This window comes from Macaca nemestrina, chromosome 5, assembly GCF_043159975.1.
Source record: "Macaca nemestrina isolate mMacNem1 chromosome 5, mMacNem.hap1, whole genome shotgun sequence".
NCBI classification, from domain to species: Eukaryota; Metazoa; Chordata; class Mammalia; order Primates; family Cercopithecidae; genus Macaca; species Macaca nemestrina.
The window spans coordinates 117,913,941-118,202,298 of NC_092129.1; the positions used below are offsets into that span (position 1 = coordinate 117,913,941).

General features: G+C 35.1%; 1 long non-coding RNA gene and 1 pseudogene across 3 annotated transcripts; both read right to left on the reverse strand.

Annotated features, from left to right (window-relative positions):
• Nucleotides 1-55,647: 55,647 nt before the first annotated feature.
• On the reverse strand, nucleotides 55,648-199,324 carry LOC105479498 (uncharacterized). Of its 3 annotated transcripts, none has more exons than XR_985938.2 (3): nucleotides 199,207-199,324; nucleotides 182,448-182,574; nucleotides 55,648-55,756 (listed from the first exon to the last, which is right to left on the reverse strand). It is a non-coding gene; the product is annotated as an uncharacterized lncRNA (long non-coding RNA). The 3 variants fall into 3 exon arrangements; XR_011623634.1 differs by lacking the exon at nucleotides 55,648-55,756 and adding an exon at nucleotides 136,957-139,961; XR_985937.2 differs by lacking the exon at nucleotides 55,648-55,756 and adding an exon at nucleotides 154,273-161,732.
• LOC105479499 (histone-lysine N-methyltransferase SUV39H2 pseudogene) lies at nucleotides 128,014-133,100 on the reverse strand (annotated as a pseudogene).
• Nucleotides 199,325-288,358: the final 89,034 nt, after the last annotated feature.

The window sequence follows — 288,358 nt, forward strand, 5'->3', positions numbered from 1 at the left end:
TTACCCATCATTTGGAACTTCCATGACTGCTAGCTAACAAGAAGTACGAAGTTGACAACCATTTTCTCTTAAACATATCTTTTCTAAAAAAATAGAAATCTTCCATAAAATCCCTAATCACATTGCCTTGTAAGGCAAAGCTCCTAATTCATTCTTATAATAAGGAGGAAATAATTAATATGTATATAAGTCCTCACATTCATAAATAAAATTGTAAAAATACTGAAGGATTGATTCATTTTGAAATAAAGATAACCCCCTCCTGCAATGCATGGAAAAGGTTTCTCTCTAGAGCCATGCCAGTTTCCTATTGCATTAATTAATGAGGGAGAAAGCCTCAGATGAAACTTTTATATCAGCAAGGTAACAGGTATTCATCATTATATGCAGCTTGACTTGAGGGTGACAGATGGAGAGCTTGTGATCTTTTGAACCATTAACTTGAAAACTTTAAAGTAGTATTAGCCTGTGGTAGCAGCAGCCAAGAATTTAAAGTTACTGTTTTTTTTTTTTTTCATTCTCTCTCTCTCTTTTTTTTTTTTTTTTTTTTTTTTCCACATTGGAATTAGTCTCTTGTGAAAAACTCTTTTAAAAATTTATCTTTACTTCGTTTTCTGGCTGTATCATAAAATGGTACCTGATTTCTCACTTAAGATTTTATTTTGGGGGGAAAACATAACTTTCTCTGATACATTTATTTGGCTTCTGTTATTTAGATTTTAGCTTTTCAATGATTGCAGAACAAAAAGGTATTAAATTTTTTTTATTTGTAATTTTTGTGGGTACTTAGGTATATGTATTAATGGCATACATGAGATATTTAAAAATAGTATTTCTTTAATCGGTACCACAAACTCCAATATCACATGTTTACTTATGTAACAAACATGTACATCCTGCACGTGTATCCCTGAACTTAAAATACAAGTTAAAAATAAAAATAAAAATGATATTTCTTAAATCAAATTAATTTGGATATGAATATAATGAAATATCAAGAAAGCTTAATAGTTAATAGCTCTTATTTTTATTGTTTTTCATGAAGCTAATGCTTATATTTTGTTGGTTAAGGTTTTGTATGTAAAGGAAATATTTTAAAAATTGTAGTATAAAATAAAACATTTGCTCATGAATCCTTTACTTCTATGTCAGGATATATAAAATTGTATTCATTTAGTTCATTTTCTCTGTTGATCCCAATGAAAAGACTCTGTGAGGTTGCCACTATAGTCAAACATTTTAAATTTCCTGCATTTTCTCTGCTATTATGTTGACTTAATCTGTGATTTAAATGATTATGCTATGCAACACTTTCTGCTTTTCCTCTCTCCAAGTTTGTCCCAGCTGCTCCTTGTTGAGGGTTTTGTTCTCTTTTCAACAGGAAAGAACATCCACCCACATCAGCTTGAAGTGCCTTATTAATGTCAACCAAAGATGTAAAACAGAAAGTTTCAGTATCGGTTCCAGATGTAACATTCTCAATATCAAACACTTTTCTTTTCTTTTTTGTAAAGGCAAAGAAAAGTGAAAGTAGATTGTGGATGTTAATTAACATGCATTAGGTAACCTCTATTAGTCTCACAATTTTAGATAAATTATTTATTTTAGTCCTCACAACAGGCTTTCACATGTTTTCTAATATTTTACATGTGATCTACATTTGGAAAAGTCATAGTCTTAAGGTTTTGTGTGTGTGTGTGTGTGTGTGTGTGTGTGTGTGTGTTTTAACATTGTGAAATAACACACAATTACTAATTCCCGATTTGGATGCAAGCTTAGCCTGTCTTTCTTGAGAATGCATGCTCTTCAATTACCTCATCTTGGTAAATGTAATAAATGTATGTTTTTTGGTTTTGATCACCCAGCAATTTAAACTTATGTTACCAGACTAATACATTGTTCCCTGCTTTGCACAGTGAATGGTGGAAAGTTCAAATACTTGTTCTCTTTACTCTGTGACAGCTAGATTATGGCCCATAATTTAGATTTGGCCCATCAGCTATACATGCCTTTGAATCTGTAGGGAGTGTCACAAGGAAGCAAAGCCAGTTTAGAATTTACTTTCATGGTAGCAGCACTACCACACTGTCCATGGTGACCCACCAGAATAGCAGTAGCAGTTATGAGCTAGGCTTCTGGCCTTTGCTTCTGTAGTTATTCAGTGTTTGGTCCTCTAAGGTAGTCCTGTAGTCATTTCTCCATTAATTTTGAGGGATACTCGGCCGGGCGCGGTGGCTCAAGCCTGTAATCCCAGCACTTTGGGAGGCCCAGGCGGGCGGATCACAAGGTCAGGAGATCGAGACCACGGTGAAACCCCGTCTCTACTAAAAATACAAAAAAAAATTAGCTGGGCGCGGTTGTGGGCGCCTGTAGTCCCAGCTACTCGGGAGGCTGAGGCAGGAGAATGGCGTGAACCCGGGAGGCGGAGCTTGCAGTGAGCCGAGATTGCGCCACTGCACTCCAGCCTGGGCGACAGAGCGAGACTCCGTCTCAAAAAAAAAAAAAAAAAAAAAAATTTTGAGGGATACTCAAAACAGGCACTCCAAATTCCTGTTCTGCTTGTTAACCAGAGTTAATTTTCCAAGAAATGGGATTAATGTGGAAGATAATAAATCAGATTTCTAGTGGTTAATATCAATACTAAAGGAAATAGGTATAATAAATATAAGTGACATTATTACTTAGGTTCCTAAAGGTTATAACATTTAATATAGTGTCCCAGGCAGTTGGGGAAAAAATAAAGCTTTGTAACTTAGCTATTCATGTAAATGATCATTTTCCTGAATATATTTATGCCTAGAAATTCAACATCTATGTCTATAACATAACACTAGTGTACATGTATTCATGGTAATTCTTACAACTTTCTTCTTTTTTTTTTTTTTTTTTTTTTTTCTTTTGAGACAGAGTCTCGCTCTGTCGCCTAGGCTGGAGTGCAGTGGCGCAATCTCGGCTCACTGCAAGCTCCGCCTCCCGGGTTCACGCCATTCTCCTGCCTCAGCCTCCCGAGTAGCTGGGACTACAGGCGCCCGCCCCTGCGCCAGGCTAATTTTTTCTATTTTTAGTAGAGACGGGGTTTCACCATGGTCTCGATCTCTGACCTTGTGATCCGCCCACCTCGGCCTCCCAAAGTGCTGGGATTACAGGCGTGAGCCACCACGCCCGGCCCTTACAACTTTCTTCTATGAGCTAGCTCTAGTCCTCATTTTGTAATTTTAAAATAAACTAATTTATTTTCCGTTTTTAAAGGTTGCTCACTTGCATTTATTTAGGAATAGAAAGAAACACCTTTCTCCTAATGGGATTTATTCTTTTTCTGAAGCACTAGCATACAAAAATCAGTCTTAATTTTCTTTATCCTGGTTCCTTATCACATTTTAAGAATTTTAATGTGATTAATTTAAATGGAATTCAACAAATCCAACCCTCTCATTTAATAGGCATGCACATCACTGGAAAAAAAAAAAAAATATGGTTATATATAGCCACTGCTGAGCACGAGTTCAAGTCTCTTTTTATTTGTTAAGTACTTACTATGTAAGAATTGTTCTCATGTTAAGAATTGCTACTGTATAAAGTCCATATAAATGCTTTAATTATTAACGTATTTAATCCTTTTAACAACAAAATGAGACATTATGTCCATTGGTAGATAAGAAAATTGAGACACATAAAGGTTACATAAATTTTCTAAGATCATAGAGCTAGTTAGTGTCAGAGCCAGCACACAAATACAGGTAGTCTGGCCCCTCACATGTTGCTCTCTCAGCCGTTGGACTCTATTGCCTCCCAGTTCTTCGAGTGCTTCCCAAAAGAGAAGCCCAAATTATTTGGCTGCATACATATTAGACTTATCATTTTACTCCCCAAAGATATGTCTTATTTTTGTTTTATTTTATCTTCCAAAATATTATCTCTAAGATTCATAAGTAAGATGGCATTTTTTTTCTTTTTACATTTTTATTATACTTTAAGTTCTGGGATACATGTGCAGAACATGCAGGTTTGTTACATAGGTATGCACATGCCATGGTGGTTTGCTGCACCCGTTAACCTGTCATCTACGTTAGGTATTTCTCCTAATGCTATCCCTCTCCTACCCCCTATCCTCTGATAGACCCTGGTGTGTGATGTTCCCCTCCCTGTGTCCATGTGTTCTCACTGTTCAGCAGCCACTTATGAGTGAGAACATGTGGTGTTTGGTTTTCTGTTCTTGTGTTAGTTTGCTGAGAATGAAGGTTTCCAGCTTTATCCATGTCCCTGCAAAATACATGAACTCATTCTTTCTTATGACTGCATAGTATTCCACGGTATATATGTGCCACATTTTCTTTGTCCAGTCTATCATTGATGGGCATTTGGGTTGGTTCCAAGACTTTACTATTGTGAACAGTGCTGTAATAAACATATGTGTACAACTTACAAGGGATGTGAAGAACCTCTTCAAGAGAACTACAAAGCACTGCTCAAGGAAATAAGAGAGGACACAAACAAATGGAAAAACATTCCATGCTCATGGATAGGAGGAATCAGTATTATGAAAATGGCCATACTGCCCAAAGTAGTTTATAGATTCAATGCTATCCCTATCAAGCTACCATTGAACTTCTTCAAATAATTAGAAAAAACTAATTTAAATTTTACATGGAACCAAAAAAGAACCTGTAGAGCTAAAACAATCCTAGGCAAAAAGAACAAAGCTGGAGGCATCATGCTGCCTGACTTCAAACTATACTACAAGGCTACAATAACCAAAACAGTATGGTACTGTTACCAAAACAGATATATAGATCAATGGAACAGAATAGAGGCCTCAGAAATAACACCACACATATACGACAATCTGATCTTTGACAAACCTGACAAAAACAAGCAACGGGGAAAGGATTCCCTATTTTATAAATGGTGTAGGTTTTTACTCTTCTAGCTTAGAAGAGGCAATAAAGTGGTTGAATATAAAATTATGCCATTTTTACTATCATTCCTATACTAAAAAAAAGGTTGAATTTGTGTTTGGAAACTCATTTTTAAAGTTTTTGGAGAACATGTTTACCTTTGCACTGGTAATTTTTAAATAAAAGCAAAATTTAAAAATTGGTTATAAGTAATTTTTTTTCTGAATAAAAGAAATTTTAAAAATTACTGAAGTAAAAAAATTACAAAATCTCTATGCAAATAGTGCAATTTGTTAAAACAATTCTAAATACTAGTAACTATTTATGAAACAGTTAAACATTGGGACAAGAATGTGTTTTCCATGTCTTCTCAACTGATCCTTTCAATGAGTCCTTTTATTACCTTCAGTATGTGGTTAAGTTAAGTACCAGTGGTCAGATTGGAAAATCTTGTAATTTACAGTAAAAGAAAGATTATTTGAAATATCCAGGTACACTTGATCAAACAGAAAATTAAATTATTTTTATGACTAGGTCTAACAAAGGCCAAACATATTGAAATAACTTCCCTTAAATTATACAAACAATACTTAACAAAGCTCTACTGAGAATTCATTTTCTTGTAAAATTCTTATTTCATTTCCTATTTCTTTTCCTCAGAAAATTTGGCAAATCTCATCCAGTGAAGTCATCCTATACATGCTTACTTATGGTCATATATTTCACTGACTGTTTCTGAAGGAAGAATGTAAAAGAGATAACTTATTTACTGCTGCATGAATTCATGTTTCCCAAGTCACATAACAGTTTGCTAACTTGGTTGGAATTTATAGAATGGTATGTTGTGGGTAACATTAGTTCTACCCTAAGAATGTCTTTTTTGTAGTACTCTATAGACTATGCTTAATAAACCATGGTTTAGTGTTTTGAATAATTTCAACAAAGGAATAATTTTAGAGTGATGAACTTCACGGACAGGACAGTGTGTTGTTCCTTTACAGCTGTATTCACACACTGATTTTGCATCTATTAGATTCCCAGAGGTTTTTTTTTTTTTTTGGAACATGTTCATATTGAGAAGACTGATAAGAAGCCCCAGTTTCTGTAATTACCAGAAATGTAACTACATGCCAAAGGCATTGCTGAAAGTATTTTTCATTTATTGACACTACTTTTTTAACGTAAGTAATTTCAGCAGCTATTTCATAATATATCTTTCAAGATCTGCCCCTTTACATATTTCTTCCTCAATTATTTAATCATTATTCAAATGAAGTCTTTTTATTATGTAACTTAGAGTGATGAATTTCACTTTTAAATTTTGATAGATGATGAAAGGCAAGAGAAAGTGATAAATAAAATAAATGAATACACCTGCTCCCTTCACATAAGGACAGGGTCTAAAATCTCCAAAAGCTCTTAGAACAAAGACAATTCGCATGCCTGAAATTATTCTCTACAAAATTCTATGTTGCTGTGTTTGAACTCTCATTTCTGTTACGTTTTATTACATACATACTTATCTTTATCCATATAATATCAGCAACTTGAGTTTTCCATTTTAACCCAAAATACACTATAAGACATATATGAGCAGATAATAGCCTAAGCTGCCATGACGGGGCAATAACTTGTGCATTTTTTTTTTGGCAGGGAAGCTTTCACTGTCCTCCTGCTACACACTGTTACATCTCATTCAAGTCCACATTATCCTTCTGTTATTTACTTCTCAACATTAATATTTTCAGATAACTTCCTGTCAGCTAGTTGACAAAGGTTCATTTATTCATTCAAACAATTCAGTGCATGCTTTGCTTTACTCATATTCCTAGATTAAAAGAAATGTCAGGGAATGTACAGTTATTAGATGACATAAGCAGATAAGCTAACAGAGATAGACGTTATATTCATGAGAAACAAATTCTCTCAGCCATTATACGTATTTCTAAAGAGAAAGATGTTGAACTAAATGAATGGATTCCCAGTGATGTAATGCAGTGAAGAAAAGAGAAATGGGTCTTCATTCTTTCTAATATTCTCAATCTGTTTCCACAAACATTTCTCCCGAGCTGAAAAACTCGACCCAGACCGCAGCTTTCCAAATAACTTACTGATTCAAACAAAACAAAGATACCTCAAAAGAGAAACTTTTCAGTGCATGTTCTGTGAACGTGAAAACCATCTTAGCATAATTTATAGTAACCATAACTGAAAGATATTTGAATATATTTAATACTTTATGCAACATTTTGGAAGGGGGCATGAACTATATCATTAATTTTTGAAATGAATTTCATAATAAAGTATTTAAATATGTGTGTTAAAATACTGAGTGCTACAACAATAAAGCTAAATTGATATGGCACTTTCTTTTTTTTTTTTTTTTTTTTTGAGATGGAGTCTGGCTTTGTCACCCAGGCTGGAGTGCAGTGGCGCGATCTTGGCTCACTGCAAGCTCCGCCTCCCGGGTTTACGCCATTCTCCTGCCTCAGCCTCCGAGTAGCTGGGACTACAGGCGTCCGCCACCACACCCGGCTAATTTTTTTGTATTTTTAGTAGAGACGGGGTTTCACCATGTTAGCCAGGATGGTCTCTATCTCCTGACCTCGTGATCCGCCCGCCTGGGCCTCCCAAAGTGCTGGGATTACAGGGTGGGCCACCGCGTCCGGCTGATATGGCACTTTCTAGGAGCTCAGACATTCATAGTAGAAACTCTGATGCTGAATGACAATCAAAGAAACATTCAACTTAATAGTTAATTTTACCTCATTTCTTTATACCTCATCTCTTTATCAGAGATTACCAGATCTTAGACTAGTTCAGTGCTTTGCACAGCATGTCACAGTAATATTATTTTTATAAGATGAATAAAAGATTTCAATTTCAAATTAGTTTTAGAAATGTTGTGTAGCCATGCCCTTCTTTAATAGTCACAATGCACATTAATATTTGCAAGAATCTAATAGGTAGTAGTTAAGAAAAGTTTTAACTTTGATGAACTAGAAACCAGAAAATCACTTAATGTTTACTAATATTTTGTTGAGCTCTGAGAATACACTTTGTGAATGCTGGGTCTGGTTGGTTCCATTTCTGGCACCCATGGATGGATTTGAAAGGAACTATCAGCTCCTCAAATTGTATACAGTCAGTTGGGTTTATTTAAATGCTTTCATGTGGAGAGAGATTATTATTCTTTATTAGATGCCTGTGACTAAAAATATTGAAAACCCATTGACTTGAAAAGATTCTTAAGGAATTAAAAAAACAATCTTATAAAAGTGTCACTTACATAATAATATTTCAATACCTCAACTATTATTCTTAATGTTACTTAGCAAAATTTTACATCATTATTCTGAATTATTTTATAGCACAATCTATATATCTGAAGATAATTATATTAATCTATAGATATCTCTAGTTAAATATATGTGATCCAAGATTTTCTATAAAGTGAGTTTGTGTTTAGCAAATACTATTTTCCCCTAAAACCATTATTTTTTACTTAACAAATAAAATAAGGTACTTTCTTACCTAATTATATAATAATGCACACAATATTTAAAAATAATTACAAAAGAAAACTTTACAATTTTGCATACCAATGTACAATAATGCTATACTCATATAAAAATAAATAATTAAAGTAAAAAAAATACTGACAATTAAAACTATGTTACTAGCCAAAGAATTTAGCCCAGGAATAGAAACACATAGATCTGGTCAACTGATCTTCTACAAATGAGTAAAAGACATTTAATGGAGAAAGTATAGTGATTTCCACAAATAGTGCTGAACTGCACATATATATGCAAAAAATAAATCTAAATACATATCTTGCACTTTTCACTAAAATTAATTCTCAATGGATGGTAGACCTAAGTGTAAAACACAAATAACAACCTCCAATGCAGAATTTTGCTGAAATTTTTCTAAAAGTAGGTGTGATATGAATTTCTCTTTTGTCTCAGGAGACAGCAATATCCTTTAAGAATCCATATCAGTAGTGAACATCCAATTTCCTTTCTTTTCTTAGTTCTTGTAAAATAATAATCTTATTTTTTCCCCTTTACAGGTTCTCTAACTTTGTACTTCTTCAGTCCAATTTTTGAAATTTGAGTACATGAAAATGATTGCAAAAAAAATTTTAAATTTAAAATTCTGGAAGATAACACAGAAAAATCTAGGTGAACTTGGGTTTGGCAACTTTTTCTAAGAATAAAAAATAAAAGCACCATTATAAAACAAAATCAAGTTGGGCATTATTTAAATTAAAAACTTCAATTTTTATAAGGACGCTGTTAAGAGAGAAAAACCAAGACAAATCACAAACTGGGAGAAAAAATAAAAATTGAAAAATGCATAGCTAACCCAAAAGTCTTTGTATATCTAAAATGTAAAAAGAATTTCTGAAACTAAATAATAAGAAATCAACAACTCAATTGAGAAATGGACCAAAGATCCAACACACATCTCACCAAAGGAGATATATCTATATCTATAGATATAGACAGAGAGAGATATTAGAATAGAAAAATAAATAGAATAAATAACAAATAGAATATGTCTTCTTCCATCATTTATATGCATGTATATCAAAGAATATATATGCATACAAATAGAAGCTCTACTTCATATGTCATTGGGGAATTGCAAATTAAAACAATGAACAGATGCCATCACACACCTACTAGCATGGTTAAAATGCAAAACCTAGACATTGCTAAATGCTGGCAAGGATGTTGAGTAACAGAAACTATAATTCATTGCTTGTGGAAATGCAAAATGGAACAGACACTTTAGAAAGCAGTTTGGCAGTTTCTTACAAAATTAAAAACAATCTTACTATAAAGTCTAGCAATTGTGTTCCTGGTATTCATTCAAAGGTATTGATAACTTATGTCCACATAAACACCTGCTCGCAAATGTTTATATCAGCTTTATTAACAATTATCAAAAGTTAAAAGTAACCAAGATGTCTTCACTAGGTGAAAGAAAAAAGAAACTTGTATATCCAAATGGTGGAATGTTATTCAGTGATAAAATGAAATGAGCTATTAAGCCCTAAAAGGTTATGAACTTAAATGCATATTGGTAAGTGAAAGAAGTCAATCCAAAAAAGCTACATACTGTATAATTCCAACTCTATGACATTCTGGAAAAGACAAAAATACAGAAAGATAAAAAGTTCAGTAGTTGCCGTAGTTGCCAAGGGCTTGGTGGGTAGAGGGGAAAGATGAATAGATGGAGAACAGGGTAATTTTAGGACAGCGAAACTATTATGGATGATAATGTAACAACAAATACTAACGAATACATATCATACATTTCTCTAAATCAATAAAATGTGTAGCACAACAAGTGAATGCAAATGTAAACTATGGATTTTAGCTACAAATATTGTGTCAGTGTTGGCTCATCTGTTGTAACAAACGCACCACACTAATGCAAAATTAATCATAGGGAAAATCAGGCTTGGGGATGGGGGCCACGGGGGTTTAAGGAAGCTCTCTGCACTCTGCTCAATTTTACTATAAACTTAAATGACTCTGAAAAATGAAATATACTAAGTAAAAAATTAAAAACATGGTGGCAGTGCAAATAATCCTAATAATTTAATTGCTTTACATGGTAGGCACCAAATACGAGAAGCTATTCTTAAAATAGAAAAATTGCTTTAAACAAATTAACCTCATTTATTCAGTCTTTTTTTTTTTTAATCTTCAAAACCAGTTTGTTTTGTTTTGTTTTGTTTTTGCATATTTCCAGGCACTTTTACCTGGAGAAAGTGTGTGATATTTGGCTGTGTGTAGGCAGCAATGCATTAAATCACAAATTATGATTTTTATTTGCATCTAGCCAATGAAATTCACACATTAGTAAACTCTTCTCAGAATGAAACAGTTGGCTGATTTAAATTATGGTTATTATCCTAAGGGCTTGATGCAATGCTACTCATGGCACAGATTGGTTTATTTGTTACATATAAGCTGCAACAAATTTAGGGTTAAAAGGGAAAACTGCTGACTAGGGTACTTCTGATACATCAGGAATGCTTAACTGGAAATTTTGTCATCCTCTGTTATTACACTGGCCCAGCAAAACAGAGCCTCTGTCCCCTGTACTGACATCACCAAAGTGAGGCAATATACTTTTGGTGCTGGATGTCCATAAGACTCACATAAGCAGATGTGGTCTAAGGAATATTTCAAATGCCAAAGTTGATTTTAGTTAATATCTATCAAAGATTCCCATTTTATGGGTCAGTGTGGTCTCTGTTTTTCAAATTGTATATTGACAAATTATAGTTGTATATATTTACAAGGTACTAGGTATTGCTATAATTTTTGAATACAATGTGGAATGATTAAATTAAGCTAATTAGCATACCTATCATCTCAACTATTTAACAGCTTTTGTGATGAGAACATTAGAAATTAATTGTCAGTAATATCGAAATGAACAGTATGCAATTATTAGCTATATTTTACATGCTATGCTTTTGGAAAGAAATCAAACTTATTCCTGCCAGCTAACTGAGGTTTTGAACCCTTTAGCTATCATCTTCCCATTGCCTCCAACCTTCAGCCTCTCGAAAATTCCATTCTACTTGGGTCTTCTGTGAGTTCAATTGTTTTAGATTTCACATGTAAATGAGAACATGCAGTATTTGTCTTTTTGTGTCTGGCTTTTTTCACGCATACAATCTCCTCTACTTCCATCCATGTTGTTGCAAATGACAGAAATTCTCCCTTTGATAAGGCTGAATTGTTGTCTGCTAAGTATACATCCCACATTTTCTTTATTCATCTATCCCATGATGGAAACTTAAGTTGAATTAACATGTTGGCTATTGTGAATAGTGCTGCAATGAACATGGGAGTGCAATACATACTGATTTCAAACCTTTTGTTTGTTTGTTTTGTTTTGTTTTGTTTTTTAGACAGAGTCTCACCCCGTCCCCCAGGCTGGAGTGCAATGGCGCGATCTTGACTCACCGCAACTTCCACCTCCCGGATTCTAGCAATTCTCCCACCTCAGCCTCCTGAGTAGCTGGGATTACAGGCACCCGCTACCACGTCCAGCTAATTTTTGTATTTTTAGTAGAGACAGGGTTTCACTATATTGGTTAGGCTGGTCTTGAACTCCTGACTTCAGGTGATCCACCCACCTTGGCCACCTAAAGTTGGGATTACAGGTGTGAGCCACAGTGCCCGGGCAATTTCAAGTCTTTTGGGTCAATACTCAGAAGTGGGATTGCTGGACCATATGGTAATTCTATTTCAGTTTTTCAATGATACTTCATGCTGTTTTCTATAATGGTTGTATCAATTTACATTTCTACCAAGACTGTACAAGTGTTCCCTTTTCTTTACATTCTTAACAACCATTGTTATTTCTTGTCTTTTTTATAAAAGCCATTCTAAAAGATATAAGATTATATCTCACTGTGTTTAAATTTATGTCTCCCTAATGATTAACAATGTTGAGCATTTTTTATGTATCTGTTAGCCATTCTTATGTCTTCTTTTGAGAAGTGTTTAGTCATGCCCCTTGCTTGCTTTTTAATCAAATGATTTTTTTTTCTTGTATAGAGTTGAGTTTCTTCTATGTTTTGGATATTAGTTCTCTATAAGATGTATGGCTTGCAAATATTTTCTCTCAATCCAAAGATTGTCTCTTCACTGTTATTAATTATTTCCTGTGATAGGCAAATTTTAAAACATTTTGATATAATCCAATTTTTCTATCTTTGGTGTTGTTGCCTGCGCTTTGGGGGTCAAATCTAAAAAATCATTGCCCAGCCCAATGTCATGTGGTTTTTCTCCTTTTTTTTTTTTTTTTTTCTAGTAGCTTTATAGTTTCATGTCTTAAGTCCTTTTTTTATTTTAACTTTTATGTTCAGGGGTATATGTAAGGGTTTGTTACACGGGTAAGCTTACGTAACGAGGGTTTGTTGTAAAGATTATTTAATTGCCGAGTTATTATGCTCAGTACCCAAGATTTGTCTTTTCTGCTCCTCTCCATTCTCCCACCTTCTACCCTCAAGTAGACCACAGTGTCTATTGTTTTCTTTTTTGTGTCCATGGGTTCTCATCATTTAGCTCCCACTTATAAGTGAGAACATGTGCAGTATTTGGTTTTCTGTTCCTGCGTTAGTTTGCTAATGATAATAGCCTCTAGCTCCATCCATGTTCTGGAAAAACACATGATATTATTCTTTTTATGACTGCATAATATTCCATGGTATATATGTACCATATTTTCTTTTTCCAGTCTGCAATTGATGGTCATTTAGGTTGAATCCATATCTTTGTTATTGTGAATAGTGCTACAATGAACATTTGCATTCATGTGTCTTAATGGTAGAATGATCTTCCTTACACCATATGCAAAAATCAACTCAAAGTAGATTAAAGATTTAAATGTAAAATCCAAAACTATAAAACTTCTGGAAGACAACCTAGGCAATATCATTCTGAACACAGGAATGGGCAAAGGTTTCATGACAAAGACACAAAAGATAATTGTAAAAAAGCAAAAATTGACAATTGGAATCAAGTTAAACTTAAGAACTCTGCAGAGCAAAATAAATATCAACAGATTAAACAGACAATCTACAGAATAGAAGAAAATATTTGCAAACTCTGCATCTGACAAAGGTCTAATATCTATTTTCTATAAAGAACTTAAGCAAATTTACAAGACAAAAACAAACAACCCCATAAAAAAGTGGGCAAAAGATATGAACAGACACTTTATAAAAGAAGACATACATGCAGCCACCACATGAAAAAAAGTTCAATATGACTAATCATTAGAGAAATGCAAATCAAAACCACAATGAGATATCATCTCAAACCAGTCAGATGGGATATTATTAAAAAATCAAACAATAACAGATGCTAGCAAAGTTGCAGAGAAAAGAGAACACTTATACACTGTTGGTGGGAGTGTAAATTAGTTCAACCATTGTGGAAAGCAGTGTGGGATTCCTCAAAAAGCTAAAAGCAGAACTACCATTCAACCCAGCAATCCCATTACTGGGTATATACCCAGAAAAATGTTTAAGTTTTTCACCCATTTTTTAGTTGATTTTTGTATACAATGTGAGATAAGGGGCCAATTTCATTCTTTTGCATGTGGCTATCAAATTTTCTGTATACATTTATTGAAGACACTGACCTTTTCCCATTGTATATTCTTGACACCTTTGTCAAAGACCAATTGACCACCAAAGTATGGATTCTTTTCTGAGCTTCCTATTCAACATACGCAAATCAATAAATGTGAAATACCACATTAACGGAATTAACCAAAATCATATGATAATCTCACTAGACAACGAATAAAAGCTTTTGGCAAAATCCAATGTCCTTTCATGATACAAACTCTCAACAAATTTAGGGTTAAGGGCAGGCAGGGTTAAGATTGGGGTCAGAAGGAAAAAAAGAAAAAGAACTCAAATTCTGTATAGAAGAAATATATCTTAACACAATAAGAGCCATATTTGAAAAGCCCACAGCTAACATCATACTCAATGTGGAAAAGTTGAAGTTTTCCTCTAAGATCCTGAATAAGACAAGAATGCCCACTCCCACTACATACTAGAGGTCTTAGCCAGAGCAATGAGGTCAGAGAAAAAAAATAAAAGATATTCAAATTATAAAGAAAGAAGTTAAATTCTCCCTCTTTGCAGATAACATGACTTTATATATAGAAAACCCCAAATATTCCACTAAAAACACTTTTTACACTGATAAATTCAGTAAAGTTGTAGGATATAAAATCAACATGCAAAAATCAGTAACTTTTCTCTAACAATGAACTTTACCAAAACAAAATCAAGAGAATAATTCTACTTACAGTAGCTATGAAATAATTACAAATAAATTTAACCAAGAAGGTGAAAGAGTTGTACACTGAAAATATAAATTGAAGAAAATATAAATAAATAGAGACATATCTTATGTTCTTAGATTGGAATAATAAATGTTAAAATGTTTGCACTTCTAAAATGATCTATAAATTCAATGTAATTCCGAAAAAAAACCCTATGTGTTTTTTCATAGGAATAGAAAAGTTAATCCTAAAATTCAGATGAAAATGCAAAGAAAACCCTGAATAGCCAAGGCAATCATGAGCAAAAATAAAAATATAAATAAAAAACACAAACAACAACAACAAAAACAACAACAACGACAAAAAGCTGGAACAATTGTACTACCTGATTTCAAACTATGCTACAATGTGATAGTAGTTGAAACGACATGGTACTAGCATGAAAACTGACACGTTGACCAATGGAACAGTTTACTTTCTTTTACTAGTGACTTTAAGGTGCTTTATTAGGTGTCAGTATCAGAGAGTAGTTATATCGAGAAATTGAGAAATGCATAGTACTTCATGCATAGAGAATGAGAAGTTGTCCTGAAATGTTTAAGAAATAAAAAGTCCAAAATAAGCATAAAGAAAAACACGTGAAAGATCTAAGTCAGCCATTATTATTTTCTATAATATGAAATTGCATTAGCATTATGGATATAGTTAGTTAGCAAGTATGTACAGGAAGGCACACACGCACATGCTTTTGAAGGCAAGATAACACTTGAGAGACCCAAACTGGCACCTAGAAAAAGAGTTACCTTAGGACATGTTCTATTTTTCTGTATCTTTTTTTCTTAATAAAGCTTCTAGGTTAAGACATCACTGCATTTCAGCATATATTTATGATAACCTCTTTATGCCAGTCAGCTTAATATTCTGCACTTTCAATTTATTTCCCATTTCTGTAACTCAGATAGTAACCTCCAATGTGGAATTTTGCTGAAATTTTTCTAAAAGTAGATGTAATGTCAGCATCTCCTTTTTCTCAGATGACAGCAATATCCTTTGAGAATCTGAATGAGTAGTGAACAGCCAACTTACTTGTCTGTCATTTAGTTCTTATAAAATAATACTCTTATTTTGGCCCTTTTCCAGTTTCTCTTTATAATACTCTTATTTTGGCCCTTTTCCAGTTTCTCTTTATATTAAACAGTGTGAGTATATAAAAGTAATTGCAAATATACTACTTATTTCAAGTCTTATCTTGCTTAAACGAATCGATTATAGTTTGCTTTGTTGTACATCTCTCAATTTGAAAATTGATATTTTCAAATGCCAATCCTGCAGAAACTGGTGGAAATTATTATTTTAAGCCAACAAACGTTTAAATAAGGTTTACATTGTTTCAAAATATTCTTATCAGTTAAAAATCAGGATTTTATACAGGTTGGGAATTCACCCAGAGTCTGATTTCATTTATTGTTCAACATAACCCCAGGGTATTTTAGGACCCAGATATTAGCAGAAATTGCTGGAATTTATGATAGAATGCAAGGTGGAAAGAGTGACATTAGCTCAGGACAAGAACTCAGGTGGTATTGCACATTGTTGCCTCCAGAAGAGTTGATTCCTTCATCTCACTTGACCTCACTGTTGTGCTTACCCTGATTTTACAGAATCAATATGATCTCAAATTTTGAAAAAGGAATGGATTATTAAACTAATTTAATTCAATTTAAAATGTTTAAGTTTAAATATGCTCTAAACCATATCTTACATAATAATCTTTTGTTAAATCTGTATCTTATTTTTCCAATTTCTTATTTTTCTGGATAAAATTGCTGAATTATAGGCACTGAAAAATTATAACTGAGGATATTGATTCTCAAAATGTCTAATTTCTTAATATTTGAAGTGCTGTCGATTCATTAGATTGATATGTTTACAATTGCCCAGAAATTACCTAGCAAAGGGAGTTCAGTACTCAACATTTTAAAATTTATATTTTCTTTTAACAAACTAAAAATCTCCTTTGTTTTCCTACCCTCAATTTAAAAATGTTGGACTATACCCTTTAAAATCTCTCCCATTTGAGTATCAATGTTCCATCTACGATATTATCTAAATAACTCAAGAGAATTCTGGAGAAATGTATTATGCCTATTATGTAAATAGTTGTTGCTCATATCCAATTATATACATTGCAACCTGGAATTCATGATACCTTTCCTACAGCAGGAAGCTTATTTCTCTGAATGAGAATCTTTAGATTAGATGTTTTTAGGATTACCAGAAACTCACTGGGTATTATTTTCAACACAAGGAAATCAGATTATTCTGCCACTACTTGTAGTATGTCAAAAAGCTCAACATGCAGTGTCCTATCTTTGCCCCTGCAGAGTTCAGACTCTAGTATGACTTTTGAAGCAATTTGCAAAGCTAAGGACAAAGTAAGTTGTAAGCATGTATTAAAACATCCTTACATTGAATCAGATATTCTTCAGAATATAGTAGAGGGGCTTTTTCTTTAACAGCAATTCAGGCCTAATCAGGTTATCTTTTTTCCTAAATAAATTGTCTTTTTTTTTTTTTTTTTTTTTTTTGGTCCTTATTTTCTTTATCTCCACCTACAAAAATCTAACCCAAAGATTATTCTATTTACACCTTGGTGGAAGTGTTTTTTTTTTTTTTTTTTTTTTAATAGCAGTTTTAGGTTCCCAGCAAAATTAAGAGGAAGATACAGAGATTACCCATGAAAATCCTCCCCTTTTTTTTCCCATTCCCCCACCAGTGTGGTATATTGTTATCACAATTGTTGAAACTACACTGATGCATCTTATTGTCCAAAGTCCATAGTTTACATATGGGTCTACTCTTGGTACTTTACATTCTATATGTTTTGACTAATGTGTAATAACATGTATATACCATCATGAAATCATACTGGTTTTTACTGCCCTGAAAATCCTCTGTGCTCTGACTAGTCATCACTCCCTCCTTCATAACCCCCGGCAATCACTGATCTTTTCACTGTTTCATAGTTTCACCATTTCCAGAATGTCATAAATGAAATTAGACAGTATTTAGCCTTTTTAGATTGGCTTCTTTCACTTAACAGTATTTAATAAGTTAGTTTTATAACTTTTTCATGGCTTGATAACATTTCTTTTTAGTACTAAATAGTATTTCATCCTTTGGATGTTCCACATTTTGTTTGTCCATCAACTTATTTTAGGAAATCTTAGTTGCTTCCACATTTTGTCGATTATTAATAAAACTGCTTTAAATGTTCATATGCTGATGTTACTGTGGACATATCTTTTTCAGTTCCTTTAGGTACATGCCAAAAAGCTCAACTGTTAAATCTTATAAGTGTATGCATAGTTTTGTAAAATGCTGCCAAACTAACTTCAAAAATCGTTGTCCCATTTTGCAATGAATGAGAGTCTCTGTTGCTCCAGATCTTCCCAGCATGTGGTAGCTTCAGTGTTCTTCTTGGATTTTGGCCATTTCAATAGGTGTGTTATGATATCTCATTGTGTGTGTTTTTTTTTTTTTTTTTTTTTTGAGACGGAGTCTGGCTCTGCCGCCCAGGCTGGAGTGCAATGGCCGGATCTCAGCTCACTGCAAGCTCCGCCTCCCGGGTTCACGCCATTCTCCTGCCTCAGCCTCCCGAGTAGTTGGGACTACAGGCGCCCGCCACGGCGCCCGGCTAGTTTTTTTTTTTTTGTATTTTTTAGTAGAGACAGGGTTTCACCGTGTTCGCCAGGACGGTCTCGATCTCCTGACCTCGTGATCCGCCAGTCTCGGCCTCCCAAAGTGCTGGGATTACAGGCTTGAGCCACCGCGCCCGGCCGATATCTCATTGTTATTTTAACATGCATATTTCTGATGATATACGGTTTTGGGCATCTTTTCATATACTTATTTGCAATATTTATGTATATTTTAGGTGAGGTTTCTGTTAAGGTCCTTAGCCCATTTTTGAAAATTGGAGTTTGTTTTCTCTAACAGTCCTTTATCAGATATGTGGATTGCAAATATTTCTGCTCAGTCTATGGCTTTTCTTTTTATTCTCTTGACCGTGTTTTTTTTTTTTTTTTTTAGAGAAGAAACTTTTTTAAGTTTAATTTATTCCTGTTTATTAATTGTTTGTTTCATAGATCATGTCTTTGGTGTCCTCTCTAAAAAGCAATTACCATATTCAAGGTCATCTATGTTCTCTTCTATGTTATCTTCCTGAATTTTTATAGTTATATGTTTCACATTTAGGTTGTGATCCATTTTGAATTAATTTTTGAAAAGGGTGTAAAGTCTGTCCCTGGATTCACTCATTTGCATAGATATGTTCAGTTATTCCAGCACTGCTTGTTGAAAAGATTATCCTTTTCCCAAGCTACTGCCTTTGCTCTTGTCAGAGACCTGTTTGCTATATTTATATAAGTCTATTTCTGAGATCTCTATTTTATTCCACTGAAACATTTGTTTATTTTTCCTGAATACAATACTGTCTTGAACACCGTAGTTTTATAGGGAGTCTTGAAGTCAGGTAGTACCAGTCTTCTGACTTTGTTATTCTCCTTTAGTATTAAGTTGGCTATTCTGGGTCTTTTACCTTTCCATGTAAACATATGTTTAAATTTATTTACATTTGTTGATATTCCCAAAATATCTTGCTGAATTGTAGGGCATTGTTGTTGTTGCTGTTGCTTTTAATGTTGCTAAATTAATCCAGTCAAGAACTCAAGCTTGATTTAATTGGAGGAATTATGTAATTATTCAGGGTACTTCCTTCATTTAACTAGTTATGAAATTATCACTGGATCCACTGAACAAAAGGTTATTGAGTGCTTATAACTATGCAAACATTATATACAATGTTCCTATTCTTATTACACTCAGCTTAAAGTATTCTGTCATGTACCCAATTGTAATCATATCATTTGATTTGGGTACAAAATAGGGTAAGTTGAAAAGGTAGAAGGCTGTTTTTTCAGGGTACTAAAAAAATGCAGTGATTTTTAAACCAAGCAAACTTAGGTTTGTTGTTGTTTTCCTGCCCTCTATAGGAAAAAATAACGGTTACATAAGTAAAACAAAAACATTGATTATGTGTTAGACTGGTGGTCAGGGTGAACATTTACATCAACATGAAACCATACAACCTGTGTCACTGTAATAATTACATATGTACGGGTAATATCATGGAGCTGAGGTTAAGGGAGAAGAAAGAACAACGTACAAGCTAGTGAAGAGGCATAAAACAAGCATTTAGATGTGCATTTGTTACTCTGTAGGCACTTAGTAGAGGAGAGGAAATAAAGCCAATATAATGAAAACCAAAAAAAAAAAAAGTAACAACAACAAAAAAAACAGCAACAACAAAAAAAAAAACTTGTGATTGAAAAGAGGTGCCAGCTGGGCTTCCTGGGTCGAGTAGAGGCTCAGAAAGCTGTGAAACTCACTCATTTCCTGCATCAGGACTTACTTCGGTCCTGGATAAATAATACTGTAGATATGTGCTTAAAATATTCCTAACACCAGGATTTGTGCATGTGTTTTCTTCCTCAAGAAAGCTATAAACAGCGAAAATTTTGCTGTAAGTCTTCCTGTGTCCTCTCTCTCTCTCTCCCTTCTCCCTCCCGAGAAACTAAAGTAAAAGGAAAGTTAACTGCCCGTTTTTCTGTGACCAGAGGACCTTATCTATCCTCCCAATTCCAATTCCTTGAAAACATACTTTGTAAAGTCCTGTAAGATCCTGTCTCCTTTGCCATGCCACTACAAGGTCGTAAAGTAGATAAAATCGAAGTTGCAATTCCAGTTTTCCTCAAGATCTAAGACATGTTACAAATAGTTAATTGCCTTTGGTTCTTGCTCTGGCAACATCTTCTTGACACGTGTATTTCCTGCCTCAAGGAGTTTAAAAGGCAATCACATAATCTAACTCTGGCTACCCATTAGGGACACCTTCCACGCTCTCTCCGTCTATTTCTCTCTCTCTCCGTCTCTCTCTCTTAGCCATTACAAACTTGGGGCCCTGGCAAGGGTGATGGGGAACGGTTCTCACATAACTGTCCATGTCGAGAGCTGTATACTTGAATCGGGAGGGACACCAGGGATAAGACTCCTTAGGTTATAGCCTAGGTGCCTGAGGACGCAGAGTAAAGCTTTCTTAGATCCCTTTGGAGATACAACTTGCTGGAGGAAATGAAAGTCTGAACCATTAGTACCTAGGAGGCAGGGATAAGAGGAAGTAGATTCAGAGGTAAGGAGAATTTTGGGGCTACACTTTCAAGAAAGTCGTGGTAGGGACCTAGGAGGTATGGGTCAGAAGGAAAAGTAGGGGAGCACGCATGGGCGACTGTTGAGTAGAGACTTCTGGCTGCACCATGATCTCAACCAGCTACTGTCCGGAGTTCCGGACGACAGCTTTCTGCCTCTAGTTGGCCCTTGGCTTCCCCGAGAAAATCCAAAGTGGCAGTTGGTTCCAGGCAGACCAACCCCAGAAGGGTTGGGCATTGTTAGAAAGCCCTTCCCCAGAGAGCCTCACACCTGAGTCTTATGTCCAGCAGCCACGCTAATCATTTCTAATTGGCGAACAGGTGCCCGGTATTTTCCTCCAATTCTAAGGAAGGATAGGACAGAATAGCAAGCAAAAGTGGTCCAATATTACTCACCGCTTTGGAGGTCCCTTCGTGGTCACCAAAATGTTACGGGAGGGTCCTTGCTCCTAGCGCTCCTAAGATGGTGGCGGCCGCCTCCAAGATGGTGGCGGGCTGCTTCCAAGATGCTGGTGGGCCGCTTCCAAGATGGTGGCAAGTCTCGTGTTCTCTGACCCAGGGTTCTTGGCCTCACAGATTCCAAGGAATTGAATCTTGGGCCATGCAGTGAGTGTTATAGCTCTATTAGAAGTCGTGGGTCACAGAAGAGAACCATGGAACCTAGTGACTAGTGTTCAGCTCTATTAAGACAAACCTGGGCACTTAGCCGTGCAGAAACAATGGGAAGCCTTTAGCCCCATTGGGAGCTGCAATGGGCGCCTTGCTGGATCAGAAGCACAGCAGACACCCTGCTGGATTCGGAGGGATGGAAGTCAGCAGCGGGTCTGGGATCGTGGCAAAATAGCAATGGTGAAGGGTGAGCGAAAGCTCAGCTCCAGCCGTAACAAACATAGACCAGCAGAGTGCAGTTGCAAGATTTAACAGAGTGAAATAGAATGAAAACAGAGCCCCCATACAAAGGGAGGGGACCCAAAGGGCATTGCCTTTGCCGGGTGAATGCCTAGGTTTATATCCCGATCCTTGTCCCTCCTGCTGTGCTCTCAGGCAACAGACGATTGCCTATTTCTTTACCTCCTGTTTTGCCTAATTAGCATTTTAGTGAGCTCTCTTTACTATCTGATTGATCGGGTGTGAGCTAAGTTGCAAGTCCCAGGTTTAAAGGTGGAAGCGATCACCTTCCCAGCTAGGCTTAGGGATCCTTAGTCGGCCTAGGAAATCCAGCTAGTCCTGTCTCTCATGCTCAATAAAGCCTACAGCTTTTTTTCTCTCTCAGTCCGTGTCTCTATCACTCACCGCGGTCAGCCACCACACCAATTCTTTGGCATGGCTAGGCAAGAATCTTAGGCATTACATGATGATAAGTGAATAGTAGCATTTTTGTTCAAATCGTGCCCCAATTTTTTTTTATTATAATTTAACTTATTGCATAACCACCCCCCCCCCTCCACCGCCACGTCCTCACCACATCATTTCTGGGTCCTGAAAATATCCATCTACACATGCATGTTAATAAAAATTTACAACCATCCAGTCTTCTAAATGTTTATATTTATCCTATTCTAATTTATTAGGGAATACCTTTAAATCAATGTGAGAACAGACTAATACAGAGAATTGATACTGGGAGTGGAGCACTGCTGTAAAGATAACCTGAAAAGGTTTGAAAAATTTGCAGCCTGACCATGTGGTAGAAATGAAAAACCCATTTTCTGGGGAGGAATTCAAGCTTCCTGCAGAAATCTGCATCATAAGTAAAGAGGAGCTGAATGTTAATAGCCAAGACAATAAGGAAAATGACTGGAACTGGGTAACAGGCAGAGGCTGAAATAGTTTGGAGGGCTCAGAAAAAGACAGAAACGTGTGGAAAAGTTTGGAACTTCCTAGAGACTTGTGGAATGGTTGTGACCACAATGTTGATAGTGATATGGACCATAAAGTACAGGCTAAGGTGGTCTCAGATGGAGATGAGGAACTTATTGGAAAACAGAGCAAATATCACTCTTGCTATGATTTAGCAAAGAATTTGGTGGCAAATCGTCCCTGCTTTGGAGATCTGTGAAACTTTAAACTTGAGAGAAATAATTTCGAGTATCTGACAGAAGAAATTTCTAAGCAGCAAAGTATTCAAGATGTGACCTGGCTTATTCCAAAAGTGCTCAGTTATATGCATTCCCAAAAAGATGATTTGAAATGTGAACATGTTTAAAAGGGAAGCAGAGCAGAAAGGTTTGAAAAATTTGCAGCCTGACCATGTGGTAGAAATGAAAAGCCCATTTTCTGGGGAGGAATTCAAGCCTGCTGCAGAAATCTGCATCATAAGTAAAGAGGAGCTGAATGTTAATAGCCCAGACAAAAAGGAAAATGTCTCCAGGTCATGTCAGAGACCTTCATGGCAGCTCCTCCCATCACAGGCTCAGAAGCTTACTAGAGAAAAATGTCTTTGTGTGCTGGACCCAGGGCCCTGCTGCTCTGTGCAGATTCCAGACTTTGTACTCTGTGTCTCAGTCATTCCAGCTCCAGCCATGGCTAAAAGGTGTCAATGTACAGCTCAGGCTGTTGCTTCAGAGGGTGCAAGCCCCAAACCTTGGCAGCTTCCACTTGGTGTTTTGCCTGGGGGTGCAGAGAAGACAAGAGTTGAGCTTGGGGAGCCTATGCCTAGATTTCAGAGGATGCATGGAAATACCTGTATGTCCAGGCAAAAGTCTACTACAGCAGTGGAGCTCTGACAGAAAACCTCTACTGGAGCAATGCAGACGGAAAATGTACAGTTGGAGCCCCCATACAGAGTCACCACTGGGGCACTGCGTAGTGGAACTATGAGAAAAAGGCCGCCATCTTCCAGACTCCAGAAAGATAGATCCACCAACAGCTTGCACCGTGCAACTGCAAAAGCCACAGGCACTCAACACCAGCCTATGAAAACAGCTTCAGGTGCTGCACCACTGCAGAGACAGAGGGGCAGAGCTGCCCAAGGGTGTGGGAGCCCACCCCTTGCTTAAGCGTGACCTGGAAGTGAGACAAGGAGTCAAAGGAGATTTTGGAGCTCCAAGATTTAATGACTGCATAGCTGGGTTTCAGACTTTCATGGGGCCTGTGTCCCCTTTGTTTTGTAGAAACATTACCAAATGCCTTTACCCACATTGTGTCTTGGAAGTAACTAACTTGTTTTTGATTTCTCAGGTTTTATAGGCAGAAGGGACTTGCCTTGTCTTAGATGAGCCTTTGGACTTGGAGTTGTGAGTCAATGCTGGAATGAGTTAAGACATTAGGGGAGTGTTGGGAACGCATGATTGGTTTTGAAACATGAAAAGGACATGAGATTTTGGAGGGACCAGGAGCAGAATGATATAGTTTGGCTCTGTATCCACACCCAAATCTTATATCAAATAAGAGATCCCTACATGTCAAGTGAGGACCCTGTTGGGAGGTGATTAGATCATGGGGACAGTTTTCCTCATCCTGTTATGACGATAGTGAGGGAGCTCTCATGAGATCTGATGGTTTTAAAAGTGGCAGTTTTCACCTGTGTGTGTTCTCTCTCACTCCTGCCACCACATAAGACGTGCCTTATTTCTTTTCAACTTCAGCCATGATTGTAAGTTTTCTGAGGCTTCCCCCGCCATGGGGAGCTGTGAGTCAATTAAAGCTCTTTCCTTTATAAATTACCCGTTCACAGGTAGTATCTTCATATTAGTGTGGAAATGGACTAATTAATATACCATATCAGCACACTTTCTATAGTAAGCCACATAACAAATATTCTAGCCTTTGCAAGTCAGATAGATTCTATCCTTACTATTCAAATAGCCACTGTAGAACAGCTGTGGGCACTATGCAAATAAATGAGTATGGCTGTGTTCCAATAAAACGTGATTTACAATAATTAGTAGCAGACTAGGTTTGATCCTTAGGCCTTGGTTTGCTTTTCTTCTATATGCTGTCATGGAGAGAGTTGAAATTTCTTTTTGGAAAAAGCCATTGCAATGATTCTTAATGATACGTTGTTTGGAAATGATCTTGCTCAATCTAGCATGATTATTTAGAATAATGTGTAACCCAGAGTTAAGATTTGCCCTTCTTAAAGAAATTAAAAAGAAAAAATCCTACCTCCTTGGATTCAGAAATTGAAATAAATATCCTGAAAGTCATAATTGGATACACATATTTTGCAAAGAAAAAGAATGTATATGAACAGTAACCTATGAACTTTAGAAATACATTCTGTTGTTTAATCACATGGTGTTTAACTTAGAATAATAAAATAATAAAAATAATGCTTGCACTTCAGTAAGCAGAAAGATGGGTTCAGGTAGGTCAAGTGACTTTTATGGTCATAGCTAGTGTTTCTATTTAGCTGAATTATCAACTTATTGTTTCTAGTTAAAAAACAATCCTATTCACACTCATTTACCCTAACCCTTCTGGAGATACTCATACTTGTCATTAAGTCTTGGTTTCTATTTGTTGATACAGTAAAGCCAAACCTATTAACATTTGTAAAACTAACCTTTAGGTTACTTTCGGCAGTTTAAAAGTAAACAGACTTCCAAATTAACCTGTCTTGGGAGGTGGTGTGATTCATAATGACATCCTTTCCTTAGGGTGAAAAAAGCCTTAGGATAAAAAATATTTTCTACGCACCTATAATCCCAGCTACCGGGAGGCTGAGGCAGGAGAATCACTTGAACCCAGGAGATGGAGGTTGCAAGGTTGCAGTGAGCCAGGATCGTGCCACTGCACTCCAACCTAGGCTACAGAGTGAGACTCCATCTCAAAAAAAGAAAAAAAATATTTCTGAGTTCCTCAAATTGTTGATATACTCATTAATGGATAACCAGCTAATATTGAGAAAGATGCTGATTTGTTTCTGAATCATGAAGTTTTACTGATTGTCTTACCTGTAGACATTTTAGCCTATATGTTACAATCTGTAGCCAATGATTGTAACCTCCACATTGTGCCCTCCAGTGAAAAAAGGGAACTCCAATAGGAGGAACACTCCTCCCTTCTTCTAAACATTCTTAAAACAAAAAGAAAAAAAAAAGGAAAAAGAAAGCTCAACTTCTATTTTAGGTTCAGAAAGTATATCTGGAGGTTTGTTACATGGTAAGATTGGGTGACACTGAGGTTTAGGCTACTAATGATCCAGTCACTCAGGTGGCAAGCATAGTACCCAATAGGTAGTTTTTCATCTCTTGTCCCCGCTCTCTTTCCCCTCTCTACTAGTCTCCAGTGTCTATTATTCCTACTTTTATTACCGTTTGTTCCCAATATTTAGCTCCTACTCTAAGTGAGAACATGTGGTATTTGGTTTTCTTTTCCTGAATTAATTTGCTTAGGATAATAGACAGCTGCATCCATGTTGCTGCAGAGTATATGATTTCATTTTTCTGTATGGCTGTGTAGTATTCCATGGTGTTAATGTACCGCATATTATTTATCTAATTCACCATTTATGGGCACCTAAGTTGATTCCATGTCTTTGCTACTGTGAATAGTGCTGCAACAAACATACAAGTGTATATGTCTTTTTGACAGAATGATTTATTTTCCATTGGGTTTGTACCTAGTAATGGGATTTTTGGAGTTGAATGGTAGTTCTAAGTACTTTTTGAGCTTTGTATATATGGCATCAATTTAGTTGTTTCATTGTATTGTTCTCTAAGCTTCATTCATGGTGATACACAAAGCTGTTCTTCATTCTTGTTTACTGACGTATAAAGCTTTCTATTATAAATGACATTTTTTTTCATTCTCCGGTTCGTAGATTGTTTTATTATCTTTGGACTCATTATGAACAATAAATATTTGTATAACCTATGACTACGTATTATTTTCTGGGGCTTCTTATACACTTGTTTAAAAGTATCTAGTAAAAATATCTACCTATTAGTGGAAGAGTTGTTGGAATGTGCCTATTTAGCTTTACATAATACTTATCAACTTGCTGTCCATAGTAGTTGTATCAGTTGATTTTTCATTAGTAATGTATTAGGGTCTACGCTGTTACATTTCTTCACAGATGCTATTATTATCTGACAAAAATATCGCTGCCAGCTGTGGTGGTTTGAATTTTTTTCACTAAGATTTTATTTAACAAATCCCTAATTACTGGCTAGGTTGACATTTGTAATGTATTTATTAAATATTATTGCATCTTTTTCAGGGAAATGTCCATATTTTTGCCATTGTCTATCTTATGTCAATTGTCTTTCTGCTTTTCATGTATGTTTTAGTCCATTTGTGCTGCTGTAACAAAATACAGTAGACTGAGTAATTTATAAAGAACAGAAATTATATTTCATCACAGTTCTGGGGGCTGGAAAGTCCAAGATCAAGGCACCAGCAGGGTAGGTTGTCTGGTGAGCCCTGCTTTCTTTTTCCAAGATGGGGCTTTGATGTGGCATCAGGCATCAAGACACAGGAATCCTGTGTCTTCACATGGAGGAAGGGAGAAGACCAAGACACAGGAATCTTGTGTCCTCACATGGCAGAAGGCAGAAGAATGACTACTGTGTGAAGAAGGCTCTTTATAGGAGCCTTGATCCCAGTCATCAGGGAAGAGCACTCAAGACCTTATCACCTCTTAAATGCTCTACCTCTTAATACTATCATATTGGCAATATTTGAATTTTCTATGAGGCACATTCCAACCAAAGCAGTGTACACAATGTTATTGTAGAATATATACTACAATTCTTTTTCAGTTATATGCATTGAAATATCTTCTCCTAAGTCGTGTATATTTTTGCCCACTATTTAATGGGGTTTTTAATATACAGAAGCTTATAATGTTAATATGGTAAAATATATATACATGTACATGCACATATATGTATGTGTATGTAATTTAACCCAGTAACATTTTTGGGGGAAAAAAAATCAATATTGAAACAGAAATAAAAAAAGTAAGAAGAAATTTTAAAATTTATTTTTAGAATTTTAAAATGTGCAGCAAATCTGAATTTTATAATAGTTAAGAAAAATGTATACAGTCAATTAAGTTTCCAAATCCTGAAGGCTTCTCAAAAACTAAATTTACATTTCTAGCCACAAAATTAAATAATTTAATTAATACTTAAATAATGATCTACCAATACCTATTAATATGCATTTCCATTATTTTTAAAGGAAATTAATAATTTCACTTTCAGTTTTCAAGGTTTATTTCCTGTTTCTCAGTCCAAGAAGTATCTTCTACTTCATTTCAGCTCCTGTATATTTGATATGTGGGTTATTAGTCAGAATTTTTTTGTGATTAAAAAATATATATTTCTAATGAAAAATATATATATGTTTTAACTATTTGAAAATTTTTATTTTTTACATAAAACTGATGCTCACGTGGAGGTATTCTTTACATGCTTCGAGAATGTTTGAATACTACTTATCTTAGTAGATTGTACTACTTGGAGTCTGAGGCAAGAAAAAGTTCTCTATCTTTCATGTTTTCTCATTCTTTATTCTTCTCTTTTTTCCCCTCCTGCCCTCCATTCTTTCTTAGAATTGAAAGCCTTGTTTTTGTTTTCTCTTATTCTCTTACACTTTCTTTTCTTTCCTTAAAGTATTGACAATCCCCCAGAATAGAGCTTACTTTCTCAAAAGGAAAGGTTTTATCTTGCAGAAACATGATATGAACATGCAGGTAGAAAGATTTAAAATATAAATTCAAATTCAAATTAGTCTCAGAAATCTCTTTCTTTTTAACATTTCAAGTATCCTAAGTTTAAAATTTCTGGGTCTATTAAATCAAATGTTGATAGTATGAAAAATTTCTTTATGATTAATGAGATAGCAAAAGTAAACATTTAATATGTATAGAGTTAATTCACTTAGGTGTGTCAAGAAAAATATGCTATGAAATATTTCTATATATGCCAATTAATTATTGACTTGTACTACACTGAAACTTATGCCAATCTTAACATTGTGTTTCAGAAAGGTAATTTTTTTATGTGAATTAACTGCATCGATAAATCCATTATCGATAAGGAACAGAAAAGGGAATCTTTTATATTGAGTTCCTATAAAAACCTTGCTTATAGTTTGAATGTTTATAGAATATTTTTAAGCTAGCAACTATTTTGACATATTTTACTGGAAAGAAAGGACCTGTACAAAATATCATGAGGGTCAAGGGAGGACTATACTGAATCATCTTTGTCCTATAAAAATTAAAATTTCAGTGATTATGGTAGTGATCAATAACATTAACACATGTAGTGGTTTTAAAATTTTGAGTTTTGTATTTTTCTTCAGTTATGTCTAGAAATGAAGAAATCTGTCATGTGGGGTCCCTTAAAATTACCCTTTCAGCCATGAGGTTCCAGCTTTCCTCTGTATTATACATTGGTCATAAAATTGAGTTATTTTATTAAAGAAATGATTCTGTACATATTAATAAATTATTTCCAATACAATAAAAATAAAATTGATATGAATTCATTAAAGCATAATTAATAATTAGTTTATAAAATAAATGAGTGGAAGAAATATTTGAAACTTCCACTTTAGTGAAGGCTACATCTCATAAGAATCAACTCACAATTTTGTTTTCTCTGTAGTTGTTATTTTCTAGTTAGATCAATCCATCTTTCATTTACTTTTTAAAATTGTTATAGAAATAACCATTACATTCCAGTTCATCTACTGAATTTATTATGTAATATGATATCAGACTGCATAATATCACCATAAAAATTGTTTTACCAAGCTATCTCAACAGTTGCGCATTTCAGTAATCTCACTAGCCAATTTTTATAAAGACAGTTTAAAAGCCAGTTAGTGGAATTGAACAATTGTTTATTTTGATATATGAGTGAAAGTAATCCACTTAAATGAGTGGCATGTGCAGACACAGTTAAAAAGTCAGTTTTAGTACGTCAGTTTCATTACTACTGTCAAATAAAAAGACAATAACTCTTATTTTATAGGGATTTGGCATTTTGCATACATTTAACTATGCTTGTATAATTATTCCACCCTGAAATGTAGAGAGTAGAAGACAGGACCTTTAAACACGTCCCTTTCCCAAGTAAGAAATAATAATCAGTAAAGCAAAACTACCTATTTACTAAACAGTGACCAATGATTAAGTCTTTTCCTTCTCTTTTCTTTTCTTTTCTTTTTTTTCTTTGAGGGGAGGTGTCTCTCTGTAGCCCAGGCTGGAGCGCAGTGGTGGATCTAGGCTCACTGCAACCTCCACCTCCCAAGTTCAAATGATTTCCTGCCTCCACCTCCTGAGTAGCTGGGATTACAGGCATGCACCATCATGCCTGTCTAATTTTTGTGTTTTTAGTAGAGATGGGTTTTCACTATGTTGGCCAGTCTGGTCTCGATCTCTTGACCTCAAGTGATCTGCCCACCTTGGCCTCCCAAATGTTGGGATTACAGGCACGAGCCACTGCACCTGGTTTGATTAAGTCTTTTCTAAAGTAAGAGCATGCACACATACATGGAGAAAAAAAAAACAAACATACTTTTTATGTTTCATTAACTTTTACATAATTCCTATTTATGCCTTCGTAAAGTTTCTTATAACATGTCAGTTAACTGACACCTACAGATGTTAAAATAAGTCATTTCTAAATTATCTAATCCTTTTCTAACAAATTTACACATAAACCATGATAAGAATCATAAACCAATAGAAACAAATTTTCTTTCTTTACTCTTCTCAAATTTTGGAGCAAAAGAATCACTCTTCATTTGTTCGTTTTCATTTTCTAATTGTCAGCAGTTCCTGCCACAGCAGCAATGATAGGAGTAATGTTAGTCTTGAATTCTGAAGGATTCCCAAAGCCATGAAATTGCTGTGGATTGTGCAAATTAAATTATGTATTCTAAAATCACTGAAAGATAAAACTGTTGGGATATAAGAACTATAAGACTGGAGAAAGAGAGACAGAGGTCATTGTGATGCTAGAGTTTAATTTTCTTCTTTCCTGGAAGCACAAACTTACTTGCAATATTGATGGGGTGGGGGCGAGGGGGAAGGCTCAAGAGCCATTGCAAAGCACCAAGGAGGAAATTATGGGGCTGATTTGCTGCTCTAGGAAGAGTCTTAAAGTTAATATGAATCCATATAAAAAAGGGCGGTAAGATATAAAATCCACACTAAATGCTAGTATCATTTTTAAGTCACTGTAATGCAAGAAATTTTAGTTATTTCTAGTGAGTATAGTCATGGAACTCAGCAAAGGTTATTACCATATACTTCTGTATCCACTGTCATATGTCAGCAGCCCATATGTCACTATCTAAACAGATTCAAATACTCTATGTGATCTTAGAGCAAAAATGTTAATGGCATTTTTACATATATACACATTACATAAAATATTACAAATAAATGTATGGGTGTGCGTAGGAAAAGTATTAGGTGTACCACTCTGAAATGCTTGTAAAAGTAAACAATAAATACGTAGAAAATAATACACTTAATTTTAGTAAATCAGATGTTTTATATTGCAAAATATAAAGGAAAATCTAAATTAACTTCTAAAAGTTGCAGTAGAAAAGATGTGATTTTGAAGAATAAACTAAGAATCCTAGAAGAATCGAAGAAATGTCTTGAAAATAAAAATCAGATGTATTCAATAGCATTCATTAAGCGACTCTATAATAAACGATTTTGGAGAACAAAAGTATATGAATGAACTATCTCTACATACTAATTTGAGGAGATATTTCTTTTGTAATGTGTTTGTAGAATATAAAGACTTTCCTTATGTATATGAGAAAATAGAAATGGCATTGTCATGCATTTCATTCTAAAACTTCTCCCTACCCCCTACAGTGTATCAGTGTATCATCTGATGATTTTTCTAAGATAAATGGATATATGTTAGAATTGCATCTTCTCTTTTTAAATATTTTCTTCTATCTAGACCTAAAGTTTTGCAAATAGACAACAAACAAAACATGAAGAATGGTGTAAATATATTTTCTTCATGTGTAGAATGAGAATGATAGTGTAGTTATAAGGTGAAAGGCCATGCTTTGTCCATAGGGTTACTGTAAGTCAAAAATGGAAAAACAACAACAACAACAACATGTATGATGTTCTTAGCAGAGTGCTGGGTGCAGAACAAACATTTAATAAATGCCAGTATTATTCTTCAAATCAGTATTTCCAACTAACATCTCATTTTCTGTTTAACATGCAGTGTTTTTGTGCGTATGTGTGTGAGTGTGTGTGCGTGTGCACACGCGTTTATTTTGTAGCAAAAATTTCTAAGGCCAATCTTCAGCAGCCACTTGGAATATTAAAATTTTAATTAGATTTAGAGTCAGGTTTAGTAAAGCAACTACTAAATATCAAGCAGAGCAGCTAGCTCCTAGAAAGAGAGATTCTGAGAAAAACAAAAAAAGACACAATTCCTGGCCTAGATAGCAAAACACAGCACAGGTAGCAAAGTCCAGCACAGTGCTGCCCAGGAGAGGCGCACTTTGCCTGGCTGGGAAGAGGCAAGAGCAAAACTAGAAAAAAGTTCCTAGATGAGGTGAAATCTCATCCTAAAGCATTGTGAAGATTGGCTGGGGGAAAAGGGAGGAATACTTTAGGCTGAGAGAGCACATGGATGAAGGGTGAAGACAGAAGAGTGTGTTACAGTTAATTTGCATACTAACTCCCAATTCTCTCAATTTCTGTGCAAGTCATTTAATGCTTTGAATGAGCTTTCTCACTATGAATAGAAAATACTCTAATGTATGAGCTAGTTCTCCTTAGCGGTTTTCTTGAGGGAGTGATCAGTTGAAATATGTGCACAGGTGTTTTATCTCGGCGTCCAGTGGGAATATTAGTTATAACATTTATATGATTAATTGTTTTGGTAGAAAAGTTATTTATTCAGTGCATTGTTATTGAATTCCTGCTGAAGCATTTAAGGTTTACTGAGTTCTTACATTGTGCTTATTATTTTAGTACTAACTCATTTGATTTACATAACCGTTCTACAGGCAGACTATTTAATTGGTCAAGGACACCCAGCTGAAATTTGGAAAACCCCAAATTTAAATTCATTAATCTGCACCACAGCCCATAAACTCAACTCCTAAACTAACACTCTCACAATATATTATCTATTATTTCGTATACTCTGTGTCTAGTTCCAGGGATAGAAGCTCCTTGCCTTCAAGGAGTACACATACAGTCATATGGGCCACCAGATAAGCAAATGGTGATTATGGTAAAAGAAGTGATTGATATTATCAGGTATGAATGAAGGATGTCTGACGTGAATCAGAGATCTGAAAAGGTCTATTTAAGGATGTGATGTAGAGGCTGAAAACTTGAAAGATGTTTTGACAGTATCAGGCAAAGAAATTGGGAAGGACATTTCAGGCAGAAAGCCTGAGGGTAACGTAGCTGACCATTCATCCCTGTTTGTCTGAGAATGTCCTACTTTATGCCTGGTATTCTGGTGCAATTATTAATAACACCCACTTTAACTCTCAGAGGTGTTCTGGTTTAGACAATAAATTATATAGCCACCCTACCTAAGGGCAGGGACAGAGAGTTGTGAGAAAACATAGCATATTTGGCAAAACGCGAGCAATTTATCACGGCTAGAATTCAGAACGTGAGATGGGAATTGTGAAAGATTAGAGAGCTTGGGAATAAAGTGTGAAGGGCCTTGCTCCTCAGGCTAGGGGAGTTAGTTTCACTTTAAAGGTGGTGGGATGTCACTAAAAGGTTTTAAATAAAGGAGACAGTGTCGTTCTATGATGCTTTGAAAGATCAGTGGCATTACTGAGAAGAATATATCTGTATGATACAAGATTAGAAGGAGGGGGAAAGAGACCTTCATGTAGCACATATTATTCAGAGTCCAACTATGTTCTGGTGTTTTTCTAGGTTCTTAGGACACATCAGTGAACAAATACGTGAGATTCCTCTCCTCCTGGTGCCTTCATTGTAGTAGGGAGAGGCACAGTAACAATAAACATAATAAATTAGCAAACGTAGATCAGGGTGAGAAGGATCAGGGTCATGTTGTAATATTAGAAAAGGTAATGGGGGAAGAATTTAGATTTTATATTTCAGCAAAGATCTGAAGATGTTGAGGGAATCAGTTATTCAGATATGTGAGAGGTGTGCTAACTAAAGGGCATAGCTAGTGTAAATTCCCTGAGGTGAGAATGTGCCTGGGAATCCCAAAGATTGGTAAGGTCACTGATGTAGTTGGATCAGGAACAGTAAGGAGTAGATGAGCATCCCAGAGAGGCAGAGAGGCCAGAACACTTAGGACATTTCAATCCATGTTTAAGGAATTTGAGTTTTACTGCAAGTGACACAAGAAGCTGTTGCAAACCTTTAAGGAGGGGAATGGAATACTATGATTTAGCTTTTACAAAGATTGTTCCAGCTGATGCTTTGAAAACAAAATTTAGAGGACAATGGATAGTTCACAAAAGACCAGTCAGGATACTATTACAGAAATTCAGATCAGAGATATTCTGTAGGCAAGAGTGTGCATGGCAAATGGAGACAGTAAAAAGGCATCGATTGTGAACCTAGTCGCATACAAGATTGAATTGAAGACAAAAGAAATGAAAGAAGAGAAAGATGATTTACAAAGTAAAGTTCAGATTTCTCGGGGGGTATAAAATGATTTTGAAGATCTTTTGGCCAAATTAAAAAAATATATATATATTTCTTACAATCAGATGCTACAGCAAATACAGATAGAGATTGACAAAATGTATTAAAAATAGATTTCAATGCTCTCAGTTTAAGACATGTCAAACACACAAGTACTAATAAGCATCCTGGGAAAAACTTAACTGTGCTTCAAAATTCAAATTCAAAATCAAATTACATTACCTTTAAAAAAAAAGTTTGTATGGTAGCAACAAACACCATAAATAATATTAAAGGAGAGGTGTCAACTGAGAGACTATTTGCAATACAGATTATGTGCAAAAGGATAATCTCTCCAATATGCAAATAATTCTTATTTATTTATTTATTTATTTGAGACAGGGTCTTGCTTTGTCACCCAGGCTGGAGTGCAGTGGCACTATTATGGATCACTGAAGCTTCAACTTCCTGGGCTCAATCAATCCTCTCGCCTCAGCCTTCTGAATAGCTGGGAGTACAGGCATGCACCATCATGCCCATCTAGTTTTTATATTCTTTTGTAGACACAGGGTTTTATCATGTTGCCTAGACTGGTCTCAAACTCCTGGACCTAAGCAGTCTCCTCCCCAGATCCACTCAAATTTCTAGGATTACAGGAATGAGCCATTCACATGGCCTAAAAAATAATTCTTATACTTTGACAGCAGAAATAACTCCCAAAGCCTGATAGAAAAATGGGCAAAAGCCATGAACAAACAATTCATGAAACAGATATACAACTAGCTGTTAAACGTATGAAAATATTCTGGATTCTCCTCATAAGAGAAAAAAATAATAAATTAATACCGTTGTTACTTATGATCTATCATATAGACAAAAATTAATTGATGTCACATACCATAGTGTCAATATTGTGATTTCCCCACCAGTTCCAATTCTGAGCCTCTTTTTAGATCAAGGTCTTGCCGATCTAAAAGGAGATTCTCGAAGGAGGACCTGAAAAAGACACTTCAAGAACAGTTAATAATAATGTAAAATAATTGAAACTTGCTAAGAAAGTCAACCTGGATTGTATCATCACAAACAGACATACAAAATAGAAACTATATGAGGTGATAGATTAATTAGCTTGGTTTTGTTAATTATTTCAATATGTACATATATCCAAATGTCACATTGTACACCTTAAATATATACAATTTTTCTATATCAATTATACCTCAATAAATTTGATCAGGGAAAAAGGAATGTACAGTAAGTGTTTCCCAATTTGTAAATTTGATCTGTGTAACAAGAGATGATAGCAGTCTTTATTTTCTTTATTTCCTTTGCTTCACCTCTTATTTCAGTAGCAGCAATGCTGAACTGTTCTATGTTAGTCAGGCTTATCTCAAACTTACAGCACGACACCTGAGGCACAGATATACTTTTCTGTCTCTCATCCTTCTCTAATGCTATAGGAGCCTACTTGACTCACATGCACTTCAGCCTGGAAGTACTAGAGTGAATGTTCTTGCGGGTGCCCTCAAGGAACAGGAGGTAGGAGCTAAAGGATTAATTAGCCTTTCAAGCAGAGAATTCTGTAAAGCAACTATACATTTCAGGATGTCTGGGAGAGTCCCTTCTGTTGCAAACAGCAATGAAAATAAAAATGCACTCTTGAATTGTGTTTTCATCCTCCCCCGACTCACTCTTCTAGTTCTCTTACTTTAGCTTCTTGGGATTAATTCCCAAAGGAACTACTCAACCTCCACAGTAGGATTTTAATGGGAGCTCCCCAAAACACTCTTCATAGTCTACCTTCATTTTGTAGAATGAAAACTGTCTTTTTCACTATAACAAAACTGAAAACTTTTAATATCTGGACCTAAACAGAAAAAGTATGCTGATCCTTGTTCTAGACAAATTTTCCTAATTTGTTGTACATCCCCATATAAGCTTAAAGAATGAATTTTATTACCTTTATTGTACCATTTTCTCTCTCTGGAAGAGAGAGAGATATATAGAGAGAGGCTCAAATAGGCATTTCTTAAAAAACAAAAAATCAAATGGTCAACAGTTATATGAAATAAATGTTCAATGTCATTATCATCAGAATTATATATATATATGTACACATATATATTTATTTATATTTATCATGTTAGAAACATTTAATATGAGACCAACCTTCTTCACGAATTTTTAAGTGTACAATACCTAATTGTTGACTATGAGTACAATGACACATAGCAGATCTGTAAAGTTTATTTATTTTGATTCATAGAAATTTTATGCTCATTGATTAGTGATCCTCATTTCCCCCTCCTCTCAGCTTCTGGTTACTACCATTCTGCTCATTGATTCTATCCATTTGACTATTTTAGAGACCTTGTATGACAGGACTTATGCAGTATTTGTCTTTCCACAGCTGGCTTTCAACATCCTTTCATGCTAAAAACTCTCAATAAACTAGGTTTTGATGGAACATATCTCAAAATAATAAGAGCTATTTATGAAAAACAGATAGACTATATCATGCTGAATGGACAAAAACTGGAAGCATTTCCTTTGAAAACCCTCACAAGACAAAGATGCCGTCTCTCACCACTCCTATTCAACATACTATTGGAAGTTCTGGCCACGGCAATGAGGTGAGAGAAAGAAATAAAGGGTATTCAGTTAGGAAAAGAGGAAGTCAAATTGTCTCTGTTTGCAGATGACATGTTTGCTTATTAGGAAACCCTGCAGTCTCAGCCCAAAATCTTCGTAAGCAGATAAACAACTTCAGCAAAGTCTCAGGACATAAAATCAATATGTAAAAATCACAAGCATTCCTATACACCAATAACAGACAAACAGTCAAATCATGAGTGAACTCCAATTCACAATTGCTACAAAGAGAATAAAATACCTAGGAATACAACAAGGGATGTGAAGGACCTCTTCAAGGAGAACTACGAACCACTGCTCAAAGAAGTAAGAGAAGATACAAACAAATGGAAAAACACCCCATGCTCATGGATAGGAAGAAACAATATCATGAAAATGACCATACATTTATAGTTTCAACGCTATCCCAATCAAACTACCATTAACTTTCTTCACAGAATTGAAAAAACAAACAAACAAAAAAAAAAACTTTAAATTTTTATGGAACTAAAAGAAAGCCTGCATAGCCAAGACAATCCTAAGCAAAAAGCACAAAGCTGGAAGCCTCACCCCACCTGACTTCAAACTATATTACAAGGCTACACTAACCAAAACAGCATGATACTTGTATCAAAACAGATATATAGAACAATGGAACAGAACAGAGGCCTCAGAAATAACACCACACATCTATAACCATGTGATCTTTGAAAAACCTGACAAAAACAAGCAATGGGGAAATAATTCCCTTTTTAATAAATGGTGTTGGGAAAACTGGTTAGCCATATGCAGAAAACTGAAACTGGACCCCTTCCTTATACAAAAATTAACTCAAGATGGATTAAAGACTTAAATATAAGAAGAAAAGCTAGGCAATAAGGACATATGCATGGGCAAAGGCTTCGTAAGTAAAACACCAAAATCAATGGCAATAAAAGCCAAAATTGACACATGGGATCTCATTAAACTAAAGAGCTGTTGCACGGCAAAATAGCCTATCATCAGAGTGAACAGGCAACATACAAAATGGGAGAAAATTTTTGCAATGTATATATCTAACAAAGGGCTAATACACAGAATCGACAAAGAACTTAAGCATATTTACAAGAAAAAAACAACCCCATCAAAAAGTGGGCAAAGGATATGAACAGACGCTTCTCAAAAGAAGACATTTATGCAGTCTACAAACATATGCAAAAAAGTTCATCATCACTGTTCATTAGAGAAATTCAAATCAAAACCACAATTAGATACCATCTCATGCCAGTTAGAATGGTGATCATTAAAAAATCAAGAAACAACAGATGCTGGAGAGGATGTGGAGAAATAGGGTGCAGCAAACCACCGTAGCACGTGTATACTTATGTAACAAAACTGCATGCTCTAAACATGTATCCCAAAACTTAAAGTATAAGAATAATAATAAATTTAAAAAGCATTTTCATGGAGAATTGTAGGCCAGAAGATAGGAAGCGTTGAAAGTATAGTTTGAGGAAGGCCTAATACATGTAATAATGAAATCAATATTTGCTGAGTGCTTCAGAAGTGCTACACCTTGCCCTAGACCACTTTACAAGCATTAAGTCATGTAATTCTCACCTCACTCTGACATACTTGCTAAGGTCTCTTTGGCTAGTAAGTTGCCAAATTCTTCAGTGTAACTATTGCTGATTGTTAAAATATTTGCTATGATACAAAGTGTATTTTATGAGATTTTATTTTACTCCATAGTAGTTTATATCATTTTATACTGACATCAGAAAATAAAATTTAATTACCACTGTTAGTCATGCTGCTGGTATCATGTACGTTCTCTGTGTAGCCATTGGTGGCTCAAACTGACACTATCATAACATTTCTAAAACTGCAGACTCATTGTGATCCCATACAACAGTTGCAGGAGTGTATGCATTTCTTATCCTGCCATGGCCTTGGCTAGTTGCCTCCTCTGACTAGGATCCACTCGTTATCTACATGCTGATGTGTGAGATGATGAGTGCATGTACCTAATTAGAGAATTTCCAGCAATCTGGAGAAAAAGAATCAGGAGCTCTATATCATTTCTCAGATTCTGGCTATATGTGGTGGACAGGATATAATTTTTCTATGCTGATAAAAAATGCAACATCTTTTCCTTGAAAGTAGAAGACCAATTTTTACATATGACACCTGAGACCATTTGAAATAAAATTTTTGAAAACCAGAGAACAATTTGGCTGCCTCAATTTCTTGGCTAGAAAGCACTCTCATAAAATTTAGATTCTTCCCTTGGGGGCATATCTATAGATTTGGAGAAACTTGGATAGCAAGGAATTAGAGTGATACCACAGCTTTAAATACCAGCATGAGCATGCAAGTTTTTCTAATCTTATCAACTTCTCAATACCTGAGGACACTAGTGATACAGCTTGAAAATGGGGGCAAATAAATCCCCAACTTTGTAACTCTCAAGATAGTGACCTTATATAAAACAAATATGAGTATAATTACTTTGAAGAAATGTTTCTATGCATATCAAATGATTTTGGATAATTGAATCAATGAGTTAATGATATGACCAAATCTAAATCTTAGGAAACTGTAGTTGCAGGGAGTCCTTTTCAGAAAACTAATAAAAACTGAGTAAAATATTTATAGAAAAAATGTACTCACGTCAATAGAAAAAGATATTCTCTGGAAGTACTTTGACCATTTTTACTGAAGCTTTTAGAGATATCTTTAATTTTCTGAACAAACAGAGGGTTGTGATACGTAAGTTAAATTACAAAACTTGTTTTTATTACCCAACAGCATTATTTTTCAGACGAACTTAGTTTTATGTTCATGAAAGGCATAGAAATTCTTCTCATTTGGCAAGATTATCAAATTACCAATACAAAGGCCATAAGCCCTAACCATGTTTGTGTAACAGTTGAAACAGAGAGGCTGCTAATGATTTGAACTCCTTAAATTATTCTACCAACTAATTTCTCAAAACTGCTAGGCATAATATTTTTTCAACTCCTGTTGAGAAAATGCACACTTGATTTGCTCTTATTAAAATCATGCACAGCATAGGAAAAATGTCAAAATTCCAAGGATACATTTCATTTGATTGGATATACATTCGTTCATCTTAATTATTTTTGAGACACCTTCTGCATTATGCTACAAGTGTATCAAGATAAAAGAGAGAGCTTATCTCCTGTAAGAGCAGTTTATTGAGAATGACATACTATTGTCATTATCTGAAAATCCTAAGAACCTACTTTAAAAATACAGAAAAATAATGAAAAATATAACGTAAATGAAATACAGCTATGCAAAGTAACATACCTATCATATGTTAGTTGCTAATAAATATTTCTTATAAATGCCCATGAAATACAAAGTTGCATTCAACAATTTTCTTAAATATATGTGAAGTACACCTTGCAAATTGTTAAATTCCAAAATAGTGAGAATTTCTCAAACAATCATTTCTGAGTCAAATGATTGTATATATGTTATGGTGAAGCGTCACATCAGTTTATCTTAGCTTAGGAAAAGGTTCAGCTTTCTCATATGTTGTTATCATCATTCGAAGGTCTGAAATTACAGAGCTGTAGAGTTACACATAATAAATAGGCAGAACTACAATCAGAACTATTTATTCTAGGATCTCTGTCAAAGGAGATATAGAGAAAAACATAGTTACTAGAAGAAAATTGTGAATTCACAGGGGGTTAACATTCTCTTCAACGACCAGGATGGGCTAAGTTTGAAAAATATCTGAAGATGAATGAGGAAGACTGAATAATAGGTAAAATTAGCTGTGAAAGTAGCCTTTTGAAATGTGAACAGTGATCTGAAACAAAGGGTGGGGTAGTGGGGCATGAACAATTAATCCATGTTAGATGTTTCATCTGAGTTAGACAAAAGATATCATAAATATAAATTAAGACAAACATCACTTATATATTAAGCACACATATGTGTGTGTGTGTGTGTGTATATATATGGTAATGTAAATTGAAGAAAATCCAAAAGGCAATAGTATTAGTATACAGAGAAAGGATTCTGAGGATAACTTCGAGGCACTCTTTTATGTAGATGAAACCTAGAGACCTTATACTTATTCTTCTTCTTCCTTCTGCTTAATCCCTTTCTGCATGATCTTTCTAGCCCAGATTCTAATTGTCTAGTACCTTGATCCTTTCTCATCAATGCCCTTGTTTTGGACACTTTCCTTTTCTCGATTCAACTTGCTCTCACTAGGATTAATAATCCCCAAATACTCTGCATTTTACTATAGGCTGCTTTTGAAGCTGTAGTATCTGTTCATCACCATCTCAAGGTCAACCACCGTATTAACATTTTTTGTTTGATCTTGGGACCCGTCAGCCTTGCTTTCAAACTTTTTATAAATGTGACTGCATATTACCTAGCCAACAATACCACCTCTGCTCCAACAAAAACATAGTGATTAAGTTACATGTACCTTTTTCCTGTGTATTCTTGCTGCTGAGCTTGAATTCCTTCTTTCTTTCAAACCTCTTTTATATGTCATGGATTTCCCTCCGCCAGTCCCCAGAATTCCCATTCTTCAAGAATTAGCTTGGGTCTTGCTTATTTCAGAAATACCACTCCAATAAATCTAGTCACATGAAGACCATAGAATTATAGAATTATTAAATTCTAGAGATGGAAGGAAAAATTAGGAACATGCAGCAACAATTTAGTCTTCAGAAAGATAAGAAAAGGAGACCTCAGTTTTAAGATGAGTTGAATTCATCCAGCTTCTAGAAGACTGTCCTTTCCTCTTCCATAATTTCTTATGCTTTTTATTACTTAATTAGTAGGGGAGACGGCATAGTCTTCTATGGAAAGCTTAAGTGTGGGACTCAAATCTGTGCTTCCAACCCAAATCGGCTAATTATTCATTGTATAATCTTATAAAAGTCAGCCTTTCTCCCTTTTATCTTCAATATATCAGAAATAATAAATATCTCAAAATGTCATTGTAAGGATTTAGTAAGAGAATGAAAGTGATTTCTTCATTATACTATCTTGCACATAGTAGGTCCTCACTACATATTTTGTAACTAATTGCTTAATTTATGTAAGCTTTATTTTTCAAACTTACACACAGTCTTCTAAGGACAAGAACAATATTTTTACTTTTTCTTTCATTTTCCTCTTATTAACTAATATCATACTTATATATTAGACATTTGATACATAATTTTTCAATACATGTAACTCTCCCTTTATATTTCTCCCTTTATATTTCTTCTTGTTAGTGTCTTACTGAAGGTGTGTTCACAAAGGACATGACGAAGTCCTATCTTGAAGGCTTACAAGAGAGCTGTGCTCACTAGCTGGATACTTTTACCAAAAAGCACAAATAAGGAACAAGTGAGTATGCCACTTTAAAAAATATATAACGCTACCAAGTTTCCATTTACCAGTGTTTGCCAATAATTTGAAGAACTCTTATTTGCTATAGTCAGAAAGTGTCAGTTTCCACTGAGCAAAAGGACTTTGTAATATTGGGGAGAATTCTTCTTGAATCTGACATTGTTAAACATTGGAGATTTTATAAAATCACATTTTATACGCATTTTTATAAAATATTTAAAATAGAGCAAATTTTTACTTTCTTCTGAATAATTAGTGTCAGGGCTCTTGTGGAACTAGACTAACATTCTGAATGGATTAATGCTAGCTTTGCTACATGGTGGTAATATTGGCGGAGGTACAACTAACAAATGCCAATAATATCGTCAAACAGAATTTCTGTGACTAATTTTGCATAGTGCTTCCTTCAGTCTTGTTCTGTCACTTTGAATGCTGTAAAAGTGTATTTGAGCATGGAATAAATTGCATGAACACTCAATATTCAGGTAATCTCTGATTCTATATCCCGGTATCATAAAATTAATATAATACCCCCACAGGAATACTTTTTAAAGAAAATAAATATATTAATTGGGCTGTTAAAAACATTTGCAAATAGGAATAATTCCATATTGGGATATAGTGTCAATATATCATTAATGTTAATAAAGAGGCCAAAAACTGTTAAATAAAATATGTAATATTATTCATTGCTTCAGCATGCAGAATTGGCTGCTTAGGTATTTTTATATGAGGCCCTAAGATTGCACTTTGGATTATAAACACATTGATATGCTTTCTTTAAATGTGGACACTGAATGTCCACATTTCAAACCAAGGGCTAAAACAGAAAATAAATTGCATGAATATTGTTTTATAATATTATAAAGGGAAAAAGATACTTTTTTTTTTTTTTTACATTTAAGGTATTTTTTTATTGCCTCCTCCCAAACATTTTGCCATTTAATACCAAATAAATTCTTTCCTAAAGTCAGAAATACATGAGAGACATTTTAAAAGTCTCGAAGTTTATGGCATTTGTAGTCCAGTAATAACTCCAAGATAATTGGAAGTCCAGGATATTTAAATGAAAACAGTTAAACATTATATTTTCTTGAGAGATATTTTTCCATCCCTTACTAGTTGTCAAACCACATATATTCAATTAAATATTATGGATATTTATACGGATTCCAAATATTTAGATATCCTTCTGTGCCTTTAGTTACACAGCTGTAGGATAACTGTCAATATAGATGTATGCCTGTAATGAGAAAAAGAATATAGTCCCACTAGGAAACTAGAACACATACCTAACCCTTAGAATTCATTAAATCAAGAAGGCTCTTCTCAAGCTAAAGAACTTACTGTAATCTCTATACCTACGGTTACTTCTTGGAAAGAACACTTGCTCTCTATCACTAGGAAGAGTCTTCACTATTTATAGTGCTTAAGTTGGCCCTCTAGCTCTAACATTTATTTCTCCAGGCTTTACAAACCTGGTTCCTTTAGCCTTTTCTCCTAGGACACATTTCTCAAATTGTTAATCATTTTTATTACTCCTCTTTGGTTTCTTTCCAAATTCTCTTTATCATGACTCAGTTAAGGATGTCTAAATGCAACCCACTATGCTAATAAATATTTGACCACTAGTGGAGTTAAGAAGAAAATGTCCTTTGTGATTTATATAGACACTATTTGCCTGAAGTCTCCGTTGTTAAGGATTAGGGATAGTGGATACCTTGAATTCTTAAGATATGGTTCTGAATGTTAAAAGCAGGGTATTTTAACAGAGCCAGAATTGGAAACTGATTCACATTATGCAATTTGAATATATTCAAATTGGAAAATATTCAATTTATGCTATATAAAGGAATAAAAGCATCAGAGAGTAAAAGACAGAGAAAGCAAATGCCAACACCATAGGATCTGAAAGAAGTTGAAGTATTTCTGGTTCACCATTATTGGTTAGCTGACTATTTGTGTATGATCAGGACAGATTGAATTCAGTGTATATTTAAGGCAGGTATAATTTTTGTTTTAGCTTCAGAATATTTGGCCCTTTTTCAGTTATTAAAACATATTTAAAGCTGATTTGCTTGCAATTATTCCAAATAAAATGGCATGGTAAAACATTGAACTGTGTAAGGGAAATTTTCAATTTCCAAAACTTCTCCCAAAGAGCCATTCATTTTGAGATATTAACAAAGTAGGGACGTTATTTGGCCAATTTGAGATCAATAAAATGGAACTTCTTTTCTTGCCTATCATATGAAAATATCATGTGTTTAGTATTTTTTTATATTTTATTCACTGTTGCATCTCATTGCCTTGAACACTGTGGCAGCTCCATAAACATTTGCTGAATGAAGAAATCAGTGAACTTTATGATCTCTGATTCCCAGTGCTGGTGAGTAGCAATGCTATATTCTAGTCTAGCACCAAGTTTTAAAACCAAGACTAATTTTTGACATTCCTGCCTACCATTAGTCATTCCTCTCATCTGATCTTTCACTAAATTCAGAAGTGTCAGCTCTCCAATCTGGCCCCTCCTCTTACTTTCTTACATGCTTTGACTTATTTTGTGTCCCTCTAACTACTCATCTGATTTATTAAAAATGGTTCAGACACCCCTTTTGCTCACTCCAGACAAAATCTTCCAAATTTTTTTCAGATTAATTAGAGTAATTTTTTTTTTAAAAAAATGCAAGTATAATTGTGACACATCCCAACTTTAACATATCCATCATATTTGAAATTAAGAAAAGTCACTGTGTTAGCAAATAAGTTCCAGGCTATATCCCTAGCTTATTTCCCTGTTCTTTCCACTGTCCTAGCTATTTCACTACCCTACATACAAAGAAAACTTTTAACACTCCCTCTCTTTCACCCTGCTCTTCTGTTGACTGAACTCATGGCCACTAGCCCACTCCAGAGCCTCAGCATCCCACTTTCACACAATTTCATAACACTCCCCATAGCCAAGATTTATAGTTATTTAAAAAATATATATACTTTTGTACATGCTATTTTTAAATTTCAAATTCCAATACTTTGTTTTCCCTGATTTTCGCTAATTGAAGATACCAATTTCAATTAATATCTTTAATTTTTTTAAAACAACACTTAACAGTTGACTACATATTTCTGATTACAAATTTTTCTTTGGTTTCTAAGAACTTATGCTCTCTGGCATATCTCATACTGTAATAATAGTGTCTTTTTTGAGGTCCCAGCTATTCTAATACTTCATCTATCAAACATTACATACTGATGAATCAGGGAGACTTGATCTACAATCTAGTTTCACTGAACTCCTTTTTGTAGCAGAACTAATCCAAAATATGCCTTCAACTTTCTTTTTTTCCCAGTGTTGATGGCTTACAAATTATATCTGCTACTCAGACATCCTCCTGAGCTGTAGGCATGTGAGACATCCTTCTGGATAGCTCTCAGGAACCTTAAACATACACACACACACACACACACACACACAAACACACATTTAAACAGGTACTCATTTAACCTGTTGTTCCTCTACATTTCCACCTTTTAGAAACACAGCAACATCCTTTTAGTTCCTCAGTCAGAAACACTTTGACAGTCCTTTTTCAATCTGCTCTTCTGTTGACCGAATCCAAGTCACCACCCCACTCCACAGCATCAGCATTTCAATGTATTTATTTATTTATTTTTTGAGATGAATTCTTGCTCTGTCACCAGGCTGGAGTGCAGTGGCGTGCTCTCGGCTCACTGCCACTTCTGCCTCCCGGGTTCAAGAGATTCTTCTGCCTCAACCTCTGGAGTAGCTGGGATTACTGGTGTGGGCCACCACAACAGGCTAATTGCTGTATTTTTAGTAGAAATGGGTTTTCACCTTGTTGGCCAGGCTGATCTAGAACTCCTGACCTCAAGTGATCTGCCCTCCTCAGCCTCCTAAAGTGCTGGGGTTATAGGTGCGAGCCACCATGCCCAGCCCTCTTACTTTCTTTCTTGCATTTTTAATACTGCCCCCTTAAAGACAAATGTATCTTTTGAAAATAGAAATCTAATTTTGTCACGCCACTATTTAATCCAATTTAATGTCTTTCTATTTCCCTTAGGTTATAAAAATGTGACCATGACTTACAAGACCTATCTTTAACATTTCACCACTCACATCCTTCCTTTTTTTGCTATTTCTCCTCTCTTCATATGGAATGTCTTTAAGTTTTTTTATGATAGTAACAATGCCATTGATTTGAGCTCTTTAGCCCAATGTTACAGTAGTTATTCATGATCAACTTTCTTTCCCAAATTTTAAGTTTCTTAAAGACAGGGCATATCTAACATACTATCTGGCATTTACTAAATGTTTGGTAAGTATTTATTGAGTGACTGAAAGATCAAAACCTGAATGCTCTTAAAGGTGATGCATAAATATATTTATCAATTTATTTATTTTGTCATTTTCCCTTCTTTTCCTGTGATAGTGAACAATTCAGTGTATATTGCCTAATTTCTGTATTTCTATCTCAATTTAACTTTACTAAGTTTTGGTTGTTGCTGTTACTTTGTTTTTACCAGTTTGTGCTCAGAAGAACTCCACTTTGTTCTTTCTCCTTCCTCCCTCCTTCCTCCCTCCCTCCCTCCCTCCCTCCCTCCCTCCCTTCCTTCCTTCTTTCCTTCTTTCCTTTTTACTTTACTTCATTAATCTTATAATTTTTAATACATTTTGCTAGGTACTTCACTATGCACTGACATTTAAAACATTAAAAAATAGTTTATAAGACACCTTTACTTTCTACCACCACATCTTAAGTTCCACATTGAGTAATCACAACTCCTATGAATTTTAATTAGAATCTCATTTTTAGAAGTGAAGGCTGTGCCTGAAAACTGTCCATTAGTTTCCATTGAACTTTGAATAAATACTAGTTTATTTGCATTTTTACAGTGCCTCTCATGAACTCATCTATACCCACTCTTTGGTCTTTCATCATATCACTTTTACCTTTTCTCACTATGTTCTTTTTCACACAGAATTTTTTTTTTAAACCTAAGTCCCTTCTTCTTTAGGCCTTTGAAAATGCTAGCTCTTCTTCCCGGTATCTTTCCAGGCATCTTGACATTACTTGTTTCCTCTTTCCCTAATGGGTCCCAATTTTAATGTCTTTCTCTCAGAATAGTCCTTTCTACCATGCAAGCTAAATTGGGTTTCTCTTCCTATATTCTCTCCTAGCAATCTGCTCAATTATTTTCCTCAATGATAACTATGTATTTATCCATTCTACTGTTTATTAACTTTCTACCCAACCAGACTGTAAACTATAGAGTGTCAAGAATCTTGTCTGTTTTGTTTATTATACTGTAAAGTCATGTCTCATCAGGTCTGGCCAAGAAATGTGCAGTGATTAAGTAAATAAATAGAATCTTTCAGTTTCCAGATGTATCAACGAAATTGATACACTTTTTTTTTTTTTTTTTTTTTGCATCTCTGGAATGAATATGATTCAAGTCCTGCCAAGAAATTCTTTTGGTCTCTTTCTCCTGATCATATGTTGACAAACCAACACAACACAGGCCCTCAGGTCCTGATGCCAGTTCAGAGGGTCCTGGTTTTGCCTTTATCACATCCTGAGAGCGACAGTCACCTGAGAACATGATATCTTGTGCCCTGTGGCATGTCAGACTCTGGGCAGCTGGGCTGGGAGACATCCAGACTGACTCAGACATTCAGTGGTGTTCCAGGGGACTACCCGGAATGGGTAAGGGGCTGGCAGAGATATACCTTAAAGAAAAATTCTTAGGCTGGGACAATTTTCACAGTTAAATCTGGAAAAACCCAAACAAAAGAGTGTTATGCTGAATATTTCACTGCAAACTTAATGATGGTACTCCAAGCAGAACCAACTGTCATTTTCTTTGTACTATGCTTGCTAGTAATTCAAAACTCATTCCCAACCGAATACTCATTCCAGCTAATCCTCATTATGACAATTCACTTATTTCATACCCCTTTAATGTTTGCATATTGGCTACATACCTATTGCATTGTAAATCATAATTTAAAATCCTTTCAGAGAGAATTATTCTCTATTAGAAATATTCTATTTTGAGTCAGAAGAAAGCCATTTTGCACTTTTGCACAAATGTCTTACTCTTTCTGGGCTTCAATTTGTTTACTTACTAAGACTGGAATTCTAGTCGTGCTTCTTTCTCAAAGATTTCTGTGGAACTGAAGACAAAGCTCTGAAGTTTTGAAGAAACACAGAACACATCAAATGTTAGTTTTCAAAACTACATCTGTATCAAATCAACTTTAATGTCACATTCATTTCTTTTGTATTCATAATTATCTGGCTTTCTAAAACATGGCTATACATCTCCCTTTGTCTCTTTATTCTATGCTAAGAAAAGACTCTGCCAGTTTCTGCTGTCTGCACTCTGTTAGCTAGAAAGATTCATGGCATGGTAATCAGGTCCTCAAGACATAACAGCTTTGGGCTCACTGTTCCTTTTTCTGTTGTATTCCATAGAAATTTCACAGAAACTCTTTCTCTCTGTATTAGGTCCCATACAGCTGCTTTAACAAATCGTGACAAACTTAGAGGCTAAATAAATACATACTTTGTAAAAATTTTATAGCTCTGGAGGTCAGAAATCCAAAATAGGTTAGCATGGTTGCGTTTCTCGTAGAGGCTCTAGATGAGAATTTGGTTCCTTGTCTTTTCCAGCTTATAGTAGCCACCCCAGTTCCTTAGTTTTGGGCTCTTTTTTCTATCTTCAAAGCCTGCAGTGAAGAACCTTCAAATCATATGTTCTTTCTTGTTTTTTCTCTGTCTCTCTCTCACACACATACCCCTCTGTTTTTGTGTGTTTGTCTCCATCTCTGACTCTAATTATGACCTTCTTACTTGTTTCTTGTAAGGAGCTTTAGATTGTGCAAACCAAAAGTAATCATCTTATCTATCTCCTGGTCCTTAATTTAATTACATCTACAAAGCACCTTTTGCCATGTAAGGTAACATGTTCACAGATATCAACAAGTTAAGAAACATTAGGACATGGACATTTTTGGAGGACCTTTATACAGCCTACCATACTCTTCTTTCCTCAAATAACTAAATTGGTGAGAAATGCATTTGACCACACAATATGAACTCAAGGCTAACCTAACACAGCATTATTATTGCTTTCTGTCTTGTTGATACACTCATTTAGGTCGCCTCTCCCATTGCCTCACTACTCACTGCCATTTGACGACTGGAACACACACAGAACTTCATGCCTACCCAGTACACTTCCAAGTCCTTAGAGTCCAGCTTTTCAAAAGCCATGCCAGCATTATCCACAAACCTCACTATGGAGGGTAGATAGACCTTCCTGTCACCATCACTGCCCCTGCTACCTTGCAGTGTACATCGTATGTGAAAGATGACCTTCAGTACCACCAAAAGCCTCTGTGATTGAAGGTCACTTATGATTGAAATCTGGATTTTTGCTGATACTAATGAAAGTAGGTACCATTACTTACTCTAGGTCCAAGGATGTTGGTGACAAATTTCCATATTAGCTAAGTATCTATTTAGAAAACACATTCTAGAGATTTTTAAAGTAGAGACTTTTGCATACAAAATAGAAAAGATGAATATCTTAATTTGGTGCTGAAATGTATGTTTAATGTAATATTCTGACCAAAGCCCTTACGCTCTACATTGGGATGCCAGTAGCTCTTTTCCTTTTTTTTCACTAAAAACCTGTATAAAATCTTATTCTGGTAGGATTAAGATTAAGATCTGTTAATGTTCTGATCATGTATATTATTGTTTTTTAAAATTTTTTGCATTAGTTTTATATATATATATATATAGCCTACTGACATATGGAAATAAACTAAAAGCATTTATCATGATCTCTATGTATTATCTTTCATATATATATATACACACACACATATATAATTTTGTGTGTCTCATACTATTTTTTCCTACAAAGTTGAAATTCAAAAATAGCCTTTATAACTGTAGCATGGAATATTTAACATATATTTATTCTGATTTCGGATTTTAAATAATGGAACCTCCATTCGCTGATTTAATTAGGCTATGTTTCTCTCCATTATGCTTTACAAAACATATTCTTTAAATGTATTCTTTCACTTCTGGTTCTACAAGTGTTTGTCCTTCAGCATTTAGTCCAACTGTTGAGTGCTCGTTATGTGGTGAGCATAATGCTCAGAGCTAACGTTTCAGAGGTTTGTAAAAAGAATCTTGGCCACTGCTTTCATGGAGCTTATGGTCAAGAGAGGGAGAAAGCAAGAAGCAAATATTTACACACATTGAAAACTTTCATAAAACATGCTATAAAGAAAACTACAATGTTGCTATATGAATTTAAAACAGAAGAATTTACCTAGTCTGAATAAGCATGAAAGGCTCCCCGAGCAAGAGACATTTAAGTTGAGACCTAAAAAGTCATTAGCAATAGACTAAGAAAGTTAAACTGGGTGAGAAGGCATTTTAGGCAGAGAAAACCATTCATCTGAAGCCTCAAAGTCGGATGCATGGAAAGCTGATGTGGTTAGTCAGCTCATTTCCTTCATATCCTACTGACATATGGAAGTAAACTAAAAGTATTTATCATGATCTCTATGTATTATCTTTCATTGCAAAAAAGTATATGCACTCATACATATTAGTGGTAACAAGCACTGGGCTCTATATATAAACTCTGTGAAAACTCTATGAAATTACACAATTTTTTTATGTGAAAAAAAGTTATTTCTGCCAACAGCAAAAACATTTTGAGTCATGGGCTGGGTCTATTTTTTGGAGATTTCCTAACAGCACCATATCTAGTGCCCTAGGAAAATATTGGCTGCCTGTCCATTAAGAAAAACATTGATCTATGGAACCAAAGCACAGAGAGTTCCACAATTTTCTAAAGCAAACGATACTTTCTTTAAAAATTAACAGAATCTAAGTACTAAACATTCTCATGGCAACTTAGAGATACAGAACTAGGTAGCTCTGACTATTTTTAATTAAATCTCTCTGACTGGGAGATTAAATTAAACAAAGTCCTTTTTCTGGACTTTGTTTTTTTCAGCCAAGCAAATTTTCACAATGACACATGCCTATTATCAACCTTATATTCTAGAATAAATGAGGACTTTTAAATACAGTTGAAAAGAGTGTATAAATACAACAATGGGAAAATTTTGGACCTACATGATTTTAAATGATCAGGTTATGAAATGAAACAGGAGGTTCATAGATGATACAGCATCAGCACAGTTGATAACCACCATAATTTGGGGGAAAGCCAGCTGCTATATCTTAAGTTTTATTCAATAAATAAATTCAGTATTTTATTGCTTAACTGAACTCACGATAAGAATACATGATCTAATGCCAGACCATGAATTTTGTAACAGAAAACACATCATGGTGCCTAACTTATAATTCAAATTATAAACTGGCCAATGATCATGGAGTCATTTTTCCTACATGGTGAGTCATCTAATTTATAACTTAGAAAAGCAATGACAATTCATCTTCTAATTTTATTTGTGATGCTTAACAATGTTATAGAGCATGTAAGTGTTTTCTCTCAGTGCTAAATTTAAAATCAATATAAATCAGATGTGTTTGAATTACAAAGTGTTTGCAATAGGAAAAACAACACAGCTTGTATCTGCAGTATTTATATTGTGAAAATATTTCTATATAAATAAATAGAAGTGTGAATGGCAACTTATTTTCAATGTTATCACTTTATTTGTTATATAAATATATAACAGACAACTCATATCTCTAAATGGAATAAGATGTAAATAAATGTACTAAAGAAGGACTCTCAGTTTAGTTTTAAGCAGAGATTAATTTTCTACCGCTGGATGGACTTATTCCACTAAGTACCTCTCTTGCCCTGTCCATAGTCTCCCCTAGCTTATTTTCTACAGAGTAACAAGGAATCTTTTAATAATGTAAACAGGTTTGTATCAATTCCCTGCTTAAAATACACATCACATTGTTCTTCCATTGCTCACAGGATTCTACTTCATGTGATTTCTGCTCAACTCTCTGGCCTCATCTCATGCCACAAATCCACCTTGTTTACTGTGCCGCAGCCTAACAAGCATTTTTCAGTTTTTAATATAGTGCAAACTCTTTTCAACCTCAGGGCCTTTACACAAATCAGTCTCTTTGCTAAAACACTCTTCTCCTGCTATACAGCATGGCTGGCTTCATCTCACCCTTCAGTTCCAAGTTTAAGATCACCTTGTCAGAGAAGCCTTTTCTCATCACCCGGTGTTAGGTAGGTCATTTTCCCAATACAAATGTACACCTTTACATTTTTATTCTCTGACTCTTTGATCTTTTCCTTCATTGGAGTTTATTAGTTTATTTACTCTATTCACTAAACAAGAAGGATAGAAACCAAGTTTTTCTTATGCAATATAATATTCTTAGTTCTGGTAAAGTAGGTAACATTTTTAGGTGCTCTGTAGAAACTTACTGACTGCTTGACTAAGTGAATGAATGAAAGAGGAAACTTCTTGGTTCGGGCTCGGTGGCTCATGCTTGTAATCCTAACACTTTGGGAGGCTTAGGCAGGCAGATTGCCTGAGCTCTGGAGTTCTAGACCAGCCTGGGCAACACGGTGAAACCCCCTCTCTATTAAAATACAAAAAGCTAGCCGGGCATGGCGGCATGCGCCTGTAATCCCAGCTACTCCGGAGGCTGAGGGAGGAGATTTGCTTGAACCCGGGAGGTGGAGGTTGCAGTAAGTTGAGATCGCGCCACTGCACTCCAGCCTCGGCTTCAGAGCAAGACTCTGTCAAAAATGAAATAAAATAACCTCTTTGTTGCAGTTATGCTTTAATGCTCATCACATCTGACACACTGAGAGAATATGCTGAATGAGAGGAATATCAACTGTTGTGCAGCTGAGCATGGGGACTCTAATGGGGGTGTATTTATTAGAGTTTCTTTTGTGCCTAGGTGTCTTTTCAATCTTAGGAGTTCTAGAAGAAAAACAATTTGTATGTTGTTGCAATTTATATATTATTGTCTGGTCCTCATTGACTAAGCGAAGTGGTTCCAGACGAACACACATGGAGCATCATGGATCACTGGGTACCAGACGCTTTAACCAGATCACCCTCACATCTGTATAATTACTGCTCCTTGGCATTCTTCAGAGCAGTGCACATGTCTTGTAGTGTTCTGGTTAGGGAGGGGGCATATTTTTTACAGAATAACTTGGGTAACTACCTTGAGGAAATCTAGTTTACTGGTCCAGACATGGAAAATTGCTCATGTGATTATGATTAATGCTCCCTTTGAATGAGAGGAGTACAATATTTAAAGAGAAATGGTCTATGTTTAAAGATTATTTCACTGAGGGTGGAGGATAAGAATTAAAACATAAATAAATGTTTTTATAAATATATATTTTGACTTTTGAGAAAAGGGGTGACAAATGAATTTTTTCTGTGGTTTTCATGGCAAAATCTTAAATTCTTGCCATTAATGGTAGCGTAGGACTCATGAGAACCCAGGAATCTTGACTAAAAGTCAGGAGACTACACTTAGGTGAGAGCAATATTAGCATCTTTTTAATTAACTACTTTTGACATCCTTATCATTCAAAAGTAGAGAAATTCCAGACTAATGTTATCAATGATTAAATCTAAGTATTACTTTATAAGGTACCCAGTAGATTAAAAGAGTAGGGTTACAACCTAGATAGATCTAATGAGGTCCAATACCACTGTATGATATTTAAGTTAATATACAAAGTAGTTTTTCAACTGCCTAGCCTTTTCTATAATCTTAGAGATGGTCCTAAAACAACAAATGATATACTGTCTTACTGATTATGTATTTATATACTTACGAAATTTTACATCAAATATCACAAAATATTTTATTTCAGTTTCTTTATGTACATAATGTTTTAAACATTTTACATCTGTAAACTTGGATTTTAATGGATCGATTATTAAAGCTTATGTGAATATAATTATACATGTATATATTTACTGTAATCAACTTCAAGTATATTTCTGCTCTGAAACCTTCTTAATTTAGTAAGATTATTGCTTTTACCATGACAATATGCTTAAATAAAATGTGTATTTATATAATCACTATAAAGACAATTTTATCTTCAATATTGAATTTAACTTTTTTTGCAATAGTACAATCACAATAATATCTGCAGTTTGTGTCAACTGTAGTAACTCTTAAAACATAAAAGTCAAGCTAATCTTAAAAATAACTAATTTTCTATTTAGTTACCTGATAACACTTACAGAATTTTGACATTTTAATTATTTGAAAAGTATTCTTCTGCTTCTGTAGTTAATACCTTAATAGCCATCATTTCATATTATAAAAATGCATTTAAAACTTTTAATAAAAAATGTGCAGAAGTTATTTAGAACCATGGGCCTTTAATCTAAATGAAAAATTATACTTTTCCTATACACAACTTCTGTAGCTGGATATGTTAAATCATGTCTTTGAATACAATTGTTTTATAATAATTTCTAACATGTGAATCAGATGCTAATATTGCTTCAGCATTTTTGTTTCTTATGGTCTTTTTGTTTCTTTTTTTAAAAGCCTAGTCATATATATATATATGTTTTTTATATATATATAAAACTTATTTTAAGTTCAGGGTTACATGAGTAGGTTTATTATATAGGCAAATTGCGAAATTTGGTGTCTTATGAGCTTTATGTGATTAATGATGTCACTCTGGTGCCAATGGTGGATAATAAATGTCAGCATACATTTGAAGACAGTAATTCATTTATTTTCAATATATTTAAAGAGACAAACTTAATGTGTGATTTTTTTCACTAAATATGTCCTTTTATATTTTTACTACTACCTAAAAAGTTATAACATTTAAAAATAACATTACAATCAGTAAAAATAAATTAATAGTCTTACAGCATTTTATAAAAGTCAAAATCTCTGTTGCAGCAGCATCCAGAATATTTTCTATAGGTTCTAAGACAGAACTACTGAAATCTTACTTACCAAATATATTTCATACATACCTAACCTATAATTCCTCATTTTTCCCACTGACTGCTGAATGTTGGCATGATGGCTGAACACACTTTAAAGGCCAAGGCATGAGACATGTGCCCACTGGCTGGTACAACATATTTCCTGCAGAAACCACAGCATAAATTACTTTTCCCACCAGCTTAGACAATGGAAGGACTTATCTATGCTGAGCTGCTTACATCTGAGCACAAACCATTTTGAATGATACTCTTTCATTCTATTCTCGGAAGAGAGATGTTAGTAACATAGTGTCTAGAAAGGGTTAGAAAAAAGAAAATGGGCAATTCATACTTTCAGGTTTGACTTTTGTAAAACTGAAAACTTTGTTCAGTGTACTTGTATCTCCCATTAGTGTACAAGACCACTAGGCAAAAGCTGAAAGGACAAAATGGATGTTTATAAAACTCAGCTGTTACTATTAATTAAAAGTAGTTTGTTATTAATGTCTATTAATTTCAAATGAAAAAAATCTGAAATACATTCTAAACTTGCTGTGACAATAGGACAAGGGTTGTAAAATTGGACTCCCCAGCCAAATTGCAACAATATGGAGGTTCTTCTATCTATGAGAGAATCTAAATCTGTGAAACCAACAAGGTGTTTGTCAGCCAAATCCTAGAAGTAGAAATTAAAAAAAAAAATGTTTGAAGTAGAATCAGATTCTAAAATGGAAAGACATTTATAGCAAGGTTCTACATGGTGCTCTCAACAGCCACAATAAAAATAGAGTTCCTGGATATTTGATGCTATCTCTTATACTCATAATGTTATTTATTACTGAGTCCTCATACTTCCTGTAACCCCAACATTAGTATCTCCATCATGCATCTGTGCCTTATGTAGCGACGGAGTGCTGTGACATTCTCCTACATTGGCGGTGTAGCATTCAGCCAAATGACCACAGTGCAACCAAGCTCAGGCCCTGCTGGAGGTAGAAATACTCAGAGTGCTTATTTTATTTTCTTTAGAAAGTTAGGTAAGTGGGAATATGATATGGGTTAAGTCAGTCAGATTCTCCTATGTTTTATTTAAACTCTTAGGCAATGGCAAAGTCAGAATTTGAGATCTGAAAGTTGCCAGAGTAAATTAGGGGTAAAAGTATACTTACATGGCATGTTGTCTAACACATAGGGTGAAAGAGTGACATGAAGACCATGTTGGCCTGTGTAGCTCAAGTTAGGGTATCAAAAGAGGGAGGGCCCTAGAAAATATATTCTGTGGTAGCCTCATATGAGAGGAGAATGGGGATCCGCAAAAAAGAGAAGTGTTAGATGATCAAAATACCCAAGAGTTCAGTAAGTCTGGTGAAGCTGTATATGCTATAGAAAAGAAAGTAAGAGACCAGTTGACTTGGGAGAAATTATAGCACTCATAAGCAAAGCAGAGACTGATTTTTACTCAGGCAGAGGTTTAGAACCCCAAAACCAGAACACACATTAAAGACCCTTCTCAATAACATTGTGATGGTTAATACTGAGTGTCAACTTGATCAGACTGAAGGATATAAAGTATTGATCCTGGGTGTGTTTGTAAGGGTGTTGCCAAAAGAGATTGACATTTGAGTCAGTGGGCTGGGAAAGGCAGACCCACCCTTAATCTGGGTGGGCACCTTCTAATCAGCTGCCATCACCGCTAGAATATGAAGCAGGCAGAAAAATGAGAAAAGAGTGGACAGGCCTAGCCACCAAGCCTACATCTTTCTCCCCTGCTGGATGCTTCCTGCCCTTGAACATAGGACTCCAAGTTCTTCAGTTTTGGGACTCAAATTGGCTCTCCTTGCTCCTTAGCTTGCAGATGGCCTATTATGGGATCTTGTGATCATGTGAGTTAATACTTAATAAACTCCTCTTTAGATCTCTCTCTCTCTCTCCTCTCTCTCTCTCTCTTTGTATATGTATAGATAGATAGACAGATAGATATAGATATAGATAGATAGATATAGATATGAGATATATATCTTATATCTAAGCCCTTAAGCGTTGTCATATGATACATAGGTTTCCTGATTTTCTTTTTTTTTTTTTTTTTTTTGAGACGGAGTCTCACTGTGTCTCCCAGGCTGGAGTGCAGTGGCGTGATCTCGGCTCACTGCAAGCTCCGCCTCCCGGGTTCACGCCATTCTCCCGCCTCAGCCTCCCAAGTAGCTGGGACTATAGGCGCCCGCCACAACGCCCGGCTAGTTTTTTGTATTTTTAGTAGAGACGGGGTTTCACCATGTTAGCCAGGGTAGTCTTGATCTCCTGACCTCGTGATCCACCCGCCTCGGCCTCCCAAAGTGCGGGATTACAGGCTTGAGCCACCGCGCCCGGCCGGTTTCCTGATTTTCTAACAGAATATATATATATATATATATATATATATTCTATTAGAATCCTATTAGTTCCATCTCTCTAGAGAATCCTGACTAATACAACCACCATGAGATTATATGGGAGTCTGAATCTCCTGTGGACATAATGAAGAACTTGAAAGCATTTGCTGCTCGGAGTGAGACAGAAGAGAAAATTACAACTAGTTATTTATACCATAGATTATTTCCAAAGCATTTTTATCACATTCTTTCTAAACTATTATTTTGCCAAAGATTCATTTTAGCATTTTACTTCCACCTTTCAATTATATATTTTCTGAACGTTTCCACCTACTGGTAGATTGTCATTCCAAGATCTTCATGTCTTACACCTTTTAACTTTGAGTCCTTTAGTCCTAACTGTATTTCCCTCTCCTTATTTTTAAAACCTAACTCCATCAAAGTTTTCTCCTTTTGTTACCTTAATGTTGCCATTCCATAACTTCCTTAATATTAAATAAAATAGTGCATTCATATCTTTTTTAGACTCCCTGTATTCCTTTCAGGAACCATTACATATTCTGCCATAAAAAAGGATGAGATCCTCATCTGCAACAACATGGATGGAACTGGAAGTCATTATGTGAAGTGAAATAAGCCAGGCAGAGAAAGATAAACATCACATGTTCTCACTTATTTTGTGGGATCTAAAAATCAAAACAATTGAACTAATGGAGATAAAGAATAGAAGGAGGGTTGTCAGAGGCTGGGAAGGGTACTGGTAGTGGCAGTGGGAGTGAGGAGCAGGTGGGGATGGTTAATGGGTAAAAGAAAAATAGTTAAATAAATAAGAAAATATTTGGTAGTACATAATATAACTATGGTCAATAATAATTTAATTATACATTTTAAGATAACTAAAATAATGTAATTGGATTCTTTCTAACACAAAGGATAAATGCTTGAGAAGACAGACAACCCATTTTCCATGATATAATTATTAGGCATTGCACGCCTACATCAAAACATCTCATGTACCATATATACATATATCTACCTACTATGTAACTACAAAAAATTAAATTTAAAAAATGTTAAAAAGAAAACAAAATTCTCACAAAAAAAGAGAAACCATTACAGTTTGATGGAAAGATCACAGAGTACTAATTTAATAAAAACCTGGGTTTGTATCCTGACTGTGATCACTTGAGGCCATCACATACTATTGCTGTGCTTCTTATGTCTAATCTTAAATTCAAGAATATCTTTCCTTTGAAGCATTTCAGGGAGACTTAAAGAGTAAATATATGTGACCACAGCTCAAAAACCACATGATGTATAGAGGGACTGAAAAAAAAATAGAGTAGAATCTGAATCGAATTCTAAAGCAGTACTCAACTTTTGAAGATAAATCAAAAGAAGGCATATATTCATTAAGTGTCATGTATTCACTGAGCATCTGCTGGATATCACTGTGTAAGGCACTGAGGATATAAAAATAAACAACAACCACCAAATTAAACACTGTCTTAACCTTCACAGAGCTTAGAATAGTAGTATAATTCTCTTAAAAATATGAACAAAGCTAAAACCAATTTCCTTATGATGTAAGACCTCTCAGTAAAAGTTTTACTCATGCCAGACTTTCACAGTCTCAGCTGGAAATATAAACAGGAATCACCTTTAATGAATACAGGCAGAGCCCTTAAGCGTTGTCATATGATACATAGATCTACTGGTTTTCTTCTCTTGTCAAGCCACTGATTGGAGAGATGGGTAGCACCTAAAAGACATTTGCTAAAGGATAATGAAAGACAGGGGAAAAGGAAGAGCTCATTTATCTGGTAAATAAGGGTATCTGCACCTGCTGACAAATAATTTTGGTTTGAATAAACATTTCAAATGTCAGGATAATTCAGAGTGGCAACTGGCAAATATCCAATTTTTTATATGGTCAACTAAGCCAAACTTCATCTACTCTGACTCTGTAAGTCTATCTATGACTAACTGCAAAGCAGGAGAAAATTCAAATAATGGTTACAACTTTCAAGTTAAAAATTTCAGAGTCTAGATTGCATTTTTTTTATAAACAGAAAATCTGTTTTTGTGCTTTATAACAGAAACATTTTCAATTTTTTCTGGTTGATTAACAAAGCTAAGAGCTTATATTTTCACTAGAACCCATGCTCTTTCCTGCAGTCTTTCCTGGGGGATTACTTGAAATAAAATCATGAAGCAACATTACTTTTTTTTTTTTTTTTTCCTGAATGGTTAAAATAATAACTACATCACACTAAGTCTCATAGTCCAGTCTGCTAAAAATCTGATTTTCAAAACAATGTGATAGGCAAAAAAATAATTTTTGAACAACAATTATTGATTTTTGTAAAAGCTAACTTCAAACCACACTATAAATATATATTTTTATAAAGGACTCCATAATCGGACACACATAAAGTCACAGATATGACTTACTAGAATATTAATGAAGGCTTTGTATGAATGCATCTAACCATATTTTATCACCTAGATACAATCCAATAAATTTCTATGGCTGTATATAGGCAGAATTTTTAGAAGGGATAATAGGAATCAGATATGCTCTGATGCTGTGCTGTATGTGTTTGAACAGCCACAGTACATGAAATCTAGCAAGAAACTTGCTCCAAGCCATGGTCATGTCTCCAAGCTAGCTTAGCCTAAAATAAGTAGAGCATTTTCTTAATTATTCAGTCCAGAGAGCAAATCTTTTCCTAACTAGTTTTATTCTGGGGAGATTGTCAATTTAGTTACATCTAGCTATTCAACTTTAGCTAATATTTATGTTGTCTGTACATAGAATCTTGAAAAAATGGGGCATAAAAATTACATAAGAAATAGGTCAAGAGATCACTGTTACATACATATGAGAGAAAGAGAGGAACTCTCCTCATAAGGAGGATTTTCCTGAATAAGTTCATATGTCCTTATAGACTTACAAGTTGTAGCAAATTAAATAGCTCTTATATTTAATGTTAAGGCTGACTATATCCAGGCACTGGAGCAATGTAGATTGTACCTGTAATGGAGTTATAGTTAGATGTACAATGTTCCTGTTTTGATCTGAGAACTGCCTATAGTACATAGTACATAGCCATGTACATAGTACATATAGTACATAGCCATGTAGCCACCTTTAGAAAAAGAAAAAAAAAAGGAAGAAAAGGGGAGGAAAAGAGAAACTGAGGGGGAGAGAGGAGGAGAAGAGAGAGGAGAGGAAGGGAGGTGGGGAGAATGAGAGGGAAAAATTACATAGGAATATTCAAGTCAAAACTTAAGAAAAATTACAATGAATAAAATTGGGTGGATCCAGTAAGGATGTTTTGATGAGTGATAATAGTTTTCACCTTAAACTCCTGAAAATTATTAACAGAACAACATAATGTATTTGTTATTTATTTTTGGTTTCACAAGATTTCCTCCAAGAAGTAGACCCTGAAATACAAGTCAGTGAAAAGGAAAGTAATTAGAAATTGCTCCTGTGATGAACACCTGTGCAGAGGGTAAGGAAGCAGTATTAAGATGAAGAAAAATTTGAGCTGTGATGCAGTCTCAGTGAAGCTTTCAGCCACCTCACAGTAAGCTTTGATGCCGAGATGTCCCAACAGAATTGTCCTGAGTTGGGGAGAGGAAGCCAGGCATTTACATTTTTTAGTGGATCAGTAGTTTTGGGTTATGGGCTGCCAATGGTAGCGGTTATGACTTTTGGATGGCCACTTTTTCAACCAAAGCCCATCCTAAGGATTGCTGACAGATAAAGATTTTCTTCTGACAACTTTCCCAGTAGCTAAGGGATAAATCTTCCATTTTCAAAGACAATTCTGGAACAAGCAGGGACTAGGGTGAATCGACTGAAGTGCCTAGGGAACAAATTCAAGGAAATGCTCGCCCTCACTTGAGAGGGTGTATCGCCTTAAATTCTGTGCCCTATGTGCTTTGTCACTCCAAATTAGTGCTGGCTTTTTTCAGGAGGGGGTATCACAGGTACCACCACAGGTGATTCTTATGTTGCTAAGATCTACTTCCTTCTGCAGGAGTTTAAGTAGTTCCTCTAGTATTCCAGAGTGCTTCTCTTCCTGAAAGAATCTTAGAAAAGAAAGATGAGTAGGATGAACTACAGTCCCAGCTACTGTTACTGGTCACAAGACTGTAAATTATATTCATCCACTTTCTTATCTTCTATCCATTCTATATTTGCTTCATCCTCAGGTAGCACCCCTACTGGTCTTAATGGTCTTCTTCATGGTGTGATTCAAATTCTCATCCTTAAATTATCTGTACCCTTCATCAGAGTACCCTTCTCAAACAGGGTGTTCACACTTGTTCACTTACTGTCAAATGGGCAAGAGAGCACCAAGAAGTACACAAGTGAATGATCTATATACCAAACCTATTTTTTCAGCTTCCACTGTGTAACGCCATCCATGTTTTCAGTTGCCTCTCTATCACCTTAATTACTGATACCAAGATGTCGACTCTTCTTCCCTGCTGATTTTCTCTCATGAAAATTCCAAAATCTCAAGTGGCAGCTATGACTTGTAATTCAATGGGATTCTTGCAGTGCTTTTGGTGGACATGTTCTCTCTTTGAGAACCAGAACTTCTGAATTCATGGAGACTAGATGGGAAGCATAGATTCTTCAGGTGAGTTATTGGCAGTGATGGTAAGCGGAACCACTTCTGCTTTCAGACCCAGTTTACAGGAGCAAAATAGTGTACCTACTTGAGACACTGTACCATATATTTAAAAAAAAAAAAAAACTTTTAAGATATACATTGCATGTTACCATGCAATACAAATGTCCTCACGTATACTCACTCCCATATGTCCAACCACCTGCCTGTACCTCATATTTTCATGACCCTGATTTTCTAATGAATCCATATATACTTTAACCTTGAATCACTTCCTTTGTCACACGCTGGATGAACAGGTGCACAAGACAAAGCTCTGCCCACTGGAAGATTTTTTTTTTTTTTTTTTTTTTAACTAATGTCTTTCAAGACTTCCCTGAGTAAAACTCTAGTTTAATAACCATCCATATTTGGACTGTACCTACGTACTAACCTGACCTATTAATTAACCGAATTTGGTCTTTTATCTCTTCTTTCAGAGTCATAAAGAGTTTCCCGTGCAGGTGTGAGGAAGAGACACTGATGCAACAATGGTATGTGACATAGTGTTCTGAACTGCCCACTCTGTAGCTTGCCTGTGCCCTCTGGTCATGGATATGGTGCTTCCATTTTATAAGTAGTGGCGCTAGGTCTATCTGACTTTAAAACTTGGCAGGTCAGACATAACCAAGGATTTCTACACTGCACCTTACTAAAGCTAGCAGATTTTTTTTTTTTTTTAACATATGGATTGCTTTACTTTTTGACCCAGTTTTCCCAGGTGTGAAATATACTACTTCCATAACCAAAATAACCCTTCCAGACAGTATTGTGTCTGGAATTGTGTGGGAGGTGCAAAATACAATTGTTTGTTCTTTACTATGGAAGGGATGTCTGTGCATGCCTCAGACTACTGAATTTATAAAAAGAAAAACAATTTCTATTATGCCAGGTCTTTAAATATTTGTGTATTAGTCAATTTTGTGCTGCTAGATCAGAATATCACAGACTGGGTAATTTAAAATAAACAATTTTTGGGGGTTACAGTTTTGAAGTCTGGGAAGTATAAGAATAGGGGGCCAAAATCTGGCCAGGGTTTTCTTGCTGCATCATCCGATGATGAAAGGCAGAATGGCACACATAAGCTAGGAGAGAGAAGAAGAGGGGGCTGAACATGTTCTTTTATGAGAAACTCCATCCAGTGATAACAAACCCTCTCTTACAATGGTGGTATTAATCCACTAAAGAAGCCAGTGACCTCATGACTCAATCACCTTCCGTTAGGCTATACCTCCCAACACTACCACATTGGGGATCAAGTTTCCAACATATGAACTTTGAGGACACATTAAAACCATAGCATTTTATAAGGTTTATAGCCAAGTATCTGCAATATTTGTGTCTTACCAAGATTTCTAGTGTGCTAGTCTTTTTTGGTCTGCATTGTGTCTTTAATGTAGCAGACCACTTGATGTTCTGTGGGATGTTTCAAGTATCCAGATATGATCAGATTCTATTACAAAAGACGGAAGCTTAAAATAGCCTAAGGAAAAATTTTGGAATACACACAGTCCTTCACTTCAAGGAAATGTGAAGGATTGCTGATCTTGTTTTCTTACACCGTAGGAAAATGCATTCGTCATATCAGTAGCCATATATCACATACTTGGGAAGGTATTAATCTACTATAGCAAGGATACCATATTTAGCATAAAGGCAGTAATCAATGCTACTTCTTGGTTGGGTATGCAGTCACCATCATCTGTGTCTTGCAAACACAGACACATCTTCAGGATCTGTGTGATTTTTTTTAGGGCAAACTGGTAAAGTAAATAAAATAAAATAAAATAAAATAAAATAAAATAAAATAAAATAAAATAAAAAACAAAATAAAATAAAATAAAATAAAGTGGACCATTTTGCCAGCATTCTTTAGGTCTTTATGGGTGGTGCTAATTTTTGTCATTCTGCCTGGAGTATGATATTATTTGGCCAGTAGTTGGGAGAGATAATTTTAGAGATTCCCACTCACTATGAATGTCTATGACCCACTGTAGAGGCTATGACAACTGCCAAATATGTCTATTGCAATAATACATCTGAAGATTGGGAAAATGACTAGCAGGTGAACCTACACATTCAGTGGACCCACTGTGACATGAACCTTGGCCTGGATTCCATTTGTTACCTCACTTCCCTATAACTCCACTCTAACAGGGCCCATGACAACGTTCTGATCTCCAGGTGTAAATATCAAATAGAACACTGTGTCCAAAAAGTTTTAAAATACTTGAATAATCGTTTTTCCAAATGGTCAGTTACCCAAATCATTAATTGGAAGTTGTTTTAGGGAATTATTAGAGAATCAATATTATGTACACTGCCACAGTGTTTTAAGATTCTTACTCCTAAAGACCTGGCCTCTCATTAAATGCGGTCCAGTTATAAAATTGGCTCAAGTCTGTAAACAGGATAATGGCTTATGAGTCTCTGTTAGGAACATTGCCCTCAGCTTATTGCCCACCCATCCTTAGTAATTCCTTATTGTGCAGATTGAGCAATACTCTTCGGAGTCTAGGGATTTTTACATACTTAGCTTTCTAAATGTCAGCTCTCCTTGGCTGTCGCTTGGACTTTACTTCTTATTATTACAATAATTCTATATATTTGGTTTCTTATAGTTTAGCATCATCGCCTGGACTCTGTTTTTGTTTGTTATTTGTTTTTGTTTTTTGTTTTTTGTTTTTGGAGCATAATTCCCATTTCTAAGCCCAGTTCTCAAATTGTCTTATGGTCATCCCTGGACTACCAAGGAGAACCACTACTAAACTTCTTTGTGATATTGCTTTATCCTCACCAGGACATTTCTTATCACGTTAGAAATGATATGATGATACAGTGTTTAAGCCTTTTAATGAAATAAACCATATGGTGAGTTTTCAGCTTAATGTATCTGCTCAGACATGATACTTCTTTGTTTTTATCCCTTTTTTCCACCATTTGTTTTGTCAATTCTATCTCATTGGTGTAGGGGCATTGCGTCTCATGTTTCTGGGTGCCATTCTAGCAGCATGTTTGCACTATTATTTCGGAAACTGATCAAGGCAATAAATTCTGTATCCATAAAGAGGACTTCCATATTGAAAAATACTCTTACTCAAGTGAATGTTCCAACTTCCCTTGATCCATCATTACTCCTTTAGCATATGCTTATGCATGTCTATGTTCTATAGCTCCACTGGGAAAAGGTTATCTCCTTGTTAGTTAGCTTAGAAAGTCCCTGGCTTGGTATTTTGTGACTTTTCATACTAGCCTGGTAAGATATGACGTGGAGTATGTGTAGTCATATAGGGGAGATAGCTCTGTATAATCTTGAATAAAATCAAGAGCGTTAGTTCTGCTATGAAATAGTTGAGAAATTTAAAGGACTCTCAGGATCCAGGGGATTATGGGGCTTAAAATATTTGGGGGTGCCTTAATTCAAATATCTAGAGTTATGCTTTTTTATTTCCCAGCTAAGACCCTGACCTGGCTATTACTCATCTCCATCCTTTGAGATTTCAAACTTTTTTGAATCTCCTGAGAAATGCCCTCCTACGGCAGGAGATGAGAGCCTCTTTTCATGTTACCAAGATAATCTTCTGATTTTTATACATAGCTTTTAATTGAGTTAATAGCTCCCAGTTTTTGATTCCTTTACCAGAGCATCAAGTAAGTTCAGCATGAGTCAATTCTACAATCTATGTAGTAATTATTTCCTCCATAGTTTTCAAATACCTAAAACCTCAAATCAGCAAATGCATTTCCCTTTGTATACAAGAGAAAGCAGTTCATTTAACAATTTCACTGCTACATTTTACTGAGGATTATTTGTGCCTCATCTACCACCAATGAAGAGGTCCTCATTTACCACTACATCAGGTGATCTACTTCAAAAGCCCATCTTACATTGCTTTCCCATATCACTGCTGACAATAACTTTCACAGGTTGAGTTCCCTGGAAAGCAGTCTAAGAAACAAAAGTTAGAGTTTAATGTCTATCAGGGAGTGCTCTTGAGATTAATATTTGTGAAAGACAGAGGATGATAGTAGAATTTGGTGGAAAGAGAGAGTAAACTATGACGAAGCTCTCAGCCAACTTCACGGAAATCACTGCAGCTGGGATACAGTTACAGAGTTGATGCAGTTTGAGCAACTATCTGGCATTACACTTCACATTGATCAGTCACTAGATATAAATTGTATGGGGAAGGGGGCAAGAACTTGGGCAAGGTGGTTTTTTTCTGTGGAGGAAATCCTCAAAGAAGATTGATATCTGAAAGTCTTCAAGGTCTGTCTGAAGGCTTTTTCATCAACACTACCAAGAAGTGGGAGAGGAACTCCCTTTTCTATTGTGATTGTGGATCTGATTGGTACATTAGAGCATCTACTATAGTTGGTACTTTTTTTGTTTTCTATCGAACTTCAGGAATCTGGTGTCTGTTTCTCTACTATGCTAAAAATACAATTCCAGTACTTTTTTGCAGTAAATGTATTAACTAATTTTCCTTCCAAATCTTAGTTGATTACATTATTTTCTTTTCTTGAGATGTAGTCTCACTCTGTGGTGTGATCTTGGCTCACTGCAACCTCCACCTCCCAGGTTCAAGCTATTCTCCTGTCTCAGCCTCCAAAGTAGCTGGGATTACAGGGACATGCCATCATGCCCAGCTAATATTTGTAATTTTAGTAGAGACAGAGTTTTGTTGTGTTGTCCAGGCTGGTCTTGAACTCCTGACCTCAAGTGATTCATTCTCCTCAGCCTCCCAGAGTGCTGGGATTACAGGTATGAGTCTCTGCACCTGGCCTGATTACATTATTATGATTTATTGATTTTGCCAGTTAATACACTATTCTCTGACTTTTGTTATATTTCATAGTATTATAAATAATACTATGAAATAATAAATAATAATAATTAACTATTATATTATGTATAATAAATAATTAATAGTATTATATTATTTATAATAAATAATTCATAGAATTATAAATAGTTACCAAAATGTTGTTTTTGGCATGAACAGAAGTTTTTAGTCAGTTCAACATCTACATAGGGTGCAATTCTTATTTCATAGGGTAAGAATGTGTTTAGTTTTGTTAGAAATTATCAGTCTTCTAAAAGTGTCTGAATCAATTTGCATTCTCACTTGCAATGAATAAGAGTTCCTGTTGCTCTGAAAATTCATGAGCTATTCCTATTGTGGATTTTATTTTTTTTTGTAACTATCTAATAGCCATGTATTAGCTCCTTGTTTCAATTTGCAGTTTCTCTGAACAAATGATGTTGAGTATTTTTTTACATGCTGATTTACTGCCTATATATTTTCTTTGGTGTTCCTTCTGTTCAGGTCTTTAACCTTTTCTAAAATATCGTGGTTTTTTTCTTTGTTTGTTTTTAAGAGACAGGGTCTCACTCTGTTGTCCAGGTTGAAATGTCATGGTGCGATCATAGTTCACTGCAGCCTGAAACTCCTAGGCCCAAGCAATCCTCCCGTTCTTGGCCTCCCAAAGTGTGCTGGGATTGTATATGCATGCCACCATGATTAGCTAATTTATTTATTTTTATTTTTTAGTTATTTTTTGAGATGGGGCTCCCTATGTTGCCCAGGCAGATCTCAAATTTCTGTCCTCAAGTGAGTCTCCTGTTGGTCTCCCAAAGGGCTGAGATTACAGGTGTGAACCATTGCACTGGCCTTTTCTTACTAACGAGGTTTAAGAGTTCTTTGAGTGTTTTCATACAAGTTCTTTATCAGCTATATGTTTTTGCAAACATTTTCTCTGTCTGTGGCTTGTTTTCAATCTTCTTTTAAATGTGTGTTTCACATAATAGACAGTTTTAACTTTAATAAATTCCTTATCATTGTTTTCTTCATAGATTGTTCTACTGGTTTGTATTAAGAAACTTACAATCAAGTCCAAGGTATGTAGGTTTTTCTCCTATGTTTTCTTCAAGAATATTTCAGTTTTTAATTTTACATTTAGTTCCATAGTCCATTTTGAGTTAATTTTTGTGAAGTGTAAAGCCTCTCTTTTAAACAAATATATGGTTGTTAATTTTCTGGCACAATTTGTTGAAAATATTATCCTTTCTCCATCAAATTGATTTCACTCTTTCGTTAAAAATCTGATGACTGTATTTGTGTGGATCTATTTCTGCTCTTTCTAATCTGTTGCCTTAACTTATGTATCTATTTTTTCAATACCACACTGTCTTTTAATCTATAGCCATAAACTATGCCTGGAAATCTGAAAGTGTAGGTCTTTCAACTTTGTTACTCTTCACTATTTTCTTGGTTATTCTAGTACTTTTTACCTTCCATATAAAACTTAGAATAGCTTGTCTATGTTTACAAAATAGCTTTCTGGGATGTTGAGAGGAATTGCATTGAATGTTGTATTAGTCTGTTCTCACACTGCTATGAGGAAATACCTGAGACTGGATATTTTATAAAGGAAAGAGGTTTAATTGACTCACAGTTCTGTATTGCTGAGGAGGCTTCAGTAAACTTACAATCATGGCAGAAGGCAAAGGAGAAGTAGGCACCTTCCTCACAGGGTGGCATGACTGAGTGAGTGCAAGCAGGGGAAATGCAAGAATCTTATAAGACCATCAAATCTCAAGAGATTCATTCATTATCATGAGAACAGCATGTGGGGAACTGCACCCATGATCCAGTTACCTCCACCCTTGGTCCTGCCCTAGACATGTGGGGGTTATCGGCATTACAATTCAAGATGAGATTTTGGGTGGGGATGCAGCCAAACTATATCAAATGTATACATCAGTTTAAAAAGAATTGACAATTTCACAATTAAGTCTTTCATTTTGTGAATATGGAATATCTCGCAATTTATTTAGATTTTATTTGACTTTTTGTCAGAATTCTGTAGATTTTTGCATGTAGTTCCTGCTTACATTTTGTTAGATTTACACCTAAGCATTTAATTTGGGGAGTGTATTAGAAAGCCTACTTTCAAAAATTTCAAATCTCAATTGTTTCCATATGTTTAATCTATCGGTTACTGATAGGAGAATGTTGAAAAGTCCACCTAAAATAGTGGATTTGTATATTTCTTCTAATTTTATTAGTCTTTGCTTCATTGTATTTTGATTTTCTACTATTAGATTTTTAAATATTTAGGATTGATAGGATTTCTTGAAGAACTGACTTCTTTATTATCAGGTAACACCTCTCTTTTTTATAATTTTCATTTTTTTTTCTGAAATCTGCTTAATTTGAGTAATATATCTACTCTACCTTTCTCTTGATTAGTGTTTGCATAGTACGTATTTTTTAATCTCGGTACTTTTGACCTATCAGAGTCTTTATATTTAAAATGGATTTCTTGTAGAAAACACATAGTTGGTTACTTCGTTTAAACCACTCTGAAAACCTCTGTCTTTTAATTGGGATATTTAGGCAATTTGAAATTAAAGTAATTATTGATGCAATTATTAATTCATTTGGGATAATATCTACCATGGTATGTAATTGTTTTATATATGTTCCATTTGTTGTTTCTAATTTTTCTTCCTTTAATTTTGTCTTCTTCCCTGGCATATCAGCAAAGTTATTTTTAAAAAACTTATTGTTTGTGGCCGGGTGCTGTGGTTCACACCTGTAATCCCAACACTTTGGGAGGCCGAGGCGGGCGGATCACGAGGTCAGGAGATGGAGACCATCCTAGCTAACATGGTGAAACACCGTCTCTACTAAAAATACAAAAAAATTAGCCCGGCCTGGTGGCGGCCACCTGTAGTGCCAGCTACAGCTACTCAGGAGACTGAGGCAGGAGAATAGCCTGAGCCCGGGAGGCGGAGCTTGCAGTGAGCGGAGATTGCGCCACTGCACTCCAGCCTGGGCGACAGAGGGAAACTCTGTCTCAAAAAAAAAAAAATATATATATATATATATATACATATATATATACACACACACACACACACACATATATTGTTTGTACATTTACAGGTAATCTAAGTCTATCTTCAAATAGCACTATGATGCCTCACGTGTAGTGCAGGTACCTTGTAACAAAATCTTCCTTTCTATATGTACCGTTAAGTTTCTGAACAATGTCATTTTTATACTACTTGAAGAAAATATTTCAATAATTCTTGCAAGGTAGGTCTTTTGGTGATGAATTACCTCCCGTTTTGTTTGTCTGAGGAAGTTTTAATTTTCCCTTCACTTTTATAATATAATTTTGCTGGATATATACTTCTCAGATGTTATTGCTGTTTTCTTCCAACACTTTCAATATTTCACTACACTTTTCTTGCATCCATGATTACTGATGAAAAGTGTTCTGTAATTCTCTATTCTTGTTACTGTATAGATAAAGCATTTTCCCCCTTCTAGCTTAAGATACTATTTTTCTGCATTTTTAATATAATATGACTCATTATAGCTTTTGTGGCATTTATTTTGCTTGGTGTTTTCTGAGCATTCTGTATTTTTGTTTTGGTGTGTCTCACTAATTTTTGAGAATTCTCGAGTATTATCACTTTCAGTATTTCTTCTACTTCATTCTTTCTGTTCCCAATAGTATTCCAATTATGCATATGTTACATCTATTGAAATTGTGACAAAATGTTTGAATGTTCTGGTTTCTTTTTCATTATTTTTTCTACTTACATTTTAGTCAGAAGTTTCTATCAACATATCTTAAGCACGCTGATTTTCACCTCAGCTGTATCTAGTCTACTAATGGGTCCATCATAGACATTCATCATTTTTGCTACAGTGATTTTAACTTCTAACATTTGTGTCTCATCTTGCCTTAGCTTTGCATCTCTTTATCTACAATATCCATCTGTTTTGCATGGTAGCTACTTTTTCCAGAAAAGCCCTAATCATACCTACTTTAACTTCCTTGTCCAATAGTTCTAAAACCTGTGTCATATCTAAATCTTGTTCTGACTCTTTAAACTATGTTTTTGTTTTTGCTGTTTGGTTAGCCTTGTTACTTTTTATTAAGGGCCAGACATGTTGCATTGGGTGGTAGAAACTGAGTAATACAGAACTATAGTATAAAGTTTTATGTTAATTTGCCTAGGAGTTGATTTAATGTTTCCTACAACCGTAAGTGTCAGAGATTTCAAATTCCTATAGTGTCCTTGTGTTTACTTCCTTTCCAGACAGTCTTCCCCCAAGTCTTCTTGTTGAAAAAGGGTCTGTATCATGCATCTCTCTATTTTTAGTTCAATGATGCAATGTTGGTGTGGTGATAAATTGTGGGAAACGGGGTGTATTTTATAACTTTCCAATTAAATCTCTGGCCTAAATGTTTACAGAATTTCTTCTTTATAGCTCCCACCCTTTCCACTTCAGGCCATGACAAGATGACAAGAGGAGTACGTAATGGGAAGAATGTCCTTCTTCCATGGCTCTAGGATGTGGCTGTATTACAGTATTTCCTCCCTGGAAAATTGATTGTGCATAATGATGGGATTAGCCATTCTTCTTGCCTTATATTGCAGTACATTGGCATTACCTTGGTGGAAAATTTATATGAGAGTTATGTAATATACTCTAAGTCAGAAAAAAAGAATGCAACTAAATTTTTGGAAATTTATTTGTTCTTCTATCTGATCAGCCACTACCTATTTTATAAGAAATAATTTGAGATTCATCTCCCTAAGGAAGCCTATCTAAAACCAGTGCAATTATCATATGACACTACATACATTATCCGGATATTGCCACTGTTATATGTAAGTGGCTAGGGGCAGAGTCCATCTATCATCATTTATTATAAGGTCCATAGAGTTAAACACAGGATTCATTACACCATAATTTTTCAATACATGTATGTTACATTAATGTGTAAATATTTTTTCTTTTTCTTTAGAATTTTCTCTGCATTTCAAATTTTTCACAAATATAGGGTAAATATATTTTATAATCAGAAGAAAACAATATAGAACAATTTGAACTTCTACTTGGAAACTGACCTATTCTCACTTGCTGTTTCTTCTGGTATTATCCCTTCTTTTGACAAGATTTTTATGGCATATCTAATTTTATCTTATTTCCTTAGATGCTAGTCTTCCTTTTAGCATATGAACTTTTCAAGTAAGAGAATAAAATTGTTTTTGCAGAGTTTTGAATGGAAGTTATAAACATTGGAAAATTTCTCTCAGTGGTAGACTGTGTACTAAATAATTAGATGCAGTGCACATCTGTATGCATCTCTTCAAGTAAGTATTTAAACACTATTTAAAAGGCAGCCATCAAGCACAAATGCGAGCTCTTAAACCTTTAGTAAACTACACCAGATTTTTACTCTTTCCACTTCCACCAGCAGGGTGTTGTTTATGTTGGTTATTTAAATATATATGCATATACAATGAAAAACAAGTAGTTAAAATCGATACTTAGTTTCTCTATAATCTTCTACCTACAAGAGACTGCTGAGTTATGTTTAGTCACAAAGTAAATAGAAATCATTTCATGAGATGCAGTAATGCAATCTGTGTTTTCTTTACTTCTTCAGTTTTATTTAACCAATTTATACTTTCTTTTCATTTGCCGAGAGACAAAGGAAGAGGAGATGGTTAGTTTTATAATATTCTCTACCGAGTGTTAAAGAAAAATTTTACCAGACCACTTAAAGAGTCAGGGGAGGCTTTATTCAACACTATTGTGAAGGAGAAAAAAATGACTCAATTCTACTAAAACAAAAGTTGGGTAAATTTTTTTTTTTTTTTGAAACGCAGTCTTGCTCTGTTCTCCAGACTGGAGTGCAGTGGCGCAATCTTGGCTCACTGCAAGCTCCGCCTCCCGGGTTCACGCCATTCTCCTGCCTTGGCCTCCCGGGTAGCTGGGGCTACAGGCGCCCACCACCATGCCCGGCTAATTTTGTGTGTGTGTGTGTGTGTGTGTGTGTGTATTTTTAGTAGAGACGGCGTTTCACCGTGTTAGCCAGGATGGTCTCGATCTTCTGACCTCGTGATCCATCCGCCTCTGCGTCCCAAAGTGCTGGGATTACAGGCGTGAGCCACTGCACCCGGTCAAGTTGGGTAAATTCTTAAACACCAGGGGAAGCTACTGGAAAAGTACTGGATGACAATGATGTTATCAAATAGGTTGTGCAATGTTATTAGGCCGTTTGTGTTTACTAGTTGGTATTTATCTAAGACTCCTATAATTTCACTGAAACTAGTAGACAGGGGCTCTTTCTTTCTTATTACTTTTCGAATTGATGATTCCCAGATATTTGAGACAGATATTCCTGGGTTGTAGAAGAATTACATCATCAGCAAATACAAAATTAACATTTGCAAGTTTTCTGAAGTAAGTGCTCTAAGGAAAGGGTGGTCAGGAGCCTATAGTCAGGAAGACTTTAGTGAAGTTGAGATACGTTTTAAGTCTTCTTGGTCACCAGTCTACAATTTATCACTCCTGAACCACACCTTCCCTTTGACTTAAAACCAAAGCAAAACCAACAAAAAAATTGTTTCTTTATATCCTTGAGTTTATGTATCTTATCTCAATGCAATGCTTACGATGACACTTTACTTAGAAGCCTCATACATATTTACTTTATTCAGTTGACAGAGTTATGTAAACTGAACCCATATTGACTGAGAAGGTCTCTGGAAAATTATGAGAAAGACACAAGGGGTGTTCAAGAAATGCAAAAGATTTTATAGCATTTGGGCTGAAGTTCTGAAATCAAATCTCATTTCTGTTCAATGGTATTTTTTCAGGTTTCCCTCATAACTGCGTAAAATCCAATTGCAACTCTAACTATAATACATGCTAAATAACCATTTTACATCAAATTCCTTATTCGTCGCTTAATGTCCTAGAGTGTATATCTTGATTTCTTGTTTCTACTCCATGTTGGTTTGTATTCCTTTCAACATGGCAGGATTTCCTATTTACTTGTAGAGAGAGAAAAACAAAACAAACAAAAAATTTTATTCTTCATTGATGTTATATGACTATAGTGACTGTAGTTTTGTATTTCAGAATTTTGTTTCTGTGCATTTAATCTCTATAGTCTTCAATAAGAATATATTGATAAAATAATAGGAAATTAAATAAATCTTTACATAATATTTGAACAATTACTGTTTCCAACTTTGTTTTCTTTAAAATGCTTGCTATTTTTATTTTAATGATATAAATAAATATTTTAAAACTACTCCATTGATAATATAATTTAATATTCACAAATAAAATAATGAGACATTGCTTAATTTTACATACCATCAAGTAACAGAGTGTGGACTGAAACTCTGAACTGTTGCTCTCATGTCCCTCATGTACTCCAGTGGTGCATTAATCTATTTGAACTGTTGTAAAAATATACTATAAACTAGGTAGCTTGTCAATAATAGAAATTCATGTTTTCACAGTTCTGGAGGCTGAAAGTCCAAGATTAAGGTGCTGGAAAATTCAGTGCTAGTGAAGGTGAAGGACTGCTTTCTGGTTCACAGATGGTTGACTTCTACTGTGTCCTCACATGGTGGTAGGTGCAAGCTATCTCCCTAGGGTCAACTTTTGTAAGGGCACTAATCGCAGTCCTTAGGATTCTGCTCCATAATCTAATCACCTCCCCAATGCTCTACCTTTTAATACCACCTCTTTCAGGATTAGGATTTCAACATTAAATTTAGAGGACACAAACATTCAGACCATAACAAATGATTTAAAAAGAATTGGCAAAAGTATGTGTGCAGCCTAAGGGGAAACAGTGTTAACAAGTAAAGAGGACTGAGTCAATCTTTTTAAAATATTGGCCTGAGAAAATGCTTTCAGCGTCACAGTAAGTGAATCTTAAATTTATATTTAGAATACAACTCTGTGACCTAGAGTCTGTTTGACTTGCAATTTTCTGTAATGTTGAAAGTATAGTTATTTGAACATTATTTGGTTACATTTATTCTGTTATATCCTAGGTTAAAGAAAATTAAAACCTTGGGTAGGAGTCAGTTGTAATGGACATGGTTTATTATGATTATAGGCATATTTGCTATTTTATTTTTACTTGACTCACTCGTTTGTTAAAATATGATTTGTGCAGTTTCACATTCCCCCAAACTTTCTTTGTAGGTAGGCACATATTTTTGTGGTATACCATTTATACATCCTTATTATTTTATTATTCAGATTTTATCTACTCATGCAAAGAGAAGTGTTGGACAATTTTCTAACTAATTTAATTAATTTATATATTCACTCTAAAAATTTTTAACCAATAATATCACTTTTATTTTGAACAAGTTTATTTCTTTTGATTACCTAAGTAATAGTCCTTACCATCTATTCAAATTTGCTTACAGAGAAAGTGCCGTTTGAATTAAGAACCATGATTTAATAGTGTAGAATTTTCTTCAAAAAAAAATAGAAGAAAGCATTCTAAAATTACAAAGCTCTTTTATTTTAAACGCTTTTCTAAAGAATGTTTTATTTTTATGCCTAATTTTAAAATGCCTTTCTCATATGGACTGAAAGCTTGTCAGCCAAGTTTTAGTCCAAAAATCCTTTACTGTAAAAATATAATTTTAGAACAAAAATTTTATGGATATCTATCTATATTCATGTTTTTATTTATTTATATAAAATTATATACTCATTGGCATAATGCTAATTAAATACACCCAAAGATATCTTTTATTGGTGTTTTTAATTTTATAAGTAAAATTTTACTGCACCTACGGTTGTTGTACCTGTTATAGTTGTACAATATTTTAAGGCAAAGAAACAATTTGCCCTCTGCTAAGGAACCACAATAAACCCTGATATTAGTATAGCAGTATATTTGCGGCTTGAAAAGTTAAAGGTTTGTACATTTTATACAGATTCTGTACATTATTATAATGTAACTCCTTTCATTTCCTTCTACAATAGTGAAAAATAAATTTGTATTAAATATACATCTCCTACTTATCAATTTCAGTAGAGAAAAGTGGCTTTTATGGCATTGATCCTGAAATATAAGCCGGTGAGCTCAGTTACCATTGAGTATTTATATGTATAATATCAAAACATCATACAGACACAATATACAGCACCCAGAACTCATTTTCTTTATGATGCTATTGACCTGTATTTAAATGTATTCCTAGGGTCTCTGTGATCATAATCCTTTGGTGACACACTGTTAAAACAAACAAATCACATGAACAATATGTAACTCATTTGTTATTAAAATGCCTCTAAGAGAACAAAGTTATCCTTACACAATAGCAGATATTTTACATCCAGATGTATAACAAAATCATATTCTCTTAAGACCACTATTATATTTTTATAGAAAGAACAATTTCCATTGCATTTCAGCTAAATAAAATGAGGTTGATATTAATTCATAAAAGCCAGTTGTAGACATTGTTTGAGATACCTGAATTCTGAAGTGAATGTGTACTTGTTCATTCCACATCTATTACTTAGGCATCTATTCATTTCTATTTTTTCCCCTACATGCCAGATGGGCTAATTGGCTCTTCAGCATTTATTTTAAAAAATACTATGTGGGCAGAATGTTAGTGTCTTGGCAGAGTATGATAAGACATATAGTTGAAAGGGAATTTTATTCAGGACAAACTGCCTCCTGTTTGCACGTAAAATAATTTTAATATACACTTTATGTTTAAAACAACATAATTTGACACAGAAACTCTCTGATTATAAGATTGAAATGATAAATTTTTTTGTCCGATTAAATAGGGCTAATTTTGGAAAATATAAACTTCCCAGTAAGTTATAACTTACTTGTGTTATTTTAGATAGCTTGAGATAACTGAAATTAGAGGTTAACTAAACTCTTAATACAGTATGCATAATGGTTTTGAGTTCTTTTATTCTTTTATCTTTGATATCATGACCTGCTAAATGAAGGACAAAAACTGCATTTAGAAATGTCAGAAACAGCATTAGCAAAATTTACTATCCATTCACATTTTTAGGTGCTACATTTACCTGCATATCTTCCACTCTGTCATTTTAAGCTCAGCAATCAAATTTTATCATTTTTTTCTTCCTCTTATTATGCATCTCATATTATTATCTCATCATCAGTGCTTTCCACTGTAAATGCTATTTAATCATGTTTATGAAACCAACAGGGTTAATTATAGCTGTGTCTATAGACCGAGATAGTCAGAAAACTTTCCTCCATTATGCAGAAAGAAAACTGTCTATATTATTAAAATAATGTCTTTATATAAATGGCATAAATATGTGGTACCCATGAAAATATCCCTCTCAGGCTTCATAGTAGTGCTTGCATAGTTGAGTGATGGCCCTAGCTGCTGCACTCTAAAGTCCATTGCCACATTGATGTTGAGGCCACACTTCTCAAGGGCTGCTCTCAGGCAGTTAATATTTGTAGATGGGGAAATGCTTTGAATATTAGTTCCTTTCAAAATTTATGTTGACATTTACTCTCCAATGAGAGGTGGGGCCTTAAAGGGGTGATGGGGTCATGAGGGCTCTACCTTCATGAATAGATTAATCCATTAATGAGTTACTGAATTAATAGATTAATCTATGCACAAGTTATTGGATTACTGAGTTAATGAATGAATAGATGATCATGGGAGTCAGATTAGTGGCTTTATAAGAAAAGGAAGTAAAATATGAGCTAGCATGCTCAGTCCCTTCCTTGTGCAATGCCCCGGGCTTCTTTGGGCCTCTACAGAGATTCCCTACAGCAAGAAGGATCTCATACATTGCAACCTGAATTTCTCATTCCAATAAATGTAAGAAGTAAATTTCTTTTCTTTACAAATTATGCAGTTTCAGGTATTCTGTTATAAGCAAAGAAAATGGACTAAAACAGATGGCATACTAAGGTGGGCTAGTTTCTGTGAGACAAAGAACCACTCTGATGGACAACTTTGGCTTAAAGACTTGGCCTTGCAGAAAATTTCTTAGAAATGGACTGCATCTGAGTCTTCCATGCAACCTTTTTTCTTCTTCTTTTCTCTTGTCAATGAACAGACCTGTATCAGGATCTAATGGCTCTCACAACATTCATTATGTACCTCCCTATTTTCTTTCACTAACGTTTCATCCAAAAAAATCTTGTACATCTACGAATCCTGTCTTGTCATCTACTTTTTGGAGGATCCAGAGAAACACAAGTGGATGTGAGAAAATGGATATTAAGATTGGAATTTGGGACCACCTCACTTATCAGCCAACAGGCAAAAAGAACACCATTTAAGTTGTTAGGTGAGGCAGGAGAATCTCTAGCCTAAAGTAGCGACCCAATTGATAAAAAATTTACCAAAGGTGCCTTGGAAAATATTTAGGTTGAGGGGAATGTTTTTACAAGTGTGATAATTTGGGCATTTGAATGATAATTGAGTAAGTAAGGCATACAGTTATAGTGGAGTTAGCTGACCACCAAGTTGTATTTAACTTCTTCCCTTCAAAAAATAAGAACTGAGGATCACTTACAATCAGATAATGGCTACTTGTGTGAGAGTAAGGAGCTCCCCATGGTAGCTTACAAAACATGCCTTATTTCCCCCCCGGGGAAGAGCTGACTATGCTGAGCAACAGGATGTAAATACAATAGAGTTGCAAGCTCAAGAGATGTTTGAGTGTTCAGTCACCAGGATATCTTGAAGCACAGAAAGCATACCAATAGTTACTAGGAATAGGTGTGTCTACTCTTGCAGTCCCAGAACATTCAAGGGGATCTGCATACCAGCATGCTCAAAGGCATCCCTTTAGATAAACCCATTCCATGTTTTACAATCCCAGGCTTTCTCTACCAGACTGTTGTCCTGTGCTCCAAGGCACCACAGAAAAAAGTCCAGGAGCGGATGGATTCACAGCCAAATTCTACCAGAGGTACAAGGAGGAGCTGGTACCATTCCTTCTGAAACTATTCCAATCAATAGAAAAAGAGATAATCCTCCCTAACTCATTTTATGAGGCCAACATCATCCTGATACCAAAGCCTAGCAGAGAGACACAACAACAACAAAAAAAGAGAATTTTAGACCAACATCCCTGAGGAACATCGATCCAAAAATCCTCAATAAAATACTGACAAACCAAATCCAGCAGCACATCAAAAAGCTTATCCACCATGATCAAGTGGGCTTCATCCCTGGGATGCAAGACTGGTTCAACATACGCAAATCAATAAATGTAATCCAGCATATAAACAGAACCAAAGACAAAAACCACATGATTATCTCAATAGATGCAGAAAAGGCCTTTGACAAAATTCAACAGCCCTTCATACTAAAAACTCTCAATAAATTTGGTATTGATGGAACGTATCTCAAAATCATAAGAACTATTTATGACAAACCCACAGCCAATATCATACTGAATGGGCAAAAACTGGAAGCATTCCCTTTGCAAACTGGCACAAGAGAGGGATGCCCTCTCTCACCACTCCTATTCAACATAGTGTTGGAAGTTCTGGCCAGGGCAATCAGGCAAGAGAAAGAAATAAAGGGTATTCAATTAGGAAAAGAAAAGTCAAATTGTCCCCATTTGCAGATGACATGATTGTATATTTAGAAAACCCCATCATCTCAGCCCACAATCTCCTTAAGCTGATAAGCAACTTCAGCAAAGTCTCAGGATACAAAATCAATTTGCAAAAATCACAAGCATACTTATACACCAATAACAGACAAGCAGAGAGCCAAATCATGAATGAACTCCCATTCACAACTGCTTCAAAGAGAATAAAATACCTAGGAATTCAACTTACAAGGGATGTGAAGGACCTCTTCAAGAAGAACTACAAACAACTGCTCAATGAAATAAAAGAGGACACAAACAAACGGAAGGACACTCCATGCTCATGAATAGGAAGAATAAATATCATGAAAATGACTGTACTGCCCAAGGTAATTTATAGATTCACTGCCATCCCCATTAAGGTACCAATGACTTTCTTCACAGAATTGGAAAAAAACTACTTTAAAGTTCATATGGAACCAAAAAAGAGTCTACATTGCCAAGACAATCTTAAGTCAAAAGAACAAAGCTGAAGGCATCACACTACCTGACTTCAAACTATACTACAAGGCTACAGTAACCAAAACAGCATGGTACTGGTACCAAAACAGAGATACAGACCAATGGAACAGAGCAGAGCCCTCAGAAATAATACCACACATCTACAAACATCTGATCTTTGACAAACCTGACAAAAACAAAAAATGGAGAAAGGAAGTTGTATTTAATAAATGGTACTGGGAAAACTGGCTAGCCATAAGTAGAAAGCTCAAACTGGATCCCTTCCTTACTCCTTATACAAAAGTTAATTCAAGGTGTATTAGAGACTTAAATGTTAGACCTAAAACCATAACAACCCTAGAAGAAAACTTAGGCAATACCATTCAGGACATAGGCATGGGCAAGGACTTCATGTCTAACACACCAAAAGCAACAGCAACAGAAGCCAAAATTGACAAATGGGATCTAATCAAACTAAAGAGCTTCTGCACAGCAAAAGAAACTACCATCAGCGTGAATGGGCAACCTACAGAATGGGAGAACATTTTTGCAATCTACTCATCTGACAAAGGGCTAATTTCTAGAACCTACAAAGAACTCCAACTAATTTACAAGAAAAAACGAACAACCCCATCAAAAAGTGGGCAAAATATATGAACAGACACTTCTCAAAAGAAGACATTTATGCAGCCAACAGACACATGAAAAAATGCTCATCATCACTCACCATTAGAGAAATGCAAATCAAAACCACAATGAGATACCATATCACACCAGTTAGAATGGCTATCATTAAAAAGTCAGGAAACAACAGGTGCTGGAGAGGATGTGTAGAAATAGGAACCCTTTTACATTGTTGGTGGGACTGTAAACTAGTTCAACCATTGTGGAAGACAGTGTGGCGAGTCCTCAAGGATCTAGAACTAGAAATGCCATTTGACCCAGCCATCCCATTATCGAGTATATATCCAAAGGATATAAAGACACATGCACACGTATGTTTATTGTGGCACTATTCACAATAGCAAAGACTTGGAATCAACCCAAATATCCATCAGTGATAGATTTGATTAAGAAAATGTGGCACATATACACCATGGAATACTATGCAGCCTTAAAAAAGGATGTTTGTGTCCTTTGTAGGGACATGGATGCAGCTGGAAACCATCATTCTCAGCAAACTATCACAAGAACAGAAAACCAAACACTGCATGTTCTCACTTATAAGTGGGTATTGAACAATGAGATCACTTGGACACAGTAAGGAGAACATCACACACCGGGGCCTATTTTGAGGTGGGGGTAGGGGGGACAGATAGCATTAGGAGATATACCTAATATAAATGATGAGTTAATGGGTGCAGCACACCAACATGGCTCATGTATACATATGTAACAAACCTGCATATTGTGCACATGTACCCTAGAACATAAAGTATAATAATAATTAAAAAAAAAAAAAAAGACACCATAGAGGCCTCTTCTGGCAGGAAACAAGTACATCGTTTTATCACCTCAAGACCTTTCTCAACCTCTTCTCTTAGCTCTCAAGCTGAAAAGTAGGAGTAAGACTAAGCATAACTCACCTGGGAACATTATGGCCTTGAAAATGATTATGCTGTAAAAGGATTATAAGAATTTGGTAACATGTACAAGCAAAATTCAAAGCCGTAATATTGGGATTGGGTTATGAGATTGCTTGACCAAGGAAAGCCTAAATATAAGAATGAATAAGCCAGCATGTATTAGGTTGGTGGTACTTTCTCAAGATATAGAATTTGACATTATGAAAAAGTTTCCAGTGGGTAGGTCAAACTTGCTGCTGTGGTGGTAGCTCTTTGAAATCTGGAGGAGATACTGGCAAGGCCTAAAGTAGTGGAAATGCCAGAGTTGTCCTAGAATGTAGCAAAGAAAAAATTAGAGAGGCTGAGGAAATTGGGCATTTGGGAATGGACGTCAGGCTAGAAAACTCATCAGAAGATTATATCACATGGGAGGGCCCAAAGAACACAACATACACCAAGGCCACTAGAAAAGTGCTAGTGAGGGGGCAGCAGCATCCCTGAGACGTTGTCGTATGCCTCTTCCTCAATGCAATACCGACAATAGGAGAAATAGTCACAGAGCTGGGCTAATTAATACCCATATGGAAAACACAGCCCTGTAGCAACACACGCTAGGGAGCATCAGTTTAACATCTGGAAGCAGGAGGCTACAATTACCTAAAAGACTGGCAAAATCAGAGGACCAACCAAGGGATCTTAACCTTCAGCTAGTTGTAGAGATGCTTAGAAGAGCTCGGTGTCCCTAAGGACAAAATAGATGAGATTAATATTTATAACATTAAAAATATCAAAAAGTCAAGAAGCAAGAAGTAAAAGTGCAGTGATGAAAATGCCAGTAATGTGCGCAATCTCTTGTCAAGTTTCTAATACTGAGGTAGTTTTCAAATCAGAAATCCACTGACTGAAGAAAAGGCAGGGTCACTAGGAGATATTACACAACTATGCTACTGCAAACATGTACTACACTGGGAGAAGGGGGACATGGTGACATTTTGAGAATTATTAGATAAAAGGTCTGAGTTGGCATTGGTACCTACAGACACAAAACATCATTACTTCACTTCCACCCATGTTAGCATGAGCTTATAGGATCCAGAGAATAACTGGAATCTTAACTCCTGACCGAAGTCCAACTCACAATATCCTCACTGGATTCATCAACCTGCACCAGGATAATTTTCCCGTTTTTAAAGGATATAATTAGAATTTATATACTTGGCAATTGGAGTAGCCCCCACTTATTCCTCTGACTTGTGAGGTAAGAGTGATCATAGTGGGAAAGCTGAATGAACAACTTCTCAAACTGCCCTGTCCAATATAGTAAATCAAAAACAATATTAACTCCTGGAAGCGGGAAAAGATTGAGGTAAGTAACTCTATTATATTGCACAAGCATGAGGATTTGTGGTTCCTATCACATTATGTATTTATGAAATATACCAGTCTTGCCCTAGAGAAACTGGATGAACTTGGGAGAATGGCTGTAGACTCTCGCAGCATCAATTAAATAGTGGCCTTGGTCCCAGTTGTTGTGCTAAACACGGCATCATGTTAGAGCAAATTAATAAGGTCTCAGGTACAGGAGATATGGCCAGTGATTTGCAATTATATTCCTATATTCTATTCCTGTAGAGTATATTTGTATGCTCTATTCTAATGAGAAGAGTATCATAAATAGCATAAATTTCAGTGAAACACAAAAGAATATTTATTTACAGTTTTACCGCATGTCTAAGCAAATTCTCCCTCCCTATGTCATAATATAATCTGAAAAGATCTGGACTGTCTGGACATACTGCAGAAAATCATACTGACATTGATGGTATCATGCTAAGTGGATGGGGCAAAAAATATATGTATTGATGCAAGGTTCCTTAACATACAGTAGTTCCAAAAGGTGAGAGATAAACTCTATGAAGATTCAGGGATTACCTATTTTCAGTAATGTGTTTAGGATGTCGAATGGTCAGGGGATGTCAGGATATCAAAGTCAAAGCAAAAAGAGAAATTGCTTTGTATGTATCTTCTACCAAAAAGAAGGAAACACAGAATCTCACTGGACCATTTGAGTTCTAGACAGAACACATTCCACATGTAGATATGTTGCTCCAGCCCACATTCTGGGTAGCACAGAAGTCTGCCAGCATCCAGTGAAGTCTGGAGGAGGAAAGGCTCTGCTGCAGGTACAGTTGCAGCACAAGAAACCTGTTGCTTGCACCATATTTCTGACAGATCTTAAGGCTTGGGAAATATCAGTGGTGGAAAATACATGGTATACATTTTAAGTCAAGCTCATACCCATGGACATGGAGGAGACCACATAGAAGAGATGAGAAATAACAACAACAAAAAAACATGTGAGTTTAGATACGGTTTCAATGCAAATATAAGTGGATGGTGGTTGCATTATAACACTATTCAGGGGTGGTTTTGAAAAGACATCGGAAGCTGGGTGCAGTAGCATTTGCCTGTAATCCTAGCCACCCAAGATGCTAACGCAAGAGGATTGCCTGAGTCCAAGAGTTTAGTGCTATAGTATGCTATGATCACATTTGTGAATAATCACTCCACTCTAGCCTGGATAGCATAATGAGACTCCATCTCACAAACAAACAAACAAACAAACAAACACCAGTATAAAATGGTGAGGAGGGAAAATTTTTTTCATGCAGTAGATTCACAATTGAGCGACTGGGAAACTGTATTCAGCTTGTGTGGAAAGAGAAGGGGCCTGAAGTTTGTGTGTGTGTGTGTGTGTGTGTGTGTGTGTGTGTGTGTAGGAAGTGGGTAATGGTAGGGTCACCTAGTTAGGGGCGTGGAAGAATAAAAGCCAGAAATTCAGAAGGAAGGAGGTCTGAGGGAGAGGCATAAAAATGAATGTATAGAAGTGAACATAACATATGAATATTTTTGTTTCACATGTTAACACCCACACAAAGCATCCATTCACTGTGGAGAAGGCACTAGACAACCAAGTAGAAAAAATGACTGAGTCAGTTGACATTAGTAACCCTTTATCATTGAGTGCTCCAAAACAGATATGATGGGTATATGGGCATAGTGACCACAGTGGCAGAGATGGCACCTAGCATTAGCCTAATAGCATGGCTTCCAACTTACCAAGGTTGATACAACTTCACAGAAACAGAGAAATATGCTCTTCTAGAGGAGGCCAACCAGCTATTTAAGCCACCTTTATTGGACTCCTTCCCTTCTGGAAAGACCACCAGTTTGTCCTAAGGATAGACACCTATTCCAGGTATTGATTTGCCTTTCCTACTCAGTTTCAGCCATCACTGCTATGTAGGGACTTATAGAATGCATGATACAGAAGCATATCACACCGTCTAACCAGGAGACAGACTTTGCAGTGAAGGACATGCACGAGACAGACAATAACCATAAGATCCACTAGTTGTGTTATATATCTCCCTATGCAGAAGCAGTCTGTCTCACACAATTCTAGGAAAGTCTTTTACGGCTGAAGCGCCAGTTCAGAGGCAACCTGCTGAAAGGATGGGTGCCACCCTTCAGGATGCAGTATATGCATGAAATTGGATACCTCTATATGGTACATTGTTCCCAACAGAAAGAATATATAATCTGGTAATTAAGGGGGAAAGCACAGTGTTTGCAGTTACCATCCCTTCCAATGATTCACTGGGAGATTTTGTTCTTTCTGCCCCTCAAATCTGATCCCTGTAGTTACCTTCTTGACAGCAGACACAGTAAAGTTCCTATAGAATCATACGTCACCATGCTGCCATGGCACTTTGGACTCCATCTTTCTAGAGATTTGGAGACAAGAAGAGGAGTCACCATCTGGCAGGAGTAATCAATCCTCCTCTACAAGAGTACGTAGGACTGCTTTTCACAGTAGGGACCATAATAAGGATATTTGGAACTTAGATGATCCACATCTATATGCCCTGCAACTCCCTCTGCCCATTATACCTGTGAACAAATTCATACAGAAATCCCAATCAGAAAAAAATGTGGTATCCAAGAGTTTCAGCCTCTGAGAAATAAAAGAATTGTGGAGGAAATAGAGAATGAGTTGCTGGTCTGAGATCAACTGCAGCCAAAGGGCTGTAGTTTATCCTATCATTTCTTATTTCTTCCCAGAAAGAGAGGCGCTGGGGGATCATGGAGTAGGTGTCCCTGAACTTGCTTGAGATAAGAAGTGTAGTATGACGATAATGGAAATATGCCATTCAAATCTCCTGTAAAAAGCATAATTGACACACTGAAGGTGTGTCAGCCTTCTGTGGGCCCTTTTCATTTTTACTCCCTGCCATTTCTCCCAGTAAATCTCTTGCACAGCTAATAACGTCTCAGTTTTGCTTCTTGGAGGACCTATGCTATACTTTGATGGGCATTTAAATAGTTGTTAGAATTTCCTTACTTATTTTTTAGTTCTTTCATATCTCTTTTTCATTTTTTTTCGCAATTCCATGTCTCTAGTCCCCTTAAGTATTTAAACTAATCATGTAAATACATAATGCTTAATTGTTTCCTTCAGTGCCTTAACACTTCTCCTAGAACATTCTCAAAATAAACTAATTATAAGATGACCAAATGATTCAATGGCATTATAAAAATTACATTCAACTTTAAAAATGATGATAATGGGCCAGGTGCGGTGGCTCACGCCTGTAATCCCAGCACTTTGGGAGGTCGATCACAGGGTCAGGAAATTGAGATCGTCCTGGCTAACATGGTGAAACCCTGTCTCTACTAAAAAATACAAAAAATTAGCTGGATGTGGGAGGCGGGCACCCAGCTACTAGGGAGGTTGAGGCAGGAGAATGGCATGAACCCTGGAGGCGGAGCTTGCAGTGAGCTGAGACCATGCCACTGCACTCCAGACTGGGAGAGAGAGAGCAAGACTCCATCTCAAATAAATAAATAAATAAATAAATAAATAAATAAAAGTGATGATAATGTCAATGTACTTTCTTGGCTTCACATGTACTGTTTAACGGTGAGAGTTTCTATTAATGATGGATTTATATGAATGCATTTTAGTTTGTAGAGATAGGGTCTTACTATATTGCCCAGGCTGGTTTCAAACTCCTGGCCTCCAGAGGTTGCCTGCCTTGGCTCCCCAAAATGCTGGAATTACAGATGTGACCAAGGTATATGGGACATGAATTCATTTTTTACATTTGCAAGACATCTGAAATATGGAAAATAAATGTATGGCCTGAAAAGCAAAGATATTTAGATAAATAAAGAGTAAATACTTTTTGATTGAGTTAATGGCTTATGGAGGATATATTCTATTATATACCATCTTACTAAAGTAACTAGTTAATATTTTACGAATGTTGAAAATCAATAGATAATACACATACAACTCCCATTATAAAAAGTCTCCCTTAATACCACCAAAAAATCTTTTCTTGAATTATTTAATAAATTCCACTATTATATACAAAGGCAGTTATTTAACAATAAAGAAAAATAAATAAAAACACATCCATAGGTTAAAAAATTCAGGTAACTGTTTTATGAATGATGCTGGATCAATATGTTTAACAATATCATATAATTTTAAACTTTAAGTATATTCCAACAGTGAGATGTAGTTTTAGTTAACATATGACATCATTCTATTCAGATAATAGCAATTTGTATTAGAATTAGATTGTTTTATATTATAAAGTTATTAATGAGTAAGGAGTAAAATATTAACATTTCTAAATATAACAATTTATTTTTAAAAGACATTAATTAAATGTCAGCTATTGGTAGGAGTAAATGTATAAGATGTATATTCGATTCATTATGGAGAACATACAGTCAAAACAATGAGCCCCGAAATATTGAAAGGAATAAACAGACCAAGAACAGACACAGCATTTGAGGAAAAATGCTTTCATTTGTTATAATTCTTAAAGCAACACTTGCATCATTTATGATCAGTTTAATTAATGGCTCTTCCCTACTTGTCAGAGGCAAGCGTACATATATTGTAAATAAATTCTTAAGATAAAAATGGCATGGATATTTTAATGGTCTGTTCATAAACACCTCTGTTGTGTGATGATGCGTGAAGCTAGTGTTCAAGTGTTGCCTGCAGTATTAACAGAGTGCGAAAGGGAAGTCCAGTAATCATGTTATGTTCTTCTAAATAATGTTAAAATTAAGTCCGTGCTATGTGATCTGTCCTCTCAAAACAACTGATGAAATTAAACATTACATATTTGTATTATAATAGGCTATCTGTTTTCTTCTACTTTACAAATATATGGTTAAGACAAAGAATATGAAACTTACTTAAGCATATGAAACTTTTCTTTCATATGACAATCAGCATCAACTTTTATTAATCTTTTCATCTAAGTCAGATTATTAAAAATTGTTTTTTATTTGCGTGCTTTAAAATACACCTTTAGGTTGGGTGTGGTAGCTCTTGCCTGTAATACTAGCACTTTGGGAGGCTGAGGTGGGAAGATCGCTTGAGGCCAGGAGTTTGACAGGCAGGCAACATGATGAAACCCCGTCGCTACTAAAAATACAAAAATTAGCCGGGCGCAGTGGTGTACACCTGTCATCCCAGCTACCTGGGAGTCTGAGGCAGAAGAATCACTTGAACCTGGGAGGCGGGGACTGCAGTGGGTTGAGATCGTGCCACTGCACTCTAGCATGGACGACAGAGTGAGACTCTGTCTCAAAATAGAAAAAAAATAGTAAATAAAATAAAAAACACCCTTAAAACTGTGACACAAATCCTATTAGACAATGCAATTACATAGTTAAAAAACATGGCCTCAAGACAACATAACATTGACAGACCATGTGCATGCAGGTATCATTATGCCATAAGTTGTTTTTTAAAATTGAAATGAATAGTCTAATAGTGTACAAACACTGACCCCTCACACTTGAAGTAACCTCTCACAGCCTGAAGTTCATAAACCATGAAGTATTTTGACTTCATTAGCAAAAGGGATGTTAAGAATGGTAGTGGTGTAATTCACAGACTTCTTAGCCACATTCCATATTCCAAAAGTATGTTCTCAGTGTCTGTACAAAGTAACTACATAAACTGTTCAGTATATTAAGTTCAAAATATAAGAAAATATTGTGGCTCTTTGAATGAACTAATTGGCTCCTACTTTGATTTAATGAGTTTTTGAAATGGTTCTTGTCATCGCATAGGATCTCAGATGATCTAACAAAATATCATTTGTAAGTTTGTAATAGCCTTAAAGGATGAATATGAAGTCCTCCTTCTGCTAGTGTTTATTATTTATTTGTTATGCTCATGAGATTTATGTATGAAACCACTTGGAGCTCAGATGCCATATCCTGTGAACGTCAGTAAAATTTTAATAAATAGAGAAGGAAGAACTTTGATCGATGTAGGAAATGTAAATTCAATTTGGGTCCGCTGAGCTTTTTCTTGCATCCAGCTTGGACTGAATGTTTTTCCCTCTTTCAAATGATTCTTTACCTGCTTCATCTTCTTGTTTTGCTGCCATAAGAGACAGTGAGGTCTAGATCATTAATTCTGGAGATGATAATTATCTTCCCATGATCAGCTGTACCACTGTCTTAGTGTTCCGGAGTCAATGAAAGGTGGGACAGTGGCAGAGTTTAAAGATGGCAACACAGTGTCATAGTTTGTTGTGTGCTGCTGTTTCAGAATATCACAGACTGGGTAATTTACACGGAACAGAAATATATTTCTTGCAGTTCTAAAGACTGGGAAATAGAAGATCAAGGCACCAATATTTTATCTGGGAGGGCCATCTTGCTGCATCTTCGCATGGCAAAAAGTAGAAGGGCAAGCTAGCCAAATGTTACATAAAGCCTCTTCTATGAGGGCTTTAATCCTATACCAGGGAAGAGCACTTATGGCCAAATTACCTTTTAAAGGCCCCATATTTTCATATCATGTTATAAGAAATACTGAAATTTTGTAGGGGACATATTCAAACCGTAGCAGAGACAATGAGCTGATAATTTGATTTCAAAGGACATGAGTACCTGTGCTTTTCAGACTTAATTGCTGTGTTCTTGAGACAATTTGAACTTCTACCTTAGAATATGGAAATAGTTGCTTTTGGCTTTAAAATGAAACCAAGTGGTGAAGTTACCTGGACAATCCTCTAAATACAGATAGAATCCTGATAGAAAAAGTACAATTAATTTCAAACTAGCCATGTGATGCTCCTCTGTGCTGTGAAAGAGGTCCAGCTTAAAAAGTGATTCCCTTTTCCAAAATCACTCCTCTCAGAGACCTAGTTTGTTGTTTAATTTCCATCTTTCTTACACTTTTGAATTAGAAACATTTAAATGGCTACTGATTTAGCTTACAAGGAAATATGAATCTCAGACAAACTCCATTCTGGCAATATAGTTTTTATTTTTTATTTCAGCATGTTGGTTGGAAAAACAGATAAATGACTGATTTGGGTAGAAATATCACCTTTTCTTCCATTACAAAAAATAAAAATAAGCAATTTTGCAATGCCATGCTGCATCCAATCAAACTTAGGATGGAAGAATTGAAAATGTATTTCTCCTTTTCATTTTTACAATTTTCATTAATCTATCATCTACATGATGTTTACAATATTATTATAGCTCTCTTGTTTTCCTTTCTTTCTTCTTTGTGACATTGAATTAGCGTCTGAAAAATTAATTGCTTCACCACTCTGTGCTAGCTGTTCTGTTGTCTGATATTGGCCCCTCTGTCCGAGATTGTTCTACTTACATCACTGAGCAAAGAGCAGCATACATCTTTTCAGTGTTTGCTACCTGACAGCTCTTGTCTTCAACTATAGCAAGACAGAGCTTTGAGAGGCTCTATTAAATAGAATTACTGAGTTTGTTTCTGCTTTTGCAGTACATAAACAAGCCTGAAAAAATATGCTGAAAATCCTATCTAGTATAACTCCCAGGTATGTTGTCCCAAATGATTTGCTTTAGAATTGTGAATTCAGTTTCTGCGTGGTAGGGACATAACCTGAGGTTCAGACACAAATTATTGATTGAGAAATACAATTGTTGCCTTAATGAATCAATGCAAAGATACTGTCTTAATTTGAGGAATAGGAATCTGTTATTATGGGACTGAATGAAAATTGGAAAACTAGGGCAGGAGGTAGAACTTTAGGTCATGGAAACAAAAACTAAATCTGGCTAAAATTCAGCCACAAGCAATAAAATTCAGCCTCAAAGTCCTCTTGACTTTATTCTTCTTGCTGTAAACCTTTCCTGGGGGTAAAGTGGGTAGAAAAACAAATGAAGATACAATTTTCTTGGCCAAACAAATCTATTTAGCTGATTAACAATTTTTACCAAGAGACAAAACAAATGAGATGTTCGTTTGGGTTTTACTTTCCCCAGTATTAAAAATATAGCTTAAGAAATTTAAAAGAAGAATCTAAAATTTGGTGTTATAAGTTACTAGTAATTACAGGATGTACTATTATTTTGTTTGATTTCATGTCTTTTTGTTTTGTTTTTAGAAACAGTATAAAAAGTAAAATTTTATTTTATATTTTGGAAAAGTAAATTTCTTTACAGTGACATTTGAACTATGCTAGTCCATGAAATGCAGATCTGTCACTCAACTCGCTGGGTTTCACTTATTTGTGAAAGAGTGATACCCTCTTTACATTATTTTGGAGATAGCAGCGGCTAAGCCAAGTATGACTTACAAGAACTAGTTATTTTATATGCTACGACGTGCTGGGGGTGACAGTTGTGAACCTACTGGGCAACATAAATAATACGAAAATAACTGCATACTCTCCAATAAGCTGTAACTGGAGAGGTTTTCCATAAATAGTAAAACTATAATATAGTATATTGCCTGATGCAGAATAAGAAATATGTGATTGTCCTAATATGCCTGTTGGATTTTTTTAGTTCACTAAAATGTTTTTAATGATTCAAAATTATCTCAGCTGAAAATTATCTGTTGATCCAGAAGGTAGAAGAAAAATTATTATCTGACATTTCTCCCTTTCACTGTTTTGTCTTTTTTTTATTTTTATTTTTATTTATTTTTATTTTTTATTGGCCAAGTAGTATACTTTTTAAAGGGAGAAAGGTGATGGGTAAATTGGAGGAAGAGTTTCTTGAAGCTGGCAGTAATGAAGGAAACTCTATCTCTGAACTTAGATGTAGAAAGAGTGATTCATGTGCTCCCATTCTCATAAAAGAGATTGGTTAATGATTAAATTAATCTATTCCTTGAAGAACAATAAGGATGCTTAATCTGAAGCAGGTTTCTCAAAGATTTATCAAGTAAGAATCTATTCAGACTTAATGGAATTATTATGAAGACCAGTGAGATAGTATACTTTAACACTGTTAGATTTCTCAGGAAGGAGCATATTGAAGTGAGTGAAAATACTATTATTGTGAAGTCATAGAATGCCATAAAGCTAAAATATCATTTCTCAAAACCACTTCTTGCAAACTGTGAAACCATAAACACAGCCATTTCTACATTTTCTTTTTAAATCCAAGGAAAGTGCAGCCAACTAACTACTATTTAATAAAAGTAATAGAAGCTCTTTCTTTTGCAGAAAACATTTTTTTATCTATCAAGTGCAGAGAAGGAATATTAATATTGATTCAGACTCAGATATGAATCCTGACCTCAAAAGTACTGAATGTGATTAGCCTGTATGTGCATTGGCCCCATGGATTATGAATTCTGACTTTTTTTTTTTGATGATGACATTTTAAATAAAAGCAGTTTGAGCTTTCTATAGTAACACTAAAGCCCTGTATATTTTCAAATGCTTTTGCAACAAACTGTAAAGGACAGAAAACTAGATCTTTATTCACAGTAATTCTGTATAACACTATTCTATGTACTATTAGAATTCATTTCCCCAAAACAATTTTGGTGAAATCAAAGTGGTAGAATATGGTAAATGTATGTTTCTTCTTAGCCAATGATATAGATGAGATCCTGAGGGTAAAATGAGGAGATTCATAGATAATGACATCCATTACTTCCTTTTTAAAAGAAGCTTTCTGGTCCTAACAGTATGTTGATGCTAAAGCATGTGGGTGCCAAGTGCAGTTAAAATCAAAGGACTACATATTTCTAAATGCCCTTTATGAATTTAGGTGATTTTAAAATGTAGTACTTCTCTAAAATGAGAGATTCTTTGTGATACCAAAAACACAAATTTAAATGACATAGTTTTTGCGTTCGGCCATGTTCATCTTGAAATGATATTTATTACTAGCCAAAATTCTCATTCCAGTTTTAAAAACATTGTGAACAGATTATTTTTTGTCTTGATACTTCCCTAAATTTCTTCTTGCTGATGTACAGTCTGTATAGCACATATAGTTTATTGAAATGACCCATTCACTCAAATATAAACATATACATTTCTTTTAAGTTCACTTTTTTTGGTCTCAAATCAGTTATTCTCTTCCTCCAACCCCATTGTTTTTTCTTTCTTTTCCCTTCAATTTCTGTATTTTTCTCACTTCTTTTCTCCCTTGTCTTGTTCCCCTTTCCCACATATATTGACTATTGAAAAATTTAAATTAACCACATTATCGTGAAGTAGATCACGGGCCTTTAATATATAGAGACATACCAGCCTATCATTTAGGTACTTGATTCCCACTGATGCTATATTGACTAAAAAGTGCAAAACCAAAGAGAATGACCCGTTAAAGAGAGTAAAAAAATGTGTACACATTAAAACAAAAATAAATTCAGCCACTTTTACCTCATAGGATTTGATGAAAATAGAATATAATTTGAAATGTGGTTCTTAAAATTTTTTGACAAGGTCTATAGTGTTTTTACTACTTCACTTCTCAACTCTCCACACTCTTGAGATGCTGCCCTGGTTACTGTGACCCTAGTAGTTATAAGAGAGAATGATTTTTTTGCTTGTGAATGTGTGTTCTGTGGTGATTTTAATTATTTAAAATTATGTTGCAGAAATAGTTCACCTGTAGAGACTGACCAAGTGTTTGGTTTCAAGAAACGTTCTGGCCCCAAACTCCTTTGGGTTTTGCCTTTTTCACTTTTTCCTTTATGTAGTAAAATTACTGTATGATTTTTAGAATTTGCATGATTCGTTATGCCTTTCAAAGTATCTTCAGCTTCCTTTAGGGGTTTTGATTATTTATGCATTATAATTGGCTTTTGGTGATAAATAGTAAAATTGCTTTATTTTGTAGATCCTCCAGGAAATTATGATTGATCATATGACCCCACAAAGTATCCCAATTGTTTATAATTAAGGATTAATGAGAGAAAAATCATAAGAGCCAGCTGGCAGTTGATATAACTAAAGGTGGACAGAGGTAAGGTGGAAAATTGTCACTAGCGGATTGATTCTCTCTTGTGTGCAGTTTAAGATGCCCTCCTGCCTACATCCCTGTTTGTCCCTCTGCCCATTTACAAACACTGATGGAATAACTGTTATGATAGATCCATACAAGACAAAGGAAATACAGGAAATATTCATTAGGAGCCCACAAAGCAGACAAATGAACACATAGCTGAAGGATCTGATGGGCACAATTACTGTAAGGAAGATGAAGAGCTTCTGGTTATCTCCTGAGACAATTAGGACACAAGATGTTGTTGAGTTTCTCTGAGTGCTTTAGAAGCTTCTGAAATGTTCTCTAGGGCAGAGTGGCTTGAATCAGCCCAGTGCAGTATTCAGTAAACTAGACAGATATATTTCTTTCACAGATACTAATATCTGTTAAAGTTTGTGCTGCCTTTGATTTTATGTGGCAAAAGCAAATAAAAATTTAGGCACTTGAGGTTGTGAAATCATTAGATTAATATGGTAGAGACTTTAGTCTGATTAGAACTTATTAGCAAGTATCACATAAAGTGCAATCTATGATACAAAATTTCTTAGCTATCAAACAATAACAAACTAAGTAGCAAAGTGATATTTTCAAGAAGTTAAATAAATAAATGCTGCTCTATAGTCTATTTTATGAAAGAAAATTATGGGAGAGGGATTTTAAAATAGAATTTGCCTGATAGGTAAAACAGGTATAAACCATAAAAAAGAGAAAACTCATTAAGTAAGGAATTTCAAGAAATAAATATCTTTATATCTTTCCCAGAAGGAATATGGAGAGACCCTAGTGGAAGGCTAAAATAGAATGCACTGTAAAATTAACTAGTATGTCTAGAAAAAGAGAAAGTATAGAAAATTAGTTGTCTTAATATAGTAATAATTAGTTTTAAAGTTATATTCCATAGGTACCAGTTTTCAATTTATTTTGCCTAATTTTATTCTGCTTATTATAACCCTGCTGTGGAATAACAACACATTTCTTGTTGGGGAGGCAACTGTCACGTGGAACTGGGGCTATTCATCTCACTTATTGAATCATAATGATTATACCATCTTAGCAGGAGAGCTGTAGAAGATAGTTGTGTATGAAAATGTATATCAAGAAAGATGGACCCAAAATGAGTAGATTTGTAGCCTTCAAGTTACGATTTGACAAACATAAAAACTCAACACATCCAATTCATTCGTGGGATTTCCTGCTACTACCTTTGAACTATATCTAGAATCCGAGCATGTTTTACCATTTCCATCATTGCCACTCAGCAGATATCCGTGGCCATGTCTTAAATTATTGTAATCCCTCTGGACTGGTCCTTCTGCTCTCACTCTTATGCCCCTACAGATTGTTCACCCATTAATATGTAAGTCTAAGTATAACATGTGGACACTTATGCCACTCAGGGTAGAAGCCAAACTCTTCAGAGTGACCTGGTCCCTTTTCATGTCCCTAGCTTCCTCCTTTCCCACTCTCTTTGTTGTTCTGTTCTCTTTAGCAACAAGCTTGCAAAAGATTAAGCAAACTCCTTCCTCAGGACTTTTGAGGCATGCTGTTTCCCTTACCTGGGGTATTCTACTCCCAGATACTTACTTGTATGTTTCTTTATCTCCTTAAGGCCTTTTCTTTAATATAATGTTGGCTCTTGACTGTTAATGCAGTTTAATAATTTTGCTTCATGTTTAATGTTTTATTACTTTCATTAAATTACAGTTACATATGATGATAGCAAATCTAATGATGTCATCTCACTAGATCTAATCGATTAAGTTCAGGTTTTAGGATAACTCAAATGTTAAAAAAAAATTGATAACCTTAAACATCCATTCCATGTTCTACTCCATATATGTGGTAATTCCTGAGTTCCTACATATAGAATCAAGATATAAATAGAATTCAGGATGTCATCATACAAATATGTACAATACTTTTTAAAAGGTTATATTATGAAGGTCAATAGTCATATGTATAATTTTAAAACAAATGAGCTGTAATTTTAAAATACATAATCCTTTATAATTTGAAATCAGTACAAAATGATTATGCATTTATACACGTTACTAAGTTTTTAATGTTATTATACATTAATTTATGAATATTTTAAACTTCCTAAGGCTTCAAGCTGTATAGAAAATAGATTTTTAAGCCAAACTATGCAGTTCAATGCAGCCATTAATGAGAATTTGAGGCTATTAAAAGTTTACTCAAAATTTTTTTGTTGCATATATTTTTATTTGTACTTTTTTCGGTAACATGTATAATTTCCTTAATCTAGGGGAGGAAGACAGTATATGATATAAATATATGTAGTGGTTATTAAAATCTCCAGATACTAATCTTCAGTTTTAACAAATTCTTTGCCTTCGAAGTTCAGTTTTTTAAGTCCTAAATATGTCCTTTCTTTAGCTGTTACATGTATAGGGAACATGAATATACATGTTTTAACTAATATAGTCAATTGTTACTACTAACTAACATGTAAACATAGTCATAATAAGCTGCCATCAATAAAAAAAACTTCAGGTTGACATTGTCTACTATATTTTAAAATTTATTTTTATTGTACATATTTAAGAAGTACAGGTTTTGATGTACATATGTAGTGAAATAATTACTACACTTTTACATATCCTACTCTATTTTTTGAGTAATTCTCAGGTCTCATATACATCTGTGTTAAATGAAAGGAGAAAATAAAAGTGATCTCTATGTGAACTCACAAAAATATAAAACCCTTCACTATTCTCTCATAGTTAAAGTCCCGTGGTGATTTTCTCTGAAGGCTTGACTCACATCACCTGAAATACACAGGCATTTATATTTCTAGTCACATTTCTCAGCACTTTCAGAGGTTATAGTAAATGTTTCTCTTGTTTATTGCAGAAAAAGCACCATTCATATTTCAACCATTTTTTAAACCATTGAATTTTTATCTTCACACTTCTTACACTTATTGCTTTATTGTTTTAATGCACATTTGGTGTAAATATCCTATTTAACTGGAATAGGTCATACTGTTCAAGCATGCTTTTATCATAGTTTTTGTCTCTATATTTTTGGAATTTTTGCATTCACAGGTACAAACGATATTTAAATATATTGTATTATAGAATTCAAATTAGTTTAACATTTTCTTAACCCAACCATCTTTCGTACGTCAAATGATTTATTTTTCAAACAGGTTTGGTTGACTATAACCCCAGTTGCCTTTTGTCTGAACAAATTGAATTTTTAAAAATTCATAGGGGAATGGCCTTTTATTCTTTATTCATTATTTATGAAAATTAAAAGTATCATCTTTATGATAGTTGTCCATAAAACTTTGTGTAAAATTGCAAATGAATGTTCAAGTGAAATAAGATACAAATATCTGAGTGTATAATTGAAACCTATAGTGAAATGGACTTTAATGAAAAGGAATTTTTTTTGTTGTTGGTGCGAACAAAACCAAATCAAACCTAAACAAACAACAGAAAAAGAGACTATACAACACTGGATCTATATTCAGACATGTTATCCCATTATTCTGTTATATTAATGTTCTTTAATATAGCCCTAGAACATTGAGGCCAATAAGTACAGAACTCAAGTAGGCAGAAAAAAAAAATATTTGTACCTTTTACTAGTCCTTTTTTAAAATTAGCTCTGAATACTCGGACTTAAACTCATATAATACTTCTGGAAATATTTGTGTTTTTTAAAGACTATTTGTTAGGCAAATGATTAGGTATGTCAGATATCATAAAATAATAGCAAAATGATAAAACAACACAAGGAAAATCACATAATTTAAATATGTTAACATGAAATGAAAACTTTTAATTTCATTAGTTCCTATCTCATTTACAACTAAAGATGCTGTGAACACATAGGGAATGTGGATACATGAACTGTATTTCATGAGCTTTAAATCATTCAAAAGAAAATCTGTTACATTTTATATATATAAATAATGTACGTGCTCATTTAAGTCAGAATATATGTGTGTATACAATATATGTATATATACATAATATATGTGTGTATACAATATATTGTATACAATATATTGTATACACACATATATTCTGACTTAAATGAGCATCACTCTCAGTTGATAAATTAGTATTTTCAATATTTATTCAGTACATTTTTTAAATGACTTTAAAACTTGTTCCTAACTGTAAATGTAATAATAAAAATAGAATAATTGTTATCATGGTACAGTTATGGGTGTTTCCTTTTTTTCTTTGAAGTTTGATCTAAATATGTTTTCATAATCTTAATAATAATAAAGAATGATTGAGATGTTGGGTAATTGGGGAAGGATGTTATGTTCAATGACTTGCTAATCTGAATCAATGGTATTAAAAGATTGCGTGTCAATATTCCAAATCAGAACACCTTTATCCACAAAGCAGGAAGTGAGCATAAACTCCTTCACGTTCATTTTTACTTTTCTCCGACCTACAAACCCTATTACACTTCCTCTTTTATTCTTTCTAAAATAACATTTATTCACAACCTAAATGGGGATATAATAGCAATTTTATTTATTTATTTATTTATTTATTTTTATTTTTATTTTTAGACAGACTCTTGCTCTGTCGGCCAGGCTGGAGTGCAGTGGAGCAATCTCGGCTCACTGCAACCTCTTCCTCATGGGTTTAAGCAATTCTCTGCCTCAGCCTCCCAAGTAGCTGGGATTACAAGAGTCCACCACTAGACCTGGCTAATTTTTGCATTTTTAGTAGAGACGGGGTTTCACCATCTTGGCCAGGCTGGTCTTGAACTCCTGACCCTGTGATCCATCGGCCTCAGCCTCCCAAAGTGCTGGGATTACGGGCGTGAGCCACCTTGCATGGCCAATAGCAAATATTTTAATAACATTTACTATATTACAGACCCACTGTAAAAGCATTGCGTGAATTCGGTCCTTCAGCCTTAACACTAGTCCTAAGGGGCTGACTTTGTTATTTTCTCCATTTTTCAGATGAGAAAAACAAGGCACAGAAATGTTTTGTAAGTTGCATCCTTTCAAGAGCAAAGACCACTTGAACCCAGCCAGTCTGGCTCCACAGTGCCTGCTCTTAATCAGGGTATCAGTACTTCCCAAGTGCATTACCCCCAGATCTTACTGAAATGTAGACGCTAAAGAACAGATCTGTGCTGGAAGCTCCCCCTGTGCATTTCTAATAAGCTCCCAGGTGCTGCTGCTGCTCTGCAGACCAGATGTTAAGCAGCACAGCATTACACTGTGCTATCTCTGTATGTTAGGCATGGGTAGAACAAATGTGCAATAAGAAAGGACGTTTTTCTGTCATGCAGGCTTTCCATGGCATTGTGCTCCTCAGTGAAGTCTATGTATAATCCGTTAACACGATTTGGAAAACAAATAAACAAAAATTTGCCTTCTAAAAAAAAAATAAATAAAGCAAGCAGATGCCTGGGATTTAGGCAAGATACATCTGTCCTCATTGCACTTGGTATATTAGCACGATGTCCTATAATTAGTTCATTCTAATTTGTGAGGAAAAAGAGTAATCTCAATACAGACTAAAGGCACAGTCTACGTCCATGCATGCTCTTGAAACATTTTGTTAGGCAAATGATTGGAAGAATTTAATGTTATTATCAGATAACCTTCAAAGCCAGATGTGAGATTATGTAAGATGTCTCATGTCTTGTCTCTTCTAGGCTCTCTTTTAAATAATACAAGATTTTCTCTAAAATGAACTTTTATATTCTTCCTATGAACTTGGAATTTCTTTAAGGCTATTCTAGTGTAGCAGAATTTTTTTCTGGAAAGTATTTATTTTTTAATAATTTTGGGGATACATGTAAATAATTTAAATCACCTTCCTTTAACATCCAGAAAACCATAGGAAAAGGATATAGCTGAAATATTTATATCCTTTTTAAAAAAAAATTGCTTCCATTTAGAAGGGGTGATTTTTAGCCTTGTCCTACTCTAGGCTTTGGCTTTTTGACAGTCTTTTTATTGATTCCTTGGGATCTTTCAGCATTCTCTACAATTTCTCTAAAGCTTTTACTTTAGAGATTTGTTCTTTTGACAGGTGATAAGCAGTTCTTAAATTTATTGTGTTTTGTATTTGATGACCTTGGTTAGATCTGACACATGCTTCTCTCCCTGATACATTAAGACTTTTTATCTTTGGTTGGTTTTTGCATAATGTGTATGCATTAGCATGCAACTAGCATGTTCTGACTTCTAAGCAACAGGTAGAGCAATAATATATATTATTAAAGAATCTCTAGGAAAAGTAGTAAGTTATTTGAAACAATTACAGGTAGTTTACTTTGAAAAGTTAAAGTAGTTGAGATTTTAGATGTTTATTTAATGAGTCTTTTCTGATGATGATCAATTCCCAACTGCTTAAGATTAATCAAGTGTCTGTAAGTTTATATCTCTCCCATGAGAAAAAGAAGCCCTCAAGAATTCTCAAGGCTCTTTTGATCATAATATAAAATGTACCTGTACTAATTAAATCTTTTGAATTCAGCATTTTACTGATCAGGTTATGTTTTTATTTCAATTGATTTGAAATTATTTTTGAACCAACTATTCAAACCATTTAAAATGAATAAATAAACTCCATTCAGAATATATTGTTGTTTTTGAAAGTTATTTAAGAAAATGACAAAAATATATAAAATGATACTCAAGTCTAAGTATATAAGCAATTTCCACCCTGAAGAACAGTCAGATTAGGGAAGAAGGCTAGCCAGCTCTTAGAGAAGCATCAGCAATTGCGCTTTCTTGGGAAGGCAGCCAACCTATTGTGGGAAGCAGCTGTTTCCAAGGTCCACAAGAGTGGAGCTCTGTAGCACAGAGATGGTTGGATAGAGGGTGAAATTTTAGAACCAAACAGTCTGACAGAGAGGGAGAGCAGGTCTCTCCAACAAGAAAATATGAGCATTTAGAATTGTGAAAGGTATAATTAGGATTTTTAAAGTTAAAATATAATGTAAAATAAAAGAAGAAGGTAATTGTGAGGTGAGAGCTACAATTCTATTTAGAACAAACAGAAGAGTTGGAAGGATATAGCTATAGCCTGAAAAGGGAAAGCACTGACATTATTCAAGAAAGAGAGAGAATTAGTAACTGCATTAATGAAATTCCAACAAATTGATTAAGGCAAAATTTTAAAACACAGTATATCCAACTATGTTTTAAGGGATCCAGGACATGCCAGACTCTAAAGTAACTTAAAAAATCTCTCTACTTTGGAATAGGAATTATTTTGTCAGTAAAGGAATAAAAAAGAGTATTTACAAGATAAATAACTATGACATTTATAAAAATGCTTACATTAGAAATAGGCAGAAAAAGCAGAGCTTCCATTGTAAAGTTTGTGCATCTGAAATTTATCGCATTCAACAGAAAGTCTCTACAAGTGCACTTTTTCAAATAAATGCCCTGAAATATTGGTCTTGTTATTCTTCAGCAAAGTGTATAAGCTCCAGTAAAACCCATTTACCAGTTTAATACCTTTTTTATGATAGCATAACTATATACAACTCTGATCTATAAAAAAAAAGAAAAGCTCAAGTTCTTAACTTCTGGAATGAGTTTTCTTCACCGGGAAAGTGCACAAATTGAAAGAAATAGAAGAAAACATTAATATGATGTGAACATTAGAATTTGAAATGCATATCATGGGAGTCAAATCTTCTCATTTGGTTATTTTTTTTATTGAGTCACATGGGATGATTATGTATTTTTTTAGGCAAAGAAAAAAGACTATTGGAAATCCATTCATTCTCCCATCCCCACCCCAGACATACCCTCTGAATTTCCTTTTATTTTGGTAGTATGCTGAACTGATATTTATACTATAACCCTGATCTTACTACTGACATTGAAAGTCACAATGAATGCTACAGGTCATCTAAATTACAAACATGTTAATTTTCTTTTTTATTATTAGCACAACTTTTGGAGTCAGAAAGTTATACACTGATATCCCCACACTCAGGAGTTTAGGATACAGATAATTTTAAGTTATTTGTCCAAAGTCAGTGACAGATGAGGATCTCCAATTTTTACTCTAGAATGTTCCATTTTTTAGTAATGATGAATTTAAGATATAAAAAGTAAACAAGAAAAAAACCCCACATTTTTAGAGCCCATCTTTCACCCTTAAAATACAATCTCCCTAGATATTAAGATGATGAAAATATTAAGATAAGAACCTTTCAAAAATGATGACAGAAAATTGTTCCAGATCAAGAAGAGATTTGGTAAGAACAGGCTGAAAGATCCTTCCCACTGCTATATTTATGAACACATTGTTTTCACCCTGCATAATTCCTAAGGGTATGGGTAGGCATTATTTATTACTTATCTTCAACTCAATTGTTAAAAATCCATAGTGTCATGTGCACATATTCCAACTTGCTTCTACTGCATGCAAAGGGAATTGTGAAATCGAAGTTTCCCTTTCCCTTATTTAAAGTAGATCAGTGGGTATTACAACAATGAAGTTTTCACTTAATTTTCAAATATAATCACGGATGTTAAAAATGGCTAAAGTGCCAATTTTTAAAATATTTAACACACACATGCCACTTTCTATTACTAAGATGTACATTGCCATTTTAAAAAAATATGCAAAACAACAAGATTTTGGAAGTATCAAAGACAAGTAATATGTGAATATTTCTGTGACTGTATTGAGCGGGGATTTACCATTTTCTTTTTTGTTGTTGTTGCCTTTTTTTTAAATTTATTTTTTGAGATGGAGTCTCATTCTCTTGCCCAGATGGTGCGATCTCTTGCAGTGGTGTGATCGTAGCTCACTGCAACCTCCGCCTCCCGGTTTCAAACAATTCTCCTGTATCAACTTCCAGAGTAGCTGGGACTACAGGCGTGTGCCACCATGCCCAGCTAATTTTGTAGTTTTAGTAGAGACGGAGTTTCATCCTCTTGGTCAGGCTGGTCTCGAACTCCTGACCACAAGTGATCCACCCACCTCGGCTTCCCAAAGTGCTGGTATTACAAGAGAGAGCCACTAGCCCAGCCACTGACTTACCTTTTCAAGGAGCATTCCATTCCTATATTTTTACATTAGTTCTAATTTGCAATTTCAATAATCATATTGCTATATAGTAGCTAAGCTGTATTTAAGATTTCTATGCTAGGCACTCTGCTGGCATTTTTTCGTGGTTTAACTTACATAATGCTTATAATAACCTCATGTGATAGCTAAATAATTATCATATATCACAGAAAAAGAAATTAAGACCACAAGTTAAATAACTTATTAAGGTTTCACAGTTTAAAAGATTAGTGCCAGGAATACAACCCAGGTCTTTTTGACTAAAAAAGCAAGTTCTGAATCATTTTGTTCCTACAGTATGGCTCATAAGGTGTTCTTTAAGTGTTTCATTTTGTTCTTATTGGGTGTTCTTTAGAGTAGTAACTCAAACCAACAATCTTCCCATATTTTTTTTTTTTTCTTTTTGAGACGGAGTCTTGCTCTGTCGCCCAGGCTGGAGTGCAGTGGCACGATCTCGGCTCACTGCAAGCTCTGCCTCCTAGGTTCATGCCATTCTCCTGCCTCAGCCTCCCCAGTATCTGGGACTATAAGCACCACCACCATGCCTGGCTAATTTTTTTTTTTTTTTTTTTTTTGTATTTTTAGTAGAGACAGGGTTTCACCATGTTAGCCAGGATGGTCTCCATCTTCTGACCTCGTGATCCACTTGCCTTGGCCTCCCAAATTGCTAGGATTAGGGGCGTGAGCCGCCAGGCCTGGCCAATCTTCCCATATTTTATAAGTCAATTCTGAATTATTGGTTTAGAGCCAAACATAATATAGGTTGAAAAAACATTGATTAATTGTCTATCAAACACAGATTCATCTTTTCTTGCCTACTGATATAACATGATTTTATTAAGAATAGCAATGTGCATAGCTAAAAAGAATGTATTTCACAGCCTTTCTTGTGGCTAGCAGTGGTGAAGTGAAACTATTTTGAATGATCTGATGTAAGGAAAAGTGTTCAGATAGGAATTCTGGAATGGCTTTTTAAGGGAACCATTTCGTCTCAGACACACCTTTTTTAACTTTTGCTTTCCTCCTTCATTTAGTTTGAAACAAAAATATGATTACCACATATCTGGCAGCCTTCTTGACACAGTGAAGGGAAGGGTAAGTCCACAATAATGGCAAAGCTTAAAGAGCCTGAAAGTCTATCTCTGGGTTTCTTTGTTTGTGGGAAATAACCAAACCCCATTTTACAGTTGAAAACACTTTCTGTTTCTGGGTGTCTCTTAACAACTGAGTATGATTCTACTTGATACAATATATAAAATTAAACTGATAGTAATTGTTCTTGTCCTAGGTAAGTTTGATTCAAATTATTTGCTTTCTTAGGCCCTGATAAAATAAAAAATATTAGCCAAATTAAATTGAAGGGAGTTTAATTGTGTAATGAATGATTCACTAATCAGGCAGCCCCCAGAATCACATCAGATTCCAAGAAACTCCAGTGCAGCCACATGGTAGGAAAAAATTTATTGACAGCAAAAGGAAAGTGACATACAGAAAATGAAGGTGAAGAACAGAAACAACTGGATTGGTTACAGTATGGTGTTTGCCGTATTTGAACACAGTTTGAGCAGTTGGCTACATTTGATTGTCCAAAACTCAGTGATTGGAAAAGGTGTGAGGTACGATTGGTTTACACTGCCCCTTGTTATAGTTCACAATGTACAGAAAAACCTTTAGGCCAAACTTAAATATGTAAGGAGGCAGTTTTAGGCTAAACTTGATTTAACAGCCCTCAGAGGAATGTGCAGTCTATGAAAAAAGATGTTCTTAATACTGTTAAGAAGAACATATTTCTCCAATGGCTAAAGATACATTTGATTTCAAAATTAACAGAATAAAAAAATGATTTCATAAAGATAGTATGTGGTTTGAAAATTAAACTATTCTAATCACATCATATTTTAATTTTGTAGCCATTTGGTCTTATTTCAATGTAACTTTTACTTTTTAAAAAACTTTTCATCTCATGGCTCTAAGATAAAAAAAAATACATATCTAGAGGAAATCTCTTAAGCAATCCTGTATTAGTCTGTTTTCACACTGCTATAAAGAAATCCTGAGACTGGGTAATTCATAAAGGAAAGAGGTTTAATAGATTCAGAGTTCCACATATCTGGGGAGACCTTAGGAAATTTATAATCATGGCAGAAGGGGAAGCAAACACATCCTCCTTCACAATGCAGCAGAAGAAAGAAGTGCAGAATGAAGGGAGAAGAGCCCCTTATAAAATCATAAGATATCATGAGAATCCATTCACTATCACAAGAACGGCATGGGGGAGCTGCCCTCATGATCCAGTCACCTCCTGCAAGATCCCTTCCCCAACATGTGGGAATTACAAATTTGATTAGGGATCAAGATGAGATTTGGGTTGGGACACAGAGTTAAGATCATATTATTCCACCCCTTGCCCTTTCCAAATCTCATTTTTCTCACATTTTAAAACACAATCATGCCTTCCCAACAGTCCCCAAAGTCTTAACTCATTCCAGCATGAACTCAAAAGTCCAGCTTCAAAGCTCATCTGAAAGAAGTCAACTCCCATCCACCTAGGAGTCTGTAAAATCAAAAAAGTTAGTTACTTCCGATCAGATTGGTGCAAAAGTAAATGCTGTTCCTGCCATTACTTTCAAGGACAAAACTAGTAATTACTTTGCACCAACTTAACAGATACAATGAGGGTAAAGGCATTGAATAAATGCTCCAATTCTAAAGACCAGAAATTGACCAAAAGAAAGGGGCTACAGGCACCATGTAAGTCCAAAATCCAACAGGGCATTCATTATATCTCAAAGCTCCAAAATAAACTTCTTTAACTCCAAGTCTCACATGCAGGGCATGCTGATACAAAAGACCTTGGGCAGCTCCCACGGCCTTGGGCAGCTCTGCCTCTGTGACTTTGCAGGGTACAGACCTCCTCCTACCTATTTTCACATGGGCTAGCATTGAATGTGTGTGGCTTTTCTAGGTGCACAGGGCAAGTTGTTGGTGGATCTGTCAGTCTGGGGTCTGGAAGACAGTGGGCCTCTTCTCACAGCTCTGCTAGGCAGTGCCCCAGTGAGGACTCTATGTGGAGGCTCCAATCCCATATTTCCTTTCTGGACTTCCCTAGTAGAGGTTTTCCATGAGGGCTCCACCCCTGCAGGAAACTTCTGCCTGGATATCCTGATGTTTCCATATATCATCTGAAATTTAGGTGGAGGCTCTCAAACCTCAGTTCTTGACTTCAGTGCACCCATAGGCCAAACACCATGTGGAAGCCACCAAGGCTTGGAGCTTGCCCCCTTTAAAGCAATGGCCTGAGCTATACCTTGACCCCTTTTAGCCATGGATGGAACTGGAGCGTCTGGAGCTGGATCTGGAGCTGGAAGCAGGGCACCATGTCTCAAGGCTGCATAGATATTGTTCATGCAAATTTCTGCAGCTGGCATAAAATCTTCCCCAGAAAATTTTTTTGGAATACATGGTCAGGCTGCACATTTTCCAAAATTTTATGCTTTGCTTCCCCTTTAAACATACATTGCAATTTCAAAGAACCTCATTGTGAGCATATATAACTGAACACTTTCAGAATCAATCAGGTGACCTCTTGAATGCTTTGCTGCTTAGAAATTTCTTCTACCAGACACTCTAAAATCATCTCTCTCAAGCTCAAAGTTCCACAGATCTCTAGGGCAGGGGCAAAATGCTGCCAGTCTCTTTATGTAGCAAGAGTGACCTTTTTTCCAGTTCCCAAGAAGTTCCTCATTTCAATCTGAGACCACTTTAACTTGGACTTTATTGTTCACATCACTAACAGTATTTTGATCTTAACCATTCAACAAGTTTCTAGGAAGTTCCAAACTTTCCCAAATCTTTTCTTCTTTTGAGCACCCCAAACTTTTCCAACCTGTGCCTGCTACCTAGTTCCAAAGTTGCCTCCACATTTTAAGATATGTTTACAGAAAATCCTTACTACCTCAGTACCAATTTACTATATATGTCAGTTCTCACACTGCTATGAAGAAATACCCCAAGATGGGGTAATTTATAGAGGAAAGAGGTTTAATGGACTCACAATTCCACATGGCTGGGGATGTCTCAGGAGACTTCCAATCATGGCAGAAGGGGGGAAGCAATCACATCATTCTTTACAAAATGGCAAGAGAGGAAAGTGTAGAGTGAAGGGGGAAGAGCTCCTTATAAAATCACTAGCTCTCATGAGAACTCACTCACTATCATGAGAACAGCATGGGAGAGCCACTCCCATAATCCAGTCACCTCCCACAATGTCCCTTTCCCAACACATGAGAATTACAATTCGGATGATAATTCAAGATACGATTTAGGTGGAGGCACAGAGCCAGATCATATTAAATCCCCATGTTACATCCAAATAATCAAACAAAACCATGACAAAAATTAAAATTACTTATGAAAATGTAAAAGAAATAAAGAAAAAAGAAAGGAAAAAGAAAAAAATACACTAGTTCACTGTATAAAAAATAAAATGCATTTTGTTCAATGGTAAAAGTAAATCAGTGTTATAAATTGCTCAACTTTAATTATATTATTATATTTTATAAGATTTCAGTATAGAAAGTGAGACTGACCTATTTCAACCTTTACTATTTTGTTAAAGAACTATTATATTTCTTGTACAAAATACAGCCAAGGTGAGCTTTTGTACATCAAAATGAATTCTGAAAAGGGGACATGCAGTTTTACATTCGCTTTGTTTAGAACAAAAATTATGAAAGAAAGAAAGCTTAGTGAAAGTGGAAAATGACTTTCATAAATAGGAAAAAGTACCAATTGAATTACTCATTCTGAAGAGCAAAATTTCTAAATCTATTTTTCTTATAAAAGAGAATAAATGTAGTAATGATTCTGTAAGATATATGTGTTGTGGAACTAAGAAGGTATGGGGAAAGAAGAAAAAATTTAAAAAAGAAATAAAAACTGAAAACTAAAATTGTAAAAGTAAATATTAACTCTTCTTATATAGAACACATATGAATAGAAGTGTATATTATGCCATTCAGGAACTCAATTTTGCTTTTTCCTGTAGTCTGTCTTTTTTCTTTATTACCATCAAAGAATTAGATGTTTATCAGCAATGAAGTTTCAGAAAGTAGCCCCTATGGGCATCCAATTACTTTCTTCTTCTGCAACCAGCTACTGGAAGATGAAACTTGATTGACAGATAACTCTAGAGTGTAATCCTCCAGGCTCAGTGGTGTTCCTCAGATTGAATCAATGTTGAGACTTTTCCAAGACTCTTCCAAGAACACCCTGGGGGACACTAATTGAACTCCAGGGGATGTAGCTTAATTCATTTTCAACCCTTGATAGCTCCCAGCCTAAAGAAACCTCCTTAGGCTGAGAAACAGCTTGAGGTTGTAGAAAAAAGTAACAAAAGCCAAAACAGATCTAGACCCCTACTGCATTAACATATCTGTCTTAATATGCAAGATGAGTTTCATGCTTTTGGTAGTGGATAGTGCTGTTCCCTCTGCTTGGACTGTCCTGTCTCAGTTCATTTTGACTCCTATAACAAAATATGACAAACTGGGTAGCTTATAAATAACAGAAATTTATTTCTCACAGTTCTGGAGACTGAGAAGTCCAATACCAAGGAACATGCAAATTTGGTGTCAAGAGAAGGCCTACTTTCTGATTCATAGACGGCACCAGCTTGCACTGTTCTCACGTAGTGTAAGCAACAAAGCAGCTCTCTTGTACCTCTTTTATAAGAGCACTAATCTCATTAATGAGGGCTCTGCCTTCAGGACCAAATTGACTCCCAAAGGTCCCACCTTCTAATAACATCACATTGATTGGGTTTCAGCATATGAATTTTGGGGAAGATATAGGCCAGGTGAGCCCCCAAACTGGGGCTTTGCCCATGAATTTACCATCCCTTTCCATGGCACTAACCTGGAAATCGCCATCCCTTTTCTAAAAACTTCTGAATAACCTTCTTAATTTGCATGTAATCAAAAATGGGTATAAATATAAATGCAAAACTGCTTCTAAGCTGCTACTCTGGGCACACTGCCTATGGGATAGCCCTGCTCTGCTATGAGCTGTACTTCTGTATCCAAGGGCAAGCTGGTGGTGTTAGACATCAACTATTATTGATGCAACACTGTACAGCAGCAGTAGAGGTACTGCTCCTAGCACAGCAGGGCTACCCATAGGCAGTGTGCTCAGAATATCAGTTTAAAATTAGTTTTGTAGTTGTATTTATACACACTTTTAATTACATACAAATTAAGAGGCTGGTTATTCAGAAATTCTTAGAAAAGGGATGGTAATTTCCAGGTCACAGCCATGGAAAGGGGTGTTAACTTCTGGATGTTGCCATGGCAATAGTAAACTGACATGGCACTAGTGGGCTTGTCTCAGAGAGAAGTGCTTTCAATTATTCCTGGTTTCAATAACTCTTCAATCTGGCCCAGAATTTGAGCCCCATCTCTGAAGTCACCTCAGGGAAACACAAACATTCAGACTATAGTACTCATACACAAGATGAGCTTCTTGGTTTTGGTAGTGGATACTGCTACTTCATCTGACTGGAATGTCCTTATTGTTCTCTATTTCTTTCTAAAATTCTGCACATCCTTTAAAGTGTACATCTAAAGTCACCTTCCGTGAGAATCCTTTCCTAGGCTCCCACAGCATCCTCTGAGTTTGCAGACTGTTTTATTATGGGCACTTATATTAGGTCTTCTATAGTAAGTGTTTGCTTATTTGTGACAGCATCATGACAAGGAAAGTGTAATTTCTTTTCTCTTACATCTTATTTTTTATACTTACAACAGAGTGCTCAGTAAGTCTAATACGAATAAAAGTATCCTGACCCAATTCATCAAACCTCTCTATGTCTACTTTCTTTTATATAGAATGTGAATAACAAATTATGTCTCAGGGAAAATTGTTCATGGGATAACCAAACATGAATGTGTTTTAGAATGTATGTAGTTTGGTGCTGTATATAAATATCAACCATAAAACAAACAAACAAACAAACAAAAAAACAACGAATCACACATAGTATGTTGTATTCCACTTTTGTGAACTTTTATAAAATGAATTGGATAACACCAGAAAAGAGGTCCTGGGGATTCACTACCTGCCTTGATAATCTGTAAATTATAAGATGGGACTCACTGTTTACTGGGAGTTGTAAAAATTCCTCCTGGGTCTGACTCACTGTGTCTCCAGATGTCTAGAAAGTACAGATATGCCAGGCTTGTAGGAACGCAGCACAAGTATTTCCCAGTTCAGCTACATTTTAGCTTCTGGAAATGGCTCAGAGAGTGAAATTAGCATATGGCCAATTTGCTGGATGCCCAGAGGTTCCTGGATCATGCTGATACATCTTTATCTACTCATTAGCATTATGGCCTGAAATTTGGTTTACTTGAGTTTATGCCTTTTACTCTTGAAGTATTATAGATGAACAGTTCATTCACATTAAGCTTCCCTTTCTCCTTCGACAAAATGGATTAATTGACACTAAACTACAAAATACATGTAGTAAGTATCTTGACCTGTATCCAATTACATGTAATTTGTTCTCAATGGGCCAGGAATAGAAAACGACCTTCTAATTATATATACCTATAATGTAATTTGTATAGAATGTTGTTATTAATAGAGACACATTTAAGGCAGTAAACAAACGTTTTGGTTTTATTATTTTTTATGTACATATAGTCTCTTTCAGGAAAATTTAAATTTAATTTGTCCCCTTATCACTGAAACCTTGTTGAACAAGTTTATCTTAATGTGATCTGAATGAAATTAAATTTTGCCTTTTATTTCACATAGAAAAATTTACTCAAGATCAGGTTGTTCCATTTCCATGTAGTTGTGTGGTTTTGAGTGAGTTTCCTTTTTTTTTTTTTTTTGAGATGGTGTTTCACTTTTGTTGCCCAGGCTGGAGTGCAATGGTGTGATCTTGGCTCATTACAACCTTGGCCTCCTGGGTTCAAGCGATTCTCCTGCCTCAGCCTCTTGAATAGCTAGGATTACAGGCATGCACCATCATACTCAATCGATTTTGTAGTTTCAGTAGAGATGGGTTTTCTCCATGTTGTTCAGGCTGGTCTCGAACTCCCGACCTCAGTTGATCCACCAGCTTCAGCCACCTAAAGTGTTGGGATTATAGGCATGAGCCACTGTGACCAGCCTTGAGTGAGTTTCTTAATCCCAGGTTCTAATTTGATTGTACCGTGGTCTGAGAGATGGTTTTTTATGATTTCTGTTATTTTGCATTTGCTGAGGAGTGTTTTACTTCCAATTATGTGGTCAATTTTAGAATAAGTGCAATGCAGTGCTGAGAAGAATCTATATTCTGCTGATCTGCAGTGGAGAGTTCTGTAAATGTCTATTAGGTCAGCTTGCTCCAGAGCTGAGTTCAAGTCCTGAATGCCCTTGTTAATTTTCTGTCTCATTGATCTGTCTGATATTGACAGTAGGGTTTTAAATTCTCCCACTATTATTGTGTGGGAGTCTAAGTCTCTTTGCAAGTCTCTAAGAACTTGCTTTATGAATTTGGGTGCTCCTTTTTTGGGTGCATATATATTTAGAATAGTTAGCTCTTCTTGTTGCATTGGTCCCTTCATCATTATGTAATGTCCTTCTTTGTCTCTTTTGATCTTTGTTGGTTTAAAGTCTGTTTTATCAGAGACTGAGATTGCAACCTTTGCTCTTTTTTGGCTTTCCATTTGCTTGGTAAATATTCCTCCATCCATATTTTAAACCTATGTGTATCTTTGCATGTGAGATAGGTCTCTTGAATACAGCACACAGATGGGCCTTGACTCTTTATCCAATTTGCCAGTCTGTGTCTTTTAATTAGGGCATTTAGTCAATTTTCATTTAAGGTTACTATTGTTATATGTGAATTTGATCCTGTCATTATGATGCTATGCTGGTTATTTTGCCTGTCAGTTGATGTATTTTCTTCATAGTTTCAATAGTCTTTACAGTTTGGAATGCATTTACAGTTGCTGGTACCAGTTTTTCCTTTCCATATTTAGTGCTTTCTTCAGGAGCTCTTGAAAGGTAGGCCTGGTGATGACAAAATGTCTCAGCATTTGCTTGTCTGTAAAGGATTTTATTTCTCCTTTTCTTATGAAGCTTAAAATTAAGGCAGAAATAAATAAGTTACCTGAAACCAATGAGAACAAAGGTACAACATACCAGAATTTCTGGGACACAGTTAAGCAGTGTTTAGAGGGAAATTTATAGCACAAAATCCCCACAGGATAAAGCAGGGAAGATCAAAAATAGACACTATAACATCACAGTTAAAGTAACCAGAGAAACAAGAGCAAACAAATTAAAAAGCTAACAGGAGACAAGAAATAACTAAGATCAGAGGAGAACTGGAGAACTGAAGGAGATAGAGATACAAAAAAACCCTTAAAAAATAAATGAATATAGGAGCTGGTTTTTTGAAAAGATTAACAAAACAGATAGACTACTAGGCAGACTACTAAAGAAAAAAACATGAACCAAATAGACATAATAAAAAATGACAAATCAGATATCACCACTGATCCCACAGAAATGCAAACTACAATCAGAGAATAAACACCTCAAAACAAATAAACTAGAAAAATCTAGAAGAAATGGATAAATTCCTCGACACTTACACACTCCCAAGACTAAACAAGAAAGAAGTTGAATCTGACTGGACAAATAACAAGTTCTGAAATTGAGGCTGTAATTAATAGCCTACCAACTAAAAAAAAGCCCAGGAACAGACGGATTCATAGCTGTATTCTACCAGAAGTACAAAGAGGAGCTGATACCATTCCTTCTGAAACTATTCCAAACAATAGAAAAAAAGATACTCTTCCCTAATTCATTTTGTGAGGCCAGGGTCATCCTGATATGAAAACCTCGCAGAGACACAACAACACAAATCAGGCTGATATCCCTGATGAACATTGATGAGAAAATCCTCAATAAAATACTGGCCACCCGATCCAGCAGTACAACAAAAAGTTTATCCACCACGATCAAGTTGGTTTCATCCCTGGAATGCAAGGCTGGTCCAACATATGCAAATCAATAAACTTAATCCATTATGTAAACAAAGTCAATGACAAAAACCACATGATTATCTCAATAGATGCAGAAAAGTCCTTCGATAAAATTCAACACCTCTTCATGCTAAACACTGTCAATAAACTAGGTCTTGATAGAATGTAACTTGAAAATATTAGAGCTATTTATTAGAAACCCACAGCCAATATCACACAGAATGGGCAAAATCTGGAAGCATTCCCCTTGAAAAATGGCACAAGAAAAGGATGCTGTCTCTGACCACTCCTATTGAACATAATATTAAAAGTTCTGGTCAGGGCAATCAGGCAAGAGAAAGAAATAAAGGGTATTCAAATAGGAAGAGAGGAAGTCAAATTGTCTCTGTTTGCAGATGACATGATTGTATATTTAGAAAACCCCATTATCTCAGTTCAAAATCTCCTTAAGCTGATAAGTAACTTCAGCAAAGTCTTGGGATACAAAATCAATGGGCAAAAATCACAAGCCTTTCTATCCACCAAGAACAGACAAACAGAGAGCCAAATCATGAGTGAACTTGCATTCACAACTGCTTCAAAGAGAATAAAATACCTAGGAATACAACTTACAAGGGATGGGAAGGACCTCTTCAAGGAGAACTACAAACCGCTGCTCAATTAAAAAAGACAGGACACAAACAAATAGAAAAACATTGCATGCTCATGGATAGGAAGAATCAATATCATGGAAATGGCCATACTGCCCAAAATGTTATCCCCATCAAGCTACCATTGACTTTCTTCACAGAATTAGAAAAAACTACTTTAAATTTCATATGGGACCAAAAAAGAGCCCATATAACCAAGATAATTCTAAACAAAATAGTAAAGCTGGAGGCATCATGCTACCTGACTTCAAACTATACTACAAGGCTACAGTTACAAAAACAGTATGGTACTGGTACCAAAGCAGATATATAGACCAAATGGAACCGAACAGAGGCCTTAGAAATAACATCACACATCTACAACCATCTGATCTTTGAAAAACCTGATGAAAACAAGAAATAGGGAAAGGATTCCCTATTTTATAATGGTGTTGGGAAAACTGGCTAGCCATATTCAGAAAACATAAATTGGACCACTTCCTTACACCTTAGACAAAAATTAACTCAAGATGGATTAAAGGATTAAAGGTAAGACATAAAACCATAAAAATCCTGGAAGAAAACCTAGGCAATGCCATTCAGGACATAGACATGGGCAAAGTCTTCATAACTAAAACACCAAAATCAAAGGCAACAAAAGCCAAAATTGGCACATGGGATCCAACTAAACTAAAGAGCTTCTGCACAGCAGAAGAAGCTACCATCAGAGTGAACAGGCAACCTACAGAATGGGAGAAAATTTTTACAATCTATCCATCTGACAAAGGGCTAATATCCAGAATCTACAAGGAACTTAAACAAATTTACAGGGAAAAAAAAAAAAAAAAAACAAACCAACCCCATCAAAAGTGGGCAAAGGATATGAACAGACACTTCTCAAAAGAAGACAGTTATGTGGCCAACAAACATATGAAAAAAAAGTTCATCATCACTGGTCATTAGAGTAATACAAATCAAAACCACAATGAGATACCATTCTAACATGCCTGTTAGAATGGTGATCATTAGAAAGTAAGGAAACAACAGATGCTTTTAAGGATGTGGAGAAATAGGAACACTTTTACACTGTTGGTGAGAGTGTAAATTAGTTCAACCATTGTGGAAGGCAGTGTGGAGATTTCTCAAGGATCTAGAACCAGAAATACCATTTTACCCTGCAATCCCATTACTGGGTATACATCCAAAGAATTATAAATGATTCTACCATAAAGACACATGCACATATATATTTATTGCAGTAATGTTCACAATAGCAAAGACTTGGAACCAACCCAAATGCCCATAAATGATAGACTGGATAAAGAAAATGTGGCACATATACAATATGGAATACTATGCAGCCATAAAAAAGGATGAGTTCATGTCATTTGCAGGGATGTGGATGAAGATAGAAACCATCACTCTCAGCAAACGAACACAGGAACAGAAAAGCAAACACCACATGTTCTCACTCATAAGTTGGAGTTGAACAATGAGAACACATAGACAGGGTGGGGAACATCACACCCTGGGCTCTGTTGGGTGGTGGGGGTCTGGGGGAGGGCTAGCATTAGGAGAAATACCTAATGTAGATGACGGGTTGATGGATGCAGCAAACCACCACTGCATGTATATACCTATGTAACAAACCTATACATTCTGCACATGTATCCCAGAATTTAAAGTATAATAATAAAAAAAAAGAATATACTTAATGAGTAAAGTTTTCTCCTATCCTTAGATAATGTTAGGTGGATCTCAAGGATTCTCTACTCAACTGGCTACTCTTAATGAACGTCTAGATTAAAAAAATGCTCAATTCAGATATTAGAATGCCCAACCCGATTAAATAATAATAACTCTGAACTCTAATTGCTATCGTTTCACCTCACTTACTAGTTACATGTGGTGGGACTATAAAACGAACAATTATAGAAAAAGTAAAAACAAAAACAAAATATCTGGGCCTGCATGGTATAACTATGAGGAGGGGGAAGACAGAGAGAATTGGAATTTGGGCTCACCGTGGTGGCTCACAGCTGTAATCTCAACATCTTGGGAGGCCAAGGCAGGAGGATTGCTTGAGCCTAGGAGTTCAAGACCAGCCTGGGTAATATAGGAAGACTATCATCTCTATAAAAAATGCAAAATATTAGCTGCAGATGGTGGTGTATGACTGTAGTCCTTGCTTCTCAGGTACTTAGGAGGCTGATATGGGAGGAGGATTGCTTTGTCCTGGGAGGTGGAGGCAGCAATGGGCTGTGATCATGCCATTACAGTCTAGCTTAGGTAAGACAGGGAGACTCTGTCTCAATAAAAATAAAGTAAAAATAGAAATGGACTTTTATAGTTGTGGTAAAGAAGAAATCAGTTAATTCTGATATTGGGGTTGCAATGGTTGCTAAGTGAGAAAGAGAGAAGTCTCAGCCTCACAGGAATAGTGAATATTACTCAAAAAAGGAGAGACATGATTTTGAGGAGTGTCACTTCTCTGAGGATGTATTGGGAACCTGAGAGCAGAAGCTTGGAAATATCAACAAGACTACCAACTACTTTCAAATATTTAAGGCCGATGAGGAAGCTTAGTGGACTGTGGGAACAAAGACAAGCCTTCATGGAGGTAGGATTTAAAAGGGCTAAGGAATGCCAGATCCTGGAAAATAAATTTCAGCAGAGGGCGAAGGAAGACACTTTTAGGACATTGCTGGAGAGAAATGCTGAAAAAGATACCAGATAATTGAGACATCAAGACATGAAGTTTGCATGAAGAGTTAACTGTTACAAATGTGAACAGCCTGTAAAAGTGGAGAGTATCTGAGAGGAAGCTCAGGTTCAGTTTAACTAACTCTGGGGTTGCAAACACAGAGGCTAAGGTAGAGAATAAAAAAGAAAATTAAACACACACACACACTCACACACACACACACATATGGCTGGGCATGGTGGCTCATGCCTGTAATCCTAGCACTCTGGGAGGTTGAGGCAGTGGGTCACATGAGGTCAGAAGTTTGAGACCAACCTGGCCAACATGGCAAAAACCCGTCTCTACTAAAAATACAAAAATTAGCCAGGAGTGGTGGCACGCACCTGTAATCCCAGCTACTCAGGAGGTTGAGGTAGGAGAATCACTTGAACCTGGGAGGTGGAGGTTGCAGTGAGCCGAGATCGCACCCCTACACTCCAACCTGGGAGACAGAGCGAGACTCCATATATCTTAAAATTCCTACTATATGTGTGTGTTGATGTATATGTATATGCATATCACATCTGTGTGTGTGGAAGCGAGGGAAGAGGAAAATGATGAGATTAGACCTAGCAAAATTCTGCAACTGTGTTTCAAATTGTGTCCTCAAAGGAGGGAGGTAATCTGAAAAGGTGGTGGATTTATTTAGTTTTGTATTTTGATAGCTTATTAACACTTTAAGAGAAGTTAAGTGAATTTAAGTCTTATACACTATGGACATCACTGGCTGGCAAGTCTTAAACATTCAGCCTTTCTTTTTCTTTTATTATCTGTATCATAGTTCACAAATTATACTAGTTTATGTTCTAATTACCAGGGAAATTCTCTTGGGGAAAAAATGGTGGTGACAGTCTAATCCTTGTAAATATGGTAACTGGACCCTTGGATAAATAAACTAATAATATTTGTGAGGGCAGTTTTTACTTACAGAATGCTTTTAGTAGCTTATTTCTGGTTGAAGACTGCACATGGTAAACACACTTTTTATATATATATATATATACACACACACACACACTTCATATATATATATGAAGGTTTGGCGAATGTTGTACATCTTATATACTCTTATAGTATAAAATAACACTATTTCATAAATAAAATACTCCCTGCTGTATTAGATGACTAATCAAACCCATTTGAGTCCTCATCTATGACTCTGGGCCAAACACACAAGTCCAATGTAGAAAGAAAGAATATGAGATGCAACATGGAACGCCCCAGGCTTCTGCCTTCTTCATCTCTTCCTCTTAAATAGAGTTCTATACTGGGTAAGATCTATGATGTGTGGTAATCTGACTGGACGATCTGATCTGATATATTGGTGTTCACCCAGATCACTCAGATTTGTGCTATGACAATTAATGTCCTTCAGTTCAGTGAATAAAACTTCTGGTAAGAAAATTGAATGGATTGAAAATATAGTGAAAATAAAACAGTGGATGATTGCTACTCACCTTAGTATAAATAGATAAAAGATTTGATGCAAATTACTGTATATGAGTCTTACCAATGGATTTGGAAGACATAGGCATCAACTAGGATAAATTAAGGAAGTCAATTGATAACAAATACAAGGCTAAGGAAAATGTACCAAAAAATTATATGTATTTGCTGTTGTAACAGTTCTAGTAAAATCTATATTAGCACTGTCCAATAGAAATATAATGTGAGCCACAAATACAAGATGTATTTATAATTTAAAATTTTCCAGTAGCTCCAGTCAATAGAGTAAAAAAAGGTGAAATTAATTTTGATTATACAATTAATTCAAAATATTATTCAAAATATTGTTTTACCATGTAATCAATATAAAATTTATTAATAAGTTATTCCATATTAGTATCTTATACTAACACTTTGCAAACCAGAGTGTATTTTAACACTTAGAAGGTGTCTCTGTTTGGACTAGACATATTTCTAGTGCTCAATGTATGCTCAACATATGGTTAGTGGTGAGCGTACTGGATAGAGCAAGCCTAAGCCTGGATAAAAACAAAAAGAGGAGAGAAAGATGAGAGTATGAGAGTAAAAGATAATTCTGCAAGACTAGTTTTTTCTATCTCTGAATAATTTTGTTGTAATTTTTTTTTTTTTTTGCTAGCTGCAGAGATTTATATTAACCTGCAAATAGAAGCAAATAAGGTCACTGATTAACCAAAAGACTGTATAGGTAGCCAGAGACTAAATTCAGATGACTATATAGTATGAATGCATTCTAGTAAACAACTGATATATTTTTAGATGTAAATTTCAACAGACAACTGTTGAATCATTATTGGCATAGATTCTTAGGTTTAATGATCAGCAGGGAACTTTGCTAATTTTAGATACTATTGGATTAAAGGGATTACTTGGTTGAACACGGATGCCAAGGTGGCTACAAGCTTTTGTGAGCAAATGCATCTACATGGTATGGCAGCTGATCTACTGCCGTGATTTAGGTGCTGGTTGAACAGACCTAACTTGGGAGGGTAGCAAGTAATCTTACCTTCTGCCCTCTGCCTCAAATGTAATACTAAGGGTCTGGAATACTATTTGTATAGGTAACCTGAGACTACACTTTTTTGATGACTAGAGAGACACAACTAATTTAACACTGCTGTTAGTTTAACTCATATAGATACAACTACACTGAATGAGGCTGGGTGTCTGTAGTCTTGTGCACTGTATATAACATTGTGCTTGAATATCCAGTTTCTATAAAACCTTGTACTATAATATGTGTTATATGATCATGTCCACAAACCAGTTGAAATTCAAAATTTACTGAAGAGTGGTCTCCATTCACAACCCTAGTCACTGGAAATGTGCGGTAAGCGGGAAAATTTCATTACTATTGGGCAGAGATAACTTGCCATTTTAGTCGAAATGTGATACATAAACCATTAAAACTAAATCTTTCTGTCTCAATTACATGGTGTATCAAAGTGTTTGTAAGTTTACTGACAAAATTAAATAAAAACGTGAGGCCGGGAATGGTAGCTCACGCCTGTAATCCCAGCACTTATGGAGGACAAGGCAGGCAAATCACCTGAAGCCAGGAGTTCTAGCACAGCCTGGCCAACATGGTAAAACCCCGTCTCTATTAAAAATACAAAAATCAGCTGGACGTGGTGGTGCATGCCTGTAGTCTCAGCCACTCAGGAGGCTAAGGCAGGAGAATCTCTTGAACCTGGGAGGCAGAGGTTGCAGTGAGCCAAGATCGTGCCACTGCACTACAGCCTGGGGAACAGAACCAGACTCAGTCTCCAAAATAAATTAATAAATAAAAGGGATGTATGTCAATGTCAATGATAATTCATAGGATATGTAAAAATTTTTATATACTTTTAATTCTGAGATACATGTATAGAACATGCAGGTTTGTTACATAGGCATACATGTGCCGTGGTGACTTGCTGCACTCATCAACCCGTCACCTATATTAGGTATTTTTCCTAATGCTATACCTCCCCTAGACCCCCAGCACCCAACAAGGCCCAGGGTGTGATGTTCCTCGCCCCGTGTACGTGTTCTCATTGTTCAGCTCTGACTTATGAGTGAGAATACATGGTGTTTACTTTTCTGTTCCTGTGTTCGTTTGCTGAGAAGGATGATTTTCAGCTTCATCCATGTCCCTGAAAATGACATGAACTTATCCTTTATTATGACTGCATAGTATTCCACGTTGTATATGTGCCACATTTTCTTTATCCATTCTATCATTGATGGACATTTGGGATGGTTCTAAGTCTTTGCTACTGTGAATAGTGCAGCAATAAACATACATGTGCAGTGTCTTTATAGTACAATGATTTATAATCCTTTGCGTATATATTCAGTAATGGAATTGCTGGGTCAAATGGTATTTCTGCTTCTAGATCCTTGAGGAATCACCACAATGTCTTCCACAACGTTGAACGATTTTATATTCCCACAACAGTGTAAAAGTTTCCTATTTCTTCACAGACTCTCTAACATCTGTTGTTTCCTGACTTTTTAATGATCGCCATTCTAACTGGAGTAAGATGGTATCTCATTGTCGTTTTGATTTGCATTTCTCTAATGACCAGTGATGATGAACTTTTTTTCATATGATTGTTGGCTGCATAAATGTCTTCTTTTGAGAAATGTCTGTTCATATCCTTCACCCACTTTGTGTTTGTTTGTTTTTTTCTTGTAAATTTAAGTTCTTTGTAGATTCTGCATATTAGCCCTTTGTCAGATGGATAGATTGGAAAAATTTTCTCCCATTCTGTAGGTTGCCTGTTCACTCTGATGATAGTTTGTTTTGCTATGCAGAAGCTCTTTAGTTTAATTAGATCCCATGTGTCAATTTTGGCTTTTGTTGCCATTGCTCTTGGTGTTTTATTCATGAACACTTTGCCCATGTCTGTGCCCATTGCCTACGTTTTCTTCTAGGGTTTTTATGGTTTTAGGTCTTACATTTAAGTCTTTAATCCATCTTGAGTTAATTTTTGTATAAGATGTAAGGAAGGGGTCCAGTTTCAGTTTTCTGCATATGGTTAGAAAGTTTTCTCAACACCGTTTATTAAATAGGGAATCCTTTCCCCATTGCTTGCTTTTCGTCAGGTTTTTCAAAGATCAGATGGTTGTGTTATTTCTGAGGCCTCTGTTCTGTTCCTTTTGTCTATTTATCTGTTTTGGTACCAGTACCATGATGTTTTTGTTACTGTAGCCTTGTAATATAGTTTGAAGTCAGGTAATGGGAGGCCTCCAGCTTTGTTCTTTTTTGCTTAGGATTGTCTTGGATATATGGGCTCTTTTTTTTGGTTCCATATGAAATTTAAAGTAGTTTTTCTAATTCCATGAAAAAAGTCAATGGTAGCTTGATGGGGATAGCACTGAATCTATAAATTACTTTGGGCAGTATTGTCAATTTCACTGATATTGATTCTTTCTATCAATGAGCATGGAATGTTTTTCCATTTGTGTCCTGTCTTATTTCCTTGAGCGGTGTTTTGTAGTTCTCCTTGAAAATGTCCTTCACATCCTTGTAAGTTTTATTCCTAGGTATTTTATTCTCTTTGTAGCTATTGTGAATGGGAATTCACTCATGATTTGGCTCTCTGTTTGTCTATTATTGGTGTACAGGAGTGATTGTGATTGTTGCACATTGATTTGGTATCCTGAGGCTTGGTGAAGTTTCTTATCAGCTTTAGGAGATTTGGGGCTGAGATGATGGGGTTTTCTAAGCATACAAACATGCCATCTGCAAACAGAGATAATTTGACTTCTCTCTTCCTATTTGAATATCCTTTATTTATTTTTCTTGCCTTATTGCCCTGGGCAGAACTTCCAATACCATGTTGAATAGGAATGGTGAGAGAGGGCATGCTTGTCTTGTGCTGGTTTTCAAAGGGAATTCTTCCAGCTTTTGCCCCTTTAATATAATATTGGCTATGGGTTTGTCTAGATATTGATGGAATGTATTTTTTTTTGGAGACAGAATTTCTCTCTTGTTACCCATGCTATAGTGCAGTGGCCTGATCTCAGCTCACTGCAACCTCCGCCTCCTGGGTTCAAGCGATTCTCCTTTCTCTACCTCCTGAGCAGCTAAGATTACAGGCTCCTGCTACCACGCCCAGATAACTTTATGTATTTTTAGCAGAGACAGGGTTTCATTATGTTGACCAGACTGATCTCAATCTCCTGACCTTAGGTGATCCACCCACCTCGGCTTCCCAAAGTGCTGGGATTACAGAAATGAGCCACCACTCCTGGTTGAATAAGTAAATATTTTTGGAAATTTAGTGGCAGTTTATTTGAAGTTCCCCAGTGATGAAATGCCTATGGAGACAGATTAACTGGGAAATATAAATTTGGCTATGAAAATTATCCATGAAAATAAATGTCTCCATCAACATGGATAAATTGATTCAAATTATTATGAATGGTAGAGGAAAAAGAGTAAATAATCTGGACAAAGATTATCATAAATGTGGTCACAAATAATTAAACAAATATCAAAGTATATGGTCACAAGTAACATGCTTAACAGAGATAATTTATATTCCTATTCATGGTTCAAATTCTATTATTCATCTAGTAGTTAATTGGCACATTATTTTATATGCTTTTGCAGAAAATTGTGGAATATCTGTAAAATGTAATGAGGAGATAATATCGAAGTTCAGACGTGTAGTAGGCAAGAAAAAGTTAAAGCTGCTGAACTGTGATCAATTTCTTCCATGATTCGTAGGTAGGCGAACACTTTGGGAAAAACAGAAAAAGCTAGTAACTATTATTCATCTAGTAGTTAATTGGCATATTATTCATCTAGTAGTTAACTGACATATTATTTATATGCTTTTTATTCAAATCCTATTATTCATCTAGTAGTTAATTGGCATATTGTTTTATATGCTTTTGCAGAAAATTGTGTAATATCTATAAAACGTAATGAAGAGATAATATCCAAGGTCAGATGTGTAGTAGGCAAGAAAAAGTTAAAGCTGCTGAACTGTGATCAATTTCTTCCATGATTGGTAGGAGGGAGAACACTTCGGGAAAAACAAAAAAGGCTAATCACCTTGTGTAATCAGTCTCCTTGTAAATATGATTTTTTAACTTCTTGGTAAATAGACTAATGATACTAGTCATTGTCTATGTAATGACCTTAATAAGATGTCTCTGGATTCAAGTGTCTTAAGTAAACAATTTATGGAGAATGTTACAAAAACAACTCTCTGGGTTATAAGACAGATGATTCTAGACTGGATTTTTGGGGGTTCTGAAAACACTGATTTACTGAAAAAAAAAACCCGTTTAAGATAAAATTGGTGTTTGGATTATAAGCAGCTCTTATTGTACATGAATTTTGAAATTTTATTTCATTTTTCTATTTTTTTCATGGCTATCTAGTGTTGTTATATTCTTATGTCCTGCCTTGCCGCTAAGAGGATAACATGAGTGAATTGGAGGTGGGGTAACACAATGCTGGAGGCGTGAAAGGGGAGATGCTCTGGAGAAGATGGTAGAATCCACTCATAGGGAGAAGCAGACTCCAAACAGGCACCCGAGTGAAAGATTTTTGGCTTGCCTGGAATAAGATAAAAAATTTGAGTGGGGGAAATGCTTTGTATTGTGAAACATTAATTTCACTGTGGAATCAATAGTTTCGTTTGAAAATGTGACAGGTTCTCACTGTTAAAGTTAATGGAGGTAGGAATAAATTTGAAGTATTTCATATTGCTGACATTGTGGTGTTATATGACATACATCACATGACCTTTACACAGTGAGCTTGGATAGACAAATGCCTTGGCATTAATCAAGATGGGAACTAGAAGATTAACATTTTTTTCTAGAGCTTTGTGTTCTTAAAGAAAACTAATGATTGTCTTCTAATTTTAAAATTTTAGAATCAGCTGTGGCTATAACATATATGCCATTGTTTGAAGTAAAAATGCATATTAGATCAATGAGAAGAAGGAGGAAAGAAAAAGAAAAACTCGAGAAGCTTTAGGTAAGATACTTGACACTCTTAAATTTCTTCCTTCATGGTCACAGTTATATTCTTGGTTTAAAACAGTCTGTATTTTAAGCCCAATAGATAAAATTTAACAACAATAAATGTGGAAAGTCTGGCTTCTAGGAATAGTATCAAGTTCCTTATCCCTTCTATTATTCATTTTTTTTTTTTTTGTCAAATACAGGTAAGGTTCAGTGAATGATAAATATTGGGCACAATTTCTCTGAAAATCTATCATTCTTCATCTCTCTTTGTAGTATCTCTGTACCATCCACTTGAGCAATAATATAGGAGGATATCAGACTGCCCTTTACTATTTGAGAAAAGACTTCATACTAAGGAAAATTTGGGGAATAGATATGATTGATACTTCTGTGTATTTCACTGCAATTTTTCTCCTTGATGTCTTTTACCTTCGGTTGCCTTCCAAGTATGTCAATCTAAAGTCAATCAACACATTTCTGCCAGCTCCACTCAGTGGCTGTTCAACGATTGTTGACTAAATCAAGGTACTATGCCTTACTCTAAAAATAGGGAGATTTTTGTTTTACATAACTTTTCTAAATGTCTCTTCTGCAAGTCTGTGGCAGAAGAAAGCAAATGGTCAGGGATTTTGGCTTTTGGGATTGTGGTTCCCAGTCAAGTATTATTTTATCTTGACTAACACTCGCATTGTGCTTTATCACCACCTATGACTTCATTCATTTAATTGACTGGGCAACGCAGGGTGAATAAGTGAAACATTACTCGTGTATTTTTGAAAATATCATATCGTTTTTTGAATATTTGGAAATGTCAGGGTGAGTGGCCCTTGTATAATACTTTCTTTTCTTCGTAGCAAATAATAATAATAATAATAGTAATAATAATAATAATCCGTGCAGATATACCTGTTAGTTGGGAATGAAGCCAAATCATTGATTTAAGATTTCAGCATGAGCACATGCTGCTAGAGGTCTCCCTTGCTTCAATTATTATGAAAGTCATGTCTTTAAAAGAAGCATCATATCTCTTAAATCAACTTCAGTTGGTGCTGATAACACAGTCATAAAGTTTATCCTGTGAGTAATTGGAGGGTAAGAAATTGTGAATTCTGTCCTTTATAAGAACATGTCAGTTTGCTGTAATAACTGTTCAAATCCCTAGATTCATCAAATGTGTAGAGTTAGCATTTGAAAGTTATAATTAACAGCCACACTTCAATTGCAGTGCAGCAAGTGGGAGAGAAAAAATAACGTCAATTATCTGCTTTATTTCAACAAGACTTTTTAAAGTATGTTGCACTTGCCAACTCTATTTTTCTAGTAACCTTGGGTTATCAGAGATGAAAATAAGAAAAACTTACACCTGAGTAATTATTTGGATTACCAAAATGACTGCTAATATTAGGTTGGTGCAAATGTAATTGTGGTTTTTGCCATTAGTTTTGCACCAACCTAATAATAAAACAAATGACTCAATTCCAAATAATACAGGCTTAATATCTACTAATTAATACCAAAACATTATCTAAATTCTTTAAACCAGAATGAATTGGGATACATAATGTCTCTAGAACATTTAGGGCTCTTTGCAACATTTTTTTCTATTATTTTTTTTATTTTAGAAATAAGTCAAGCTGGGTGCAATGGCTCATGCCTTCAATCCCAACACTTTGGGAGCCCAAGGTGGGTGGATCACCTGAGGTTAGGAACTCAAGACAAGTCTGGTCAACATGGTGAAACCCCATCTCTACTGAAAACACAAACATTAGCTGGGCATGGTGGCATGTACCTGTAGTCCCAGCTTCTCAGGAGGCTGAGGTAGGAGAGTCACTTGAACCTGGGAGGTGGAGATTGCAGTGAGCCAAGATTGCACCATTGCACTCCAGCCTGGGGACAGAGAGACACTCTGTCTCAAATAATAATAATAATATAAATAAATAAATAAATAAATAAATAAGTCAAGACATAATCCCCCTCCTTTTATTCAGTTTCATCTTTCTCATTGGTTAGGGAAGATAGATTTCTATCAAAATATAGATTTCTATTACCTCAGATTCAATAGTTTAAGTGCTAAAGTTTCTTTATATCCATGTATCTTATTCATGGAGAAGGTAAAAAAAGTGGAGAAACTCAAAACCAATTTCATTTAAATCTCATTGAATTGTGCATTTATTTGTTTAGGATGCCTTTAAATTATGACTTATGATGAGCTGATTGAAACTATTTTATAAAAATTTGAGTTCTACTACCATTTGGTCACATTTTAGGTCCTGATGGGTATCACAGTAAACAAGAGAGCCATACATATTTGTTCTCATGGAACTTTTATTTATGATTTTGGTTGGAGGCAAAAAATCAAATAAATAAGATACATAATTGCAGGTAACAGGTGCTCAATACTATGGGAAAAAATGCAGGAGTATGGGGAAAAAGAAGTTCCACAAGAATGCCATTATAGATAGGATGGGAATGTGAATTTTGACAAGAGATGTGAAGAAAGCTGCAATTATCTGAGAAACATGAATGTCAGGTACTGATAACATCAAGGGAAAAGGCAGAAGCACTCTATGTAGCTGAAGTGCAATGAACTTGAAGAAAATCAGGAGGTTAAGAAAGAGAAGAGGCCAGGAGCTTACTCACATAATTGTAAACCATGGGGGAGACTATGAATTTTATCCTAATGTGATGAGAAAATAGTACAAATTTTGAGTAGGGAAGCAACATAATTTGATGTATTTTTGGCATTTCCATTTTATGATAATAGCCATAACTGTTATTACATGCACATAAAAAGTAGAATAATGGATGAAGTTAGTTGAGCAAATAATATTTAGAATCCTTTCTAAAAAATGGTTTCCTTAATAGCAAAAATTTCAAAATAATTTAGAGGATTTTTTTGACAGTTTATCCCTCACTCAGACTGGAGTACAATGGTGCAATGGCTCACTGCAGCATCGAACTCCTGGGCTCCTGAGCTCAAGCGATCCTTCCACCTCAATCTCCTTATTAGCTGGTACTACCAGTGAGTGCCACCATGCCTGGCTATTATTATTGTTTTTGTAAAGACAGATTCTCACTATGTTGTCCAGGCTTGTATCACACTACTGGCCTCAAACAATCCTCCCATCTCAGCCTCCCACAGTGCTGGGATTATAGGCCTGCCTGAGAAATGAGCCTGGCCGGTGAGAAAGATTTCATGTGTAGTTCTTTAAAATTGTATGCCGCAAAGTTCTCTCACAGAATAATTTGTGATTTTGAGGATGCAAAATCATCTATATTAACTATGTCTCCTCTTAAAAACATTGATTAAAATATACATATAAACACATGTGTATTGTATATGTTATATAAAAAATATTTTCTATATATAAATATATTAAGCTTCTTTGGAATATGTATCAGAAATAAATACTATCCAAAACCACAAAATATTTTAGTAGCAATTACATTTTACATGGATCTCATAAAATATATTTTGAAAGACAAAAATCTAAAAATACTTTAATAAAATTATATTTTAGATAGTATTTTTTTAGTTAAAAGGTTTTACATTTAATGTCTTACCTTAAGTTTATATGTCATTGAGATGCCAATGTTTTAATGAAAAAGTAGAATATAGAGTATAAAATTAAATATCACCTATTTGTCTCAAATAAAAAATACAGGGAGTATTAAATAGGAATGACAGTATAGTAACAATAACAGAACTTGTAGGTTTTCCCAAATTGAATTAACTCTATTTCTCTGAGTTCAAGGGGTATGGAAAGTTGAATGTTTGATCGCTCAGCAATTATTACATTATCAGTTTAACACCATTCAAATACTACAGAAGGCATTTCTCTATTCACATTGACTTCTTAAGTAAGTATGCATATGCTGAGCTATAAATAGTTTGCTTTCCATGTTTGGTCTCTAAGCACTAAATATGTAGACTTCAAATCAGTCTGTGCAACCCAGTGGCCCTCTCTCCAGAGGCATCAGTAATGCATTTGGCAAATGCCTTGAACAATGAATTGTAAATTAACTTAGTTATAATCTTGATAATATGAAAAAAGACTTCCAAATACTTATTTTTGAAATGATAACATTAGAAAAAAGAAACAACAAACTACAATTATCATCATTTCTACTTCCTGAAAATTCATTTGAGGTAACCTCTGCCGGTCACAGCTCTACATTTACATACAGTTCTGACCCTCTTTTTGGCTGAGCTGTGGTCAATACACTCTGAAGGTATATCTCCAGAACCTTTTGTTTGATTGTCAAAAATCAACTCTTCTCCAGCATTTATAGTTCTCATGGAACACAGTGCTATTTAGGGAAGGCAAGTGTCAAATTATCAATGAAAACTTGAACACCTGAAGTTTTGGGTCATTACTGTGATTCACAGAATGAGATACAGCTCCATATTGAGCTGCATCCACCGTGAGTTCATCAGATGCGTAGTCCAGATCCTATGTTGTCATATAACCGCCCTCATATTTCAGCTTTTTCACTTGTGATTACCTTTCCAACACATTCAATGGCAAAACTCATTCTTTTAATCTTCACATGGATTTTTACACCCCAGCCATGGTCATTGATACTGTGAAAGATGCATAGTGAATTACTGTGTGCCTTTTTGTACAATCCTATTGGTACAGTGAGGCCCACATTCACAGCTTGAGATACATTTATAGATGGGAGTAACAGGTGGAATTTTAATTTGTTTTTACTCTAAGTCAAAAGAACTCCAGCTTCAGCAGGACAACATTTTTCAAAGAAGCAACCTGTGCATGAACAATCAAAGGTGGCTTCATTTACTAAGCTGGCTCCGGGAGCTGGTTTGTGTTCATTAATGTAGCAGAAGTCTGAAAGTGGGCCTTCTAAGTGAACCCTATTTTCAACAAATATCAGTCTTTTATTATTCTGTCTTCTGTTGAGTTCATCTTGCCATCTCTGCAGGACTATCCTTTGTTTGGCCTTCATTACAATGTACTTGGCAATGGCAGGTTTCAAAGTTTTGTTATTGTCTTTTGGAGTTATTGCTTTGCCTTTCTTTACCTGAGATAAATAATTATTCTCACTATTAAAGAATTGCTGAAACAGTCATGGGCCCTTGAGATTTTGCAAAGATTCTTAAGTATTTGTAGAATCTAGCCGTCATTTTCATTTTACAAGATATAATTCCATATTCTTCACTGCCTTGTAGTCACACAAGTAGTCGACCAATAAATTGGTGATTCCAACCTATTTACATGTGTGCTTTTCTTTTCTGCATATTTCCTGAAGAATATCAAGTGTAACTAGCCAAGGCACCATGCCAAGCTCCTTTATGCCTTACCCCAGCTGCTGCCACCTTGTGGATATTTCATTCAAAGTCTAACAGGATAGCTCAGGTGAACTAATGCCCACCCTTGCTCAGTCCTGTGAGACTTGGGGCCAATGCTGGGGGTCTGGTACCTGAGCATCTTGACATCACTTCAGGCACACCTTGGCCACAGTGTCCCAATACTGTATTGTTTTAATAACTACTTTTACTAGGCACTTATTATATGTCATCATCTCTCAGTATTGTACATATATTATTTAATATCTAACACTCTTTGTGTAGGCATTGTTATCTCAACTTTCCAGACAAGGAACTTGAGACTCAGATACAGTAAAATAATTAACCACAACTTGCTCAGATAATTAACATCATGACTAAGTAGCAGATCAAGTTGTGGGTGACTGAAACACAATATCTTAAGCACTACACTGTAATGCCTGGCTTAGGAATAAATTCTGTGTATCATAAGCAATATCCTAAGATCATGATATTATATAGATACATTTGACAATGTTAGTATTTAGTATTGGAATTTTTATATGACAAAGACATCTACTCCACATACAACAAACGATATCATTGGGTGATTTTCTTGAAAAGTTAACCTAATCTATATACTTAAGGGCCATATGTACGTAACTAAACTCCACCAGGTTAAGTCTGCACATTTTGAATTTATTTGAAAATATTTAGCTTTCACCGTTTATTTGTTTCACCTAAGGAGAATATCTCTCTGTCCAATGCCTTACATGATATGAATTATATTATATGCCACCAAGGACTTTTATTCACTCCCAAACCCATTACTTGAAAATTAGAAAAATCAGAAATGTTAATTAAAAAATTAATTTTTGGCAAAGTGCACTGTTTAGGGACACTCTTTGTATTTGTTCCTTCTTCCAATAATTCACAGTTCTTTATAGAAAAATGATGGAAGAATGACCTTAGAACAGCAAAGATTTGGCTGTATCATCTGATAAGAAATATAAAACATTATATTAAATAATAATAGAATAGTGCAATACATCTCCCAAGCTGTATCTTTATGCAGTCTTTGCCCCTCCTTTATATATTTAAGACCCAGTAATATTATTCTTCAATAATCAAAGATGTCTTAATATAACTACCTTATTTAATTTAATGCCTTATGTTAAATCCCTTATATTTAATGGGTATTTATACATGTATTTCAATGAATTGTTCCATTTTGTAGTTGTTACCATCTTATAAATGAGCAAAGCAAGCATTTTACATTTTGTTTTCATTTTTAGGTGAAAACAAGAATAATTAAAAATAAAATGACAGGTTTTTAAGCTCCAATGAAATAACACCTACTTTGATTGAAATATAAAATTCTTTATCATGTATTTCCAGCTTTTTTCTCCCAGCTTTCTTGCCACTATCTTTTGCTGAGCATTATAGGGTCTTATAACATCACTTTATTCTTTCCCAAATGCCCAACACATGTTCATGCCTCAGGCCTTCATGAGGTTGTTTCTCTTCATGTTCCTTCTCTTGGAATGCCTTCTTTATCTGTTAAAATTTTATTCATGTTTAAGCTGATTTATCATCTGTCTTTCTTCAAGGAGAACTTATCACTCATTAATTCATTCTGATGAAATTTGAAAAATAGATTTATTTTTTAATTCATTTATCCAGAATTACTTATCAAATTCTTTATAAGTGCTAGCTACAGTGGGAAATCAGATGGTTAATATTCACAAATGTTGCCTTTACACAATCTTTGTAATACATTTATATTACACGTGTTTTGTTATGATGCTATATTTGTCTATCCCTCTCCCAAGAGGTGATGAAAGGATAGAGAGACTATGCAGTAGAGATTTATGCTTATCTTTGTATCTTCAGCACCGAGCATTGCTAACTAACACATTCTTTAAATGATTAAAGATGAATGCATAGTAGTTTTTAAGAGGCATATATCTGAAAAATAAGGAAGTGAGAAGCAACACTTAGATTTTCTAAATCCTCTACTGTCCACTGTATTGTAGTGACTCCAATAAGAATTCACTAGGAAAATAATCATTCTACTAATCTCTGTGATTCGACCATTTTTTGTTTTCAACTGATAAAATTTGCCGATTGCTTTCAAGCATCAAATTAGTGTCAAGTGTAAACTAGGCATAAAAGTGAGGTGTTGCTAGTCACTTTATTTGTTTTGAATACATTACTAAAGCGTCCACAATTGGGGACAATCATTATGGATGGTCAATTGGTTTAATATGTGTTTTAATAGTCAGGAGAGACATTAGACCTTCCTTTAACCAAACACAAAACTAGATCTATAGCATGGGTCAATTAACAGAGAACATTGACATGGTTTGGCTGTGCCCCCACCCAAATCTCAACTTGAATTGTATCTTCCAGAATGCTCAGGTATTGTGGGAGGGACCCAGGGTGAGGTAATTGAATTATGGGGGCCTGTCTTTCCGGTGCTATTCTTGTGATAGTGAATAAGTCTCACAAGATCTAATGGGTTTATCAGGTGCTTCCGCTTTTGCTTCCTCCTCATTTTCTTTTTCTGTTGCTACGTAAAATGTGCCATTCACCTCCTGCCATGATTCTGACACCTCCCGAGCCATGTGGAACTGTAAGTCCAATTAAACTTTTTTTCTTCCCAGTCTCGGGTATGTCTTTGTCAGCACCGTCAAAACAGACTAATACAAACATTAATTATAACTAAAAGAAAATGACCTCCCCATAAAAAATCCTCTAAAATAGCAAAAGAAGTCAATATGTATGTCTTCACATTTGAATACAGCGCATGATTACAAAAATCATAAAGATAATTTTAAAGCTTTTTATGTGAATTAGGAAGCTGTGTCTTTTCAGTTACAAGCAAAGGATTACTGAACTAAAGAGTCTCAATATTATATGTAAGCTATAATTATGTGCCTGTGATATTGGCTTATGCTAGTTTTTATTGTATTAGATAACAAAAACTTCAAACATGTCTCCAAAATGATGACAATAATCTATTCAGTCATCAGATTAAGATAAAAGTCTGTAACAAATATGTGTCTAATGATCTAATACATAGATACAATTTGAGAGAGACTAAAGATAGTAAATGGGAAAAACAACAGTGTTTCAGTACCAGAATGGCTTGAGAACTAGCCAACATTAAAGACGAGGAAAGGTAATTTCCTTTGAAAAAATTGTAAGCTCTTCTACTGTAATTTTTTTAAGTTTTTTAATATTATTATTATACTTAAATTCTGGAATACATGTGCAGAATTTGCAGCTGTGTTACAAAGATATACACATGCCATGGTGGTTTGCTGCACACATCAACCTGTCATCTACATTATGTATTTTTCCTAATGCTATCCCTCCCTTAGCCCCCCAACCCCTGACAGGCGTGATGTTCCCTTCCCTGTGTCCATATGTTCTCATTGTTCAACTCCGACGTATGAGTGAGAACATGCGGTGTTTGGTTTTCTGTTCCTGTGTTGGTTTGCTGAGAATGATGGTTTCCAGCTTCATCCATGTCCCTGCAAATGATATGGGTTTTTTATGGATGCATAGTATTCCATGGTGCATATGTGCCACATTTTCTTTATCCAGTCTGTGATTGATGGGTTGGTTCCAAGTCTTTGTTATTGTGAAACACTGTTGCAATAAACATACATGTGCATGTGACTTTATAGTAGAATGATTTATATTTCATTGGGTATATACCTAGTAGTGGGATTGCTTGGGTAAATGGTATTTCTAGTTCTAGATCCTTGAGGAATTGCCACACTGTCTTCCACAATAGGTGAACTAATTTACACTCCCACCAACAGTGTCAAAGCATTCCTATTTCTCCACATCCTCTCTAATATCTATTGTTTCCTGACTTTTCAATGATCTCCGTAATGACTACTGGGTAAATAACGAAATTAATGTAGAAATAAATAAGTTCTTTGAAACCAATGAGAACAAAGACACAACATACCAGAATATCTGCGACACAGCTAAAGCAATGTTTAGAGGGAAATTTATAGCCCTAAATGCCAATAGGAGAAAATAGGAAAGATCTAAAATCGACACCTTAACATCACAGTTAAAAGAAGTAGAGAAGTAAGAGCAAACAAATTCAAAAGCTAGCAGAAGACAAGAAATAACTAAGATCAGAGCAGAACTGAAGGAGAGAGAGACACAAAAAACCCTTCAAAAAATCAATGAATCCAGTAGCCGGTTTTTTGAAAAGATGAACAAAATAGATAGACTGCTAACTAGTCTAATAAAGGTGAAAAGAAAGAAGAATCAAATAGACACAATAAAAAATGATAAAGGGGATATCACCACTAATTCTACAGAACTACTATAATTTATTGAAAATGTTTAGTTTACATAAATATTACAATTCATGGTTCATGAATAAATTACTTTTCAGGACAGTATCGATTTTGCAATAGCACTCACTTCATTTCAGGCACCAGGTGCTATGTAAATACTATAGCAATATTCTCTTTTGTGAGTGTAAATTCTCCAAACCTTTCATCTTCTCCATTCCACTAAGCTCAAACCTTGTTACTTATATTCTTACTCCATCTTGGATTTGATGCATAATGTTGGATCCTGATTAGGACAACTTCTTTCTATGATTATAGCATTAATCTTTAGGTGGTGCCTTAGACAATGAGTAGCTCTTTGCCACTCTTCCTTCCTAAATTCCTTTCCTTAAGAATGACATTCATAACAGTCTTCTTTAAGCCTCTCTCAGAGCGCAGGTATTACTACCTACCTTTGATTTCAATATATGTTGACTCGGTAAAATAAAATTTTCATTAATAGAAAAAAAGAAGTGTAATCCTAAAATGTTCCCCAGTAATGTGTTGTGAGTAAATATAAAGGAGTATGGTAGAAAGAGAGAAGTAGGTAGAGGAAATAGAGGTAAATCAGTACAGATAAGAAGAGTAAGAGAAGACACGTATCAAACAATTCACTCATATTACATGCATGCATTCCTGCACAGAGTTAGGTCTTTGGATGATATTAACTATTGTGGAATTGAATTTCTTGGAAGTCTGACATCATAGTTTTTAAAGCTGTTTTGCATTTTTATTGATATATTATTTTTGTGTTTTGTTCATTATCAAGTCTATGTTTACATATTCAAATCTAGCAGCTAACACTTTTGGATTTCAGGCAAGTTATATAAGGTCTCAATAAAATGTGAATAATAATAAATTACCCAGCAGGGGATATGTTATAAATAAAATGACATGTATAAATTCCCAGTAAATGTACTTGGAAACATTTAATACTTATCTATTATTATTTTAAAAGTAGTATCATCAACATTATCATTATTATGCTATTGTTATGAAACACTTTTAAGAAACCATCCTACTTAAGTAGCACTGCTTTTAATTTAGTTTGTATTACATAAAGGTATATTTTTTATACTATTTTATTGCTGATGTAAATTATCTCGTTCTTCATTTAATATTTATAATATACCTCTTCATCCTTTCCATGTTACCATTAGTCTGTCTTATTCATTTTTTAAAGCTTAAAAGAGATTCTCTATAAATCTGAATAAAAAGATATGACTATTAATATCAATAAGTAATGTTTATTCACAGCTTACTACATACCCACCCTAATTCCATAACATTTTGTATATTTTTAATTTATTTTACTTAAAACTATCTTATCTCCTTTTTTATTTTATAAAAATTTAGACTTGTAGAAGATAAATGAATTTCCCATTGAATTCCCATTAATAATTGGGAAGGCCAGAATATGAACTCACCTCATCATCAGTCTCAAAGATTCTTTAAGTATTCTGCCGTAAATGCTCCTGTACTGCCTTTATGCTAATTTCTTAGCAATAGTAAAGTTACCATTTCAAATGTTCATGCCATGGCAAAAACTAAGAAATTATCATACAAATAAACCAAGGAAAACTTAACTTATGCATGTACGCTTTCCTAGTATTTATTCAAAATTAATTTTCCCTTTTATTCTGTCTGAGAACTAAATGACCAAGAAAGAAATGTTCAAAAATAATGTCCCTCAAGTTTGGTAGATGCTATTAATGACAGAGTAAGGGAAAAAGAAACAAAATTGAAAATCGAAGATTAATATTAAAACACAACCAATTAAAAGCACTTTCAGTGTAAATTTGATTTTATGGTATTTGTGGTTGAATCATGTTTGGGTTTAATTAAATTTACCTTTTAGACACCTAGACTTAGACTTAAAGTTTATATCGACTGAATCTCTTGTAGGTTTTGCTTGTATTTTGTGAGTGTCATAATGACTTCATGATAGTTCATGAGAGTGGACTGATTACCTTCCTTTCTATGTCCAAATGTTGTATAATTACTAACTGGTATACACAAAAATGATTAAGCAAATCAATAATCTTTTGAAACTTAACATCAATTTGAACTAGTTCCCCCAATGTTTGAAGTAGTTCTTTGAAAGTTTTTGAAAGAACAACGTGTCATATAAGACTTACATTTAAATGATGGAAGAATCTTGTGCCTTTTACTACATTTTTACTAAATCTTGGTGATAGTACATATATGGTAATATTCAGAGCCAGAAAGAAAAATGTACGTTAGAAAAGAGGGAAAAAACGACTTTCATAACTATCATTTTTCTCATCAAGTGTTCATAATATTTAAGAAATTAGAATGCAGCTATTAAAGCAGTGCTCAGATTTTTATTTTGTTTTCCAATCTGCCAAATTAATCTGTATGAATATTGCATATCTGTATGTGTATATCTATTTGTATCTTAGTCATCTTTGGAAGAATAAAATTATTTTCTTTAGAACATATTAATCTAATTTTTTATTTCTATAATTATCTACTAAGTAAACAAGGTAAAAATAAAATTTATTTTGGCAATACCTGAGGAGGAAAGTATATTAATTTATTTGAAATATTTTGTTTATATTTTTTTCGTGATTTTGCTACATTTTGAAGCAGAAAGGAGCCATATAGTAGATACTACTGTACAAATATATGTTTACATACACATGCATACACAGAGAGAGAGAAAGACAGAGACAGAGAATACGAAGCTAAATCACCCACTAGTGCCTATAATAGGTCCTCAATAAATATTTAGAAACTTGAGATATAATTTCTGGCTACATAAAGGCAAGCAAAAATATCAGTATCAAAAGAATAAATATTTGAAAAAACAGTGAAATAAATATTTAACTGAAAGTCAGAAAACACATTTTTAATGAAAGTAGGTATTATGACTTAGAGCATTAATATCAGAATATATTGCTCAATTTATATTTACATAATTAGTAATTTATAGTCAATTCACTGGGAATAATAAATCAAATAAACAATAATTTGGAACAATTTGATTGCAGCCTTTCAAGGAAACTTAGAAGAATCATTTAGACTTGATTTATGTGCTAGAGGCTAAAAGCTATTTTAGCCATCCTTTTACTACCAGAGTTGGTTTTGAACACAAAATTATAGAACATTCTCTCATTTGATAGGTTTTTGGGTAGAATGAAATATTATCACTTACTTTTATAAGCAAATTTTATTCTAGTTTTTGCTTCATCAGAATTAGCGTGGAAAATAAACGTAACTACAAAGGACTGACATCCAGAGCTCACATCTCACTGCTGCTGTAGTAAAGTTGATTGATTTAAAATGGAAATCTATATTGGCATTTGCACTACTTTCTTTAAATCTTTCACTTACCAAGTAGTTGCATATATGCTGTAGGGCTTACCTACTTAGGGATAGCTGTTTGTTTAAAATATAATGGTGATTGAATAGCTAGAAGCCATAACATTTGTCCTACAGAATAAAACACCTCAAGAGAAAGAAATTACTTATATGGCTGTAGGGCTATATCAGACACAAAATATGCCTTTCTAGCAGTAGCTTCTGAGCTGATCAATGGCAGAATTATATTTTAAAAAAGGCCAGTGCACACAAATGTTATTTGTCATATTTGATAATAAAAAATATAAATTGATGAATAAATTTTGTATCCCAGATAACAGTTAGCTCAATATTTTACTACGTCTAGTCTTATCTTGAGAATATGTATTATGGTAACCCAAGTACTTTCCCCCCGCCCATATACTTTTAGGGCAAATTTGCTCCATATGCTATTAAGTCAAAGTTTTTCAGTATTAATGTTCTTCACAGTTTTTCAGAATAGAAACTATTTTCTATTTAGAATGCTTTCAGAAGCTTGAGGCTTGAAAGCACTTGCTGTAGTCAACACCTTAGAAAAATAATATAGCCTTCAGATCTCTGCAAAGTCACAATAGATGAAATATGTTTACATTGGAAAACCATGCTATGGTCTAGATTCTTCTGGGATCAATGAGTAAGTAAGCAATAATTAAATACTCAAAGACCGTTCACCAAACAGAGTTAGAAACAAATGCTAATGCTAATGGGTTGTAAGGGAACTCAAGCAAGAACCAATCCTTATGGGATTTAATTATTTACTTAGAACAGAAAAGGTATGGGAAACCCTGAAGCTGAGAACAACCTCAGAGGTTATTACTCTAGTTATACAAATTAAAGATCGTTTCAAGTTTATTATTGAGAAGGAAATGTTGGTGGTGGTGTTTTCTAATGGTTTCACTTACAATCTCTTCCCTTTGTCTTCTTTTTCTTTTCCAAGAGGATCTCTTGTCCATTCTCATGATTCTGATACATTTAATTCAGATAAGTCTCCAAGTGCTACATATCCTGTGACATCATGAATGTTATGGAAGACTACAGAGGTGAAGTGTCATTTTCATCACATCATATCAAGCGTATAAACTATTCACTTGTCGTGTCACACCTGAATTATCACTTTTGTCAAGTCTCCCCACTGTAAAGTTCTTTTTGTTCCACTTTCCATTATATGCTCTTTACAAGGGATTCACTATGTGAATTCTAATGGGTCCTAGAAAATTCGTTGTTTTTCAGTTTGTTAGTTTTTTTTTTCTTGTTATATGGATAAGAGTTTCAAATTCCAAGTTTTTTTTCATACCAGAATCCTGAAATCTCAGAATGCCTTTTAAAAGTATAAATCAAATAATGTCTTTCTCATATGCTTACTTTATGACATGGCTACCACACCTCAGGTTGTTTCTTAAAGTTAAATGATAACTTTTGTTCATGTAAAAATCTGTATGCCAATATTTATAATGGCTTTATTAGGAGTCACACTAAACTAGAAATAACACAAATATCCTTCAATTGCTGAATTGATAAAAACAAAAACAAAGAAAAAAAGTGACCGTGCTACAATACTCTTCAACAATGAAAGGAGTGAAGCACCAATACAGGAGACAACAAATGCATTATGATAAATTAAAGAATCCGTACACTAATGTCAATATACAATATGATTTTATTCATGTTATATTGTGTTATAGGCAAAACTGTAGGGGCAGATAACAGAATAATTGTGTATAACGGTTGTGTTTTGGAGGATGGTTTGAAGCAAAAGTGCCTGAAGCCAATTGTTCAGTGCGATGAATTTGTTTTACGTCATGATTGTGTTGCCAGTTACATGATTATATGCTTTGCCAAACATTCAGAAATATATACCAGAAAGGATTAATTTTACTCCATGTGAGTTGTACCTTAATATTATATATTTTTAAAATGAAAAAACCTACTGTATTTAACATTATAAAAGTCCAAGTTAGGAAATTTCCTTTCCTAACACTGCCTAAGTTTAGATCTTACACATGTCATCTCATACACAATGGCTTATGTGGTGGAGAGTCTTTTAATTTGCAGTTCAGTGATTTTCAAGGGTAATATTGATGTTAGTTTTTTTTTTTTTTAAACATACTGACTTTAGAATACCATCTCTGAGTACAAGACAACCCTTCTGAAAACAAATAACTAAATAATATTTTGCATGTCATGATTAGCTTTGAAACGATTACATGGGAAAGGTGCCAATCTCAGTTCTGGTGGTCTTTAAAAATGGCAAAAATGTCATGATAGGTAAAGAGGAAATAGCCCATAAAAGTGGCCAGAAGGATAAACGTTCCTATTTAAGTAAGATGTTTGAAAATACTTACAGTAGAATTTATAGTGCATTTGACTAATCCAAAATAATTCAGAATTCCTAGAATACAGAATGTGTTTGAAGAAAAGGACAGACATCACTCCTGGAGAAGTAATGAGGCAAGATCTTGACAGTTGTCAACAATTTCTCCGTACTTCTCCATAGAGTCTTTTCTTTCCTCATTATATTCTCACCATTTTGAAGCCTGAAACAATGATAGAAAGAATTCTGGTTTAGGGGGTCAGAAGGGCCAGGGTTTTGTCACGGGAAACTGTATTAATACATGATCTGCTCCAGTACCACTAACTGAAAGAAACTGTTATACGTAATAATCTAGTTTATCAAATTCACTTAAACAATTTGGAGCTAAAAAATAATATTATAAGTTACATCTGTATCACAAAATTTCTAAAATAAGTAATTAAACATTTCTTACAAAAATATTTGAAACCATTTTTTATAGGCAAGCTTATAGATTCTAAAATTAGATTTGAACTTATAAATTAGAATAACTAAATTTTATTCTAATTTCAAATAGCATCCCTGTTGCATTTAAATATAATTACAAAAGATATTAGCATTTTGTTAAAACATTTTATCTCTGAATTCTCTGTTATTTTATAGCAATTACATATTTTTAAAGAACAAATTGAGACCTTAAAACAGGTAAAACTTAGTTTAGACAGCATTTAACTTTCATCGATCGTCTTTTATATTTTTTATTGTTTTTGGAAATACTTCAGATACACTTATCAATTTGGCATTTAATTTTGTGGCTGCAAATCAAATTTAATTTAAAATTAAGAGCTACACAAAAACAATAAGATATTGGAAGTGATTGCAGAAAAAATTGCAGCTGTTTCATTTTAAAAATGTATATATAAGTGAAATAAATGCCTTCAATACCAAGGTTGTCCATTAACACTTTTGTAAGTCTCCTTCCAGAAGTATATTTTTTGTTGTTTATATTGACTTCAGGAATCTGACTAATGTATAAAAAATGACCTAGTTTTTAAAAAGTGTCTTCTATGTAATAGTTTTGTCTTCAGGTTGTTTTTCAGTGGATTAAACATAGCAATAATAAGCAAAAAGGCAAAAACAAAACATGTTAATTTTTTTCTATATTTCCAACTTTTTAAAAATTTTACTTTAAGTTCCAGGACACAAGTATAGAAAGTGCAAGTTTGTTACGCAGTTATGCGTGTGCCGTGGTGGTTTGCTGCACCTATTGACCTGTCCTCTAAGTTCCCTCCCCTCACTCCCACCCTCCAACAGGTCCTGATGTGTGATGTTCCCCTTCCCTGTGTCCATGTGTTCTCATTGTTTGACTCCCAATTATGAATGAGAAGATGCAGTGTTTGGTTTTCTGCTCCTGTGTTAGTTTGCTGAGGATGATGGCTTCCAGCTTCATCCACGTCCCTGCAAAGGACGTGATTTCATTCCTTTTTATGGCTGCATAGTATTCCAAGGTATATGTGTACCACATATATTTTATCCAGCCTATCATTGATGGGCATTTGGGTTGGTTCCATGACCTTGCTATTGTAAAAAGCTCTGCAATAAACATACATGTACATGTGTCTTCATAGTAGAATGATTTATAATCCTTGAGTATACGCCCAGTAATGGGATTGCTGGGTCAAATGGTACTTCTGGTTCTAGATCCTTGAGGAATCACCATATTCTTTTCCACAGTGGTTGAACTAATTTACATTCCCGCCAACAGTGTAAAGCGTTCCTATTTCTCACAGCCTCACCAGGATATATTGTTTCTTGACTTTTTAATAATCACCATTCTGACTGGTGTGAGATGGTATCTCATGGTGACTTTGATTTGCATTTCTCTGATGATCAGTGGTGTCGAGTTTTTTTTCATATGTTCATTGGTCAAATAAATATCTTCTTTTGAGATGTGTCTCTTCATATTCTTTGCCCACTTTTTGATGGCTTTTTTTTTTCTAATTTCAAATAGCATCCCTGTTGCATTTAAGTACAATTGCAAAAGATATTAGCATTTTGTTAAAACATTTTCTCTCTGAATTCTCTATTATTTTTATAGCATTTAAATACTTTTGAAGAACAAATTGAGACCTTAAAATGTGTAGAACTTAGTTTAGCCAGCATAATCCTGATTCCAAATCTGAGAAGAGACACGACAAAAAAAGAAAACTTCAGGCCAACATCCCTGATGAACATGGATGCAAAAATCCTCAATAAAATACTGGGAAACCGAATCCAGCAGAACATAAAAAACCTTATCCACTATGGTCGAGTCAGTTTCATCCATGGGATGAAAGGCTGGTTCAATATATGCAAATCAGTAAACATAATCCATCATATAAACAGAACCAAAGACAAAAACTACATGATTATCTCAATAAATGTGGAAAAGGCCTTTGATAAAATTCAACATCTCTTCATGTTAAAAACTCTCAATAAACTAGGTATTGATGAAACTTATCTCAAAATAATATGAGCTATTTATGACAAACCCACAGCCAATAACATATTGAATGGGTGTCTGGGCAAAAGCTGGAAGCATTCTCTTTGAAAATTGGTACATGACAAGGATGCTCTCCCTCACCACTCCTGTTAAACATAGTATTGGAAATTCTGGCCATGGCAATCAGGCAAGAGAAATAAATAAATCATATTCAAATAGGCAGAGAGGAAGTTGAATTGTCTCTGTCTGCAGGTGGCATGATTTTATATTTAGAAAACTCCATCATCTCAGCACCAGAACTCCTTAAACTGATGAAGAAAGTTCAGCAAACTCTCAGTATACAAAATCAATGTGCAAAAAACACAAGCATTCCTATACAACAATAATAGAGAGCCAAATCATGAATGGACCCCCATTTACAATTGCTACAAAGAGAATAAAATACACAGGAACACAGTTAACAAGGGATTTGAAGGACCTCTTCAAGGAGAACTACAAACCAACTTTTATTTTAAGTTCGGGGTACATGTGTAGGATGTGCAAATTTGTTACATAGATAAACATGTGCCACGGTGGTTTGCTGCACAGATCACCCCATCATCTAGGTATTAAGCCCAGCATCCATTAGCTATTTTTCCTGATCCTCTAGCTCCTCCCATTCCCCACCCCTCCCCCCCCGCCGATAGGCCCCAGTGTGTGTTTTTCCCCGCTATGTGTTCATATGTTCTCATTATCTAGCTCCAACTTATAAGTGAGAACATCCTGTATTTGGTTTTCCGTCCCTGTGTTAGTTTGCTAAGGAGAATAGCCTACAGCTCCATCTATGGCCCTGAAAAGGACATGATCTTATTTCTTTTTATGGCTGCATAGTATTCCATGGTGTATGTGTACCACATTTTCTTTATCCAGTCTGTCACTGATGGGCATTTAGGTTGATTCCATGTCTTGGTTATTGTGAATAGTGCTGCAATGAACATATGTGTGCATGTATCTTTATAATAGACTTACAGTCATTTGGGCACGTACCCAGTAATGGGATTGTTGGGTCAAATGGTGTTTCTGCCTCTAGGTTTTTAAGAAATTGCCACACTGTCTTCCACAATGGTTGGACTACTTATACTCCCACTAAGAGTGTAAAGGCATTCCTTTTTCTTTACAAACTCACAAACATCTGTTGTTTTTGGATTTTTTAATAATAGGCATTCTGACGGGTGTGAGATGGTGTCTCATTGTAGTTTTGATTTGTATTTATCTAATTATCAGTGATGTTGAGCTTTTTTATTTGTATGTTTTTTGGCTGCATGTATGTCTTCTTTTGAGAAGAGTCTGTTCATGTCCTTTGCCACTTTTTAATGGGGTTGTTTCTTTTTCTCGTAAATTTGTTTAAGTTCCTTATAGGTGCTGGATATTAGACCTTTGTCAGATGGATACAATCCAAAACTTTTCTCCCATTATGTAGGTTGTCTGTTTACTCTGTTTATATTAATAGTTTCTTTTCCTGTGAGGAAGCTATTAGTTTAATTAGATCCTATTTGTCAATTTTCCTTAACAAAACGTTTTTAAATGCATAAATTATGTGTTGTCTATCTCTGGGTGCTACTCGTAATTTCCAGTGGTCTACTCAGCATTAAAATGTGAATCATGTGATAATATTTCATATAGATCTGGCTTTCATGATTAAATGTTGTCGGCAGAATTATTGGAGTTATTGGGGCTATTTAATAAAGCCAATGATGAGAATTAGAAAGGCTGGGTTAAATTTCATCATAGCCGAGTACATATGCCTTATAAAGTGCTTCTTAAAGGCTACTGTGTTGTATGATCATTTTCAGTAATTTTGCTAGGCAATTGTTTCCCAACTTCAGACAACAACTGTATGAACCCAGAAAGAAGATTATATGTAAGAAATGGCACTATCTCTTTTGATCATTATTAGGAGTTTACATCTTTCTTCTGCATTCATAATAAAATGTCTACATTTATAAAATTATTGCTGTAATAGACTTTTTTATTTAAAAATATTTTTACTTAAAAAATATAAAGATTGCTGTCTTTAAAAAATAATCAATAGATCACAAAATGTAACAATTAAGTAACAATCACCACACTTCTTCCCTTTTGGAAGTCAATGTTCTTAGAAAAATAATCTGGGCTTCTGAGGCTTTCTCTGCACTATTTAGTGAACTGTCAAATATGACAATATTATAAATAAGTGATAATCTTTAGAATCTTTCTAAATTTATATTAAATTGTATTTGAAGCACTTCAGGTGGAAATTCCAATTAAATAAGGCTTGCTGTATACACATTTTTCTCTTTTATCTTGTTCCTAAATATGGTTAAATGATATTACAGAAAGAGAAAGTACATGGGCTTAAAATAGTAAAAAGAATTGGAAAGGAAAAAAAAAAATCAGAAGAGATTTCAACAGATTGTGAGAACACTAAATGAAGAGAGAGGAATGCCAACTGATAAAATAAGTTGGCAGAAGCTGCAGGTTAGAATACTCAGTAATCCTGCCCAAATATGCTTGGGAAGCTTTGGATTTAGAAACACCAGGAATGTTACAGGCAAGTCATGAGGTTGAAAGCCAGGGAAATTAATTGAAGTTATGCAAAGCATTTAAACCACCAATTTATCTATCTTACTTTATATTCAGAATGTCAAGAAATTATGAGTCAACACTTTTTCTTAAAAATGTCAAATGTACCTTAGAGGAGTGAATTTCTGCCCAACAAAACAACTAATCCTAAGATCCAGCACAGAAAATAAAGAACAACATTGAACAGATCCTGCCCACATATGGAGTTTCTCTCCCATAGTTGTAGGCATCATTGTTAAATATGAATGGCCCATTCTGGATCAGCAGAATTTAAAAAACAGTACAAAATTTTAAAAAAGGATAACAAAGGTTCAAAAAATAAAATACGTGATCAAAATAAATAAAGATAATTTCAGAAATAGAATAGATGTTTTTAAAGATAGTCATTCAAAAAGTCCACAAGGAGGAATAGAAATCATAAATGAGAACAGAATGTTATTTTGAAAAGTAACAAGCGCACAAGAAAAATATTTTAAGACACATATATGTATACATATACATATTTAAATTCAGACATAGACTTAGTTTCAATTTTGATTTGTAAAAAGCTTGAAAATTTCATGCTGAACATTGTAAGAAGAGAAAAACTGAACAATCTGAAAATTGACAGCTTTTCTCAGACCATCAGAGAATTAGGGTCCTAATACAAACCCTGATCTACATATCTGAAACAAAACAAAACAAAACAAAACAAAACATGAATTTAAGAGAAGCACCAAATGCTGTTTCTTAGAAAAGTTCAATATAATTAATAAATTGGTAAACTGATAAGATTGATATACTTTTGATCAATTTAACCAGGGGAAAAAAAGAGAAAAGATACAGTTTGCTGATGATATCAGAAATGAAAAAGAGGGCAGAGGGTGGTGGCTCACGCCTATAATCCCAGCACTTTGAGTGGCCCAGGCAGGCGGATTGCTTGAGGTCAGGAGTTGGGAGACAAACCTGGGCAACATGGCCAAAGACCGTCTCTACAAAAAAACCCACAAAAATTAGCTGAGCATGCTGATATGTGCCTGTAGTCCCAGCTACTTGGTAGACTAAGGTGCGAGAAGCACTTGAGCCAGACGGCGAAGGTTTCAGTGAGCCAAGATCATGACACTGCACTCCAGCCTAGGCAACAGGGCACGACTCTGTCTCAAAAAACAAAAAAGAGAAATTAAAAAGAGGGCATCACTGTTGATTCCATGAGGCCATCACTGTTAATTCCATGGGCACCACAGTTTTAAAACTTTGATGAAATTGATTAACTCATTGAATAACAGAAATCTTCCAAACTCATGTAGGAGAAATATATAATCTGAAAACACCAATATCTATTAAATAAATTAAACCAAAGTTAATAATCTTTCTGAAAAGAAAGCATCAGGAACAAATGATTTTAAGGGGTGACTTTTACCAAATATTTTAAGAATAAAAGATATTAGTTCTCCACAAACTCTCCCAGAAACGAAAAGTAAAATGAAGACTTTCCACTCATCCTATGAGGCAAAAATTATCCTAATGTCAAAACTGAACAAAAACATTACAGGAAAGGGAAAGTACAAACTAGTATCTCTCATGAACCTAGGTGCAAAACTTCTCAAAAGATCCTAACTTATTGGATCCAACAATATATCAAAATAATTATATTTCACAATCAAGTGGGATTTATTTCAGGTATGCAAGACTGTTTCAATATTCACAAATCATTTAATGTAATTCACCAAATCAGCAGACTAAAGAAGAAAAATTATACTATTGTATCAATTGATGCAGGAAAAGTTTTGACAAAATATAATTTCTAGTTATGATAATTACACTTAGCAAACTGACAATATAGGAGAACGTCCTCAACTTGATTAAGAACACTTACAAAAAATCAATAGCAAATATTATATTTAACGGTGATAAACTAGATGCTTTCCTCTAAGATTGAGAGCAAAGCAAATATTGCCTCACCATGTTTATTTCCATAGCTTTGTATTATGTTTTGAAATCAGGATGTGAGATAACCACAGTTTTGTTTTTCTTTCTCTGAATTGATTTGGCTATTTATGACTTTTGTAGTTGCATTTCTTCTTCTTTTTTTTCTGTAAAAAATACCATTGAAGTTTTGGTGGTGACAACATTGTGGATTGCTTTGAAAATCCAACATTGTGGATTGCTTTGAAAAGTATGCACATTTTAAAAATATTAGTTTTAAAATCTGTGAACACAAAATGTTTCTTCATTTTCTTGTGTCTCTTAAAATTTATTTTAGGCTGGGTGCGGTGGCTCAAGCCTGTAATCCCAGCACTTTGGGAGGCCGAGACGGGTGGATCACGAGGTCAGGAGATCGAGACCATCCTGGGTAACAGAGTGAAACCCCGTCTCCACTAAAAAATACAAAAAACTAGCTGGGGGTGGTGGCGGGCACCTGTAGTCCCAGCTACTTGGGAGGCTGAGGCAGGGGAATGGCATAAACTGGGGAGGCGGAGCTTAGAGTGAGCTGAGATCTGGCCACTGCACTCCAGCCTGGGCGACAGAGTGAGACTCCATCTCAAAAAAAAAAAAAAAAAAAATTTTATTGGTGTTTCATAGTTTTTAATATGTAAGTCCTTCATCTCTGTAGTTTATTCCCAATTAATTTATTTTTTGTTAATGAAATTGATTTTCTAATTTTATTTTAAAATAGTTTACTGTTAATATATAGAAACACAATTATTTTGTGTGTTTTAATTTTGTGTCCTGCAACTTTACTAAATTCATTTGTTCAAATATTTTTTCGTGGAGTCTTTAAAATTTCATTATATGAGATCATGCTACCTGTAGACAGAAACAATTGTACTTCTTCTTTCTGATGTGGGGGTATTTTATTTATTTTTCTCACAAATTATCTGGCAATTTTTTTCTCACAATTTCTCACAAATAGCCAAGATATGGACACAATTTATATGTCCTTTGACAGATGACTGAATAAAGAAAATATGATATATACACACAATAGGATATTATTTAGCCTTTAGCAAGAAGGAAATTTTGCAATAAATGACAGCATTGATGCCTTGATGCCATAGTAAAATGAAATTAAAGTAAAAAGACAGTAAGGGAAATAAGCTAGTCACAGAAAGATAAATACTGCATGATTTCACTTATATGAGGTATCTAAAATAGTCAAATTCATAGAATCAGAGTGGAATGGTAGTTGATAGGGCCTGGGAATAGAGGAAATGGGGAGTTACTAATCAATCAATGGGCAAAATCTTTTAGTTAAGCAAGACGAATGATTTCTAGAGATGTGTTATATAACATTGTACCTATAGTCAACAATATTGTATCATACATTTAAAGTGTTTTAAAAAGGCAGGTCTCATGTTGGGTTCTTACCACAAGAAGATGAAATTATATTCAAAATTCTCTCACATCATTCCTACTCAACAATATACTATAAATCCTAGCTAATACAGTGAGACAAAAATGAAGTATACATATTGGAAAAACTAAATAAAGCAATCTTTGCATGCAGGTGACCTACGTGTTTATGTAGAAAATCCCAGAAATTTGACAAAAGTTCTGGAAATAAATGATTATTGCAAGTTTACACAGGATACAAGATTAATATATAGAGTAAATTTCATTCCCATATACCAGCAATGAGCAATTTAAATTAATAACATATTGTTATTTATAATGACTCTAAAATATGTACAAATGTAGCCAAATATGTACAGAAACTTGACATGGAAAACTACAAAGCTCTTGTAAAAGTAATTGATGACTACCTAAGTAAATGAAAAGATCGTGTGTTCATATATTGGAAGGCTCAATATTCTTTTTTTTTTTTTTTTTTTTTTTTGAGGCGGAGTCTCGCTCTGTCGCCCAGGCTGGAGTGCAGTGGCGCGATCTCGGCTCACTGCAAGCTCCGCCTCCCGGGTTCCCGCCATTCTCCTGCCTCAGCCTCCCGAGTAGCTGGGACTACAGGCGCTGCCACCACGCCCGGCTAATTTTTTTGTATTTTTAGTGGAGACGGGGTTTCATTGTGTTAGCCAGGATGGTCTCGATCTCCTGACCTCGTGATCCGCCCGTCTCGGCCTCCCAAAGTGCTGGGATTACAGGCTTGAGCCACCGCGCCCGGCCTAAAGGCTCAATATTCTTAAAATGCCATTTCTTTCCAAATTTATCTATAACTTCAACTTAATCCCAATAAGAATTTCAGCCAACTAATTTTCATTATCAACAAATTTATTATAAAGCTTATGTGCAAGGGCAAAAGATCTAGAGTAGTCAACACAATATTAAAGAAGAAGAGCAAAGTTGGAAGACTGACACTATTCAACTTAAAGATTTACCATAAAGCTACAGTAGGTAAGGAGTCATTGTATTAATGAAATAATAGGCCCATGGAACAGAGTACAAAGCTCAGAAATAGAACCATACTAACACAGTCAAGTGATCTTTGACAAAGAAGCAAAGGCAACTCAATGGAGAAATGCTGGCTTTTCCTCAAGTAGTGCAGGGATAATTGGAACTTCTAAAGGAGCTCCCACTCATTGCTGATTGGTGTGTGTTAATAAAATACTATATCCTCTGTCAGAGACAATATGGCAGCCCCAACAAAGCTAAACATGTCACCATACAATTTGACAACCAGGCCTTGAGGTTCTTACACAGTGGTTTAAAATCTATGTTCACACTAAAACTTACAGGTAGAAGTTTGTAATAGTGTTATGAATAATTACCAAAAACCGGGAATATATCCAGAAGTCCTTCAATAGGTGAATAGATAAATAAACTGGAAAATAATATAGATGGAATCATATAGCATGTAGCCTTGTCAGCTGGCTAATATGCTTTTAAGTTTTTTCCAGGTTATTGTTTGGCTTGATACTCAGATTGTTGAAAAATATTTCATTGCATCAATAATCTGTGCTATCAAACCAAAAAATAACAGGAAAAATCTTAAATGTATATTAGCCAGCTGACAAGGCTATGTGCTATATGATTCAATCCATATTATGTTCTAGAAAAGGCAAAACTAATGGGATCATAAAAGATCAAATAATTACTAGAGGCTGAGAATAAGTGAAGCACAGGAAATGTTTAAAGAGTACAACTATTTCGTATGATACTGTCAATAAGGATATTTGACATTATGCATTTGTCAAGAACTGTAGAAATATAGAAAATAAGAGAGAACCTTAACGAAAACAAATTCTTAAAAATTACATAGAAAATCATGGGATAGTCCTGGTGTGATGGCTCATGCCTGTAATCCCAGCACTTTGGGAGGCCGAGGCAGGCGTACCATGAGGTCAGGAGTTGGAGACCAGCCTGGCCAACATAGTGAAACTCCGTCTCTACTAAAAATATAAAAATTAGCTGGGCGTGGTGGTGTGTGCCTGTAATCTCAGATATTTGGGAGGCTGGGGCAGGAGAATCGTTTGAACCTGGGAGGTGGAGGTTGTAGTGAGCTGAGATTGCGCCACTGCACTTCAGCCTGGGCAACAGAGTGAGACTCCATCTCAAAAACAAAAAACAAAAAACAAACAAAAAAGAAAGTCATGAGATAACAGGAAACAATGTAGACTGTGACGAGATAATTTAGTTTTATTACAAATATAGGAAACAACCCCACTAAAGGGGTTGGGAAAAGAGTGCTGATGTAAGTATTTTCAGAAATGAATGGAGTCTCTAAGGTTAAAGGCAAAATTAAATGCCCATAAGGAATTTATTTGATAAAGTTGTTTTCAGTTGAAATATGAGTTAATATTTCTGATACTGCTATAGATGTATACTGGAATTGAACAGTTAAGAAAAAAAGTTGGCTTACACTATGAGTCAGGTTCTCATGGTTGGAGTAGGATTTTGCAGATACACAAGAGGTAGAAAGCAGGATGATACATTTAGTAATATGGATTAAAGTTGCATATCTCATTGGGAATTTATTTAACTTTATGTATATATGAATAGTTACATATAGAAGTATTTATAAAATATATCTATACATATGTTAGTGTATATACACATGTATTTTTTACTTTGTCACCTTATAGCATCTGAAGAAATACACAAGTAGCAACATGCACATCTATTCCCGCATCTTGGTTTCTACAATAAATGTAAGTGGAGCTTCTTGGAGAAATGGTTGATTTTAGGACTATGGCAGGAAATATATAAGATGAGTCTGGAGTATCTTAAGTGCCAGAAAGTAATGAAATGCTAAAAAAAGAAAAAGAAAGAAAGAAAAAAGAAATGACAGTTGGAAATATATCAAAGCGCGACACAGCAGCCAAGGGAAAGATATTCTACTAGCCAAAGCTGGAACAATTTTAGCAAAAAATGAAGTAGTGCTGGATTATAACATAGAGGATTAAATAAATACCAGTGCATCTATACTGATATAAATACATAATTGAGCAAATTAGTAAGTCACAAAAAGAGACAAATCTCCCATGAAGAGGAAAGCCAAATAATTTATCTACAGACACCCTAGAGACGAGTATAACTCTCCACTCCTTAAGTGTGAGCTGCAGACACTGGTCCCCTTTTAAAGGTACAGAATAGAACGGGGAAAATACATATAGCATTGTAGTGGAGAAATCTGACAGATACTACTTCAGCCTGGTAACCACTGTCAATATCAATAATCATAAATAATTGATAGTATATACATTTGATTTACATACATGTGATGAAAATTACACTTTAGATATGTGGACTTCTTCTCAAAATCCCATGAAGTCAGTGTAATGATGAGAAAAAAAAAATAGAGAAAAAATCCAGTATTGGGGCAACCTGCAAATAATTTGACGAGTATTATTCAAAATTGTCAAGGTCGCCAAAAGCAAGAAAATTCTGACAAATTGTCACCACAAAGAGATTCATAAAGAGAAATGACAATTTAATGTAAGGTCATGTTTTGAATGGGCTCCTCAGACAGAAAACAGACATTCGGTAAAAACTAAGGAAATCTAACTTTATGGTAGTCTTTAGTTAATTAAGAAAAAAGGAGGCCGGGGCGGTGGCTCATGCCTGTAATCCCAGCACTTTGGGAGGCCGAGGTGGGGGATTACCTAAGGTCTGAGTTTCAGATTAGCCTGGCCAACATGGTGAAACCCTGTCTCTACTAAAAATACAAAATTAGCCAGACGTGGTGGTACATGCCTGTAATCCCAGCTACTTGGGAGGCTGAGGCAGGAGAATTGCTTGAACCCGGGAGGCTGAGGTTGTGGTGAGCCAAGATAGTGCCATTGCATTCCAACCTGGGCAACAAGAGCAAAACTCTGTCACACACACACACACACACACAAAAAAAAAAAAAAAAAAAAAAGAAAAAGAAAAGAAAAAAGAAGATATGATTTCAATAATATGATGTTCTGGAAAAAGCAAAACTATAGAGACAATAAAAACTCATTGATTCCCGGAAGCTCTGGTAGGTACAGAGCATGATAATTAAATAGTAAAGCACAGAGTATTTTTAGGGCACCAAAGTTATTCTGTGTGATATTTTGTTGAATACATTATCTTATGCATTTTTCAAAACTAGTAGAAAGCTTAAAGAAGGAAATTTAATATATGCAAATTAGAAACAAAAATATTGGGGAGGTTTGAGGATTCCCAGTAAGGAATGAAGACTGTGACAAGAAAAATTAAGTATTACAAACATATGAAATAATTTTTGTGTAAGGTCAAGAAGAAAAAATGCTGACTTAAGTAATTTTTGAAACGAGTAATCTATAAGATGAAAAAAAATGAACAGCACACAAGGAATCTTCTTGTTACACAAATGTAAGTACTGTTGATAACATGCACCTTCGGTGTGATATGACACAGCTGAATAACTTGTTTCCCATGAAGGTAACGATGAACAATTCTCGTACGATTATACATATATACTGAAAATAAACAATGACATAAATTGATGACAAACAGTGGGTGCCAGGTTTTTTACTATCTGGGTAGGAATTTACGTATTAGCAAAGGGAGGCCAAAATGGTGTATATGGTAATGGATTAGAGTGGGAGACATTAGTACTAATAAACATTTAATATCATATAAATGCAGATGTCTACTTAGGAAAATTAGATATGTGTATATAAAAATAGGTTAGCAAAAATATGTATATTTCCTTGCTGTTAGCTGAGAAGGCCTGGAAGCACTGATACTCCAGTAGCAGTGAGTACATCACAATCTTAGTTTCTAATATAATTCTTTAAAAAAGGAAGAGAGGAAAGGAAAGGGAAAGGAAAGGAAAGGAAACGAAAGGAAAGGAAAGGAAAGGAAAGGAAAGGAAAAAAGGAAAGGAGAAAAGAAAAGAAATTGAGGCTCCTTAGAGAAATGGCTACTGCTAGGATTGGGGCAGAATATACAAGATGAGCCTAAACCATCATGCCAAAAAGTAAGGAAGTACAAAAACAAAAAAAAAGGGAACATTGATTTGTATATGTCAAAGAAGAGGACACAGGAACCAACAGAAAGAGATCCACATTCTAAAGCTGAAATGATTTAGTAACAAAACAAAGTAGTATTAGATTATAATAGAAACTATAAATTGAATACTCATGAGTCCATACAATATATATGAAAATATAAATAACAATCGGAAGAGCAGAGACAAATCTCTCATGCAGAAGAATGCCAAGTAATTTATAGATACGCCCTGCAAAGAAAGGAGGCATATATCAAAACTTCATAAATGCTGACTGTGCATAACTACATTCCTCTTGAGAATATGATGTGGAAAAGGGAAAACAAGGGAAACTTCAGTGGAGAAACCTGAGAATAACTATCTTAGCATAGTGATCAAGATAAGCAACAGTCATAAATTATGCTGCTAGTATGTACCCTTAATACGATGTAATAAAAATGTTGCTTTATATTTGTGGCTTTCCTCTTAAATACCCACAATTCAGCCTAGTCATGAAAAAAAAAATCAGATACATTCCAACAGGGAGCATCCTTGAAATACTTAATCAGTACTTCTAAAAACTGTCAAGGTCATTGAAAATAAGGAAAGTCTGAGAAGCTGTCACAACCAAAAGGAACCTCAGAAGATGGGATAACTAAAAGTAATATGGTTCTTTATGGGAACCTGAAACAGAAAAGGACATTAGATAAAAATCAAGAAAATCTGAATAAACTGTATTTTTTTAGTTAATAATAAAATAAAAATATTGGTTTGTTAATTGTAACAAAATGTATCATACTAATGTAAAATATTCATAAATTGGGACTTTTCTGTACTATCTTGTATTTTTTAATAAATATGAAACTTTTAAAAATTAACTGTTTTTAAAAAGGAAAAGAAACATAAACATTTTTCATACAATAAAAACTGAAGAATTTTATTGCCAGTAGACCTACTCCACAAAATATGTTGACAGTTTTTGAGATAGAAAAAAATTGATGTAGGTTAAAAACTTGAATACATATAAAGAAGAACATCAGAAAAAGAATAAGTCAAGTAAAATATATGGATTTACACTTAATTGCTCTAAAATTAAATAATTGTGATAATGTAAATTGGATGTTTGTAGCATATATAAAAGTGAAATGAATGACAATGATATGAAACATCAGAGAATTAGGATCATTCTGTAAAACAACACCTGCCCTACATATGAAGAAGTATAATGTTATTTGAAGATATATTTATGTAATCTCCTCTGTGAATATCTCATTTGTATTTCTTTAAAAAATTTGTGTTGGTTACCCTTGGATTGACAATATACATGTTAAAACAGTGTAGATTTATAAACAATGCTCAATAAAGATCAGTAAAAATAAATTTTAAAAAGAAATGAAAGAGCAATTAAAAGAAAAATAAACATTAGCAATGTGGTCAATTTCAATCCTAGTATATCAATAATCACTGTAGATGTGCATGGTATAAAAGTAACAGTCAAATGATACAAATTGTCAAACTGGATTTAAAAAAAACCCCACAACTATATCCTTCCTACAAGAAAACCACTTTACATATAAAGACTTAGATGGGTTAAGAGTAAAGAAATGGAGAAAGATATATTATACCAACATTAACCAAAGAAAACAGGGAAAGTTACATTAATTTCAGGAAAAACTGACTTGGAAACAAGGAAGATTATTAGGGATAAAGGGGAATATTATATAATGATAAAGGGCACAGATTTCCAGGAAGAGATAAGAACCTTAAAAAGGTATGCACGTAACAGCAGATCATTAAAATACGTAAGTCAAAATGTTAGAACTGCAAACAGATATAGACGACTTTACAATTATCATTGGAAACTTTGTCCCTTGTTCATTAATTGATGTATCATGCAGGCAGAAAATCAGTAAGAATGGAGATGATCTAAAGAGCGTTCTCAATCCGCTTGACCTAACAGAATTTCTTTTTTGCCATGAACCACAATGGAAGTCTACATCCATTGTTGACACCCATGGATCTCTACTTAGAATAAGAGCTTAAATGCGTATAAGAAATGCATACAATTATAATGAATGTCAATTATATTAAAATGTCATTGGGAAATTTTTAAAATAAAATATTTGATGTATAGCAATATATGTTTATTTACTAAAATATAAAATAAAAATATCTTATAATTTGTCTATCAATTAGCATAAAAGATGTTTTGAGATATCTATAACAACTTTAAAGGGAGTGATCAAACCTCATATCTTAGGTACAACAAGCATTATTATGGTTTGTTACCTGCTATCAAAATGCAATGTAATGTAAAATGTCCATTGGAGGTAAGTGGAAAATATATATTTATCATATTCCTCATTCAACTTCACAGATTACCTAAATCTATTCATAGATCCCAGATTAGAAAAGTGATATTGACAGAATAAAATGTAAAAATTTCCAACTTTGACCTTCTGTACTTGAAGTGCCTACTTTGCTAGTTGTAGTCTTGAAGACTTCATGAGATGATGGAGGTTAATAATAGGTTTGAATAAATTTCTGAGTATTTAATTCTATAATAGTTGTTTACTAGCATTATCAATTCAAAAATTCATATGAATTTCAAGTGATTACTTGAAAACAGCAAGTATATATTAGTTTCCCATTGATGTGTACAAATTAACAAAGGTGATGTTTTATTAATGTGATAATCTTACAGGCTTTATCAACTTATATAAATATTTCCACTAAAAATTTTTTCTGTTCTATTTGCCATTGTAGGCTCTCCGAAATCTGAGTTTCAAAGTATACATATACATATTCTATTGTGCGTGTGTGTGTGTGCATGTGTGTGTGTGTATTTTGTTTGCTTTCAGGACACCAATAATAATGTGACACTAAATAATTAACATAATGAAATAATAATTTTTCCCTGTAGTGGGCACCTAAGATTTGGCTTATTATTATATTTTTAATCACAGCTAGTTTGTAGAGAAATAAGAATCTCAGTTTGAGAAATATTCATAAAAAAATGACTCATTAGTCTTTTGTAGTGAGCACTACTGCATTAAAAGTACTAAGTTTTGAGATTGCTGAACTATAGAAAGAAAATATGTTTCTGTAGTATTCTTGTTAAAAAATTTAATTATGAGAACATTGGTTTCTTTTAAGACTTAGACCTAGTGAATATACTATATATTACATTCTGTGGCTTTTGAAATTATAAAGATGAAATATATTTTTCAAGCTCAAAATGCTATTGTATAATTATTAGTTTTGTTTTTAAGATTTTTTTTATTGTTGTTGATATGAAGTCTTGCTTTGCTGCCCAGGCTGGTCTCAGGCGATCCTCCCACCTTGGCATGCCAAAGTATTGGGATTACGGATGTGAGCCACTATATCCAGCATGAATCACTTTTTATTAAAATGAAATATGAGTGATCCTCCTGGCCTGTTATTTCCCACTTGTTTATGAAATTGAACTCCATTTTACACAGATAGCATTTATTTTCATATGAGTAAATTTAAAGGATAGTTTTTTACAAACCTTTTATTGTAGGTTTGAGGGTACATATGAAGATTTGTTACATAGGTAAACACGTGTCATGGGAATTTGTTGTATGTATTATTTCATTGCTCATGTATTAAGCCCAATACCCAATAGTTATCTGTTCTGCTCCTGCCTCCCTTCCCACCCTTCCCCCTCAACTAGACCCCAGTGTCTGTTGTTTTCTTCTTTGTGTTCATAAGTTTTTGTTATTTAGCTTCTACCTATAAGTGAGTACATGTGGCATTTGGTTTCCTGTTCCTGCTTTAGTTTCCTAAGGATTATAACTTCTAGCTCCATTCATGTTGCTGCTAAACATAAGATCTTGTCCTTTTTTGTGACTACATAGTATTTCATGCTGTAGATGTACCACATTTTCTTTATCCAAACTGTCATTGATGGACATTTAGGTTGATTCCATGTCTTTGCTATTGTGAATAGTGCTGCAATGAACATATGTTTGCATGTGTCTTTATAATAGAATGATTTATAGTCCTTTGGCTATATATCCAGTAATAGCGTTGCTGGGTCAAATGGTATTTCTGCCTCTAGGTCTCTAAGGAATCACCACACTGCCTTCCACAATGACTGAACTAATTTTTACTACAACAGTGTAAAAGTGTTCCTTTTTCTCCACATCCTTGCCAGTACCTGGTTTTTGGTTTTTGTTTTTTACTTTTTAATAATAGCCATTCTGACTGGCATTAGATGTTATATCATTGTAGTTTTGATTTGCATTTCTGTAATGATTAGTTTTATAGAGCTTTTTATCATATGCTTCTTGGCCACCCGTATGTCTTCTTTTGGAAAGTGTCTGTCCATGTGCTTTGCCCATTTTTAAATGTGGTTGTTTATTTTCTCTTGTAAATTTGTTTAGTTTTTTATAGATGCTGGATATTAGACCTTTGTCAGAAGCATAGATTACAAAAATGTATTCCCACCTTGCAGGTTGTCTGATAGTTTCTTCCGCTGTGCCAAAGCTCCCACTTGTCAATTTTTGCTTTTGTTACAATTGTGTTTGATGTCTTTGTCATAAAATTTTTGCCCACTCCTGTGCCCAGAATGGTGTTGCTTAGGTTGTCTTCCAGAATTTCTGTAGTTTTGGGATTCACAGTTAAATCTTTAATCCATTTTGAATATTTTTTATATGGTATAAGGAAGGAGTCTAGTAAAAATCCTCTGCATATGGCTTGCCAGTTATCCCAGCAACATTTATTGAATAGGGAGTTTTTTCCCCATTGCTTGTTTTTGTCAGCTTTGACAAAGATCAGATGATCATAGATATGCAGCCTTGTTTCTGGGCTCTCTATTCTGTTCCATATGGTCTATATCTGTTTTTGTACCAGTTTCATACTGTTTTGATTGTTGTAGCCTTGTAGTACATCGAGTTTGAAGCTGGATGATGTGATGCCTCCATCTTTGTTCTTTTTGTTTAGGATTGCCTTGGCTATTTGGGCTCTTTTTCTGCTTCTACATGAATTTTAAAATATATTTTTTTTCTAATTCTGTGAAGATAGGCATAGCATTTAATCTATAAATTGCTTTTGGCAGTATAGCCATTTTCACAATATTGATTCTTCCTATCCATGAGCATGGAATGGTTTCCCATTTGTTTGTGTCTTTTCTGATTTATTGAAAGAGTGGTTTGTACTTCTTATTGTAGAGATCTTTTACCTCCCTAGTTAGCTGTATTTTTAGGTATTTTATTCTTTTGTGGCAATTGTAAATGGGATTGACTTTTTGATTTGGCTCTTGATTTGGCTGCTGTTGGTGTATATGAATCCTAATAATTTTCTATGTTGATTTTGTATTCTACAGCTTGGCTGAAGTTGTTTATCAGCTGGAAGAGTTTTTGGGCCAAGACTATAGGGTTTTCTATATAGAGAGTCATGTTCTCTGCAAACAGAGGTTGTTGGACTTCCTCTCTTCTTAATTGGATGCCCTTTCTTCCTTTCTCTTGCTTGATTGCCCTGACTAGAACTTCTAATACTGTGTTGTATAGAAATGGTAAGAGAGAGGATCCTTGTCTTGTGCTATTTTTCAAGGGGAAAGTTTTTAGCTTTTGCTCATTCAGTATAATATTAGCTATGGAATTGTTAGATGACTTATTATTTTGAGGTATGTTCCTTCAATACCTAGTTTATTGAGAGCTTTTAACATGAAAGGGTGTTGAATTTTATGAAAAGGCTTTCTGTGTCTATTGAGATAATCTTCCGGTTTTTGTCTTCAGTTCTATTTATGTGATATATCACATTTATTGATTTGTGAATGTTGAATCAACTTTGCATCCAGAGAAGAAGTCTGCTTGATCATGGTGGATTAGCTTTTTAATATGCTGCTGGATACAGTTTGCAAGTATTTTGTTGAGGATTTTTGCATCAATGTTTATCAAGGATATTAGCCTAAAGTTTTCTTTTTTGTGTGTGTCCCTGACAGGTTTTGGTAAGATGATGATGATATCAAGAATAATTTGAAGAGGAGTCTCTCCTGCTCATTTTTGTTTATTTGTTTTGTTTTTCAATAGTTTTAGTAGGAAGGGTACCAGCTCATTTTTGTATATCTGATAGAATTCAGCTGTGAATCCATGAGGTCCTGAGCTTGTTTGTTTGTTTGTTAGCTATTTATTACTGATTCTATTTCAGAGCTCATTATTGGTCTGTTCAGGGAATCATTTTCTTCCTGGCTGCTACCATAGAGGAAGAAAATTAACAAAAATATTCAGGACCTATACTCAATGTCAGACCAAATGGATCTGATAGAGCTTTTCAGAACTCTTCACCCAAAAGCAACAGAATATACATTCTTCTCATCATCACATGGTATATACTCTAAAATTGAGCACATGATTGGACATAAAACAATCCTCAACAAATGTAAAAGAACCAAAATCATACCAAACACACTCTCAAACCACAGGACAATAAAAATGGAAGTCAAGATTAAGAAAATTGCTCAAAACCAGCTGGGCGTGGTGGCTCATGCCTATAATGCCAGCACTTTGGGAGGCCAAGGCGGGTCAATCACAAGGTCAGGAGATTGAGACCATCCTGGCTAAAAAATAGAAAAAACTAGCCAGGCGTGGTGGCGGGCACCTGTAGTTGCAGCTACTCAGGAGGCTGAGGCAGGAGAATGGCGTGAACCCGGGAAGCAGAGCTTGTAGTGAGCCAAGATTGCACCACTGAACTCCAGCGCCTGGGTGACAGAGTGAGATTCAGTCTCAAAAAAAAAAAAAAAAATTGCTCAAAACCATGCAATTACATGAAGCTTAAACAACAAAGTCCTAAATGACTTTTGGGTAAATAATGAAATTAAGTCAGAAATCAGTAAGTTATTTGAAATTAATAAAAACAAAGATATGACATACCAGAATCTCTAGGACACAGCTAAGGCAGTGTTAAAGGGAAAACTCACAGTAATAAATGATCACATTAAAAAGTTAGAAGGATCTCAAATTAACAACCTAACTTCAAATTGAAAGAATTAGAGAAGCAAGAACAAATCAAGCCCAAAGCTAGCAGAAGACAAAAGATAACAAGCCAGAGCTGAACTGAAGGAACTTGAGATACAAAAAACCATTCAAATGAGCAATGAATCCAATAGCTGTTTTTTTTTTTAAATAATAAAAAAGACCACTAGCTAGATTAATAAAGAAGAAAAGAGAAGAAAAAAGGGAAACAATTAGAGAAGACAAAGGTAATGTTACTACTGACCCCACAAAAATAAAAACAACTATTAGAAACTGCTTGCCGAGACCAGCTCGGTCATGCAGACCCTAACCCAGCAGCGCTAGAGGAATTAAAGACACACACACAGAAATATAGAGTGTGGAGTGGGAATCATGGGGTTAACAGCCTTCTGAGATGAGAGCCGCAAACCAAGTTTTATCACATATTTATTGACAGCAAGCCAGTGATAAGCATTGTTTCTATAGATTATATATTAACTAAAACAGGAAACAAAGGGATGGACTCTGACTAGTTATCTGCAGCAGGAACATGTCCTTAAGGCACAGATCACTCATGCTATTGTTTGTGGTTCAGAATGCCTTAAGCCGTTTTCGGCCATGGGTAGGCCAGGTGTTCCTTGCCCTCATTCTGGTAAACCAACTACCTTCTACCGTGGGCATCATGGCCATCATGAGCGTGTCACAGTGCTGCAAATATTTTGTTTATGGCCAGTTCTGGGGCTTGTTTATAGACAGATTTGGGCGCCTGTTCCCAACATTACTATAAAAAGCAGGGCTCTGTGGCTGACACCTGGAATCCCAGCTCTTTGGGAGGCTGAGGCAGGTGGATCACAAGATAAGGAGATCAAGACCATCCTGGCTCACATGGTGAAACCCCATCTGTACAAAAAATACAAAAAATAAGCCAGGCATGGTGGCATGCACCTGTAATCCCAGCTACTTGGTATGCTGAAGCAGGAGAATTACTTGAACTCAGGAAGTGGAGGTTGCAGTGAGCTGAGATTGAGCCATTGTACACCAGCCTTGGTGACAGAGCAAGACTCCATCTAGGAAAAAAAAAAAAAAGAAAGAAAGCAAAAGAAAAAAAGAAACTACTATAAACACAAACTGGAAAACCTAGAAGAGATGGAAAAATCCTAATACACCCTTACAAGACAGCCAAGAAGCAACTGATTACCTAAAAGATAGTTTTAAAGTCATAGTTGTTCAGAAAAATGAATAAATTTAAAATAAATAAATAAATAAAAAACATTTGAAACTATTGCCCATTTCTGAGAGATGGAAATTACATACATAAAACCCATTATTCTTATTTATTTTTCTCATGTTTTAAAAGAATATTAAATTCTCTCTAAAAATGTAGGTCCACATATTCTCATAAAATCATACTTATAATTTTGATGAGCAGTTTTATCTACAAGAGGCTACAAATTATTAATAGTTAGAAGATTTTCAGATTAGCATATAATAATTGTAATAGTCTTGTTTTCAAATGTTCTTTTTTTCTTTTTCTTGTTTTCAAAATGTTCTCATTGATGGTTTTCCTCAAGAACAAATAATCTCCCCCTGGAAAAATATAACATGATTAGGAATTGAATGTAGACATTTCAAGTGTAAAACAGTATTAAAAAGTAAAAGCATACTTAGAGGATAGATAGATAGGCAGATAGATAGATATTAATGGAAGGAAGGTCAACTATCTGTCTAGAAATCTGAAAATATTTTATTTAAATATTAATACAAAATCAATTTTACATTGTCTCTACTATTTGCTTTTTAAAATTTTCTTATAATAATTATACAAACGCAATGTATCACAAAGTGCCACAGAGCTCCATCATTTACTGAGTATGCCACCACTGAATAAAGATGAGAAGCAGTGCTGTCTTCTGGTTTTAGGGTCAGTTGACTGACTCTAAAGGAAACAGAAGATAGATGGCTTCTAAAGTAATATAACTTGGCATGAATTAAAACTGATTCTACCTGATTAAAAAGGCAGGTATGAAAGTACTAACTATTGGGGTCCGTGCCGGGGGTGGTGGAGAATGAACAGACACAAAAGACAAAGACAAACAGAGAACATGGCGGCCGCACTCAGAGCCTCCGCCTCACTTTATTTATACTCCATAAACCCCATGTCAGCAGAAAGAACACAATGCAAAACAAACTTTCTTTAACCAGATGTAACCTTCTACTCAGTTCCTTGTCTCTATGCTCTTCCTTATCTGCCCGCCTTCTTGGTGCCTACGGGAGTTCATTAAAAGTTCAATTGGAGATACTGTCCTTGAGCCCTATCTATTTTCAGCATACTGTTTTCAAAGGCCCCTGCAACTAACTGTAGAGACATGTGAACAAAAGTGTTTGGGATAGAAAATCCCTATATGGATGTAGAAAAGGCAAGTTCTGCAACTTTAGTTTGCCTAGTACTGGAGGATTTTAAAACAATTTTTGTCCTGGGTCTCAAATTAACATTGCTACTTGTTCTATATTATACAATAATATAATCATTATTTTATAGTTCATATGTTGGCTTTATAACATATAATAACTGTAAATGCTTTTCTACATTGAAATTTAGTTTTCCCAACTCCATATTATGGTAAATAAGTTCTCTACTGCATATTTGAGAAGATGAAAGCTTGGAGAAGCTAATCAAGTTGTTCTTTATGTCAGGTTTTTCTCACAATCCATATACAATACATTAGCAAAGACTGTCAACTTGTCTAATAATTGCCCACTTTTTACTACTTCTACCACTATGCTGTGATCTAAACCATTAGCTTTTACTGACTAGAGTTTAGACTATTGTAATACTTGCTAATCAGTTTCCTTGCCATAAGACCTTTTCTCTTTCTCCTGTGCTCACACATTCTACTCTTTTTATGATAGTGCCATGGACTGAATGTTTATGTCCCTCCAAAATTTATGTTGAAACCCTAATCCTCAGTGCTATGGTACTTGGAGATGAGATCTTTAGGAGGTCATAAGCTTGAGATTAAGTCAGGAGGGTGAGGTTCTCCTAATCAAATTAATGCCCTTTTAAAAAGAATAAGAGAGGTGAGCTAGTTCTCTGTCCACCATGTGAGGACACAGTGAAAAGGTGCCGTTTGTAAACCAGGAAGAGGGTACTCTTTAACAAAATAACCATGCTGGTTCCAGGATCTCAGATTTCCAGCCACCAAAAGTCTAAAAAATAAATGTTTGTTCTTAAAGCCACCCAGCTCAAAATTATAATATCAACTGACTAAGATAAGTAGCCAGTGTGATCTTTTAAAAACTGTCAGTCAGGGCTGGGCACAGTGGCTCACAGCTGTAATTCCAGCACTTTGGGAGGCCAAGGAGGGTGGATCACAAGGTCAGGGGTTTGAGACCACCCTGGCCAACATACTGAAATCGTATCTCTACTAAAAATATAAAAATTAACTGAATGTGGTGGCACACTCCTGTAGTCCCAGCTACTTGGGAGACTGAGGCAGAAGAATCGCTTGAATCAGGAGGCAGAGGTTGCAGTGAGCTGAGACCACACCACTGAACTCCAGCCTGAATGATAGAATGAGACTCCGTTTCAAAACAACAACAACAAAAACACTGTCAGTCAGATAAAAGTAGCAGTTAAATCCCAAATCTAAAGTGCTTATTATGGTCCAAAGGCCCAAATGATCTGATTCTTGGTTTCCTCCATAACTTCACCTTCTGTCTCCCTTGCTTGTTGTATAATAACCTCCCATGCTTCCTTGCTATACTTCCCTCCTGTTCTCTGTCACTTCCTTTCTGCAGCTACTAAAATGTCCCTACAACCTACACTGGCTATCTAATGCTCTCAATCTGCTTATTCTTCTTAATAATAGTGTTACCATCTGAAATGCTTGTGTTTGTTTTTAGATTCTTACTTCTCTATCATGCCATAGAGAATAAAGAACTTAACGTGTTGTATTTATTGCAGCACTCTCAGCTCTTAAAATAGTGCCTGAAATCCTGTTATTGCTTAATGAATATTTGTTGAATGAATAAAAAGTTCACTGAGCTCAGTTATCAAGTCTCAGAGCGTACATTTGATACTGAATTTCTCTGATTTCTAACCATATAAAATACTGAATTTAATTTCCCCCATATGTCTAAATAGTTCACTAATATGTGTTTGATGCAACTAATCTCTGAGGGGTATAGAATAATTGTACAAATTTCATCAGATTTTAGACAAGAAATTTGTAATATAGGGGATCTTTTAAGTAGCTCCAGATGGTTAAATTCAACTGTTCCTAATATGACAAGCCACAAGGAAATCTTCTAACTCACAATACTATAAACCAAAAGTAGTTGAAAAGAGCAAAATAACAATATAAGTTGAAAAAAATCATTTAATATTTTAAAACCACTTAATTGTGTCAATAATTTGGATCGATTATCTCTACAATTAATGTTGATTGGTTCCTGATTGTTAGTAAAGATTTACTCTAAATAGCCTGTTAATAAAAACTAAGCTTAGTGAATTCATGAGTTACTCTAAATCAATTTCTATGTCCACCTTTGAACTTCCAAAATTTCCCCCATAACTGTTATCAATCCAGCTGTTAGCTGGATCATGCTGAGGATTCATTTGTGAAATCTTCTGTGCTATTATAAGATTGAAATTGGGTTCAAAAACTACCTACCAGGTACTATGCTTATTACCTGGGTGGCAAGATCATCTGTAAACCAAATCCCCATAACACACAATTTACCTATATAACAAACATGCACATGTACCCTTGAAGCTAAAATAAAAGTTCTAAAAAATGAGGTTCATTAGCAGATAATATTCACTCCTAAATAATTCAATGGTTTCAATATGGTTTTAGGCTAATATTAGAATTAGATATTTATTGAACTTCTTATATGGAAGAACAATATATAATAAGAAGAATATATAAAATAATATATATTTATGAATATGCTCATTATTAGTTGAATTCAAAATACCAAGACAGCAATTGTCAGTGGTAAATTATTTCAAAATAACAGAGTATTAAAATACTGTCTTATGTATATTCAGACATTTGTAAATTTTTGAAAACCATTATTTTTTTTTTTTTCCTCTGATTAGAGAAATGGGTAAAATGTTAGAAGGCAGCCAACTTGCTGCAATAGAAAGAACAAATTATAGTAACAAAACGGACTTTATGTATTAGCGTAGTCCACAATTCTCTTAAATTCTGATGAAATTCAGTTTTTCATGCACTGACACTGATGGATTATTGTTATTTTTAGACCCAGTGCTGCAACAACAAGTCGCCAGTGTTAGAAGTGTGCTGGCTAATATGGTGATGGTTACAGCTTTGATTGAGATTACTCCTGTCACAGGTCAGGCAGAGCAGTAGACTGGGTCATACTGTCCTGGCAGCTGGTCTTTTTCTTGCCCTTGTATCTTAGAGAAATATGAACCTGTTCAGCCCATACAGCATTGTGGTGGTAATCATTTCTAATGGAGTGTGGAAACAAGATGTTGCAGAAATATATATATCATTTTATCCTGGTAATATATCTTCTTTCTATAGAGCAAACAATGTCCTACTTAACAAGAATGGCCACATTCATCTTGATCTGCCTGGGTGTTAAACTTTTCATGGTTGCTGTACTGATTTTTTTAAACAAAAAGCAGTAGAATGCTTAAACATGTTAGAATACAAACCAACAAAGGATTTATATATATATATAAGAATTAAATGGCACAGTTCTTTCTTTTTTGTTTGTTTTTCAGGATGAGTGCCCAATCACTCAAACAACAAGTGCTTTTGTTATGTTTGTTTTGTCTGGATTTTTAAAGACAGCTAAATAATAATACCTGTAGTTAGGGGAGAAAAGTGCAAAAAAAAAAAAAAAGCTATTAAAATGCTATCTTCAAAATTTAACTTACAAGTATTACAATTGTTTTTTTCTTATTCAGACTAAAAAAGAGGCAACCAGACAGATGGTAAATGTAATCTAATCCTGTGGCAGAGAAGGATGGCTGCATACTCAATATCCATTCTGTTTATCTTCCTTAGTAACAGCATAACAACGTTATTTCAGGATGGGAAAACAACAACAACAAACTTTTGCAGCTTTCCTTGCCACTAGGAGTGAATGAAATGTAAATGGAAAGTAATACTTCTGAGAACAATTTTTGAAAAGGGCCCTAATTTAGCTAGAAAGTTGCTTATTTCCCTGAATATTTGTCTTATTCCTACTTCCTTGGCACCAGAAGTTATGTCTGGTTCCTCCACAAGCGTCTTGTGACAGTGACGTGACCTCAGGTAGAAAAAATCATAGACTAAAAACGGCTGAGTAGAAAGGAACCACCATGGATTGACTTCCTCTGGATTTCTTTATGAGAGAGAAAGTATAATAACCTGTGTAAGTCACTGTTTTTAATGACCATCTTACTACCAAAAGGATTTCATTTCTGCATGAGACAACTCCAGACTGTGAGAGGGAAGTTATTCTTCTTATATCCACTCTATGGAAATTGTAGCATTGCCCAATTAGCATTATAGTTTTTTCCAGAGAATTGTTCAGAGCTATCATAACTAGAGAGATCATGTTGTTAAGTAGATGAATGGCTTCCACATGTCCTGCTCCACCAGTAATCATTCCCTACCTTCTCCTTGTAGATAGTTGTATGTTAATAATCTGTACGTTTGTTCAGTAACTCCTTGCCCCAGTTGAATTTATATAACATGATTAAATTTCATTGAGGCCAATGTTGTAAAATAATTCACAAACTCTCTTCTACATGTGACAACTATGAATTAAATGGAAATTTTTGCTGTGAACTAAAATATCTGCTTTCTTTGAGATAAGGAATAAAAACAAGGCCAAAGATCACATATTGAGAGGGAAGCTGGACAAAGCAAACTGAAATGTTTGGTTCCAAATCAATTATCCTGGTTCTTGCAGATTCCATTTGCTTTGTCTGTCTTAATTAGTAAGCACTAAATAGCAGGATTTTATACATTATCCTGTTTCTGTGATTGGATGTGTGTCTTTGGGATAATTATCACCTAATCCTGAAATATATTTTGCATATTTGGTAACAGAAATTTTATATTAGAAAATATGTAGACTCAAAAATTTTTGAGCATGCCTGGCAAAGTTACAGTGGCATCAGTTTTTTTATAATATCCCTAAATCATCTCACCAAATATAGCATAAAAATGAACAAAACAACAAAAATTATCACAGCCAACATACACCGTAAAACCAAGTGACAAAGTGACTCCACGAGTCCCAAAATACATGCAGGTAGGGCCAAATCACTGACAGCAACAATATCTGGAAAGTATAGTAAGACAAATCTGATGGCCTAACCATAAGCTTAATGAAAAACATCCAAAATCTTACTAAGACTGTTGTCAAAGACTTCCAAAAGACACAAAAGTAGCTTAAGCAAATGAGAATGCCTATATCATCTTTGAATAAGAAACTTCAATATCATAACGATGTCATTCCTTCCCAAGTTAATTTAATGCAAAAAATGACAATACCATTAAGTTTTTGCTTTTATTTATTTGTCTGATTCTTTTGCCTGAGTTAGACAAGTTCATTATAACAATCAGTTTGAAGATTAAGCAAGCAAGAATGACCACAAGAGGCATAAAATGGAACAGCAATGAATGGGGCAATTGTTACCAGATGTTCAAACAAATTATAAAACCTCAATAATTAAAATAAATGTGATATTGCTGCATAAATAAACAACAGGACCAACAGTACAAATAACATACAAACCAAGTCATATGTGGAAATGTAATATGCAATGAAATTAGCCTCTTTAATTTGTAGGATAAATTATTAAAATTCTTATTAAAGTGAATTCAATACAAATAATTTTAACAGAAAAAAATGTAACTGGACCCTTTACTCACAATCTACCCAAAAATTATTCAAATTGATCAAAGATTTACATCTAAAAATCTAAAATATTCAAGTCATAAAACATGGATAAAATTAAAACTTGGGAATGGGGCAAATTTTTTCTACTAATAATTTAAAATCCAGACCCAACAATAGAAAGATGGAGAAATTTGACTGTAACCTAAAAAACTTATGGAGATCTATGGACACCACAGGCAAATTTTATTTGCAATTCTTAGTGAAGACTAAATGTAGATGTTCCTAATATATAAAGAAATTCTAAAAATGGAGAATGAAAAGCCTAAAACATGATGGGAAAACAGGTAAATAATGTGAAGAGTGTCCACCAGGGAAAAAAATGCAAATTTTCTTTACCATAAAAAAGGAAATTCAGCTTCACTTACAGTAATACAAATTAAAACTATACTGAAGAAAGCATTTTCCATTTTACACATAGGCAAATCCAAAAGTTTGACTCCATATTTACCTATTGAGACTGTGAGAAAACAAGTTGTTTTACAAATTGCTGGAGTATAAAATAGTTTAATTGGGGGAAAGTTTGACAATATCTAGTAAAACTACATATACATGTATTTTTTTTTTTTTTAATTTGGCAATAGCACTGCTAAGAATCTATTCCAAAGATATACTAAAAAAATCCCAAAAGACAAACGTATAATTTATAAGTACAAAAAAATAGAAAAAAACAATAGGGAATTAATTAAATATATTACAGAACATCTATACAATGTCATATTATACAGCTCAAGGAAAGAAGGGGAATAAATTTAAGTAGTTCTGTGGAACAATTTCAGATTATATTCAGGGAAATTAGGTAGAAAAGTGTTCAAATTAGGTTTCCATTTATTTAAGAAAAGCAGGAGTAAAACATAAAAATATACAGTTAGCTTCCAGTTTTATTTCGTCTCTGAAATATAGTAATTGTCTTTTCAAAAAGTTTCTTCAGGTTTAAAATTATGTAAATTATTTCTGCAGATTTAAAGTTACAGCTGCAAAACAAGATTTGGAGATGTTTTTTCATTTTTGTCCTAGCCAGCCTTTTTCCTCTCTTCCTAAGTTTGATGATAATTGTTTTTGTTTCATGTTTCTGTGGTTCACCCTTCATTGAGTTTAATTACAAGCACTTGTGTGTGTATGTATATATGTTTGTGTGTATGTATATGTATGTGTGTTGTATAAGTGTTTGTACATATATTATGCTTGATTTATAACCATAAAGAAAAGAATTTATAAAAATTACTTTAAAACACAGCATTATACTGCATATGATAGTGGAAAGTACCCTAAAAAATGATAAAGGCAAAATTAAAATAAAGTAATTAATATGACCCATCCCTAGACAAATTTCTCTCTATCTATGAGATAATTAAACTAAAAATCAAGTTATCTGTCCCCAACATGTAATAGTGAATCTGGCATAGTATAACAATTACAGACACTTTCAATTCCACAGAAGAAGAGCAAAGAAAGAAAGGAATTGCCAGCTGTATTAGTCAAGTTTCTCCAGAGAAACTAAATGAACAGCCAGCATATGTGTGTGTGTGGCTGTGTGTGTGTGTGGCGGGGGGGGGGGGGGGGGATTATTTTGACTTAGATCAAAATAGAGAAAATGTAAATATATATATTATTCCTACAAAATTAGAAAATTGGGCGAAAGAAGAAACAATGTTTTTTAAGAGTTGGAAAACAGTAGTGAACGTTGATTCTTGAGAGATAGGAAATATATTAACTGAAGGCCATAGTCTTCTAGTTTTCTAGAAAACTAGCATCCAAGCTATTACCTATCAGTCAATACCACAAATGCTCCTTCTAGCAACCCCACATTATCCCCCTTACCCCAAGATCTTTCTTCTGTTTGATCTCTCCCACCTTAGATTCCCACACCGCCCCTAAGCCTGCTCGAAGAAGCCCTGAAAAAATATCATTCATCATCACTCTATACCACCCCCCGAATTTTCACCACCCTAACATTTCACTATTTTTTCTCATTTTGTTTTAATTGTTAACATAAAAAGACAGGAATGTAAGATCCTCTGAGCAGGCGGCGCCATGCTCAAGCCATCATGACCCCTGTGACCCACACGTACACATCCAGAAGGTCTCCTGGAGCCAGAAAGTCTGGAAAACCACAAAAGAAGAAAAACTGCTAGTTCCTGTTGTAGCGGATTAGCCAACCTTGCGACATTCTATCATTGTAACAGGCTCTACCCTAACTATCAATCAACCACGTGACACTGTGCTCTGTAACCTTGTGATAATGTACCTTATGACATTCTTCCCCTGCCAGCAATAAACGGCTCCTAACTGTAACTTTCCAGTGCTTACCCCTAACCTATAAAACTAGCTCCAACCCCATCACCCTCTGCTGACTTCCTTTTCAGACTCAGCCCACTGGCACCCGGTGAATAAGCAGCCTTGTTGCTCACACTGAGCCTGTTCAGGTTGTCTCTTTAGTTAGACGCTCGCACAACATTTGGTGCCGAAAGCCTGGGATAGGGGAACTCCTCCCGGAGACCTCTCCCCTATCCTCCCCGTGCCCACGTTCTCCTGTGCAAGAGACTTCCCTCGACCTCAGGACCTCAGACCAGCCCCGCGAGCACTCCGGCCTCCGTCTGTGCATCGGGTAAGCTGCCTCTATCTCTCCTCATCTCTCCCTCTCTTTTTCTCTTTTCAAAATTGAGACAAGGAACCTTCCTCTTATCCGTGTTTCGGAAATCCAACATTGGTCACGGACTCTTCTTGGGAAGACAGTCTTCCCTCAGTGTTTGGTCAATGCCAGGGATGCCTGCTTTGGCCATTTGCCAGCCACACAACCCGGGACCTCCACTGGGGATGCCCACTGAGGATCCTAGTGGTTGCTCTTTTCCTTGTCTCTTTCTTTCCCCCCAAATCTTTCCTTGTTCTATCATGGGCAATCTTCTGCCCTCCATCCCTCCTTCGTCTCCTCTGGCTTGTGTCCTCAAAAACCTCAAACCTCTTCAGCTTGTGCCCAATCTAAATGCTAAACATCTAGTTTTTTTCTGTAACGTGTCCTGGCCCCAATATAAGTTAGACAATGGCTCTCAGTGGCCAGAAAACGCACTTTCAATTTCTCTATTTTTGTAGGACTTAGATAACTTCTATGGCAAAATAGGCAAATGGTCTGATGTACCCTACATCCAGGCGTTTTTTTTACACTACGACCTCTCCCTAGTCTATGCTCCCAATGTAATCCATCCCAAATTTTCCTTATTTCTTTTCCGTCTACGCCTTCTTCTTCCACTGGCAATGCTGACTACTCTTTGTCTGTTGACCCCTCCGATCTTTCTCCCCACCACCACCTATCCGAACCTGCTCCCAGTTCTCCCACAGAACCTATTTCTACACAGAACCCACCACCTTATGTCCCTCCCATTACCACCGTTCCTCACATCCAGTCTGGCTTACAGTTTGGGCCTGTGGCCAACCCCCAGGCCCCTGCCTAGCAATTTCCCCTTCCAGAGGTGGCAGGAACCGAAGGAATAGTTCGGGTTCAGGTCCCTTTCTCCCTGTTTGACCTTTCCCAAATTAGCCAACATCTAGGCTCTTTCCCATCTGACCCCACCAAATGTATACAAGAATTCCAATACTTAACCCAGTCCTATAATCTTACTTGGGTTGACTTAAACGTCATCCTCACCTCTACTCTCACTCCTGAGGAGCAAGAGCGGGTTTGGACCCTAGCTCAATCTTATGCTGATAACCGCCTGTGCCTTCAGCCTGGCCTCCAAGAAGATTCTAGGGCAGTACCTCGTGAAGACCCCGGATGGACTTACCAGGCCCAAGACCACGGCATAGCCAGCCGGGACTACATGATCTCTTGCCTACTTCAAGGACTTCAGAAGGCTGCATGTAAAGCTGTCAATTATGACAAAACAAAAACAAAAACAAAAACAAAAGCAAAAAACAAAGAAACAAACAAAAAAACAAAAAAACCCCACTCAGAACAAAGATAAAAATCCAGCTCAGTATATGGCCACTCTCAGGCAATATACAGCACTAGACCCTGAAGGGCCAGAGGCCCTTTTATTCTTTTTTTTTTTTTTTTTTTTTTTGAGACGGAGTCTCGCTCTGTAGCCCGGGCTGGAGTGCAGTGGCCGGATCTCAGCTCACTGCAAGCTCCGCCTCCCAGGTTTACGCCATTCTCCTGCCTCAGCCTCCGGAGTAGCTGGGACTACAGGCGCCCGCCACCTCGCCCGGCTAGTTTTTTGTATTTTTTAGTAGAGACGGGGTTTCACGGTATTCGCCAGGATGGTCTCGATCTCCTGACCTCGTGATCCGCCCGTCTCGGCCTCCCAAAGTGCTGGGATTACAGGCTTGAGCCACTTTTATTCTTAACATGCATTTTATTACCCAGTCAGCTCCTGACAGTAGAAAGAAGCTTCAAAAATTAGAATCTGGGGCTCAAACCCCACAACAGGAATTAATCAACCTCGCCTTCAAGGTGTTCAATAATAGGGAAGAGGCTGACCCGGGACAGCGCATTTCAGAACTACAGATGCTTGCCTCCGCCATAAGACAAACCCCAGATGCACTACCTACCTGCAAGAACTTCAAGGTGTCCAAACGCAGCATCTAACAGCCCTTCCAGGACCTTGTTTCAAGCACCAAAAACCTGGCCACTGGGCTAAGGAATGCCTGCAGCCTGGGATTCCTCCTAACCCGTGCCCCGCCTGTGCGGGCCGTCACTGGAAGTGGGACTGTCTGACTCTCATGGCCACTTCTGGAGCTCCTGGAGCTCAAACCCAAAGCTCCCCTACCGACTCCTTCCCAGATCTCCTTGGCTTGGCGGCTGAAGACTGACGCTGCCCGAGAGTCTGGGAGACCCCTTAGACCACTGGGAATGGTGAGCTTCAGGTAACTCTTATGGTGGAGGGTAAGTCTGTCCCATTCTTAATCAATACAGGGACTACCCACTCCACCTTACCTTCTTTTAAGGGCCAGTTTCCCTTGCCCCGACAACTGTTGTGGATACTGACAGCCAAGCTTCTAAACGCCTTAAAACTCCCCAACTCTCGTGTCAAATCAGGCAACACTCCTTTTTGCACTCCTTCCTAGCTATCCCCACCTGCCTAGTCCCCTTATTAGGCAGAGATATTTTTACTAAATTATCTGCCTCCATGACTATTCCTGGACTACAACCACATCTCATAGCTACCCTTTTATCCAGTTCCAACCCTTCCTCCAACCTCCCCTTTCATCCCTAAAGTATGGGATACCTCCATTCCTTCCCTTGCAACTGACCATTCACCCCTTATCATCCCATTAACACAAAACCAACCCTATCCTGCTCAACACCACTACCCCATAAAGGGCCTAAAGCCTGTTATTACCCATTCAGTGCAGCATGGCCTCTTAGTTCCTACCGACTCCCCTTACAACTCTCCTATCCTCCCTGTTCAAAAACCAAATAAGTGGTACAGGCTAGTCCAAGACCGTCATCTCATTAATCAGATTGTCCTCCCCATCCATCATGTTGTACCAAACCCTTATACTCTCCTATCTTCAATACCCTTTTCCACAATTCACTATTCTGTTATTGACCTCAAAGATGCCTTCTTTACCATCCCCTTACATCCCTCTTCCCAGCCCCTTCTCCCCTTTACTGGGACTGACTCTGACACCCACCAGTCCCAACAACCCACCTGGACCCTTCTATCCCAAGGTTTCAGAAATAGCCCACACCACTTTAGCCAGGCCCTCTCCCATGACCTGCTTTCTTTTCATCCGTCTGTTTCCCATCTCATTCAATACGTGGATGACCTTCTTTGCAGCCCCTTTTACCAATATTCCATCAAGACATTATCCTGCTTCTTCAACATCTCTACTCAAAGGAGTACAGAGTATCCCCCTCCAAAGCTCAAATTTCTTCCCCTAGCATTACCTATTTTGATATAATCCTCCATCAACATACACGTTCACTTCTGGCAGACCATATTCAGCTAATCTCCCAAACTCCAATCCCCACGACCAAACAGCAACTCCTCTCCTTCTTAGGCATTGTTGGATACTTCTGCCTTTGGATACCAGGTTTTGCCATCCTAACCAAACCACTCCATAAACTCACAAAAGGAAATTTAGCTGAACCCATAGATCCTAACTCCTTCCCTTGCCCCTCCTTTTACTCTCTAAAAAAGGCCCTAGATAGCCCCCACTCCGGCACTCCTCGACTCCTCTCAACCCTTTTTCCTTCACACAACAGAAACGCAGGGCTGCACTATAGGTATTCTTACTCAGGGACCAGGCCTGCAACCAGTAACCTGTTTATCCAAACAGCTTCATCTTATAGTCCTGGATTAGCCATCATGTCTGCACACCGCAGCGGCAGAAGCCCTTATACTCTTAGAGTCTCTCAAAATCACAGGCTATGCCTCACTCACCCTTTATAACTCTTACAATCTCCGAGACTTAGTTTCCTCTTCACACATAAAACACATACTCTCAGTCCCCTGCCTCCTCCAGCTCTCTTCACACTTTATCAAAAATCCCATGGTAACCATTGCATTTGGACTGGACTTCAACCCAGCCTCTCGCTTAATACCCACTACAAATCCCAATCCACACAACTCTATTTCCTTAATCCACATAGCCTCCTCTCCTTTTCCCCATATTTCCCTTTTCCCTATCCCTGACCCAGGCCACATTTGGTTTACTGACAGCAGTTCTTCAAAAACCAATTGATCATCACCAGGTAAAGCTGGCTATGCTGTTGTGTCTCACTCATCTATCATTGAAACTGCCACACTCTCCCCATCTGCAACTTCTCAACAAGCTAAATTAATAGCACTAGCTTGTGCCCTAACTCTTACCAAAGGACTGCATGTGAATATTGATTCCATATCCAAATACACCTTCCACGTTCTCCACCACCATGCTGTCATCTGGGCAGAAAGAGGTTTCCTCACTACACAAAGGTTCTCTATTATCAACGCCCCCTTAATAAAAGCCCTCCTTTAAGCTTCCCTCCTCCCAGCCAAAGCCGGAGTAATCCACTGCAAAGGATGCCAAAAACCTCTGACCCCATTGCCCCAGGAAATACCTATGTCGATAAAACAGCCAAAAAAGCAGCCAACTCCCCAGTATCTGCTCCCAGTGGCCAATATTTCTCCTTCTCATCTATCACTCCTACCTACTGCCCTTCCGAAACCTTAACCTACCTGTCACTTCCCACTCAAAGCAACTATTTTTTAGATCATGGAAAGCTCCTTCTCTCTGCCTCTCAAGCTTACTCTATTCTCTCGTCCTTTCATGACCACTTCCATGTAGAATATAAACCTTTATTCTGCCTTTTAGAATCTCTCATTTCTTTTCCAGCCTGGAAATCCATCCTTAAAACAATCACCTCTCAGTGTGCTATATGCCAGTCTACTACCCCCCAGGGCTTTCCCAAACCTCCTCCTTTCCCTACGTGTCAAGCACGAGGGTTCACCCCTGCACAAGATGGGCAAATTGACTTTACTCATATGCCCCATGTCCAGGAACTCAAATACCTCCTGGTTTGGGTCGACACCTTCACTGGATGGGTTCAGGCTTTTCCCACGAGGTCTAAAAAGTCCACTGCAGTTATTTTGTCTCTTTTAACCGACATAATCCCCTGGTTTGGTATCCCTATTTCCATATAGTCTGATAACAGGCTGGCCTTCATTCGCCAGCCCTTGGTATCCAATGGAATCTTCATGCCCCCTATCACCCTCAGTGCTCTGGAAAAGTAGAAAAAGCCAACGACCATTTAAAAGCACACCTCACTAAACTTACCCTCCAGCTTAAGAAAGACTGGACCACTCTTCCACCCCTTGCACTCCTCTGAATTTGAGCCACATCCCGGGAACCCACCTGGTACAGTCCATTTAAACTCTTATAGGGTTGCACCTTTCTTGTTGGGCCCAACCTTATTCCAAACACCAGCCCTCTTGGTGATTATCTTCCTGCCGTTCAACAGGTTAGACATAAAATCCACCAAGCTGCCAATTTCCTTTTACCTACTCCAGATACACAGCCATATGAAGACACCCTAGCTGGACTGTCAGTTCTCATAACCCCTCAAACTCTACAACCTCTGTGGACAGGACCCTACCTGGTCATCTATAGTACTCCAACTGTGGTCTGCCTACAGAATCCTCCCCACTGGATTCATCACTCCAGGATAAAACTGTGCCCATCCGATGACCAACCTAGCTCCCCTGCCTCCTCCTGGAAGTTGCTCCCCCACTTCCCTTAAACTTACCCGCATTCCTGTAAAAGAACAATAACCCTGTATACCTTTTATTTATAATAGGCCTTTACACAGTCACCCCACTATTTAAACTCTGTCTACTTATGCCCTTAATCACCATTCTAACCTACTTCTAAATGCCCTACTTTTGTCTATACTGCTCGTTCACACTTCTCCTGCAGACCGTTGTAGCTAATACCTTATGGTGTCACCCTCAAGCTGCCACCCTTAACTCTTAGAGTGGATAGATGACCTTCTGCAGCAAAGTACTCTCCAATTCTTCCATCCTGATGAAGTTCTTTTCTTTTCTTTAATACTTACTCTTTGTCTTACTCCCGTTCTCCTGCCACCCTTTACCCCTCCCTAATTATCTCCAGCATACCATCAACCTCACCCACTCCCTCCTCACCATCTCCAATCCTTCCTATGCATTTCCCTCTCTTCCTCCTACTACATAGCTGTCCCTGCCCTGCCAGCTGACTGGGCAACCTCCCCCTTCTCCCTACACCTCTGAACCTCTTTTAGTGACCCCCAACTTTACCCTCCCAAATAATTTCTTTACTTCCTAGAAAAATTCAGCAAAAACTCCCCTTATATCTCATACCAACAAGCTGCTGCTCGCCTCCATACCTAGCTACGAAATCTATCTCCCTATGTCAGTTCCACACCTCCTATTCTTGGACCCCTGACTACACAAGCAACTATTCCCATTGCTGCCCCCTTATGCATCTCCCCACAATTACCTATTGGAATTCCCTTGGGTTACCTCCCATCTTCCTTATGTTCCTTTACTCTTTACCTCCTAGTCCCTGCCACCCACATTAACCAAAATGTTGGAGCATTACAGCTTCGTATTACAGAAAAGCCCTCCCTCACCACTAACACTCTTAAAAACATCAGTAGCAACTTCTGCCTAGGAAGGCATTTTCCCTGCCTTTCGCTCCATCCTTGGCTACCCTTCCCCTGTTCAATGGATTCCCCTCCAAGGTCTTCTTCCTGCTTGCTTGTACATAGTCTTAAAATAACAGTGAATAGCTACTTACAGATACCAAATTCTTTCTTTTACATCATGAAAACAGAACCTCTCCCTCTACACATTTAGCCTACCAAACCCCACTACAACCTCTAACAGCCCCTGCCCTTGCTGGATCCCTAGGGCTCTGCGTGCAGGACTCTGCTTCCAGAACACACTCTCATCTTTTTACTCTCCACTTCAAGTTCTGCCTGCCTCAAGGACTCTTTTTTCTCTGTGGCTCTTCCACCTACATGTGCCTCCCTGTCAATTGGACAGGCACCTGCACTTTAATCTTCCTTACTCCCAAGATCCAGTTTGCCAATGGAAACAAACAACTCCCCATTCCCCTCATAACTCCAACATGACAATCAATCAATCAATCAATCAATCAATAAAAATAAAAATTAAAAAAAGTCATCCCTTTAATTCCTTTACTTGTAGGATTAGGATTTTGAACCGCTGCAATTGGAACAGGAGTAGCAGGCCTTACAACTTCCACCAACACATTTTGCAGTCTTTCCAGTGACTTCGATAGCCTTCCTGATATAACTCAAATGCTCTCTGTCCTCCAAGCCCAGGTCGATTCCTTAGATGCAGCTGTCCTGCAAAATCACCAAGGCTTCGATCTGGTTACTGCTGACAAAGGAGGGCTCTGCCTATTCTTAAATGAAGAGTGTTGCTTTTACTTAAATCAATCAGGCCTCATATATGACAACATTAAAAAACTTAAAGACAGAGCCCAAAAGCTCGCTAATCAGGCAAATAATTATACTGGCCCTACCTGGCCATCCTCTAGCTTAGCTTCATGGCTCCTTCCACTGACAGGCCCCTTTGCACTCATCCTTCTCCTCTTCTTATTTGGACATTGTCTTTTCAGACTCATCTCTCAGTTCATACAAAATCGCATCTAAGCTATTACCTATCAGTCAATACAACAAATGCTCCTTCTAGCAACCCCACATTATCCCCCTTACCCCAAGATCTTTCTTCTGTTTGATCTCTCCCACCTTAGATTCCCACGCCACCCCTAAGCCTGCTCGAAGAAGCCCTGAAAAAATATCATTCATCATCACTCTATACCACCCCCCGAATTTTCACCACCCTAACATTTCACTATTTTTTCTCATTTTGTTTTAATTGTTAACATAAAAAGACAGGAATGTAAGATCCTCTGAGCAGGCGGCGCCATGCTCAAGCCATTATGACCCCTGTGACCCACACGTACACATCCAGAAGGTCTCCTGGAGCCAGAAAGTCTGGGACCACAGGAAAACCACAAAAGAAGAAAAACTGCTAGTTCCTGTTGTAGCGGATTAGCCAACCTTGCAACATTCTATCATTGTAACAGGCTCTACCCTAACTGATCAATCAACCACGTGACACTGTGCTCTGTAACCTTGTGATAATGTACCTTATGACATTCTTTCCCTGCCAGCAATAAACAGCTCCTAACTGTAACTTTCCAGTGCTTACCCCTAACCTATAAAACTAGCTCCAACCCCATCACCCTCTGCTGACTTCCTTTTCAGACTCAGCCCACTCACACCCGGGTGAATAAACAGCCTTGTTGCTCACACTTAGCCTGTTTAGGTTGTCTCTTCAATTAGACACACACGTTAACAATAACAGATTAACAATAAAACACGTACAGATTAATTTAATATAAATTTTAAATGGCATGGGAGCTTTCAAAGACCCAAATAAACAAGGGAAAGTATGTATTTTTATTATTAGGTTTGATGAAGAGTGTGTATGTAGAAGTATGATTAGAAAAAACAGGTACAATCTAATGGTAATAAACTGGGGGGTGGCAGGGGAACATAGTAAGGCCTGTCTGTTCAGATTCTTCTCTGCCTTTGTGCCTTCCTGTCCTTTCCTCTAGGTATAGGGAGCATCACTCTGAAAGGATGGTCTTATGTCCTACTTTAGAGGAAAGGCAGATAATTATTTTATGGCCTGCTTTAGGGGAGGGAGAACAGTGGGAGAATGTCAGAGAGACCTTTCTGCTTTTGCTGTTTTTGCAAATGCCAAGGTGCTATATTTTCTGGTAGCATATCCTAAACCCCATCACAAACTCATTTTATGAGGCCAGCACTACCCTGATACCAAAATCATAAAAACACATACAAAGAGAGAACTATTATAGAGCCCAATATCTTTCATAAACATAAATTTTAAAAGTCTTTAAAAATATTAGCAAATTCAATTATTAATATGTAAAATAATGGTGAAACTGCCTTTGCAAAGTTATAAACGAGGAAATTATGACAGTGAAAGAAATCAGACCTAACCAACTCTATCTTGCTTCTAACCCTCAAGCTGTCGTTGTTCATTCCTAACAGTAGGCTGAACTATCGTTGGGAAGGAATTTAGTTCATGGTTTGACTCTGAAACAAAATTGATAATAGCCCTTTCCCTGAAAAGACCCCCTTCTTGCCTGGGGTCCAGTCTGCCTTTGCAGGACTAACAAATTAGCTACAAGATTGGAAATTACAATTTAGGGGAAATGCAGCCTCTGGTTCCAAGAGTCTGAACCTCCCCAAATTGCTCCTGGGGGATAACATCACTATTGTAAAACCTACAATCATTGCTTGAGATATTTTGCAGACCCTGCACTGGATGGATTGGCTGACACCAACCAGACCAGTAATCTAGCCCAACCAGTTCTGCCATCACACCCAGGAACAGAAGACATTAAGAAAACCTAACTTCAACCCACTATGATTCCATTTCCAACCTGAGTAATCAGCACTCAACACTTCCCAAGGCCCTACTCATCAAATTAGCTTTAAAAACTCTGATCCCTGAATGCTTGTGGAGACTGATTTGAGTAATAATAAAACTCTGGTCTACCACACAACTGGCTCTGTGTGAGTTACTCTTTCTCCATTGCAGTTCACCTGTCTTGATAAATCGGTTCTGTCTAGGCAGCAGGCAAGGTGAATCCATAGGGCGGTTACAATAGTATATTATAAATAAAGCAAGACTGGCTTAACCTTCAAAAATTAATCAATGCAAGTCATTGTACTAACAAAATAAAGCAAAATAACCATATAATTATTTTTTTAGCTACAAAATAATTATTGATAAAAATCCCACATCCAGCAATGATATGTACTCTTTCATTTGCAACCTGGAAGTATAAAGAGATGGCCTCAACCTGATAAAAGGGATCTACAAAAAAATCCTATGGCAATATTACATTTAGTATGAAAGACTAAACATTTTTTCTCTATAGTTGGTGAAAAGAGAAGGAATATTTATCCTCATCACTTCTATTCAACATTAGATTAGTGATTCTAAACAGTGAAATAAGTCAAGAAAAGTATATTTAAAGCGTTTTGTAATACATGAAGTTAAACTTACTACTCATAGACCACCTGGCAATTTTCATGGAAAGCCCTAAGAAACCTACAAAAATAATGACTGGAATTTATAAACAAAAATTAAAATTCTATGACCCTCAAACTTCTGAATGGACTTAGTCCTCAGCCAGGGGTCTTTTAAAATGGAATCTGCAAGACTTGTTCAGGCCATGACTTGGACATGCTTCATTTTACCTCTCTGGCATTAACATCAACACAGACTTTAATTCTGGTAAGAAACATTTTACAACCTATTCTCTCTAAAGCATGCTACCTGGAGTCTTCATCTGCATGATAAAACTGTGGTCTCCACAAAATCTTATCACAACCCAGAAATTCCTTTCTATTGATTTCATGTCTTTGGATAAACTCAACTAATTGTCAACCAGAAAATTTTAAAGTCTAAATAATAAGTTGTAAGCTCCAACCCCTTCAAGTTGTTCTGCGTTTCTGGGTCAAACCAATGTATTTCTTAAATTCATTTGATTGAAGTCTCATGACTCCCTAAAATGTACATAACCAAGTGGTATTCTGACCAGCATGAGCACATGTTCTCAGGACCTCCTAAGGGCTGTGTCATGGGCCACGGTCACTCGTATTTGGCTCAGAATAAATCTCTTCAAATATTTTACAGAGTTTGACTCTCTTCATCGACAAATTAATAAATTTAGACTCAGGATACAAAGTAGTGCTAAAACTCACTGCATGTTTATAAGCTATCAGCAAACTATTTGAAAATGAAAAATTAAAATAACATGGAAAATAGGATCCTAAGTTACATCACAGTTAGGAGTATATTCACCAAAACATATGCATAACCTGTACAATTTAAAAATCCACGCTATTGCTTAACTAAACTAAAAATCTATCATATAATTAAATCTCAGAACTCTGTCTTTTAGTTTACCCGAGTCCCTGGGCTATAACATTCATATGTGCCTTATCCAACTGCCCACGCAACACTACCACTTAGGTAAGACAGGAAAGATTCAAGATCTGCAGTTGGGTAATTACTGTTCTGCCTCTGTGAGGTAAACTTTGTTAAAGTCTCTTTCCCTGGGCAGTTGCCTTTTGTCAAAGAGAATAAACCCTCCATATTTTTATATGACTATTATTCCCTTTTCTCTTCCAGGCACATAGCAATGTTTATTGACTCCTGACTGTGAGAATGTGATAAGGTACCTGGAGGCAAAACTTGCAATAGAATATGGTCCCTGAAGTTATGCATTTCAAAAGATTTTCACTCTGAAAAGTAGTCTAAACCAAGCCACCAGCAGCCTATTTTATTGATTATCTTTTATTAAAATTAAAATTAATGTCCTGTGGAAAAAAATCTTATACTTTGAATTGAATAGTTATTTTACTTTGCAGTAGTCAATAATTAATGCATATATATACATATATATGTGTGTGTTTATACATTTGATAAATACTAAACATAAAAAGTAAAATTTTATGAAAATGTATGCATTTTTCTCTTAATTGCAGAGGTAGTTGCATGATTGAACACTTCTTATTTTTAGAATGAGACAGGAATTAGAATAAAATCTAGTCTGCAAGCACTGAGAGTCTGTAATGATGGTTAATTTTGTGTTAATGTTGCTGAGCCATGGTGCACAGATATGTGATCAAGCATTATTCTGGATATTTCCATGAGGGTGTGTTTGGATGGCATGGACATTTAAATTGATGGACCTTGAATAAAGCAGATTGCCCTCCATAATGTGGGTGGGCCTTATCTAATCAGTTGACAGACTGAATAGAGCAAAATGACTTACCTCCTCTGAGCAAGAAGAAGCCTGTCAACAGAGAGGCGTCAGACTTAAGCTGCAATACTGGTTGTTTCCTGAACCTCCAGCCTGATGACCTCTGAACTTGAACTACAGATTTTGGATTTGCCAGCTTCTGTAATCATGTGAGACATTTCCCTAAATCAATCTCTCTGTCTCTCTCTCTCATATATGTATGGAATTTGTATTATGTCATTATAGTATGTCACGACATATATACATCATATGTTGTTTCTTTTTAGCTAGAAACACTATTATGGAGTCCTTGTTCAAATTACTCAATCCTTCAAACTTTATTTATATTATAAACATAAGTCAGAAAAGTTGTCAATAAAATTATTTTTATGTTCTGTTAGATGACAGCTTTATAGCTCTTCTTTCAAATTTCTTGAAACCAAGAATTAGGTACAACTATAATTTTACAGGGATTTTTAACATTTTCATCACACTTATTCCCTTTCTACTATCTGAGAAAAATGCCAAAAATATATGTTGATCTTAGAAAATGACTAGTACATATAACTTATACACATTTACTTAAAAACATTTTAAACTTTTCTTTTAATTTAATTTAATTTTATTTTAAGTTCCAAGATACATGTGAGGGATGTGCATGTTTATTACATAGGTAAACATGTGCCATGGAGATTTGCTGCACTTATCAACCCATCACCTAGGTATTAAGGCTAGCATGCATTAGCTATTTATTCTGATGCTCTCCCTTCCCCGGCCCTCCTCTGACAGGCCCCAGTGTGTGCTATTCCCACCCTGTGTCCTTGTGTTCTCTTCGTTCAGTGCCCACTTTTAAGTGAGAGCATGTGGTGTTAGGTTTTCTGCTCCTGTGTTAGTTTCCTGAGGATAATGGTTTCCAGCTTCATCCATATCCCTGCAAAGGATATGATCTCATTCCTTTTTACAGTTACATATTATTCCAAGGTGTATGTGTACTCCATTTTATTTATCCCGCTTATCATTGATGGGCATTGTGAATAGTGCTGCCAGGAACATACACATGCATACATCTTTATAAAAGAATGATTTATATTCCGTTGGGTATATACACAGTAATGGGATTGCTGGGTCAAGTGGTATTTCTAGTTCTACGTCTTTGAGGAATCATCATGCTGTCTTCCACAATGATTGAACTAATTAACACTCCCGCCAATAGTGTAAAAGCACTCCTGTTTCTCCATAGTCTACCTGCATCTGTTGTTCCTTGATATTTTAGTAATCACCATTCCGACTGATGAGAGATGATATCTCACTGTGGTTTTGCTTTGCATTTCTCTGATGATCGGTGATATTGTGCTTTTTTTCATATTTGTTGGCCACATAAATGTCTTCTTTTAAGAAGTGCCTGTTTATGTTTTTTGCCCACTTTTTAATTTTTTTTTCTTGTAAATTTGTTTAAGTTTCTTGTAGTTTCTGGATATTAGACCTTTGTCTGATGGATAGGTTGCAAAAATTCTCTCCCATTTTGTTGGTTATCTCTTCACTCTGATGAAAGCTTCTTTTTGTCAGGCCTCTGAACCTAAGCTAAACCATCATATCCCCTGTGACCTGCACATATACATCCAGACGGCCTGAAGCAAGTGAAGAATCACAAAAGAAGTGAAAATTTCCAGTTTCTGCCTTAACTGATAACATTCCACCTTTGTGATTTGCTCCTGCCCCACCTTAACTGAGCTATTAACCTTGTGAAATTCCTTCTCCTGGCCCAGAACCTCCCCAACTAAGCTCCTTGTGACCCTTGCCCCTGCCCGCAAGAGAAAACCCCCTTTGAGTGTAATTTTCCACTACCCACCCAAATCCTATAAAATGGCCCCACATCTATCTCCCTTCACTGACTTTTTTTGGACTCAGCTCGCCTGCACCCAGGTGAAATAAACAGCTTTATTGCTCACACAAAGCCTGTTTGGTGGTCTCTTCACACGGACGTGTGTGATATTTGATGCCGTGACTTGGATCAGGGGACCTCCCTTGGGAGATCAATCCCCTGTCCTCCTGTTCTTTGCTCCCTGAGAAAGATCCACCTATGACCTCTAGTCCTAAGATCAACCAGCCCAAGGAACATCTCAACAATTTTAAATCAGGTAAGTGGCCTCTTTTTACTCTCTTATCCAAACTCTCTCGCTATCCCTCAACCTCTTCCTCCTTTCAATCTTGGTGCCATCCTTCAATCTCTCCCTTTTCTTAATTTCAATTGCTTTCTTTTTCTGGTAGAGACAGAGGAGACGCGTTTTATCCATGAACTCAAAACTCCAGTGCTGGTCACAGACTTGGGAAAACAGTCTTCCTTTGGTGTTTAATGACTGCGGGGATGCCTGCTTGATTATTCACCCACATTTCAGAGGTGTCTGACCACCACAGGGATGCCTGCCTTGATCCTTCACCCTTAGTGGCAAGCACCACTTTCCTGGGGGGCAAGCAGCCAACCCCACCCCTTCTCTCTGCATCTCTACCCTCTCTTTTCTCTGGGCTTGCCTCCTTCACTATGGACAATGTTCCACCCTCCATTCCTTCTTCTTCTCCTTTAGTCTATGTTCTCAAAAACTTAAAACCTCTTCAACTCACACCTGACCTAAAACCTAAATGCCTTATTTTTTTCTGCAATGCTGCTTGACCCCAATAAAAACTTGACAATCGTTCCAAATAGTCAGAAAAATGGCACTTTCAATTTTTCCATCCTACAAGATCCAGATGATTCTTGTCATAAAATGGACAAACATTCTGAGGTGCCTGACATCCAGGCATTCTTTTACACATTGGTCCCTCCCTAGTCTGTTCCCAATGCAACTCATCCCAAATCTTCCTTCTTTCTCTCCAACCTGTCCCCTCAGTCCCAAATCCAAACATCGTGCATCTTTTCAATCTTCCTTTTCTACTGACCCATCTGACTTCTCCTCTCCTCCCCAGACTGCTCCTCAGTTGCTCCCCTCCAGGCTGAATCAGGCTCCAAATCTTCCTCAGCCTCCTCAACCCCACCCTATAATCCTTCTATTACCTCCTCTCCCCACACCCTGTCCAACTTACAGTTTCATTCCAAGCTAGCCCTCCCCAATCTGCCCAATAATTTCCTCTTAAAGAGGTGGCTGGAGCTAAAGGCATAGTCAAGGTTAATGCTCCTTTTCTTTATCCAACCTCTCCCAAATCAGTTAGTGTTTAGGCTCTTTTTCATCAAATATAAAAACCCAGCCCAGTTCATGGCTTGTTTGACAGAAACCCTGAGACACTTTACAGCCCTAGACCCTGAAAGGTCAGAAGGCCATCTTATTCTCAATATGCATTTTATTACCCAATCTGCTCCTAACATTAAATAAATATCCAAAAATTTGATTCTGGCCCTCAACCCCCAAAACAGTACTTAATTAACCTGTAATAATAAAGAAGAGTTGCAATTACTTGCCTCTGCTGTGAGAGAAACCCCAGCCACATCTCCAGCACACAAGAACTTCAAAACGCCTAAGCCACAGAGGTGAGGAATTCCTTCAGGACCTTCTCCACCAGGATTTTGCTTCAAGTGCTGGAAATCTGGCCACTGGGGCCAAGGAATGCCTGCAGCCTAGGAATCCTCCTAAGCTGTGCCCCATCTGTGCAGGACCCCACTGGAAATTGGACTGTCCAACTGGCCCAGTGCTCTTACTGACTCCATCCCAGATCTTCTTGGCTTAGTGGCTGAAGACTGAATCTGCCCAATCACCTCCGTAGCCTCCTGGACCATCACAGACACTTCCAGTAACTCCTACAGTGGAGGGTAAGTCTGTCCCCTTCTATATCAATATGGAGGCTACCCACTCCACATTACCTTCTTTTCAAGGGCCTGTTTCCCTTGACTCCATAACTGTTGTGGGTATTGACAGCCAGGCTTCTAAACCTCTTAAAACTCCCCAACTCTGGTGCCAACGTTGACAATATTCTTTTATGCACTTGTTTTTAGTTATCCCCACCTTCCCAGTTCCCTTATTAGGCCAAGACATTTTAACTAAATTATCTGCTTCCCTGACTATTCCTAGGCTACAGTCACACCTCATTGCTCCCCTTTTCCCTAGTTCAAAGCCTCCTTCACATCCTCCCCTTGTATCTCCCTACCTTAATCCACAAGTATGGGACACCTCTACTCCCCCTTGATGACTAATCATGCACCCCTTATCATCCCATTAAAACCTAATCACCCTTACTCCACTCAATGCCAGTATCCCATCCCACAGCACACTTTAAAAGAATTAAAGCCTGTTATCACTCTCCTGTTACAGCATGGCCTTTTAAGGTCTATACACTCTCTACAATTCCCCATTTTACCTGTCCAAAAACTGGACAAGTCTTTCAAGTTAGTTCAGGATCTACGCCTTATCAACCAGATTGTTTTGCATATTCACCCCGTGGTGCCAAACCCATATACTCTCCTATCCTCAATACCTCCCTCCACACCCCCTCCATAACCCATTATTCTGTTCTGGATCTCAAACATGCTTTCTTTACTATTCCTTTGCATTTTTCATCCCAACCTCATTTTGCTTTCACTTGGACTGACCCTGACTCCCATCAGGCTCAGCAAATTACCTGGGCTGTACTGCCACAAGGCTTCACAGACAGCCCACATTACTTCAGTCAAGCCCAAATTTCTTCCTCACCCATTACCTATCTTGGCATAATTCTTCATAGAAACACACTTGCTCTCCCTACTAATTGTGTCTGGCTAATCTCCAAAACCCCAACCCCTTCTACAAAACAACAACTCCTTTCCTTCCTAGGCATGGTTAGATACTTCCGCCTTTGGATACCTAGTTTTACTGTCCTGACTAAAACATTTTATAAACCCACAAATGCAAACCTACCTAATCCCATAAATCCTAAATCCTTTCACCACTCCTTTCCATTCCTTAAAACTAGCCCTAGAAGTTGCTCCCACACTAACTCTCCCTAACTCATCCCAACACTTTTCATTACATACAGCCAAAGTACAGGGCTGTGCGGTCAGAATTCTAACACAAGAGCTGGGACTGTGCCCTGTAGCCTTTCTGTCCAAACAACTTGACCTTACTGTTTTAGTCTAGCCCTCGTGTCTGCATGTGACAGCTGCTGCTGCTCTAACACATTTAGAGGCCCTCAAAATCACAAACTATGCTCAACTCACTCTCTACAGTTCTCATAACTTCCAAAATCTATTTTCTCTCTAACATCGACACATATACTTTCTGCCCCCCTCCACTACCTCTCAGCAAGCCATACTTATTGCCTTAACTCAAGCCCTCACTCTTTAAAGGGACTACACATCAATATTTATACTGACTCTAAATATGTCTTCCATATCCTGCACCACCATGCTGTTATGTGGGCTGAAAAAGGTTTCCTCACTACATAATTGCCCTCCATCATTAATGCCTCTTTTCAAGGCTGCTTTACTTCCAATGGAAGCTGGAGTCATTCACTACAAGGACCATCAAAAGGCCTCAGATCCCATTGCTCAGGGTAACCCTGAGCTGGTAAGGTAGTTAAAAAAGCAACTAGGGTTCCAACTTCTGTCTCTCATGGCCAGTTTTTTTCCTCATTGGTCACTCCTACCTACTCCCCCACTGAAACTTCCACCTATCAATCTCTTCCCACACAAGGCAAATAGTTCTTGGACTAAGAAAATATCTCCTTCTAGCCTCGCAGGCCCATTCTATTCTATTGTCATTTCATAACCTCTTCCATGTAAGTTACAAGCTGCTAGCCCTCCTCTTAAAACCTCTCTTTTCCTCTCCGTCGTAAAAGTCTATCCTAAAAAAATCACTTCTCAGTGTTCCATCTGCTATTCTACTACTCAGGAATTTCTCAGGCTCCTCCCTTCCCTACTCATCAAGCTTGGAGATTTGTCCTTGCCCAAGACTGGTGAATTGACTTTACTCACATGCCCTGAGTCAGGAAAGTAAAACACCTCTTAGTCTGGGTAGACACTTTCACTGAATAGGTAGAGGCCTTTCCCACAGGATGTAAGAAGGCCACCACAGTTATTTCTTCCCTTCTGTCAGACATAATTCCTCAGTTTGGCCTTCCCATCTCCATACAGTCCAATAATGGACCGACCTTTACCAGTCAAATCACCCAAGCAGTTTCTCAGGCTCTCAGTATTCAGTGGAAACTTCATACCCTTTATTGTCCTCAGTTTTCAGGAAAGGTAGAATGGACTAATGGTCTTTTAAAGACACACCTCACCAAACTCAGCCTCCAACTTAAAAATGACTGGACAGTACGTTTACCTCTTGCCCTTCTCAGAATTAGAGCTTGTCCTCAGGATGCTACAGGGTACAGCCCATTTGAACTCCTGTATGGATGCTCCTTTTTATTAGGCCCCAGTCTCATTTCAGACACCAGCCCAACTTGGACTGCACCCCAAAATCTTGTCATCCCTACTATCTTCTGTCTAGTCATACTCCTATTCACCATTCTCAACTACTCGTAAATGTCCTACCCTTGTTTATACTGCCGGTTTACACTTTTCCTTCAAACCATCATAACTGACATCTCCTGGTTTTACCTCAAACTGACACCCTAAGTCTCTCTTAAAGTGTATAATCTTTGCTGACAGGATACACTCTAGTACTTTTACCCTGATGCAGTCCCATTCTTTACTTTTATACTCACTCTTGTTCTTGTTCCTGTTCTTATACCACCCTCTACCTCTCCCCAGCTATCTCCACCACACTATCAATCTCTCCCACTCTCTCCTTGCTGTTTCTAATCCTTCTTTAACAAACAATTGCTGACTTTGCATTTCTCTTTCCTCCAAAATTGCCAAGGCCTCTACTTACTGCTAAAAAAAAGAGGACTCTGCATATTTTTAAATAAAGAGTGTTGTTTTTACCTAAATCAATCTGACCTGGTGTATAACAGCATAAAAAAACTCAAAGCCTTAACTTACTCACTGCTAAAAAGAGGGGACTCTGTATATTTTTAAATGAAAAGTGTTTTCACCTAAATCTACCTGGCCTGGTATATGACAACATAAAAAAAACAAACAAACAAGCAAACAAACAAAAAAAAACTCAAGGATAGAGCCTAAAATCTTGCCAACCAAGCAAGTAATTATGCTGAACCCCCTTGGACACTCTCTAATTAGATGTCCTGGGTCCTCTCAATTCTTAGTCCTTTAATGCCTGTTTTTCTCCTTCTCTTATTCAGAACTTGTGTCTTCTGTTTAGTGTTACAATTCACACAAAACTGCATCCAGACCATCACCAATCATTCAATATGACAAATGCTCTGTCTAATAACTCCACAATATCACCTTTTACCACAAAATCTTCCTTCAGTTTAATCTCTCCTATTCTAGTTTCCCATGCTGCCCCTAATCCTGTTCAAAGCAGCCTTGAGAAATATTGCTCATTATCTCTCCATACCACCTCCACCAAAATTTTCACTGCCCCAACACTTCAACACTATTTTATGTTATTTTTCTTATTAATATAAGAGGACAGGAATGTCAGGCCTCTGAGCCCAAGCTAAGCCATCATATCCCCTGTGACATGCAGTATCCATCCAGATGTCCTGAAGCAAGTGAAGAATCACAAAAGTGAAAATGGCTCTTCACACAGATGTGCGTGATACTTTTGCTGTGCAGAACCTCTTTAGTTTTCCATATGTTCATCTTGCTTTTGTTGAAATTGCTTTTGACTTTTTTATTATTAAATATTTTCCTGTGCCTATATCTTGAATGGTATTGCCTAGATTTTCTTCTAGGGTTCTTATAGTTTTGCGTTTTACATTTCCATCTTTAATACATTCTAAGTTAATTTTTGTATAAGGTGTAAGGAAGGGGTCCAGTTTCAATTTTCTGCTTATGGTTAGCCAGTTTTCCCAGAACCATTTATTAAATAGGGAATCCTTTCCCTATTGCTTGTTTTTGTCAGGTTTGTCAAAGATCAGATGGTTGTAGATGTGTAGTCTTAATTTCTGAGATCTCTATTCTGTTCTATTGTTCTATGTGTCTGTTTTTGTACCAGTACCATGCAGTTTTGTTTACTATAGTCTTGCATTATAGTTTGAAGTTGACTAGCATAATGTCTCCAGCTTTGTTGTTTTTACTTAGGATTGTCTTGGCTATACATCTCTTTTTGTGTTCCATATGAATTTATTTATTTTTTTATTTCTATTGCTGTGAAGAATGTCAATGTTAGTTTAATGGGAATATCATTGAATCTGTAAATTACTTTGGGCAGTATGGCCATTTTCACAATATGATTTTTCCTATCTATGAGTGTGAAATGTTTTTCCATTTGTTTGTGTCCTCTCTGATTTCCTTGAGCAGTGGTTTGTAGTTGCCCTTGAAGAGGTCCGCACTTTCTTGTTAGCTGTAGTTCTAGGTATTTTATTCTCTTTGTAGCAATTGTGAATGAGAGTTAATTCATGATTTGGCTCTCTGCATGTCTATGCTGGTGCATAAGAATGCCTGTGATTTTTTGCATATTGCTTTTGTATCCTGAGACCTTGATGAATTTGTTTATCACCTTAAGGAGATTTGGGGCTGAGACAATGTGGCTTTCTAGATATAGGATCATCTCATCTGCAAAGAGAGACAGTTTTATTTCTTCTTTTCCTATTTGAATACCCTTTATTTCTTTCTCTTGCCTGATTGCCCTGGACAGAACTTCCAATACTATGTTGAATAAGAGTGGTGAGAGATGGCATCCTTGTCTTATGCTGGTTTTCAAGGGGAATGCCTCCAGCTTTTTCACATTCAGTGTAATTTTGGCTGTGGGTTTGTCATAAATGGCCCCTATTATTTTGAGGTAAAAACATTTTAAACTTGATATGCTTAAAATACAGTAACAAAATTTAATTGAAATATTGTAATTATACCCTTTCCCTTTTACAAATAAAATGTTTTTATAAAATATGTTTAATATATACCATGACTTAAATGTATTTCTGTTAATCATTGGAACTCTAGATTCAGCTTTTCAACAAAACATATTCACAGTATAGACTAATTGTTGAAGGCAGTACTCATTTTCAAACCAGTCAGTCAAATTAGAATTGTTTTTTTAATGAGGAGAAAGTCTGAACTTATTTTGTTGCCTATAACATGTTAATATAAGACTTCCTATGAAAAAAATTATCTGATCCCTAAATTATAAGAAAAATACATAAGTAAACATAATAAGGCATCATAGGAGTCTTGCCATGAATTTGCTATTTGAATGGAATGCACTCACTCTTAAATGCATCTTATTGACATTCTTTGCTTTCTTTTCATGAAATGTTGTCTAAAAAAAATTTGAATATAAGCCCTTGAATCAAATTTCTTATTATTTCTGCCAATCATACCTTATATTAAACCTAAATTTATAATTCAAAATATTTTCTCACACAAACTAGTTGTGATGCCAAACATTTCCCTGAGCAGGACCATGCATTGGACATGGAAGAACATAGTGTCTTACTGCATGTATCTGAAACCTTGACTAAAGGTGGTCTAACACCTACATATGTTTTAGTTTTTAGATTTTGAAATTCTTTTAATCTGTCCACTTGAAATTTTTCTTTTTACATCTGGGCAATCTATCATAATAAGACTCAAGATAAATTAGAGATATGCTTATCTTTGTTTAAGTAGAAGAATGGTAATCATGAAAATTGTGGTGGAAAATAAAAATCTGCGGGATTTCTGGAACAAAACAAATTTTGTCATAAAAATATTTAGGTCTTTATTTTATTTTTATATCAAATTATAGATATATGATTATATACTTATTTATATAAAATTTAACCTTCCTGGCAACCCCATTGTATATTTTAACTAATATACGTGTGTGTGTGTGTATGTGTGTATACATATATATGTATATATTTTTTTCTTTTTTTTCTCCTGAGACGGAATCTTGCTCTGTCTACCAAACTGGAATGCAATGACACAATCTTGACTAACTGCAACCTCTGCCTTCTGGGTTCAAGCAATTCTTCTGCCTCAGCCTTCTGAGCAGCTGATTAATAGGAGAAAAGGCATACAAATTTATTTAAAATGTATACACAGGAGTGTTCAGAATTAAGACTCAATTTCTCAGTAACTTACAGAAACTTATGTCATCCTGAGGCCAATAAAGTATGCAGGCTCAGAACATGGCCAGAAACAGGTAAATCAAGTTTAGTGGCAAGAAAATTTAGGAGAGAGAAAGGAAGAAGCTGGGCAAGTCAGGTGGCCTTGTTACGTAGATGAAGCCTCCCTCAGAAAGAATAGATGATAAAGTTTCTTTTCAGACTTTAAAAGGTATCAGACACTCAATCTCTCCTGGATTTGGGGAAAGGAATAGAAAGGGGAAGAGGGCATTTCTGCATTAATGGACATTCTCTACAGATGCAATTTTTTTCTACTTAAGACAGCTTTGCAAGGCTACTTTTGTCAGAATGGCCAAGTGTCAGCCATTTCAAAATACGTCAGAGAAATATATTTGGGTAAAATATTTTAATTTCCTTCAATCCCACTCTGAAACTTAAAGCAAGTTTCACATATTAAAACCCAAGCTGTTAGCTTTAGAGAAATTTGGGTTAGTGGTTGTTAGTGATAAAGAGTTAGAAAGACAAATTAAGATAGAAAAAGAGCAAATTTAAACATATTGTCCCGTATCTTCTTTAGTCAGTCTCTTAGAATTGAGAATAAATTATTTCATTTAAACAACTACAACCCATTCCAGAATGTGGCATTGCAGATGGGCTAAGCCTCTATATATGATGTAAGAAATCAGATCTCTAATAAAGAGGCATTTCTATAGAAACAGAAAAAAAAAAAAAAACACAAAGGTTAACATCTGGAGTAGTTAGTATATAGACTAGCTTTTCTAGAATCTCTGAGTCATCCTCAGATTGCAGTGGCAATTTGACAGATTCTTCTGGATTGATGTTCAACTCAGGTGTTCAGGTGAACTTTCTGAGAACTTCATACCTTAGCAGGCAGGCACAAAGATCGTTTTGATACATAAACTGCTAGGTTTTCTCCCCAGATTTAAATTGCCTAGCATGGCTTTAAGAATACCACAGTTTTATTTCCACTGATGTCAAATAAGAAAAATTGAAATGTTAGTTTGGGACTTATAGCCGGAAAAATATTCAGGATACAGTTCAAATTCAGCATTCAGTCCAAGAAAACAATGAAAAAACAGAAAACAATGGACAAGGTTAGAGTCTAACAATAGGTATATTATAATATCTTTTGAAACATAATCTTTCTGTCTCCAATACTTCAATTATACTAAAGATAAAATCATACTAAGACCAATTTATTTGCCAAATAAAGTCTAGTCTTTTATACGTGGACTGATTATTTGCATAAAGTGCAACAAAAACAATTATTTGCCATATCCTTTAAAAAATTGATGTGGCTGGAACATGTATTTTCATAAGGAATCTCAAAATATATCTTTTAAAAGAGTTAAGCCTAAACAAAGATTTATTTGTGATGGCAGTTAATGGTATGAATTAGGTGAATTCCTTTCGTCTTGACATCACAAGGCAATTTGTGGTTCCTAGGCTTGTCAGAAAGTGCCATTCTTTACTTACCACTGATCAAAAACCCCATAAAAAGCAAGATATAAGTTCAGTTTTACCAGGGAGCTTTTACTGGCTCTATATGTCAACCTCAATTCTTCATGTATTTGGATTTATCTGAAGTACGTCATTCTAGTCAGAGCCTTGGTAAAATAACCAGTATCTCTTTTTTTTTTTTTTTTTTTTTTTACATTACAATATAAGAAAGATTCTTATTGAACTTACGCAAATAACTATATTGCTATGAGTCAAGAATACTTACAAATAGTTTCCAAATTTTGGAGAAATCAGAAAGAAAGAAATATGCTTGAAAATTGCTCGCAAGAGTATACTTTACTCAATTGTTAACAGTTATAAATAGCTTAAAAGAAAAAGATAGTTTTCTTGATTCTAAAAAACAAAGCAAAAAGAATAGCAATGTTTTAAACAAAAGTCATAATAAGATTATTGTATTTGTAAAAAGAAAATAAAATTTGAGACACCAATTCATTAAGCCAAAAGGAAAAAATTAAGCTGAAAACAGTCATGGAAGCAACTGCCTTTCATTCCGTTCCTAAGCAGATAGCTACAGAAAAAAGAATAAATATCTCCACACATAGCTACTCCATGTTCACCTCATCTTGTGAGAAGTGCTGATGTACTGAGTGTGAGACAATACAAAATTGACCATTCCCCTCCCTGCTCCCTTTCCCTTGCAACATGTGGATTTAGTAATGTAACCATAACCTCCCTCAGTCCCCTCCAACCTACTTTTCCCATTTAAATACTGAAGCCCTCAAAATCATCTTTGGAGAAAGGCACAGATCTCTCTCTTGGGTGTCTGTTTAACCTTGGCAAAATCAACTTCTAAATTGACTGAGACCTGTCTCAGATACTTTTTGGTTTACAAATTGGCAATGAACAGAAGAGACCCTGGGCGAGGTGATACTGACCTTTGACAGATCTTCTATTGGTTCTTGGTATCATCCTAGGCTATTTTTATTGATCAAACCAATTGGAAAATTTGCTGAGGTCTGGGAGCTCTCCTGTCTAGAGAATCCTGTGTCCCTCAGGTTTCTTTGAGATCTATGATTTATTTTGCTATACAACTCCTTTTCTAAAGTTTTACTTGATTCCATCAAGAAAGGAAAGTTTTCCTGCTTCCATGATGATGGAGAACAGGCAACCTCATTTTGGAGTTTCAGCTAACTTCCAACATGGAAGATGAGTTTGAGTTTTTTCCTGTTTCTAAGATGGTAGAGTGCTGTCTACAGCCTGGGCCCATTCCTAGGTAAGTAGCTGAATTAAGGATTGTTCTGGAAATTATCTTTAATGACTAAACTTAAAGATTAAAAACCAACTGGTCTTAATTTCCCCTTATAATTAGAGCTGTCAGTAATGGTATAAATTGTAAGTTTTTTTTTTCTTAATTGTATTTTCTTTGTTTGTTTTTGTTGTTGTTTCAGTCTTTTTTCAAATTGGGTTTGAACAACTCTAGCTGACTTGATTAAATCTGAAAAAAGGTCCAAATAATGAGGAACAAGTCCTCTGAATTGACTAGATTCTCCCAGCTGAAAGAAAGGAAAAAAAAAAAAAAAAAAAAAAAAAAGGAAAGTAAATGGCAAAATAGGAAACAATGTCCAGCAAAAAGGGAAAAATGGAGAGAAAAGGATTTTGACAACCAGAGGGGCTTTATTTACTCAACACCACCACTTTTTCCTAGTGAAGCCAAACTGAAAGAGCAATAGAGTTTACCCTATGCTGTATTTTAGTAGCTAAGATTCTGCCCCTTTTTTTAAACCAAGACAGCCTGGGTTTGGTTCCTAAATTGAGTTATTTCTGGTTTGATATTTGTGTTACTTTTGAAATATCAACGGTTTGTCACTGCTAAAATATAATAACAGATTTAAAAGGATATTTTTTAAGAGGTATATGGTAAAAGTCAGCTTAAGTAAAAGCTTATATTCTAGGGGTGTGTGTGTGTGTGTGTGTGTGTGTGTGTGTGTGTGTGTGTTTAAAAAGGTCTTTATCTTTTTTTTTTTTTTCAAGATGGAGTTTCGCTCTTGTTGCTCAGGCTGGAGTTCAATGGAACAATCTTGGCTCACTGCAAACTCAACTCCCCGAATTCAAGTGATTCTCCCACCTCAGCCTCCTGAGTAGCTGGGATTAGAGGCATGTACCACCATACTTGGCTAATTTTGCATTTTTAGTAGAGATGGGGTTTCTCTCTGTTGGTCAGGCTGATTTTAAACTCTTGACTTAAGGTGATCCACGACCTCCCCAAATGCTGGAATTAAAGGTGTGAATTACCACACCAAGCCACTTTTTTTCTTTTTTAGGATCTTGTTTTTTAATTATTATTATTTTTCCTGTTGACTGAATGAATTCTCTTCTCTCCATTTACTTTGTCTGTCTCTCCTTCCTCTTGCCATTCTCTGCTGCATAAGTGGTCTAAAATAATTTATATTAGCCTGGGATTCCTTAAAGAAAACAGAGAAGACAATGGACTCCTTTTTGGAGAGAAGTCTACTTTCCATTCTGGAACCCCAAAAGTATAAATGGACAAGTTTCTCTCAGATTTAAACTTCTTATTTTTGTACTATAATGCCTGATTGTTTGACTGAAATAGTTATTACAACAGTGGCTGCTCTTGGGTGTTCAATATAATAAAGGTCATGAAATAGATACTTAGATAACTATTTCTATAACAAAGTGCACTATGTGGCCTAGGTTCTATGGTATCTCTTTTTGGAGATCTAGGAATCGGTGTGGGCTTTTCCCACAGCTTAGAGGTCCAATTAAAAATAGAAACTAAATTAAAGCCTACCATTATGAATGAAATTGGTCTTTACATAAAATCCTGTGGTAGATTTGTCTAATTTTATGTTTGACGTGGCATCCATTTTTAATCTCCCTCCAACGTACCATAATTTCTCTTCATACTTTGAGATGTATATTTAGCTATCTGAATTTCACATAACAGTTGTTCCATTAGTGTGCAAATTTGGGGGCTATCTAGCTGACAATTTCCCAGAATAATGAAACAGGTTATCAAGAAATTGAGTCTAAAATAGGAGAAAAAATGGGAGGACTTATGAATGTGTGAGATTTACTTTTACCTTCTGTCTAAAATATCTACATGTTTATGTGTTTTATGTATGTCTTACTGCCAAAAATACATTGAAAAGCTGTAATTATTTGGCTTAAAGAAAAAGCACTTAAATATTTTTTCAGAAAATATAGAGACTTTAGGGCATGATGCTTTTTCAAATTCACATGACTTAAGTAAATCTTTAATAAACAAGTTGGTTTTATAATTTTTGGATAAATAAAATTAGAAATGTCTTCAGAATTGCTACATACATTATTTTTAGATATATTGGTCAAGTAGTTGTATATTTATCTCTGCTAAATATTATAAAGTGTCAAAATTTGGCATGGGGATTATAAATCTATAATTGCAGCCCAAAAGATAATTATCCTTGTTTATTTATTTTTTTATAAATAAGGCATCCAATATTGTTGATTTAATGAAAACAGCTAAATTCTGAGTTACTGGCAAAAAATAAAACACCTGACATTCACAGGCTATAAAAGTGGATAAGAGGCAAGCAAATTTAAGTAATTACTATCATAGTTTTCATAGGTGCTCTAGATAAGCTATTAAAAAAATCAGGCAAATGCAATGAAATAAGTTCTGAATAAACATACAATTTAGAATCTAAAGAGATATTAAATAATAGGTACTTATTAAATATCTAAGTAATTTCCAATTTTTTAACAATTTATATAAAAAAATATTTTTTAAAAAATTGTGTTCTTATTTAAAGAAAAAATGGCCAGGTATGGTGGCTCATGCCTGTAATCCCAGCACTTTGGGAGGCTGAGGCGGGCAAATCACCTGAGCTCAGGATATTGAGACCAGCCGGGTCAACATGGTGAAAACCCATCTCTACTAAAAAATAGAAAAGTTAGTTGGTCATAGTTGCTTACACCTGTAGTCCCAGCTACGAGAGAGGCTGAGGCAGGAGTATCCCTCAAACTTGGGAGGCAGAGGTTGCAGAGAGCCGAGATGGTGTCACTGTACTCCAGCCTGGGTGACTGGGTAATACTCTGTCTCAATTTAAAAAAAAAAAAAAAAAAAGAAAAGAAAAAAAAGTTTATCTTACTTGAAGGTCCTTTGAAGGTCATTTATAGAACAGTATAAATGGAACCAGTAAATAAGAGAGATGTAAAAAAAAAAGTCGGAAATATAATGAAGTATTTGGGGGTAAGAATTTTTAAAAGAAAAATAATTTCATATAAGGAAGAATCTTGCATGGCAAATTTTGTTCTAAAATAAAATTACTAATTATTTAGAAAACAGGGGGATTCACGATAAAATTGGCAATTCAAGCATGTTTTGAAAGATTTATGTTGTAATGAGGTTTGTAAGTAGAGGATTCATGGGGGAAAAAGACTATGTAATCTAGTTGGCTATAATGTAAGAAAATTATTTATAATAGTTTAGAGATTGGGCTTTGACATTAAAATTACACCAATACACTAATGAATTGGTAAGGACAATAAAATTTTCTTAAGATATTGATTTACCTTTAATAAGTGTAAAAGAGATTCTTATTTTTTTAATCCAAAAGTTCAACTTTTTATTGCATCTCATTGTTTTCAGCTTTCTCTCCCTTTTGAGATGTCCCGAGATAATAGTTCTCTTTCAAATTTTTGGTCAGTTCCTATATATTTTTTTTCTCAGCTTCTAACTGTTGTTGTGGCCTCATACTGAAAATGTTTTATCCTAAAGGTCTAAAGGAAATGTTTTCTTCTTATATAAAATTCTGTGATCATGAATTTAGTTCATTCTATAAAACTGAAAACTTTTACTTGTAATCTAGGACACAATCTTTCTATACCTAACTAATACAAGTAACATTTTCATTAGCTTTCATCTGCAGGTTATCTAAATTGATTGCCAATAGAGAAAAGCAATTACACTGCAGGATTTTTTTTTTTTGACTTTTGATAACTGGTCTAACAAACAGATTTTATGTTTTATCAAAATAATTTCTATGCCATTGTTAATAAGTTTTTGTTTACTTAGGAAAACTAAGATAAAAATTTTTCTAAAATTAATGTTATTACATCCACGTAACTTTCTTGTACCTGTGCTGACTAGTTACAGGACTTTGACTCCTGGGTCTAAAAAGGACAAGTCCTACTAAATCTTAAGCACTGACTGTATTTAAAGACTCACCTCTATATCCAGGAGAAGATGACAATCAAAATAAACTGTACTCATGAGACAGGAGGCCAGAAATTAAAAATATTCAACTCCTCTAGGGACAGGGACAATTGCAGAAGAGGTGGGTATGTGAGATTTTAAGGGCTGATCTTGAGAGATAAAATTAGGTCAGAGTTTCTCCATAAATTAAACATTAACATCAAAGGCACACTGATGCAAGACGAGCATCTGGGTCCCTGTGTCAAATTGACAAGATTTTCTTGGAGCATTAACCCACTTGTTAATAAATAATTATAAAAGGTCATAAAAAGGTTTACATAACTTAAAATTTAACAGATTGTTTATAAGGTTTGGGAGACAGATTTAATTGTTCTTGTGCTGTGTTTATTAGGGCTTATATTTTAGGAAATTAAGACTCCTATCAAAGAATAAAGGTTTTTGCCTTTTTTTGAAATCTATGTGTTGTCACTTTGGCTAAATGAATGACTTTTTTTTTCTTTCTTTTTTTTTTTTTTTTTTTTTACAATAACCTGTGATCCTATTTTGTAGTGTCAAGTGTTTTAAACTTTTTATATTTGACAGCATTTCCCAAATCAAGTTGTAAATTCAGTTATTTTGACCTCATTAGTTTTTTAATATATATTAGGTTCCCTGAAGTCCAAAAGAGACATATTGAGCCTATTTCATATTATAAAATCATACAGGAATATGATTTTGTCAAATATAAAATGTTGCTTAATTTCTTCAGATTATATTCTGTAAATATGCCATTAGTATGTGTTCCAAAGTTGCATGAGATTTCTGATTCTGATGTCTTAGTATATGTTATCAGTAGTAATCATAATTAGTATGTAATATTGTATGTTACGAAAGTAACCAAAGCAATGGTGTCATTAACCATGACTGTTTCTAGACTGTTGTCATCCACAATTTTTGTGTTACTTTTATCCTTTCATTGGGTAGTTTATAATCAGCTATAGAACTCTAAGGAGCATCTGCAATGTGGCCATACTCTCCTTCTTTCCTCTCCAGCCTACTTTCCCCTTTAAATATTGAAGCCCTCAAAATCATCTTTGAAGAGAATCACAGACCTCTCTCCTGGACATGTCTTTAACCTTGGCAAAATCAACTTCTAAACTGATGGAGACGTGTCTCAGCTACTTTTGGCTTACATAGTGTTCTATTAGTTCAGTCCATGTAATTAACTCCTGTTTTGCTTCAAATCTTTCATTAGTCCACAATCCTCATAAACACATCAGCTGTCCATGACAGTCCTGGATGTTTTTATCTCGATTTTAATGATATAATCTTTAGTGTTATCAGAAACCTTCATTTAAGATCATCTGTTCAAGCCATACAACTGACTATAAACCATCTTTTATTTTTACATTTTAATTTTATTTATTTATTTATTTATTTTTATGGGTGCATAGTAGATATATGTATATTTGTGTGCTACATGAGATGTTTTGATAGAAACATGCAATGTGAAATAAGCACCTCATGGAGAATGAACTATCACCTCAAACATTTCTTTTTTTAGTTAAAAGCAATCCAATTACACTCTTTAAGTTATTTTACAACATACAATTATTATTGACTGTAGTCATTTTATTTTGCTTTCAAATAGTAGGTCTTATTCATTGTTTCTAACTATTTTTGTACTTATTAATCATCCTTAGCTTCCCCCGCCATTCTCCCACTACACTCTAAGCCACTAGTAACCATCTTTCTACTTTCTATGCCAATGAGTTCAATTGTTTTGATTTTTAGATCCCACAAACAAGTGAGAACATGCCATGTTTGTCTTTCTGTGCCTGGTTTATTTTACTTAACATAATGATCTTCTCTTTATCCATTTTGTCAAAAATGACTGGATCTCATTATTTTTTATAGCTGAATAGTACTCCACTGAGTATATGTATTGCATTTTTTTATTCATTCATCTGTTGATGGATATCTAGATGGCTTCTGAACCTAAGCTATGGGGAATAGTGCTGCAACAAACATAGGAGTGTAGATATCTCTTTGATATCATAATTTCCTTTGTTATAGCTATAATCCCAACAGTGGGATTGCAGTATCTTATAGTCGCTCAATTTTTAGTTTTTAGAGAAGGTTCCAAACTGTCCTTCATCATGGTTGTACTTGTTTACATTTTCAACAACAGTATATGAGGATTTCCTTTTCTCCACATCTTCACCAGCATTTGTTATTGACTGTCCTTTGGATATAAACCATTTTAACTGGGGTGACATGATATCTCATTATAGTTTTGATTGGATTTATTTGCTGATCTGTGATGTTGAACACCTTTTCATGTGCTTATTTGCCATTTGTATGTCTTCTGAGAAATTTCTATTCATATTGTTGCCCAGTTTTTGATCAAATTATTAGATTTTTATAGAATTCTGATCATTAGAACATTCTGGTTATTAGAAATTCTTAGAGAATTATGGTTATTCCCTCTGAGGAAGAATTCACCTACATAACAAGGGCATCTTTGCGAGCCCAGCTTCTTCCTTTTTCTCTCTGTTAACCTTTCTTTCCACTAAACCTAATTTAACTGTTTCTGGCCATGTTCATGGTTAGTCAGATGGGTAGTTTGCAATTATTTTCTTTTATTCTTTGGGTTGTCTCTTCACTTTGTTGATTGCTTCTTGTGCCTATGCAGAAGCTTTTTAACTTGATATAATCCATTTGTCTATGTTTGCTTTGATTGCCTATGCTTGTGGGGTATTGCTCAAGAACTTTTTGTGCAGACCAATGTCCTAAAGATTTTCCCCAATGTTTTCTTTTAGTAGATTCATAGTTTGAGGTCTTGTATTTAAGTCATTCATCCGTTTTGATTATAATTTTACATACAATGAGATAAGTATATAGATCTATTTTTTTTGCATCTGGATATCCAGTTTTCCCAGCAAAATTTATTGAAGACACTGTCTTTTCCTCAATGTATGTTCTTGGAATCTTTGTTGAAAATAAATTCAATGTAAGTGTGTGCATTTGTTTCTGGGTTCTCTATTCTGTTTCCTTGGTCTATGTCTTTGTTTTGATACAAGTACAATGCTGTTTGGTGACTACAGTTCTGTAGTATAATTTGAAGTCAGGTAATGGGATTCCTACAGTACAGTTTTGAATTTTTTTTTTTCTCTTTTGGTTAGGATAGCCTTGGCTATTGTGGGGTTTTGTGGTTCCATGAGAATTTGAACATTTCTATAGAGAGTGTAACTGGTTTTTTAATAGGGATTTCATTGCATGTGTAGATTGTTTTGTATGATGTGTTAGTCCATTCTCACACTGCTAGTAAAGACATACCAAAGACTGGGTAATTTATGAAGGAAAAAGGTTTAATTTACTCACAGTTCAGCATAGCTGGGGAGGCCTCAGGAAACTTATCTACAATCATGGCAGAAGCAGAAGAAACATGTCCTTCTTCACATGGTGGCAACAAGGAGAAGTGCTGAGCAGAATCAGGAAAAGCCCCTTATAAAACCATTAAATCTCATGAGAACTCACTATAATGAGAACGGTAGGAGGGTAACATGATGATAAATGGTTTTTTTTTCAGACTTTAAAAGGTGTCAGACTTTCAATCTCCCCTAGATCTGGGGAAAGCATAGAAAGTGGAAGAGGGCATTTCTGCATTAATGGAGATTCTCTGCAGATACAATATTTTTCCACTTACGATGGCTTTGCAAGGCCACTTCTGTCAGAATGGTCAAGTGGCAGCCTTTTCAAAATATGTCAAAATATTTTGATAAATATACTTTATTTTTCTTTAATATAATGGTCTCTTGATCATCTTTTGTGTACCAACTATGTGGAGGAGCATGTCTAAAACTGAGTACACATGGAAATCACCTGGTTTGTTTTAAATATTGATGCCTGGTTTCTACCCACAAGGATTCTAATTTAATTAACATGTGGTCTATACTTGGCATTAAGATTTTTCAAAGATCCTCAGGTAATAATGATATGCAGCAATGCTTCAGAACTGTGAAACAAAATTTTATATTTATTAGCTATAAAAATACCCTTCCGTTCTTCCTTTCTGCCTCCCTCCCTTACTGTATTTATTTCATTTTCTTTTTATTTCCAATTTTTTTGAAAGGTTTAATGTTTTTGTAAGGAAAGAAAAATGCCACCAACTTCAGCATTCTTAAATTTCTTTACCTATTGTATCATCCTCCACATATTTGTTTGTTTATTATTAGTAAAATACTTCCTCCAATACCTTTCCAAATCCTTGAATTATCTCTGACTCTTAAGGTTTAAATTTCAGCGTTACCATTTATTAGCTGTATGAAAAACCCACAGAAGCTGAAAGAAGATTGAGTTTCAAAAGATTTTGAATCGGATGCATTCCAAAATAGAATAAAATTTGAAAGTAAAATATAACCTATTGTATTAATCAGGGTTCTCTACTCCTCCAGCAACACCCTCACAGACACACCCAGAAACAATACTTTACCTATCTAGACATCCATCACTCCAATCAAGTTGACACCTAATATTCACCATCACACCCATAAAAGGCATAGTAATTGGATCCCAAAATGAGGAGAACACCAAACCTCAGGCAGGATAATTTCGTGAGCCACAAAGGGGCTCAAGCCAAGAGAGAATTTTCTATTTATTCTCATTTCTCTTTTCCACCTTTCCCTGACATTGTCAGTCTATTCTTTTGCCACTGAAGAGCAGATATAGAACAGCACTGGGCCAGCACTGTCACAGGCATTTAAACTAGAGTGGTTCCATCTTGAATAAGGGCTGGGTAAAATAAGGCTGAGACTCACTGGGCTGCATTCTCAGGATATTAGGCATTCTTAGTCACAGGATAATATAGACAGAACAAGGTACAGGTCACTAAGATCTTGCTGATAAAACAGGTTGCAATAAAGAAACCGGCCCAAACCATCCAAACCAAGATGACAAATGAAGTGACCTCTGGTTGTCCTCACTACTCATTATATGCTATTTATAATGCATTAACATGCTAAAACACACTCTTGCCAGCACCATGACAGTTAACAAATGCCATGGCAATGTCCGGAAGCTACCCTATATGGTCTAAAGGTGGGAGGAACCCTGTTTCAAGAATTGCTCACCCCTTTTCTGAAAAACTCATATATAATCCATCCCTTGTTTAGCATATAATCAAGAAATAACTATAAGTATACTCAGTTGAGCAGCCCATGTCCCTGCTCTGCCTATGGAGTAGCCATTCTTTATTCCTTTACTTTCTTATGAAAATTGTTTTCAATTTATTCTATGGATTCGCCCTGAACTTTTTCTTGCGAGAGGTCCAGGAGCCCTCTTTTGGGGTCTGGATTGGAACATCTTCCACTAAAAACACAACTCTAGTATTGAAAGAGAAAATTAATGAATGTCCATGAGTTAGCACACATAATCTACAAAGGAGTGAGAGAGCCAAGTTTAAAGAATAGTCTATCTTTATTATTAATGGATTCCATATTTGTGAATGAATTTATATTTCTATCATCCTTTGTTGCTTTGATAGATCAACCTTTCTTTAAGGTATCATTTTTCTTCTAGCTGAAAAATGTTTGGAAAGTCTTATGGTGCAAATTTGTTGGTGATTAATTTTCTCTGCTTCTGTTTTTTTCAGAAGTCTTTTTTTCACCTTAGTTTTTGAAATAAATTTTAATTGGCTACATAATTCTAGCTTGACATTTAAAAAACTAATAGTCTAAAAATGTTCTAGTTGATATAGTTCTGGTGAGTAGTCTATTGTAAGTTTTTTCTTTGTTCCTCCATATGTGATGTGTCTTTTTTTCTAGATCTTTTGAGATTGATATGTTTACTAATAGCTTTCAGAAGATTGATTATTATATGCTGTTCTTATTATCATTATTATTATTGTTCAGCATAGGGTTATTATATTTCTTGGATCTTTATATATCTATGTTTATATATTCAAAATATAATATTTTTAGCAAATATTTATCTAAGTATTTTATCTCTCCATTTCCCTTTCTGGGATTGGTATCTTATATCTTCAATAAACTGTTTAAAATTTTTCTAAAATTTACCCTTGTTGAATTCTTTTCTTTTCTTTTTTTTTTTTTTTGACACGGAGTCTCACTCTGTCGCCCAGGCTGGAGTGCAGTGGCGGGATCTCAGCTCGCTGCAAGCTCCGCCTCCCGGGTTCATGCCATTCTCCTGCCTCAGCCTCCCGAGTAGCTGGGACTACAGGCGCCCGCCACCTCACCTGGCTCGTTTTTTGTATTTTTTAGTAGAGACGGGGTTTCACCGTGTTAGCCAGGATGGTCTCGATCTCCTGACCTCATGATCCGCCCGTCTCGGCCTACCAAAGTGCTGGGATTACAGGCTTGAGCCACCGTGCCCGGCCCGAATTCATTTTTTTAAAAAAGTCTATTGCAGTTTTGTAAGTACACTGATCTTTTTCTGTACTAGTTATACTGAATCCCATCCAGGGCATTTTTCATCGACTATACACAATTTTTTATTTTCAGATATTCTAACTGAATTTATTTTATATTTTCCAACCTCCTCCTCATAGTGTTCAAGTTTCCTTCTACCTACATAAATATAGGAGCCCTAATATAATGGCTATATAAATATAATTGTGAATTTCATACTTTTAGTCTTTTTCAATGTTTTATTTTTGTTTTTAATTGACACATAATAATAGTACATATTTATGGAGTACAGGGTGATGTTTTTATACATATATATTGTGTAATGATAAAATCAGTGTAATTAACATATCATCTCAAACATTTGGCAATTTTTGTTGTGGAATTCAAAAATTCTCTGTTCTCTGTTCTAGCTATTTTGAAGTAAACAATACACTTTTCATCCATCCCCTCAAGTCTTTTCCCTTTGTATTACAAATATTCAAATTACTTTCTTTTAGTTTTTAAAAAATGCAAAAGTAAGTTATTGACTATAGTCACCCTGTTGTATTACTACTTATTAGGTCTTCTTCATTCTTTTGAAATATTTTATTGTTTTGCCCATTAACCATCTCTACCTCCCCCTCACCCCACCCCCCACTACACTTCCCAGCTTCTGGGAACCATACTTCTACTCTCTATGTCTATGAGTTCAATTGATTTGATTTTTAGATCCCACAAATAAGTGAGAGCATGCCATGTTGGTCTTTCTGTGCCTGGCTTCATTCACTACACATAATGATCTCCATTTCTGCCCATGGTGTTGCAAATGACAGAATCAAATTATTTTTATGGCTGAAGAGTACTCCATCTTGTATATGAATTGCATTTTCTTTATCCATTCATCTGTTGGTAAACACTTAAGTTACTTCCACACCTTAGCTATGTCTGGTTTTCTTCCAGTATCATGCTCTTTTGGTGACTATAGCTCTGTAGTATAATTTGAAGTCAGATAATGTGATTCATCCAGTTTTGTTCTTTTTTCTTAGGATAGCTTTGTCTGTTCTGAAACTTTTGAGGTTCCACATAATTTTTTTTTATATTCTCTAAAGAATGTCATTGATATTTTGATAAATATTTCATTGAATCTGTAGATTGCTTTGGTTTGTATGGAAATTTTAATAATATTGATTCTTCCAATGCATAAATATACAATTTCTTTCCATTTTTGATGTTCTGTTACATTTCTTTCACCATTGCTTTATAGTTTCCAGTAAAAAAGATCTTTCACTTTTTTGGTTTTAAGTGAATTTCTAGGTATTTAATTTTATGTGTGGCAATTACAAATGGGATAACTTTATTTATTCATTTATTTATTTATTTGAGATGGAGTTTCACTCTTGTCTCCCAGGTTGGAGTGCAATGGCGCGATCTCAGCTTACTGCTATCTCTGCCTCCTGCAATCAAGCGATTCTCTTGCCTCAGCTTCCTGAGTAGCTGAGATTATAGGCATGCGCCACCATGCCAGGCTAATTTTGTATTTTTAGTAGGCACAGGGTTTTGCCGTGTTTATCAGACTGGTCTTGAACTCCTGACCTAAGGTGATCTGCCCATCTTGGCCTCCCAAAATTCTGGGATTACAGGCATAAGCCACTGCCCCGGGATAAATGGGATAACTTTTAAAATTTCTTCTTCACATTGGTCTCTGTGACACATAGAAATGCTACTGGTTTTTGTATGTTGATTTTGTGTTCTGCAATTTTAGTGAATTTGTTTATGAGTTCCAATAATTTTTTTTTGTGTGTGTGGAGTGTTTAGGTTTATCATATCATCTGCAAACAAGGATAATTTTACTTCTTTCTTTCCTATTTTGATGCCTTTTATTTCTTTCTTTTGTCTGATTGCTCTAGGTAGGACTTCCAGTACTATGTTGAATAATAAGGGTCAAAGTGGACATCCTTGCCATCTTCCAGATCTTAGAGGAAAGACTTAGTTTTTCCTCATTTTCAGTATAATACTAGCTGAGGGTCTGTCATATATGGCTTTTATTATGTTGAGGTGTGTTCCTTCTGTATCCAGTTTTTTTGTGTTTGTATTATGAAGAGATGTTGATTTTATCAAATGCTTTTTCAGCATCAGTTGAAATGATTGTATAGTTTTTGTTCTTCGTTCTGTTGATATGGTGTATCACATCTGTTGATTTGCATATGTTGAACAATCCTTGTCACTGGGCCAAATCCCATGTTGTCATAATGAATAATATGTTTAATATATTATTTAATTGTTTAATTAGTTTTCTAGTATTTTGTTGAAGATATTTGCATTAATACTCATCAGATATATTGGCCAGTAATTTTCTTTCTTTGATACATTTTTGTCTGTGCTTTTGTTGTTGTTGTTGTTTGTTATTTTAAATCAGGGTAATACTGGCCTAGTAGATTAAGTCCGAATGTATTCACTTCTTCTCTACTTTTCCAAGTAGTTTGAGTAGGACTGATATTATTTCTCTAAATATTTGATAGAATTCAGCAGTGAAGTCATTGTGTCCCAGGCTATTTTTTAAAGAGAAAAATTTTATTATGTCTTTGATCTTATTATTTACTGTTAATCTGTTTAACTTTTGAATTTCTTTCTGGCTTAATCTGGGTAAGGTGTTTGTGTCTCAGAGTTTGTCTATTTCTTCTAGATTTTCCAATTTATTAGCAAATAGTTGCTAATAGAAGCCAATAATAATCTTTTGAATTTTTGCAGTATCTGTTGTAATGTCTCCATTTTCATCCCGAATGTTATTTATTTCGATCTTCTCTGTCTTTTTGTTAGTCCAGTTAAAGGTTTGTCAATTTTGTTTGACTTTTCAAATAACCAGCTTTCTGTTTCATTGATCTTTTTATTGTTTTGTTCATTTGCATTTTACTAAAAGTGAAATTTATTTCTGCTCTGATCTTTATTTTTTTTTCTACTAAATTAAAGTTTGGTTTGCTGTTCATTTTCCAGTTCTTTAAAATGTGTTAAACTGCTTACTTGAAAATTTTCCTCTTTTTTGATGTAGGCACTTACAGCTGTAAACATCCCTCTTAGTACTGCTTTTGCTGTATCCCATAGGTTTTGATATGTTGTGTTTCCATTATCATTTGTTTCAAGAAATTTTTTTATTATCTTCTTCATTTCTTCATTGACCTAGTAGATATTCAGGAACATATTTTTAATTTTTTTGTATTTGTATGGTTTATGAAATTCTCTTGTTATGGATTCCTAGTTTTATTCCATTGTGGTCAGATAAGATGCTTGATACTCTTCCCAATTTTTTTTGTAATGTTTTAAGACTTGATTTGTGAACTACCATAGGGTCATACCTTGAGAATAATTCGTGAGCTGAGGAAAAGAATGTGTTTTGCAGCTCTTAGATGAAGTGTTCTGTAAATATCTATCAGGTCCCTTAGGTCTATAGTGCAGATTAAATTCAATGTTTCTTTGCTGATTTTCTCTCTGGGAGATCAGTCCAATGCTGAAAGAGAGTGTTGAATTCTGTGACTATTATTATATTGAGGCCTATTTTTCTAATTAGCTCTAATAATAGTTGCTTTATACATCTGAGTGCTCTAGTGTTGGGAGTATATATATTACAATCATTATATCGTCTTATTTAACTGACCTTTTTATTATTCTATAATGACTATGTCTCTTCTCATAGTTTTTGTCTTAAAATCTATTTTGTCTAACCTAAGTGTAGTCAATACTGCTCTTTTTTGGTTTTCTTTGGTATGGAACATCATTTACTAACTGTTTATCTTCAGTCTATATGTATCTTTATAGGTGAAGTGTGTTTCTTGCAGACAATGGATCATTGGGTCTTGTTTTCTCATCTATTAAGCTACTCTGTATCTTTTTATTGAAGAGTTTAGTGCATTTTCATTCAATGTTATTATTGGTAAGTAGGAACTTACTACTGCCAATATTTCATTTGTTTTCTGGTAATTTTCTTTCAAAGTGTGATTAAATATTTTGCTCTTTATTTTATGTATTGTATTTTTTTATTTGAGGTTACCTTGAGACTTGTAAATTATATCTTATAACCTATTATTTTAAACTAACAACTTTACATTAGTTGCCTAAACACACATGCAATAGAAAACAAATATAAAACCCCACACTTTAAATTTGTTCTGCCTCTTTTTACCTTTTTGTTTTTTCTCTGTATGTCTCATAATATGTCTTGAAAGTTGTCATAGGTATTAATTTTAATTTGTTAAATATTTAATTATTTATTTATTTTTTTCTAATTAAGATAAAAGTAGTGTGCACACCACAATATCTATGGCATAATATTATGTGTTTTTCTGTGGGTTTATGCTTTCCAGTGAGTTTTGTATCTTCAGGTGATTTCTTCTTGCTCAGTAACATCCTTTTATTTCAAAATGAAGAATTCCCTTTAGCATTTCTTGTGTGATAGTTCTGGTGTTAATAAAATTCCTTAGCTTTAGTTTCTTTTGAAAGGTCTTTATTTCTCCTTCATGTTTTGGTGATATTTCCGCTGAATATACTATTCTAGGATAATAGTATTTTCCTTCAGCAATTTAAACATGTTAAAGCACTCTCTCCTGGCCTTTAATATTTTCACTGAACAGTCAGGAAACAGGTGTATTGGAGCTCCATTGTATAATGTTTGTGTCTTTTCTCTTGCTGATTTTAGGATTTTTTTTTTCATTCTTGACCCAAGGTCCACAGCATTCTACCTAGATATTGCTCCTGGTTATGTAGGCCCTATTGGTTCTTTAGTCAGCAGGTGATGAATACTGCCAAGACTTCGTCCATCCCTTCAAGGAAGCAGTTTCCTTTTTCGCTCAGGGTCTATTTGGAAATGTAAACTCTGAGTTATTGCCTGGAATGGGGGGCTCAAAACTCTGTCTGGTGCCGTATCCTACTGTGACTGAGCTTGTATCCACAATGCAAGACAAAGTCCTTTTTACTGTCTGTTCTCCTCTCCTCTCCTTAAGCAGAAGAAAGGAGTCATTTTCATTGTTGAGAGATGTACTGCGTAGAGGTGGGGGAGGAGTAGCACCAGCACTGCCTTAGCCACCCTAGCTGTTGTCTCCCTAGGTTACATGCCACCCTAGTCCACTGGCTCTGAGCCTAGCTCAGTACTAAGAGTTGTCTAGGAATTGTAGTTTTTGTGTCCTACAGTGCCTTTTGAGTTTATCTAGAACTCCAGGGCATGTTGGCCTGTGGTGGCAAGGCTTTCCAGGAAACTCAGGTTCTAACCCCTGGGATGGGTGATTCCCTTCTGGGGACAAGATCTGTCCAAATGCTTCCTCCATGTGTGGATGCTAGGTGAACCCAGCGCAGCCTTGCTCTCTCATATTCAATGTAAAGTACCCCAGTCACGGCACTATCCTTCCTCCAACTCCATAGACTCTCTGGTATAAGCTTTTATTTCATCGTTTTGACACAAAATGATGACCTGATTTTCCAGGGATGGGAGAGGAGTGCTGTCAGTGATTCAAGGATGTTTCTCCTGCCTTCTTGAATGCCTCTTTCAGTGACATGAAGTTAAAATCAGGTACTGTAATTGGTCACCTGATTTTTTGATTCTTATGCTGCTTTTGTGTGTGGAGATAGATGTTATAATTTGGGTATCCCAGAAAAGGGGACTAATGGTATAGGCTTTTATTTCATCATTTTGATCCATTATTTCCCTATTAATAAATTGTACATGTTCTGACTGCTCCACCAACTAGTCATTTCCTCATCTCTCATTCTCCACCATCCCTCTATTCCTTGGTACATTATAATATTAAAATTAGGACAATAAAAACACTACAATGGCCTCTCAGTGTTCAAGTGAAAGTAAACGTCATGTGTCTCTCACTTTAAATCAAAAGTTTAGTAAGGAAAGTATCTCTAAAACCAAGATAAATCAAAAGCTAGGCTGCCTGTGCCAAAAACACAGTCAAGTTGTGAATGCAAAACAGAATTTTTTGAAGGAAATTAAAAGTGCTACTCCATGGATTACACAAATGATAAGAAATCAAAACAGCATTATGGCTGATATAGAGAAAGTCTGAGTTTTCCGAATAGAAGATCAAACCAGCCACAACATACCCTTTAGCCAAAGCCTAATTCAGAGCAAGGCCATAACTCTCCAATTTTATGAAGACAGAGAGGTGAGAAAGTTTAAGAAAAAATTGAAGGCGGGGGGGCGGAGCAAGATGGCCGAATAGGAACAGCTCCAGTTTCCAACTCCCAGCGCGAGCGACACAGAAGACCAGTGATTTCTGCATTTTCAACTGAGGTACTGGGTTCATCTCACTGGGGAGTGCCAGACGATCGGTGCTGGTCAGCTGCTGCAGCCCGACCAGCGAGAGCTGAAGCAGGGCGAGGCATCGCCTCACCTGGGAAGTGCAAGGGGGAAGGGAATCCCTTTTCCTAGCCAGGGGAACTGAGACACACAACACCTGGAAAATCGGGTAACTCCCACCCCAATACTGCGCTTTAAGCAAACAGGCACACCAGGAGATCATATCCCACACCTGGCTGGGAGGGTCCCACACCCACGGAGCCTCCCTCATTGCTAGCACAGCAGTCTGTGATCTACCGGCAAGGCAGCAGCGAGGCTGGGGGAGGGGCACCCGCCATTGCTGAGGCTTAAGTAGGTAAACAAAGCTGCTGGGAAGCTCCAGCTGGGTGGAGCTCACAGCAGCTCAAGGAAACCTGCCTGTCTCTGTAGACTCCACCTCTGGGGACAGGGCAATAACAAACACAGCCGAAACCTCTGCAGACGCAAACGACTCTGTCTGACAGCTTTGAAGACAGCAGTGGATCTCCCAACACGGAGGTTGAGATTTGAGAAGGGACAGACTCCTTGCTCAAGTGGGTCCCTGACCCCTGAGTAGCCTAACTGGGAGACATCCCCCACTAGGGGCAGTCTGACACCCCACACCTCACAGAGAGGAGTACACCCCTGAGAGGAAGCTTCCAAAGCAAGAATCAGACAGGTACACTCGCTGTTCAGAAATATTCTATCTTCTGCAGCCTCTGCTGCTGATACCCAGGCAAACAGGATCTGGAGTGGACCTCAAGCAATCTCCAACAGACCTACAGCTGAGGGTCCTGACTGTTAGAAGGAAAACTATCAAACAGGAAGGACACCTACACCAAAACCCCATCAGTACATCACCATCATCAAAGACCAGAGGCAGATAAAACCACAAAGATGGGGAAAAAGCAGGGCAGAAAAGCTGGAAATTCAAAAAATAAGAGCGCATCTCCCCCGGCAAAGGAGCGCAGCTCATCGCCAGCAACGGATCAAAGCTGGACGGAGAATGACTTTGACGAGATGAGAGAAGAAGGCTTCAGTCCATCAAATTTCTCAGAGCTAAAGGAGGAATTACGTACCCAACGCAAAGAAACTAAAAATCTTGAAAAAAAAGTGGAAGAATTGATGGCTAGAGTAATTAATGCAGAGAAGGTCATAAACGAAATGAAAGAGATGAAAACCATGACACGAGAAATATGTGACAAATGCACAAGCTTCAGTAACCAACTCGATCAACTGGAAGAAAGAGTATCTGCGATTGAGGATCAAATGAATGAAATGAAGCGAGAAGAGAAACCAAAAGAAAAAAGAAGAAAGAGAAATGAACAAAGCCTGCAAGAAGTATGGGATTATGTAAAAAGACCAAATCTACGTCTGATTGGGGTGCCTGAAAGTGAGGGGGAAAATGGAACCAAGTTGGAAAACACTCTTCAGGATATCATCCAGGAGAACTTCCCCAACCTAGTAGGGCAGGCCAACATTCAAATCCAGGAAATACAGAGAACACCACAAAGATACTCCTCGAGAAGAGCAACTCCAAGACACTTAATTGCCAGATTCACCAAACTTGAAATGAAGGAAAAAATCTTAAGGGCAGCCAGAGAGAAAGGTCGGGTTACTCACAAAGGGAAGCCCATCAGACTAACAGCAGATCTCTCGGCAGAAACTCTCCAAGCCAGAAGAGAGTGGGGGCCAATATTCAACATTCTTAAAGAAAAGAATTTTCAACCCAGAATTTCATATCCAGCCAAACAAAGTTTCATAAGTGAAGGAGAAATAAAATCCTTTACAGATAAGCAAATGCTTAGAGATTTTGTCACCACTAGACCTGCCTTACAAGAGACCCTGAAGGAAGCACTAAACATGGAAAGGAACAACCGGTACCAGCCATTGCAAAAACATGCCAAAATGTAAAGACCATCGAGGCTAGGAAGAAACTGCATCAACTAACGAGCAAAATAACCAGTTAATATCATTCTGGCAGGATCAAGTTCACACATAATAATCTTAACCTTAAATGTAAATTGACTAAATGCTCCAATTAAAAGACACAGACTGGCAAACTGGATAAAGAGTCAAGACCCATCAGTCTGCTGTATTCAGGAGACCCATCTCACACGCAGAGGCATACATAGGCTCAAAATAAAGGGATGGAGGAAGATTTACCAAGCAAATGGAGAACAAAAAAAAGCAGGGGTTGCAATACTAGTCTCTGATAAAACAGACTTTAAACCATCAAAGATCAAAAGAGACAAAGAAGGCCATTACATAATGGTTAAGGGATCAATTCAACAGGAAGAGCTAACTATCCTAAATATATATGACCCAATACAGGAGCACCCAGATTCATAAAGCAAGTCCTTAGAGACTTACAAAGAGACTTAGACTCCCATACAATAATAATGGGAGACTTCAACACTCCACTGTCCACATTAGACAGATCAACGAGACAGAAAGTTAACAAGGATATCCAGGAATTGAACTCATCTCTGCAGCAAGCAGACCTAATAGACATCTATAGAACTCTCCACCCCAAATCAACAGAATATACATTCTTCTCAGCACCACATCTTACTTACTCCAAAATCGACCACGTAATTGGAAGTAAAGCACTCCTCAGCAAATGTACAAGAACAGAAATTATAACAAACTGTCTCTCAGACCACAGTGCAATCAAACTAGAACTCAGGACTAAGAAACTCAATCAAAACCGCTCAACTACATGGAAACTGAACAACCTGCTCCTGAATGACTACTGGGTACATAACGAAATGAAGGCAGAAATAAAGATGTTCTTTGAAACCAATGAGAACAAAGATACAACATACCAGAATCTCTGGGACACATTTAAAGCAGTGTGTAGAGGGAAATTTATAGCACTAAATGCCCACAAGAGAAAGCAGGAAAGATCTAAAATTGACACTCTAACATCGCAATTAAAAGAACTAGAGAAGCAAGAGCAAACACATTCGAAAGCTAGCAGAAGGCAAGAAATAACTAAGATCAGAGCAGAACTGAAGGAGATAGAGACACAAAAAACTCTCCAAAAAATCAATGAATCCAGGAGTTGGTTTTTTGAAAAGATCAACAAAATGGACAGACCACTAGCAAGACTAATAAAGAAGAAAAGAGAGAAGAATCAAATTGACACAATTAAAAATGATAAAGGGGATATCACCACCGACCCCACAGAAATACAAACTGCCATCAGAGAATACTATAAACACCTCTACGCAAATAAACTGGAAAATCTAGAAGAAATGGATAATTTCCTGGACGCTTACACTCTTCCAAGACTAAACCAGGAAGAAGTTGAATCCCTGAATACACCAATAGCAGGCTCTGAAATTGAGGCAATAATTAATAGCCTACCAACCAAAAAAAGTCCAGGACCAGATGGATTCACAGCTGAATTCTACCAGAGATACAAGGAGGAGTTGGTACCATTCCTTCTGAAACTATTCCAATCAATAGAAAAAGAGGGAATCCTCCCTAACTCATTTTATGAGGCCAACATCATCCTGATACCAAAGCCTGGCAGAGACACAACAAAAAAAGAGAATTTTAGACCAATATCCCTGATGAACATCGATGCAAAAATCCTCAATAAAATACTGGCAAACCGGATTCAGCAACACATCCAAAAGCTTATCCACCATGATCAAGTGGGCTTCATCCCTGGGATGCAAGGCTGGTTCAACATTCGCAAATCAATAAACATAATCCAGCATATAAACAGAACCAAAGACAAGAACCACATGATTATCTCAATAGATGCAGAAAAGGCTTTTGACAAAATTCAACAGCCCTTCATGCTAAAAACGCTCAATAAATTCGGTATTGATGGAACGTACCTCAAAATAATAAGAGCTATTTATGACAAACCCACAGCCAATATCATACTGAATGGGCAAAAACTGGAAAAATTCCCTTTGAAAACTGGCACAAGACAGGGATGCCCTCTCTCACCACTCCTATTCAACATAGTGTTGGAAATTCTGGCTAGGGCAATTAGGAAGAGAAAGAAATCAAGGGTATTCAGTTAGGAAAAGAAGAAGTCAAACTGTCCCTGTTTGCAGATGACATGATTGTATATTTAGAAAACCCCATTGTCTCAGCCCAAAATCTCCTTAAGCTGATAAGCAACTTCAGCAAAGTCTCAGGATACAAAATTAATGTGCAAAAATCACAAGCATTCTTATACACCAGTAACAGACAAACAGAGAGCCAAATCAGGAATGAACTTCCATTCACAATTGCTTCAAAGAGAATAAAATACCTAGGAATCCAACTTACAAGGGATGTAAAGGACCTCTTCAAGGAGAACTACAAACCACTGCTCAGTGAAATAAAAGAGGACACAAACAAATGGAAGAACATACCATGCTCATGGATAGGAAGAATCAATATCGTGAAAATGGCCATACTGCCCAAGGTAATTTATAGATTCAATGCCATCCCCATCAAGCTACCAATGAGTTTCTTCACAGAATTGGAAAAAACTGCTTTAAAGTTCATATGGAACCAAAAAAGAGCCCGCATCTCCAAGACAATCCTAAGTCAAAAGAACAAAGCTGGAGGCATCACGCTACCTGACTTCAAACTATACTACAAGGCTACAGTAACCAAAACAGCATGGTACTGGTATCAAAACAGAGATATAGACCAATGGAACAGAACCGAGTCCTCAGAAATAATACCACACATCTACAACCATCTGATCTTTGACAAACCTGAGAGAAACAAGAAATGGGGAAAGGATTCCCTATTTAATAAATGGTGCTGGGAAAATTGGCTAGCCATCAGTAGAAAGCTGAAACTGGATCCTTTCCTTACTCCTTATACGAAAATTAATTCAAGATGGATTAGAGACTTAAATGTTAGACCTAATACCATAAAAATCCTAGAGGAAAACCTAGGTAGTACCATTCAGGACATAGGCATGGGAAAAGACTTCATGTCTAAAACACCAAAAGCAATGGCAGCAAAAGCCAAAGTTGACAAATGGGATCTCATTAAACTAAAGAGCTTCTGCACAGCAAAAGAAACTACCATCAGAGTGAACAGGCAACCTACAGAATGGGAGAAAATTTTTGCAATCTACTCATCTGACAAAGGGCTAATATCCAGAACCTACAAAGAACTCAAACAAATTTACAAGAAAAAAACAAACAACCCCATCAAAAAGTGGGCAAAGGATATGAACAGACATTTCTCAAAAGAAGACATTCATACAGCCAACAGACACAGGAAAAAATGCTCATCATCACTGGCCATCAGAGAAATGCAAATCAAAACCACAATGAGATACCATCTCACACCAGTTAGAATGGCGATCATTAAAAAGTCAGGAAACAACAGGTGCTGGAGAGGATGTGGAGAAATAGGAACACTTTTACACTGTTGGTGGGATTGTAAACTAGTTCAACCATTATGGAAAACAGTATGGCGATTCCTCAATGATCTAGAACTAGATGTACCATATGACTCAGCCATCGCATTACTGGGTATATACCCAAAGGATTATAAATCATGCTGCTATAAAGACACATGCACACGTATGTTTATTGCAGCACTATTCACAATAGCAAAGACTTGGAATCAACCCAAATGTCCATCAGTGACAGATTGGATTAAGAAAATGTGGCACATATACACCATGGAATACTATGCAGCCATCAAAAAGGATGAGTTTGTGTCCTTTGTAGGGACTTGGATGCAGCTGGAAACCATCATTCTTAGCAAACTATCACAAGAACAGAAAACCAAACACCGCATGTTCTCACTTATAGGTGGGAACTGAACAATGAGATCACTTGGACTCAGGAAGGGGAACATCACACACAGGGGCCTATCATGGGGAGGGGGGAGGGGGGAGGGATTGCATTGGGAGTCATACCTGATGTAAATGATGAGTTGATGGGTGCAGCACACCAACATGGCACAAGTATACATATGTAACAAACCTGCACGTTATGCGCATGTACCCTACAACTTAAAGTATAATAATAATAAATAAATTAAAAAAAAAAAAAAAGAAAAACTTGAAGGCATCAGTGGTGAGGCATGACATTTAAGGAATGAGCCATTACCATAACACAAAAGTATAAATTGAAATAGAAAATGCTGAAGTAAATGCAGCAGCAGGTTATCTAGAGTATGTAGCTAAGATAATTAGTGATGGTGACTACAATAAACAACAGATTTTCTATTGGAAAAATGTGCCATCTAGGACTTTCATAGCTAAAAAGGAGAAGTCAATGCCTGGCTTCAGAGCTTCAAAGGACAGGCTAACTCTCTTGTTAAGGGCTAGTGTAGCTTGTGACTTTAAGTTGGAGCCAGTGCGCATTTACCACTCTGAAAATTCTAGGTTCGTTAATAATTACGCTAAATCAATCCTGTCTTTGGCCTATGAGTAGAAAAACAAAGTCTTGATAAAAGCACATTTGTTTACAACATGGTTTACTGAACATTTGTAGCCTATTGTTAAGACCTACTGTTCAGAAAAAAAAAAAAAAAATGAACATATTGCTATTCATAGACTATGCACCTGGTCTCCCAAGAGTTCTGATGGAGACATATAAGGAGATTAAAATTTTGTTGCCTGATAGTAAAGCATTCATTTTGCAACCATTGAATCAAGGAGTCATCTTGACTTTCAAGTATTATTGTTTAGAAAGTAAATTTTGTACGGCTATAACTGCCATAGACAGTGATTCCTCTGATGGATCTTGGCAAAGTAAACTGAAAACCTTGAAAGGATTTAGTATTTTAAATGCCATTAATACCATTCATGGATTGGTTGGAAGAGGTCAAAATATCAACATTTACAGGAGTTTGAAATAAGTTGATTCCAGCCTCCATGAGAGATGTTGATGGGTCCAAAAGTTCAGTGGACGAGTAATTGCAAATGCTCCAAATGTGGTGGAAATAGCAAGAGAAGTAGAATTAGATGTGAAGCCTGAGGATATGACTGAATTATTGTGATCTCATTATAAAATTTGAATGGATGAGAAATTGCTTCTTATGGATGAGCAAAGAAATATTTTTTTTTGAGATTGAATCTACTTCTGGTGATGAAGTTCTGAACATTGTTAAAATGACAACAAACAGTTCAGAATATTCCATAAAGTTAGTTGATAAAACACTAGCAGGGTTTTAGAAGATTGGCTCAAATTTTGAAAGAAGTTTTACTGTCAGTAAATTAAAGAAATAGATGATCATTAACATTTTTTAGCAATAAAAATTCTAAATAAAGGCACGTACATTGTTATTTAAGCATAAAGCTAAATTATGCACCCATAATAGTACAATATAAACATAACTTTTATATACATTAGAAAATAAAATAACTTGTATGATTTACTTTATTGGGATAGTTCCTTTATTGTGGTAATCTAAAGTTGAACCAGAAGTATCTGTGAAGTAGGTATCTAACAGGTTGTTGTTTTGTTGTTGAATCTTTAGAGTTTTCTATATATGTGAGCATATCATCTATGAACAAATAATATTTCTTCTTCTTTATAAATTTGGATGCCTAATATTTCTTTTTCTGATCTGATTTCTCTAGCTTCAACTCTCAGTGCTGTGCTGAAAAGAAGTGGTTAGAGTGAGCAGGTTAGCCTTATACTATATGTTAGAGAGAAAGAGAAAGTGTTCAATTTTTCCCTCATTTATTATGAGTTTGCTGTGATATTTTTACATACAGATTTTTGAATGTTAAGGTAAGTTCCTTCTATATCTATTTATTTGAGAGTTTTAATCATTAACGAATGTTTTTCTTCTGTGCTTATTTACGTGATCATTTGTTTTCATTGTGTTAATCTCTTACATGACGTTAATTGAGTTTTGTACATTGAACCACCCTTGCACTCTAGTGGTAAATATCATTTGATCGTAGTGAATAATCTTTTTAATGTGCTTTGCTGGCATTTTATTGAAGGTTCTTACATTTTGTCCATCAGAATTATTTCCCTGTAGTTTTTTGTAGTGTCTTTGGTTTTGGTATCAGGGTGATGTTAGCCTCACAAAATGTGTTTGGAAGTTGTGAGTATACTCTGGGTAAGTGATTGGAAAATGTGTTGTAAAATGCAGCAATCAGCAGAAACATGCTGGTGTCAGGATACCCACTGCAGCCCAAAGTATTTCTCTCCTGACCTTTAGAAATGTTGACCAGATTGTAAAGAACTTAAAGAATCCCTTTAGGTAGAGAGTAAATAAAGAAAGTAATCGGATGATTTAACAGATCATCAGTGACATTTTTCTTCTTTTTTTTCTACTTTACTTTATTTTTCATGGTACAAAGTTTACATAAATCATATTGTAGAGATCTCCCTCATCTTCCTGTTGCCCAAGGATACCTTGTATATAAATTCTTCTTGAATAAGGCTTTGACTACCTAGCAACCTGAAAAGTTCTGCCTCTTTATTTAGTCTGCACTTGTCTTCTTCTTATGGAGAGTGATGTTTGGTTCCAGTAGGGTGTTTTCTGAACAAATGTGTTTCCTCTTCTATTTTTTTGAAAGAGTTTAAGAGGTATTAATATTACTTCTTTGAATGCTTAGTAGAGTTCACCTATAAAAGCATCTGATCCTGGGCTACTCACTGTTGAGAAATTTTTGATTACTGATTTAATCTTCTTTATTTTTATTGGTCTATTCAGATTTTCTATTTTTTCATGATTCAGTCTTGATAGGTTGTATGTTTTAAGAAGTTTATCTATTTATTCTAGGTAATCCAATTTGTTGGTATATTTAAGTATATTTAATTGTTCATAGCATTTTCTTATCATCCTGTGACAATTTTGATTTTGTCAGTTGTAATGTCTCCGTTTTTATTTTGGATTTTATTTATTTAAGCCTTCTCTCTCTTTTTTTAGTTTACCTAAAAGATTACTGATTTTGTCTATTTTTTCAAATAAGCAACTCTATGTTTTGTTGTTTTTTCACCTTTTTAGTCTTTCATTTATTTCTTCCTTGGTCTTTGTTATTTTCTTTCTTCTGTCAATTTTATGCTTATTCTATTTTCCTTTTGCTAATTATTTGGTGTAATTTTAGGTAGCTTATTTGAAATTTATATATTTTTGATGTGGACATTTGTTCCTATAAACCTCTCACTTAAAACTGCTTTTGCTGCATCCCATAGATTTTGGTATGTTGTGTTTTGGTTTTCATTTGTCTTGAGAAACTTTTTAAAATTCTGTTATGATTTTTCTGTTTGACACATTGTTCAAGAGTGTGTTTAGTTTTCATGTATTTGTAATTTTTTCTTTCTCGCTCTCTTTTTTTTTTTTTTTGCTGTTATTAAGTTATTTCTTTCCACTGTGATCAGTAAAAATATTTGCAATGATTTCAATCTTTTTAAATTTACGGAGTCTTATTTTTTGACCTAACATGTTATCTCTCCTGGAAAATGTTCCATAAGTGTTTAAGAAGAATGTGCATTCTGCTGTTTAATGGAAACGTGTCTGTTAGAACCTTTGGGACTATAGTGTTATTGAAGTCGATTATTGTTTTAGTGACTTTCTTTCTGGATGTTCTATCTATTATTGAAAAATGTGGTATTGAAGTCCACTCTTATTACCCTAATCCTGTCAGTTTCTCCCTTTATATCTGTCAATATTTGCTTTATATATGTAGGTACTGTGATGCTTGGTACCCATACATTTATAATTTTATAACCTCCAGGGTTGAATTGACCCATTAATCATTATATAATAACCTTCTTATCCTTTAAAGATATTTTTAGGTTTCAGGTTTTTACAAATACAGTCACTCCTACTTTCTTTTGTTTACCATTTGCATGAAATAAAATTTTCCACCCTTTTGCTTTTAGCTTATACATTTCTTTAAATATAAAGCAAGTCTTGTGTATATAACCATAGTTGGATATTGTTTTATGCACTCTGTATCTTTTTATTGGTAATTTTTTCTATGTATATGTAATTATTGGTAAGTGAGGAATTGCTGTTACCATTTTGTATTTTTTTTCTGCTTTGCAGCTGTTTGTTTCTTCTTCTCTTTTTATATTTGATAATTTTGTAATTATTTTGCTTTAATTCATTTCTATTTATATTTTGTGTGAATATTAATGTTTTTTCTTTGTGGTGAGCTTTATGCTTGTGAAAACATCTTGTAGCTATAATCTTCTATGTTAATTTTAAAACAACTTAACTTTAATCTCTTATAGAAACTCTATACTTTTACTCTCCTTCACACCCAATGTGTTCTTACAGTCAGAATTTGTTTCTTATTATATTGTGTATTCACTAACACATTATTATTTTTTGACTTTCATAATAGATTTAAAATAATTTATGCTTTGCCATTAGAATTTTAACATCAATATGTAAATATGTACATTTACCTTTACCAGTGGGATTTATGCTTTCATGTTGCTGCATAACATGTTTTTATTTTAGTTTTGAAAACTTCCTTAAGCTTTAGTCCATAAGGAAAGTCTAGTGGTGACAAATATCCATAGGTTTGTGTTTGTCTATGAACGATTTTCTCTCTTCTTCACTTCTAAAATAAAACTTCAGCCCAGGCAACTGAGTGAGACTCCTGTCCAGATAGATAGATAGATAGATAGAGTTAGCTGGGTGTGGTGGCAGGCACCTGTAGTCTCAGCAACTCGGGAATTTGAGGTGGAAGAATTGCTTGAGCCAAGGAGTTTGGGGCTGCAAGAAACTGATTGCAACCCTGCTCTCCAGTCTTGGTGGCAGAATGAGAAAGAGAGACAGACAGACAGAAATGGAGAAAGAAAAAGGAAGCAAGCAAGAAATAAAACAAGAGAAAGAAAGAAAGAAAGAAGGAAAGGAAGAAAGAAACAAAGAAAAAAGAAAGAAAACGAAAGCAGAAAACCAGAAAAAAATTAAAAAGAAGGAAAGAAAGAAGAAAGAAAGAAGAGAAAGAAAAGAAAAGAAGAAAGAAAGAAAGAAAGAAAGAAAGAAAGAAAGAAAGAAAGAAAGAAAGAAAGAAAGAAAGAAGAAAATGAAAGTAAGAAAACAAAAAAAAAGGCAGGAAGGAAAGAAAGAGAAGAAAGAAATAAAAATAAAAATAGAAAGAAAGAAAGAAAAAAAGAAGGATGGAAGAAAGAAAGACACATAGAGGGGAACAACATACACTGAGACTTTTCAGAGGGTGGAGGGTGGGAGGAGGGAGAAGATTAAGAAAAATAATTAATGGATACTAACCTTAATATCTGTGTCATGAGATATTCTGTACAACAAACCTCCATGACACAAATTTACCTATGTAACAAACCTGCATTTGTACCCCTAAACTTAAAATATTAAAAAAAAAAGACAAAATCCATAAACAGATATTTTACTGCATAGGATATACAGATGGCAGAAAAACACATGAAAAACTGTTTCACAATATTAGTCATTAGCAAAACTGAAACTGCAACCAGTTATTGCTATGTATCTATCATAATGGCTAAAATAAATATGTTATCATCTGAACATGAGTGAAAATGTGTGTGTATGTGTAATAATGATATAAACAAAATTTAAAATGACAACATCAAATGTTTGTTGGAATGTCAGTCAGATATTTCTACTCATCCATGGGAATCTAAAGTGATACAGACTCCTGGAAAACAGTTTGGCCATTTCTCTTGAAGGTAACTATGCTGTTACCATACAGCTTCCATACAGCTTAATTAGAGCATTCTGGCATTTATCTCAGAGAAATGAAAACATATTCACATCAATGTTGTACACAAATGTTTATAACCATTTTATTGAGAGTAACCATAACTGGAAGCAACAGAAAGAAAAATAAAAGAAAGGAAGGAAGAGACAAAGGAGAGAACAATAACATTTTACTTATAGTTTCATTGGTTAGCAGTTTTATTTTCCTTTAGTGGTTTGCATATGTTATCTCCCTCCTGACCTGCAAGACTTTTGATAAGAAATCTGTTTATTAATTTTTGGAAAGGTTTCTTTATATGTGATGTGTCACTTTTCATTGCTGTTTTCAGAATTCCCTCTTCATTCTTGATTTTTGACAAGTTGTTTATTATGTGTCTTGGTGCAGTCTTCTTTGGGCTGAAACTATTTGGTAACTTGTGAGCCTTAAGAACCTAGTTATATATTTCTGTCTCAAGAGTTGAAAATTTTTGCCAGGCACGGTAGCTCACACCTGAGTTCCCACATTTTGGGAGGTTGAGGCGGTCAGATCACCTGAAGTCGGGAGTTCGAGACCAGTCTGACCAAGATGGAGAAACCCCATCTCTACTAAAAATACAAAATTAGCTGGGTGTGTTGGTGCATGCCTGTAATCCCAGCTACTTGGGAGGCTGAGGCAGAAGAATCGGTTGAATCCAGGAGGCGGAGGTTGTGGTGAGCCGAGATTGAACTATTGCACGCCAGCCTGGGCAACAAGACTGAAACTCCATCTCAAAAAAAAAAAAAAAAAAAAAAAAAAAAAAAAAAAAAAAAAAGAAAGAAAGAAAGAAAAGAAAAGAAAAAAAAGAACAATTTTAGGACATTAGTTCTTCATATAAGCATATGCCCCTTTATTATTCATAGCTCCTTCTGTGGTTTTCATAATGCATATATTAGGTATCTTGATGATGTCCCATGAATGCCATACAATTTCTAAAATCTTTTTCATTCTTTTTTCTTTTTCCTTCTCTGGCTGGATAATTTCAAATGACCCGTCTTTGAATTTACAGATTCTTTCTACTGTTGAAGCTGTCTAATGTATTGTTTTTCATTAACTGCGTTTTTCACCTCCAGAATTTGTTTTGTTTTTAATGGCTTCTCTCTGTTTCTTGAGCTTGTTTTGCTCATATATTTTTTTTTATTTGTAGAATTTTCTATTTATATTCTCTTCTGGTTCATTGAGCTTCCCTAAAATAATTAATTTGAACCATTTGCCAGGCAATTCATAGATCTCCATTTTTAGGGTGCCAGTTATTAGAAATTTATTGTATTCATTTATTGGTGTGAATTTTCCTTATTTTCCATATCTTTGTAACTTTGCATAAAGGTCTCCATATTAGATAAAGGACACACCTTTTGCATACTTTAAATACTAGCTTTGGTGGAAATAAATCTTTACATATGGGTGAGTGCAAGGGTGCCAGCTGTTTTGGTGTGGTTGCTCTACTTCTGGGAGAGAGAGGCACAGTAGTGCCTCGACCCTGATGAGGCAATGGTGGTCCAATAGTGTGGATTTTAAGCTGCTCTGTCAACTGAGGCCAGTATTGGTGAAGATTGTGGGAGGTCTTTGGTCACCAAGGCTCTAAGTATCTGCTGTGGCATTAAAAGACACTGGGGACCTTTGGTGCCTTGACACTGAAGGGTACAAATGTCCTCTCATTCTCTTTTTTTTCCCAAAAAGGTTAAGTTGCAGTCCAGAGGATCACTCTCATCACCAGTGTGTAGGTGCACACAGTGTGGTAGTAGCACCAATGTCCAGAATATGGACACATGCGGAGCAGCTGCAGTTTGAAATTTGAAGCTGGAATCAGGCAGGAGTGATTCTGATTCTCAGTCTTAATTTTGATTCTGATATTGAACGTTGGCACAGGTACTGTATTTTTTCAAAGATCTATGTATACATACAAATTGAGGCAAAGCCTGATAATCATGGTGATAACAGAAATGTTAGTGACACTGAAAGCAAAGCAATATCTTGTTATTATGAGAGGATTTATAAGAAACAATAATTACAACAAAGATAAGAGAGCAGGGAAGAATAAAAAAATTAGATATTAGGGTCATGGTTCCCCAAATTTAATGTGCTAGGAATCACCTGGGATATTTGTTTAAAATGCATGTTTTTTAAGCTCTAGATGCTTTATGTCGATCAAATTTGTAGATACGGTATAGCACACAGCTTTGAAGATTCCTAGGTGATTTTGATCTGAAAGCTTGAGAATTATGTATCAAAGGAAAATACTTTTGACAAGATTACTGGAATTTTGTGGCTTCTTTTTTGGGATATAAAATTCAAAAATAAATTGTCTTATGTAATATAACATTCTCTGCTATAGTCTGAGTATTTGCTTCCTTCCAAAATTCATATTCTGAAATCTATTCTCAAATGAATGGTATTAGTAGGTGGGGTCTTTGGGAAGCTTTTTGGTTGTGAGGGTAGAGCCTTCATGAATGGGATTAATGCCTTAATAAAGGGCTGAAGAGACTAAAGTTCTTCCCTTCTACCATGTGAGGACACAGAGAGAGGGTGATGTTATGAATCAAACAGTGGACCCTCACCAAACATGAAATCTACTAGTGCCTTGATCATGGGAATTTTTAGTGTTTCGAATTCAAATTCAAAGAAATACATTTCTGTTGTTTATAAGTTATCCTGTCAAAATTATTTTGTTTATAGTATCCTGTATGAACTGGACATTCCCTTTACACAATATAAAATCTAGGTTACTAAAAAGTAAAAGGAAACCGCTCACATATACTTTCTTTGCTTAGCAAAAATACATTTTCATAACTTTATATATATATAGAGAGAGAGGTAAATATTTCTCTGTATGAGTACACATTTCTACTTAATACACAAAACATATAAGTGATTGACTAGGTTGATATCATCTCTGTTTCTGTTTGCTGAAGTCACTCTATTGATTGGTTTTTGACACATTTATTTTATTTACTCCATAAGATTTGCTTAATAGTAAGTTATTATTTATTCTAAGCAAGACATTAGAAAGATTGCATCACTATATTCATAAATCTAGACACATTGATATTTTGTTTCCAGAAATATTGGTAATGTCAGGAAAGACTTTTTTGTAGCATTAACTCTTCTATGGTACGTGGTATTGCAAAATAGGAATACTATTACTTAAAGTAACTTACTTTTAAGAATATATTGATGAAATTACCCACTCTACATTTCAAAATGTTATAAGTAATCTATGAGATGCATAATCTCCGATTTGCATGTATATATTTTCTTCACCTATTTATTTCTTCTTTTTGTTTTAGTCAACCTTGCAATTTTCTTGTTCTTCAGAGTCAGCAGTTGTTATTTTTCCTCCGTTGCTCCTGTGTGGAAAAGAGCCTGTCTGGTAAAATTTATTTGAGAACAGATCTACTTGGAGTGATTTCAATTAACTAGAAATGACTTCCTTCTTTATGAAATGCTTAATCTACCATGTGAGCAAAATAAATCAACTATGAAGTAGGGAGGAGCCATTTAAAAAGAGTGAAGAAGAAGTATGCTTTAGTAAGAGCCAAACAACATATTGAGTCCACCTTCTGAGGAAAACTAGTAATAGCACACAAAGTCTATTGATAGATATAGGAGTTAAAAATAATGAAACTTTAATAAAAATATTACATATGCGAAGTTATCAGAGACCAAGACTTTTATTATTTAGTACTTTAGACTGACGTTTCCCTAAAAAACCTTGTTAAATATCATCTTTTTGTCTTCTATAAAATTTAATTTAGATAGATTTGTGGAGCTAATGTTGGGTTACTTTTTTAACGTTTGAATTTTGGCTAAATTATTTATAGACACAAAGTAACTTTGTGAGCAGAGGTGGACAAAAGGAGATAATTAAATGAGTTTAGATTATTTAAAACATCAGTAATTGAATGAGAATAAAAATAGTAAACAATATATAAATAAGAGGAAATAAAGAAAATCCTTCTGAACAAAGTTCAAGTTGTACAAAAATATATCTTTGCCTCTACAGCTGGTATACACATTTAGAGTCTGTCATTCTATCAAAGAGAAACATGGTGCTCCATCAGCTATACTCCTCCAAACATAAGAGGGCAATTTAAAATGAGATAATTGCCAAAAACATTATTTTCTCAATACCAATGGTATAATTCAGGGTTACACAAACTAGGTGGTCCATAGGCTAAATCCAGTTCACCATTGGTTTTACACTTTTAAATGATTGCAAAAAAATTGAAAGAACAGTTTATGATATGTGAAAATGACATAGAATTCAAATTTCAATGTCTATGATGAAGTTTTATTAGAATACAGCTAATTTGTTTATGTATTTTCTTTGGCTGCATTAGCATTACAATAGCAGCTCAATATTTGTAACAGAGACCATATGGACCACAAAACACAAAATATTTATAATCTAGCCTTTCGTAGGAGAAGTTTGATAATGCCTGTTCTAATTCAATAAACATTTCTGAGTGTTTAAAAAGCAGGCCAACTACTTTTCTAGGAAGCCAAAACTTAGACTCTTAAATATGGCTAATTCCACATTGTATAGGCACGTTTATCATTTCTTCTCTGACTCACATTACCATTCTCATTTATATATGTCTCCTTTCTTGTATATGTATTTTCTCATTTGTATATGTATCTTCACATAAAATCTGCGAAGGTAAGCTTTGTACCTTTTGTATATTCTAGTTATATTTTTCTTCACTATTTATACAGTGCTTACAGTTCATAGATCCTCAAATAATTTAAAAAGATAGGTAAATAACATAGTTTATCATAATGAAGACATATAAGGCTGAATTTATCTCTTTGTATTCATAATTTTATCATTAATTTTTGGGCTAATGTCCTCACAAAATGAATAAGTAATGAATAAAATGGCAAACATATCTTAATCCATTGCATTCTTTGGTCATATGTTTTAATTTTAATTTTTCCAAAAGCAAGTTGCTTCTTGTGGCTTGCTATCTCTCAATATTTATTTTCTGAGTTGTGATAATAACTATGTTATCAGAGTCATTAAAAAGTACCTGTAAAAGGAAGAAATTATTGACATATGAGTCCAAAGACATCCCCTGTATTGCTTTCCACTCTCAAGTTAAAGAGGGATGAGAGTTCAACACCATATTGATTCTCTGCAACACATTGGTGAGATATGAAGAAAAATATATTTCCTATGCTCTGTGCACTGCAGGGCATATGCTTGCAGTCCATCAGTGATGTAGAGAGTTGAGTGTGCCCAGTATGTCAAAACTAAAGTTTTCAGGCCATTTACATCTTTATAATGGATAGCATTGGTAGAAAAATGGTTTCTTTCTTATAAAATATTGGAAATGAAGGTTTGAGATTAGCAATGCATATGATGGGAGACATGAAAAGAGGAATTGTGTTTAACAAAGTTTCCCTTTTCTTTTTTCTAAAAATACAAGTAATAAAATTATATATATATTTAAAGTATTTCTTTTCCCATAGACCTGAGTTTGGAATAGAACAGTGAACAAAAGCCAGAAAATTATGGCTTTATCAGCATTAAAATTGTGGTGGTGGTGGTGGAATTTGGACCTAGTCTACAGTGCTTAGCTACATGTGGGAGCATTTTCATCATAGTTTCCTGAATCTTGGAGTTACATTATTAAAGCCTAAAATGGGATGTGGTACAAGGTGATACACTACTTGAAATATTACCAGAAAGAGAGATATTATAATGATCATACTAAATTTGGAATTACTTTTTTCACCTTCAGAAAACACTCAATTTGGGACTGTATGTTCCAGAGGGAAAAATAATTATATGGCAAAATGCAAATTAACTAAATAGAAGGAATAGAAAAATATTATCTTGTAAACAATTGGTTATTTTCATTATCCTTCATTTTGAGACAACTGGTTTTGAAAGAAAACAGAGGTTATTCTGGGAAGAAAGAGAAGGTAAATCACAGGCACTTCTTTCAAAGTTGCATCACTTTTCTATCAACCAAAGCCTGATAAATAATCTAGTGAATCATGCACCTGTGATTATGGTCCTTGGACAGGATTTAGAATGAAAGGAAAAAAACTTACAGGAAACATTATGTCATGGATGTGAGAAAAGAATGTTGAGCTGTGGTAAATATATATGATTGAGAGGATAAAGGATAGCTGAGAGGTAGAGCCATGCCTAAGCAAGACATATGAGAGCTTAGGAAGGGCTACACTAAGAATGTTCATGGATTTAAAGCTCCAAAGAGAAGGTATTCTATGTGGAATGGTTCTTAATGAGGATATTGCACTCAACAATATGTTGTATAGCTAAGGCATTGCTGACTTTTTCTCTGACTTACAAGTCTGGCAGATAAGATAAAAAAATAAAATGCATGTACATGCACACACAACTCTGGGTACTTCCAGAGTTTAACAAAAGCAATAAATAACTCAAATTATGTTAGGGTTATGTCTTGTCTTGACTCTCCAGGTATGCTTGTATTTAATATCTCAATGGCAAAAAGCCTTGGGAGACCTAACTCCATGAGCATTATATTTATGTTTTGTTTATCCTGCATAATGGATGCATCCAGCTAGGTTCAAATTCCTTACATATCTTTTTTTTTCCCCAAATTTAATCTTCTTAATAGTCTCTGAGGTAGATAATACTCTAATTCTAAATTTTACAGGTGAGAAGATGAGGTGTGAAGACATGAGCCCTGAATTTTGTATGCCCATCTGTCTGTATAGGCTACTGCTATTTGCTTTCCTAATAAAGTATTTCTTCCATATATTATTATTCTTTTTGGGTAACTTTCAAGCTGCTCAGTGCCTACACACCAAGTAATGTAATTTTATGAGGTGTTTATTTAATTAATGGATTTTTAAAATAGTTCTGTAAATTTTCAGTGAGCCTGTTTTACTCTTGTTATTGACATAGCAAAATCTGAATCTCCATGTAGCAGGTTAAGGAGCTATCATAAATCATATAAAAAAGTATCCAAGCACTTGGAACTAAATTGATTCCTTTGCCCCTCAAATCACTGTTCTTGAAACAAAATCAGAAACTTGGCAGGATGAGATTAAATTCTTAAATGAAAAGACTCAAACAATACAATCTGAACTACAGACCTCTAAAACTCTCTCAGGAGTTTTAATTAAGGATAATGGTGTTCTCTTCAGGGGAGAGAGAGAGACTTTAACACTTCATGAAAAAATAAAAACAGCAATGGATCTTAAATGCATGTGAGAACTCACAGAGAAATGCTACATCCTAATCCTTCTGCTATAATTGAAGCTATTTTGAAGATTTAATTCTCACCCCTCCCTTTTTGCCAAAGACTAATGCCTTTGCATGCCAATGATAAGGTTCAATACCCACACAAGCTCAAAGAGGTCTTCCTTGGGGCTTTAGGGAGCAATGCTGTAGATGAAGATAGAATTGGCTCTATTATAAGGGAAGGAATTAAGTATGAAATATAAAGTGCTTTCTCCTTTTAATTATCCCTTTGCTTTTTATTCAAAGGTCTTTGGGCTTTCTCCCAGAGAGGTACTATTTTACCTTTGACAACCATTTCTATCCTCATAGACTGTGATTCACTCACTTTACCACAGAATTAAAAATTAAAAACCAATAAACAACTGGGCATGGTGGCACACACCTGTAATCCCAGAACTTTGGGAAGCCAAAGCAGGCAGATCTCCTGAGGTCAGGAGTTTGAGACCAGCCTGGCCAACATGATGAAAACTCATCTCTACTAAAAATACAAAAATTAGCTGGACGTGGTGGCAGGTGCCTATAGTCCCAGCTACTTGGGAGGCTGAGTTAGGAGAATTGCTTGAACCGGGGAAGTGGAGGTTGCAGTGAGCCGAGATTGTGCCACTGTACTCTAGCCTGGGTAACAAAGTGAGACTCAGTCTCAAAAACAAACAAAACAACAACAACAAGAAACCAATAAACAAATATTCCCCATAGACAATGTAATAGAGTAGTCCTCATCCATAGTAGAAAATTAGACAAGACCTATGGTCTTTGGATCATGGAGAGTTAGGAAATACAGTGTTGATAAATTTTTTAAATGGTATAATTTAAGATGGAAGGTATCACATTAAAAAAAATTGAGTTTCCCATTTCTTCTTAAAAAAATTCTATCTGCTATGTTGGGGTTGAATTTTTACATGGAAAAAGTAACTTCTATTTTGTGGTGGCCTGTGGTGTCTCCAGTCTACTATATATGCCCACCCTTCATATTAATCCAAACATCTGCCACTGCTTTTGTAGACTTTTGAAATGTCCACATCTGCATGACATTTATTCACGTGATATTCATGGCTTTAATTATTACAAGCAGATTTCAAGTTCCAGGATATAAAATAATGTGTCACTTTACTGAGGATCATATTAACTATATTTGCTGTAAAATAGTGTATAGTAGCATATCATTGAGTTAGAGAGTGGGCATACCCCATTTCCATTTTCTTTATCTCATTCCAATATTTTATTTTTCAACTCATTAATGAAGGTAAAATAATTTAAAAGTAAACAGTCCAAGTGCAGTGGCTCACGCCTGTAATCTTAGCACTTTGAAAGTCCAAGGCAGGAGGATTTCTTAAGCTCAGTAGTTTGAGAACAGCTTTGGCAACACAGTGAGATTCTATCATTACAAGAAATTTTAAAAATTAGTTAGGAATGATGGCACGTGCCTAAAGTTTCAGCAACTTTGGAGGCTGAGGTAGGAGGATCACTTGAGCCTGGGAGGCCCATTCAGTGAGCTGTAATCATGCCACTGCACTCCAGCCTGGATAACGGAGTGATATCCTGCCCCCCACTCCCCCCAAAAAAGGTAAATACACAAGAAAATGAAAAACATTACAATGATATTAGCTTTCGCTTTGATAAATGACACTTAGGAGAAATCCAAATTCAATTATCAGTGTAGAAAACAAAAAATAATGAATATGCCTAAAAGTGATATATTTAATGAGTGATGTTTTATTCATTAGCGGTCTTGATTAATGCCATGATAAAAGCAACATGGATATTTAATGAAAAAATGTAAAAGTATATTTTTAGAATACTCCTAATGAATGTTACAGCTAAAACAAAATTATCAGTTGAAAGAGAAAACTTAAGTTGGAATTAAAATTGTACTTTAGTTGAGATATGAATAAAGTGCACAAGGAATATATAACAATCCCTGGCAATGTGGTTTTAAAAGAATCTACAAAATAGATTATACAAATACTCCATAAATTACTGGGAGCTAAATGAGACAAATAGGGGTTTATTTCAAGTAAAATCTAATTGTAAAATTTTAAGAAGTATTTTCTTTATATAATCCATACTATTATACCAATAATATTTGTTGAGTGACAATTAAAGCCATACTTTTTTCTTTCATCTAGGTAGTTTTATAGCCCAATGGGGAAGCTAGGCATTAAACAATTAATCATACAAACATGTCAATTGCACGAGAAGATTGTTTGATGCAATTTATTAAATTTTTACCAGGTAATGGAAGAAAGGAGACGGTGAGGAATAGATACTGGATCTATCTTATAGATGATGAGACTATTACAAAATTAGATACTAGTTATGGTTGCACAATTCTTCATATGCTAAAAATCCCTGAACTGTACACTTTAGAGAAGTCAATTTTATGTCAATTATACCTCAAAATAATAGTAATTTTTAAAAAATATGCCTCCTTGTGCCTCCAACTCCTCCCTCCAGTGACATTTCTAAAGCTTAGAAGAATATTTAATGTCATTTCTATGGCCTCTTTGGACCCAAATTTTAAGGAACTATTTTTCCATCCTCAGCTGCTACCATTCTGTGCCTTATTCACTATGTTCAATTATAGACTACCTTGCTGTTCTTCATTGCCAAACTTATTCTTGCCTTAGTGCCTTCACTGTTGCTATTCCTCTTCCTCTTCCTGGGAAGGTAGTAACCTGAATAATTTGATAATTCACTCTCTTTTTTACATTGAAATCTGTATTTGAATACAAAATATTTAGAGATGCTGTTTTGAATGCAGTATCTGAAATAGCTCATTTCCTCCATCTCCTTCACCCACACATATATTTATATTTATTTTTATAATCTTTAATACTTCTTATTGTATATATAATAACATTTTTTTAGTACTCTCTTTAATTAGAAAAAACTTTTGTTTAATTTACTTACATAATTTAGGATTTTTTCCTGAGTTAAATAGAAAAATGTAGGAGTGAATTAAATATGCTGAGTTTGTTGTGCATGTCAGTTAACCCTTGTCTTAATTTTTGCCATCGGCAAGATGTGAATAATAATATATTAGAATAATAGAATAATAATATTCTATTTTGGGAATATTTAATGGCTGAATGAAATAATGTGTGCAAAATATCTGGCACGTACTCTGCTTAGCTATCCTAGAAGACAGATATCCAAAACCAACTTTTACTTCATAGAAATTATAGAGCTTCTGCATTTTATCACACCTTCATGGACACAATCACATAGAAGCACTAATAATTTCACCCTATTTTAAAAACATCTATGCTTAAATTCCAAGAAATGAAAGAAAAAAAGTGAGGAGGAAAGTAAGAAGCAAGACATTCAAGGTTTAAATGTAAGATACTTTTAGATCTTAAAAGTGGATATTGTTAGTGAGTTCTTGAATTGCTTCACTTAATGTCATAAAAGCCTCTGGAGTAATTGGATTACTTGTCCCACAGCACTTGCTAAAGGAAAGAATTATTCAGGCCTGCTGATTTATCCATAGAAATGATCTGCAGAATGAAGACTTGAGTGCTGAACCAATTTTATGCGTTGCATCTAAAAGAGTGTTGCCCAAAGGAGAGCCTAAAAGCTGAGGATCTGAATATTCTGCAGGTTTTCTTGCATTTTATTAAAATAATAGGAATGATACTGTGCTACATCTTCTTCCCAATATCATATATATGTTATATATATGTGTGTGTATGTGTGTTATATATGTGTTATATATATGTGTGTGTAAATATGTGTGTGTATACATACATATACAACTTTGAATAAAACTACCAAGTTGATGAACATAGAACATGTACTTAAAGTGGTATCTGAACTGTCCAATCATTTATTCAGGTGAGAATCATGTAATGCAAGCCAATGTTTTCATGGGTACGCTTTCCCTGGGCACTATAGTAAAGAATAAAACAAACACACCATATGTCTTCATGGAGATTACAGTGTCATGGTGGATACAGGCATTAAATCAACTAGCAAAAGTATACAAAATAAATATTTTCCTTTTAAAGAGTTATGGATTAAGAGGAAATAACAGCAACATCTGGATTCCAAGTAGAGAAAAATGGAGAGATAATTGAATTTAGACTGAATTAAGACAGAATTCCTTAAGCGAATGACTTGGGTAAAGGACTACTAATTTAGTCAGAGGCAGCCAGGAAACCTGAAGGAGTTATAGGTTAAAACCCACAACCGAAAAAGAGGTGATATGTACACATTCCTGTGAGAAGAGATAAATGAGACTATTTCAAAAAAGAAGTATCGTGTCGGGGAAACAGACATGAAGGAGACACTTTTTTTTTTTTTTTTTTTTTAAGGTAGGGTTAGAAGAGTAGGCAGGGAACAGAACTTGCAAGAACTTTTCGTTTATTTTTATTTTTTTAAATGCATTATTAAAGGGCTTTAAAAAGAAATAACGGCAGTTTTAAAAATTAGTTTTATGGAGGTAGGGGACTATCTCAATCAGTTTTGTGTTTTAAAGATTACAAGTGTTTTTTGTTAGGAGGTTATTGCTTCATTTTAAGTAAGAGGTGAGTTGGTTTGGACTGGCATACTAGGGCAGTAGTAGTTCATAGACATGAATAGATTGGAGATTTATTTGGAGGTTTAATTGACAGAATGTGAAGGAAGAGGAAAAGTGAATCAAAAAACAAGTGCAATTATTTATTAAGAAGTATCTGTGATGAAGGTCCTTGTGATGCCTATGACACAACCTCAAGTCATAAACACAATCCCAACCTTTCATCTAGCTCAAGAACCAATAACATTTTTTGTAGCTTTCTCACATACATAACTAATAATAATAACACTATCTAACTTTGTTGATTACACATATGCCATACTTAGGACTACATATGCTTCTTATGTATTATTTCATTATATCTTTAGAAGAATAGTACGGAATAAACATCATTGTTTGCACTATGTTATAACGGAGTCTAAGGCTTTAGAAAGGTCGTTTGACAGAACTTTCACTCTAATCCATATTTGTCTGATGTAAAACCACTGTGCCCCTAGTTGTCAAACCTAAGTTAACATGGGCATTCTCTAAAGTGCTGGTTAAAATACACAGTCTGAGGTCTGAAACCCAGTTTTTTGATTCTGTAGATATATGGTTTGGCCTAGGATTCTATATTTTTAATATCCACATAAAAAAGCTGGTGAGAATCACACTTTCATAAAGGCTGACATAACTCTAACAGATTTTCTTCAAGCATGTGGGTGTTGAGGTAAAAAGAACTTCAATTCTACACTCCTGTAACACTCCAAATATGATCTGGAATGTTTTCTACTTTCCACCTTGTTGGAATATTACAGGAAACTACTCAGCCTTTAAAGCTTGTATTCTTAATACTGTAATTTGAAGAAGTATATCAGTGGCCCAGCACAAGGGATGCCAATATAGTGGTAAAACTTTCAGTATTCAGTTTTACTTTCATTGATTTTCCTAGAAAATATCTTGCCTCCTGAGATAAAGCTAGTTTAAAAGCAATGGGAAGAAGACAAGTCAGATCCCAGGACTGCATTAGAAAGAATATCTATCAGATAATCAATAGCTTCATGGAGTAAATATGGGATATAAATTTCATCTTGCAATACTCTTGCCAGCACATTCCTCCGCTTTAATACTCTCCCTAATTCTCATATCGTAGGCTCTCTTTACTGTAAATTGTGATAGAATCTATTCCAATTGTAGTAGATACTCATGTCAACAACTTCTCTGTTAGATGAAACTTTCCATTTATTTGACACACAGGTAATAAAAATTGTTGCTAGTAATAATAAATTATGCATAAATTGTTCTTTATCTGAAAACTATAATCAATAACATTCCAAAATATTGCACTCTCATATGACAAGCCTGTTCTTAGCTTGTGCCACTCCATCATATTTAAATCTATAAACTCCACTTATTATTTCAGTTACTAATATTTATTCCAGAAATGGTAGTAGAGGACAAAAAATGACAGTTTAGCGTTCACAAGGATATTCATTGCTTACAACAGCATTTTCAATGTATGAATTTGTTCAAACTTATTTATGTATTTCTTTTTCTGTTGTACATTATTTGACAACTATCAAATTAAACTCCTGATAGAACAACTCTACTAAAATTACGGAGATAATATTTCAAATACTAACAGTACTATTAATACATGTATTATCAAGCCATTAATTATCATAATGAGAAGAATAAAATGAAAATACTAAATAATAATTTATACAAATATGTAGTTAAATATATATCTTAAAACACTGTTCACTTCAACATATAGCTGAAAAATGAAAAGATGTAATTGGGCCACTGGGCTGCTGTTAAGCAGATACTATTCTATTTGAAAGGCTAAAATGACTCTAATACAGAGCTGTTTTGAGGAATACAGGACAACTTTTATAAAGACAGTCACTACAGGGGTTAAGAACACAGACTATGGAGTAAAACCCAGATTAAAATTCTTGATATTCTGTTCACTAGTGGGGAGTATCTGGAACAATGTATTTAAACTTTCTGAACTTTGGTTTTTTTGTTCTATAACCTGAAAAAGTTCCCATTGGTTTTAAGTTCCAAAAGTTATGAGAAATAATAAAAATGAATTTTTAGCAGAATATTTTACATACTGCATTTATTACCAATTAGATAGGGAGTATGATTTTCAGTTTCTCAAGTGCAAGTAAGTAAGTTTATAATCTTGTTCTGTACATACCACATCTGAGACAATTGAGGTCATAGAAAACTCCCTGAACCTCATTTTTGTCCTCTATTAAACGGGGCCAATGATAGTACCAATGGCATAAAGTGTTTTGAGAAGTTGCCGCATGGGACAGGGTCTCATTAGATGTTCGGTGTTATTGCTATTGCTAACAAAGCATTTTTTGAGAAGACGAATTTATGATTACTGCACAGTTTTCCATATGCATATTTTTTGTTTAGCACATTGCCTAGGCAAAGTTTTAATTCCAGTTAAGTCTTCACTGAGAAATAAGTATAACTTGGACATACTCATTACCACACAAGTGTAGGTGACTTAGTGAATCTGAAAAAAAAAAAAAAAAAGGTTGGAAAGTTAACTTTACTAAGAACACAATGATATAATGCATTCCAAGAGTAAATTTTAATGCTTTTTAGAATGTCCTTGATGTTATTTCTTTCTTTACATTTGACTAAATTTATAATTATTAAGTAAACCCTTATATATTATGTGAAAGCTTAATGTACTAAATTTATTATATTTCTATATATTCATAAATATTTTGGAAGACAGTTACCCAGTATGTAATTTTCAGGGAAGGCCTATAATATACATCAGTCAAAATGGGCAAGAGGATTGCAAACCATAATGTCTACAATTGAAAGGAGTACATTTCAAGATAGCTTTTGTTTTATGCAACTAGGACCTGAAAGAAATATTGCCATTGGGGATGTAAAGAACATTGTAGATTACCATCACTTTTACTATCTAACACACACATAATATTGATAAATATTTTGGCCTAGAAGATAAAATCATTAAAAAACATTAAGAATATTGTTATCAGATGTTACAAACAAGATACAGAATCACATATACTCAGAAGTAATACTATAGAATAATCTATATCACGTTTGTATAACATATCTATAAAGTATCAATAGTCTTTGACTCACTGTAAAGCCTCCTGCAATATGAAGTATGCATTTATGAATGCTGAATGACATTTTATTTAATGCAATCCACAAAACTAAATGGAACTATATATTGAGCTTTTATACAACTTGGCACAACTTCAAGCCCGGGAGGGCACTAGTTGTTGATGTTGCTCATTCTTCTACAGTTTAGAAAAGATGCAAAAAACAAACTCAACTGATTTTAGTTTTAAGAGGGCTAGACTTGTAAAAACATTGTTATTATGAAAGAAAAGGTCACTGATTTTCCAAACAGAGACTTTGCAGTACCATAAAACAGAATTCATTTTATTAAATGAATGATGGGCCAAGGAGGTCACAGTAGCTTGAAAAGAACAATAGCAGGTCATGAGCTTATAAATCTTTGAAGAACTTTCTTTCATTGAAGAGGCTCAGGATTATTATTCGATTTGGTAAAGTGCAAGAAACAAGAGGAGGACATTCACACTGTTGCAAGGTATCAATTAACACTTTACAAATATTGAGTGTAAACTTTACCAACCCTAGATTTGACAGTGTGTTTTAAAAAAAAAAAAGGACAAAGTATATAATTTACATGGTTTTGCAAAAAACAGCACAGAAGCAGGGGGATTAATGCATGTGTAATTCTTCAATAATGTAGGTTACTTTCAATTAATGTAAAAACTATCAATTTAACTTTCACACTGCTTATTTGATAATTCTTTCTATTTTTACTTATTTTCTAATTAGCTTCCCCATTATAACTCAAACTAATCAAGTTTCAAAAGAACAAAGGAAGATAATTATTAATATTTCCAGTGCTATTCATTTGTTTTTCTCTAAATGTCAGATTGTACATCCAGAGTAGGAAATTAACATTTCAAAGTATCTCTGTGTTCTGTGATATTTCTTATCAAATTCCAGGGAGATTGGGCATTTTACACACACACACTTATACAAATGCAAACAAGTATTTTATATACATATAAAGTATGCACACACATATCACAAATTATAGTGTATCCCATTATAGTTATTTGTCAAATTTTACTTTATCAAATACATAATAAAATTTTCGTAAAATACGGGATGGAGATTTTTGCATTTTTTATATCTAAAATATGTAGCATGACATTTTGAACATACTATATACTTAAAAAAATGTAAATTAGTCAGTAGGAGTGAATGAATAAAATACTTCTTAGCTTTGATCAGAGTAATTGTTTTTGTTTCTATCAATTGCATAGCAAATTAATTTCTATTTTAGCTTGGAAGACAACATTTTTGACCTTAAAATAAATAAATAATAAAAAACCTTGAAACCCTAAAAATCAATGACTTTTTTGGACCTATTAGAGAAGTGAGCTTGCAGGGCAAAATAGCACCCAGAATCTGAAAAGATAGACAAATACTTACACACTTCCAGTAGAGATAATCTCATTTGGAGCAAAGCAACAGGAGCATAATGTGGAAGAAACACATAAGTCGTAACTGGGTGAATTGCTGGAAGTTTCAAGTAGCCTAGTATGAGTGCAAAACTGCTGGAGGCAACAGTCTTGGTATAGCCCAATACTTTTGCAGACGTCAAATCCAAAAATTCTACCCGATTCACCTTATAAAGATGCAAAAATGATCCCTCCTTACCTCTGGCAGTAGAAGGGGAAGGATAATCATTGTAAAAAGCTTGCAGAACATTTTCCATAAGAAAGGCCGTTTTTCATGAAAAGAGATCTCACCAGAGCCTTTTCTCAGCTTCAGCCCCTCCTAGCCTTCTGTTTCATCTAAGAGAGGAGGGGAAAGCTGCACCATCAGAGAACACGAGATTTTGAGGTTCCAAAGATATAAGTTCACTAAAGATTGAGATGTAATAATATGTGGAAAAATATAGATCTTCTTTCATAATTTACCACTAATAAAACAGGGCTCCAATAAAGTAACGGTGCATTACTGCTGGAAAATGTGAAATATGCAGATTTTGTGAGGAGAAGTATTCATGGGATTCTAAAATCAAGTGGGGAGACAAAATAAGTACGTAAGAGGAATGTGAATTCCTGGATGCCTACAAGTATAGTAAACAATAAACACAGACCAACACCTAGTCACATTGTGTCCAGAATTGGTGGGTTTTTGGTCTCACTGACTTCAAGAATGAAGCCACAGGCCCTCATGGTGAGTGTACAGTTCTTAAAGATAGCATGTCCGGAGTTTGTTCCTTCTGATGTTCAGATGTGTCTGGATTTTCTTCCTTCAGGTGGGTTCGTGGTCTTACTGACTTCAGGAGTGAAGCTGCAGACGTTGGTAGTGAGTGTTACAGCTCTTAAAGGTGGCACATCTGGAGTGTGTTCATTCCTCCTGGTGGGTTTGTGGTCTTGCTGGCTTCAGGAGCAAAGCTGCAGACCTTCACAGTGAGTATTACAGCTGATAAAGGTAGTGTGGACCCAAAGAGTGAGCAGCAGCAAGATTTATGGCAAAGAGTAAAAGAACAAGGACTCCACAGCAGGGAAGTGGACCAGAGCTGGTTGCCATTGCTGGCTCAGGTGGCCTGCTTTTATTCCCCTATTTGGCCCCACCCACATCCTGTTGATTGGTCCACTTTACAGAGGCTGATTAATCCATTCTACAGAGTGCTGATTGGTCTGTTTTACAGAGTGCTGATTGGTGCATTTACAATCCTTTAGCTAGACACAGAGTGCTGATTGGTTCATTTACAATCCTTTAGCTAGAGGCAAAAGTTCTCCAAGCCCCCACCCTATTAGCTAGCTCTGAGCTGTTTGGTGCATTTACAATCCTTTAGCTAGACACAAAAGTTCTCCAAGTCCCCACCTGATTACCTAGACACAGAGTGCTGATTGGTGCATTTAGAAACCTTTAGCTAGACACAGAGCCCTGATTGGTGCATTTATAATCCTTCAGCTAGACAGAAAAGTTCTCCAAGTCACTACCCTGACCCAGAAGCCCTGCTGGCTTCACCTCTCAACAGCATCATAAATCTTCACACGAAAGGTTTACTTACTTCAGGTCCTATTACCCAACACATGTCTGTCTTGCAACAAAAGGAAAGCATTCTAAAAGGCAAGATAAAATACAGTCTAAAGAAGAAAAGCAAGCATCAGAATTATACTCAGATATGACACAGACATTGAAAATATTAGGTAGAGAATATAAAATAATTACGATTTATATGTGAAGGGTTCTAAAGGAAAAAGTAGGCAACATGCAAGAACAGATGGGTAATGCAAGCAGAGAAAGAGAGAAACTAAGAATCATAAGGCAGTGCTACAAATCAAAAAAATGCCATAGCAGGACTGAAGAATCCTTAGGGTAGATTCATCAGTGGACTGGACATGGTTTAGGAAAGGATGAATAGACTTGAGTATAGGTCAATAGGAATGTCCCAAACTGAATATTGCAAAGAGGCTAAAGACAGGAAAAGGAGAAAAATCCAGAATAGTCAAGAATAGTGAGGCAATCACAAAACGTGTAACATATGCATAATAGGAATAAAAGAGAAAGAACAGAATACATACTTGAAGTAATAATGACTGAGAACAATGCAAAACTAATCCCTAACTAATTACAGGTACAAAATTACTGATCCCAGAAAATCAAAGAACACCTAGAGAGTATAAGGACAAAAAAATAAAAAATAAAATAAAAAAATTACATTATGCCATATCATATTCAAATGCCAGAGTAGGTACCTAGCCAGACACGAGCAGGGCAGGAGAGGTCCCCCCCAGATATGTCAGGTGACCATCAGGTGATGTTCAGGCAATTGTTAAACTTTCTTTCTAAAATAATAATTGGTCACAGCCAGCACCAGGGAAAGGCAGTCTCCCAATAGATAGAAAGCACTTAAAGCTGGTCATCACTCACTTTCCTGATAAGATCTCAGGAGTTTAGCAAGGGCTCAAATATGTGAACTAAGAGGCAAAATGGCAGAGTGTACCTGGTATATAACCTTCTTTTAAGACCGCTCAACTGGTAAGGGAAAAACACCTCAAATGAGTAAACACGTAACTTCAGTAAACCTATTGTGCAGGTGGTCTCTTCTAAGTGCTGGCAGGCAACTGTGCATGCAAACAGCCCATCCCAAAAGAAAATAAAGGAAGGAGAGACAGAAACCCTAGAACCATTGAAATGTATAAAAACCCCCAAGTCAAAGGCTGAACAGCACACTTGGTTTTCTCAAGTTGCTGGTTTGGCCCTCTTCCAAGTGTATTTTACTTCCTTTCGTCCCTGCTCTAAAAATTTTTAAGAAACTCTCACTCCTGCTCAAGAACCTGTGTCAGTCTCTCATTCTGCCTTATGCTCCTCGGAATAATTCTTTCCTCAGAGGAGGCAAGAATTGTGTTGCTGCAGACCCCTACAAATTCTCTGCTGCTAACACAAACTTAAAAAAAAAAAGCTACAAAGACATAGAGAAAATCCAGAAATAAAATAGATTAAAAAACACCATATTTCCTATAGGGAAATAATAATATAGTGTACTCTCACCAGAAGCCATGCCAGGAAAAAAAAAAAAAAAAAAAAAAAAAAAAAAAAAAAAAAAAAAAAAAAGAACCTAAGTATTTAAAATTTGAAAAGAAAAAAAAAACCCACAAAATTAGTCTATACCCAGTAAATTAATCTTCAAACTTGAATGAAGAACAATAATTTTATTATTATTATTATTATTACTATTATTATACTTTAAGTTCTAGGGTACATGTGCATGACGTGCAGGTTTGTTACATATGTATACTTGTGCCATGTTGCTGTGCTGCACCCATCAACTCGTCAGCACCCAACTCGTCATTTACATCAGGTATAACTCCCAATGCAATCCCTCCCCCCACCCCCCTCCCCATGATAGGCCCCGGTGTGTGATGTTCCCCTTCCCGAGTCCAAGTGATCTCATTGTTCAATTCCCACCTATGAGTGAGAACATGTGGTGTTTGGTTTTCTGTTCTTGTGATAGTTTGCTAAGAATGATGGTTTCCAGCTGAATCCATGTCCCTACAAAGGACACAAACTCATCCTTTTTTATGGCTGCATAGTATTCCATGGTGTATATGTGCCACATTTTCTTAATCCAGTCTGTCACTGATGGACATTTGGGTTGATTCCAAGTCTTTGCTATTGTGAATAGTGCCGCAATAAACATACGTGTGCATGTGTCTTTATAGCAGCATAATTTATAATCCTTTGGGTATATACCCAGTAATGGGATGGCTGGGTCATATGGTACATCTAGTTCTACATCCTTGAGGAATCGCCATACTGTTTTCCATAATGGTTGAACTAGTTTACAATCCCACCAACAGTGTAAAAGTGTTCCTATTTCTCCACATCCTCTCCAGCACCTGTTGTTTCCTGACTTTTTAATGATCGCCATTCCAACTGGTGTGAGATGGTATCTCATTGTGGTTTTGATTTGCATTTCTCTGATGGCCAGTGATGATGAGCATTTTTTCCTGTGTCTGTTGGCTGTATGAATGTCTTCTTTTGAGAAATGTCTGTTCATATCCTTTGCCCACTTTTTGATCAATATCATACTATTTGGGCAAAAACTGGAAAAATTTCCTTTGAAAACTGGCACAAGACAGGGATGCCCTCTCTCACCACTCCTATTCAACATAGTGTTGGAAGTTCTGGCTAGGGCAATCAGGCAAGAGAAAGAAATCAAGGGTATTCAGTTAGGAAAAGAAGTCAAATTGTCCCTCTTTGCAGATGACATGATTGTATATTTAGAAAACCCCATTGTCTCAGCCCAAAATCTCCTTAAGCTGATAAGCAACTTCAGCAAAGTCTCAGGATACAAAATTAATGTGCAAAAATCACAAGCATTCTTATACACCAGTAACAGACAAACAGAGAGCCAAATCAGGAATGAACTTCCATTCACAATTGCTTCAAAGAGAATCAAATACCTAGGAATCCAACTTACAAGGGATGTAAAGGACCTCTTCAAGGAGAACTACAAACCACTGCTCAGTGAAATAAAAGAGGACACAAACAAATGGAAGAACATACCATGCTCATGGATAGGAAGAATCAATATCATGAAAATGGCCATACTGCCCAAGGTAATTTATAGATTCAATGCCATCCCCATCAAGCTACCAATGAGTTTCTTCACACAAGTGGAAAAAACTGCTTTAAAGTTCATATGGAACCAAAAAAGAGCCCACATTGCCAAGACAATCCTAAGTCAAAAGAACAAAGCTGGAGGCATCACACTACCTGACTTCAAACTATACTACAAGGCTACAGTAACCAAAACAGCATGGTACTGGTATCAAAACAGAGATATAGACCAATGGAACAGAACAGAGTCCTCAGAAATAATACCACACATCTACAACCATCTGATCTTTGACAAACCTGAGAGAAACAAGAAATGGGGAAAGAATTCCCTATTTAATAAATGGTGCTGGGAAAATTGGCTAGCCATAAGTAGAAAGCTGAAACTGGATCCTTTCCTTACTCTTTATACAAAAATTAATTCAAGATGGATTAGAGACTTAAATGTTAGACCTAATACCATAAAAACCCTAGAGGAAAACCTAGGTAGTACCATTCAGGACATAGGCATGGGCAAAGACTTCATGTCTAAAACACCAAAAGCAACGGCAGCAAAAGCCAAAATTGACAAATGGGATCTAATTAAACTAAAAAGCTTCTGCACAGCAAAAGAAACTACCATCAGAGTGAACAGGCAACCTACAGAATGGGAGAAAATTTTTGCAATCTACTCATCTGACAAAGGGCTAATATCCAGAACCTACAAAGAACTCAAACAAATTTACAAGAAAAAAAAACAAACAACCACATCAGAACAATAATTTTTAAGGAAAACATTAGAGTGAAGGAATTCATTTCTAAGAAACCTGCCCTAAATGTAAAGTAATATCTGGGATGATACTCTAAAATAAAAAAAGGAGGGTAGATAAAAATAAAAAATAAGGAAATCTAAATAAAATCTGTACATCAATTATAATAATAAAGCTACACATTGCTTTAATAATTGTAGCAAATTTAACATACTAATGTTAGATGTTAATAAATAGGGAAAATTTGGTCAGGGCATATGGCAGCTGTCTTCCTTTGGGCAGCTGTAACAAAATACTTGGATGGTTTAAACAATAAACATTTATTTCTCACAGTTCTGGAGGCCAGAGAATTCAATATTAAGGTGCCTGCAGATTTGGTGTCTGGTGAAAGCCTGCTTCCTAGTTTAGGGAATAATTAGAACTAAAGAGATTGTTTATACAGACAGGCAATAAGACAGATAAATCTGCTTATTTTACCTGTAAAACATTGAAGTATACATAGTGTCTATTATCATAGTATCTAATGTAATAGGAAGGAAAAATAAGAAAGAGGGAAAGAAGAAGGAGAGAGAAAAAAGACGGGAATAGAGGAAAAAGAGAGGGAGGAAAGGGGGACAGAGAGGGAGAGAGAGAGTAAGAGAGAGAGAGAGAATAAGAATGAAAATCAGAATTCTAAAGGCTGGTTTAGGTCTATCATTCTTTGAGCCAACTAAACATGAGTGCTTGGCGGTCAATATACCTCCTGTAATAATTCAGTAAATTAATAATTATTTCCTTAAAAAATCTCTGATCATCTAATAACCATGTGGCAAATTGAAAAAAATTTAAGTTTAGAAACTTTATACTTTGAGAAATTTAACTGCTGAAACTATTTCTATGAAGCTTCCATATATATCCATGAAAAATATCCAAAATATTATAATAACAGAAAAAATCTCCAAAGTATAATTGTATTTAGCACTGTTTTGTGAATGAAGCCTGGAGGGTATTAGTAAGATCCACATTTATTATGTTTGTCTGCATCAAGCCAATGACTTCCCTCAATGGAATCAAAAGTTTTGCTTGACAAATTAGAGAGCGCCAGGAACGAAGGGAAAATATCTGTATGTATCTAAAGACATTTAAGTAATTTAAATTCAACTCTAAAGCTTCCCATGATAAAAGATACATAATGGGACCTGAGAAATTAAAGCTTTTAAAGCAGTTATACACAAAACTTCAGAAGCATGTTATTGTCCCTTTCGTCTCTGCCGTTGCATCGGTAGACAAATTGGGTACAGGTTTTATATCAGATACACTCTGTATCCTAGCTACTTTAGACAATGGGATTTATTTTTCTTTTCTTTTCAATTGTTGCTGTTTAAGTGAAGTCAGCACAAGACATGATCTAAAACTGTGCTATTTGGCGTCTGAGTTAAAGATTAAAAAGACAAAAATAAAGATTTGTGGATTTTGTAGCAACACTCTAATTTAGAAATATGTTTTCTGTTACAATGTATAGAATGATACACAACATTTGGTAGAAAAGGAGGAAAATTGCATTAAAGACCTTTTTTTTTTTTTTTTTTAAATTGGCTTTAGCAGTAATTGGGTCTTCTCTATGTGCCAGACATTTTTTAAAGTGATTCCCAAATATTTAGGGAGTTAATTCCTAAGACAACCTTATTAGACATGTACCATTATTATCCCTGATTTATACATGAGGGCATTAAGACACAAAGAAGAGAGTAGAAATGATACATAGAGATAGTATGTAACTTGTCCAGTGTCTCTCTGCTCATCATCTGTGAAGTCAAGAGGTAAACACACAGCAGTCTGGTTTCAGTCTCTGTGTCCTTTACACTGTGCTGCCTCTCAAGGGGAGCTTTATTAAAGCAAGAAAAATTCTTTTCAATATGCAGATTTAATAAATGATACATTTTGTTCCTATTACAGAAGTCTCTAGCAACCCTAGTGTTACTGTACTATGCCTCCTGAATGCATTAAGAAACACCAGAAACTATTACCAAGTTTCGATCTCTGATCTCTGATCAATCTTTCTCCATGGAAAGGTTCTGGGAGTCCTTGGAGATACAGTGATTTCATGCTTCAATATGAGGACTCAAGGTGTGCCTGGAAACTTTTGCTTCAAGAAAGAAAAGAAAGTCCAAAGATGTCAGTTTAGTGACAAAACAATCAGAATTGTCTCCCAGTAACCACCTTTGACAATGTGAGATTCAGATAGAAAATAATGAGTATAATTGGAACCAATTTTCTTTAAAAGACCACAAGGTGTTAGATGCTTAATTTTTTTTTTTTTTTTTTTTTTTTTTTTTTTTTTTTTTTGAGACGGAGTCTTGCTCTGTCACCCGGGCTGGAGTGCAGTGGCACAATCTTGGCTCACTGCAAGCTCTGCCTCCCAGGTTCTTGCCATTCTCCTGCCTTGGGCACCCGCCACCATGCCAGGCTAATTTTTTTTTTTTTGTATTTTTAGTAGAGACGGGGTTTCACTGTGTTAGCCAGGATGGTCTCGATCTCCTGACCTCGTTATCCACCCGCCTCGGCCTCCCAAAGTGCTGGGATTACAGGCGTGAGCCACCGCTCCTGGCAGATGCTTAAACGTTTTAAGGATAAAAAGTTTTTTAAAGAAATCTCATATTAACCAATTTTTTTTTTTTTTTTTTTTTGGAATAATTCTATACATTCACTGATTTAATTTTGTACACAATAAATGGTAATAATAAAATAATGTATCCTCAACTTGCTTATGTCACTACTATTTGGAATTTTGGTTTGTCAGTTCGAATCGACCATGTGTGAAATAATATATCATAAAATGCTTTTCTTTGTCTTCCAACCATCCTCTTTCCCCCAGTCCAATTTCAGTTAGTTTATTTTAGGACTTTATGTGCAGGTGGTGGTCAATGGCTTGTAGAGTTTTTTAAAAAATATGTATTCTGTTTCTCTCTCTATATATATATATGGTGGGTTTTTTTTTTTTTTTTTCTACGAGTTTGCTGGGCTTTTTAAAAAATTATACTTTAAGTTCTAGGGTACATGTGCATGACGTGCAGGTTTGTTACATATGTATACATGTGCCATGTTGGTGTGCTGCACCCATTAACTTGTCATTTACATTAGGTATATCTCCTAATGCTATCCCTCCCCCATCCCACCACCCCACAATAGGCCCTGCTGTGCGATGTTCCCCTTCCTGTGTCCAAGTGTTCCCATTGTTCACTTCCCACCTATGAGTGAGAACATGTGGTGTTTGGTTTTCTGTTCTTGTGATAGTTTGCTGAGAATGGTGGTTTCCAGCTGCATCCATGTTCCTACAAAGGACACAAACTCATCCTTTTTTATGGCTGCATGGTATTCCGTGGTGTATATGTGCCACATTTTCTTAATCCAGTCTGTCATTGATGGACATTTGGGTTGGATCCAAGTCTTTGCTATTGTGAACAGTGCTGCAATAAACATACGTGTTCATGTGTCTTTATAGCAGCATGATCACTAGCCATAAGTAGAAAGCTGAAACCGGATCCCTTCCTTACACCTTATAAGAAAATTAATTCAAGATGGATTAGAGACTTAAATGTTAGACCTAATACCATAAAAACCCTAGAAGAAAACCTAGGCAATACCATTCAGGACATAGGCATGGGCAAGGACTTCATATCTAAAACACCAAAAGCAATGGCAACAAAAGCCAAAATTGACAAATGGGATCTAATTAAACTAAAGAGCTTCTGAACAGCAAAAGAAACCACCATCAGAGTGAACAGGCAGCCTACAGAATGGAAGAAAAATTTTGCAGTCTACTCATCTGACAAAGGGCTAATATCCAGAGCCTACAACGAATTCAAACAAATTTACAAGAAAAAAACAAACAACCCCATCAAAAAGTGGGCAAGGGATATGAATAGACACTTCTCAAAAATAAATAAATAAAATAAAATAAGTAACCAATGTTAACCAGTAGTTTTGTGTCTGACTACAAAAGGAATTGCAGTGAATTGATACAATACCACCCATCAACAGTAAGGGGAAACAAATTTTTTTTATCCTGGTTGTTCGAATCTCATTACTTGAAACCATGCTGGGATTAACTGGGGTGATTGACCTTGGACACTAAAAAGCAGAGGGCAAAGTAATGCTCAGGAATACTTGGGGATAGATTTTGCTTTTGCCCCCAAGAGACAAATATGAGTGCTGAGTTTGACTTATAAATAGAAGAGCCCAGTGTTTTTTAAACACTTTCTTACAGAGGTGCATAAAGTGTTAGTACAGTATCTTTGAAACGGTAACTTAAACCTGAGAATGAATAGATAACTTGCAAGAATTTGCTCTTTCTCTTATCTGACAATATCCTGCATGTGGAATGTTAAGAAGGACTAAACACATTGCTCCTTAGGAAACCAAGGAATGTAGGCAAAGTGGTTTTAAGATATCTTATATCAGCTTCTGCCCTATGGAGCCAATTTTCATTAGGTCCTATACTTTTGACTATATAAATTGACAATTTATAGCAGATATATGTGTTTAGTCACATCAAATTAATGTGACCTGCCTGCATTACTGAAAATCCCATACCTAATTTAATATACCAGGATAACTTGACTGATTACTTGCCTAAATATAAAAATTAAATTGAATACTTATGTGGGGCGACGGGAGCATAGGGTAACTCTCTGTACTTTCTGCCCAGTTTTGCTGTGATCTACAAGTACACTAACAAATAAAGTCTATTTAAAAGTTAAAGTGCATAAACTAAATGTTAGAAAACAAAATTTTAGGTTGAAACTTTTAAATCTCAGAGATGAAAGACCCTAAATAAAATTAAAAAGGAAAGGCACAAAAGCAAAGATAGGGAAAACTGGCTATGTAAAAATTAAGTAAGTGAATACTGATTTAGATAGTCTGTGGAAATTATTTTCAAAAAATATCACAGAAAAATAATAAAAACATAAAATAACAGAAAACCAGGGAACTCTACCATTAGGAAACTCAAAGAAGCATTGAAGATGACAAATAAACATTTCATTCAAAATAATATTTTGTAACAATTAGTCCAATGCATTTTAATTTCCTCTTAAATTGAATTCTCAGCTGCAAATTAGAAGGATACTTTTGTTACATGGCAGAATAGGGATGGTATTTGACATTCTAAAGAAGGAAATACAATTGGAGTGTAAGCTTAGGAATACAGTAGATGTCTAAATCCCTCCTGCTTTTTAAAACCAAATTTGCTGGTTCAAATATTAGAATTTATTCTCAGAGTATTAATATCTCTTTCATCTAGGTCAACATAACTGGCAAGCCATGGCACTCTATGGTGGAGAAAGAATATGATGAGGGGAAAGAAAATTAAAGTTGTCTATTTGCATGAATTAGTGTGGGAAGATTGAGGAGACAGAGACAGAGAGAGGAAGAAAATGATCATGTCTGTGTTTTGAATCTCTGAGCTTGGATTCCCAAAGAGCAGAAATACTAGGTGAGAGAAATGAAAAGAGCATAAAAGAGTTTGTTCTACTCTCTGAGACCCTTATGAAAGTTTGCTTTATAGCTTCCTATACACCTCACCTGAGAGACATTCAGAACGCATGTAAAAACAATATAGGAATAAGTGAATAAGTGCTATACTCTCCCCTGCTTTTTTTTTTTCTAAGAGGCACTTTATTTTCCCTCACACAATGATGTGTTGCTGGGGCCTTGGAGTTTTCACAAAGAACTAAAAATAACTACCATTTGACTCAGCAATCTTATTACGGAGCATACAGCCAAACGAAAATAAATTGTTCTACCAAAAAGACACATACATTTTTATGTTCATTACAGCACTATTTTCAATAGTAAACACATGGAATCAACCTAGGTGCCTATCAATGGTGGACTGGATTATGAAAATGTGATACATATACACCATGGAATACTATGCAGTCATGACAAATAATGAAATCCTGTCCTCTGCAACAACATAGATACCACTGGAGGACGTTAATACCACATGTTCTCACAAGTGGGAGCTAAACACTGAGTACATATGGACATAAAGATGGAAATAACAGGCAATGAGGAATACAAGCAGAGCAGGGAATAATGGGATGACAGCTGAAAAAACTACCTATTGGGTACTATGATCACTACCTGGGTAATAGATTCAGTTGTACTCTAAACCTCAGCATCACACAATATACCTCTGTAACAAACCTGCACATGTAGCCCCTGAATCTAAAATAAAAGTTGAAAAAACATTTAATCAGAAATGAAAAAAAATATATAGGTAAAGTGCAAATATCTAACAGAAAATTGATGAAAAAATGTGAACAAAGCTTAACAACGAAAAGAAAGAGGTAAAAATGACTCTCACACACATGGGAAGAAGTTTCGTTTTATTTCAAAGAAGTAAATGTAAATTTTTTTCAAAACTAAGATTTTGTATTTACAGGTAAAATGATGTAACAGGGACCAATTTATACTCCATCTACAACAAACAAAAAGAACCCCCCCCCAAAAAAAAATGAAAAAAAAATTCAAGACAATGGATATTATGACATAAAAGATAATTAACTTTGAGTGATAGAAAACAAATAAGGTCTGCCCTGGGATTTATTAGCTTAGTGTATTGAGTAAATTTTGAAACAGTGGTGCAGAGAATGTAGGTAAGACCTGGGGTACTCTCTCTGTTGAGGAGATTGGGCTGAGGGTCTAGGAAGAACAAGGTAATTAGAATTTGTTAAATGGTGTACAAAATAGGTTTTTATGAAAGGTGGAAAAATATATACAATGTTAATACAGTTGAGAGGAAGTTAGGATAGCTATACTACTATCAAAGTAGATTTAAAAGCAACAAATAGTACAAGGTATAAAGAAGCTTATATCATGAAGATAAAATATAATTTTTTTTCACTGGATATAAAAAGCCTAAGCATTTATATATATAGTCAGAAAGCTTCAAAATATATGGAACAAAAAGTGCTAGAAATTCAAAGAGAACATAAAAAATATAAAACTATAGTCAGAGACATCAACAAACTCTCAAAAATTCACGAAACAAATAGAAAGTCAGAAGCAAATAATATAATTGAAAAATACTATTAATCAATTTGAACTAATTGACATTTATAAAACAACAGCAGAATGCACATTTTCAAGTGCAACCGTTTAGTCAGATAGATCATAGTCTGATCATAATCTGTCCCATAAAATAATTGGAAGCTTTTCTTGTAAGATCTGGACTCAAGCAAGAATACCTATTTTCACCATTTTCTTTCAACGTTATACTGAAAGTTCTAACCAGATAAATTATGCAAGAAGGAGAAATAAAAAGCATCCAAGTTGAAAAGGAGGAAGCTAATTTACTTGATTGCGGATGACATGATCTCATAAATAGAAAACCCTAAAGACTTCATAAAAAACCTGTTAGAACTAATAAAGAAATTCCATAAAGTTGCAGGATACAAAATCAACATACAAAACCCCTAGTGTTTCTATATGCCATTATTGGACTATCTGAAAAACAAATCAAGAAAATAATACCATTTACAACAACAGAAAGAAAAAAAAAAAAAAAAAAAAAGGAAAGCTAGGAACAAATTTAACCAAGGAGGTAAAAGTTCTCTGTAATAAACACTATAAAACATTAATGAAAGAAATTGAACAGGACACAATAAAATGTATTCTCTGTTCAGAGATTGAAATAATTAATATCGTTAAAATGCCCATATTACTCAAAGTGATCTACAGGTTAATATACTTTTATCAAAACATCAATGATATTCTTCCCCAAAATAGAAAAATCTCTGAAGTTTGTATGGAACAACCAAAGACCACAAATAGCTGCAAAGTAATCTTGAGCAAAAAGATGAAAACTTGAAGCATCACACTACTTGACTTCAAAATATACCACAAAGCTACTGTAACCCAAACAACATAGTATTGACATAGACACAAAGAAAGATGAAATAGAATAGAAAATACAAAAAATAATTCTATTCACTTACAGCCAAATGATTCTTGACAAAGACCCCAGAACACAGACTAGGGAAAAGACTTTTTTTTCAATAAATGTTGCTGGGAAAACTGGATCCTCACATGCAAGGAGAATAAAACTAGACCTCTATTTTGCACAACTTACAAAAATCAATTCAAAACAAATTAAAGACTTAAATGTAAGACCCCAAACTAACACTACCAGAACAAAGCATAGAAATATTTCATTAGATTGGTCTGGGAAAGCATTATTTTGAATAAAAACTGAAAAGCACAGAGGACAAAAGCAAAAACAGACAAATAGGATCACATCAAACTGGAAAACTTCTGCACAACAAAAGGGATAATCAACAGATGAAGAGGCCACCTACAGAATGGGAGAAAGTTTTTACAAACTATACGTCTGAGTAGCATGTAACATTTGGAAAAAGTAAGGAACTCAAACAATTCAATAGCAAGAAAATAAATAATCTGACTAAAAACTGGGCAATGCACTGTTGGATACAGTGAGTTCTTCTTCAAAGGTTCCACTTGTTCAACTCCCTCGTTCTTTGTCCTCTATTTTCAAAGCCTAACTTCCTTGCCTCCTTGCCCCTAGTTATGGTAAACAACCTTCCAGCCATTCCCAATCTGTAACCCACATCCATTCTCATTCTGTAACCCACATCCGTTCCCAATCTGTAAAAACCCATATCTGTTCCTTATTTGGTGCCCTTAGTTCCAAAAACTGTTCTTTCTGCAGCTGTAGCCCCCACCACTGCTCCATTTGCAGTAGTCAATCAGGATCAGTTTAGATTGTGCCATCCGACTCCAGTCAATGGGGACCAGACACAGCAGCAGGGACTGACTGCCTCAGGGATAAAAACCTCTTTCCTCCTTTGTTCAGTGTGCTCTCACAGCAACCAGAAGAGTGAGCAGCACCTTTCTGCAGAAGTAAGTTTGCCTTGCTGAGAAATCCTTTATTTGAGTGCTCATTTTCTTTGTGACTCTGAACTCTTATTTCCAACAGCAGTTGAATAGGCATTCTTCAAAAGAAGATACACTAATGGCTAACAGGTACATGAATAAATGCTCAACATCACTAATCATCAAGGAAATATAAATCAAAATCACAGTGAGATACCACATTGAAGTGAGATACTCCAATTACAATGACTATTATCAAAAAGACGAAAAATAAATGCTAGCTTGGATGTGGAGAAATGAAACATTTACACGATGTTTGTGGGAATGTAAATTAGCAAAGCTAGTATGAAAAACAGTTTACAGATCCTCAAAAAATTAAAAAAAGAGCTACCATATGATCCAACAATCTCACTACTGGGAATATATCCAAAGAAAATGAAATCAGTATGTTGAGACATATCTGTACTCTCATGTTTATCACAACACTATTTGCAGTAGTTAATATATGCAATCAACTTAAATGTCCCTAAATAGATGAATGCATACATAATATGTGATAGATACACATAATGGAATACTATTTAACCAAGAAAAATAATAAAATCCTGTTATTTGTGATAACATAGATGAACCTGAAGGACCTTATGTTAAGTGAAATAAGCCAGACACAAGAAGACAAATTCCACATAATCTTATTCATTTGTGGAATCTAAAAACCTTATGTCATAGAGGTACAGAGTAGAAATAGTGATTATCAGAAAATGGAGTAAGAGACAGAGATGAGTAGAGATTGATCAATGGGTACAATATTCTAGTTAGGAAGAATAGTTCTCCATTCTATTGCACAGTGGCTATAGTAAACAATATTGTATTGAATATTTCAAAATAGCTAGAAGAGAGGATTTTGATGTTCTTACCACAAAAAAATACATATTTGAGGTGACAGATAAGCTAATTGTCCTGATTTGATCATTGTACAATGTATACTTGTATTGAAATGTCACACTGTATTCTGTAAATTTATATATGATTATGTGTTAACTAAAAGTGAAATAAAACTTAAAAAATACACCTACATAATTTTCCTCCCTGTTTTCCAATAAACTAAGAGTTTTTGGTTAAGTCAACGTTAATGTTTACATTATCATGATGGTGTATATCAGTCAGGGTACTAGCAAAATGCTGATGGCACTTGAATTGGATAATATGAGAGGAGTTTAATAAGAAACTATGTATAAAAGTATAGGCATGGTATAGGGAAACCAGTAGGGATGTGGCTGGTAAAAAAGTGGGGATGCCATTGCTATTTATAGGCCTCAAAGAACCTGCAGACAGACTGCTGTATATAGAAAGCTTAACTATATGCAATCAACCTGGCATAATTACACTAGAGGCAGAGCCTGGAAACTTCTTATTCTCAACTCACCCCTTCCCTTCTTCCTTCTGATCTACTGGGGCTCTCTCTCTCTCTCTCTCTCTCTCTCTCTCTCCATATATATATATATATATTTTTTTTTTCTCTTTTCTCATTCTGTCATCCAGACTGAGTGCAGTGATGCAATCTCGGCTCACTGCAAACTTCGTCTCACAGTTTCCAGCTATTCTCCTGCCTCAGGCTCTTGAGTAACTGGGATTAGAGGCACACACCACCATGCCTGGCTAATTTTCTGTATTTTTAGAAGAGATAGGGTTTCACCATGTTGGCCAGGCTGATCTCAAACTCCTGACCTCAGGTGATCTACCTGTCTTGGCCTCCCAAAATGCTGAAATTACAGGTGTAAGTCACTGCACCCTGCCTTCACAAAATTTAAAAATTATGAAGTTATGCAAAGTGTAGTCTGCAATCACAATAAAATTTAACTTAATTAATAACAGAAAGATATCTGAAAATAAATCCCCAAATAGATGGAAACAAAATTGTCTATTTCTGAATAAGTCATGGTTCAAAGAAGAAATCAAAAAGAAATTATAAAATATTTCAAACTTAATGAAAATTAATGTACAAAATATCAAGACTTGTGGGATTCTACCAATGGAAGACTTAGGAGAAAATTATAGCACTAAAAACTGCCAATATAGAACATTTTTAAAAGTCACAAATCAGTGACCTCACTTTACAACCAAGAAATACTAGAAAAAGAAAGATTAAACTGAAAGTAAGCAACATACAATAACTAATAATATTCAAAGCAGAAATCAGTATGGTACAAAGCAAAACAAAAAATTAAAAATATATCAAAAGCTGTTTATTTGATGAGAAACTTTACTAGGAAAAATGCTAAAGCAGACGGTTCAGATAAAAGTGAGGACACAAATTACAAATATCAGGAATGACAGAGGTGCCTCATTGAATATTCTATAGTTCTACTAAAAGAGTAATAGGAAATATTAGGAAAAAATTCGAGAATACATTCAGAATTATATGAAATAGAAAAAAAATTTGATACAAACACAACACTGACTCTTCCTCAAAATGAACTAGGTAATCAGAATAGCTCTACATTTGACATCTATGTTTTCATTTATGTATAAAGACCATAACAGATTCTATAAAAACAGAACTAATAAGTGTGATTAACAAGATTGCATAATAAAATATTAATATACAAATTAGTCGAATTGTATTTTTAAAGAAATGAAGAAATCACATCTGTAAAATGGCTTTATTGATGAATGCTACCACACAGTAAAGAAAGAAATAATACATTTTCCAGGAAAGTGAAGAGGAATAAATATTTCCTCACTCATTCTATGAAGGCCAGAATTTCCCTGATATCAATATTAGAAAGAGACATTTCAAAAAAAGAAAACTGCAAATGAACATTACTCATGTTATAAATACAAATGTTCTAAACACAAATTGGCAAATCCAATCCAACTTCATGAAAAAGCTGATTCATAATGATCAAATGGTGTTAACCTTAAGAAAGCTGGGCTTTCATATTTGGAAGCATCAGTATAATTCATCATATTAATAAACTAAAAAAAAAGAAAAGCCATGTAATTATCTCTGTAAATACAGTAAAAGCATTTGACAAAATTCAACACCCATTCCTGACCAAAACTCTTAGCAAATTAGGAATAGAACTTCCTTTACTACATCAGGGCCATCAACAATAACCACAAAAACTTTACTTGATACGTAATGATGAAAGAATGAATGCTCTTCTCTAAGATCTGTAGCCAAATTTTGAAGCAAAACAACAAATAAAAAGCAACAAAAGAAAATAATCTAAGTGGAAAGAAAACATGAAAGATGTATTTTAATGTAAAACAATTATCTGTGTAGAAAAAATAATAGATTCAATTAAAATAGAATAAGTATGATTAACAAGAGTGAATAAAAATATGAATATGCAAATCAATTATAATTCTGTATACTACAAATTTCAAAAATTGAAATTCAAAGAGAAATTCTGATCACAATTTTATGAAAATATGAAGTACTTAGAAATAAGTCTGACCAAAGATTTACATGCCTACCAAAACAAAAATCTGAGATAAATGTTTGGAAAAGCTAAAGAAAAAGATGACCTACACCTTGTTCCTGTACCAGAAAACACAATATTGTTAAGTTGTCAATTATTCCCTTATTGGCATATGTATTCAAAGCAATCCTGATCAAAACCTTATCTAGCATTTTGGTAAAATTGACAAGCTGATTTTATAATTCATATTGGAATGCAAAAAAAAAAAAAAAACTAGAAGAGCAAAAACAACTTGAACAATGAAGGCAAAGTTGAAAAGTTAACACTGGGTGATTTCAAGTTTATTACGAATCTACAACATTCAGAAGAGTGTGGCATTGGCACAAAAGCAGAAAAATAAAACAACGAAACAGGATTGTGATTCTAGAAATAGACCCACACATACATTTATAATTTATTTTTTAAAAAATTGAGAAGGCAATTAGTGGATAAAGTACAGTTCTTACACAAATATTATGACAACAATTAGCTATAAGTGGGGAAATTGAAGTTTCCTACAGAACTCACATCACATATAACAATTAACTAAAAATTAATCATAGATGTAAATATAACATCTAAAGCTATTAACTAGAAAAATAGCAAATGATAAGATGTTGTGTACTTCGGATAGAAAAGATTTCTCAGCTCTAACATCGAAAGTATGATTCATAAAATAATAATTTGATAATCTGACTTCATTGAAATGAAAATCTCTGCTTTTCAAAGACAATGTTAAGAGAAACCACACACTGAAGGAAAATATTTGCTAAGCATTGACAGAGGAAGCATATTCCAAGATTCAAATACATAATAAATGCCCCAATTAGATAATGGCCAAAGCATTTGAATAGATGTTTTAACAAAGAAGTTTTATAGATTTCAAGCAAGTATATGAAGAGATGCTCAATATTTTTAGAAATTAGGAAATGTTAAATTAAAGCAACATTGAAATATCATGATACATCTGTTACATTGGTAAAAATTTAAAAGACTCATAATACCAAATATCTGTGATGTGTTTCAAATCCAGTAGTTAAACACTGTGGGGGGAGGGGAATGCAAATTGGTACTAGTTACTAATTCTTTAAAGAGTTAAATATGCATCCATTAATCTCTGCCATTTAATATACCTATACAAAGACTTGTGCGTGAGTGTTCATAGAAGGTTTATCTGTAATAGACACCCTTGGTAACAGTCCAAATATCCACTGACTGTTGAAAAAAATAAATTATGGCATAGCTGTGTAATGAATTACTCAGCAACAAAATAATATACTGTTAAACCATACACATAACAATGGGGATGAATCTCAAAATGATTTTTGCTGAGTGAAAGAAGCTAGGCTAGATATCATATGACACTATTTATTATATAAACCTCTAGAAAATTAAGCCTATGTGATTGCATAAGCATGTGGACATGTGCTCAGCACCATTGGCATTAGGCAAATACATGTTTCACGTAACCTATAATGTAAAAAATCAGATGAGTGATTGAGAGCAGGTTGAGGGGTAGTAGGGAAGGCTTACAAAGGTGCATAAAGAACCTTTTGGGGCTGCACACAGTGGATAACACCTATAATCTCAGCACTGTGGGAGGTAGAGGTGGGTAGATCACCTGAAGTCAGGAGTTGGAGACAAGCCTGGGTAACATAGCGAGACTTCATTTCTAAAAAAACTAATAAAATAAAAATCAAATGCAAAGAGACTTTTGGGGTAATGTGTATGTTCGTGTTTTTTTTTTTTTAATTTTGCTTTCATTTTCTTAATAAGTATAGGACTATTGATACTATCTATTCCCCTTGTATGAGATTTGATACCTTTTGCTTTTCAGGGAACTTTTTCATCTAAACTTTCACATTTGTGTGCATAATTTTTTTTTGTTGTTGTATTTTCATTGTCCATGGGATCTATAATGATGGCCTCTCTTTCAGTTTGGATATTAGTAATTTGTGTTTTCTCCTTTTTCTTTTTTTCTTGATTAGCCTGGGGGTAGGGGTTTATTGATCATTTCAAAGAAGCAGCTTTAGATTTTGTTGATTTTCTCTATTGGTTTCCTGTTTTCACTTTCATTGATTTCTGCTCTAAATTTTAGTATTTCTTTTCTCCTGCTTACTTTGGACTTCAATTTTTATTTTTTGTCGGTATGTAGTAGGTATAAATATTTATGGGGTACATAAGATATTTTGATACAAGTATATAATGCATAATAATTATATCAGGGTAAATGAGATATCCATCACTTAAAACATTTATCTTTTCTTTATATTACCAACAATCCAATTATACTCTTAGTTATGTAAACATGTATCATAAATTATTTTTGACTGTAGTCATCCTGTTATGCATTCAAGTACTAGAACTTGTTCATTCTATCTAGCTATATTTTTCTGCCCATTAGCCATCCTTACTACCCTTACTTCCCTCTACCCTTCCCAGCCACTAGTAACCATCATTCTACTCTCTACTTCCATGAGTTCAATTGTTCTAATTTTTAGCTTCAACAAATAAGTGATGACATGTGAAGTTTGTCTTTCTGTGCCTGGCTTATTTCACTTAACATAAGGGACTCCAGTTCCATCCATATTGTTACAAATGACAAGATCTCATTCTTTTTATGGCTAAGTAGTACTCCATCATGTGCATGCACAACATTTTCTTTATCTGCTCTTACAATGTTGGACACTTAGGTTGCTTGCAAGTCAGTTATTGTGAACAGTGCTGCAATAAATATGGGAGTGCTGAGACATCTTTGATGTACTGATTTTCTTTCTTTGGGGCATATAGTTAGCAGTGGAATTGAAGTGCCATATGGTAGTTCTAGTTTTAGTTTTTTGGAGGGACCTCCAATCTGTTCTCCATAGTGGTTGTAATAATTTATATTCCCACCAACAGCATATGAGGGTTCCCTTTTCTATACACTGTTATCAACATTTGCTATTGTCTCTTTTGGAAAAAAAACAAAAAACAAAAAACAAAAAACACATGTTAACTAGTGTGAGATAATATCTCATTGTAGTTTTGCCTTGCATTTATCTGATGATCAAAGATGTTGAGCACCTTTACATATACATATGATATTTGTATGTCTTCTTTTGAGAAATGTTTGTTTTGATCTTCTGTCCATTTTGATGGGATTATTAGATTTTTTTCCTACAGAGTTGTTCGAATTCCTTATGTATTCTCATTATTAATCCCTTGTCAGATAGTTTGTAAATATATTTTTCTCATTCTGATGTTGTCTCTTCACTTTGTTGATTGTTTCCTTTTCTGTGCAGAAATTTTCTCACTTGATATAATCCCAATTGTCCATGTTTGCATTGTTTGCCTGTGCCTGTGGGATATTACCCAAGGAATTTTTGCCCAGATCAATGCCCTGGAGTGATTTCCCAATGTTTTCTTGTTGTAGTTTCATAATTGGTGGTCTTAGATTGAAGTATTTGATTCATTTTGATTTGACTTTTGTATATGGTGAGACATGGTGTCTAGTTTCATTCTGCATATTGATATCCAGTTTTGTGAATTTATTGAAGAGACTGTCTTCCACAGTGTATGTTTTTGGCACCTTTGTCGAAAATGAGTTCACTGTAGGTGTGTGGATTTGTTTATGGGCTCTCTAATGTTCTTCATTGGTCTATGTGTTTTTATGCTAATATCAAGCTGATTTGGTGACTATATTCTATAGTAAAATTGAAGTCCGGTAATGTGATTTTTCCAGTTTTGCTCTTTTTGTTCAGGATAGCTTTGGCTATCCTGGGTTATTTGTGTTTCCATGTAAATTTCTGGATTATTTTTTCTATTTCTGTGACCAGGTGCTCTGTTCTACTGTGGCTGAGCTGGCACTCAAGCCACAAGACAAAGCCCTTCACAGTTTTTCTTACCCTTTCCAAAAGCAGTCAAGTCTCTTTCCTTGGCCACCACTGCTCAGGCCTGTGACAAATACTGCTTTGCTATGATCAATGTTCACTGAAGGCCCAAGGGCTCTTCAGTCAGCTTGTGCTGAATTCTGCCAGTCCTGAGTTTCTTCCTTCAGGAAGTGGGCTCCCCTTTGGCCCGGAATAAGTCAAGAAATGCCATCCACAACCAAGGTCTGGAATTGGGGATGCCAAGAGCCTGCTTGGTCCTCTATTCCACTGTTGACAGGCTGGTACAAAAGCTGCACGACAAAATCCCCTGTACACATTCCCCTCCTTTTCTCAAGCCATAAGAGTCTCTCCCCATGGCCACTAGTAGGAATGTGCTCCCTCACACTTGAAGCCAGCACAGCTCTGAGGCTCATCCAAGGCCCACAGTGAATAGTGCTTGGCCACTGCTGCCAAATATCTATGGCTCAAGCGCTCCTTAGTCAGTGGGTGCTGAATTCTGTCAAGACTGAGGCCTTCCTTCAAGGTAGCTTGTTCTCTTTTGGTCCAGGGTATGTCTGAAAATGTCATCTGAAATCTAGGGCCTGGAATGGGGGCCTCAGGGCTCTGCTTGGTGCCCTATTCTACTGTGGCTTTACTGGTATCAAAGTTGTAAGACAAGTTCCTCTTTACTCTCCCTTCTCTTCTCCTCAAGTGGAAGGAAGGAGTCTCTCCTGGAGCTGCATGCTATGCTGCCTGGGATGGGGGAGGGAGTAACACAAGCAATCCCTTGGTTACCTTGGTTGATACCTCATTATGTCACATGCATTCCAAGTGCGCTGGCTCTGAGCCTAGTACAGCACCAGGACTCGTCCAGGAATTGCAGTTCTTGCTGTCTAGACTGCCTTTCAAGTGTATTCAGAGCCCCAGAACAATTCAGCTTGTGGTTGCGGGCCTTGCTGGAACTCAAGCTCCTAGTACTGAGATGGATGATTCCCCTGTGGCTAGGGCTGGTCTAAATTCTCCCTCCATGGTTGCCATCTGGGTTCTGCCTGGTGTACCTTTCTGCTGTGACAGGACAGAACAGAATTCCAATGCAAAATCCCACAACCACTCCAATTTCCCTCCTCAAAGGGCACAGATTTTCTCTCTGCATATGTGGCCACTGCCAGGGGAAAGGGGAAAGGCAGTGTCAGTAATCAAAGACAGGCTTTTTTTTTTTTTTCTTTTTTACTTTTTCTAGATAGAGTCTCACTCAGTCAACGAGGCTGGAGTGCAGTGGTGCCATCTAGGCTCACTGCAACCTTTGCATCCTGGGTTCAAGCCATTCTCCTGCCTCAGCCTCCTGGGTAGCAGAGACTACAGGCATGTACTCCCATGCCTGGCTAAATTTTGTACTTTTAGTGGAGGCAGGGTTTTTCTACCCTCTGCGGTGTCTCTTTCAGTGATATGAAATTAAAACCGGGTACCGTGATTGCTAACCTAATTTTTAGTTCTTATGAATGTGATTTTCTGTGGATAGCTGTTCAGTTTGCTGCTCTTTCAGGGAGGATGATTGGTGGAGGCTTTTATTTAGCCATCTCTCTCTGCATTCAATCCTGTTCATTGTATTGATTGTCATGGTGGTTTCGTGTGTGTGTGTGTGTGTGTGTGTGTGTGTGTGTGTGTGTATGCTAAAGCTTACGAAACTGTCCACTTTAAATATGTGCAATATATTTTAATTGACACAAAAATGTGTCAATTAAACCTCAATAAAATAGTAAAAAACAACAACCTAAAATACCACAAATACGTTATGTCTCATCTAGTAAATGGACAAAATTCTGAAATATGACAGCATGCACTTTTGACACTGGGGAAACAGGCACCCTTTTCATTGCTCATGAGAATGTAATACGACACAATCTTTCTGGAGGGGAATTCAACGATATCTAACCAGTCTATATATACACTTAACTTTTGCCCTAACAATATGAAAACACATATGTACCATGTCATGCTTTTGGTGGTGGCTAATGCTACTCCCTCTGCCTGGAGTGTTCATCTGTCTTAGTCAATTTTGATTATTATACCAAAGCACCACAAACTGGAATCTACAAACAATGAAAACGTATTTCTCACAGTTTTGGAAGCTGGGAAATCCAAGACCTAAGTGACAGTGGTTTCAGTGTCTGGTGAGGACGCTGAATCACAGGCAATACTTAAAAAAATTTTTTTTTCTTTTTTTAATTGATTTTATTTTTATTTTTTATTTCCATAGGTTTTTGGTGGAACAGGTGGTGTTTGGTTATATGAATAAATTCTTCAGTGGTAATTTCCAAGACTTTGGTGCACCCATCACCCATGCAGTATACACCGTACTCAACTTGTAGTCTTTTATCCCTCACCCCGCTCCCACCCTTTCCCTGGAGTCCCGAAAGTCCATCGTATCATTGTTATGTATTTGCATCCCCATAACTTAGCCCCCACTTATGAATGAGAAGATGCGATGTTTAGTTTTCCATTCCTGAGTTGCTTCACTTAGAATAATGGTCTCCAGTTCCATTCAGGTCACTGTGAAAGCTATCATTTTTAGAACAGACATTTATTTCTCACAGTTCCGGAGGCTAGATGTGCAAAATCAGGGTGTTACCACCATCAGGTCCTGGCAAGGGCCCTTTTCCCAAGTTGTGGACTTCTCATATGGTGGAAAGAGAGGCTGAGAGAGATCTCTGGGGTCCCTTTTATAAGGACACTAATCCCATTCACAAAGCCTCCACTCCCATGACATAATCACTTCTCAGAAGTCCCACCTCCATATGCCATCATATTGGTGGTTGGGATTTCAAAATAGGAACTTGGGGGAGACAAACATTCAGCCCCTAACAAGGAAGAGAGAGAAAATGAAAGATTGTGTGGGACAATTTCTGGCCAGACCTAGAAGTGCCTTCATCTCTTTTGCCTACATTTCTTTGACCAGAACTCAGACCCATTGTTCCACCCTAGTGGTGTCAACAGCTGGGAAATGTGTTTCCAGCAGGAGAATGCACTGGCAAACCACAGCATCATCTCTACTATGTGGACTTTTTCTGGATCCTGATAAAGTTTTAAGCAGTAGGAGTAGAATATGATTATTATTTTAGGCCTCTATTCTATTTTGTTTGTTACCTTTTACCATATAAAGTGAAAATCTCAATACCTAAATTTAGTATTTCCTTTGTAACAAATTATCACAGACATACACCACCACCCAATTATTATCTCATAGTTCTGTAAGTTAGAAGACTGGCATGGCATGACTGTATTCCCTGCTCAGAGTCTAATAAGCCAAAATCAAGGTACTGGAAGACATGCATGCTTTTTTTCTGGAGGATCTGGAGAGGAATTCATATCCAAGCTCATTCAGCTTATTGTAGGATTCTGTTCCTTGCCACTGAACCTGGGACTGGGGTTTTGAATTATTTGGCTCTTTCCATCTTCAAGTCTGCAATGTTGCATGGAACCCCTCTCATCTCCCAGTGCTACTGTCCCCTCTTCACCCACCCAGCTGTTGGTGAAAGAGAGTAGCCCAGTCTTCCACACCCACCTGTAATCAGACAGAGGAGCAAAACTGATAACGTCTGGTACTTCAGGCTGCAGTTGGAAGAGGCTAGAGTTCTCTTGGGACTTTGACAGATTTGGAAAAGGAGTAAAAAGAGAAGGAAGGCTATCCCTGTGGGATACTCTTCTTGTAGCAGGCAGAATTTTGGTCCCAATAACATTTGCCCCTTTTGTTACAACCGATGAATATGTTACCTTTCATGGTGAAAGGGACTTTGCATATGTAATTAAGGTTATTACTTAGTTAAACCTTAAGACAGGAAGATTATTCTGGAGTACTTGGGTGGGCCCAAGGTAACCATTTGAGACCTTAAAAGCAGAAAACAAAGTCAGAGAGATTCGAAGGTGATACTTTCTTACTGTGTCCTCACATAGTGGAAAGGCAAAAGGGCTCCCACATGACTCTCTGATAAGGGCATCAATCCCATTTATGAGAGCAGAGTCCCCATGATCTCATCGCTCCACAAAAGCTCTCTCTATTAATGCCATAAACTTGTGGGTTAGCTTTCAACAGACACATTTCCATAAACATTTAGATCATAGTAGGAAAGGTAAAGCATAAATTAAGGAAATTATTTCCTCTATATAGTAGGTTGAAAAGGTGAATAGAAAATGAAAACAGACATGTGGTATCCAAGATGAGAAGTAGTGTCACATCTATGGGTACATCTTTGTATATCTCTGAGCTTCCAAAATATTGCATTATTTCACTAAACATTAAATTCCTAAAATATAAATTATTAAAACCAACAAAAAAGTGAATAAAAATAAAATGTAATATAACCAATAACAAATAAATAATATAGTCACACTTACGGCATTGGGGGGAAAAAAGTAACCTAAGCAACTTTTGTAAATACTGTTTTGACTTAATACTGACAGCCTACAAATAAAAATATACATACATGCTGCACTCTAATCAGTAAATATGTTTTCCACATGGCTATAAATTAGCAACTACAAAATTATTTTGTGTGCATGCTGAAATTGAAAAAAGTAAATTTGTCATGTATAATAAAAATTGAAATTTTTACTATTAGGATTAAATTACAAATAAGGACAGACAGGAGGTCAAAATTAATACATTGAACCCTGTAGTGTTGGATTGGAATAAAGAGATTAGCATAATTCATAGATACAACACAGCTAGATATTTTTGTGTATATAATGGGCTAATATATATGGGTATCTATCTATCTATAAACATATAATTATGTGTTATATACAAAGCATATATGTATACATGTTTCCTAGCTCTGTCCACAGAGAGGGATTAAAGAAGTAACACTCCAGATCATAATGAGCACATCCACCCTATGGATCTTGGTTTGTAAATATCATTCCCAATAAAAGATACCAGAGCTCTTTGGATAACCTCTTGATCTCAGTCTTAGAGCAAGGAGAATAGAAAGTGAGCCTGGAACAACTTGTGGTGCCAAGTGAGGATATGCTCAAAATAAAAGATAGAGATTTGTTTAAAGAACAAAGGAGGAAACCTGATGGGATTCCTAATGCTTACAATTTGAACAATTTAGCTAGCAACATAAACATTGATAGTACTGGATTTTAACCCACAGGTTAAAATAAACATCCAGGAGTCCACATTGGTATACCTAAATAACAAAATACACATATAAAAATTAACCAGTGGGGCAACAAGAATAGCTAATCCTTATAATAGAATTCCAATTAATAAATGTAGTAAGAAAGAAGGAAGTGGGAAGCTCCATCAGGCAACTCCTTTAGTAATAACAGTTGAAGACAAGATCCACTAATGGATGTTAAAATTAGTAAGTGAAAGCTTGAAAGGAAACAGAATTTCTGTTTCAAATTAACTCCTCCAAGGTATCTATTAACATGAAGGAGAAATACAGTGCAGTGGAGAAACACAGTGGTTAATCACCTAAACCAAATAGAGGTAATAATAACGTTACAGGTAATAACAAATATTGACAAAATAAACCCCAGGATGTCATTTACTGAGAACACATAGTTGATGGGGTTTCTTGCAAATAATGCATAACATCAATACAAATATGTACAAAAACTCAAACAAGTATTGAGGAATATGCAATAACTTGTCAATACTTTTCAGAAGAGTCAAAGTTATGAAAAACAAGGAAAGATTGAGGAATATTAGGAATGGTTATAAACTGCAGGAGACAAGAAAAATAACTAAGTGCAGTGTACAATCATGGATATGTTCCTGGAACAGAAAAAAAAGATATTAGTGAAAAAATTATGGAGAAATAGTTTCTTAATAGTATTTTACCAATGTTAATTTACTAGTTCTGATCATTGTACCATTGCTAAGTAAGATTCTACCATTAAAGGGAGTGGGGTGAGGTGTATACAGAAACTCATTACTATTTTTTTTAATAATCTGAAATCTAAAATTAGATAAAAATAAAAACTTAATAATGTGTAACAGATAATTTAAGAACTATTAAAGACCAGAGTGCATTTTGTCTAAGCCATTCTCAGTTCCTGTACTACATATATAGAACCCATAAACCCTTTCAGTCTTCAAGGAGAAATATTGTAGCTAGCTTAGCTGAGGGCAGCAGTCCTGCCATGTGGCCTGCTTTGATAACAAAAGGGACTTCAGAATTTGAATTATGGATAAAGGACAAGGCAGAAACTTCAGAGGTTCTATAGTGCCAGGGAGAACCATGTAAAGTCCTATCAGTTATGAAGCTCTATTAGCACAGCAAGAGATACTAGCATAGATTACAACTGCTGAGGCCCCAGCTGCAAGTGCTAGTAGAGAGACAAAGGTAGGCATGCAGAATGGTGATGCTGTCCAGACTGTCTGAACTAAAAAGCTCCTGGAAGAACTGAAGACCGCATTTTCTTTGCTACTGCTATGAAGAAACAATAGTTCACACTCCTAGATTTCATCTTTAGAAGAATAGGAATGAAGATGTCAAACATTATGTATTTTTACCAGAAATGTTCATCTACAGGAACCCTTTCATGTACTGCATGGGACTGAGTTTACCAAATTTGGAAAACATACACAGATATACAGACACACACACACACACAACAGCAACATCAGCAATGGAAACATAAAAATGTCCCATTCTTACCCTCCACCACTGAGTGGATGCTCATAAGGGAGATCAGGAGTCTAACTACAACAATGGATATTCCCTCTGAAATATGATATGAGTAATAACTGTGGCCTCTCTATTCTTGTGAAATAATGTTCAACCTAAGTGTGATGAGGAGAAATGTAAATTTAAATGACATGTAGGTAACATAATTTTTACCATAAGATTATTACAATGTAAAAAATAATAACTTTTGATGTTGGTGGTAAAGGAAAACAGTAACCTCATTTCTGAATGTAAATTGCTTCAAATGTTCTGGAAAATGATCAGGTAAAATAAAATATTAACTATCCTTAATACTCTTTGACCTGGATATTCTACTTTTGGGAATCTCTAAAAGCACCAGTACCTGAAGATATATACACACAAAAATATTTACTTCTGCATTAATATGTATTGACAAACCTTGAAAGCAACTAGTCTATTAACAAGAAAATGGTAGTACCAATTCTTGCAAAATGTGTACTGTGAAAATTATTGTAGTTATTACAAAGAATGAGCCAGATGTGCATAATAATAATCATGTCATACATTTTAGGCACGGGAAAAAGAAAGTTTAGATTAAAAAATGGAAAATTTCTGAGTAGTTGGTATGGGTAAATACAAATATAAAGGGACAAAAAGTAAACTGAAATAAAAACATTAAATTAGACAAGTTTAAATATATAGAAACATTTTTTAAAAGGAAAATTCGTTGGTGGTTAGAATGAGAAAAATTATGTGTCTAAAAAAATATGTACTAAATGCAATGTTAGGATTATTTATTAAATTTAAAGTTTATCTTCATATTAAAGTTAAACTTTAATGCAATTTTGCTACTCTTTGCAGGCCTGTTTTAAAATTTTGTTTGTTTTGGTTGTGTTCTATGATTTGCATTTGAGCTATTGGTTCAAACACAGGCTGTCAAAAATAATGGCAACTAATGTAAATAAGTGACAATTTGTGATAAAAAAGATCTGGTAATTTACCACCAAAGTGAATTAATTTAGGAAATGATTGTTTATTTTGCTGATATCTACATTACCTGCATTGAAAATATGCTCTTTATATTCTATGGAAACGTCACTATATTTGTGGTATTTCAATTTTTTCAAAATTTATTATTATTATTATTATTATTATTATTATTATTATTATTATTTTGAGACAGAGTTTCGCTCTATTGCCCAGGCTGGAGTGCTGTGGCACCATCTTGGCTCAGTGCAAGCTCCGCCCCCCGGGTTCACGCCATTCTCCTGCCACAGCCTCCTGAGTAGATGGGATTACAGGTGCACGCCACCACACCTAGGTAATTTTTTCGTAGTTTTAGTACAGACGGGGTTTCACGGTGTTAGCAAGGATGGTCTCAATCTTCTGACCTCGGGATCCGCCCACCACGGCCTCCCAAAGTGCTGGGATTACAGGCATGAGCCACCGCGCCCAGCCTTACTTTTCTTTTAGAAAGAAGTCAACCCTTTTAAAAAAACACCAAAAATAAAAGGAAAATGTAGATTATTTTTGAAGGAATAAATTTACATGTTCTCTCTCAGATATTTTTACATCTTTTTTTACAAATAGAGTTAAGTAATTTTGTTGAGAAACAGAAAATTCAAATACTTATTTTCCCACTTCCTTTTCTTTCCATTTGAATCTATTCTTGATTAGTTAATGGAAGTAGCAATCAGGCAACATTATTCAAGTTTTAAAATAAAAAAATATATATAAATATAGTAATAGGACAACTGAAATTAGAAAATTAAAAAAAATTGATTCCCTAGCAGTCAGTTTTTTACAGCTTTGTGTATATAGATGTGTTACACTGGACATTTAAAAAATCATGAATTCATTAAATGAGGATTCATCCAAATTCATATTTTAAATTTCTACAACTTACTATCAGACATTGTCATAATGAATTCACCCTGAAAGACACCATCACCCTCACGTTTATCACAAATTAACAGAAATAGACAAACATTAGTGAGGCAAATCATGTTATTGAACTGGTGGTTTACAGAGAGCAGTATCATGATGGCACACAGGCCAGATCTGTCAGGAGGCAAATGACAATATAATTAGATTCTAGGTCTCACAGGAGAATCTAGAAAGTGTCCACAGGAGAGTCTTTTTTTTTTTTTTTTTTCATTTTCTCTTCTGTCAAAGAATAAAAAGTGACTGTTAAAGAAGGAATATGTCAGATATACAAGTTTTTTTTTTTTTTTAATTTTGTTTTTCACAATATTCACATCTGGTTATTGCATGGCCTATACTATTTAAATGCAAATTTGATCTGACACATTCATTTGGTGTGCAAATCCAGAATTTGAAAGCATGAATTCTAAGCAGAGTGAAACCGCAAACATTAATCTTCTAGTGTTCCATCCCTCTAAATTTGCTTGACAACGATTATGGTCAAAATATTTGATTCATACAAACATTGCCCCTAAAATTAATATAATAGTGTCTTCTTGAAAAATTAAAAATATTGTACCTGAGTTTAGAAAGTGCATGTCAAATCTCCATGTGAATAGAGGCTGTACTTCTAATTGTGAAGAAAATGAAATCAATTAGACATTCTGAAGTTTCACAAAAACATGAAGATTGCAACAGAATTTTGGACCTTATGTCTTCATACTGCATGGGGACTTTTAGTCTTTTATCTTCTCATTTGTATTCATTTTACACAATTCTATTTCTTTCTAACTACAATCTGCAGTGATAAATGGACATAGAACCGTTGTAACTGTTCTTATAATGAGTTTTCTGAATTAACTTTGCCATCTACATCTTTAAAACTGTACCAGATGACACAGGAGAACTATTTTAAATCCTCTGATCATCTCTTCTACATTTGAAATGAACACCTTAAGGAATATAACAAATTAATATCAAAATGAATGTTGCAGCTGTGAGGAGTATATGTTTATTTAGGCAGGCATATATAATGAATGTTCTGATCATATTTATATTAGTAGGCTGAATTTAAACTTATATTCTTGGAAATCTTGACACTTCTGTCAATATTAAATGAGGTATGTGAACTTAAACATATTTTAATCTCTTCACAATCACATTTCTTATTATAAAATAATGTAGAGAGGTAAGCTAAATTTATTAAAAAAGAGAAAATTTAAAATCAGTTTCCTTTTGTCAATTCTCTCTTCAAGCAATTGATTTGTTATGCTATTACTATGAAGGCCAAGATTAAACAAATTATACAATTTATTATCAAAGATATAGCTGTTTAGAAATGTATGTACTAAATATATTAAAATGAAAGTATTTACTAAACTTTTTGTAAAAATTAATATTTTAATAAGGTAGATAACATTAGTGAATTATTTAAAATGAGTTTATTTTCTAAAAAGAGACATATATATGCATATAAGTGTGTGTGTATACTTCTTTTAATGAAGTCAATAGCATATACATACTGGTTATTGATAATTAGAAAATAATGCAATGATAATAACATAACTGCTTATTGGGTTAATACCATAAGGAAGGAAGTTGGTATTTTTGAATCTAATCCTAATAATAATTATGCATGCAAGTTAAGCATTTTTATCCCCATTTTACATTTAAGAAAAATATGTCCCAAGATGTTAACTCACTAGTCCAAAAGGACACTTAGGTGAACAATTGAACAACTGTCACCAGGAACTAAAGCCATGTTCTACTCTGTTCCAGGATCCATGTGTTTTCTACTAAATCACACTAGTCAAAGTGAGGGTTTTAATATGAAATGTTTTAAAGCAGAACTTTGGTTACAAATACATAAAATTTAGAATAATTTTATTTACATTAAATGGTTGTTTAAAGATTACATGCAGTGACAAAATCCCTAGCACATATTAGGGAATATGTATATTATGAAGAGAGAAAAAATATGTATACCCTTTCTCTCTCTGTATGTATGTATGTACCTGTGTGTATGTACATACATGTATGTGTATGTACACATATACGTATGAGAGAGGGAAGCATTTTTTAGATTGAGTTCCATAAAAATGTACAAATATTCTTTTTAATTACATTTTCTGCAAATGCAGGTAAGTGGAGAACTCATATGATCTCTGTTCAGAAAGCACTTACAATATTCCAGGTATTCTGTATTTGTTTTTTCTCTTAACTGGAGCTTTCATAAAGTTTTATTTGCAACAGGGTGGAATTGTTTACATAAAGTGTTGTTATGTTATGACTCATTTAGGAGACTCCCTGAAAAGAACTACAGACAGGTCTGCTAAATAAAACAGCTTTTAGTATTCAATTGGGACATAAAATTTCAGAACAATGACATTGTAAGGAGACTGATATACTTAAAAATTTTTTTTCCTCTTGTAATGACTACAATTCATTATTCCAGTTTGGTTATATTTTGTTAAGTGATTATTCTTTCTAAGTCCTTAGAAAAACCTTAGTCATAATTTGAACATACATTTTTTCTCTTCTATCTATATTTTACGATTTTCTTTTCCTTATGTAAATATATGATTTCCTAATGCTTCTTCAATTTGAATTTTAAATAACATGAGTGAATAGCGCAATTTCTTGTTTTGAAGTTTGAATACAATATAGCGAAAACACATGAGTAAGTAAATACTTATGTATTAACTTTTATATCTTGGATCATTTCATAATTATTGTAAGTATCCTATAACATGAATTAGTGATGACAGTGTATAGGTTTATTAAAGTAGTACTGTTAATAGCATATCTATTTAGTGGATAAAGTAAATGCATCTTATGGATGGTCACAAACAAATTTGGATTTATGTATTTTTTTTCTGATTATTTATGTACAATATGCTAGCTTTGTTCCACACTACTTTTCTGTTTCAACAAGTTTGATTATTGCTGAATTCAAGGCAGTAGGTTAAATTTAATATTTAAGTTTCTATGCACTGTGTTGTAAGGCAAACACTTTAATATCAAAATTTTACCATATTATTACATAAGTTCAAATTATATTAATCATTTAAACCAATGCATCAGAAGGAACATAAATCAATTAGCTATCAGTAGAACTGATAACTAATTTTTATGCTAGTAGCTATATTGGCTACTTTGACTCTCCTGAAAGATAAGACTCAGCAGATACAACTCATAAAGTCATATTTGAGCCATGGAATTTCTTATTTTGCTAGTTGTAATTTATTATATTCAGTAACAAGATGTTTACTTTAACGTTAAGATTAATTACTTGAATTGTATAGATCACTCTAGAAACAGCATTGTACCCTAATATTCATTTAAAATTATTTCCTTGAAAATAATAATACTCACACAAGTTAATTATAAATACACAAATATGTACTTGCCCTTCTAAGTAAGATTATAAATGTTACTTTTTTGGTGAAATATTTATATTGTCAGATAACTTTTTAATTGAAGGATAAGTTAAGCCTTAAATATGTAAAAACACTTAAAGATTTTTAAATTATCATTTAATGTCCAGTGTTTGGGAAAAATAAAATCAATTACTATTTTGCTTACATCATAGGAGAAAATGTTTTCCTGATTTAAGTTCCTATGTTTATAATGAATATGAGATAGTGAGATGATATTCGTAGAATGAAAACAGGTGTTCTTTATATCCTTGTGTTCCCTTCCAAGATATTCATGGAATACTGTTGTATATTAGCCTACCTAATTTCCTATAAGTTTCAGTTTCACACATTACAATTTTGTTAATTCTGTGCAAACTTCCATAATTACATATCTCTGGATTCATGCATATAGAACGAAATTATGTATACATTTGTGTACACATGTAATTATATATAGATTACATGCATATATAATTTATATATACAGGTAAATAAATATATAAATAAACATATAAAAATTATATATATATATATTTTTTTTTTCCTGGTCACCTTTGTGAGGAAAGGGTAGGTCTTTACTAAGGAATTTGTAAATACTATGTTAAATGCAGAAATTGACTTACAAGATTTTTATATATATGAAAAAAGAGAGAGAGATTCTTCTTATGTACGTTTTAATACTTATACCATATTTGATATTTGGAACATTTCATAATCTAAAGTGGTAATCAATGTCAAATCCATGTTATTATTTCTACTTTATAGGAGACAATATGAAAATATGAAGCAGAAAGGATAATAGAGAATCAATTAAAAGGCAAAGTATGCCGCACCCTATCTCTTTTGAATATCCACATACTTAAGCACTAAAATGAATCATACAGAGAGATTTATTGTTTGAAAGAAAAAAAAAGCAAGCCTCTTGACTTGGTTGCTCTAGACATTTCTATAGTTTTCTTTAATCTCAATCCTTATATGACCATTTATTTGAGGAAATGTTCTTCTTCCCTGAATGTGATTCTACTTATTGTCTGTATTATTTGTTTGCAATTCAAATGCCATAGAACATTGGAATATATAAAAGTAACAACAGTTTTGGAATTCTGAAAATGTGACATAAATTGTGTGACATTGGACATGTTATTAGACTTCCTCAACCTAGTTCACAGGGTACAGTGTTCCTCCTTTTTTGAGGTTTCGCTTTCCACAGTGTCAATAACCTGTAGTCAATGCAGTCCAAAAATATTAAATTAAAAATTCCAAAAATAAACAATTCATAATTTTAAATTACAAGCCATGCTGAGTAGTGTGATAAAATCTCACTCCATCCTGCTTTATATCACAAGGATATGAATAATCCCTTTGCCCACTTTATACACTTGTTTATACTACCCACCCGTTAGGCCTCAACATCATCTGCTTCTGACATCCAACCATAGACATCATTATGGCCAGATGATCCCGGATCACCCAGAGCTGATGATCTCCTTTCTGACATAGTTTCAGAAGATCAGTAATTACCTAACATTACAATACCTGCATCGTGAACGTCATTTCAACTCATTGTGTACGTATTATATCATCTCACATTATAACAAGTAAGATGAGTATAGTACAGTAAGATATTCTCAGACAAAAAGAGAAAAAGAGACAGACTGCATCCACATCACTTTTTAAAAGTATATTGCTATATTTCTATTTTATTATTAGTTGTCATTAATTTCTTACTGTGTCTAATTTATGAATTAAATATTATAGTGTGCATAGAGAAAAACCACCGCATAGTCATTCCCATCCCATGTCCAGGATTCTCCACAATACCAAAACCTGCAGATGCTCAAGTCTCTTATACAAAATGGCATACTATTTGCATATAACCTACACACATCCTCCCATATACTTTAAATCATCTCTAAATTACTTACAAACCTAATATAATGTTATGTAAATAACTGTTATACTGTATTTTAAAATTTGTTTTATTTTATTGTTGTATTACCTTTTTTTTTCAAATAGTTTCAGTCCATGGTTGCCTGAATTCATGGATATGGAACTCATGGACACAAAAGCCAACTTTTTATAGAGCGTTAGCTATTACATACAGTTTCGTGCATCCACTAGAGGTCTTGAAACATTCCCTGAGGGTAAGGGGGACTACTGTATTTGTAGGTATACAGAGACCTATGTTGCTGCAAAGCAGCCTATTAAAGTGAGAGGAAACAGAGGATATTAATTAAAAGGATGGCTTCTGGAGTCAGACAGTTAAATTTGAATCTACCACTTTGCTTGTGAGGTTTATGTGTTATATCAGTGTTTTCAATTATTGTTAATTTTATTGTCGTGACATAAATCTTAAATAATGATTATCATATTGTTCACTTTTAAAATATGTTTTTATGGCTGGGTGCAGTGTCTCACATCTGTTATCCCAGCAGTTTGGGAGGCCAAGGTGGGCAGATCGCTTGAGCCCAGGAGTTCGAGACCAGCCTGGGCAATGTGGCAAAATCCCGTCTCTACAAAAAATCTTTAAAAATTATCCAGGCATGGTGGCATATGCCTGTAGTCCCAGCTATCTCAGAGGTTGAGGTCGGGGGATCCTTTGAACCCAGGAGCTGGAGGCTACAGTGAGCCGTAACTGTGCCACTGCACTGAAGCCTGGGTGAGAGAGTGAGACCCTGTCTCAAAAAATACAATACAATACAACACAATGCAATACAATACAATACAATACAATACAATACAATACAATACAATACAATACATAGACTCATTTAAATTCTGTACACTTATCAAGTTTGATTAAATTATAAGCTAAAATGTATTCAAAAACTGTGGATAGCATGTGGCTTCCATAACATATTTCTAGGTGGGAGATGAGATCTGTCTGAAAACTGGAAATACTTGGTGATATAAATGACTCCAGTTAAAATTCATTTTTTAAATTTGGCAAATATAAAATTGTACTCAGTGAGAAAATAATTAAAACAAAGAATGAAGTTACTTGATTTTTAACAGAAGCAGCCCAGAATATGGTGGCTCAAGAAAGATGATTATTTCTCTTCCATCTAGTGCTTTAGAGGTGAAAGGCTCCACATTATCCATGAGCTCACCTAGGCATCTGGTTTATTCTATATTGTCACTCTACAGACCTCTAAATGTTTTCCATGTTCACATACTTGAGGCTGGCTCACTGGTACCACCTTCTTATTCTGGGTGAAGCACAGGCATTTTCCTTGTTAAAGCATATGGCTCAGAATTTGCACACATTCCTTTAGATTACATGTCACTAGTTGGAACTTGGATCCACGTCCATCCCTAGCTGAAAAGAAAGTATGTTTTCTAGCATGTCTGTGTTCCAGCTTTAAGGAAAGGTGAGAATGGATGCCGAAGGACAATTTGCTTTGTTACAACTCAGTTAATATTTCTAGACACATTAAAACGATAACTCCTAATTCAAATTAATGTCTAAGTCTGGATTTCAGACAGCGTAAACTGAGGAGGGAAGTGAGGATACAACAGAGATAGGGAGGTAGTAATACCAATAGTTAGGTGTATTTACCATTTTTGTCATCTTTCTGAAATATTTTCATAAATTCTTTATCCCCTCATGAACCGATATTTTCTCTATAGACACTCAGTTTTTACACTGCTCTTGCTACAAAAGTGCCCTATAGGGTTCCAAAGCATGTGCAGAGAAATAGTTTGGTGGAGACGTTTGGTGAACATTTTATTTTCATGTTTCTTCTAGCTTCAAAGAACAAAATCTATCCAACCTCCCTCAATAAAATGAGAATCGTTAGGGATGTAGCAAGCTCACAGGCATCAAGACCATTGGGGTCTCACAGGAGTATTGTGGTTGGATGTGGGAAGGTTCCATAAAATATTTTCTTCCCTTCTCTGTACATATGCTTCTTTCTTCTTAGTCAAATAATGTTTTAAACTGTGCTGCAACTTTTCTTTACAGACTTAACTCTACTGATGACTAATAGTTTATGCATAGGCATGGCTCTTAGCTTTCAGTTCAGCTTTCTTTTATCCAAATCCCACGTACTTCATAAATTTTTATTAAAAGTTTCAAATGTGAATCTGATTAGTTGTCAATTCTTAGATACTGTAAGACAATTTCTTACAACTGCTATGATTGTGAGTAAAATATTTCAAAAGAACTATTTGCAGGTCAAGCTAGGTTTAGTGGACTTTTATCATTCTGTCATGAATATACTTTGTACCTCTGTTCTTAAGTCATTTGTATGTTGCACCTGCCGGCTTGTTTTAAGGTTAGGAAAACAACAACCCCCACAAAAACTAAATCTGCTGTCTTTATCTCATGAAATTCATAGACTATTTTTTAAAGCTCTTTTTGTACTGCGAACTCAAAGGAATGTTAATATGGAAAAAATAATACATTAAATTACACACATAAAACATATGTCCTTAAAACATGGATACACCCAAATTTGTGTTTAATTTTATATTAAAAATTGATAAATTTTGTAGGCGTATGCAACTTACACATTCTGAAACAGAGAAAGACTATTGGGTAATTTTTATAAACATTGAAAAGAAGTTCATATGAGAACAGTAATACTAAAATGATGCCATTTGTTTTAGAAATCTGTCTTATTTGAAAAATTTCTTAGGGTATAGACTTAATTTTGTTGTTTACTCCGTTAAATTTATATATACTGACCATCATAGCTTGAACTATATACATCATATGGAAAACATTTTGCTTTTTTTGTATTTATGTTCTACAGTGAAGTGCTCATTGATATTGTCCACAAATAGAATTTATACAAAATATTTTTATATAAAAGGAATTAAATATGCTACATTGTATTTCCAAACTAATCAGACTAACTTGGGCTTTGTCTAAAGACAAGAAGTAAAAATATAAATAAGGAAAATAATATTAATAATTTAGATCAAATATATTTCTGTAATTAAAAATGCACTTTTACTTATTTTAATTTTCAAAATCCTTATAGTATTTCTTTGATGAAGAAAAGTTTTATAACCATCCTCTGTAATTTTTATAGTAAATTTGGAAGTTAAGGTCACTTTTCTCTTTATGCTTAAACTACAATGTCAATTATTACACTATACTCATTCTGGTAGCTAAACAAATTATTTTAAATAATGAACATTTTGCCATAAAATTCAATTGAGTAAAAAAAATTGATAATAAAATGTATAACATCTTAAAAATTGATAGCTTATGAAACTGTGTTTTTAAAAATAATTTGAAGCAAAAAGATCACAGGCATCTGACTTTTTCAAAACAAAATTTATCAGGTAATACAAATATTACCAAATAAAGGAATAATCTAGTAAATGAAATGATAATTTGATTGGTGTACATGTCAATTCATTAATTAGTTTAAGCTTACTAAACAAAATTTATGAGATACCTATTTTGTATCAACTACTAATTTAGCTGCTGCACATAAAGCAATGACCAAAAGTAAAATTCCGTGATCTAGTGGGCATATATTTTAGACAATAAAATAAACAACAACAATAACAAAATATGTGTACACATGCACACTGTGAGTGGTGATAGTCCTGTATAAAAAAAAAAAATAGGCCACTGCAATAGTAAAGAGGACAGCAATTTTTGATAGAGGAGTTATTTTTCAGAGACCTAACTAAAATAAGAAAAATAAAAACAAGATATAAAGCAAAAATACCTAAAGATATGTGAGGTATTGAATGAATGAGTCACAAAAAAATTTATACCCATCAGAATAACTTGTTAAAGCCAAGTTTATTAACCTACTGCAGTAAAGGAGAGATTCAGAATGTGGAGTATCTCACATTATTGAGATTTTGAAGGCCAGGACAGAGATTGTGACGCAAATCTAAGAGTGAGCACAGTTGAGAGTTGTTTTAACTTCCCAGCAAAATTGTAGTCAATCGCCAAAACTCAGAATCATGAGCCAATTACATTGTTATTGTCTTAAATTTGGAGGTGCTTATTATGTAGTATTAGGTAATACCAATAAGAACTTGAAAATATTAGTTACTGATGACAAAATAAATTACATTGTGCTATAGATACAGCCATTTTCTTCAGCATTTTATCAGCATTTCTGTTTTAATATTGAGCTATATTACATAGCATACACTGAGCAATTGATCCAATAAGATTTCCAAATCATTGTATGTCCACATAACCCTTCATGATTAGATTTTAATCTTTGTTTCATTTCATTTAGCAGTATATCAAAGTAACTATGAAAGATCCCAATTAAACAAAAAAAATCCAAATTAAGGGTAATCAAAATACAATATATGTGTTTATATAATTTTAAAATTTAATGTTCATAAAAATATTGTTTTTAAATACAAATCTTGCATGGAATCATCCTACAAACTCTAGAATATATTTAAAATATGTTGCTATGAAAATTATCAACAAAACAACAGTTTAAATGACTTGATCTTAAAATCAACGTTAAGAAGATTGCAGACATGCCCTTTTCATTATATTTAACTTTATGTGTGGATTAGAAGTTTTGGTTTCCTGTGTTTTTCACGTGACTTGGAAACAATCCAGTACTCAGGCAGGAACGTTAAGAACTGTATAAGAATATAGAACCAGAAGGCAAGAATATGAGCTAAATTTGTTTAGTACCTATTTGGAACTTTGTTTATGAGGTTCTTAAATATTACTCAAGGGTTACAATTCGATGTACACTACCATATTTGTCAATTCAATGTATAGAAATTAATTAAATAACAATGAGAAATAAACCTACGACTAGAAGAAGAGACAGAAAAAGCTATTGAGATTTTGAAGATGATAACTATGTATAAGCTAATTAAAGCACTAAGATTCTTCTTTGGAAGGCAGGATGATAATAGATTCAATTGAAGAAAAAATAGAAGTGAGGAAACTAGGTCAATGGCAGATTTTCCATCTGTCCCATTCTAAAAGATTTTGATTAATTACACACTTTCTTCTTCCCATTTTTTTTCTCTTATTCTTTCATTGGTTTCTCCTTTTGGTCTTTAATATGCTTTTTTTTTTTTTAAATTTTTAAAACATGTGATGGGCCTCCAGAAATTATAAAAGTAATCAACTCAAATCGAAAAAGGCAAGTTAGCAAAACAACCAGCTCTATTTATTAAGCTCCTACTCAATGTTTCAAGAAAGGAACTGATCACTGCAGGAGGTAACAGGTCTAGTTGCTGTGCTTGAGAAAAACCTAGCAAAGGTTAGTAACAGTGAGACTACCTTTTATATGTATACTTACCCACAAAAATTTTATTAGCTAAAACACCAAAAAATGAAAATGCTATTTAATGTTTTTTCATTTATTTCAAGGAAACAACTGCAAAATTAAAAGTAAAATGGAAAAAAAAATGATGTGGTTAGAAGTATATTTGATAATTTAGGAAAAGATCACTATTTATAAAAGGGGTAAACTGTATTAAGAATATGTGTGAGCAATAGATATGCAATATGATGAAGGAAAAATTGAGGATAAAAGAGATAACTGGAATTTCATAATTAATGCAACTGCCTAAGTAATATGTAGGCATTCTGTGGGTGATCTTGTATAGGAATTGCTTGTAGGTATTAATGTAAGGCTTGGAAAAGTGCACAGAAGGCACATGCTTGGGCTCCTTGATAGAAATCAATGAAAATGTTTGCTTAGTAAGAGAACTATGTAAGTGACAATTTTCCCTAAGAACCCAGGACTACAAATATGTTAACAATATTCCATAAAACAATTATGTATTGAGAGTAATAGAAAAATGAATGTAGCAAACAGATACTTTGAGAAGGGGGAGAAAAGGAACATTGTAGAATGTTCCTCTCTTTTCTCATTTCAAAGAGACCCTCAAATTAGTGGCTAAAATATTTATTAATTAACCAGTGTATTATGTGTGTAAAATTTTACATTTCCAGATAACTTAGTTATTCATGAATTATCTAAGCAGTTTACATCCATCTTCACTAAGATGCCTAGGTGTGTTGGTTTATCTAAGTAGATTTACCACTAGAAGAGAGAGAGAGAGAGAGAGAGAGAGAGAGAGAGAGAGAGAGAACACAAAGGCGAAGAGAGGAGAGGAGCTGAGAGGAGAGGAAGGGAGAGGAGAGGAGAGGAGAGAAGAGGAGAGGAGAGGAGAGGAAAGAATAGGAGAGGATTATTCAGGATGGATGCAGTATTTTTTTTTTTAGTATTATGTAATATCATTTTATATGTTGTTTAAATTCCTTTGAGAACTCTCAGCTTTATTTTAAACTTTTCTAAATATATTTCATGTACACTTTTTTTTGCTCAAAATTATTCCTAGGTAATATTTGTTGTAATCACTTTTTAGAGAATAAAAATATATCTAGATGTAAAATTAAATGTATAAAGACTTACTCTACTTTCTGTTTCAGATAAAAACAGTTAACTTTTTGTATATTTTCTAAGATTAACAAGTTTTGTTAAAATTTCAAGAGAATTCGATTACTAAAATTAAAAGAAATAAACTGTTTGTATTGCCCAATGACTCCTATGCTGACATACACTCCTTTCTTCTAAAGCTTTTACTTTCTCACCAAGGAATTTAACCCACTTATGCCTGAGGTAGCAATTTTTTTTTTAAATTTTTGCAATGAGATCTTGCCAATGGCCTTGAGCAGTAGGATATAATAACTCCCACATACATAGTGTTCCAATAATGGAACACTAGGCATAAATGTGTTGAGAGCGTTTGAATACCTGTGGTATCATTAGGGTCAAAACAGATAATTTTTAACTCACTGACCTCTAAAATTAGGGAGGGGGTCCCAATGCTATTATGCCATAGAAATATCTGTGATATAGTGCCATAATTATATTCTGATATTATAATGAGTAACATTGTTATATGTTGCAGTCTAGTGACCAAAAGGGTATAACAAAAATTAAAATAGATTTATCCCAGGAGAACCTGGGTTTTATAGGAAGAAATGTACAGAAGAAAACAATATGTCCACCCAGTGGTGGAAACAAAACTATTTAAGAGCCAATGCAGGACTGTGATCCCATTTTTCTTTTTGTGAATCATATCACCATGCTATAAACCCTCCTGTGGCACTAAATATGTACTAGTCCTAAAATATTTTTGTAAAAAGCTTTGAAGTCTTGTTGGCATTATGGTTTCTGTAGTCACATAGGTTGTAAAACATCCAACCCTAACCTAGAATATCTGTTTTTGTGTGTGTGTGTGTGTGTTTCTGGCAACAGGACAGATACTTCAGAATTGGGGATTAATAGTCATTTACTCTTCATTTCTGTGGTTTTCTGAAACGTAAATTCATTCATTCGTCAATAAAACTTTTCTGCTTATTTTCCAAATGTCAATCACACTGTAAATTCATTTGCATGACATGAACTGAAGGTCACAAGGGGGAAAATATCCATTAATTTATTTAATAAAGCTCCTAGTAGAGTATAAAGGAACAGGTAGAAATATATAACCATATAACTATATCTATATAGATAGCTATATCTGTATCTATATAGCTATATAAATATATAAATATCTATATAAATATATAGATATCTATATCTATATAGCTATATATTTAGCTATATATAGATGTAGATATCTATATGGCTATATATTTAGCTAAATATATATATTTATATAGCTATACAGATATATATTTAGATATATAGATATAGATATAGCTAAACTTAATTCAAAAGTGCAGGTGATTATCTGAAGCCTAAATAAAATTAGGCAAGAAAAAAAGTAAGTTTTGGGCTAACTAAAATTAAAGCATGCCTATGATAATAAAAGCATCATATAATAAATGCTGTGGTTTACCTGAAATTTCATTGTGTTTATGTTTTTCTAATGTCAAGTATAAATGTCTTTAATTATCTCTAGAAAGCTTCAAAATATGGTCATATTTTTTACCTACGCAGTTGTTTTTATTAACTACCACATAGTTTTTACTATCATACCTTACATTTGCTTTTTCCTTTGGGCCTACTCTTTTACAAATATTACCTACCTTTAATATTCTAACTCATCTCCTGACTATAACTCAAAACATTTTATATCATTCTATTTTGAAATATTTCAGCAATTAAGTTTGTGCTCAGTGATTTAATAAAATTATCTACTGTCTTGGTTTTTCCAAAACTGTTTCCTAGTTTGTTTGAAAGTACCTTCGGAAAGAAGTCTGGCAAAATCTGTTCTACTCCCTTTGCCGTTTCTTACAAGCTGTTGACCTTGGATGATTTTTAAAGCTAGCTTAATCTGCATTCACTGCTCCACTGACAGGTTAATGCTGTGAGAAGTTTAGTGATTCTTAAAGCTACCAAGCCAGCCATTTCTTGCATTTTTGTAGAATTTTCAGCTTTTTCTGAAGATATTCATATGTTACTAAGATTTACTTTTTCATCGTGAAATAGCTTGTTACTGATTACTTCAATGCATATCATGCTGGGAAACATCACATATGACCTAACATGAGTTTCACATTAAAACTTACATTACTTCCCATATGACAATTTTGCATGAGTCAATTCTCACTAAAGAACCACATGTTGTAGCAGAATATATTAAAGTGAATTTGATTTTTTTTTCTTTTTTTGAGATGAGTAGTTAGACATATGGGTCTGGAGTTTAGAGGAAACATCTGAACTAAAGATATAAATGCTAATTATCTGAGCATGGTTTTTTATTGAAAGCCTGTTAGTAAATGAGATTACACATGCAGGAAAAGAATAAATAGTGAAAAGACAGCGGACTGAGCAGGAAGAGCTTCACTTTTGTGTAACCATGATTCTTAAAAATGAAATGGAAAAGGAGTGACCAGAAAGTCTAAAGAAAAGCAGTAAAATGAGTAACAGCATCCAAGGGAAGAGGTAAACCCACAATTTAAGCATTCTTATTTAATTATCATCTTCCTATCTTATGCCACTTTACTAATAACTTCAATAAATTTAAGTAAAATTAAAACAACATTTTAAAAAGGGCTAATATATTAGAATGTTTATAAAATGCATCTGTAGTAATATATTTAGGAATTTAAAAACAGATGTTTACACTGTTGGTGGGATTGTTAAGCAGTTCAACCATTGTGGAAAACAGTATGGGGATTAGTCAAGGATCTAGAACTAGAAATACCATATGACCCAGCCATCCCATTACTGGGTATATACCCAAAGGATTATAAATCATGCTGCTATAAAGACACATGCACACGTATCTTTATTGAGGCACTATTCACAATAGCAAAGACTTGGAATCAACCCATATGTCCATCAGTGACAGACTGGATTAAGAAAATGTGGCACATATACACCATGGAATACTATGCAGCCAAAAAAAAGGATGAGTTCGTGTCCTTTGTAGGGACATGGATGCAGCTGGAAACCGTCACTCTTAGCAAACTATCGCAAGAACAGATAAACAAACACCGCATGTTCTCACTCATAGGTGGGAATTGAACAATGAGATCACTTGGACACGGGAAGGGGAACATCACACACTGGGGACTATTGTGGGGAGTGGGGAATAGGGAGGGATGGCATTGGGAGTTATACCTGATGTAAATGACGACTTGATGGGTGCTGACAAGTTGATGGGTACAGCACACCAACATGGCACATGTATACTTATGTAACAAACCTGCACGTTATCCACATGTACCCTAGAACTTAAAGTATAATTAAAAAATAAAAAATAAAAATAAATAAATAAATAAAAACAGATGTTTATTCTTCACGTGTGTGTGTTTGTATATTTGTGTATATGTGTTTGCATTTTTTACTTAATTTGTGTGCATATTACTGTTTTTTTGTGTTTTTTTTTTGTTGTTGTTGTTGTTGTTTTTGCCTTTAATCTCTCCTAACAAAATGTTGAATAAATGACTTCTGTGCAGGCTGGTAGAGATACCATATAGATGTGCTCACTTTGTGAAACAGTATAGAGAGGAACTTCTATAAAGGATTATATGCACATAAAATCCAACAGATATGCCAAGGAAAAATGGCATCTCTACCTTGATTCACAATGATACATGGAATTTAAAAGGAACAGAGAAGGCATTAGTAACTATTCAAAAATTCAAAGACATGTAATACTGCCAAGGAACCAAGAACCACGACTGAGGAAATGGAACCCCACAGTTAGAAGATACCAACTATAATAAATGAGAAGAACAGTAGTGTGAAACTGAACAAGGGTACATTGTGAACTTTGTATTTTCTGATAAAACAGCAACATACAGAGAAAGGCAATATATGAAAAAAATATTAAAAAATCATTGTTAAAGTACTTTCTGGGTAGTAGAAATAACTAAAAGTACAGTGAAAGATAAATAGAAATCTTATGTATCAGATGTAGAAACAGATCTTTGAAAATCAACTGTGTAACTCACAGCTACTACAATCCTGGTCCAGTTGTACTGGCCTCAGTTTTCAGCACTAGGACTAATATAAACCCTTGTGATTGAGTTGATGAGATTTTCTACTCTTTTTCAGGTGGCTCTCAAGTCCCACATTTAAAAGTAATTTGTAAGCCTCTTAATACCACCTTCCTCGGGGTCTCGTCCGCAGAGATAAAGGAGTAAAAGATGATGAGAATGAACAGATATTCTTACTCCTTCTTCAGAAGACTTTCCGGCCCTTTTTCAAGATTGACTGCACAGTATTAACAAGTTTATATTTGTATACCTTTCCTTCATGCCTTCAGCTGTACAGTTTATGTCTCTGCTCACCTCTGGATAGGTACGCTTTTAACTTGCTTTGTTCAATATTCTTCACTAAGTCAGATAGCTTGAAGACTTTGAATTACAGCATTGTCCTATAACAGGTAGAACACCTTTGGGGTTGGGCTGCGTATTATTTAACGTAGACTTCATCAGAACTTTATTACTGGGCTTATTCTATTCATGATGAAATTATTTAATGGATTGGACTTGGCAGACTGTAATCCAGAACGTGGTTTTCTTTCTTTATATCAGTGGCTTTATAATATGCTGCCAGATCAGATCTCCCTTTCCTACAATAAGGCACTATTTCATGAAAATTCTAGAACCTTTTAAATTCACTTTTGAATATTAAAAAAAGTTTCTTTTTCTTTTGAAAATACAGTTTTTATAATTATATTTCTTATTTAATTTAATACTTTTTTTTCCCCTTCTCACAAAAGCTCAGGTAGGCCTGACCAACATTTGGTGGATGACAGTGTAGAAAGTTATGTAGATAGTAAATACAAATGTTAAAGCCGGTGATATCTTAGTATAGCTTCTGGAATCCCTTTCTGGCAGAGTTTAATGTTTCCTCAAAATACACAGCATACTTTTGTTGGTATTTTGAAGATGAATGACTTAACATTGCACTGTTCCCTAATAGATGATGGTGTGTTGTTTGATTCCCTCTTCAAATCGTGCATCCAATGAGATATCCAGTGGATAAAAGGGGCTCTTATTGTTGGAGCTACCCTTGCCTTGGACTTCAGAGCTCTTCACCAAGTTCCCTGTAAAATAACTCTCCAACCCAGCTCCTTATTATGTACATACATAACCTAGTCAAACTCTAGAGGTTCATGTTGATCTCAGTTCTAACAGCAGAGACAGATGCTACTATCTTCTTACTTTCAAATTTTCACTGAAGGGCACTAGATACAAGTCCCTGGGCTATTTCAAGACCAAAAGACACATATAATGACTAAGTAGATGTCATGAAGTCAGTTGACTTGAAATGGTAAAGGTCCAGATGGGTGGAAGTAGCACAGGATACACACAGCTTTCTTCAGATAATTCTCTATCAATCCTCTCTGAAAATTGGTCTCCTGCTTTCCCCTTTGTACCATTAGGACTGGGAATGAGCTAAATTTTCCTTCCTTCAGCAAGATCTCTATTTGAAATTTGAGTGAAACTTGTCACCTGTTGTCCCCAGGTTTCCATTCTCATCTAAATTAAGAAAATAGAAAAATGTTTTCTTTTTAACAACCTGTTATATATTTAAGAATCATTTCTTAACCATTTAAATAAGGAAAAAGTGATGATGATAAAAATGTTAGTTATTAAAAAACATAATGTATAGACTCTTATGATTGAATAAAAAGAATGGTATAGAGATAAATCAAATGAAGGAATTATTGTTTGGAGGCAAAATTCACTGATTTCATTATTGAAAGATCATTTGAATATTCTGGGGAACAACTTAGTTTAATTTGTTTGAATAAAAATGCTTCATGAACTAAAATTAAGAAAAACAGGACACATATTTCTAAATTTCAATATATAATTAATATTTGAGCTCAATATTTGATATTAATGTAGTTCTTTAACAAATAGTCTTTATTAAATGAAATTGGTATACATATTATTTAAATATTTGTTATTAATATCATTACTCTTAGTGGAATTTAAAAATTATAATATCCTGAAAACTATGTAAAACAGCGATTGCAATTAGAATATTCTTTGCATGGTGGAAAATAATGTGTTCTTTTAAAGAGACAGGAGGACATTATCATTAAACAACCAGGGAAACAGTATCAGATACTGTACTTCTGATATCTAATAACAGTCACAGTTGATATTGTCAAAGTTGCATCACATCATTTCATTATACTGCAGAAGTTGTTTAGGAAAGATCTAAATATGTCATGTTTTATGCTTTGTACAACTATATCTTTAGTAGCTACAGGCACTGGGTAGTGAGAGCTCCATTTTACCTTTAAATCTAGATTAGCCAATTTAGAGTAGAAAATAGAAATTTTGATCAACAAACATGTCAATATCAAAAGCGGCATTTTAAAAAAATGTGGGATAAACTAAACTAGTACAGAGCAAATGTTGTCTAATAAAAATAAAGCACACATAGAAAAAAAGATAAATATGCCTCAAGAGAAAATTCTACACCACCATTAGAATCATTCCTTATTACAAGTGTTAAATTAAAAAAAAATCTG